Raw genomic sequence first — 237,465 nt, 5'->3', positions numbered from 1 at the left:
ATTCCCCTTCTATTTAGTTGTTTTCTTTGGACAGGGCCCCAGAAGTAAAATTAAATCAAAGCGTCAAACGGTTCGAAAAACTATGTAGCTGTGACGATTTTAAATATGTGCACAAGTTCTTTGATACTTCGCCTTTCAAGAAGTGAAGGCTAATCCCCTACCCTTGAGTGCTGAGTGGACTTAGTGTCTCAGTCCATTCTGGCTGCTATAATAAAGTATCATAAACTAGGTAGCTTCTAAACAACAGAAGTTTCTTTCTCACAGTTCTGGAGGCTGGGAAGTCTAGGATGAAGCCAATGGCAGATTTGATGTCTGGTGAAGGCCAGCTTTCTGGTTCCTCCAAGATGCTTTTTCTCTGTACTCTTACATAATAGAAGTGGCCAACACGCTTGCTGGGGCCTCTTTTATAAGGGTGCTAATTTCTTTCATGAGGGCTCCATCCTCAGGACCTAATCACGTCCCAAGGCTCTGATATGGTTCAGCTGTGTCCCCACCCAAATCTCATCTCGAATTATAGCTCCCATAATTCCCACGTGTTGTGGGAGGGGCCCAGTGGGAGATAATTGAATCATGGGGACGGTTTCCCCATACTGTTCTTGTGGTCGTGAGTAAGTCCCACGAGATCTGATGAGTTTATAAGGGGAAATCCTTTCACTTGGCTCTCATTGTCTCTTTGCCTGCTGTCATGTAAGACGTGCCTTTTGCCTTCTGCTATGATTGTGAGGCCTCTCCAGCCACGTGGAACTGTGAGTCCATTAAACCTCTTTTTCTCTATAAATTATCCAGTCTTATGTATGTCTTTATCAGCAGCGTGAAGATGGACTAACACAGGCTCCACCCCTAAACGCTGCCATCACCTAGGGGTTAGGGTTTCCACATACGAACTTTGGCGAACACAAACATTCAGACCATAGCACTTAGTGACTCACTTCTAATGAATAAAATAAAGCAGAATTAATAGTGGGAAATTTCAAAGACTGGTTCAAAAAAAGACACCACGGCTTCCTCCTCAGCCTGACCTCACTTGCCCGGTGAGAAGTTAGCTGCCCTGTCATGAGCAGCCCCATGGAGAGGGCCATGTAGCAGAGGATGGGCGTCGCCATGTGAGTGAGTGTTCTGGAAGTCAGTCCTCCAGCTGCAGTCATTCCTTCTGATGCCTGTAGTGTGAGTCAACAGCTTGACTGCACCCCCACGAGAGATCTCGAGTTAGAATCGCCCAGCAAAGCTGCTCCTGACTGACTCAGAAACTGTGAGAAATAATGTTTGTTTTCTTAGGCTGCTGCAATTTGGGGTAATTTGCAATGCAGCAATAGATAAATAATACAGCAACAACGGAACTATTGTTTTGGAGCATTTGTTTAACTAGGTTCGAACATGAGGCTCTTAATGAGCATCCCAACTCCGGTTAAACGCAACAAATTACTGCCATTTAAGGTATATGTAAAGAGCCAGTGAGGGACATAGGGAGGACGAAGAGGGAGAGAAAAGGGAGAAGAGAATAAGAGAGGAAAAAAGGAAAAAATAAGTTAGCAAGAGAGGGACATGGGAAAGATGACTACATGTCCTAGTTTAGCTTGGATAGTCCCAGTTTGTAGCACTGTCTTGATGTAATTCTGAATAGAGTCCCTTTTCACTTTCAAAAGTGTCCTGGTTTGGATGATAAATTATATGACCCTAGATATAGGCCAGTAATACGCCTTCCCCCAATCCAGTTCTTCGCTTTAATATTCCGTCTTTTCGCGATGCCTCGTGCCCAGTCTGCTCCAGCTCCACAGCACTGCTCAAGAGTCCTAAATTTCCCACCAAACCATAGTCTCACTGGCACCTCTTCCATGGCTTAGAAGTCACCTCTGTTTACTTCCCAGTACTCTTGCATCACAGTAAGGAATTCATCATGGTGGTTAAGAGCTTGGCTCAGGAATTAGGCAACCTGGGTCTGAGTCTTGGTTTTATACTTATTGCTATATAACCCTAGGGAAATTACTTGACTTCTTTATGCCTCAGGTACCAGCTGGGGCATATATTATCTACTCTCTCATAGGAATGTTGAGGATATTAATAAGAGTATGTGCATAAAATGCTCAGCATAGTGTCTGGCATATATGTATGTATATATATATGCTAAGCATTTTATATGCATAATATATGTGATGATTATATGTTAGCTACTATCAGCATTTAGTACCCGAGAAAAAAAATCCATCTTATAGAGATGCTTTTTTTTGGTTGTTTTTGAGACAGAGTCTTGTTCTGTTGCCCAGGCTGGAGTGCAGTGGCGTGATCTCGGCCCACTGCAACCTACACTTTGTGGGTTCAAGCGATTCTCCTGCCTCAGCCTCCTGAGTAGCTGGGACTACAGGCGCATGCCACCACGCCCGGCTAATTTTTTGTATTTTTAATGGAGACGGGGTTTCACCGCGTTAGCCAGGATGGTCTTGATCTCCTGACCTTGTGATCCACCCGCCTCGGCCTCCCAAAGTGCTGGGATTACAGGCGTGAGCCACCACGCCCGGCTGGAGATGCTTTTTAGTTGCTGGGACATGCATCTTACTAGAAAACTCTCAAGTATGTCATTGTATTTTTGTTTTAATGTTAGGCGGTAGAAAAAGTTAGGAAATGTGTCAAGCAGTAAAGGAAAAGTCAAGCAGACTATATCTACCCTTCAGGCTTGATATTCCTTACTTTGCTTATTCATTCATTCATTCACTTATTTTTCAACAAATATACATTTGTTATCTCTCAAATACCAGGCACTATGCTAAGCACAGGATTCAACAGCACTTTTCAAAAAATAAATACCTAGAGAGCTTTATTCCCATTTCTTAAAGGAAAATCTTACATTAAAAAAAAGCTGTTGTGTGGCACTACTAAGTACGTAGGGGTTTGAAGCCAAATTTAGAAATTATATATATACACATATATGTTTTTCTGATGATCAAATCTTTCAAATGGGCTTTGAACAAACAGGAGCAATTTTCTGCTATAAAAAGGAATGTATTTTAGCTTTTGACCTAATGATTTTTTTTAAAAAAACTAAGAGTGGGAAAATGCAAATTATGTGAATATATAATTTGGCATCGGTGACATATCAGCAGCAGGAGCTGCTGACAGGAAGACAGTTTTGTTTTTTTTTTTCTTTTTAGCCATAGGCATTCCTCATTTCTGTTTTTAGGAACAAGGAAAACTAGTAGACAGAAATATCCCTGGGTACATGGACTACATATTTCACATGCACAGCATAAAATATTTAATAAAACAAAGGAGGTGCCTGAAAAATCGAGACTTCAATAGATGAAGGTGGTCACAACAATTAAAATACATCCTTTCTTCCCCCTCATGGAACAGGATAATGAGGTGTAGAAAAAATATGTAGGATTGCTTTAAACTATTTGGCATTATTTTCCAGATGAAATTTTGAGAAAACATTTTCTTTTCACCGTTTTCATTCCACTTCAATAATGAATACCACATTATATGTTTCGATAGCCCATGAATTTTTATCTTTATTTTAATCGTTAAGGTCAAGTTAGCATTGATTACTAATAAGCTGATTCTAAATGAATAGTATTATTTCAGGAATAATAGGAACTAACGTTTATTAAATGTTTACTATGTGCTCAGTTCACTGCTTTAAAGGCAATTTCCCATTTAATTCTCACCACCACCCAAAGACACAGCTGCTGTCATGATCTCATCTCACACATGAAAAAGCTGAGAGGTGGAAAGTGTTACGACCTTGTTTAATTACAAAGGAAGTTAGCAAAAGAGCCAAGATTGGAACTCAGAGAAGTCTGACTCCAGAGCCCATGCTTACCCGCCATGCTATTCTGAATGGAAGGGCTCATGTAGTTCACCTGTTTATTCATATTTCCTAATTTGTTCTTTTTGAAATAGTTATTCCTGTTCAGATTCTACTTTTAATCGTTGCCCATTTTCTCAATTCTATGCAAGGCTCATTTAACTTAATAGTTATGCAAGTCCACACCTGTCTGAATGATACACTGGCTCATTCATTTAGTTGAAAGGTAGACACCAAATTGATTTTTAAAAAGACATACGAACCTAATTTAAAAAAAAATTAATGAATCACCTTAATGAGGAATTGGTACCAGGAAATCCAGTACAGAGAACCTCAGACAATTTGCTTTTGGAAAAGCGCTAATCAACCACATATTCATCTGGAATGAAAATGCCTCTCTAGCAAGACATTGTGTGATAATGAAGTACAGGAGGTGGGAGACGTTTCAGTGACTTTTAATTATTTCTTATTCTTCTGTGTGTGAAGACGATGGTGCGTATATTACCGAAAAGTGAGGTGACCAGTATTCTTTCCAGCATTGGGTAAATTAAAGACAAAGTGGACATCATTTGCAAATTCTTGCATTTTTTTCTTTGCAGCTGTTGTTCATCATTTCCTTCCCTAATTTGTTCCAAGATTAGCTGACTTGTCACGGTCATTTCCTCATGGTCCACCACCCTGCCATGACGGTTGAAGGTATGTTCTGTGTTCTTTAAACCTCTATTTTTTTTTTTCCGAAACAGCCTCTGCCTCATTCAAAATAAAAACATTATAACATCTTGCTATTATCTATTTTACATACATTTACGTTCTGCTGGAGTTACACCCCTTTTTAATGCAAACCTCTTTGGAATTTGGTTGTTGAGTCCCTAATTCTTATTGATGAAACTCAAGAAATCAGATCAGACATCATAACTCTTTAAACATCAAATTCTCTTAGAGTTTATCACTATGTGGGTGACATCTTTGGTATCATGAGCATTTTTACCATCTTAATATTCCTTCCTCCATTATAATTTTGAGAAAATCAAAATCCACTTCCATGTAATAGAAAATATGACTCTTGGCTGGGCATGGTGGCTCATGCCTGTAATCCCAGCACTTTGGAAGGCTGAGGCGGGCAGATCACAAAGTCAAGAGATCAAGACCATCCTGGCCAACATGGTGAAACCCTGTCTCTACAAAAAATACAAAAAATTAGCTGGGCGTGGTGGTGCGCACCTGTAGTCCCAGCTACTTGGGAGGCTGAGGCAGGGGAACTGCTTGAATCTGGGAATCAGAGGTTGCAGTGAGCCGAGACTATGCCACTGCATTCCAGCCTGGCGACAGAGCAAGACTCTGTCTCAAAAAAAAAAAAAAAAAAAAAAGGAAAAGAAAATATTATTCTTTCCCTTGTCTGTTTCTTACCATCCTGTGTTTATCCAAACTTAGACGTATTTACATACTTGAATACTGGCCCAAATTTTCATATCGCAAGAAAAGATAGGCTACATAGTTTTTGAAGCCCAGTGTGAAATGAAAATACAGGGCCCTTTTTTTTTTTTTTTTTTTTTAAAGCAGGAAATAGTGTGGTTTAAGGTATCAAATATAAAACTTTTTTCTTCCTTCCGTGGTCTGTCTCTCTCAACTTGTTGTAGTGTTTTTATGTGGTATTTAATGTCATTCTAAGTAAATAAAATTTAAAAAAATTTATTAATACGATATTCTCACAGGCAGTGGGAGAAAAAAAATTAGTATGATGTTTACTGCTTATATTGGGCAATGCCAGTTTTAAATGCAAATAGAATATTTAACTCCTATGTAGAATCACTGAAATTACATAATTCATACCTCATGGCACTGAGAAGCCAACCTTAGATAGGGGTAGATAGGCAACCCCAAGGATATTGCAACCTTTGGGCTAGAAGCCTTTATGTACTTGGATTGAAGATAAGTGAAAGAAAGGTTTGGACGGGAGCGGTGGCTCACGCCTGTAATCCCAGCACTTTGGGAGGCCGATCATGAGGTCAAGAGATCAAGACCATCCTGGCCAACATGGTGAAACTCCGTTTCTACTAAAAATGCAAAAATTAACTGGGCGTGGTGGCAGACACCTGTAGTCCCAGCTACTTGGGAGGCTGAGGCAGGAGAATCGCTTGAACCCAGGAGGCGGAGGTTGCAGTGAGCTGAGATTGCGCCACTGCACTCCAGCCTGGCAACAGAGCAAGGTTCCGTCTCAATAAAAAAAAAAAGAAAGGTTTATCTCCCCTGAGTTGTGGTCCCCAGTTGGCTACAGCCTCTGCACCACGGCACTGCCAGCCTAGGGTAGAATGGCTTCCACCATGCTCTGCCTGAAGACTTTCTGGGTCACGTATGTCCTGCCCAACTCCTATCTATACTTGCACCCAGGCCCCTGGTGGGGGATGGAGACTGGCGGCAGTAGCTGGACAGGGAGGGGAGGGTGAGGCCCTTGGCAAGGCAGAGGGTAGCCAAGAATCCTAGGAAGGTGGGGACGGAATGGGAACGAGAGCCATGAGTGAGCAGAGGCTCTAATCCCCTCCACAAGCTCCATTTTCCCACTGACTTAAAAATTGTTAAGAATTTCAAAAGGGTGACGCGGAAGATTAAAACCCATGTGTGGGGCCCTTCTGACATGGGGCTTTGTGCAACTATGGTGGTCACAAGGCCATGAGCCCAACCCAACTGTACGAGAGACTTCGTATTTAACCCAAGGAGATAGGTATAAGCAAACAACATCGCTTTACAATAAAATAATGAAAAATAACGTTTCTATTGTTGCTGTCCATGATTCATACATAGAAATCTAAAAATACCTACTTTATTTTCTTTAAAAATATATGAGAAATGTCCCTCTCATGAATATAAGAAAACTCTTAGGGAAATATAATTTTCCCTACTGTAACCATATTCCAGCCTACTGGTTAATAACGATGATGATACTAGCTGAACATACCCTATGTGTTGTGTTGGAGATTGTGCTAGGCATTTTCTATTAATTTACTTTATGTGAATATCTCAACTATGTCCTATAACATGGAGTAAGTACAATTTTTACCTCTACTTTATAGATGAAGAAGCTAACATAGAGAAGTCAACTTGTCCAAGACCAGAAAATGAAAAGAATGATCTATTTGAGTTTATTACACTAATGTAGAATAATTTAATATAGGAAGCCTATAAAAAGATATATTACATCTGGAGGTCAAGTTGGAAAAGTGATATAACCGATTTATCAGTGAATGCTGAAAGGCATTTGAGATGATTCAACACTCAATCCTTTTTCTTCCAAATCCAGGAAATAAAGGATACTTTCTTCTGATCGACAGCAAAATGTTAATTTGAAGGATTATAGAGATCATCCTATTAAAATGGGAATTCGAAAGATTTCTGCTGCCTCTATTAGTATTTTACACTCTTCTGGAAGCTATGATCAATGCAATACAGAAGATAGAAATAGAAGCAATAATGTAGATAGGGCAAAGACACATTTGCCCTAGTTTGAATGTAATATGACTGCCCACCACAAAACCTAAGAGAATCAATTGAAAAACTTTCAGAACTACCAAGAGTTCAGTTAAGTGCTGAACAAATAAAATCAGCTGCTTCTCTGTATACCCACAAAAATCAGATAGAAAATCTAATGGGAAAAATGTCCATTTTTTTTTTTTTTTGAGACAGAGTCTTGCTCTGTTGCCCAGGCTGGAGTGCAGTGGCACAATCGCAGCTCACTACAACTTCCACCTCTCGGGTTCAAGCAATTCTCCTGCCTCAGCCTCCCGAGTAGCGGGACTACTCCTGCCCACCGTCACACCTGGCTAATTTGGTATTTCTAGTAGGGATGGGGTTTCACCATCTTGGCCAGGCTGGTCTCAAACTCCTGACCTTGTGGTCCACCCACCTTGGCCTTTCAAAGTGCTGGGATTACAGGCATGAGCCACTGCGCCTGGCCAAATGTCCATTCTTAAAAGCAACAATAGGTATGCATATTATAGGAAAGACCATAATTGTAAGAAGCAGGCATGACCTGGATAATGAAACCCATAAATCTTGACTTGCAAGTAGAATATACAACTGAACTCAAATAATTATCACTGAATGAAATGGTATAGTATAAAGGTGTTGTGATGGTTAACATTATGTGTCCCCCTGACTGGGCCATTTGGTGCCCAGATACTTGGTCAAACATTATTCTGGGTGTGTCTGTGAGGGTGTTTTTGGAGGAGTTTAACATTTAAATCAGTAGACTAAAGCAGATTCCTGTCCCTAATGTGGGCAGGCCACATCCAATCATTTGAAAGTCTGAAGAGAACAAAAAGGCTGACTTTCAGCCAGTGAGGTGGCTCACGCCTGTAATTCCAGCACTTTGGGAGGCTGACACGGGCGGATCAGGAGGTCGGGAGATCGAGACCATCCTGGCTAACATGGCGAAACCCCGTCTCTACTAAAACATAAAAAAATTAGCCAGCCGTGGTGGTGGGCACCTGTAGTCCCACCTACTCAGGAGGCTGAGGCAGGAGAATGGTGTGAACCCGGGAGGTGGAGCTTGCAGGGAGCGGAGATCACGCCACCGCACTCCAGCCTGAGTGACAGAGCAAGGCTCCGTCTCAAACAAACACACAAACAAACAAAAGGCTGACTTTCTTCTGAGTAAGAGAATTCCTTCTGCCCAACTGCTTTCAAGTTGAAACATGAGCTCTTGTTAGATCTTAAGCCTGCCAGCCTTTGGACTAGAACTACACCATTGGCTCTCCTGGTTCTCAGGCTTTAGGATTGAAATAAGAAAGACAACGTCTGCTCACCTGAGTCTCCAGCTTGCCACCTCCCCCTGCAGATCTTGGGATTTGTCAGCCTCCATAATCACATGTGCTGATTTCTTACAATAAACCTCTTTATGTACATCCCATTGGTTCTGTTTCTCTGGAGAACCATAATACAATTGTCAAATCAGTCCAAATTAATTTATAATTTCAAAGTGATTAAATAAAAATCTCACTTGGAGAAGATAAAACAATTCTAATATTCATCTGAAAGGATAAGCCAGTATGAATAGTTTTTAAAAATTAAAAAGAAGAGGAATTTATGTGTGGCTATTGAAGAGGGAGGCACGTTAGTCTTACAAAATAGTCTAACATATTATAAAGTAAGTAAAACAATGTGCTTACAAGAACAGCCAGATAGTCCAAATGAAGAGAATAGTTTATTTACATCCACCCACAAGGAGTATGTTGAAATAGATTTAGGTATGTAAAAATCTTTTTAAATATTTAAAATATAATTTGCATTATATTAGGTGTCAAAAAGGAAGAATTATTCCATAAATAGTGCTGGATAAGTTGGTTAGATATTTGGGGGTCAAACAAACTAGGACCTCATTTTTTACCATGTAACAAAATTAGTCCCAGGTGGATTTTTTTAGTTATATGCAAAGAAAATAGAAACAATAAAATATATGACAGAATATTTATTAAATTGGAAGAGATATTTCTAAGCTTAAAAGCAATAAGGAAATGGCAACTAAAAAGATCACATCCAAATACATAAAAATGAAAACCTTTGAGAGATACATATATAAATAAAACTGAAATTATACATTGGAAGAATATGTGCAACTTATAGGACAGCCAAATGATCTATATATCTGATATACAAAGAGTGAATGAATAGATTTAAAAAAATATATGTGGCAAAAGACAGAAATAGATAATCCATAAATAACAAAAATCTTAATGGTTAGCAAAAAATGTCAATAACAAAGGGGTTTATTTCTAGCTTCTGTTAATAGTGGAGCAGTTTGATTGGACTAATCCTCCAATTAAAAACAAACAAACAAACAACTAGATAGTGCACTTTCCCCATCATAACCAGAATACATGGGTTCAGCAATCAAAAGTAGGATGTAAGAATGGCTCCTCTATTATATTTGTCTTAGTCTGTTTCTGCTGCTGTAACAAAATACCTTATACTGGGTAATTCATAAACAACAGAAACTTATTTCTCACAGTTCTAGAGGCTGGGAAGTCCCAGATCAAGCAGATTCAGTGCCTGGCGAGGGCTTGCTTTCTGCTTCCAATATGGCATCTTCTTGTGGCTCTTCACCTGGAGGAAGGGGTGAACAGTTCCCTTGCACCTCTTTTTCCAAGGCACTAATCTCATTTATGAGGGTTCCACTCTCATGACTTAATCACTTCCTAAAGCCCCCACTTCTTAATACTATTATGTTTGTGATTAGATTTCAACATATAAATTTTGGGAGGTCACCAACATTCAGACCATAGCAACACCTAATAACACACTTGCAGAATATTTGCTGCTGCTTCTGGCATCTTTGAGCTCTGCCATTTCAGAGATTTGAGTTCTTAAAGGGAACATGGTTTCCACCATGAGACACAATGGTTCCATTGAATTGGAGAAAGATTTCCATTTGGCTATTCTGGACTCCTCATGCTACTGAATCAACAGGCAGAAAGATGGATTGCTCTACTAGGTGGAGTGACTGATCCCTATTGCCAAGAGGAAACTGGGTTGCCTTTACACATTAGGAGCTAGGAAGACTATGTCTGTAACCCAGGAGACAGTTTGGGGTGTATATTAGTACTCCATATGCAATAGAAAAGTGTAGTAGAAAAGTACAGAAACCAAAATAAAAGGCAGGATAATTGAGGACTTGGAACTTTCAGGAATGAGAGTTTGAATTACTCTACCACGTTCTGGCTGCAGGTGGGTGAAATCAATGAATAGTAGAAGGAGGAAGCCATAAGTAACTATCAGGGCCTTGTGACCAACTGCAGAAAAAAGGGCTGTAGTCATTTTGCAGATTTCCTTTTTTGCTTTTCATATGTATGTACTTATGTATATATGCTCACATTTTCCTCTTCTTGCTCCCTTCTATTAAAAAAAATTTTATATGCAAGTTGCTAGAGGTTAAATTCACAATTAGTCTTTGGGCAACAGACTATCCAGTGGAACTGGGATGATTCTAAAGGGCAATTAATATAGCCACAGCACTGTATGCAATGATTGTTGCATCTCCTCATTTTGAAGATGATGAGTATCCTGTTAGGTGAAATGTAGAGTTATTATTGTATGGCATTCAAGTGTGTGTAGAAGGTATATATGGACAGTGAGTACTCAAAGGGGCAGACTATGCTGTTTATTGATTTATTTCCTCTTAGCTCCAAATTCACCATATTTTGGCCTACTTTGTAATAAATGAAGATGGATTTTGTAAATATTTCTCCTTTGCTAGCCAGCCTAGTGTTAAACCTTGTCAGCAGAGGGTTCTGGAGGGACGCTAGAGGAGGAAGGGATTTTCCTTTCCTCGTTCTGGTACGATTCACTCTCTAGGCTGTTGTAGGGCACACTCCACCCTCCCCTGCACGCTTATTCCGTGTGGTTTCTCCCATGCTGCAGGCTGCAACTTTCTCAAGTGTTCGGCTGGGGATTATCCGGGATTTCCCAGATGGTATGGGCCTGCACACCAAACCAAGTCACTGCTCCCCACATCTTTTCAGTCCTAGAATCCCAGGGCCATCCTGCAAGCATGCTGGGCTCCTAGAGAGGGCTGCTTCTCCAGATTTTGGTTCCAGCAGTGCCCAGCCACCACCAGCTCCCTCTGACACTCAGTGAGTTCACTCTGATGATTTAAGACTCCACTTTCTGTGGATGGACCCCCTGGCACCCCAGAAACTTCTAGCAACTCCCACTTAGGCTCCCACTTACAAGGCACCTTAGTGACTTCTCCACTATCCAGTAAATCAAAGGTGTGCCCTTTCCAAAGACATCTGGATTTCAGCCCTAGTAGGGGGAAAGCTCTATATTGGGAGCTCTATCTCAGTCTTAGCCATAATGGTTGCTCCTGATATCTGCTAGTCTTTTATTTGTTAAAATTATCTTAACTTTCACTAGTCAATTTGCCATTATTCCAATCATTTCTTGCATTAAAATTTCCCTGTTTAAATGGTGGTTTTTGTCCCCTAACTGGACCCCAACTACTACATCTGGTAATACTCCTTGCCTTGACATTATTTTGTCTGATGTTAATACAGCCACTCCAGTTTCTTATTACTTTTTACATGGCATCTTTTTTCTCTATCATTTTACATGTACTCTATCTATGTCTTTATATATAAAATACATATTTTCTAGGCAGCAGATAATCTTCATTAAAAACTGATAACATCTGAGTTTTAGTTGGAATGTTTAGTGAACTTACATTTAACATAATTACTAATTTGGTTGAATTTATGTAATCACTTTGCTATTTTATTCTATTTGTTGTACCCATTTTTTTGTTTCCTACTTTCCTGCCTTATGGGTTAGGCATTTAAAAAAAATTATTGCATTTTAACTCACTTATGGTTCTATGGGTCACAATCTATATTAACTGAATTAATACTATGCCATTGCACCTACAATACAATCTTACAACAGTATACTTCTATTTACCCCTTTCTGTCCTTTGCGATATTATCAAATACTTTAATGATAAACTCGGCAGTGCATTATTTTCATTTTAAAGAGTCAATTGCCTTTTTCTTTTTCTTTTCTTTTTTTTTTTTGTTTTTTGTTTTTTGAGACACAGTCTTGCTCCCAGGCTGCAGTGCAATGGTGCTATCTCGGCTCACTGCAACCTCCACCTCAATCAAGTGATTCTTGTGCCTTGGCCTCCTGAGTAGCTGGGATTACAGGCACGCGCCACCATGCCTGGCTAATTTTTGTATTTTTGTAGAGATGGGGTTTTACCATGTTGCCCAGGCTGGTTTTGAATTCCTGACCCCAGGCAACCCACCGCCTCGGTCCCCCAAAGTGCTGGGATTACAGGTGTGAGCCACCGCGCCTAGTCTCAATTGCCTTTTTATACTTAAGGGAAAACACTGTATATTTTACTAAACATTTATCATTTATGTGGTGAACTTTTATATTTTGTATGTATCAAAATTTCTGGCTAGTTTCATTCCCCAACTGCCTAAAGAAGTTCTTTTAACTCTTCTAGTGTGCAGGTCTGCTGGTTACATTCTCTCTGACAATATTTATCGGAAGGTGTCTTTATATAACCATTATTTTAAAAGACTTTTACTGAATTATACTATTCTAGTTTGACACATTTTCTTTCCACCGTTTAAAGATGTTGTACGATTATCTTCTGTTCTCCATTGTTACTGATAAGTCAGCACTGATTCTTATCGTTACCCTTGTATATATCTTTTGTCTCTGAAAAAAAATTTTTTTTTTTTGCTTTCTCGCCATTTAATTAGGATATGAACAGATGTGGGTTTGTTTGGGGTTAAACTTCTTGAAACTCTTACACATTTCTTCAAATTTGGGAAGAATTTTGGTTAGTACTTTTTCAATTTTTCTTTTACTCTCCCACCCTCTTCCCCTCTTCTTGGTCTCCAATTACACTTACAGTAGTCTGTTTTGTGTGGTTCCATAGTTCACTGAGGTGCTATTCTTTTCTTTTCCTCAGTAGTTTTTTCTTTTTGTGCATCAGTTTGGATAGCTTGTATTTCCCTGCCTTTAAGTTTACTGATCATTTCTTCCGTCTCCAATCTTCTATTAGGTTCACAGAATGAATTTTTATTTCAAATATTATATTTTTCAATTCTAAAATTTTCATTTGGTTTTTATAGTTTTCATTGTTCTGTCTGTAATTACCATCTCCTTACCTATTATGCTATTATTTTTACCCTTGAACATGTTTATAACAGTTCTTAAAGTTTTTATCTGCTAATTCAAATATGTGGGTCACCTCTGGGGCCTTTTTCTATGAATGACTTTCTCCCCTTTTTAAGGATCACATTTTCCTGCTTAGCCTAATATTGGCTTACTTTATAGTGGATGTTGTGGATACTACACTGTTGACAATAGGAATCTGCTGTCTTCCTGTGCAGGTATTGAGTTTTGTTCTGGCAGGTAGCTGCAGTACTGATAGGATAGCTTGGTCCTGTCAAGGCTTAATTTTAGGATAGGTCAAGAGTTGTCTTTACTTTAGAGGTACAGTAGCCTTACCCCTAACCTGTGACCTTTACTTAATGCTTGGGTTGTTCAGTGAGACCTTCACACACTGGCTGATTTGAACACCGATGGCTCCCAGCACTATGTGACCTCCAGTGACTGTTTTCTGCTGTGCCCCATGAAGTCTTGCCTTGCTTATGTGCAGCTTAGTATTCAGTCAGACTTAAGAGTACCCCTATGCAGATTTTTGGTGCTTCTTTTCTGCACAGCTCCCCTTCCCTGGTACTCTGTCCCATAAATTTCAGCTACTTGAGCTATTCTTAACTCTGGTCCCATTTCTGCCATCCCATGCAACTCTTTTTTTGTCTGGGCTCCACTTACTTCTGCTGTAGTTTGGAAAGCCCTCCCAGGAAGAAAGCCACTGAATGTAGAGTTCTACCACACAGTTTTCCCTTCTTTCAAGGATCGAGGCCCTCAATTATTTGTTGTACAATGTCGTAGTTGTTTATGGTAGAAGGATAAGTCTAATAGTCATGGCTCTCCAATGGAGGTTTTGATTTCAGCAAATGCTTATTTCTAGAAATTCTATCTCATATCTGTTTAATCCCTACAGTTTTCTCATTTTGTATAACAATTTTTGAAATTCCAAAGTTAATTTCACATATAGCCTGTATTCTGTATTCAGTTCCAACATATGCATTTTCTGCAGTCTAAATGTATTGTTGCCTTTGATCTTCACTCATAGTGGCTACCTTTATCTGGATTTGGTTGAATTCTTTAAAAGTTTATGCTTGATTACCATCTAAGACTCTTCTGGGATAGTTTCTTCTGCTTCATTCTGGGGGGTGTGTGTGTGTGTTTGTGTACACTGATCTCAGGAACTTTTGGGATTCCCTTAAAAGTTTTAACTCAGAAAACAAGGGCCCATTCATTCAGGTCCTCTCCCTCACTGCTGTTTCAAAGCTGAATATGCTCACACACTGTCAGTAGAGAACTCTGGCTTCAGGGCAATCTCTCCTCTCTATAAAGCCCGCAGGCTCCCAACCATTCCAGTTCCAACCATCTGTGAACTCTGTTGCTCTAGCTGAGGGGCCTCCCCTTATGTGGTCTGGTTCTTGGTGATTTCTAGCAAGTCCGATTCAGGCTCTAAACTGATAGTTTTCACTCCTGGCTACTTGGGGCTCAGCACGTAGATTTTTTTAAAAATTATTTTTACCCCTTTTTTGTTTTTTAAGGGAAGAAATCACAGGACACTAGAAATAGTTCAGTGTACACTGTATTTGGGGTTTAGCTATTGTGGAGCAGAAATCAACCTAAGCTTTTAAAACCTCACATATCTGGGAGCAAAAACACATATGTTAATTTGCTAACCAGTCAAATAACAAAAATGAAAGGCAACAAAGATTATCTAAATTTCTAACATACATCTTTATGTGGCAATTCATCACTATGAGAAACTGAATTAGTAGGATAATCTATTTAGTATTTCCTTTTGCTTAATTTACTTCTTAGTCCAAATAGTAAAGGATACTTTCCACAGACTGAATCTTTGTAAATTTTAGAAAAAACATATTTAAGTTGACAAATGAAGGCTGACATTTGGCTATGCTTTAATAGGCTGAACAACAAGCAAATCCTATTGCTTTATTTGTTCATTGTGCAATACGTCTTGACATCACCTTCTCCTCTTTCTTAAATTTGCCTACTTAGCAGGGCACAATGTAGTTTTGATGTGCAATCTGATTTCAAAAGAATCTTTGTGAAAGCTAATCTTCTGTACACTCACTGTAATTAAATATTACAGCACAAATGGTACATAAGATAGTCACTTACTTGAGAACCTCTTAGCACCAAAGAGCAATGACATAAAAAAGTATAGATTTTCAGGGTGCTTTTCATAGATTTTTCAGCTTAAATATTTAACTCTTATAGCACCTAGAGCTTGCAAAAGCATGATATAGCATACACTCAAAATATCTTTACTGTTTTATTCTGTCCTGAACTCTTATTTTACCTCAGTTTAAAATCTGCTAGCAGACTAATGTGCTTACCTTTAAGTTACTTGCTTCATTCCTAAAAAATATGCATATAGGAAATGCCATACTGCATTAGATTAAATAATCAAGTTCAGTTGTCTCTGATGGTAAATGTGACCAGAATCTACTGTGTCAGAGAGTATGGCTGCCATCTTTACCTTTTTTAACCGAGTAACTGATTCCCCGTGATGTTCCTTGATCAATTCCTTCCTTCTGCAGTCCTACCATCCAAACCTAAACTGTGTGGTAGTTCCACAAATTTACAATCACCATAATACTTTTATTTTTTCTTCAAACCATCTCTTCACACTTCAAGAAGTAGTCTAACTCTAGATTTGGTGAATAAATTCACCCAATACATAGCCTTCATGATTTATTCCCACTTTTACCAGATTGAGATCCTAAGTGTTAAAAATGTGCTTTTCTTAAAAAGTAAAGATACCCATGCTAAAAATAATAGTTCAATAACAGCTCATTAAATATAACCATGCCCCCATCTTCAAAGATAACCATCCTTAAGTTCCTTGTGGGTACTTCCAGATATATTATAACTATGTCTAACTGTGGAGTTAAATATGTTGTTTTGGATGCCCATTTTTCCTCAGTCCCTCTTGAAACCATACTATAATGACAGAAAAGGAATTTTTTTTTAAGTACAGGTTTCTTTCTCAAGGACAAGAAAACTGGAAGAGAGTACAGGGACAAAATTTTTAAATCTCAGAAACATATGGTAATAAACTCATAGACCATAGAGAACTGGTCTATGCATAGAATGCCTGCAACAGGGAGACACCTTGAAAGTGGCAGACTCACCCCACAGAGTTCCTGAAAGGCTTAAGTGAAGGATTCAGGTACCTCTCAAGGTTGTACTATAAGAAGGATTGACTGAAACTGTTTAGGAAGCATTTACATTACAGGCTCCTCCTTGCCTGAAACACATCCCCCTGGATCTCCCCTCCCAAACACATCAGCAGAAAACCCTTCAGTGGTCAAATCAGAGAGATGTTTTTTTTTTTTTTTGAGATGGAGTCTTGCTCTGTTACCCAGGCTAAGTGCAGTGGCATAATCTCGGCTCACTGCAACCTCCACCTCCCAGGTTCAAGTGATTCTCCTGCCTCAGCCTCCCGAGTAGCTGGGACTACAGGCGTGCACCACAATACCTGGCTAATTTTTGTATTTTCAGTAGAGATGGGGTTTCACCATCTTGGCCAGGCTGGTCTTGAACTCCTGACTCATGATCCACCCGCCTTAGCCTCCCAAAGTACTGGGATTACAGGTGTGAGCCATCGTGCCTGGCTACCAGAGAGGTATTATATGCACAAGGAGAAGAGAGGATTGAAGTTGGGGGTAACATATTGAAGAAAGGGGATTCAAGATTTCTTTCTCACTCAACTTTGAACAAAATAGCAGCCAACCTTTAAACTGCCAGGCAGGCGAAATCTGGCCAGCCAAAGAGAAAAGACCTATACATACTGATAGTCAAGACTCCTCATATGAAATGCCCCAGCTACAACAGCAAATAATAAAATCCATCAGTCAAAAGCTCATCTCAGCCACACAGAGATTCAAACTTCTTTGTAAATATGAACATATACCAAAGGATTGCCAGATATTTGAGAAATAACTCTAATATGAGAAACCCAAAATACAAATGGGAAAAAAAGAAATAAGGCAATGAAGGGAGCAGAAGAAAACTTTAAAGAAACTGAAATAATCAGAGAGAATAAAAGATAATAGATGAAACAAGAATGGGAGAAGATAAAAAAGGAAAACTTAAGAAAAAAGAATATGATGAAATTAAAAAAAAAAAACCTCAAGAATGCAAATAGAAGACTAAGAGGAAATCTTTAAAAGGTACAATAAAAAGACAAAGACATGAACAGTGGAAAAGAAAGATTACAGGCTGAGTATAGGAGATTCATTATCTGAATAATAGAAATACCAGGAAAACTGAGCAGAGAAAACAAGAGGGGAGGAAGTTCTCAAATAAATAATTACAATTTTTTTCCAGAACTGAAAGCCATGAGTTTTTAGGTTGAAAACACTGTTGAGTGCTCAGCACAAACATCAAGCAAAAGACCTTTATCAAGGTACATTAATTTGAAATTTTGGAATAGTAGGGGCAAAGGGAAGATTCTACTAACTCCTAGAAAGAAGAAAAAAAGGTAATGGATTAGAATATAGCATCTGATTTCTTGGGAACAAACTGGAAGCTGGAAGACAGTGGGGCAATGCTTTCAGAATTCTGAGGGAAAAGGTATACCATTCTCTATTTCTATCCCTGGATGAGCCGTTACCCAAGTAGGAGGGTACAATAAAGGCGTTTTCAGCATACAAGATCTCAAAATTTACTTACTGTGCAACTTTCTCAGGAAATATGGAGGCTTATGCTCCATTCCAAAAAATAAAAAGACAAACAGGATGACCTAGGAGATAGAGAGGGTTAAATACAATCTTGAAGAGAGACAGAGGGGAGATCCTAGAATAACAGCTCTGGGCCAGGCCTAGAGGACAACCATTCTAGATGGGACAGTAGGATGGAAAGCTCCAGCAGGCATTTCTAACATAACAAAACCTTACCTATTACCTTATATATTCAAATATATTAACCATGCATGTATAGTTCTGGTCACCAGTCTGGGAGAAGTTAATTATAACTAAATAAAAGGTAGACAAACAAGCAAACTGAAAAGGACAAAATTATTAACTCTAGGGAAAGTAAGAAGATGTATAAGGAAGCAAATATAGTAACTGAAGATGACATAATAATTAACTCAGGTTATACTCTATACTGAAAGGATAGTGGAGGGGAAACATGTCTGTGTGTCTTGGAGGGTGACTTGAGTAAGGGAGACAAATCCTTATCTTCCATTGTAGGAAGTCAATAGTTAACAAGCTAAAAATAAGACCAATCAAAAATGTTGATATAAACATATTATCTTGAAATATGAAGGTAGATACCAAAAGAAACTGCCAAAAGATTTGAAAGTGATTGCCTCTGAGAAGCACAAAAGAGGGATGGTGGTTTTTTTTTTTTTTTTAAAGACTTTAGAGTTGTCTTTTAAAAATATATGCACATAACTTTAATAAAACTAAAACATAGTTCTATGCAATCAGAGTATATTCTAAACACAAACTAGTACAGTACACGTTCTTTCATACCTTACTATGCTCCCATTAAAATATTTTACAGATCATGTCATATAAACATAAGTGGATCTCCTACTTTTTTCAGTTATTATTTTAATAGTTGTATAGTATTTCATTGAATAAATCTATCTATTGACATGCAAATTTACTAACCCATGTATTGGGATATGATAGTCCCACAAGTAAAACTGTGAGATATTTCTCTATTGCCCTCCAAAGATGCTGCCCCCAAACTTACAGCTCACCAGCAACATTCAAGAGTTCTGAATTGCCCCCCACACTCAGTACTATACATTATATAACTATCCTTTCAATGTGCAAGGTGAAAGGATATGTTGTCATTTTAACTTGCATTTCTTTACATTTATTTTTCCAAAAACTGTCTACTCAGTCCATTAAAAAAAGAATCTATCCTCATTCAGATCCCTCTCCATTCTCTTATCTTTTCTATTCTATTTTTTTAAGTACACCTCTCTCTCTTCCTTCACAGTGCTGGACAAAATTTATCCTTCCCAGAAAACTTTCTCTGTGCATGTAGTCACAATTATAGGTATATTCCTCCATTTTTAAGATGTGTGCCAAAAATACTGATTATGCTATATAGAGAATTACAAATAAAGTATTTCACAGAATCTAAGATGCAACATTGCAAGGTGTACCATTATTTTATCAACTACTAAGAAATTAAAAATGCTACCAATTTTTTTACAAACCACAGGGATTTCCTATCACTTAGAATTTTTATTACACTTTCTGAATATTATGGAATTCATATTTTTATATCTTTTGGAAGTAAAATAACTATATTTTAAAAAGTGTTAATTTACTATATGGCCATAAGTAAGTAGGATAATAACTAGTGTATTTTGAAACATTTCTAGGTGTTATCTTAGTAAGATGATACCTACAAAATTAATACTCCATTAAGTCACATATAAACTTTCTGAAAAGTTTTCCAGTACCAATGACCATAGTTCTATAATTGAGGAATTCCTACAATATACTTTGAGAGGCTTTATAGCTCTGAGTTACTTACCCACAAAGGTGTTGATGAGATAAATGTCATTAGCTTGTGTTGCCACAGAAGAGGGAATAAAATCAAAAGAGGTTTAGTAACCCATAAAGATTTCCAAAGTTTGAAGGTTACATTTTCAGAAAGTCATTATTAGTCCACAGATACATATAAAAGCCAAGTACAATGTTTCTTGATTCAAGGGCAGAAATATTTATTTTAAGATAATATAAGAATGTAAGACAGGTTGCTTTGCAATTTATAATAAGAACAGTAAGTTGGAACTTAAGCTAAATAAATTGCTTATTATGAAATGATTCTGAGAAGTACCATAAACTGTTTATCATGTATGCTTTCTGTAAAAAGTTTAATATGAATTTTATGTATAACTTAATTTTTCCAAAGAACAGTTTATAGAAGGAAACACTGACAATAACAGCATACATGTAGTCAGTACATTATTATTTTCAAACCACTAGCAAATTTTAAATTGATATAAGCAACAATTCAGTGAGATATTTTTATCTCTCATTTTATAGATGATAAAATTCAAGAGTGATAGTATGATGGAAATCACTGTAATTTACCACTTTCTTTTCTATTTTATCAGAATATTTATTTATTCACAATTTAATATTATGTTGCAGCCTTACAAATGTTTTCATCCACTCACTCGGATAAGCAATAAAGAATAAAATAAAGATTGCATATGTACAATGGTATTTTTCCTTGGGAAAATGACAGAATTATAAAGGATTTCAATGGGCTAATTTAATTTTTAATCTATATTTGCAGGATTTGCCATGTATGCAACATAGTATAACTTATAGTCAAGGATTAAAGGAAACTGCATTTTTTTCAATTACTTTAGGTACCAAATCATATTGAGAACATTCAGTGTAAGGTGAAATAGACCTGAGGTATGTTATATGAGTGGGTAGGCATTTTCATTTAGTCAGTCAATTAAATCAACTTTCAAAGCAAGTGAAATTATATTATTATACTATATGGGATCCTTGAACTTATAAATAATATATTTTAAAATTACTGTCATAAATAATATTAGATAAAGAATGTAAAAAGTCTAACATACAAAATCAATGCTAAGAGTAACATTTTCTTGGAAATAACACTACTTTTATAAATAAGCTGATGCAGATCAATTTCACATTTAATAACTTATAAAAACAAAGTCAGTGTTTTCTAGTTTCATAAGCAAAAGCAAAGTAATAGTTGGAGTGTATGTAACCTACTTTAAATATGTCTTAGAAAGGAAGATAAATGAACTTATCTTCCATATGCAATATGTAAATATATTAATTTAGATTAATTGTTCTATTTTTGTGTAGTATCTTTGTATAAACTAAGCATTTTTAATTGAACAGATTTCTATTAAGTATTATCAAATTGCTTCTCTATGTACAAATCTAATTTTGTTGTGATTCAACAGAAAGTTTTTATTTTCCCTTTTAAGACATATTCTTTTGAAATAATAAATTATATTTAAATTATTATTACTGGCTGTTTAGCATCACTCTTCAAGTGGTCCTTTTGCAAGAAACAAAAATATTAGCTTCTACTTAATATATACATCAGTCTTATAAACCATTTTATATTAGTCTTTTACAATACTCATTTGATGCTAGACATATGTTAACAATATGCAGTAAGTTACAGAGTGTAAGACATTATTTTTACTAGTGTTACTAACGTGTACCACCTACGATTAGGAGCAGCTTCATGTTTAAGAAGATAATGACAATGACAATGATTACTGTTACAACAAGTACCACTGCTTCTACTATCAACACATGACTTTTGGGGGAGAAAAATTCTACACTTTAAATTTCTTTACTGTATACATAAAAGAATAACAGACATTCTGTTGACTTTGGCAAATAAACAACAATTTTTAAAAACTTTATACAAGTCAAACAACATATGTTAATAAAGTACTTTTAAAAGTTAAAAGTACATGTAAACAATCGTTTTATATAGTAGCTTAATTTCTATTTGTTTTCAAAATTATCTCACTGAAATTAAAAACTGGGCAAATAACAGGAATTTAATTCTAAGGGTATTATAAATCTCAAGCAATATTCATCTCTGAAAATAAGTTCACAGTCCAAAATCAAAGAAAATGCGATGTTCATTTTTAGGCGATCAACATTCCATGAGTCATAAATTATTCTGAAATGAGGAAAATTTCTAATGAATAAATAAATAAATAAATAATATTGAAAGTACATTCATATGTAGTCACCGGAAGTATCTATATACTTCTGAAGGGAATGAAAAAGTGCAGAGAGTTCAGCAAATCAAGGCAAAGCTCAACTTGATTTTATATATGTAACAGTTGTAGTACCAAGATGCATTTTATCTGTTTTATGTTTAAGAATTCAGTTCCAGAAAAAATATCAATTTCAAGGCATTCACCTTTTCCTTCATTCTCTACTTCTTCTGACCTCAGACCTGCTTCCACTCTCAAAATTTTGCTTCTTGTTATCTGTCACACAGATAGTAATCCTTTAAACTTTGTTTTAGGAGTATCTAATTAAAAAAAAATAGTAACACAAAAGCAATATTTATTTAGGAGATATCTGAGGTGATAGTGTTAATCAAATATTCTTATAATAATATGAAATGTAAGGAATTCAATAAAAACACCCCACATAAAATATAAGACACAAAGACTTAAAAGCTGAGTGTTTTGTTTAGTCATCTGTGCAATCCTCAGTCTTAGGCTTAGAGAAAGGTAGCCACTTCCAGGTATGGCTCTATGCACTATTACTTACAATCAGTGGTGCCAGTGTGATACTAGAAGTCGGTCGGGAACACTACCTGTGTGGACATACCAGTCAATGGTCCTTCTTTTTTTTAAATGTTTAGTTTAAGAATTTATAAGGCAGTTTAAAATTCCTTAAAATGGAGATTAGGAAGACCTGACTTCTTTTGTTAACTCAGCTACAACGGTTACCACCTTAGATAAGTAAGTAAGCCTGCTTGCCTCTAAACATTTTAGATGAGTATTTTCCAAAATGGGTTTCATAAAACACTAGATCTCAAACCTAATTTGCAAAATGCCGAATACTGCCATTTCCTTTTGGCAAGACAAAATGCATAGTAGCATATTACAATGTAATAAACTCTATGGGGAAGAAACTTATTTAACCATTTTTATTATGATATTTCTTAAACTTGACTAAGCAAATTTTTTTTTTTAAGTGTGCATTGATGTGCTGAGGAACCACTTTGGGAAACACCGCTATTTATCTATCTATCTATCTATCTATCTATCTATCTATCTATCTGTCTATGCTTCAAGCTTGAGAAAAACAGCAAGAAACATATACATGAATATACTTGCAAACATTTTTAAACCAACAATAAAATCTCCATTGCAGAAATCTAACTAATAAAAACCCACAACTGACCAAAATTTTATCGCTACAGTTGACTTTTGAAAGAAAAAAGAAAAAAACAAACCCCTTGCTTGGAGATTAGAAACAAGTTTGACACATTTCTTTGGGTTATAAATAATAAAAATGTGATAAGGAATAATAAGATATAATAAATACGAAGTAATAAATGAATAAGATAGAATGAAGCTTAAATTCTGGTTTTCCACTGACTAGCAAGTTATCCTATGCAAGTTACTTGTTAAACATTGATTTTTCTCTGTTGTTAAATGGGATATCTGTGAGAATTAAATGAGATACTACCTGTGGAAGAACACTTAATATAGTGCCAGACAACTAAAATAACTAAACAAATAAGCTGTTATTTTTTGTGGATGCTCAGAATCATGATCCTAAAAAACAGTAACAAATATTCTTTGGGTGCTAATTATCCTATATTATAAAAGTCCAATTTTGATTTATTACATTGTGTCTGCTCACATACAAAACTTCAGGTTTAACGTAAAATTTTTCAAGCAAGATACTCTAATGACTTAAAAATTAAAAATAAATTAGATAATTCTATTTCTTTCGGCTATTTTCTAAATGTTATAACAGAAAAATAAATTATGATCCCTATTGTTACTGAACAAATTTAGACAAATAGAAGCTAACATACTTATCTGCTATGAAGTTCTTTCTTCAGGCAGGATTTGAAAGTGGGGTACTTCTGGACTGTTTTATAACCCTGTAAAACAGAAGAGCAAAGTGTGCAAATGTACAGAAAGACAAATACAGCATGATTTCACTTACATGTGGAATCTAAAAAGTCAAACTCATAGAAGTGTAGAGCAGAATGTTAGTTACCAGAGGCTGGAGGGCTGGGGGACTGCGGAGGAAAGGGGGAAACTGACCAAAGGATACAAAGTTCCAGTTAGACAGGAAGAATATGATTTTGAGATCTATTGTGCAGTAAGGTGACCATAGTTAGTAATCATGTATTTCATATTTCAAAAATGCTTTTAAAAATTACATTTAAAATGTTCTCACAATAAAATGTGAGCTGATAGATTTCTTAATAAGTTTGATATAATCATTCCACTATATATATATCAAAATATCACATTTACCCCATAAATACGTATTTGTAAGCTATTATTTGTCGATTAAAAATAAAAATTTAAAAAAGTGCAAACGTAAATAAAATGCTAAAGGCCACAGGTATGTAATAAATAAAAATAAAAACCTAACACTTAAGAGAGCAATACAGTGTCAAACGTTTCTAGCGTACTTTATATTTAATTTGATCTTGCTACTCTAAAATTTTTGAGGCAAAATAAATGATTTTCAATGTATGTTGTTTCAAGTACTTCTGGCATCATCTAAAATGTTAACAACTAACCACCAGGTGGCAGTTAACTACACAGCATCTTTACTCAAGTAGCTTGGACTTTAAAGTCATTAAAAATCTTTAAAAATACTGTCTCAGATAAATCTTGAGGTTTTGGATATATAACTTTTTCTCTTTTAAAATGTATAATACTGGCCAGGTACGTAATCCCAGCTGTAATCCCAGCACTTGGGAGGCCAGCACTTGGGAGGCCAGGGCGAGAGGATTACTTGAGGTCAGGAGTTTGAGACCATCCTGGCCAACATGGCAAAACCCTGTCTCTGCTAAAAATACAAAAAATTACCCGGGCACGGTGGTGCACACCTGTAATCCCAGCCACTCAGGAGGCTGAGGCAAGGGAATCTCTTGAACCCGGGAGGCAGAGGTTGCAGTGGGCTGAGATCGCGCCACTGCACTCCAGCCTGGGCAACAGAGCAAGACTCCCATCTCAAAAAAAAAAAAAAAAAAGGATAAAACTTAGGGATATTCTTGCAAGAGGGAAGATTGAATATTCTAGCTCTTAATTTTAACAGAACATTTTTTTCTCTTTTTCTATTTGTGGCACATCCATAATATGTTAGATATGTACACATTTATTGATTCATACTATATTTCTAGCTTTAAAACATGTTTCTTGGGGGAAAAAAATCACTGAATTTCTGGTAATTATTTTTTACTGTAAGATTTCGATAAACAAAAAAAATTTTTAACTTATTTTTCATATTAAAAAGTACTGATTATGCAGTAACATAAGAGCATCAAGTTACCTAGAGGAAATCTGTGTCATCTAAAATGAGAAATAGTGGCCAGGTGTTGTGGTTCATTCCTGTAATCTTAGCACTTTGGGAGGTCAAGGCAGGAGGACTGCTTGAGCCCAGGAGTTCAACGTCAGCCTGGGCAACAGAGTGACCTCGTTGCTACTAAAAAAAATTATAAATTAGCCAGGCATGGTGGCATGCACCTATAGTCCCAGTTACTTGGGAGGCTGAGGCAGGAAGCTCACTTGAGCCCAGGAGTTCAAGGCTGCAGTGAGCTGTGATCATGCTACTGCACTCCAGCTTGGGTGACAGAGCGAGACCCTGTCTCTAAAAGAATAAATAAAATTAAATTAAAATAAAATAAAGTGACAAATAGTGATATTTATTTGTATAGTAACAAGTCCGAAAAGCTAATATGCAGACTAAATGTTTTGAAAATATTTGGCAACATTTTTCTTCCACAAACGAGGATGAAGACATTAGATTAATTGAATATGAAAATAAATTATTATAAGGTCAAACTGATTTCACATTTTTTAAAAAGCATTCTCTTTTATCACCTCAAATTGTTTTTTAAGGGAAGTAAGGCCTATGATTTTTTCTTTTCAAATAAAGCATTCATGTTTATATCCTTAAGAAATTAAGATAAATTATTTCTCAACTTAGATGGATTGATTTCCCTCAGACTTTAAAAAGGATATCAATAGGTTTAAAATGTGTAGGTTTACCCGGAATCCTCTATGGAGTCTGTCTTTCATAATTCCAATAAATTCTTTATAACTTAATTGATCATCTTTGTCAACATCAAAAATCTTGAAGACAGTATTCACTAAATGTGGTGAAAGTTTGAGTCCAGTAGCTACATAGACGGCACGTTTAAATTCATCTAGATAAATGTTACATAGAAAAAGAATAGACTTATTATTTTTATAATATGTGTTAATTACTAGAAAGGTTGTCAAAGAATTTGTTTTCTAAATGTGAATCATGATCTTATGCAACATGGCTTTCCATTAATCATGCTGTCTTTTAGGTAATAAACATTTTTGTGGTTTAAATGAAAAGAGCCAAGCAACAGCTGTATCTTAGGTTAATAATGCATTCACATTCGATGAATGTTTAATGAGCACCTACTATCAGTGACAGATACTTTAGAAGTTAGTAAGATGAATAGGTTTTCAAGAAACTTACGGTTCAGATGGGAAATGAGACCCCTGCCCAAATAATCATTACACAGGGCCACACAAAAAGTACCAATAAAGTGCTATGAGAATCTGGAGATGAGTGATCGCTTCTGTGTGTAATGTGGAGCAGGGATAAGGGAGAGAAAGGCAGTGGTTAGGAAAAGGATGTGATTTGGTCTTTGAGCTGAACACAAAAGGACAATTTCAGCTTACAGATATGACAGAAATGGCAGATGAGATGACATGAATGAACCAAGGCAGGCGGGGAGGTGGGAGGGCATGAAGCACATTCAGAAAACAGGGAGTCTGGTCTGGGTGGAGCCGGGGACATCTAGGATCTCAAGAAACTCTGCACAGGGACTTTGAGGCAGGGAACCAGAACATTCTTCAATAGGCAATTGGAAAACTTAAGAGTTTCCCATTGCAGATGTGTCATAGAAAAGTTAATGTTTTAAGAAAGATTATTCTGTCAGGTGTGTAGGAAACATCAAAGAGGAAAGCAGCTAGTAGCAGGATTGTCCCTTTGGTGGCTACTACAATATTCCTTTTAAGAGGTAATAACCTGAATAAAGATACTTGTGATGGCAAAAAGAGATGGACGTATTTCTAGTGCCTGCAAGACAGGTGACACCATCAATTTTTTTCATTTCCCAGTTCTAAAAAACAAACAACTTTTCTATTCTGAACCCAGTAACCAGATATTGATTTGTCTCTTTGCACGTTGATGAGATTTATCACAGCAGTAAAGGCTAGTCTGTAGAGGCAGAGTTGCCAAAGGTTTTGGCTTTAAAACACTAAAATGGGTTGAGAATATGCCATATTTGAATATCTAGACTACAGAAAGGGTAAAATATAAAATTTTTCAGGTTTCTCTTATTCAATGAATAAATGAATAAAGCCACATAATGAAATCAGTATCTATGTTTTTGGGAAAGAGAAATTATCATCAGCACTTAGGGACTGCAGTTTGGCTTCTCTCTAGAACATAATAATAAAAAAAAGACTGTCCTCTGGGGTTTAAGCTTGTGCATTAACATAGATTATGGCAGAGACAAGTAAAATCACCTTAAAGACAAACAAGTCCCCATATGGCAAGAATTTTTAAAAAGGACATGGCCGTGACGGGAGGGAAGGTGATCACAGCCACAGGATCCTAGGAAAAGGGCTTGGGCTTCTTAGTCCACCTACAGCCAAAGACAGCTGAGGACACCAGCATTCTGAATTCTATGACCACTGTATTTGTTTGAAAATTATGCAAAACTGATACTCAATTTTACAGGTTAGTGGGTTAATGTAAGTCCATGGCTAAGAGGTGGCTCTGCTGAGAAAATTCCAGTTTCTGAGTCAGCAGGTGTTAAATTAGTAAAATAAAATACCATCCTGTGAGAACAGGGCATGACCAGCTGCTTCCTCCACAGGTAGACACAAGTCCCTCAACGCCACCCGGTGGCTATGAGGTTTCTTCCCTCACGGCTGTTTTCCGACAAGCACCAGAACTGACTTGTCACTGAACGTATACACCGGACGTTCACACAAGCTGATGCATGATATGTCACATTTAATTAACTGGTTGCCAAAATCTATAGAGACAATGTAGTATTACTTCTTGCTTTTAATTTTTGTAGATGATTACTTACCTTGCCCTATAGAACGACTTGCAAAGTTATACATATTCAGGGCTATTGCAAAGTCTTCTAGGTTGTTTAAAAACTGGAAAAATGACCTGAATTCATCAAATGTGATGCCCTATATTGGGAAAGGAAATGAAAATACATTTAGTATTGCCAAATTTATTAAAATCAGTATCTACACATAAGAGAAAAAAACAGATTAAGCATTTGCAATGTATCTTGTAAGTAAACATTTCCAGGGCACATTTTGACGTTGTTCTCCAAATGGAATGTAAAATTCACTCAGACTTACTTTCACTGGGTAGTGCTGCCTGCTAGTTACAATAGTGCTGCCTGCTATTAGAATAATAGGTAAAAGTATTTTTTAAACACTGTCGTGTCAGCACAAAATTCCAAAAAAAAAGCTCCAATAAAAAAGAATTAAAAAGTTTCAATTTTGAAAATCCTCTATTTTATGCCTGATTTTTTTTTAACCCTGTAAGGTAAATATGATAATAAAGAAAAAAACAGAAAAAAAAAAGCCATAAAAAAGTTTCCCCTGCACATGTATTCCTCAAATGTAATTCAGCATCAGCATTAGATCATGAATGTCTTTATAATGACAATGCAAAATCAAAGTGCTGACTCCATGTCAACGCAGTGTATTCACACTTGTTCCTGTCACTATAGCACTGCCAGGGCAGTGGCAGGAAGTGCAGTGACCTCAGAGGTACAGTTCTGGGTGCCTCCACACTGGGCTGGTGTGGGATCATGTAAAGGACTGGTGGTCAGGGTGGCCTCTTCTGGAATGTCATGTGTATAAACTGCAATTATTGCCACTGCTGTTACTTCAGTTGAATAGGGAAAGTCTTTGAAATAAGTACAATGTATCTTAGAGCATATACATTTGGACAAGAGGAGCTGCAGTTAGTTAATGTGTTCTCCTCAGCAAATTAACATAATTAAGAAAGAGAACAGAGAGAAGAGCAGAAGGCCGAGTTGAGGCCTAACAAATTCTTATTTAATACAAGGGTGAGAGGAAGGGACACTAACTGAGGCCGTGTTGGAAGACCAGGGAAAGAACCACAGGGATCTAGTTTCATATAAGCCAGCTACTGATTAGATCAAATGATTTATTACCCAAACACTCAGCTTTTGATATATGTTACTCCAATTACAACTCATCTTTTACTTGCAATGGGAGAATCCTTACTGTCTTTTCTCCTCACATTTTTTACTTTCCTTTCCTTATATTGATCATTTATGACCATTCCAATCTTGGATCCTGCTTTGTGACCCTATCCCACCCATCACGTTTTCTGTAGAAGGCTGTTTGAATCAGTTAGGAGGACTGCACCAGAAAAGGTTTGTCGTGATGTGGAGAGCTTGTTGCCAAAAAAACTGGTCACTGCTGTGGTTCTGCACCAGTTTATGCTGCAACCTGCTGCCATAACAGCAGTGTCTGGGTGACAGGCTACTGTTAGTAGGAGTAAAACACACGAGGATGGAATATTTTTAAATAAAGGGAAAACAAAAATATCAATATATTGGGCAGGCATGAAATTAAGAAATACATTTAAAAATGACAGACTATAATGTTCAACATCTCAACTTTTAGATTTTTCAACACATGGTTCTCATGTTTGGAAAGAGGTCAAATTCAGAACATACAATCATTCTTTTGTGTAAATTAAACACTTTGTATTTAGAAATATAAAATTATAAAATAACAAATGGGCCATGTATTTTGATGGAGATAATTAAAGCAATGTTTCTTAATGGCCAAGAGGGACAGACAGTCTGAGAGAGGGGCAGACAAAAGGGGTGTGGCCATTTCTTCACTCTACCATCCTCACCCTCAGAATCACTACTGGAATAAACCATCAGGACTTGAATGGAATTTGTCTTAATTGTTAGAAATAAGGTGAAAAGAAGTAGCTTACATGCTAACAGAAATAAAAGAATGATAACTGAAAAGCTGAAAGCATCAAAAAATACATGCACTGAGAGTACAGGAATAAACTCAAATATTTATGGTCAACTGACTTTCAATAAGGATGTTGATATGGTTTGGCTCTGTGTCCCCACCCAAATCTCATCTCAAATTGCAATCCCCATGTGTCCAGGGAGGGAGGGACCTATAATCCCCCCATGTTGAGGCAGGGAAGTGACTGGATTATGGGGGCAGTTCACCCCATGCTGTTCTCATGATAGTGAGTGAATTCTCATGAGATCTGATGGTTTTATAAATGGCAGTTTTTCCTGTGTGTTCTCTCTTTCTCTCCTGCCGCCTTGTGACGAAGGTACTTGCTTCTTCTTTGCCTTCCACCATGATTGTAAGTTTTCTGAGGCCTCCCCAGCCGTGTAGAACTGGGTCAATTAAACCTCTTTCCTTTACAAATTACCCAGTCTCAGGCATCTCTTTATAGCAGTGTGAAAATGAACTAATATAGATGTCAATACCATTTATTGGGGAAGGAATTGTTTCTTCAATAAATGGTGCTATGACAACTGGATATCCACATGCAAAAGAAAGAAGCTAGACCCTAACTTCATACCATTTATAAAAACTAATTCAAAACAGATCAAAGTTCTAAATTTAATAGTTAAAGCTAGTAGAGTTACAAAATAACCAGACAAAACTTCATGACCTTGAATTGCCAACAACTGCTTAGACACCAAACACATAAGGAACAAAATAAAAATAGATAAATTAGACTTCATCAAACTAAAAGCATGTGCATTAAAGAACACTATCAAAATTAGCTGGGTGTGGTAGCATGGGACTGTACTCCTAGCTACTTGGGAAGCTGAGGCAGGAGGATCACTTGAGCCCAGGAGTTTGATGTTGCAGTAAGTATGATCGTGCCACTGCACTCCTGCCTGGGTAAGAGTGAGACCCTGTCTGTAGGAAAAAATTAAAGAAAAATAATAAATAAAAATAAAGTGAAAAGACAATCCACAAAATGGGAGAAGATAGTTGCAAATAATATATCTGATAAGGCTCTAGAATCCAGTTTATATAAAGAACATGTACAAAGCAGTAACAAAAAGATAAACAACCTAATTTAAAAATGGGCAAAGGACTTGAAAAATCATTTCTCCAAAGAAATGGCCAATAAGCATATAAAAAGATGCTGAATATAATTACTCCCCAGGGAAATACAAATCAAAACTACATGTACACATATATTCATAGCAGCACTACTGACAACAGCCAAAGGCAGAAATAGCCCAAATGTCTATGGAAGGATGAATGGATAAACAAATTGTGGTATGTACATAAAATGGACTATTATTATTATTCAGCCATAGCAAAGAATGAAATACTGATACATACTACAATGTGGATGAACCTAAAAAACACTATGAGACCAGTTATGGTGACTCACCCCTGTGATCCCACTACTTTGGGAGGTTGAAGTGGGAGGATCACTTGAAGTCAGGAGTTTGAGACAAGCCTAGGCAAAACAAACAAACAAACAAAAACCCTGTCTCTACCCCCCCCCCCAAAAAAAAAATAGCCAGGCACAGTGGGACATGCCTATAGTTCCAGCTCCCTGGGAGGCTAAGGTGGGAGAATCACTTGAGCCAAGGAGTTTGGGGCTGCAGTGAGCTATGGTTGCACCACTGCACTCCAGCCTGGGTGGCAGAGAAAGACTCCATTTCTTAAAAGAAATAAATTTAAGTGAATAATAAAAATACTACGAAAGAACCCAAACAAAAAGGTTACATGCTATATGATTCCACTGAAATTAAATATTAGAATAAGCAAATCCACAGAGATAGAAAGCAGAGTGATGGTTGCCAGGGACTGAGGAGAGAAGGAAACGGGAAGGGACTGCATCATAGGTACGGGGCTTACTTTTGGTATGAGGAAAATGGTTTAGAAGTAGAAAGAGGTGGCAGTTGCACAATATTGTGAATTCACTAAATCTCACTGAATTATTCAGTTTAAAATGGTTAATTTTTTGTTATACAAATTTTACCTCAATAAAATAAACAACAAAAGACTAGGAAGAGGAAAAGACTAACTCGAAAAATCCAAACAAATCATTACAATATAGTATTGACTAAATACACACAGACGTTCAGAAAACATGGTCTTATGAGGCTTTCAAGTGTATATAAGCCATGTTTGTTTTCAGCACAAAATTCATGCTGATCCCATAAATTATGCCACAATATATACTGTTCCAAGTTTATTGGTAACTGATGTAAATGGCAACTATATAATAACTTTTAGAAATATAAGTGAGTTTAAAAGGTTAGGAGAAATAAATCCAAACTCCAAAATTTACTGGCTGAATGACCTAAGGTAAGCCACTTAAATCTTTCTGAATATCCATTTCCTTAAAGCTTAATAACAATAATTATACTACTTTCTTGTTAACATTTGCATTACATGGTTAGTATGAGAAGCCATCTTTCCATCCCTTCTGGTCACTATCTACATTATCTCCTAGATAAGTCTACCTAGTCCCATGGCATTTTAAAATTTTTTAAATTATTTATTTAATATGACAATATATTCACTTGTTCAAAGTTCAAAAGGCCCAAAGATTGTATAGCACAAAATCTCCCTTCTACCCTTCGCCATGTAGTTTCCTTCCTTAGAAGAACCAATTTCTAGTCCTGTGAATCCTTCCAGAGTTAGCATAAGCTTTTTATACTCTACAAATGGCTCTAAATCATGCCCTTTGCACACTTAGTATATCCTGGAGATAGTTCTACACTAGTAAAGAATTTTTTTGATCTCTTTTCAGCTGCACCTTATTCTATTCTATAGATATATCATGATATATTTGATCAGCGACTTACTGAAAGACATTTAGGCATTTCCAGCCTGTTGCTATTACAAACAACATTATAATGAGTAACCTTGTACATGTGCCATTTCATCATGAGTGAATATATCTGTAGGTAAAATTCATAAAACAAAAAAGCTTCAAGTTCTACATTTTAAAATACCATCTATCCATCAATTAACAGGAGTTCAACATAATATATATATTTGCATACATATACATAAAATATATTTGTGTTAGGAATTAAGCAAATTATACAGTATGTTAGAATATGATAATGCTATCGAAATAAAAACAGATTAAGGTAGGAAGGAATAAGGAAAGCCAGGAGAGGGAGTATCATTTATATAATAGGTTATATATTATTCATATAATAGGCTATTATTTATATATTAGATTAGAAAGGGTAGGCATCATTGAGAAATAGCATAACGAGCCATGTGGCTATTAAGGGAAGAACATTCTCGTCAGAGGGGACAACATATACAAAGCCCTAAGACAGAAGATTTGAAAAACAGTAAAGAGTTTCTGTGGTTGGTGCAGAGTGAGCGAGGAGGATCAGAATATAGGAAGTGAGGTCAAACGTAATGAGGGAGCAGTGTGTGTAGGAGCCACTGTAAGGAAGAATGGCAATCTTACTGTGGTATGATCGAAATCACAGTCAAAAGCATTTCTATGAATGCTAAATGCAGAACAGATTGCAGGGAGGCAAACTTGGAAGCAGAAGGATGATCTGGGAGGAAATTCCAACAATCCAGGCAAGACAGAATGGTTACTTGGATGGTAGCAGTGGAGGTGGCTAGGAGTGGTTAAATTCTTATACGGGTAGTATCAATAGGATTTGTTGATAGACTGATTGTATGTAGAATGTGAAAAGAGGGAGTCCAAAATTTTGGCCACAAGAACTAAGAAGAACCAAGGTCCTATGAACTGAAACAGGGAAGATGGTTTGCGGAACAAGTTTTATGGAATGACCAGGAGTTCAGGTTTGCAACCATTAAGTTTGAGACATCTGTTGGATCTTCAAGTGGAGATGCTGAGTAGGCAGTACATTGTAAAAGCCTGAAATTCAGGGGAGAAGTTTAAGCTGCGGACAGTGTGGAGGTTTATACACTAATGACTAATCAGTAGTCCTGACTGCACCCTTGACTGCTAGATTCACATATCCAACTTGCCTGCTTAGTTTTTCATTTAGATAACTATTAGGAATCTAAAATATGACTGGTTCCTAGTAAAACTCTTGATTCCCTCCTAACCCTAAATTCATGGTTTTGCTTAGCTCAGCAAATGGCATTGTTTCAGTTTGTGGTTCAAGCCAAAGCCCTAGGAGTTCCTGATTCCTTTTTCTCTTATAATGAAATATCCATGAACAGGTACTATCAGCTCTACTTTTTAAATGATCCAATCAATATCTGACCCCTTTCCCCTACTCTTACCCTGGTCCAAGCCATGCTTATCTATTGCCTGGGCACCTATAACAGTATCTTAACCTGTCTCTTCCTTTCAAAGCCAGGCCACCTAAAATCTATTCTGTTATGTAGCAGCCAAGATATCTTTTGAAACATGAATCAGATATCTGGCGCATGAATTAGACCACATCTGAGTGTCACAGTTGATTGTCAATACTTGTTGAATATTTGCTGAATGAGCATCATGCCTATGCAAAGCAAGGTTCACAGACCTTTTCTGTAAAGGGCCAGAGAGTCAATATTTTCATTTTTACTGGCTACATGGTCTCTGTTGCCTCAACTTTACCATTTTAGTGCAAAAACAGCGGCAGACAGTATATTAAATAAATGAGCATGGCTGTGTTCCAATAAAATTTTACTTACAAAAATAGGTGGGGTAGTTTGCTGACTCCTGCTTTAAAGTTTAAATACTATAGTGGCTTCCCATCACTCTTACAGTCACTATTTGAATAACTAAACTTCTTACCTTAGCCTACACAGTCTTAAAAGATTTGACCCACATCCACCTCTCCTTACTCATCTCCTACAATTTTCCTGTCCACTTACTTTACCTTTTGGCATTTTCTCAAATAAACTAAGCTTTTCTGTCCTCAGGCCCTTGGCATTTGCTGTTACCTCTGTCTCGAAGACTTTACCCAGAACTTTGCATAGCTCATTCTTCACAGTCTCTCCCCAGAAGTTACCTCTTCACTCTTCAGCAAAGCTCTTCCTAACAGTCTACTTTCTTTTCCAGTCCCCATGACTCTTGCTCCCTTTCATAACATTTATCGGTATCTGAAAGTATGTCTTTTTTTACTTGTTTGTCTCTCCACTAAGATATATTTCCATGAGAGAAGGATTTTGCTTATGTTGCCACTTTAACCCCAGTGGTTGGAATAAAGCCAAGTAAATAGCAGATGCTCAATAAATATCTGCTAGGTAAACAAATGAAAATGAAAGTAATTTAGAAATGTAAAGTGCTATTCAAATATTAGTAGCTGTTATTCTTCTGGAGAGAAGGAGATGAGAGATGGAAGGAAGGGGAAGAGTTAAGTAGGTGGAAGGAAGGGAAAGACATAAGTAGAGTGTGGTAAGAATATCACTGGCTTAGAAAGCCTTGGATTTGAATCCTTGGACAAGGGTCTAAGTATCTGAAAGCCTCAACTTCCACTATTCTAAAAGAAAGATGCGAAATAAAGTTGTCAAGCCTGGAAGGTTGCTCTGAGGATTGATGAGGTAATGTAGAAAAAAAAAAAAAAATCAATGAGAATCAATTAATTTTGGTTCACGTGCAAATTTTTCCATTTCTACAAGTAATCATTTGTGGTGCTTAAGATACCTCTAGAAATTGGAATTTTTCAGAAACTGAATTTAACTTTAAAAAACTTAACCTTTTAAGTTACAGATTTTAATATTTTCATTTAATAAAAGCAAAAAAAAAACAGATTCAAGTCCCTAAGTAATACCCCAATAGCTGGAAAAACTGCACTACTAGGGTAGTACAATTTTCCATATTTATTTTTAGGGAAGTACCTATGAATTGGAAAAATTCCGTTTAACATGGAAAACAGACAAAAAGTACTCTAATTCGGAGATATCGTAAACTGATTGCCAAATGCATCAAGTCTTTTTTTTTTCATTCCTTAGGGGAAATGGAGAATTGTTAACATTGTCACAGTGTATCCATTCTAAACAAAGTCAAACTATTTGCAAGTTTTTCTTGGATGACTAACCTGATCCTTGTCTAAACACAAATAGAAGGCAATATATCTAAAACATCCCACGCTTGAAGAGGTACTTGTAACACTAGTTCTATTTGGTTGCAATGATGCATTCAAATACCACTAGATAATGCAACTGTTCAGAAGCACTGACAACACATTTGTTACTAAACAAATAGGCAATCAGTTGTCCCAGGTTCTTAACCATTCATGCCATCCAAACTCTTTGAAAAACTTCACTTGAGCTGATGATAAGATCACTCACTCATCAATGGTGGTCTTCAAATGACCTTTTATTAAGGGTGTTACGGAGAGGAATAGAGTGTGACAGAAATGATGTCAACATAAACTGTTTTTCATGAGGTGATGTTTAGGTAGTAGTCAAAGCATACAGCTAAGTGGAATTCTCCTGAAAAATGATATTGTTAATTTGAATAAAACAATTGCTAGCAGACTAAAGGAGTTTCGAAATACCTAAGAAAAATGTGGATATCTACCCAGAATATACAATTAATTTATTTTAAAAGTATAGCCAGAGCATTTAGGACACAGAATGAAATACATCCAAGATATCTTTTAATCCACAGAGAAGCAAAAGAACTAATAAAAAGGCCATGTGTTTTATAGGCACATATTACAAAACAGTAACATAACCAACTAAATATGAGGATTAGATACCTTTTCTTCAGGTATACTGTAACGCACATTTTCTAAAAATACTGATGTATTTTCCACATTTGTATATCGTAAAAGAATATGAGCAAAATCTTCCTCACTGATGGTATTCATTCCATTTGAGTAGGAAAGGAATTCTATTTCTAGAACTTCTGTTTGGAGATTATCCATGAATCTATGACAAAAATGTAATAAAGAAGGAAAAAGATAAATAAAGAGTAATGGTAACAGGAGATGATCAAATACTCACTGTCCTAGAAAAGGTTACATGGAAATAATTGTATGATGACACAAAGATTAATAAAGTTCCTCCCTGTAAATGAGAATGAAAAGAGCACACAATCTGTGAGGCTTTATCACTTAATGACTGTAGCACCCGGGGCAAATAACCTAGCCTTTCAGGGGTTTAGTTTCCTCATCTATAACATGGGGATAACAAAAGTACCTTGCAGAATAGCAATGATACTTAAACTACTTGTTACTATCACTGCAGCTTATTGAGACAAGGAATTGGCAACATACTTTCTTCTGAATATACAGGAGATAACAATCCAGATATCTGGAATTTAAAAAAAACATTCAGTAACTTCCTGTTATAATTATCAATATAACCACTGGTATGTAGGTACTGATAAATGTGGGTATTTATTATACAGAGGATCTTATTTAAAATTAAAGTAACAAAGAGGTGAGTATTGCTGTACTAGACAATTTCTAAAGATCCTTCTGATTTCAGTAGGCTAATAATTTTTAATAAAAATATAAAAATAAGCTCACCTATAAAAATCTTCAAAGTTGAGCTCAGCTTTTCCTTTCTTTCCAAAAAAGTGTACAAGAAGTGTAGTATCTGTTACTAAACTTGTGATGTCATCAGCACGCTTAAAAAAAAATCACAATTTAAAAGTTAGCTTCAATAAAAAAAAACAGAATAGGGATACCCAATATTTCCCAAAGAATTTTGTTATCAACATACAAACATCAAGAATGTAAATATATTAATATTAGAATGAAAAACACAGGCATATTAATACATGCAATTATAGTTAAAATAAAGCTCACATTTTAATAATAGAACTTTGAATGGAACTGATCTTTGTACTCAAAAATTTTTGAAGATATGATTTAAGAAATGTTTAATCTCAAATTATGCATACAGGATTCTATCTTTTAAATTATCCAAAATAATTGAAATCCTTTAATAATCATCTAAATATTCTATTTTTATTCAAGTAATTAGTTTGGATTTTCCTAATCAATCTGAAAAATCTGTTTTTTCAAATGATGTTCCAAAGAGGTAACCTCTGCAGATATATTGAATAAATGGAGCTGACAAAAGAATGGTCCCAAGCTTCACAAAACAGCTTCCTTTAACCATTGTATTCCACAATTATGATACTTTAAATGGATACTGTATTTGGAAAGAGAGAAACTAAAGTAATAATATGACCTTGAAAATTTATATGATCTATAATTTTTTCAGTCTTACATAACATGTCAAATGGATAAAAAATTAATTCCAGAGATTTTTCCTTTCCCACTCAACTTAATAAACTAAGTTCTAAGTATTTTCTTAAAATTGCTTGGTTATAGTCCTTATAAAGTATAATGGCCTATGAAAATCATCCACCTTCCTTTAATATAACTTTATAGATCTTCCTTTTCTCTCCTTCCCTTCCTTCCTTCTCCAGTTGGCCATTAACTCATTTCATAAACTCAGGTACAAAAAGCATAAAATTCAAAGGATTGTAACTCTCCTATACATCATCCTAGGAAATGTGAAAAAAAAGAGTTTAAATAATCCTATTTTTTATTGAAGAAAAATAGCTGTAGATAGGCACATAGTTTTTAACTTTTTGTCCAGAACCATTATAGTACTCCATAGAAAACATAAGACAGAAAACAAATACTTCTCTACAAAGGATCAGTCTTCTGTGGTTGCTGACCGAAAGTCTCATTCACCCATATACTAAATTTTCATATTCCTTTGATTCCTCATCGCCCTCTTCCTAATCTTTGATAAAGATGGCAATTTTGTCCTTCATAACATTTGTTAAATCTTTATTTCCTTTCTCCATGGACCAAATCTTCTTCTCTTTTAATGATTAACATGGAGTAACAGAGACCACATCTGATTTCCCCTGCACATGTCCCCTTTTAATGCATTAAAATCTGTTTCTAAAGTGACTAATTATTCACATGTCTTAAAAACTCCAGCATGTAGGGTCATCTGTACTTTAAATTATCTAAAATTGGTGACATTCTTTAGTAATCGACTAAATATTCTATTTACATTTAAGTAATTTAGTAGATTTTCCTAATCATATCCAGCATATAACCTCGTCATTGTTTGGTAGATCTCTACTACTACTTCTCAGTTTACCTTGTTGAGAAATCCCAAGAATTCTCCACAGCCGGAATACCTGAGAAGTTGTCTACAATAAAACCAACTTCTTTGAGGATTTGATAGTGGTTTGATCTGTTTGCCGGGAGGAAAAAAAATACAGCCAGGTAGCCAAGTGTCACATACTATGTTTTAAATGCATCTTCTTGAATAAGCTTCTTATGAAACTTGAGGGATATTAGTGGTACCAGTCTTTTGGGGCTCCATAAGTGAGGGGAGACTAGTATAATTAGAGTAGCTCTCAAAGGCATTACTGTCTCCAGAACTTTAAGTTGAAGAGGCAGCCTGCTCTAATAGAACAAGATTTAAAATTAGAAGACCTGGGTCACTGACTTTTTTTTACCTTCAGCTTTCTTATCTATAAAATGGGAATAATCCTAACCATAACAACAATTTTGAGGATAAAGTTAAAATATAAGCAAAAAATGTTCTTATTAGTAGTCATAAGATGCAAATAACTTTTGGGAAAAAAGAAATCTGGTATTAATTATAGGCACTCTTTTTGTGATTTAATAGAGTCTAGCTTAATAAATTTATTATCTTATTATTATCAGCTTAAATTAGTAGTAGGAGGAAATATTTCAGAGGTTACAGCATGCTCGAGTGGAGCATAAGAGTAGAGGCGCCTCTGTCTGGAAGCTAGAGGAATGGGGTGGGAGGAAAGGAGACAGAGTAGATCAGAAGGGGGAAATGTTGTTTTTGAAAAAGTTGCTTACTTCACAAATAGCCAGTATTGTGGTGAGCAAATAAGATGAGTTTAAGAGTCAGATTGCTGACTTTGAATGCAGGGACTTGTGATTATTTAAGTGACCTTAGAGAAGTTAATCTCTCGAGGATATTACTATCTTAAGGAATAATAATAGTATCTATCCCAAAGGGTTGCGGTAAGGATAACACATTTAAATCATTTAGCCCTCTGACTAGTGTACTGTAAATGCTCAGTAAGTGTTAGCTGTTATTATGTATTTTTGTCAAATTTATTTCAGGACACTGAAAAGGGACTAGACAAGACAGAAAAGAATGTTGAATCTCAATGAAAAAAAGACTTTTACATCATACACTCTTACTTCTTTTTTGCTGTTGAAATTACATATTATATACATCTGGAAAAAAAGCCTTAAAATGAATGAGTGGTTACAGGAACACCAAAAGTTTAGTGAATTCAGATAACATAATTAAGGAATGTTTTCTTACAGTGTGGGATGTCCTTTTCAAGAAACAGTATACTAAAATAAGATGGCTTTGTCTTATGCAGTTTTTAAATAATGACCTCATTCAGCCAGTTTTTCTCATGCCCACTGATCAGAGCAGATCTTCATTTAACAGTCTTTCAGCATCAAAATCTTATGAGATGTATGTTGCACTTATCCAGATAATCCAGATCCAATGAGGCATAAGTAACAGTGACATCAGAGAAACGAAAATGAAAATGGGGAAAACTTTTCCCCCATTCAGTGAAACAGAGAACTGCTCAGTCACTGAAAACTATACCAGTGTCCTTGGGATCCTAACAGTGTTATGTAACTTACATCACCCAAGGATTAAGAGAAGAATAGAGACTTTATCCCTGTGAGTCTTGTGCTCATTGTTAAAATAAAATGAACTCGGGTGTTTTCATAACAAAGGGAGAAAAAGCCACCAAAGAACCCCATGGGTCATTTATTCAAAGGACATTATCTTACTTTGTTTTGATTACAAACTATTTAAAATGATTTCATCAAAAATAAAATAAATAAACTTGCATGAAATATAAATATATCAAACTATTAAAGGGTTTAAAAATATTATTTTAACATATTTTTATTGATTATAATGTGATAATAACCCTATGAGGTATCCAAGGGCTGGAGGAAATCTTCAAACTTTTGATTTTGTTAATAAAGTTTTTGAACAATCCATTGAAATTTACCAAGAATATGTAATTTAAAGCAAATTTAAAGCAAAATTTTACATTTCATCTGCAGAACTCAAAACAGAGTTTATAATTTTGACACTGACAGACTGTATTCAACAGTTGCACAATATACTCATCATACTGCACTAAGAATTTATTAGATATGATTTTGGTTAGAAAGTAGTCTTAGCTCTGATATTCAAATTTTCATTATATGGTTTCACAATAATTGGAGACACAGAGTTTTACTGTAATTTTAAAAATCTATGGTTAGAAACAGCTCCAGACTAGAATATGAGGGGCTAATACCCAATTTCCCTATAATAAACAGAGATTTTATCTCAATAATTACATATTAAATATATAATAAAGAAATACAAATAACAAATAGATTTCCAAGCCTTCTTTCTGAGCCAATATGAATCCTGAAATACTAATACTATAAACAATTCTGTATTCCACTGGTATTCAAAGTAACCTATAAGGATTTATATAATTAGTTGTAACTGAACTGTAGTTAATTCTCAATTATTATTCTAATGTGGAGGGTAGTAACAGATAATCCCCAAGTAATTATTTTACTTTGGAACACGATATAAGTTTTGTTTTCTTTTCCTCTTTTTCCTTTCTTTATTGTCTCCATCAGATTTACTTTCATGAAATTTGATTCAATTCATTCATTAATTTAGCAGCTTCGGATCAGAGTGTGGATTAATTACAGCCAATAGTGTGCTGGCAAACTGAGTTGTTCAGGAAAAAAAAAAAAAAGGCTGATTTGTAATGTTGGCCAGTTCTGTGGTATTCATACTCCTATCACAGCCACTTTCAAGTAACAAAGGGGGTGTCACAGAATGTTGAGTTGGGAAGAGGTGTGGAGAATTAATTAGCTCTAGGAAGCTGTAAAAGCCCACAGCTCCAGCCTATTTACCACAGAACCATATACATTTTCCAAAGATCTTACACAAATCATATAATTCTCTGAGTACACAGGAACTGACTGGTTTTCTGATATTAAACTTACCAAGATTTAAATTAAATTCAACATCTAATTAGCAGATTTTGTCTAACTGAGAATGTCTACCAGAGTTAAATGGGATGAAGATAGTTGGAGGCTGGAAGGTGGATACTCTAGTATGGGGAGAGACAACAATGATATGACTGTTGATTTGAAGCATGGAAGCTAGGACACAGTTGACTTGTAGGGACTCTAAGAGTCCCAGTTGCTCTTATTTTTAAGCACTGACTACTACAATGTGCCTACATAATGATTACAAAATAAAGTGCTTCTAAAATATCTGTAAATGGAACATCTGCCACTTCATACCTAAACATGGCTCATATTGAAAAGGTAATTTTAAAAGGTAATTGTTGGTCATAATTACATCACATTTATATATCACAGACATATTAAACATAGGACAAAATACTTGAATTGCTTTGGGACTTTAAAATTGAGCAAGGGTGACAAAATTAACATTTTCAAGTGTTTGCCCTAGTCTAGATATGTCAATGGAGTAACATTGATTTATCACAACTGATTCCAGTTTACTTCTCCAGATATTTTTAGGTGTAACTTAAAAGTTAAATTTAAAGTTTAGAAAAAGAAATGAGAAGCCCACTTTAAAGAGAAAGAGATAATGAAAAATAAATCTCAGTATTTATTGAAAAGTCTTTTCTGGTAAGACCGCTAGCTGCCTCTAATAAAGTTCTTAGGAAAAATTCTTAATAAGAAACACAAAACAGTGTTTCTAAGATATGGCCCATGTTGAAAAACCAGAAATCCCTACTGACAGTGGCATAAGAATAGGATAATGGAAGCAGTCTACTCCGATGCAGCAGTACGATGCAGATCTGTAACAAATTCATAAACAGTAATAGAACTGAAAGACGGTCAGTCTGCTTTTTATTTTCACTATGCACTGGCAATCTTAATGTCAAGGTAAAATATTCCTCCCTTCCTTGACTGGCTGTTCCTACCATAACTTCTCAAACTCCCATACCCCAGGCCCTTGGTAAGCCACTCACTATCAATACTAGGAAATTTGTTTAAATCTAACATAACTCTGAAGAGTCAGGTAACTTTTACTGGGGGAAACATTTCAGCATTTCATGTAACATGGTAAATTGTAAGCTTAAAAGATTCAGTGAAACTTTAAAATATATATATTCTAACTTCTAGAAAGTGATCCTTAAGTTAAAAAAAATGCCATTTCCTTTTAATTAAGTTGAACTGTCAAAGCTGATGTATTCAAATACACAGTTTATATATAGTAATTTTTGCTGTACTAAAACAATGGAAAATGTAACATACATGTTGGGTTTCATCACTGTGACTAAAATGAAATGAGGACTAGATTAACAAGATGGCAAATAGTACAAGGACCTTGTTGAGGTTTAATTATACCTCTGCGAGGTCTGAAAACAGTGCTTGGCTTGTGTTACGTCTCAGTGTATCCCAATAGCTTCTGGAGACAAGTTCCTCAGCATCTGTTTTAAGTACCTGTAGAAGTTTTAAGAAGCACAACTGAAATCTAAAGAATAGTTACAAAGAATGATAATTTATACACTTTAAATCTAACCAACCTTGAAAAGGAAACACATTAGCTTACCTTTTTCTGTTTGTTTGTATTGTTTTCTGCTGTGCACCACAGTATTGTATTACACTGCTGGTAACTCACATACTTTCAAAGGTGTAATGGTATATAACCACTATTTCTAAGTACAATGTAGCTTTGTCGAAAAGAATGAAATTCTCCGATCTCTCCTTCTGCCCTTCTACTGAAACGTATGTAACTTCTAAGAAAGGGTGAAAAAAAATGCTATTCACACCTTGTGTGAAGTAAATTTGTTTGGGAAAAATTTTGGTAACTTTGTAGCAACCTATTAAAAGATAAATTATTGGTGGCTATCATTCATCTTGCTCGTGTATCAAAGATTCAAAATAACTATCTATGCTTTACAGAAACAAAGTTTAAATTCATCCCAAACTTGTCAAAAAGAAATAGACCTGTTTTAAGTCAAAGCACTCAAAACTACTTGAGATTTGGCAGGTGTTTCTATTGTGAATGGTTATGGTACTTATTATTTATTACAAGGACAGGATACTAAATTCTGAGAACAGGGTAGTCTGAAGGAGGTATCAGGAAGTGTAGATTAAAAAGTGTAGTCTAATCACTCTAGGAAGATGTCAAACTGCAAGCCTAACTTGGGTCCCCATAAACAAAAATAATTAAACCCAGTTTCTGTCAGGATTTATCAGGGAAGATTTCACAGGTTCTCAGGTGGTCTTTTGGTTAATGTGAGATGAAATGCTGCATGGTGTACTGAAGAGTGACTGGATGAAAACAGAACTTTTCTTTCTTTCATTTTGCCTTAACCTTTAAAAGTCCAGTGCTACTAATAAAATTATATGCATCTAGGAATTATTTCAAAGGTCCTCTAAGTTTCAATTCACTATTACTAACTAGAAACACTGCCCACTGCCTATATTTTAAAAAAATCTTAATAAAATGTAAATAAAGTATTATTTAGCAGGAACCATTTACATAACACAGACATAAATATTACCGTAACTATAAATGTAGCAAATTGACAGAGAATCTGCATCACTCCCTTTATAATGATATAAGCTTTAACTAAGCAGTTATAAACTAAACAGGTAAAAGTAGCTAAATACAGAACTAATACAGTTGATTTTCTTTTAAATAGATATGGAATAACCTCAATAAATACTAGCTAGATCAAATGATTGATCTGAAAATATTATTCACATATTTTGAATGTGGATGCATTTTAAAAGTTCAACTCAGAAGGTTAATATGTGATAAAGAAAGGGATTGTTAAACCCACCAAACTAGAAAATAAGGCTTACCGTGCACTACTGTTAGAAGAGTAGCAGAAATGATTCACTTTGTGAAGTCATGCCTCATCCTTACTTCCAAACACTGTCCACCATCACACACACACACACACACACACACAAATATATTTAGAACGTATTAAGAACTAAAATTAGTTTAACCAACCATGTATTTTGTGGGCAAGAAAAAGAAGTAAATATATTAATTATCTCCAAATGTTGGGGTTAGGATATTTTAAATTTTCTTCTTGCTTTGCCATATTTGAAAATATTTTGAAAATGTGTATTTATCTATTAGGATAATATACAACTTTTCAAATTTAAAAAATCTTATTTAGAACATAACAGCTTGCAAGTGTCCTGCTACAGAAAGCTTTTTGGTTCATCATTTAGCCTCAGGGATTAAATAATGCTAGGATATACTACTGAATTGTTGTAACTGGATATATTTGTTTTTGTTTTATCTTACATCATCTTTTAAATAATTACAAAGTTTCTGAGGGCAGAAACAACATCCTTACAGCAACTATTGCTGCAGGAAAAAACAGCTAATAAATCAGTGATATGCCTGGCACACTCACTGATTCCTATATATGTATCTGTTCTGGAGACAGTTTTATATGTTTTAAACAATTTGAACGATGAAGTTAAGAGTACATTCTCAGAATATGCAAACTAGTAGGAAGTTTTATCGCCACGAAAATATAATACAATAAGGATATTTTACATAAGCTTAAAGTAGCAATGAAAGCCAGACTAGATTTTAATAGCAGGAAATGCAAAGCAAATATAAAACCAGAACATATCTATGCATACAGGCTAAGTAAGGAAAGGCTGACAGAGAAAAATGCCCAGGTGTAACTGGACACTTTGATGGCTGTGAAACAGACAACTATGATGCTTTGATATGTAAATAGTAGACCAATATTCAAAGACTTCCTGAAGTTTTCTCGGTTATCTTTGTTTGCTATCTGAGCTACTGGCCCCTTTACCAGATCTCATGTAAAATGTGTAGACCTTCATTAAAAGAGGTAAAAGAATATACAGATAGGTAGCCCAGAACTTCACAAGTGAAACGCACAGGCAAAATGATGTCCTGGATGTAGTGTGCCCTGTAAGTCTGACACATTTTTTGCTTAAGTTCAGAGTCTGCTATTGATAGAACTTCCTTACACTTTGTAGTTTTGGTCAAAAGCGCCCAGGGCCTTTTTGGCTGAGCCAAAGCAGGATCCCATTCAAGGCATTCCATGCCATATATGACTGAAAGGGAGGAAGGCAGCAAGAAAGGAATGAGACAAAAAAGGAAGGGAGGAAGGAAAGAAGGAAATAAAGAGGGAAGGAGGAAAGGAGGGAAAAAGGAAGTTAGGAGGAAAGAATATTGATTTAGAGATGGTTAATATATCACTGTGGTAAGCAGAATAATGGCTCCCTAACGTTACCCGTGTTCAGAGAGCCAAATACCCTGGCTGAATAAAGGGTCTAAGAAGGTTCTATTCAGAGATTAAACAAACTAGGGGAAAAATAAAGTAACAGCCCATAGGAACAGATAGTAAACTGTCTTTGCTATTAGTGATATTTAAACACAGACACACACACACACAAATTAAAACTATATCTTTATAATTCGTGTCACTATGACAACCATGGCCCTAAAAACTGTAATCTGAGACTTGTTATCTAAAGTTACATGGGACTGCACCCTAGGTATATCATAGGAAAAAAAGAAAAAGAAAACTGAATACAATCCTCCCAGGAAGAACATATCCTTCATCTAGTCCTTAAAGAATCTGAACAGAGACATTCCAACAATTGTATGCCCACAAACACAAAACTGCTAAAGACAAAACAACATAAGCCACCCTAAGTGAGAGCCAGCAGAAACAAACAACAAAACCAGATGTGCAGACTTCCAATACTGAAATGCTTAGATATGGAATACAAAGTAACTTTGACAGCTTTGAAAAATATGAAGCTAGATTTGAAAGGATTATTCAGGAAAAACAGACTATCAAAAATTGTTTTACTCTTAAAAAAATAGCCAAATAAAACTCTTAGAAATTTAACTGCTGAAATTTAATATCAGATTATATATCTCTAGTAGAATTAATGAACTGGAAGATAAACATGAAGAATTAGGGCAGCATGAAAAGATAAAAATACGGCAAACTGTTAAGGAGAAATGAAGAGGCACAGAAGAATGAGTATCTTTTTAATATTTGGTGTGATGAAACAGGAAGTGTGCATACAGCACTACTGCTGCATACTGAAGTACCATGGTTGTCTTAAGAAAGAACACCTGTGTGATGGTTTGTGTTGCAAGCTGAACTAGCCACTTTTTTCATGAGCCACCACTTTTACTTGAAAGAACAACTAATAGACAAACCACGGTTATTCAGATTTCAGTACCTGGTAGACATTTTTTTTTGAAAATGAACCAAGCGAGAGCCTGTCACTTGAAAGTAAACAACTGACAGTATTTATTGCCAAAATAACATATTGCAACAGATCGAATGCAAAACAGCTATGAGAAACCAGCTGTCTTCTAGTAAGCTAGACATTAAAGAGATCTGCAAAAAATGTAAAACAATACCACTCTCCTCACTACATTTTTGAAGTTATTTTTCCTACATTAAAATGTTTATGTTAACATATGAGTTTTTAAATTATTGTTTTAAAATAGACTAATATTTTTAAATTCTCAGTTTTCACTTCTAATATGGTAAATACATAATATATAACATACGTAAACAAAATATCTTTTGGATCCTCAGTAACTTTCGACAATGTAATGGGATCACAGACCACAATGCTTGAAAGCCACTGTTCACAGCAAAAAAAAGTGAATTAACTAGGACTACATACAACACAGATGAAACTGGCAATCATGATGTTGAGCCCCAGAAACAAGAGACAGAAACATTCATATAACATGATGCCAGTTACATAAAGTACAAAAAGGGATAAAACTAAACTACACTGTTTAGGATGCATAAGTAGGTGGTAAAACCACAGAACAAAGCAAGTAAGTGATTTACATAAAAGTCATGATTGTGTTTATCTTTTGAAGGACATTGAGGGATTATGAGTGGGGACACACATGAAGGGGATTCGTGGTATATGGCAGTATTTTACTTCTTGATCTATATTATGGTGGTTATAATTTTATCATTATTTATTTTATTGTTATTTACGTTGTAATTATAGAAAATTTCTGAACTAAAATATATTTTAAAAATCAGGGAAAGCTTCATCATCACTACGGGAAAAAACAAATTAGTATAAAACATTAAAATAGAGGTAGGTAGTATATTTATTCTGATAACTAAAAGAGATTTTAGGGCAAAAAACATTTCTGGAGATCTAGGGATAGCATATAATAGAGGATTCAATTCACTAAGACGACATAAATAATCTATAATCTTATACAGGTAGCAACAATTCAAAATACATAAAACAAAAATTAAGAAAACTGTAAGTAGAAGTTAACAAATATATTGTAATGTGTAATTTAACATACTAATTGACAAATCAAGCAGACAAAAACATTAGTAATGACAGAGAAGATTTAAAACACGTAACTAACATGCTTGGTAATATACATCTGTATATATTACACAACCCCGTACCCCAAATTGGAAAATACACATTCTTTTCAAATACAGATCATTTAAGAATACTGATATTGTTTTAGTCCTAAAAAAGTCTCAATATACACCAAAGAATTGGTATAAAAACTGGTATATTTTCTGTCAGCAATGAAACTAGGAGAATTTAGAATAATCTTCTAAAAAAATCCTCTAATGCATGCCAAAGTCAAAGGTACTTGGCTTTTGGCATTATTTATCCTTTTGAATTTTTGTACTTCTTTTCATCACTGTGGCAATGATGAAATTAAGAGTTGACCACATGAGAAACAGGAAAAGAATCATGGTTATTTGGAACAGAAAAGGTTATAAGGTAACAGCTGTCTTCATGAATACAAAGGTGTATGCTCAGTTTTACACTGCAGCAGGAAATAACGTGATGGAAAATAGGCAGCATCTACTGTAAAAGTGATTAAATTTTGCAACAGTTCACTACAGGGAACACAGAATCTCTATCTCCATAGTAAAAAGCCAAGCGGGTCACTGCTTTCCCTGAGGAAACTTCTTCCTAAAGGTAGAAACTGGCTCTTATAAATCTCTTAGTTTATATCCAGCTCCATGATCTATACTCAAATTAGATACTTGAGTTAATTTACAGCTCTGGAAACTAGCAGATAATTGCTAGTTAATTCATAACACCATACTAATAGATTTGTATAATACTTGTATCAATGATATTTCATATACATTTTCAGGCTGTTGGAATTTTTTTCTAATTGTAAATGAATGTCCCTTGTTTGCTTGTAGTTTATGAAAATAATAACTCCTTATTGAGCAAATATTTTTCTATTATAGGAAATTTAGTTTATCTAACCAAGTAAACTCATAAGGGAGTTGAAAAATCCTGTAATATTTAAGACTACGTAAAAATGACATCAAGTTACATCACTTTAATGTGTGCATTTTACATGAGAAAAAGCTGTCTTCTATAAAATGAAATAAAGAAAAAATATATTACCACAATAAAATGTAAAAATCATAATTTTTTATTAAACAGGCATAATATAAATAAAATTTGCGATTTAAGTCTGCTTCTCAATATTGTCTTAACGTGTCAGTGACTGCAATTTGCGTATGTAGTTTAAACTAGAGCAATATTAGGATCTATTTTCTTTTAGCAACGTTATTCTGAGATGTATTTTTCTAAAAAAAATGCATAATCACCCTATATGAAAACTGCTTGTGAGATTAAGGGAAAAATAAAAATTGTCAAAGTTAGAAAAATGGTTCATACAATGATGACATATTACATTAGAAAAATAAATCATAGGTCAGGCACGGTAGCTCACGCCTGTAATCCCAGCACTTTAGGAGGCCGAGGTGGGTGGATCATGAGGTCAGCAGATCAAGACCATCCTGGCCAAAATGGTGAAACCCAGTCTCTACTAAAAATACAAAAATTAGCTGGGCGTGGTGGCGTGTGCCTGTAATCTCAGCTACTTGGGAGGCTGAGGCAGAAGAATCACGTGAACCAGGGAGTTGGAGGTTGCAGTGAGCTGAGATCATGCCATTATACTCCAGCCGGGTGAGAATGCAACTCCGTCTTAAAAAACAAACAAACAAATAAAAACCCCATAAAGTCCTAAGTATTATATGGCATATGGCATTATAATCTGTGAGATTTTCATCTTACACATTCCAGAAATTGTTGAAATCATTAACAGAGTCATCCTTTAAAAATGTAAAGGAAATGATAGGCTTTACTGAATGGAAAAGAGTAGTGATTTCTGTAGAAAAAATTTAAAGTATCTTGTAAGTAAACAAAACAATTACTTATATGGATCCCATTCCAGGTCCATTTTGTATAACGACGAAAAACATCTTGGGTTTAGTTTACGATGATCAGCCTAAAGTAGCTGTTTAAATCTATAACAAGAATTAGTTTGGAATTTTGATTAACTATCCAATATAGGAGACAATACACCTACTTTTAGAATTGTACACTACAACTAGAATACTTTTAGCAGGATAATATTAAATCAGTGACCCTGAATTCAAGGGCTCCTATGGTGGAATTTGCATAAATTGAGGGATCCTTGTAGGAGGCTTAAGGATCCTTGGGGAAATTAAGTGAACTGCACATGTTTACATTCAAAAAGTGCCATGGCCTGTTCTTTAGTAGCTGGGCTAACCAAAAGTGCTGACTTTCTCAGGAGAAAAGAAGAAGAAAGCTCAGCATAAGAAGAAGGGTACAACTGGAAGTTCATCTACAGAAATTCTCAATTTTTTTAAGACAAGAAAAGTCTGAAAGTCATTATCCTCTTTAGAAATAATATGATAAACTGATATAAACATATCAAGTAGCAGCTTACACCAGATTTTTGTGTAGAGCAGAGGAAATGGCAGGAAACAAAGGCTTTGAAAAAAAATTGTGAGCAAAAGTGAAAATGAAAAAAAGTCTATCCATTAAGACACTTCTTTATTAGAATTGAACAAAGACTGTATATAAGATGGTAGATCTGGTTCATAAAATACCTGTGTTCTGCAGGAACATAGCCTGAGAATCTGCTCTCTCTACATTACTCTTCAAATACTGCTAAAAAATATAAAATTTCAATTATTAGGTTTCAGTTGTTGTACACTTACCTTTTCCTTATTTTAATCTAAAGTTAAAGATATAAATTATTCTGCATATTTTAGTCTTCGCATAAATCTAGGAATGAAATGTAACATTATGGCTTCATTGCACCATTGTGTTCAATAAATTCCAAAACATTCTATTAGTAAACAGCAGATATAGCTTTATATAAAGAAATAACATTATCAAGTATAACAGGTGAGGGCTATATACATAAAGAACATTTAAAGTATTGTACATACACTATTAGTAGGAGAATGGTATCCATAAAGTTGAAGACGCTGACATAGAGCACAAAGGGCCAAATGAAGTGTCATATTTCAGAATGAACCCAAGTACAGCAAAAGAAAAAAGGAAAAAGACGACAAAATAATCAATTAGGAAGGGCAAATCATTATGCTACATTTTATATAGAGCACACGAATACAAGTGGGATAAATGTTAAAGATGAGTAGCAAAGTTTTAAAAATCTCAGATAATTAAACATTAAATGAATTTTTGCTCATTTCAACCATTTCATTATAACCTTCTAACAGAACTATTGCTTTGAGTAAAACACGTTGCCCTGAAGTATGCAGTTTGATTTGGACATGCTTCCGCAATGCTACATGGCATAGGGGGAAATCCAGATGCAGCAGCATGGCAGTGGAAATGGTATGAGAGACCTGTGCTGGAATCCTGCTCTGCTGTGATCAGTGCTGTGACATTAGGCACATGAATCTCTCTAAGACTGTTTTCTCATCTCCAAGCAGGTATAATACTTACCTGGTAGAACTGTCATGAGGACTAAATGGGAGTAACATTAACAATGAGTATAGCATGGAGCTTAGCACATAAGTGTCCCAAGAAATGTTAAGTTCACTTCCCTTTTCCCTTCTGAATCACAGTTTTATTTTGGCATATAAATATTTTTAACTTTAGTTTTGATTTAATTTTTATTTAGGTATGTTAAGATTCAGTTTAAAGTAGCTACATGGTTCTACTAACTAAAGAATAAGTTTTACTACTAGCTAACCTTTTTGAGTGTTTATTACATTTCACATGGTTAAGTGGCTATGTGCTTTAACCTCCATACCAATCACATGTGGTCATTACTCCTAAAGTCCCCATCGTACAAATGAAAAAAAACTGAGGAACAGAGGTTAAGGACATTGTCCAAGGTCACCTAGGTAATGAGTGGCAGGGCTAATACTCAAACCCCAAAAATCTGGCTCCTGAGCCTGTGCTATGCTGTCTCTCTTATGTAATTCATATATTTTCACAATAAGTTAAATTTTAATTGCCTCAAAACTCAGCCAAAATATTCTAAGAATATGTGGAATCATATTGTCATTTCTATCACCTTGATAATATCACCTTACATTTTACATAATCTTTTCTAAGTAGTATAACTAAAAAAAATTTTATAACTAAAATCTTTGATAACTAAAGTAATATAAAATAAAACCTCCGTGGTTCAGATTTGCATTATTTAAAATGTGATTAACAAACAATGTTAACACTAATTATCATTATTGCTAAACACAGTAATGACTATTTGGAGAGCTATATTGTAAAGTGCTGTTAGTTCCAAAGTTGTACTAAACATTATTTCTGAATTGTTTTAAGGAAGAGTTCTGATAGCTACATTACAAAATTAAGATTTTAGAAGCGCTATTTAAGTTATATAAAACGAATACTTCCGAGGTACCTGTGGATATCAAAGACTTTAGTAAGCATTCGTTTATATATAAACACATTATATATTATATTACTTAAAAGTTATTTTAATCTGTTCTTTAAATCTCCTTCTCCATATATTTGAAAGGGAATGGTTCATTAACCCATATAAAATAAAATAATAGAATTTAGGGTATGCTGGTATAATTTAGATTTTATAATTCGGATGGATTTTCCCTAATTAATCTAAGTTAATGAGGTTTACTCTATCACTATTATAAAATATTTGCATTAAATCAATATTAAATTTCTTATACCTTGGCTGCAGTGATGCTCAGAGCCAAATTTTGTGCTAACACTGTAGGTTTTCTCAGTGTGCATTGTTTGCTAATATTTTTCTCTTTTTTATCTCTCTTTATTACTTGATGGATGTATTAATAAATGTTAATGACTAGAATAATACTATATTTTTACTGGAAGATGTGTAAGTCCTCTCTGGAAGTAGCATAAATAAACAAATAAATAAAACAATTATATTTATATCCATTGAAATACTATCTACTTTATCATTAAAGTATATCAATAGATTCATTAACATTATTCAACCTCCTTAAAGAGTATTTTATTAACAACCTGCCTATTCAGTCAATTATAGTTAGAGGTAATATATCAAAATTAAAATAACTGTTTACTCATTTAGTTTATTATTTACAAGAAATAAAATTTAAGAAAGTATTCAATTCTCTAGTCTTCTTTGCTAATACTCTAAACAGTTGCAATTATGGGGCTATTCATGTAGGATTTATTAATTACAATTTGAAAATCATGAGACCTGAATTAAGTAGAGAAATACTATTGCCCCTTTTAATACATGACTAACATTACAATCAACTCTTTGATTTTTTAAGACTGTCTTCCATAAGGTTTGTCAATAGTATACTGAGGGATGTTCAATGACTACTGAGAATTATAGCATGGTCAAATATCCTATAAAGCAGTATGTGCTATACAATCCTGATAATCTGCTTTCATTCAACTAAATATAAATGTATACTTCATAAATATATTGGGATTGAATATGGCGCCCATCTGCTATAGATAATAATCTATGTTAAGAAAAACCTAATACATATTCTTATAAAAATGAGAATAATAAAAATAAAGTTTTAGCTCTCTCAAGTTAGTTATCTGAATTCTATGTAGGACAATTAAACTACTGCACAGGGCCATCAATTTGCAAATGAAACAAATGTCATTTACATGCCAACAAAATTCATTGTATTTATCAGACAAAGAAATATGTCACAATGGATAAAAGTGAGGTTTTGGAGTTGGCCAGACACAGGTTCAAATCTTTGGCTTTGCCATTTAATAACTTATGTAACTTTGGACAAGATACTTAACCTTCCCAATTATCAGTTTCCTCATCTATAATTATGGATAATAAGAGAATTGTTGGGTAGATTAAATCAGAAATGTATGGAAAGCACCTAGTATAGTGTCCGATGGTAAGGTCTTAGTACCTGTTTGTTATTTTTATTATGTGAACCTGGCCTACGGTCAGGCTGAAATACTTCAGATAAAAAGAAAACTGGTTAGGAAGATGGGGGTAATGTTGCTTAACTCTAACTTCAGAAAAAGATGAAAATATTATATATCCCAGAAGAAGAATCTCTAATATATACATCTAAGAATGCAAGAAAACATATTATCTCCTTCTATTCGTTTCGACAGTCACATTGTTATATTACCACTAAATTCTGTCACATTATAAATTAAATCTTTGCAATTCACCTTTAAATTTTTACATGCATAATGATCTGTATTAATCTATTGTATGATATACCCTTCAAATCTCACAGATAACAATATGGATGAAAATGATTTAATGAATGATTATGGATACAGATGTTTAATATCAATATTTGAAGTAAATATTGATATCAATGCATATAAATACTGAAGCAATTTTTCTACATAAAAACTTTACAAAGTTTTCAAGAAAGGGACAGCTTCAAAGTTACAAACTTTAATTATTGTTTCTTAACATGAATAAAATAATTGTTGCCTAGAAAACCCACCTAAAGCTACTATAAAGTATTCTTACCAGCACTGCACGCTTTTCTTCATCTCCTTTAGTTTCTCTCTTCTCATTTTTTTTCCGGAATATCTCTTGAAGCTGACAAAGAAATCAATCAAGAATCAAATATCCAACAACAGTTTCTGGACACCTATCTACTATTCTGGACTAGGTATATTCCAAAAACAAAGAAAACAGCTTCATCTACCAAGAACATTTAAACTGCTATAGATCTATTTTCTGATTTCATTTTTTTCCCCCAAGAAGATATATCCTTTGGTATTGGTAACCCATAATTAAGTTAAATGTATTTAATGTTACAGTTTTACTTTATCTCTAAAATGCAGACATACACACAGGCAACTTCCAAAGGAGTGAGTTCCAAAAGTTAATCTTTTACTTTAAGTCGGGGGATGGAACTTGGCAGTGTGGACATAGAACGTTTTGCAGAAAAACAGGCCCATTCTGAAAGTTCCTAAAATACAGTTGTGCACCATCATAAGAAAGCGACACTAACCTTGGCCATTTTCGGATGGCAGAAACACATCTACATCTAGTGTAATCAAACTGAAAACCGCCATCTCCCCATCATTTTGCAAAGCACTGGAATGAAGGCTCCAGCTCCAGTGGCGTGGCTCAGGGACTACACCTGGGCAAGGGCTGCGTGGGTGACAGTTTAAGCCTACTGATAAATCCCAGTAATCAGTCTGCTTGTTTCCCTTTGAATGGCTACTAATTAGCTTCTGATGAGGATTTTTATATCTTCTCTTTCCTACTAAGAAAAAGAATGATGTCATAGACTTCCTCTGAGTTTCAGCTTCTGAAGTAAATATGAAGCTCTTTCAGAGGTTTTCTGAGGAATTTTTACAGCTATGTTAGAAAGGAAAAGTAGAAAATAAAATGGCTGTTTAGAAGTTAGGGCCATAATTTAAAAAGAAAACAAAAAAAGAAACGAAAATGGCTGTTGATTTCCCTTTCTTTTTACTCGGAGAGTGTAGGTAAAGACAGAGTGTAATACATATGCTAAAAGCAGAGCATGTTACTCTAAGGAATAAATTAATAGTATTTTCTATTTCAGAGAAAAAAATAGACTAGGCATTTTGTCACGAAAAGAGGTGCAAAATACATGGGTAAAACAAACAGAAAAATTCTGGAAGCAGGGTGTGTGAAGTTGAGTGAGCAACTGAACTCACTGTCAGACCAGCGCCAGAGCTGGACCCGTCAAAGAAACATCAAAAGGTAAATATCTAAGAACTATCAGCCTATGGTCAAAGATAACAGAAAGGAACAGGGAAGTGGGGACAAGACTGGAATGCAAGGCAGGAGTAAGTGGAAGAGAAAAGAGAAAGAAAAATCATGAATCCTATATTGAGAAGGAAGAGAAGTTCCTATGGAAGGAGTTGTGCCTAGGTGGATGACATAATGGGGACTGAATATTAACTGGGCCTGTATAACCTGAGGACTGCCTGTTATCCACCCAACAGAAAACACCTGATACATTTCACACTTTTATGTAAGGTAAAAAACAACGATAATCATCATCATACACTGAATGTAATTTATATTTGTAAAATGTAAATATTGTTCAAAGTACCTGAGTATATACTTTATTAAGTCAAGGCAAAAGCATAAGTTTTTCACTCTTTTCTCTACAGTGGTATTCCCAATAAGGCAAAAACATAAAAATATAAGTAAGCAACATCTAATTATTGATAAATGCAGCATCTAATATACATACCACCAAGAACTCTTTTTTATCCACCATCTCATTGCCGTCAGTGTCAAACATGTTGAAAGCTATTCTGAACCCTGCATGTGGCTCTGCCAGAAGAAACAGAGAAGGAATTCACAAAATGGAACAATGTATTTTAAAGTACAAAATCCGTATTAGTTGTAAAGTTACTCATATTCTGTATTGGTTAAAGATAGTAAAAAGTGTATAAAAGTATATATATTTCTGCTTTATAATTAGTACACTTAATAAAAATTGATAATATACTTTAAAAGTACTTCTGTGATACTTGTTGCATAGCACTGAGAGAAAAATTTGAATACTTTCCTAAAGCACTTCTCTTTTTTAATCCAAAGTCTGTTAGTTTGTTTAAAAGGAAAATATCAACTCGTCACATTTTAAATATATTCAATATGTTCAGCTACTTAGATTGGCAGAAAAAAAACACGACACAATGAACTAGTTCCGATTCTTGGGAAAATTATAACTAAAATGACCTATGAAAATAAATGTTAAGCATAAGAGATTATAGTTTAAACTTCTAGAGGCTTCAAAAACAGAAATATAAAACAAAAGAAGACTGAATATGTGATTATCAATTCCCCCAAAATACAAGGAACAATTGCTTTTCTGAAAAAGACTTTCACATACTATGAAGTGCTTCAATTTCATGAACCTTATAATAATGAGGTTCAATCTCTTTCTCCTTTTCACTTCTAGAGCATAAAGGAGAAAACTTGGACAGAAGAAAACTTGAAAGTGTCCTTCAAAGAGCAGCTCAGTGGACGTGCCTTTCTCAAAACACTGGATCTTTTCTTTTGAGATGACTGGGGGGACGGGCATAAAGTTGAAAAAGGGACCCCCCACAGATACATTTGCTACCACCTGTTGTGAAATCTTGACCCTGCAAAAGAGGCACAGATAGTGTCCTACTTTCTTAACTAGTAACAGCTGTTTCTGAAAATAACAGAAACAGAAGCCAGTCCTTTATGCAAGCTCACTTCTTGCATGTATTTCAGAAATCTAATACAAATTTACACCATCTCTAATAACCAAGTTTTACACTTTAAAAAGATCTTGAAACTACATACAGAAAAGAAGTCCTCCTTACAAGCATTGTTTGGAGGGAAAAATACAGTACAAAGTAAAGAGGGAGACACTTATAGACAGGTAACCAAGATTATGTAGCCCACTTCTTGCCAGCCCTCTTTTCACAGTTTTCTTAGTTCTAATGTAAACAATATCCCATAATTATTCAATTCAAACTCCTCAGAAGCTTCTGTTGGTGAGTCCTGAACTCCACAGGAAGCTTCACAGCACCCAAAGATCCTCACCTTTCTGTGCCAAACGCACTATGTATGTTTTTTCTGACCCTCCTAAACTATACCCTGTCCCATCTCAACAAGTGGCTTTCCTAGCCAACACTTCCTGTCCTTGCCTATCACTCTGCTGGTTTAGGTACTTAGTTTAACTTCTAATATTGCATCCATCATTGTTTTGGCAAACAAGGTAACTTTTCAACACATCTTTGAGACATTCCTTTGCACCCACTCTCATTCTCAGGGTAGCATCATTGACTGGACTTGCTTCATTACTATGGCTTTGCAGAGTGGATCAACCTCAGGTAGCCCTATTAAAAATGTACAATACTAGTTCTTCAGCACTAACATTTTAATTTCATTTAAAGTCTGAAACTGCCATTTCAAAATTTTAATGGAGACAGTGAAAGAGATCTGACTAACCAACTCCATCTTGCTTTAATCTCCAAGCTGTGTTTGTTCATTCAGTTGCTTCTTGTTTAGTTAGGCCAAACTAACTTTGGGAGGAACTTAGTTTATAGTTTAAAAGAAAGATGATAAGAGCTCTTTCCCATAACAAACCTCCTTCTTGCCTGGGGACTAGATTGCCTTTGTAGGACTAACAAATTAGCCACAAGATTAGAAATTATGGTTTAGGAGTCATGCAGCTGGAGCTACAAGATTCTGACCCTCCCTAAATTGCTCCTGGGGATAACATCACTAATGTAAAACCTGAGACCTATGCTTGAGATGTTTTGCAGACCCCACACTTGATGGATCAGCTGTCACTACACAGAGCGATAAACTGACTCATCTGGTCTTGTGGTCCTCACCCAGGAACTGACTCAGTGCAAGAGAAAAGCTTCAACTCCTTATGATTTCATCTTTGACCTGACCAACCAGCGCTCCTGACTCACCCACCACCTACCCACCAAATTATCCTTAAGAACTCTGATCCCTGAATACTCAGGAAACTCATGTGAGTAAAAATAAAACTCCAGTCTCCTGTACAGCCAGCTCTGTGTAAATTACTCTTTCTCTGTTGTAATTGCCCTGTCTTGATAAATTGGCTCAGTCTAGGCAGTGAGCAAGGTGACAAGTCCAAGAGAAAAAAATAAAGATATTTTTTGAAATACACATATGTGAGTGCACGTACACATTCCTTCTTTTCAAAACTTACTGTAACAGAACTCAATGTTAACATCATTCCTAAGTTACAAAGTTAAGAATCACACAGTGGTGTGAATTTTTTAATCAAAGAAGTACAAGGTATTTTTAGATTGTTTCTAATGACAGAGTTTTACTGATGTTCTTGTTTCCATGCATCTCCACACATCTCCACAACTGGAAATTCCACTAGCAGTATTCTTTCATGTATTCCTTTCTTCATTCATTCACTAACTACTTTTTGGGAGGGTACCATGTGTGAGACACTGTTCTTGATACAGAGATGAACAAAAAAAGATAAAATCTTTGCCATAATGCACCTTGCATTCAAGTGTGGGGAGACAAGAACATGTAAACCAATAATACTTTCAAATAGTCTGATATGAAGAAGATGCAACGCAGTAAAGAGATATAAAGAGAGAGGGAGCTATGTTAGAGAGGCTGGCCAAGTAAGGATTTGCTAAATCTTCACATTTGAAAGGAAACCTAAATGATGTTTATTATCACGGGGATCTTGAGGATAAGTACTGATGGCACAGGAAGCAGAAGGTACAAATCCCTGAGGCGGCAATTCAAGGAATAGAAAGGCCAGGTGGCTGGAACACAGTAAACCATAACAGGATTGTCTCCACTAAATGCAAAGAAATTTAACTGAAAACGTAGTAAACCCTTCATATATTTCCTAAGAAATGCTGCACATGAGAGGGAGAAAATAGAATTTTTGGATGTGAATGATGGGTATTCTGATAGACTCAATAGTTAAGAGACTCTCTCACATCAGTCTGGCAGAAAATATGATTCAAATGAGTACAGTAGAGATTTATAAATTATTACATGTCATGACCTTTGGAGTATGAGGTAGATTAAAACCACAAGAATTGATACATAATATTGTTTATAATTTATGAGCATTTATTACTATACCATAAGCTGTAGCATTTATGTTTTTGACTCTTCACAGTGCTATGCTTAGCACTTTTCTGTGGCATTAAACATGAATTTTGCAGAACAGCATGGATATTGATTTTCAAGAGTAAGAGAACCTAAGATTTGCTTTCCAAGATTCTGTTTAAAAAATAAAGCTGCATCCAGAAATAAATGTAATAAGTATACTTACTTGTTAAAATACATAAAAGAAAAAGATATTCTGTGTAAGAAATCACACCTACAAGAAAAACAGTATCAGTTATATGTATAAAATAGTTCTAGAAGCAATAAATGCTATAAATAATGAGCTTACAGTTTAAAATAGATGCTAGATATTATTTTAAATGACAATCATTATTATAAAATCATAGCAAAAGAAGCAACAAATTTAATTGTACTTTAATTGTTCCATATGCCTTTGTAGATATCCATGTAAAATAATTATGCTCTCAAATATATTGGCAAAAAAAGCAAAATTATAATGCATACTTATAGCAGTAACTTTTAAACTTGTTGCTAGTTTCTAATGTACGACTCTTAACATAAAATTAAAAAGTTGTCAAGTCCAGCAGAGCTTAAAGGAAAAAAACAAGTAAAAATAAAAAGGTTGGAATTGGTTAATTAACACTGTAAAGTGCTTAAACACTTTTTAGTAACACTTGGATAAAACACTTAGACCCTGTTACTTAGAAATGTGATTTTTGTTTCGCATTTTAAGAATAAAGCTCTATAGTTACCACTTTTCTGCTTTCAAATTATCTTCAATGCTTCTATTAAATATACCCTAAGGAGTTTTTATTGTAATTAAATGGCTTATACTTTCTGTACATCGCATCCTGAGTTCTCAGTAACTCCATACTTGCAAATTTTAAAAAGAGTGCATTTGAAGTAAATAAAAAAGTGCCTTCTGTTACTTGAATTCTTGCTTTTGGAATACAAAACCCAAAACTAGATGTAGTGCTTTAACTGACCTTCCAAATAGATACTGAGAAGATTGACATCAGGAATCTCTATCTACAATACTTATTTAGGTATCAGATAGTTCTGACGCTTGGTAAAAGGGTATAAAAATCCTTAAAATAACCAGATTGTGAACTTTAAAACTCCATTTTATCTGATGTTCTTTGAGGCTGTCTTCTTTGTTACAGAACAAAGAGATGAGGAGTCACTGTCAGGCAGTTTGTCAGAGACATGAAGGGCACTACCCAGGAGGCCCTGAAAGCATTCATTCCCTTCTTTTGTTTATACTAGAATATTGTGACCTATAGACAGATAGTTCTGGTTGATTGCCATGAATGTTATGGGAGAAAGATTCTGGAATGGTCAATGTATATAAAGATATAATACTTAAGAGTCTGTAGGGAGCCCTCAAAAAATGAAAGAGGAGCATAAAAGAAGGGGCGAAAAAAGGAAATGGGTTGGGAAATGGGCATGCTGTCTCCATAATCCCATCTCACGACTGTTGTTCTAGTTGACCTGGTAGAATACACAAGAGATGTTGGTTGGTATAAAGAACTTTAATAACTGTTATGCATCTTTTATTTGATAGTTAACTCAAGATTTCCCTCAAGGAAAGGACTACTTAATAGTGAATGTCCAGGCCATGACTATCATGGTAGGCATTTGTCTGTAGGACCACATGGTGACTGAGGTGGCTTAAACCACAGGGAAGAAAAATGAAGTGAAACCCATGATATAATTTAATAAAAATGGTCAAGGAAAAGAGAAAATACTACTGAAGATGAACTGTATATTTTTAATGCTTTCCAATTATACAAACAGAATACTATAAAACTAACTCTTCAATTTATTTACGGCATCCAGGATCAAAAAATTTAAAAAAAAGCTAGGCATATAGTAATGTGTGATCTGTAGAAACAGAGGATAAGAAAGATGCCAACTAGGTTTCTTTCGAAAATTCAATCAAAACAAATTTTAAGGGAAGTTCCTTAAAAGCATTACATTGTTTAATTCCTATACACAATACATTGCAGTTGGCTGTTATAATTAAGTCTCTACAATACAAGTTTTCATGAATGCATATCATTTTTTTATTATTTAAATGCATAACATTTTCTCTCGAGGTAATATTTTAAGTAGATAAACTTATAATTTTAAAATTAGTCTTTAGCCAGGCGTGGTGGCTCACACCTATAATCTCAGCACTTTTGGGAGGCCAAGGCAAGAGGACCATTTGAGTCCAGAAGTTCGAAACCAGCCTGGGCAACAAAGTGAGACTTTGTCTCTACAAAAACTCAAAAAATGAGGGGGAAGAATCGCTTGAGCCCAGGAGGTCGAGGCTGCAATAAGGCATGATTGCACCACTGCACTCCCGCCTGGGTGACAAAATGAGACCCTGACTCAATAAATAAATAAAATAAAACAAAAATAAAAATAAAATTAGTCTTCAGTAGCTCTAAAGATTTAGTCTTAAAATTTCTCTGCCACTTAATCGCTATTTAAGAAAAGCAAGGCTCTTCTAACTTCTCTATTTTACCTAACCTAATGATTCTAAAACTTTCTGGGATCATGCATCACCCTGATGATCTAATTAATATGATACAGATATGCATTGTACTACAGGGTGTAGCTATTTAAATTTAAAATACTTAAAATCAAATACAACTAAAAATAAGTTCCTCAGTTATGCTAGTCACATTTCAAGTGCTCAACAGCCATATGTGGCTAGTAGCTACCATAAGAGACAGCATAGAAACAGAGTATTTCCGTCATAGTGGCGCAGAATAGATTCTATCCCCTGGGGAAGAAAATGCAAACGTGTATAACATGAGAAGGATTAGGATATGCTTAAACCTAGGACTTCCAGATTAAACCCTCCCCTTAACTTAAAAAAGGTTCTTTCTTCTATGCATTATTTTTCTCAGATTATATTTGATCCAATTTGTATTTTCCCATGAGGTATATTAAGAAAAATGTTTGAAATTCACCATACTTACTTGATCCTTATGAGCTGTGAATTTTCCTCATCCTATTATCTTACCCTAAGATCTGAATGGCAATCTTTAAGACAACATCTAGGAAAAAAATTTCTAAGATTTTTTTAAGACACTTTGGCCTAGGTTTCTTGAAGATTTAAAAATCTTACTTATGAAACACCTACAATAAAAGATATGGTGTCTCTTCCTTTCAGATTCTATGTAAACCATGTGGAAGCAACATGAACTTTCTAATTCTACTTAAATAAAATATATGAATTATAATTACTCCTTCAAAGTATTTGTCTTCAGGCTGAAGTACATTATTTTCAAACCAATATTGGTTCAAATTGATGAAAAGGGAAAATATAACTGCTTATGTAATTTCTTTAACATTTTTATTTTGCATATTCCTGTATTTGAGGATACAAAAAATATATTTCCAAGAAACATTACTTTTTAAGATTAAAAAGATTAATAAATTTTTTCTACAAATGTGTAAAAAGTTACCCTGTAAAAGAAAATTACAATAAAAGCCATATAATTTGATTGCCAGGAAATGTGTAAATTAATGAATTAAGCTAATATTGATATTGATAATACAGTAAGTTGAAACAGGTATATTTGCAGTAAGTGTTGGTCTTTAAAGGAAACATGTCCAAATTAGGCTGTCAAAGGACACATCCACTAAATTTTTCCTGTTAATTAGTTTAGGAGCATCTATAATTCCCTCAGAGCAAAATGGAAGGAAGAAAAATAGATCTTTGAAGATCTAGTATTTTTGTGAAATGTTTTCTTTGCGTAAATATAAAATATACTTTTCGATATGGTTAAAGAACAATTTTTTAAACTATGTAAGTCCCTTTTGATATAAAAAAATTTGGAAGATACAAGTAATATATAAACAATAACATGAAAACCACCCTTAATGAAGGGTGGAATTACCCAAGAGCAACATTAATACCCAGAAATGTTAATATTTTGCTGTTTTCTTCTTCAGTTTTTTTCTCTACGCATGCACATAGATGTAATTTAAAAATTATTTTAGGTATGGGAAAATATGCATATATAAATAGTATACATAATATAGTTTAAAAAAAGAACAAGTACTAAGGTTAACTCACCTCTTTCTTTAAGATTTCGAAATAGCTTTGATGAGCCTTTCCAAACTGGTGGTGTTTCTGCGAGCATTTGATTTAATTCCTATGACAGAAGTTATTATACTACTGATGAATTGGTAAACCACTTACTAATAAAATAGATCAAAAACATGTTTAAATGTCCATGCAAAATTCTCCACTTAAAAGATCTGAAACATGGCATTATTTATCCTATGTTATGCCTGTGGTTCATTCAAGCACACAACCCAGTATTTATTTGCCCACAGTTCAAACATAAAATAAATGATGAAGAGGCTACATTAAATTTAATTACAGCTACCTAAAATTTCACATAAGTTGAATAACGGGAGGTTATACATAAGACAACCAAATCAAGATAAAACAGTGAGTTTAAGTTCTGGAGCCAGTTATAAAGGGATCGTTTTAGGAAAACCATGGAAAAACATGGCTTTCCATATCAAGGTCGGAGATGGTCACATCACCCGGCTTCACGTAATGTCTCTTCTTTGTAACACATTTGGATTTAGAGAGCTTTGAGTAGAGGAAGTAAATGAACAAATAATTATGTTAGAAAGGAATGAAGAGTATTTTAACGGTTAGTGACTTAGAGAATGATAACATTGGATGAAGCAGAAAGACAAGGGTACTGAGTTATTGTGGTCACTGTTTCAATTTGTTTCTAATTTTAACTTAAATATTAAAGAACATAGACTTCAACTGCTGCTTAGCTTTTTCTTTTTTAAAAAAGTCAAACTACCACTGCTGCTCGGAAACTATTGGAGAATGTAGACATTTGAATCATTACCCATATGCTAAATCAATTTTGAATTTATTGTGTATAGTCTGTTAAAAACAACTAAGTAAAAACTATAATTTGATTAATTGTGAAGAAAAATGATTAAAAGATTTGGTGAGATAACTTGAAATAATTTGAAACAACAAAGTTAGTCTGCAACACATTAGACAAACACAGAACACACTTCTATTTTCAGATCTGATACCCACTCCTCAGAGCATGTGGCTCCCCAATAGTTTGAGCATCCCCTGAGAGCTTGTGCGAAATGCAGAATCTCAGTGCCCATCCCAGACCTACTGAACCACAACCTGCATTTTTAACAAGATCTTCTAATTTTTACACACATTCAAGTTTGAAAGGCATTTCAGACAAACCATTTCTGATGCAGCTGTACCTAAAAATGCTTTCTGACATTTATAAATCATTTTTGTTTAACTGCAAAGCTGAGCTAGCAGGAAGAAAAATTCTTGGTATGTCAAAGGCAGGAACCGCATTTTTAGGGGATTTATGGACACCTTGAAGCCCATATGTGGATTCTTGTGTTTGTTTTTTTCATGCTTCTGTATCTGCACTGCAGGTAAAAGATGCCAGCAGATAATCAGTGCATCTGACTATAGAATAGCAATGGCACAGAATAATTCAGGTCCGAATTGTAATGAGAAACTGGGATATTTATTGTTTAGACAACAGTAAACTCAAATATTTTTGTTAGACTGAGAGATTAAATAAAACATTCTGGGCCGGACTCAGTGGCTCAGGCCTATAATCTCAGCACTTCGGGAGGCTGAGGTGGGTAGATCCCTTGAATCCAAGAGTTTGAGACCAGCCTGGGCAACATGGCAAAACCCCATCTCACAAACAAACAAACAGACAAACAATTAGCTGGGCACGGTGGCGTTCATCTATAGTCCCAGCTTACTCAGGAGGCTGAGGTGGAAAAATCACTTGAGCCCAGGAAGTTGAGGCTATAGTGAGCCATAATCACACCACTGCACTCCAGCCTAGGCAAACAGAGTGAGACCTGTCTCAAAAAAATATAAAAAAACTTAAAAAACAACATTCTGAATAAATTTTACGTAGCTTAATTTATACCATCTCTATTGTAACTGTATAAATATTAACTAATCTTTCTCCATTTTAACTGTTTCCATGTCTTCCAACCTCATCTGTTCTAACTTAAACTCAGCTACAGTGTTAAGACTGAAAAATCAAAGCTACCTTTTATTGGGTGCCCTCTATGGGTTTGGCAATAGGCTCGTATAATAACTTCATTCTAAAAACAATCCTCATTATGCATATTTTACTGAGACTTAAAGTGGATAAGTAACACCCAAGGTCACAGAACTAATAAATGACAGAGCCCAGATCCTTACTGACACCAAGTAGCTTATTTTAGTAATAATCTAGTTTCTCCTGGTCTAAATCACCCAATCAACACCATTCATCTTGACTTCTCTGTTAACTTTAAGGACTTCTAAAATTTATTAAAATTTTTATATTTCCACCCATGTCAGGAATCTCTCTCCCTACTCCCAACTCCCAGCTTGGTTTTGTATGTAGCAGTGCTATATTATAAAGAATTTGGCCTTTGTCCCTGGGTCCTGGGAAGCAGACTCTAAATCCTTGGTTCATACCTGAGTTTATGCTAAGGAGATGACTCAGGAGGGGAACTGCTTACCAGAAAGAATAACTGTGATTACAGAGTTGGGGCTTTAGCGAGCTTGACCTCTGGGGAGAAGAGAGAGGCTGAAGATTAAGTTCAATCACACGGCCAATAATTCAATCATGCCTATGTAATGAAACCCTAATACAAATTCTAAGCACTAAGCTCAGAGGAGCTTTCTGGTTGTTGAACACGCTGCTGTGCTAGGAGGGTGACACACCCCAACTCCATGTTCTCAAAGAAGGCATAGAAGCTCTGTGTTCAGGACCTTCCCAGACCTTGCCCTCTCTCTTCATCTGGCTGGTCTTACTCTGTATTCTATCTAATAAAACCATAACCATAGGTACTGCATTTTCTGAGTTCTATGATTCATTCTAGCAAATCATTAAACCTGAGGGGAGCTGTGGCAACCTCCTAGACTTGTAGACAGTAAGGTCAGAGTGTGGGTAGCCTGGAGCCCCCAAACTTGCAACAAGCATCTGAAATGAGGGCAGTCTTGTTAGGCACCATGCTTAAACTCGGAGCGGTTAGTGTCAGAATTAAATTGTAGGTAGAAAATAAATATTTGCTGAATTAAAGTCAGTCTCCTAGAATTATAGTTGCCTTTTAAAGGAGTTACACAATTTTCTTAAACAAGTACTATTAAAAAAATCATACAGTTAGTAGATATATATTATAGAAAAATGAGTAAGTACAGAAAATAAAAACTAATTGTAATCCAGGGATGACAAACTTAAGTTTTAAACCAAAGTTAATTGTCTCTAGGGGTGGCAAGTTAAACACACACACACACACACACACACACACACGTTTTAACATCATTTTAGTCTGATTCTCTAGCTAGGCATATTTCTATAGTATTTTTGTTGTTGCTGCAAATATTAAATCATTCTCTACATACTGTTTTATAATTTACCCTTTACATTTAATATATTATCATGAGCATATTTTCCTGTCAAATATTCTTCATTTTCATTTTAATGGCTACACAGCAGTTGTCTATAGTAGCAGTTCTGAAAGGCAACTCTTCACATTCTTAAAAATATTATGGACCCAAAAGAGATATTGTCTATATGGGTTATATCTATCAATATTTAATTTATTTGAAAATAAAAACAAATTTTTAAAACACAATAATACACAAACACACATTCCATTAGTTGGTAGAGCAATGGCATCATTACCAAACAGCCTCTAGAAAACTCCACCATACAGGCCGGGCACGGCAGCTCACACCTGTAATCCCAGCACTTTGGGAGGCCGAGGCGGGCGGATCACGAGGTCAGGAGATGGAGACCACGGTGAAACCCCATCTCTACTAAAAATAAATTAAAAAAAAAAAAAAAAAAGAAAAAGAAAAAGGAAAAGAAAACTCCACCATACACTCATGAGAGAATGACAGTGAATAAAACAAGTATCTTCTCAGTATTATGATGAAAATAGTTTTGACTTCATGGACCTTTGAAAAGGTATTTGCACTTTAAATGACTGTCAGTTAATATTATTTTGCAACTTGCTCTTTTACTCAACCTTGTTTTCTAGTTCTACTCATGTTAATACACATAGCTGTAATGTATTTATTCATTTTAACTCTGTAATTCTACACTTATCCTGCCTGGGTTTCTCTATTTCACAAATTTTTCATTCACCTGCCTGATGATTGACATATTGTTCCCAAATTTTTGCTATTACAATTGATATTCAGGAAACACATATAGCAGCAGTCCCCAACCTTTTTGGCACCAGGGACTGGTTTCTTGAAGATAATTTTTCCACAGACCAGGAGGGAGGAAGAGGAAGTGTTCTGGGGATGATTCAAGTGCATTACATTTATTGTGCACTCTATTTCTATTATTATTACAATGTAACATATAATGAAATAATTATACATCTCATCATCATGTACAATCAGTGGGAGTCCTGAGCTTGTTTTCTTGCAACTAGATGGTCCCATCTGGGGGTGATGGGAGACAGTGACAGATCATCAGGCATTAGATTCTCATAAGAAGCACGCAACTTGGACCCCTCACATGCCAGTTCACAATAGGGTTTGGGCTTCTATGAGAATCTAATGCTGCCACTGATCTAACAGGAGGCACAGCTCAGGCAGTAATGTGAGCAATGAGTGATGGGGAGTGGCTGTAAATACAGACGAAGCTTCACGGGAAGGCGGCGATCTGATATATAGGATTTCTGTGGCAAATCTGAAAACATTTCTCTAGTATGCATTTCTAGAAGAGGGATTTCTCATATGCATTTTCAACATTATTAGGTATTGCCAAATTTCACTCAAAAGTAAATATACCCCAGCCTGGGTGACAGAGCAAAACCCTGTCTCTACTAAAAATACAAAAATTAGCTGGGCATGGTGGTGTGTGCCTGTGGTCCCAGCTACTCAGGAGGCTGAGGTGGGGGGGATCACTTGAGCCCAGGAGGCAGAAGTTGGAGTGAGCCAAGATCGTGCCACTGTACTCCAGCCTGGGTGACAGGGAGAGACTCTACCTCAAAAAAAATTAAAAAGTAAATATACCAGTTTATATTCTCACCTGGTTCCTTCTTATTCTCCCTGCTAATTATCGGTATTGTCAGATTTCTGGAAGCTAACAATCTGGTGGGTGTGAAATAGTATCATATCATTGGTTTAATTTGCATACCCTAAGTTACTAGTAAGGTTGACCTCCTTTACATATATTCAGTGGCCATTGTAGGTACATTTGTCTATTTTTTTCTTATTAAGCCAATTACCTTTTTTACAAAGATAAAAAAAGGGGTTCTACATGACTGCAAGACACTTACCCTCTTCTGTTAATATGTTGCATGCATATCCTCCCATCCATCATACATCTTTTAACATTGTTTACACTGTCTTTTGATGCTAAACTTTCAAATATTTAATTTAGTAAACATTGCCAGTAATTTTGAGTTTTGCTTTGTGTCTTATCTAAAAAAAAAAGAACTCTCATGCCTCTCATTTTTGCTTTTAATCTTAGAGAATTTTTGTCACAAATAAGAACTTAATCCATCTGAAATTAGTTTTTGTATATGGTAGTAAATCTGAGGCCTAATTTGCCCCCTCCGTGGAAAAGTTATTATTCAAACATCTATGATTGAGAGGTCAATCTTTCTGCCAGTGATTTACAGATCTACCTATATATACCTGGATCTGTTTCTGGATTCTATATTCTATTACCTTGATCTAGTTTTTAAAAATATCTTTGCAATGACGTAATACTACTTTATTTATTATAGCTCTATTTCTAATCTTAATATGTGATAAACCCCATTATTCTCATCTCAGTGTTTTTTTTTTTTTTCCTCTTTCCTTTTCAGAATTGTTCTAAATATTTTGGGGCCCTTACTCATCCAGATTAATTTTAAAAGTTAATTTCGGATCAATTTGGTTGGGATTTTAATCGGAGTTACATTGAATTTATAGATAGATTTGGAGGATCATTATCATAAGGAAATGGCTTATTACCAGTATGAACATGATACAGTTCTCCATTTATGTGTATTTTTAAAAACATAATTTAATAATGTTTTGTACATCTTCTGTTAGGTATTGCTTTTAAGTACCTAATAGTTCTTGTTTCTATTATGAAATGCATTTTATTCAATATAGTTTCTAATTGCTCTTGCTGGTGTGGAGCATCTTATTAACTTTGGTTTATTGCTGTTATATCCAGTAGCAATCTTGCTAAACTTTTATTAAATTTAAACAAATCTAAAATTTATGTATTTTTACCTTTTTCTTCCAATCACATTCTATTCTATGCCTCTATTCTAATCCTTAGAGCCTCTTCTTTTTTTCATACTACATATTATGGCCTCAACTGTGCCCCTCTCCCCCATTCATATGTTGAAGTCCTAAGCCCCAGGACCTCAGAATCTGCCTGTTTTGCAGAGACGACCTTTCTTTAAAGAGGTAATTAGGTTATTATATAAGGTCATCAGGACGAGCCCTAATCCAATATGACTGACGTCCTTATAAGAAGAGATTAGGACACAGACATGCCCAGAGGAAAGACCATGTGGAGACAGAGGAAGAAGACGGCCACCTAAAAGCCAAGGAGAGAGGCCTCAGAAGAAACTACCTGCTGACACCTGGATCTCAGACTTCATGCCCCCAGAACCGTGAGAAAATAAATGTCTGGTGTTAAACCCACTCAATCTGTGATATTTTGTCATACCAGCCCTAGTATACTATACTAGCCCAGACTTCCAGTAAAATGCTATGGAACAGTTGTGACAGCAGGCATATTTGCATTGTACAGTAGTTCCCCCTTATTTGTGGCTTAGCTTTCTACAGTTTCTGTGACCCTCAGTCAACTACAGTCCAAAAACATTAAATAGAAAGTTCCAAAAATAAACAATTCATAAGTTTTAAGTTGTGCACTGTTCTGTGTAGCATGATGAAATCTCACACTGTCCAGCTCTGTCCTATCCAGGATGTGAATCATTCCTTTACCCAGTATATCCATGCTGTATATGCTACCCACCTGTTAGGCAGTTAGTAGTTCTCTCGTCTACCAAATTGAAAAAACATAGTATATATAGGGTTCAGTACTTTCCAAATTTTCAGCATTCATTACCAGGGGTCTTAGAGCGTATTACCCACTGATAAACGGGGACTAATATACCTAACTTTAAAGACAATGTCTCTCAAGTTTCACAAATGACCATGACATTTGCTATAGGTTTTTGGAGGATTCCCTTTAACTAGTTGAGGACGTTCCCTAGATTCTTTTTTTTTTTTAAAAATAAAATCATATCTATAAAAGTATAAAAGGAACATATATGCCATTTAAAGTTAAGAAATAGTTAACTTAAAAAATAGAAAATTAGCAGTACTTTAGAAGCCTCTTTGAGCCCATCACTGATGATATTCCCTGCTATCATCCTGAAGATGAATACTTTCTTGAATTTAATGTTAATTATTCCTTTGTTTTCCCACGTATGAATGTATCCTAAATAATATGATTTCATTTTCCCAGTTTTGGAATTTATACAAATAGAATTATACTTTGTATTTTTGAACTGCTTATTTTGTTTACCATTATGTTTCTGAGACTTATTTAGTTAAAGCACTGTTATAATTCATTTGTTTTCACTATTGTGTAGTATACTATATGAATATATCGACATTTATTTATGGTATAGTATTGATAAAGTTTTGGGGCCATCATATATGATCTATAAACATTCTTGTGAACCTCTCCTGCATATAAGCAAGAATTTCCCTAGGTATATACACTGGTATATACTAGATACTAGTGTATTTAGTATAGAAATTACTAGATCACAGAGTCTATTCAAGCTCAACTTTACAAGGTACATGTGCATGCACTATTGCAGAGTTTAAATGCAGGCATGCATTTACTAGATATAGGGTAGGCATATCTTCAATTTTAGTAGATAATGCCAAATTGTTTTCCAAAGTGAGTATACCAACACATGAGATTTACCAGTAATCTACATTTTCACCAACCCTTAGAAACGTCCACCTTTTTATTTTCTGACAATCTGGAGGATAAAAAAAGGAACTCTGATGTGATTCGATTTGCAAAAAAATCATAAAATATATAAAAATACATAATATATTTTATGAAATATATTTTAATTACATATATATATATGCATGCACATATAAAATTTGTGTGTATCTACCAAGAGCTTTAACTCACCTGTTTGGAAAGTGACTTCCAAGTTTTGGCAACTAAAATAAACAAATGTAAGATAATTAGATAATAAATACTTCATGGAATATATATCCATATTTGCTAACCATCTACAACCATAACTCATAACCAAACTTTTACGTCCAAAAGGCAAAGTTTTCTTTTAACCTCAAAATTGATCCAAATTTTGGATCAATTTGTGATATGATCTTATATAAGTTATCTATTTGTTTTATACACTATGCACTGTTTATAGTAAGTATCAGTGATATAGGAAACATTTCTCCACAGCCGTATCATCTTAATTTGGGCTTTCTGGACTAATAAAGTAAGCTAACTTTCTCCACGTTAAACATCTTGTGGGCTTAAAAGTACAAATAATGATACTTATAAAATACTCAAACTAGAATATAAAATAACACTAACATAGATAAAACTATAATTTTAAGGTATTACTTGTGATCTTTGCTATACTAGTGTTCCATGACATAATTCACAGGTCAGGTCTCTCTAGGATGAAGAAGGATTGGGGAAAGAAAAAAAGAAAGGAAAGGGAGGCTAGGTAAAGTGATGGGGAAACTTGTCCTGTTTCATTATTCTTCCCTACAATTATTCAAGAAGCATCACTGGAGTAAGAGTGTTACAGCTGAATAAAATGTCAGGGATCACTTTCTTTTTGTGATTCCTCCTCACACCCCCAAAGATCTCAAACGCTGTAAAACTTAAAATGTGGAGACAAATGTATAGTCAGTATTGCTATTTCCTTTGCTCACATTTGAACACTGTAAATATTTAATGCCTGCCTAAGAATTAGCACCAGGTTTACATGTGATTAAGCCCTGTAATATAGCTGTATTAGGAAACTGGTAAATATTATTTCAGCTACATTACAATAATGCCAACCAACATCTTTTTCTACCTGGCAATGGGGCTATTTCTGTATAATTAACAATATATCAAATTTAAAATTACAAAAAAAGCAATTTTTGTTGTGTAATTTTTTCTTTATTAGGCAACAAAACAATTCAATTTAAAATCAAAAGAGAAGAAATATGTTTCTAATGATAGATTTCTTCTTTATGTAGCAAAAACATCCTTCCTCTACCCAAGATAGTTGATACAAATGTGTAATCAAGTGATTCAAATCACAGGTGTACAAATTAGAATTTAGCATGGAAACTTAACTATGATACTAGGGCAAAGACACTTCCCTTTTAACAATTAACAGAACAATACAAATAATATTTATTATTCTGTTGCTCTTAAAATATAGCAGTAGGAAAAGAAGAAAAATAAACGGTAGAAATGTACATGCACATGCTCTTATGCAATGCTCAGAAAGTATTTATCAAAAGAGGAAGTTAGACGTACTCTTGAGTTTTGCAGGGTTTATGAGATTTCCATGGTAAATTATTCACAAAAGACATATTCATTCTGTTGGAAATGTCACCATGTTCAATACTATTAGCTTTTTAAATAAAGACTAAAGAGCCATTAAGATTGTTCTTCAAAGGATTTTCTGAATTCCTTATTTCATATGAAGTTACTGCATACATAAATATAACTGAGGTGAAGAAGGACTTCAATTCTAGTGGAAATATTATTTCTTAAGCTGTAGGTTGATGTTCATTATATTTTTAATACGTTTTTGTATGTCTGAAAAATTTAATATATTTTTTAAAATCTAAATTAAAATAATTCTTGATACTATGTTGGAAAATAATTACTGAGTTTAGTTCTAGAAAAGAAAGTCACCATTTAGGTTCTATTTAAGTATGCAAAATAAGATTATAATGCAAAATCATAATCAACAATCAGATATCTCAACATTTATTTGATCTACAATTTTTAAGCAAATATTTACACAGCATACCATTTTTCCCTGTTGAACGTCATCATAAAATGGTGTCAAAGACTTTCAAAAATCATGACTATGATTTTAAACAGGGAAAAAATGGTATGCCGTGTAAATATTTGCTTAAAAATTATCACAGCTATGGGCTGGGCGTGGTGGCTCACCTGAGGTCAGGAGTTTGAGACCAGCCTGGCCAACATGGCGAAACCATGGTGAAACTCCAGCTCTACAAAAATACAAAAATTAGCTGGGCATGATAGCAGCTGCCCATAAACCCAGCTACTCAGGAGGCTGAGGCAGGAGAATCACCTGAACCCAGGAAGCGGAGGTTGCAGTGAGCTGAGATCACCCCATTGCGGTCCAGCCTAGCTGACAGAGCGAGTCTCCTCTTGGGGAAAAAAAAAAAAAAAAAATCATGGCTATGAATTCTGATGACGATGATGATGACATATCAATATTAAATGTTTACTGTGTGCCAAGTACTATACTAACCATAATTAATTCATTCAATCTTCAAGAAAAACTTCATGAGGCTGTTATTTTTATAAATGAGGAAACAGAAGATTAAATAACCAAGTTTTCAAAGCCAGTAAGTGCCAAGGTTTAAACACAAGTCAAATTTCATTATGCTACAGTTTTAACATATCTGATTTAATACTCAGTACATGAAACATTGTTCTATTCTTTTCCTTTTCTAAAACTCCAACTTTCAAAACAGGATTTATGAATATCTTGATCTTTTGTGATTGTTCTTAATTACGTTTGAAAAGTGCTGGTTAGAAATTAACTGAAGTTGTGGTTGTAAAATATCCTGTATAACTTTTTTATAATAGAAACCAGTTTTTTACTCTTAAGTTATGGTTTTAAAATACCTATGAGAAGAATCACCACAAAAGTTATTTCCAAAAAGCAAAATCCAACAGTGTGCTTCCAGTGAATGTATGCTGAAGAAAAAAATTCTAGAAAATAATGACGTAAAATTTTTCAAAATATGAAACTGTGGCCAGGCACAGTAGCTCATGCCTGTAATCCCAGCACTTTGGGAGGCTGAGGCAGGTGGACTGTTTGAGCCCAGGAGTTCAAGCCAAGCCTGGGAAACATAGCAAAACCTTCTCTCTACAAAAAAATTTAAAAAATTAGCTGGTGGCATGATGGCATGTGCCTGTAGTCCCAGCCACTTGGGAGGCTGAGGTGGGAGGATCACTTGAGCCTTGGAGGTTGAGGTTGTAGTGAGTTGTGATCACGTCACTGCACTCCAGCCCAGGGGACAGGACAAGACCCTGCCTCAAAAAAAAAAAAAAAAAAAAAAGTATATATATAGATTATTAACTATCACTTAAAGAATAGCTTTCAAATATGTTTGAAAAAATTATAGAATCTGATATAAAATACCATTTAGCATCTAAGAAATTCCTTCCTTCAAGAAATATTTATTGTGTACCTATCATGTGCCAGGTAACCATATTCTACCTTGGAGTTGGTTCTGTATCTTACGTCGTTTTATAATATTGTAAGTTTCCTGAGTGCACAGACTTTGTATCCCCCTTAGCATACAGAAAAGAACCTTAATACAGAAGTAGACATATAAATATTCCATACATTTTTATTTAATTGATTTGGTACAACATGGATTCTTTATATTTATTAGCAAATTAGTATTAAATCTATACTAACTCACTAATAAAGAATCTACATTGTACCAAATGGATTAAATAAAAAGGATATAACATTTATCATAGCCTTAAAATTCCTAAATAAAAAAAAAAGAACTCTACTTAATTTTTCACCTTTCCTATCACTATATGGCCCTACATATTCCCAAAGTGGCTACTACGACTATACCATATACTGTCTTGATTTCATGTTTTTGCTTATGTAGTTTACATTTCTTTAAACGCTACTCTCATAGTTTCTGGTTAAAATCTTTTTTTTTTTAATTTAAAATCTTGCATAATCAAAAGTGTCTACTTCAAATTCCATTACAGCTACCTTTCAGTTCCTTTCTCTTTTGCAACCAAATATTATAAGAGTCCTTTACACTCATCGTCTTCATTTCTTCATCTGCTACTCACTCCTGCAATTGCCCTAATGACTCCACAGAAACATCATTTTAAAAAACCATCAATAACCTTCATGTTTTTAAATCTAGTGGACATTTTCCTGTTCTCATCTAACTTGAATTCTCAGTAACACTGCACTCAATTGGCAATTCTGGCTATTTTACTTGGCTTCCATGACTACATACCCTTATGATTTTCTTCCTATGTCTCTGGCCACTCCTATGTCCCCTTTCCTCATCCTTTCAAAGCCTTTGTCCATTCATCTTTTAAAGAGCAGAAATTCCTCAAGGCCTGGTCTTTGGTTATCTATATTCTCATCTTATACGGCTTCCCTAGGCAATTTCATTCATACACATTGTATGAATTAGCAATAATGCAAAGATGAATCCTAAATATATACCTGAATCTCTTCCTTGATATCCAGTGGAAATAATCCAAAGAATCAAAAATTCATTAAAAGTTACTATGTCAAGTAGCCAATTTGTCAAATTATTGAGGATTTATTTTAAGGTTCATTTTTGTCATATTGCTGACTCTGGAGGAAAAAATGGCTATAATTGTTCTAGTCTAAGTTAAAGTATTTGTGTGATAGTTTAAAGCAGATATGGGTTGAACAACTGATTATTTGTAATACTGATTTTTAGTGAGTGATCTTACAGTGAACTGAAATGAATTATTTAAAAAAAAAATCCAACTGTAACCTTTTGCATATCCAGGGTATCTCAAATAGATCATGACCAAAATTGAAATTGTGATTTTTCTCCTCAAACCTGGTCCCTACTGCCATCCATCCAGGTAAGCCAGCCAGAAACCCTCAGTTCTCATTACTCTTTTACCACCATCTATAGAGACTTTTGAAGCCTCAACTATCACCAGCCAGTTGTGATACAGTATCAAAGGAGAGTATCTATAATTATCTAAAAAGGCAATTAAAATACTCCTTTTTTTACTGTCTATATCTGTGAGGTAGATTTTCTTCACATATTTCATGGAAAACAACATATTGTAACAGATCAAATAAAAAAGCACACATGAGAATACAGCTGTCTTCTGTTAAGTTAGATATTAAGAGATTTGCAAGAATGTACATACTTCCAAAAAGTTTGAGAACCATTATTCTAATGTATGAAAAGGTGAGAGACAATTAAACTATTAATATATGTACACTGCAGGAGCTATGACAAATGCAGAAGAGATACAGGTAGAATTCTTGCCCAGGGCTAACCTCAAAGCCAGTCCTCTGAACTACTCTGTTCAGGTCTGATATAAGAATGAATAGGCAGAATACGAGTCTTTTATAAAGAGTATCAAAAGTAAGGTGGTGTTAAGCTGAGAAAGATGGAGCAATTTAAAGTTTCTGAAAAGACAAGAGATGTGAGTAAGAGTCTGTAACAAATATCAGTCTGTAATACTGAATAGCACAATATCATGTGAAATACCACATTACTCAGTTCTTCTAAAAATCTTATACTGTTCCATACATTCACAAGCTAGAGATAAAAAAATTATACAATTATTAAGATAATTTCAAAAATATACTTACCTTTGGGCTCATCTGTTGTAACAGCCAAAATAAAATCATATGGAGTCATGAATAACTGCCCTTCACATTCTATAGAAGCAAATAAACGAAATCGCCTCTCCCGAGATGTGGCATAGAGGTCTAAGTCTTCAATGTCTGTTCCGCCAATAGCAACCTAAAGTTAAGAAAGCAAATACATTTCGATCATGTGAAGTAATACCTCCCTCTAGAAGATACTTTTAATTATGTTGAAAGTGAATAAGCAGAGTAAATGAGGAAGTGTGAAAGTATTTTCTGAAAAACGTTAATCACTTTATAAATAAATTATTCACATAAATAAAATAAATTAATATTCGAAAGATTCTACAAAAAATATCATTAAGAGCTTAAGGATTTTAAACTGGCACTCTGGAGAAATGATTTGTGATTTTTTTTTTTGGTTAATTTCTTAAGCTTCAGTCTTGGAGAATATTAAATTATGGAGCCAGTGGTACTTTTAGAAGGAACACCAGTGCTTGCTGAATGCCTACTATGCACTCTTATAGGGTAATGTATTTAATTACAAGTCTATTCACTAACATCCATTAATTTTCTAAAAGAATAAAGTAAAATCCCAATAGGCTACTTATAACTACCACTAAGGAAACCATTTAGTGGTAATACTTAGATTAGAAGTGAAATTGCTAATTCTAGATCACTACAATATAGTGGCCATCATTGGTCTGAATTTTACCTAGAACTACAGTTGGCTGAAAATTAATAGAATTAGAAAGTGTGTGTGCATATGGGGTGAGGGGTCTCTTTTCCTTCAAGACCTTTCCTTGTAGATAATTTTTCCATTGTTATTTTCTCTCTGAAGTAACTAGAGCAAATTTTTTTTTTTAATAAAAGGATTTATTTTCCTGATTACAAGAGAAACGCAAAGCTCTTACATGTAATTTAGAAGACAGAATTTAAAAAAATTTGTTAAGTATAATTTTGTTTTCTTTTTGGCAAAAAAGTGGGATTTTACCATACATGCTGTTCAATAACCTGATCTTTTTCACTTATCAATTATCAGGGCCATTTTTCTACATCACTAAATATTCTAGTAGTTACTGTATAAAATTAGAAGACAGAATCTAAAAATTTATAGATAGAATTGTTTTTGCTTTCTTTTGGCAAACAAAATGGGATTATACCATATATATCGTTCAGTAATCTGACCTTTTTACTTACTAAAACTTCGGGGCCATTTTCCTATGTCACTATTCCTGTAGAAGACCATTTTTGTTAACTGTATAATATTCCACAGAAAATGTTTATAGTATAACATCAACAATTCTACATGGTTATTCATGTTGACTTCTAATCTTTTGCTATTACAAAACAATGGTATAATGACCAACCTTGAAAATATTTAGAAATATCCATAACAGTTCTTCAGATAAATTCTTTTTTTTTTTTTTCAGACAGAGTCTCACTCTGTCACCCAGGCTGGAGTACAGCAGCATGATCTCAGCTCACTGCAATCTCCACCTCCCGGGTTCAAGCGATTCTCCTGCCTAGCCTCCCTTAATCCTTAGGAGTGAAACTGATTAGTCAAAGATGACTTTTTAGTCAAACTGTCTTCATGGAGTTTATAGCAATTTACATGATTATCAGTAACACACAAATTATATTTTCACATATTTCACAAAATTATTTCATATAAGAAAAAACTGTTCAAATATTTAGTACCTTGAGAAGCCATAACAAAAACAATCCAAAGAAACTTTTGGCAAGAATACTACTTTATTTCTAAGTTACACCTTATTAAACGAAAAGCCAGGCAAATGATTAATCTTTTCCATCATTCTGAAGACTAAGACTTCTCAAAACATTACAGTAGTAGTCAAATAAAAACTGAAAAAAAGTTTCACTCCCCACTTTTAACGGCATAAGAAATGGAATTTGTGGTGTCTGTCTTTAAGGAATGAATATCAATCTATATGGAAGGAGAGAATACTGGTTGGAAAGACAAAAGGCACAAACAGAGAAACGGAACGGGTTAAATGCAAGCAAATAGAAGAAAGGCGCCATAGGCTGGGCTTAAAAAGAAGGCTTCAGGAAAAATGATAAATTTTAATGTCAAGAAAAGATATGAACATGTGGGGTTTCTACAGCATATTTGAAAGATGGCCATAATCTTCCTGGGCAGAGGATTCACATTCATGGAGAAGTGTAGTAAAAGGATGGTGAGCTAATGATTTCTGAATGCCAGACTAAAGCCCTAGAGTTTAATTTGACAGTAAACAAATGGTCTTAGGAGATTCTTAAGAGGAGCAATGACTCAAAGAAAATGGTGCTTGAGAAAGATGAAGCAACCTGGTACCAAAGACAAGTTGGCTCAGCAGTATATTGGTAACAGTTGCTCAGGTGTCCACAGGTATTGGAAAATTGTTTTGGCCCTGCCGTGGGTGAGACATGAGATACTGAAGAGCTCACTGGTAAAAATGAGCAATAATCTCCCTGAATGGTCCTCGGGGATCAGACTACCATCTTAGTCACCTTGTATATGCATATCCCAGGGGTTTCTTCTTCCTCTCAAGGTGGGAAACCAATCTTGTCTGTGACTAGAGTTTACTTTTCTGCTTTTTTCTTGCTAGGCCATTTCCCTGGGCCTAGGTGACATCAATCAACCATGATTTATCACCAGTGAATTTCATGGAGGACCACTCAGCCTGGAGCTCCCACTGTTTTTGCACCATGATCTGAATGAAGCATGACTCGGTCTACCATTCTGCACCCCAAGTTTCTGCCTATAACATCTATATTTGATCTGTGACTTCTGTCTCTACCTGGTGCTACTACTGCTCCTGAAATGCCTGTTTTCTCATCAAACTTTCTTTCCTTAAGCATAGTCTATCAATCCCCCAGCTTACCAAACCCTGTTATCTCCTGAAATGCCTGTTTTCTCATCTCTTGCCACTACTGCTCCTGAGATGCCTGTTTTTTCATCAAACTTTCTTTCCTTAAGCATAGTCTAACAATCCCCCAGCTTACCAAACCCGCCTGACCACTGCAGCTGGGAATGTGATCCACCTTCTATGAGCTAATGCTGACAATCCCTCCTCCTCCTTTACCTCTACTAACAATCAACTAACGAAGCCTGTAGTCCTCTCTCTAATTTCACACATCAAAACCACTGCCACCACCTTTGTTCAGGGACTCATTCCTACTTCCCTACAGTTTTATAGTAATGCCCTAACTGTGATTGTTACCTCTAATCCATCCCATGCTGAAGTGAGAGAAAACATGCAGAACTGTAGAAAAGTTTGCATTCTTTAACCACCTAAGCAAGGGTATGAAAAGAAATCTCACCAAGCACAGTTGAAGGTTTTCATTAAAACTCCACTTTACGAATCCACTCCTGTTGTCTTAGCAATAATATTAAGTGGGGCTTTTGACAAGGGTATTAGGTGCATGCCCACATTTCTATTTAGCACCACTTTAAAAGAAGATCAGTAAGGAGTTTGGAAAGGGTTTGTGCCCCAGGCAAAAAAAAAAAAAAAAAAAAAAGTTACATCCTAAAAAAAGAATATGTATAAAAGAGATAACCAGAGGCCTGGTGCTTAAAAGGACTTCCCAGTACCACCAACTGGTTGCTTTCTCCATTGTCTCTGCTCAATTTAGTATAATAAAGCACACAGTCTAATAAAACACATTAATACCACTCAGATGAAAAATGGACTGGTTAAATGTAAGTAATGGCCAGGTGTAGTGGCTCATGCCTATAATCCCAGCACTTTGGGAGGCCAAAGCAGGCGGATCACTTGAGGTCAGGAGTTCGAGACCAGCCTGGCCAACATGGTGAAACCCTGTCTCTACTAAAAATACAAAAATTGGCCGGGTGTGGTGGTGCATGTATGCCTGTAATCCCAGCTACTTGGGAGGCTGAGGCAGGAGAATCACTTGAAATCATTTGAAACCCAGGAGGCGGAAGCTGCAGTACGCCAAAATCACACCACTGCACTCCAGCCTAAACAACAGCACAAGACTCTGTCTCAAAGAAAAAAAAAAAAAAAAGCAAACAATTTCCCCATGATAACCCAGTAAATTAGTCTGATCCCAGAACAGTCTACTCATCATCAACTAGGAGAACTCAGCTCATCTGGTTGGAGAATGAGACAGGATGGAGAACGGAACAGGAACTCAATACTTGGGTTGGTTTTTAAGTTCTCTATTCTCTTCTACAAACTTATTTGCCTCTTTCTACTCAAATACTATACTGTTTTAATGACTATATCTTTTGAATATGTTTTGACATTAAAACAAGACTGTACCTTACTGTCAATCTTTTTAAAAATATATGTGATGACAGATAGGTAATTTTCTATTCAAGGTAAACTTTGAAATCAATGTATCAAATTCTATTGTAAAAATCCTACTAGTATTTCGTTTGAGATGACATTAAATTTTGGGAGAATTGATAGTCTCACAAGATTGATTTTTCCAACCTAGGAACACAGATGTCTATTTAATCAAGTCTTCAACTATGTCTTTTAATAAAGTTTTGTAGTTTTCTTCATATAAATTTTAAATTTTTTTTGGTAGATTCATTCCTAAGCATTTGATAATTTCTGTGTAATTTGAATTGGGAATGGGATCTTTTATTCTATTACACTTTCAATTGGTTATTTTTTGTGTGGGAAGGCTATTAACTTTAGTATATTTGCTTCATATCCAACTATCTTATTAAATTCCTTCACTAAACTTTTTTCTCAGATTTGCTAAGTAGGTGATAGTTGTAGCTTCTCCTTTTCAGCATTTATATCTCATTTTCATTGCCTTAATTGCTAGAGTTGTAGGTCTATAAAAATGATGTTGAATATTATCAGTAATATTAAGCACTCTTGACTTTTTCTATGATTTGAAGAGAATGCTTCTAATGAATTGCCAATAAAAACAATGTCTGCTGTTAGTTTTGATAATTATCTTCTACCTTTTATCAGGAATTGGTATTCACCTGGTCTCCTTTGTTCTCTGAAAATGAGTTTAGAGTTAGAATGGTCCTTAGAGATCATTTGATCCTCTTGTTTCTTCACCTTTTTATCAGAATAGAAACATAAATATTAGTCCCCAAACAAATATTTAAAATGTGTTGGGTGAGTAGCAGCATAAATAGGAATCCCAAAACAAAAACTCAAACTATATCGGATGAAACTCTATTATTTGCATTCTTTTAAGCCTATATAGTTTCCAAGATGAATATTTAATGTCAACAAATGACTAATGTAAATTCACTGACTCATTCAACAGGTACTTGCTGTGTGCCTATTACATACAAATGAAATATTATAAAATAATTACTCAATTGGAAGATTACCAACATTAACTAAAACTGTTTTAGGACAAAAACAAATAAATAAGTTTGGTTTAATCATGTTCTGCCTACATACACCTAACTACTTTCAAACACTTCAAGAATCCATATGCTTATTTCTCCGGAGTTTATCAATAGACAGTTTACTCAGAGAATGATCTAACGGCATAAGATGAATAATTTATCGTTTGTTACTATGATACAGTTCCGACAAAGCTAAACCTCAGAGTGCATAGGAGACTGGCTTGGAGCAGTCCATGAAGTTCTGCTTAGTATACTAGACCTACTGGAACCTTTGAGAAAGAGGCGGCAGCTGGCCAGCAGACCATCAAAGTGTCACAAGGAACTCAGACCTTTCAGAGATTGAGCTTTGCTTCTGAACTTTCCAAAGTTTAAAAAAAAAACCCGAAGTCTCTTAAGTTTTAACATCACAATTATAAACATTCAAGAAAATAAAACAATAATAAAGGCGGAACATGACATTAAACCAGTTTACTAAACCTCTTGTGAGTCTTGCTTGTTTACAAATGACAATGATCTTGTATCACGTTCATGTTCCGGACCTTTTAAAAAACAAATATAGCCATTTCACTGGAGCACAATGAATCTGTGGTTCTCTGATTAGGGGTATATCCTTATATTACTAGGAATAGGTTTCACTGGCTGATCTACTTCATTTTAAATACCTTTTTTGCTTACCTAGATCCAATATATCTTTTAAAGGTTAATTTCTAATTAACCTTTAAAATCCTACTAAAATCAACCAAAACATCTTTCATTACTAGGAATTATTTCAGTAAATGGTACTTTTGGCATCACAAATTGCCAACGTGTAAAAACTTGTCGCTAAGTATAATATGTCAAAAGTCCAATAGGGTACTTTCGGAGGCCGAGGCGGGTGGATCACCCGCGGTCAGGAGTTCGAGACCAGCCTGGTGAAACCCCGTCTCTGCTAAAAATACAGAAAAATTAGCCAAGTGTGGTGGTGAGTGCCTGTAATCTCAGCTACTTGGGAAGCTGAGGCAGGAGAATCACTTGAACCTGAGAGGTAGAGGCTGCAGTGAGCTGAGAACACACCATTGCACTCCAGCCTGGGCAACAAAAGCGAAACTCCGTCTCAACACCACCACCACCACCACCACCACCACCAACAACAAAAAAACGAAAAAAAGGTCAACAGGGAAAGCTAACCTTAAAGCCAAGAAAACCTGAATTATATTAATTCATGTGTTAAACCATAAATTGCTAAACTGAACATCATTATCATCAATTCAGTGTTACATACTTTAAAATATGCCTTTCAAAAGTGCTAATGTAGGAGGAGATCATTTGCAAATTGGTAGGGAAGAGACTGAGAGGAGTTATAGAATAAAGCAATTATATAAGAAAAATTCTTAATTTCTACAGATTATAACTTATATTAATTATAACATTAATTATAAGTTATAGCTGATTATCAATGTTAAAAATTTGCTCTAATTAAAAATTCTTAGAGATTAAATATAATTAATACTGTTTGATCCTTGAATTATTGTTTTCATACGAGTTTTGGAACCAATCCTGTTCCAAGTTGGCGGTAACCACATACTCTCAGGCCAGAGATCAGGGTGTTGCCTGTTATGTTCTGGGAACAAGAACTGAGCTGATTTGCTCCCTATCCTTAGAACCAACCCATCCCTGATTTCCCAATGTCTGTACCTGGGTTCCTGTCAACCTGTGCCTGAGACATCTTCCTCCTGCTCCACGGGTTCCCTCTGGAACTGCAGTTCATGCTTACCTACCCACCCCAGTGCTTGGTGTTAGGCTGCTACTTACCAGATCTCCTTAATGCTTCTTTCTAAACTCCGTCTGTTTAGAGCTCTGCCAGTTATCAACACATTCAATGGTTATTTACTGACAGAACTTCATAAAATCAACTAAGCTAATACTAACCAAACTCTAGGCTTAACCTGTTGACAGAAAGAAGAATGAGTCTAATTTCCATCTGAGCTTAGGATAAACTCTGGAAACCGTAATGGTCTCTGCCATGGCCAGCTCTGGGAATATTTTAGATCTACTTCAGTTCCCTGCTTAACTTCGCAATTTCTCTGGCGATGACTCCAATACTTTTCCAGCTATTGCCAAGGAAATGAATCCACGGTGTTCCATATCAAATGGAATATGTGATTCTTTTACTCAGACTCTCAGGAAGGCCACCTTCCAGAAAACTTCTGCTGTGACACCCTCTCTACTATATAAGCTACTGCTCCACATCGATTCCTAATTAATCACATCCCTTGTGATAGCATACCTTAGACTCTGACCACACAGCTTCCCTGTGAGCCAACACAGTATCTGGATAGATCCTAGTGATTTCCTTTATATATCCCTATTACATCACTTGTACTCCTTTCCTCCATTCACACCAGGTTGCAATTATCTGTTTATGTATTTGTCTCTTCCATTCAATCATGAATTCCTTGAGCCGTAAGTTCTTGCAAGAAAAAGAAAAACATAAATATCACTTGGAAGAGGTTCAAATGAGTAAGACTGCAGGAGAGCACTACACAGAGGACTGCAGGAGCAGGCAGTAAGTGGAGGGAACAAGAAGCCAGACAGGAAAGGTACAGGAGATGCAGCATATGATTCATTTGGCACAATCCTAAACCAACTTCAAGACCCAGACTATGGACCTCAGCCAGGAATAGAGGAGATTACAAAGAGCTTCAAGCAGCAGGCAAATTGACTGAAGCCCACTATTCAAAGAAGAGTAAGTAGGTAAGAGGAGCCTCCATTCACGAAGAAGAAATGTAGTCCCTGGGGAACTGACATAAGGTCACTGGGATCTTTTAAGTGACCTTCTAAGGTAGGAATCTGAAACAGGGGATTGGGATAGAAGACGGGCTAATCACAGGGATCAATCAGTTACATTAATAATGTCAAGCAGCCAATTAGCTATTAATCTAAAGCTCCTTATACTCTGTGGGTCTTAGTGTGTGTGGTGAGGTTGAACCTACAGGCAGGCAGTTAGGTGAACTTTTATACTAGGAGGACTTAAAAGACATGTCTAGCTGACAGTTAATTCACCTTTATCCAAAAACAATCATCTCCCTTCTCAATGATCAAGACCTTCACCAATTAATCCCTTCTCTACTGTATTAGACAGGGTAGGCTAACTTCCTCAAATGTAATGGCTGCAACACAACAGAAGTGTGTGTCTTTCTTTCTCACATAAGAGCCCCGAGAGAACATACTAGGACGGGGGCTGGGAGTGGGATCAAGGAGTTCTGCTTTATACAGTCATTCAGAGACCCAGGCAGATGATGACTCTGTCATTATCAACCAAGGGAGAGGGAAATAAAGTATGGGAGAAGTTGACGTGAGAAGCTTTTATAGGCCAGGCCTAGAAGTGGTGTAAATCACTTCTGCTCACCTTCAACTGAAGAGAACTTAAGTCACACAGCCACACTTAAGTGCAAGGAAGGATGGAAAATGAAAAAGAGCTGGACATCTATACCCTAACTATTACGGAAAAGGAGAAGAAATTGTGGTCAACAGTTTGCAGTCTCCCTGTCATACCAACTTCAGGTGACAACATCAGGGCCTCATGGAATATAAAGGACTGAAAACATTCAAGTAAGTTTAAGAAAGACGGAGAGACTCACTTCCAAAACAAACCACATCTGTAGAATTAAAAGCCTCATGGGAGGTAACACTTCTAAATCACCTTCATCGTTTCAGGAAACAGTAAACTGCTGTGATTCACTTAGGTTGACAGTTACATACATTTTATCCTCTGCAGACTGTATCTCTTTCCAAATTCTTAGACATAGCATGGGCTTGAAATTTAATGCTATTTGCACTTATACTCTGCCTGGCCTTGTTTTCCAAATTTGGCAAAATGCTTCCGGAACTCCAACCTTTTCTCAAAACACTGCAGTGAGATTAAGAAAACGTTTGGGGCTGGGCATGGTGGCTCATGCTTGTAATCCCAGCACTTTAGGAGGCTGAGGCAGGTGGATCATGAGGTCAGGAGATCGAGACCATCCTGGCCAACATGGTGAAACCCCATCTTTACTAAAAATACAAAAATTAGCCGGGCATGGTGGCGGGGGCCTGTAATCCCAGCTACTTGGGAGGCTGACGCAGGAGAATTGCTTGGACCTGGGAGGCAGAGGTTACAGCGAGCTGAGATCGTGCCACTGCACTCCAGCCTGGCGACAGAGCAAGACTCTGTCTCAAAAAAAAAAAAAAAAAAAAAAAGAAAAAACATTTGGGTCTGGTCCTCAGTTCTTGAATGTTGAGAGATGTTGAATGTAAACAAATGGTTTTTGCTCTGCCTCCACAAACCTACCCACATTATCTAAGGGAGACTGAACAGTAAGTATTATTAGTATGCTACAGTTTAATTTATAAAAACTGACTCAACTACCTATAGGTCTTCACATTTTGCTCTATAATTATACAACTGAATTATTCCTAAACTTGGTGGCAGACTGCTGTACTCAAAGTATCTAACAAAAATAACCAAAAATTCTAAATCTAAAATCTAAGTAACAGAAACAAAATATAAAACTCCCTGCAAATACGTATATGTATATAAACTTCAGTTTTAAATCCTAACAACTTCATTTCTTTCATTCATATAGTAAAATCCATTCTGAAAATAAAATATAATCATCAAACTTCAAAATAATGAAATCATGGCATGTATGATTTTGTCAAATATTACCTATTAAATGTAATAATATTACAATTTCTTGGCTTCATATGGGAATATTCTAACTAGATATGTGAAACTTTTTATAGTGCTATTCTTCACCGAATAGGAAAATATAGACATTGTAAAGTTCAAGGTAAGGTATCATTGCAGTATTTTTAGATGTGGCAAATTTTGCTGAAATGGAATTTTTTTCTATCAAAAAGACCTTGCAAAGCTCCTGCAGAAAACTGCCCAAGCACAGATCACAGATTTGGCACAAGACTTACCTTATTTATAAGTGTGACGCCACACAGTAGAAACATGAAATCACAGAAATCGAGAGCTAAAAGATAACTGAAATTTGCCATTTCATGTTACTCCTTCTAGGAAATTACACCTTACACCTTCTAGGAAATTATTTTATGGGAATTGCCTGACACCCTTTTCACATTTGCTAAAAACGTTTAGGGAATCTTCTTCTTTCTACCTGTAGAAAGCTCTATTTCTTCTGTTTTATTGAGAAATTGTGAGCTATTTATGAGAATTTACATTAAAATAATAAAAATATACATGATTTCTTCATAAAAATTAAGTAATAATTCTTTTTAGGTAACTGTGTGGATGCTCTAAGTCACGTTGACAGCACTAAGATGAGAAGCTTAAAAAATGACAAAAGTTTCATTTTAAAATTACCTCATCTTTCCAAGAGAAATAAAAATATTGTGTCAATACAATTATCTTCTCTGGAATTTCCAAACTCAGACCTTTGCAACAAGTACTTAGATGTTACTTGTTAAGGTAGTGAGGCTGGGGCCTTCAGGCAACAGAGTACATCATTATCCTTCCTATAAAAACAGAAAACAAAGGTTCACTGCCAAGGCACAGGCTCACGTTACTTCAGGTCAGCAATTCAAAAATTTACTCTGTGGTAAGGTCTAGTTTTCCCAGGGAGGCAAGATTAAATGCCAGATAAAGGATTCACTACTTGACAATTAGAGAAACTTACGCCTACCAGCTGATAATACCCTAAAAGAGGCAATTTAAAACAATTATATCAATTATCTAAACTGCATAATACCTTACTCTGCATAATACCTTACCTTTTAGCAACCATGAAACAGAGAAATGAGAATGAACAATGAAAGAAGAAAAAATTAAAATCATTGTATTCACCAAAATTATTTAGATTACTCGTTTTATTCAAAATTTTAAAAATAAAGAGTGATTTTAAAATGTGTTGATTTTATGTAGGGAATTGAGCACTGGTATTAGGATTTACCTTATGTTGGCAACTGTACCAACAATTTTATAAAACATAAAAGTAAATAATCTTGCAAATTTATATTTCTACACTATATTAGCTGGGCAAGAATCTTATGGACTTGCATGGGATTCTATTCAAGTAGCTAAAAAACATGTTCATGGAAGTATTACATTTGGTTTTCCCAAATGGCTTCAGGCTTACTTAAAGTCATCTTGAAGATAAAAGAGGTAGCATTTTCTTTGCTTGCTGGGTGGTCGAAAGGTTAAACCTCAAATTCCCAGTGTGGGAAAACCCCAAGTACTCTAAGTGAAATGTTTTGATGCTTAGTAAATGTGTCTTTGTGGAAATACACATCTGAAGACAAGCTAATAGTACTTCCCTGGCTGAGATCAAAGTTTTTAAAAGTTGCTAGATAAAGCAACTGACCATTTATAATTTTTAAGGCCTCTAATTGTATAACGATAGTTACCAGACTATGGGAAGGGTGAGTGGGGGTTGGGAAAATGAAGACAGATTGGTTAATGAGTACAAACACAGTAAGATAGAAGAAATTAAATTCTAGAGTTCAATAGCACAGTAGGGTGACTATAATTAATAACAAAATTCATATATTTCAAAATAGCTAGAAGAGAAGATTTGAAATGTTCTTGACACAAAGAAATGATAAATGTTCAAGGGGATGGATAACCTAAATACCTTGATTTGATCATTACATACTATATGCATGTATCAAAATATCATACATACCTAATAAATACATATAAATATTATGTATCATGTTAAAAAAACAAAAAATTAAGTCTCTACTTGTATTATTATAGTAGCTTACATTATAGGGTTCTTTACAAGTTTATAAAGTACTTTCATATACACCATCTCATTATTTGATTGAAAGATGATATAAATGAAAGTCTTTTTCTCTAGAGGGAGTATAGCATAGTGGTTCAGCGTGTAGACCTCCTCTTTTCCTGCCTATTCAGACTTTGGTTCAGCAATACTGCCCTGGCCCTGCCAACCTATTTTTTCCTCTTCCACTGTATACTTCTCTTCAGCATACACACGTTGCTATTCCTCCCACCTTAGAAAGTGCTCCGTCCCACATCTCTATTTAGCCACCTTTGCTCTCCTCCCTGCCATTTTTCTCCTTCCCTTTACAGCAAGGCTACTGGAGAGTGTTGTTTACATTTCCTCTCATTCTTTTTTGATCTTACTCCAGCAAGGCTCTCTCCTCTACCATGCCACCAAAACTGCTTGTCAAGGTCATCAATGACCTCCTTGCTGCTAAATCCAAAGGTCACTTCTCAGTTTTCCTTTTACAGCATTTGACACAGTTGGTGGCTCATTTCCCCTTGAAATAATTTATTTTCTGTTTCTAAGATTTCACTCTCTTGCTTTTCCTCCTATCCCTCTGGGTATTCCTTTTTGGTATTTTTGCTGGTACTTCCCAACTACACTGCCCCAGGGCCAATCCTTGGACCTCCTTTCCTCTTTTAAATCTACAATTACCCACTTGATGATCTCATGTAGCCTTCAAATATTATAAATACGCTGAGAAATACAAAATTTGTCTCCTGCATTCCACAATATAAATTCCATGAACGCAGGAATTTTTTGTTTACTTGGTACACTTTAGTTTCCCCAGTGCCTAGAAGAGTTTTCGGCTTCTAGCAGGCTCTCAAATATTCGCTGAATAAATGAATAAGTGAATGTGGGTGTAAAGCTTACTATAATTGTTAAATGGTGATTGCTTTAAAAATTAAAATTTTTAAATTTTTAATTTAAAAATATAAGGTGGGGAGGGCCTTCAGAAAAATATAAGGTGGGGAGGGCCATGTAATAAAACATGCTCAATGAACTTTTTTGGAATAAAAAATTTTCTGATACTGATCTTTCCTCAAGTTTCAGATGTATATAAAAAACTGTTTAAATGTTATGTGTAACCAATTGAAGACCAGAAACAGGATGCATGACTTTCAAACTACTAGAGGGAGAGAAATAATAAGAAACTGGACCAATCTAATGCCAGGTGATACAGTGGTAACACATGCTCATAATAATACAGCAAAAATAAATGCAAACATGTTCTCAATCACAATAAATAGGATAGGTTTAAACTCCGCCATTGAAAAAGAGCAACTCTTATACTGTGTTTTCTAAAAAGCCATAAAAATGTCCCCTACAAGAGTCACAGTTAAACATTAGCCAGAATGTTAAAAAATACATGGAATTAAGAGTCAAAAGCATTAAATGGGACAAAGAAAAACTCACCGAAAAGATATTACACACATGAACTAAACAGCTTAAAATTACATAACAGAAAAACTTAGAGAATAGCAATGAAAATTTATCAATTCACAATCATGGCTGAGACTTGAATAGATCTCAACTAGAAATGGACAGATCAAATAGAGAAGCCAAGTAAGAAAAAGGATCTGAGTGACAGAATAAGGTGCTTGTTAATTTTGTTTTTAATAAACAGGGACTATACAAACTGATCATTTATCAATCTTCACAAAAATATCAATAAAAATGGAAATTATATCAGTTCAATGAAATGTTAATAAAGTAGTATCTTTTACAGTAGTGAAAGTAAATTAACTAGAAGTATATGTGTCAATATGTATAAATTTCCTAAATATATTAAATAAAATATATACATTATAGAAGGACATATTATTTTTAAAATTTACAAAAATATGTGTATATTGTTCAGGGATACAGCACTTGTAAGAAAACTGCTCATTACTTACTACATGTAGAAGTAAATCTTAGTGTACCATTTTGAAAAATAATTTTAAGTTTCTATTAAAATTTAATAGCTATAGAACCAGCAATATCTGCATGTACTTAAGATCCCTGGATAGTCACTGCAGCATGTTTCCAATAGTGAAAAAATAGAAACAATCAAAATTTCCAGCAGCAGGACAATGGTTAAATAAATTATGGCACACCCATGGAATAGTTTGTGACTATGAAAAGGGGTATGGTAGATCTAGAGGTGCTACCATATAAACAGTCACAAGATAACACACTAGGGTGAAAAAAACAGGTTGTAGAAAAATGAGTAAAAAAACAAAAGTTCATGTCTTATAGGAATATACGTATGTAAAGATGTAGATAAATTTTGGAATGGAGTATTATTTTTTTAAAAGGCAAGCAGACATATATTATTAGTGCAACTGTACAAAAGAGTTAACTTAATCTATAGGGGCCTTCAACAGGGTCACACAGGCAGCAAATGGGTCTGGGACCAGAACTTCGGTATTACAACACACAACCCAGTGTTTTTTCACATTACACAACTTGGTATATTGGAATGAAAGCATATGGGTTTTGCAGTCCTTCCGGCCTATGTTCAAATGCCAGCTTCATCCCTTCCTAGTTAGGTTACCTTGGGAAAAATAACTTACTTTCTGAAAACTTTAGCATTTTCAACTATAAAATGGACAAATAAATACTAAGCCCACAAACTGTAAAGATTAAATGAAAACTACATGCAAATACTGCTTTTTCCCTTGGCCCACAGAATCAAGAGACTCTACCTCTTGATGTACTATTAACTAGCTAGGTCCAGAAATAGTGTTTGGCTACTCAACTCCAGGCCCAAAGTTTATAAATATCTAGAACCTCTGTGGCACTATAAGTTAGATATTCTCCAAATACATCCAAGGAGATAAAACTATTCCAACTGCCTGGCTTTTTCTTGTGGATTTCACTGCCTCATGCTCTACCACCCTTCCCTCAGTCTTCCTGGCTCAGTGTCCCAGGATACAATGGAACACTAGGCATAAATGGGTTAAAATTTTTACTTGAAGAGTATTGTTTAGAAATTTAGTCTCATCATCTAAGAGAAAAGTCTGAAATGTTCCCAGTCTGAAATATTCCCTTACCAATGAAAGAAGAGAAAACGGCTGACGTTCAAAGAAATGGAGTAAGTTATCCATCCCCGAAATACAGAACTGTGTACTGTTTATTTGCATGGATCCATAATAAGCTCATAAATTCCCAGCACATTACAGAGTATATGCACCTAGACCAGGTTCAAAGACAGGTCGGGTGCATTGCTCACATCTAAAATCTCAGCATTTTGGGAGGCTGGGGTGGGAGGATCACTTGAGCCCAGGAGTTTGAGACCAGCCTGGGCAACACAGTGGCAACCTGTTTCTACAATTTTTTAAAAACTGTATCAGCTGGGTGTGGTGACATATGAGGTAGTCCCAACTACTCAGGAAGCAGAGGCAAGAGGATATCTTGAGCCCAGGAGGTTGGGGCTGCAGTGAGGGGTGATCACACCACCATACTCCAGTCTGGGTGACAGAGTGAATCCCTGTCTCGATGAAATAAAGAAATGGTAGTTGTGAAGAAGATTCAATTCAAAATCTCATCTTGAATTGTAGCTCCCATAATTCCCACGAGTCGTGAGAGGGACCCAATGGGAGGTAACTGAATCATGGGGGTGGGTCTTTCCCATGCTGTTCTTGTGATAGTGAATAAGTCACACCAGATCTGACGGTTTTATAAAGGGGCGTTCCCCTGCACATGCTCTCTTTCCTGCCTCCACGTAAGATGTGATTTTGCTACTCCTTTGCCTTCTTTAAGGCCAGCGAATTTCTAATTCATTTTTCTATTCTGTTTCCTTTTTCTTATTAATTTGTAGATCTACACATTTAGGATATGTAGTCCTTGTGAGGGCTATGTACTATAAATATCTTTTTCCATTCCAGGACTTCTTTTTATTTTTTTAAATATTTTAAATGAAGTGAAATGTAGTAATATTTTTCATTCTACGTTTTGTTTTTTATCTTGTTTCGAACATCAAAACATATATATTCCTCTAAATATCTCAAAGTTTTACTTATCACATGTAGGATTCTAATCCACCTGTATAATTATGACATGAAGAAGAGATTTTGGTTTTCTGCCTGAAACACTTTAACTCATCATGCCCCACTATCTTGTGTATCAGTTGTTCACTATTTGAAATCCACTTCATTGTAACTTCTTTTAAAATAATAATTATTGTTGTTGTATATAATCAATGGTTAAGAACTGCTCTCATTTTTACTAATTTCTTTGTTCTCCATTGCTTCTTGAATTTCACCCCTTTTTATGTTAATTCATTTCATTTCTTCCTGATATGCACTCTTCAGTGGTTCTTTCAATGACGATCTTATACTGGTAAACTCTCAGTCTCTTATGAAAATAAATTTATTTTGTTCTCCTTCCTAAATAACTTACCGAGGTATAGAAATCTAAGTGGCAGTTATTTTCCCTCACTTTTGAAGATATAGCCCACTGTCCTCTGGCTTCTGTCTGTTGCGATGGATTAGTCTATAATCAGGCCAACTGCAGTCCCTTTGTAGGAAGTCTGTCCTGTCTCTCTTTATCTTTGATTTTACAGTTTCACTTCAATGTGACTAAATATTTTTACTTATCTTGCTCAGGACTTATGAATCTGAAGATTAATGTCTTTGTTCCTTCCTGGGACCTTTTCAACCATTATCTCTTGCGATACTGCCTTTCTCATTCTCTCTCCTCCTCATCTGTAACCCCTAACAGATGAATTTTGGACTGTCTCAGTCTATTTTCCACATTTTAAAAATATTTCATAATATTTGACATATCTTCATTGCTGTGTTACATTCTGTGCAGTTTCTTCAAAATTATCTTTCAGATTATTAACTGCTGCTACAGTTCTTATATGCTGCCTAGCCAACCTGGCCTCCAATGGCTATATTCACATTTCTAGAAGTTCTATTTGATTCTTTATAGCAATCTGCTTTTTCATGCTAATTTTTCATTGTATCTTCAATTATTTTGAATATACTTAATTTACAGACTCAACCAAATTATCCTATTATCCAGCTGTTAGGAATCCAATCATTCAGTTTACTGACTCTTGATCACAGAACTTCATATATTTTGTACTTTGGATTACGAGCTCATTCTCATCTAGATTTTATCCGTAGGAATCACATATGGCCAGTGTTAAGGGCTTTTCCTTCCAAAGAAGTTTTGCTTTTCTTTCTGCCAGCTATGTCTGCTCCTTCACTGCTTGGGTAATGTAACTTCTAACCCTGAGCCCACATGAGGTGGTAGGGAGCCATGTGTACACATTCTCAGAAGAGTCTTCTTTCCTATTCTGAGCCCAGGAGGAAATTTGCAGGTTTCATGTCATCAGCTTATACCAGACATAAGATTTTTTCCTTGTCCATCCTTTTGATGAGAATTCTGGCGTTAGGTAGGTGGCATCTCACTTCCAGCTTCCCAAGGTCTAGTTTTCTGTCCCCACATGAGCACTGAAGTCCAAGTGCCTAGAATTCCATGAATCATGACCCCTCTCCTGCCCCAAGTAAGTCACAGTTCACACATCATTGCAGTTATTAGTTTCTTCTTTATTTCTGTCCCTGGCAATTTCCCTCAATTTCTTATAAGTACAGTGTGGTATTTAGTTACATTTAAAAGATTTTTATGACTGATTCTATATTACCAAAACCAAAAGGATAAAACTTTATCAAAGAGGTATTTGTTTGTAAATGCTTAAACCATGTTTTTCCTCTGCTCTCAGACCAACACAACAATCATCACAGAAGACTTCTGTGACCAAATGTGAGGTATGAGGAGGTTCTCCCCATCACCAAGCAATCAATCAGTTCTGCAGCAGCCACCAACTGGGTGTCCTCCAATCACTTCTGACACGGTGTACCTGGAGATAGTGCTAGATCCCACAGGTTAAGGGCTCTGTTCCCAAGATTGCCCTCTTCAGTGAAATTTACAAGTCCAGGGCTCCTGAACTTCTGACTGACTAGCTTCAAGCTGGGGTTCACGTGATCCCTCTTTGGATTCAAATAATTTGCTACAGCAGCTCATAGGACTCAGGGAAACACTTATTTACATTTATCGGCTTATTATAAAGGACACTGCAAAGCATACAGATGAAGAGATGCTATGGGTTGGCTGTGTCCCCACCCAAATCTCATCTTGAATTGTAGCTACCATAATTCACACGTGTCACGGGAGGGACCCAACAGGAGGTAACTGAATCATGGGGGCGGGTCTTTCCCATGCTGTTCTCCTGACAGTGACTAAGTCTCATGAGATCTGACAGTTTTATAAAGGGGAGTTCCCCTGTACATGCCCGCTTGCCTGCCTCCACGTAAGATGTGACTTTGCTTCTCCTTTGCCTTCTGCCATGATTGTGGAAGTGTGAGTCCATCAAACCTCTTTCCTTTATAAATTACCCAGTCTCGGGTATGTCTTCATTAGCAGCATGAGAACAGACTAATATAGGACTGTTCTGTGTAGGACAGAGTATAGGGAAAGCGCCATGCAGCTTCCCTGCCATCCCGGGTATGCCACCCTCCAGGAACCTCAACATGTTCAGCTATCTGGAAACTCCCAAACTCCGCCCTCTTGGGTCTTTTTATCGGGATTTCATTGGGGACTTTTTATGAGGCCTTTTTATGGGGACTTCATAAGCATGACTGAAACATGAACAATCATGTTGAAATGTGACTGGATAAAAAAGGTATGATCTAAACCCAGCAGGCCTGTCTGTTCAGATTCTTCTTGACCTCTCTGTGCAAAATTCCTTCCTCCAGGGTATGGGGCAGGATGCTCCCTGGAATGAGAGTCTTATGATCCTCAATCAGATTAGAGTCCTGCTGTGGGCAGGTGAAAGGCAGGCAGGAGAAAGAGAGACAGAGTCTGTTTACTGTATCAAGGACTATGGTAGTTACGAGCCAGGAACTGTGGACAAAAACATATGTTATCTATCTACCTCATAACATCAAAGTATTCCATAAAAGCCTCTTTCGTTTAAAAGCCTCTTTCTCAACACAATAGGCTTCATCTAACAAAGACTAACAGATACCTCCCATTATTCATTCTCCAATTTTCCTTTAAAAAAAAAAGAGCTCTGGTTTTTAGCCAGACATATAAAATAAAGGTTACCTCTTTCAGGCTTTGTTGCAGTTAGACAGGGCCACTTGACCAAGTTTTGGCCAGTGAAGTACAGATAAAATTGTTTTTTGAGAATTTCTGGAAGGCCAATTAAAACGTGTTCCCTTAGCTCCAGGAGCATAGGTAAGGAATGGCAGCATCATGATTTTCATTCAGGTCTCCTGACCCACCCCAAGCCAACTGCTCTTTATTACACCTGCTTTCACTTATTTCAGCCTATGTTATTTCCTTAATCACTATAATCTCTGAGCCTGAAGCTTCTGTAGAGGCCAACTGTAAGGAGAAACAGGCAAGGAGGTCACTGTAAAGTGAGGACATGCGGAAAGGGAAAAGGAGGAAGATCTGTATTTTCCCAAGCACAAGCTAAACAACTACATGAAGATCCACATTGCTTTTGGACTAGGATGTAGTACTGTGAATCAGTCAATCAATATACCACGATGTTTTCACCAATTTTTCTAGGTTACATTCCTCTGATCCCTCTGTCTCCAGTGCTTTGTTTTTCCAAAAAAAAATTTTAAATTTCTAGGGAGCTACTCTGCTCTCCTACAATTAAGAAAACACTGCTGAAGAAGATACTTGAATTACACAGTGCCATCTAAGAATGCTACTTTCTCTGTAGATCCTAGGAGACTGCTTCCTGAGTAAAACATATCACCAAAATATATGAGACATGTTTTTATGACTTCTGTATTAGCCTGTAACCAAACAATGCCCTCCTACTACCTGAGTAACTTCTGCTCTTATATATCTGACATTCAGATAATGAATTTTCAGGTTCATATCCTTCCCATTTTGACCACTCTACTAAACATCAATGTTCAACCCAATCTACGGCTTTAACCATGTTCCAAATTCTGCTGTGTGAGAGCTGTGGGTATAGGAACAAAGACACAAATTGTTGCTCTCCTATCATTTGCTAGCAAAAGGCAAGAACCTTAAGTGTGCCTTCTTGCCTAAGGTTTTAGAAATATTTACAAACAACTACTATAATTCAGAATAACTTCAGGATTTTAATTATTTGGTCACATATATGTGGGATATTTTTCATAGTTCACTATTTAATGCACATTAGAACCCAATATTTGTACTTATAACTCACAAAATTTAGAATATTGAATCAAAGTATGAAGGATATATTTTACCTTTCTCTCCACATAGGATGTCTTGACTTTGATTTGTTAAGTTCATATTATAAAAGACTTGAATCAAAACTCTTACTTGACTTTTATGATGATCAACAAAGCTGGCAGACAGAGAGAACCAGACAGACATATTTGATAGCACATCTTCACAGTACTGGACCAAAAGGTTACTAAGTGTATTCTTTACTATAAGAACATAAAATCCTAATGTGACCCATTTATTTGGATAGAAAGCAGTCTGGAGGAGGTCATGTGACAACAAAGATTGAGTCCGGAAAGGAAGTAATGTTTAAGTCACACTGATCTCCATTCACCACAAGCCCTAGTCCAAAACCTGCCTATCACTGTCCTTATGACTATATTTTTAAGCTTGATGATAGTAGTATCTCAAAACCTTTCTCAATCTCCTGGGGACAATGTACGTATATGGACAATTACAAGTAACCTCTTATTGTCAGATTCGTAAGAATAATTTTAAAGCAGTTGGAAGAGGTTTAGATGATATTATTTTAAAATAACTAACTTTAATAGGTTGGAGCTAGCTTAAACTGTGCCTAAATTATAAGGACCTTTCTGATCCGATGTGAAGCCAGTTAGAAACATCACTTTGAATTGCTACAAGCAGTTTAAGCCATGTATTATAACCCTTTGAGGAAAAGGGACAATCTAAATATCTCAACTGGATAGATACCATACTTATCAGACAGGAAAAAAGGATTGTTTCAAAATTCTTTTATATATACTTCCTGTACTCTAAATTCTAGAAATGGAGTTTGAGTATTAAAACGGTTAAAAGACAATTAATTAGAAAATAGGAAAAAAAGCAGAAAATATAGATTCTACTTTTCTAGTTTAGAAAAATAACTCTTTAATGAGCAAAAACACTACTATGCTATGGTAGCACTACTATGCTAACCAATGAAACAATTCAGCACTGAAGTTCCATATTTTACTTAGCTTACATATCAATACATCAGAGAATAAAGGGGTAAGGACTTACTTAAAGAGGAAAGGGAAGAAAATAATAAATCTAGAAAATCCTGTTTAGTACACAAATGACTAGGCATTTTCTTTAATGCTAGATAGATAACGCCATAAATCGAGTTTGTTTGATTTTTTAAACACATTTTTTCCTTATCACAAGAGTGTTTACATAAAATAAAGTTACATTCTCAGCGTTTGGCACAATTACAGGAGAGCAGTGAGATCTAATATTAACCAGTTAAAACTTGTCTATCAAGTTTAAACAAAAATAACAAAATGTGCATTGTATTATAAGTTTGGTGCATTTGCTGTGTAAGTTAAATATTGCATCATGGGTAAAAAAAAAAAGGACTAATTCCATCAGATTACTAAGGTTTATACAAATCAAAAAAGAGATAACATCAACAACTTATAAATTAGAATAGTAAAAGTTGTGACCATGAAGAAACTGCATTTCATGAGCAAGTTAAAAATTACTTTCATTGTTAAAAAGGTCATACTGAGCCTTGCAATTACAAAACATGAACAAATGTAAAGATTTCATGGTTTTCCAGTTTTTTACAGTGGCTAGGTCAATCCTCCACTTTCCCCCAAACCTCTATCATAGCTACTCCGCATATTTCTGTATCTTGCTCCGAGAAGATGACATCACCTCCTATTTCACAGAGAATATAGAAGCCATCAGGCAAGAAGAACACCTTCAACTACTTGCCACTAAGCATATATACAGTGTCCTTGCATCCCATCCTCCTGTCATAATGGAAAAAGCATCCCTCCTATTATCTAAGATTAAACTCTTTCCTTGTGCTTTAATTTTTATCTCCTACTCCCACCTGGGTCCTTATCACATCAATTATTCTCTCTTTCCTTTAAATTAAATCTTCTTTTTTCCATCAGCATTTAAACACGATCGAGGGTCTTCCATCTTAAAAAAAAAAAAAAAAAATCAATTCCACGTCCCTCAGGCTACTATCCTCTCTCTTCTTCAGAGCCAAATTCTTGATATGGCTGTCAACACTTACCTCACTTAGTCCACTTTACCTTTTCTTCACATTTACTCAGCTTATCCAACTGTAATCTGATTATCACCTCCAATGTCTTCACAAAATCACCCATGACTTCCTTGTTGCTAAATCCAAGGCACACTTTGTATTTCTATCTCAGTTGACCTCCTTGGATAGCTTTCAGGATAACTGACTGCTTCCTTTCCGAAAGTACAGTATTATCTTTTTTTAACTTCCACGGCCCCCCTGACTTTTTTTTTTTTTTAACCTGTCTTGACCCAACTTTTCAGCTTTTGCAGACTTTCTTTTCTCTGCCGGTCCTTTCAGTCATGGATGCTCACCAGAGTTCTCTCCTTAGATACTTTTCTCTTCTCATTCTACATATTCTGACCAATGTCATCCATTCTTACGATTTTTAATATGTGATTCCCAAATCTATTTCTATAGTAAGGATTTCTCTCCTGAGCTTCTGACCTATGCATCCAAATGGAAATTTACCTTCAGCTGTCCAAAGGACACCCTGATCTACTGTACAAGTTACAGATTTATCATCCATGCCCATTATTCCCAACCTGTTTTTTCTCCTGAAGGCCTAGTCTCAGCCAATTGCAGCAAATCCACCCAGTTGCCCAAGACAAAAACTGGAATAACACCCTTGATTCTTCCATTTCCCTGACCCCTAAAACCCTAGAATTTTCCATGTATTATTTTCAGACAGAGGTTGGTCACTGGTAACTGAAATCATGGAAAGTTAACCTGCAGATACAGTGGGACTACCATATATAATTTTACATGTGCCACTATATAAAAATAAGAAAAACATTAAAGCATTTGACCAGCCACTAATACTGAAGTCTAAGGATGCCTCTAAAGAAAATGAATTTTTTTCTCATATGTTTATGGGGGAGAAAATAAAAATATATAATCTCTGCATTTGCTATTTCATGAAACTGTAAGTTACTAAATTCACCATTACTGCTAAAGCTACTATGACTCAGTATCCAATCATTAATGCTTACAGGTAACACAAGGTAACAGACATCTATTATTTTCCCCTTCTGTTATGCTGTTTATATGATCTTCTGATCTCCATAAAGTCCAACGCAAATTTGCATGAATGAAATGATTCTGTATGAGCAAGATTTTGAAAGAACTATAATAATTAGAAAAACTGTAATTTATTTCTGGATTTTTAATTAATTTGGTCATTAAATAAGGATTTATTAAAATCTTTTGAGATACAAGACTTGTATGTTATAGCGTGGGTAATGAATAAATCTTCCTCAAAGAAGCTTTAAAAATTTAAGGTTAAAAATATGATAATGGGGCCAGGCACAGTGGGTCATGCCTATAATCCCAACACTTCAGGAGGCCGAGGTGGGCGGATCACCTGAGGTCGGGAGTGAGAGACCAGCGTGACCAACATGGAGAAACTCCGTCTCTACTAAAAATACAAAAATTGGCCGGACGTGCTGGCACATGCTTGTAATCCCAGCTACTCGGGAGGCTAAGGCAAGAGAATCACTTGAACCTGGGAGGCGGAGGTTGCAGTGAGCCGAGATTGCGCCATTCCACTCCAGCCTGGGCAACAAGAGCGAAACTCCATCTCAAAAAAAAACAAGAATGCAAGATGATGGATACCTTCATTAGCTTCATTTAATCACTCAACAATATATATACACATATCAAAATATTACACTGTGCCATAAATATATAAAATTATTTTATAGGGTTAATATCATTGTTTAATGATCCCAAATGTTTTCTTTAATCTTTGGATAGAAAATAGCATTCATTTCTCAAAAATTACTAGAGATAAATTACATATTCAATCTGTAAGAGGGCAGCTACATATTACTTAGCACTTATAAAACACTCTAGCCCCAAATTATATATGTATAATCCTATATATAGGATTATATATAATATAGGATTATATGTGAGAATTAAGAAGTCACATTAAACCCAAATATTTAATAGAACTGAAAAGTAATCTCTACTCAAATCATTGCATGTGACTCTATTAGATGGTCAGGCCATTATAAGGCACCCAGACTCTCGTGCACTTGTCATGAGGTGATTGAAGAAACTAAGAGAGGGGATCAGCTATTTAGCTTCTCATACAACAATGTTATTCCACATAGAATTAGCTTATACTCAATTTCATGTCTATGTAACTTCCCTCACTATAAAAAACTGGGACTTTTCTCCATTTACAGGCATACTTTGGATACACTGCAGGTTCAGTTCCACACCACCACAATAAAACAAATACTGCAATAAAGTGAGCCACATAAATATTCTGGTTTCCCAGTGCATATAAAAGTCATGTTTATGCTACAATTAGCCTATTAAGTGTGCAACAGCATTATGTCTACAACAGTACATACCTTAATTTAAAAATACTTTATTGCTAAAACAGTGCTAATGATCATCTGAGCCTTCAGCAAATCAAAATTTTTTGATGCTGAAAGGTCTTGCCTGGATGTTGATGGCTACTAACTGATCAGAGTGGTGGTTGCTGAAATCTGAGGTGGCTGTGTCAATTTCTTATTTTTATTTATTTATTTATTTATTTTTTGAGACAGTCTCGCTCTGTCGCCCAGGCTGGAGTGCAGTGGCACAATCTCAGCTCACTGCAAGCTCCACCTCCCAGGTTCACGCCATTCTCCTGCCCCAGCCCCAGCAGCTGGGACTACAGGCGACCACCACCACGCCTGGCTAATTTTTTGTACTTTTAGTAGAGATGGGGTTTCACCGTGTTAGCCAGGATGGTCTCAATCTCCTGACCTCATGATCTGCCTGCCTTGGCCTCCCAAAGTACTGGGATTACAAATAAGACAACAGTGAAGTCCGCCACATCGACAGACTCTGCCTTTCGTGAAAAAAAAATTTCTCTGCAGCAGGTGATGCTGTTTGATAGCATTTTACTCACAGTAGAACTTCTCCAAAACTGGAGTCCATCCTCTCAAACCTTGTGTATTAGTCTGTTCTCATGCTGCTAATAAATACATACCCGAGACTGGGTAATTTATAAAGGAAAGTGGTTTAATTGACTAACAGTTGCACAAGGCTGGGGAGGTCTCACAGTCATGTCAGAAGGCAAATAAGGAGCAAAGTCATGTCTTACATGGCAGCAGTTAAGAGAGCATGTGCAGAGGAACTCTCCTTTATAAAACCATCACATCTTGTGAGACTTATTCACCATCATGACAACGGCATGGGAAAAACCCGCCCCCATGATTCAATTATCTCCCACCGGGTCCCTCCCATGACACGTGGGGATTATTACAATTCAAGGCAAGATGTGGGTGGGACACAGAGCCAAACCATATTATTCCACCTCTGGGCCCTCTCAAATCACATTTCAAAACTGATTATGCCTTCCAACAGTCCCCCAAAGTCTTAACTCATTTCATTATTAACTCAAAAGTCCACGGTCCAAAATCTCATCTGAGACAAGGCAAGTCCTTTCTGCCTATGAGCCTATAAAATCAAAAGCAAGTTAGTTACTTCCTAGATACAATGGGGGTACAGACATTGAGTAAATACACCCATTCCAAATGGGAGAAACTGGACAAAACAAAGGGGCTACATTCCCATGCCAGTCCAAAATCCAACAGGGCAGTCAAATCTCAAAGCTCCAAAATGATCTCCTTTGACTCCATGTCTCACATCCAGGTGACACTGATCCAAGAGGTAGGCTCCCACGGCCTTGGGCAGTTCTTCCCCTGTGGCTTTGCAGGATACAGCCCCACTCCCGGCTGCTTTCATGGGCTGGTGTTGAGTGTCTGTGGCTTTTCCAGGTGCATGGTGCAAGCTATTGGTGGATTTACCATTCTGGGGTCTGGAGGATGGTGGCCCTCTTGTCACTGTTCCACTAGGCAGTGCCCCAGTGGGAACTCTGTGTGTGGGTTCTGACCTCACATTTCCCTTCTGCACTGCCCTAGCAGAGGTTCTCCATGAGGGCTCTGTCCTTGCAGCAGACTTCTACCTGGACATCCAGGCATTTCCATACATCCTCTAAAGTCCAGGCAGAGGTTCCCAAACATCAATTCTTACTTCTGTGCACTCAAAGGCCCAACACCACATGGAAACCTCCAAGGCTTAGGGCTTGCACCTTCTGAAGCAATGGCCTGAGCTCTACATTGGCCCATTTTGGCCATGGCTGGGACACAGGGTACCAAGTTTCAAGAATGTACAAAGCAGCAAGGTACTAGTCCCGGCCCATAAAACCATTTTTACCTCCTAGGCTTCCAGGTCTGTGATGGGTGGGGCTGCTGTGAAGACCTTTGACCTTGCCTAGAGACATTCTTCCCATTGTCTTGGCGACTAACATTTGGCTCCCTACTTATGCAAATTTCTGCAGCTGGCTTGAATTTCTCCTGAGAAAATGGGTTTTTCTTTTCTATCACATCATCAGGTTGCAAATTTTCTGAACTTTTATGCTCTGCTTCCCTTTTAAACATAACTTCCAATTCCAAACCATATCTTTGTGAATACATAAAACTGAATGCCTTTAACAGCATCCAAGTCACATCTTGAACACTTTGCTGCTTAAAGATTTCTTCCAACAGATACCCTAAATTAACTCTCTCAAGTTCAAAATTCCACAAATCTCTAGGGCAGGGACAACATGCCACTAGTCTCTTTGCTAAAACATAGCAAGAGTCACCTTTGCTCCAGTTCCCAACAAGTTCCTTGTCTCCATTAGAGATCAACTCAGCCTGGACTTTACTGTCCACATCACTATGAACATTTTGGTCAAAGTCTCATTCAACCAGTCTCTAGGAACTTCCAAACTTTCCCATATTTTCGTGTTTTCTTCTAAGCCCTCCAAACTGTTCCAACCTCTGCCTATTACCCAGTTCCAAAGTCACTTCCACATTTTTGGGTATCTTTACAGCAGCACCCCACTCTACCAGTATCCACTTAGTCTATTAGTCTGTTCTCACACTGCTAATAAAACATACCCGAGACTGGGTAATGTAGAAAGGAAAGATGTTTAATTGACTCACAGTTCCACATGGCTGGGGAAGCCTCGCAACCATGGCGAAAGGTGAATGAGGAGCAGAGTCACCTCTTACATAGCGGCAGGCAAGAAAGTATATGCAGGGGAACTCCCCTTTATAAAACATCAGATCTTGTGAGACTTATTCACTATCACGACAAATGAGTGGGAAAAACCAGCCCCCATGATTCAATCACCTCCCACTGGGTCCCTCCCATGACATGTGGGGGTTATTACACTTCAAGGTATGACTTGGGTGGGACACAGAGCCTAACTATATCACCTTGCCACTGCTCTATCAAACAAGTTCATGGAATATTCCAAATCTTTGTTGTTATTTCAACAATGTTCACAGTATCTTCACCAGGATTAGACTACATCTCAAGAAACCATTTTCTTTGCTCATTCATAGAGGCAAGTCCTCGTCTGTTAAAGTTTCATCACGAAATTGCAGCAATTCAGTCATATCTTTAGGCTCCATTTCTAATTGTAGTTCTCTTGCTATTTCACCACCTCTGCAGCTACTTCCTTCACTGAAATCTTGAATCCCTTGAGGTCATCCATGAAAGTTGGAATTAACTTTTCCAAACTCCTACTAATGTTGATACTTTTACCTCTTCCCGTGAATCACAGATGTTCTTAATGGCATCTAGAATGGTAAATCCTTTCCAGAAAGTTTTCAATTCACTTTGCCCAGATCCATCAGAGGAATCACTATCTATGGCAGCTATAGCCTTACAAAATGTGTTTCTTAAATAATGAGATGTGAAAGTCAAAACTACTCCTTGATCCACGGACTGCAGAATGGATGCTGTGTTAGCAGACATAAAAACACTGATCTCCTTGTAAATCTCCATCAGACCTCTTGGGTGACTAGGTACACATTGCCAATGAGCAGTAATATTTTCAAATGAATCTTTTTTTCTAAGCAGCAGGTCTCAACAGTGAGCTTAAAATAATCAGTAAACCATGCTGTAAACAGAAGTGTTGCCATCCAAGCTTCGCAGTTCCCCTAACATAACACAGGTAGCGTAGATTTAGCATAATTCTTAAGGGCCCTAGGATTTTCAGAATGGTAAATGAGCACTGCCTTCAACTTCAAGTCACCAGCTGCATTAGCCCCTAACAAAAGGGCCAGCCTATCCTTTGAAGTTTTGAAGCCAGGTATTGACTTCTCTCTAGCTATCAAAGTCCTAGATGGCATCCTTTTCCGCTAAAAGGCTGTTTCATCTCTACTGAAAATCTGTTGTTCAGTGTAACCACCTTCATCAATTATCCTAGCTAGATCTTCTGGATCACCTGCTACCCCTTGCACATCATCATTTCCCACTTCACCTTGCACTTTTATGTTATGGAGATGGCTTGTTTCCTTAAATCTCATGAACCAATCTCTGCTAACTTCCAACTTTTCTTCTGCAGCTTCCTTACTTTTCTCAACTTTAAAAGAATTGATGATAGTTGGCCAGGCGCGGTGGCTCACACCTGTAATCCCAGCACTTTGGGAGGCCAAGGCAGGCAGATCACGAGGTCAGGACATGGAGACCATCCTGGCGAACACAGTGAAACCCCGTCTCTACCAAAAATACAAAAAAATTAGCTGGGTGTGGTGGTGGGAGCCTGCAGTCCCAGCTACTCAGGAGGCTGAGGCAGAAGAATGGTATGAACCTGGGTGGGGCAGAGCTTGCAGTGAGTGGAGATCATGCCACTGCACTCCAGCCTGGGCGACAGAGCGAGACTCCGTCTCAAAAAAAAAAAAAAAAAAAAAAAAAGAATTGATGATAATTAAGGCCTTAATCTGGATTAAGCTCTGTCTTAAGGGAATGTTGTGGTTTGGTCTTCTACATAGACGACTAAAACTTGCTCCATCTCAGCAGTAAGGCTGTTTTGTCTCCTTACAATCTGTGTGGTCACAAAGAGCACTTTCAATTCCCTTCAAAAACTTTTCTGCTGCATTCAGAACTTGGCTAACTCTTTCCACAAGAGACCTATCTTTTGGCTTATGTAGTATTTCAACATGCCTTCCTCGTTAAGCTTAATCATTTCTAGCTTTAGATTTAAAGTGAGAGATGTGCAACTCTTCCTTCCACCTGAACACTTAGAGGCCATTCTAGGATTAGTAACTAACCTAATTTCAGTATTTTTGTGACTCAGGGAACAGGGAGGCCTGAGAAGAGGGAAAGAGAGTAGGGAAAAGCTGGTTCACGGAGGAAACCACACATAACATTTATTCTTTGCTGTCTTATATGGGTGCGGTTCATGGTGCATGGTACAATTACAACAGTAAGGTCAAAGAAAACTGATCACAGATTACCATAACAGATAAAATAATGATGAAAAAGTTTGAAATATTGCAAGAATTATCAAAACATGACACAGAAACATTAAGTGCACATATAATGTTGGAAAAATGGTGCCAACTGATTTGCTCAATTCAGTGTTGCCACAAATCTTGAACTTGTAAAAAGGGCAAGGACTTCATGTCTAAAACACCAAAAGCAATGGCAACAAAAGCCAAAATTGACAAATGGGATCTAATTAAACTAAAGAGCTTCTGCACAGCAAAAGAAACTACCATCAGAGTGAACAGGCAACCTACAAAATGGGAGAACATTTTCCCAACCTACTCATCTGACAAAGGGCTAATATCCAGAATCTACAATGAACTCCAACAAATTTACAAGAAAAAAACAACCCCATCAAAAAGTGGGCGAAGGACATGAACAGACACTTCTCAAAAGAAGACATTTATGCAGCCAAAAAACACATGAAAAAATGCTCACCATCACTGGCCATCAGAGGAATGCAAATCAAAACCACAATGAGATACCATCTCACATCAGTTAGAATGGCAATCATTAAAAAGTCAGGAAACAACAGGTGCTGGAGAGGATGTGGAGAAATAAGAACACTTTTACACTGTTGGTGGGACTGTAAACTAGTTCAACCATTGTGGAAGTCAGTGTGGCAATTCCTCAGGGATCTAGAACTAGAAATACCATTTGACCCAGCCATCCTATTACTGGGTATATACCCAAAGGATTATAAATCACGCTGCTATAAAGACACATGCACACGTATGTTTATTGCGGCACTATTCACAATAGCAAAGACTTGGAACCAACCCAAATGTCCAACAATGATAGACTGGATTAAGAAAATGTGGCACATATACATCATGGAATACTATGCAGCCATAAAAAATGATGAGTTCATGTCCTTTGTAGGGACATGGATGAAACTGGAAATCATCATTCTCAGCAAACTATTGCAAGAACAAAAAACCAAACACCGCATGTTCTCACTGATAGGTGGGAATTGAACAATGAGAACACATGGACACAGGAAGGGGAACATCACACTCTGGGGACTGTTGTGGGGTGGGGGGAGGGGGGAGAGATAGCATTGGGAGATATACCTAATGCTAGATGACAAGTTAGTGGGTGCAGTGCACCAGCATGGCACATGAATATGTATGTAACTAACCTGCACATTGTGCACATGTACCCTAAAACTTAAAATATAATTTAAAAAAATGCAGTATCTGTGAAACACAAGAAAATGAAGCACAGCAAAACATATGCCTGTATGCATCTGGCAAATTCTTCGATATTCTGGGAAAAAGCAAGCATATCCTCACATCTCAAGATATGCTGCCTTGAGAAAAGAGGCTGCAAAAGATACAGTAAAGGAAACTTAATAATGTGTGACTATTTGCAATTATTACAGATATGAAAGAGATAAAAAATTTGTCTAACTAGTTTTCCACTCCAGAGTAATACTCAAATATGTTGCTTGAAGCTTCTTAAGGCAAGATCATGTCTTCTGTACAATTAAGTAAAACACTGAAGTATGTTAAGCAATCTAATCGTTTTTTTATTCTGGGCATGAAAAAAAAGGCAGTTCTAGAACACAATTTTTTGCCACTAATAAAAATAGTGCTTTAAGGCTAAAACTTTGAGGTTCTAATCAGAATCATCTCTTTATAATATATATAAAGGTCAAAGCCATAGTTTGCTAAAAAATTTTGGCAACCCAAACTTGCACAATTAAAATAAATACAGTGCCACGTGATCTGATCTCCCAAAGCCTGGAATTTTGACCTTTACTGAAGTTGTCCCAATTCAAATGCTAAAAATAACTGCTTTAGCTGAACAAAATATTAAACTCATTTCTCAGTGTATGTTCCATATAAATATTTAGCATGAGCTTATTTATTCAACAAATACATACTGTGCCTATCAGGCTAGGACCCTTACCAGGCAATGAAGACATAAATGTGACAAAGACGAACACAGTGCCTCTCCTTAAGGGGCTAAGACAAGTAAAGACAAACAGTGAACAAATAATTTCAAAAAAGTCATTATCTGAAAGTAGAGAGAGATATTTCAACAAATCTATGGAGTCAGGGAAGGCATTCCGAGTTCAGAGCCAATGTCTTTGACATAAAAATCTTCAAGGCTATCATATAAGAGAACTGTATTTCTGTAAGTTACTGCTGTTCACTTCCATCAGTTAAATTATTCTTATAACACATACAGGTTAATTTACATGCCAGGCTTATGCTCAGCAGCATATTATACTTAAAAGAGACTTTATAAATCAGAAGTTCTTAGCTATAGTTTTAAACATCAAAATGAATCATTTCCATCACTTCAGAAAAATCAAAAATAATAAATGGGCTGGGTGCAGTGGCTCACGACTGTATTCCCAGCACTTTGCAAGCTGAGGCAGGCGGAACTTGAGGTCAGGAGTTTGAGACCACCCTGGACAACATAGTGAAACCCTGTCTCTACTAAAAATCCAAAAAAATTGGCTGGTCATGGTGGCAGGCGCCTGTAATCCTACCTACTTGGGAGGCTGAGGTGGAAGAATCACTTGAACCTGGGAGGCGAAGTTCCAGTGACTGAGATCACGCCACTGCACTCCAGCCTGGGCGACAGAGCGATGCTATGTCTCAAAATAATAATAATAATAATAATAATAATAATAATAATAATAATAATAATAAAAAATGAAGAGGCAGCATAGGTTTAAAATAAAATTTCTTTTTCCTTTTTGAGTCAAGTCATGCTCTGTCCCCCAGGCTGGAATGGAGTGGTGTAATAATAGCCCACAGCAGCCTTGAATTCCTGGGCTCATGTGATTCTCCTATCTCAGCCCCCTGAGTAGCTGGGACTACAAGCACATGCCACTAAAATAATATTTCTGAAAAACGGCAGATTGACTCCATGATTCTCTTTCAACATCTTCTTCCCCTAACCAAATTAAATTCACAGTAAAGGAGTATAGAAAGGTAAAAATACAAAAGAGCTAAGATAGAGAAAAGAATGGGAAAGTAAAACTTTCAAGAGAATTTATAAAATTTTTATAAAACTGAAGAGATGGAGGAGCGATAATTGACTTAAGAGAACAGAGGCACTACCTGAGTTCTGCAGAGACCAAATAGAAGTAAGGTATTAATATTTGCTATACAGAATCCCAAAACGGACAAGGCCTTGGGAACTATGGAGCTATGGAGTCAGAGTAAGTAGTGGGGCTAAAAGCAGAGGATTAGATAACAATACCTAAGTATACCATTAGATACTCACCAACATAAGTGCTGTTACATATATGTGCACATGTGCCTGCTTCCAGAAGACTACTGCACCTCCCATCTCACCTACTTTTTGTAGACGCTCAACAGCATCAGAGAAAAAGAGCTATAAAATACTGACATTAGGATGCTACACTAATAAGAAGCCCAGATCACCGAACGAAAGGACATATTATGCACAGAGACCTTCTGAGAGGTTCTCAAGTAATAGACAGGTAACAACCACAGACATGTGAGGAAAACCTCCAAAATGAAAGCAAGAGCTTATAAAATCAAACAGAAATAAAAAAGAACCTGGAAGAAACAAAGCAATGCACAGAGAAGGCCAAAGTTATAATTTATATCCTTAGAAGGCAAAACAAAGTTATAGTTTATATCCTTACAGCAAAAAGAGAAAATATAGCAGCCATATAGCAAGCAAAATAGAATGCTATAACTCATGAACATCAGAGAACACAAAGTCGCTCTTTCAATTAAAAAAGTAGAATAGCAGAAATAAAAAAATTCAGTAGGAAGGTTGGAAGATAAAGCCCAGGACATCTCCTATAAAAACAAATAAACAGATGAAAATATCTTTTAAAACCGAAATATAAGAATGATTAGAATTAGATTAGGATCTGTCAGGAAATTTAACTTCAAACAAACAGCATTTCCAGAAAAAGAGAATAGAAAGAGGGAGAAGAGAAAAATCATTAAAGAAACAATACAAGAAAATTACACAGAATTTTTTAGACACAGATTTCCATACTGAAAGGCCTCTTAAGAACCTAGCACAATCAGTGAAAAAATACACATCCCGAAGCTCATTACTGTGAAAATTTCAAGCACCAGGGATAAACAGAAGATCATAAAAGTTTTCGGAGAGGGAAATACAAAAGGCATGACAATCAGAAAGTAGGACTAGAGGCTAGGGAAGCGTAAGACACAGGACTTTAACATTATTTGACTTCTAAAACAATGAACAGAAATTTTTATAAACACTAAGCAATAATAAGTGCACAAAAGTAGACAATAAATAAACGAATAAAAAATAATTTTTTTTTTGAGATGGAGTTTCGCTCTTGTCACCCAGGCTGGAGTGCAGAGGTGTGATTTCGGCTCACTGCAACCTCTGCCTCCCAGGTTCAAGTGATTCTCCTACCTCAGCCTCACCAGTAGCTGGGATTACAAGTACCCAACACCACACCCGGCTGATTTTTGTATTTTTAGTAGAGACGAGGTTTCGCCATGTTCGCCAGGCTTGTCTCGAACTCCTGACCTCAGGTGATCCGCTTGCCTCAACCTCCCAAACTGCTGGGATTACAGGCGTGAGCCACCACGCTCAGCCAAAAAATAAATTTATTGAATGTCCTTTAGTAGTACCATTGTTTTAAATATACTGTCTTAACTCATTTAACTCTCATAACATCCCAGGAGACTATTAGCCTCATTTTACAGGTGAGGAAACAGGCATTGACAGGTCAAGTAATTTCTCCATAATGACACAAGTAGCAAGTCATGGAGCCAAAGTTCTAGCTTTCTGAACGTGGTCTTTTTAAAAACTGCGCAATACCATTTCTCAACTGCAAAAGTAAAATTAATTTTAAGAAAGAAAAGAAAATACTATTTGAATTCCCTACCTTGCTGATCTGTTCCTAGATCAACTATGGTTAATTAAAAGTTCTGTCATCATGAACAATGCTATGCTCCTTGCCAAGCCACAAAAGTGTATGTGTACGTGTGAAGGGGGAGGGGGTGGAGGTTTGAGGGTATTTCTTACTATTTTGAATATTCATGTATAAAAGGACTTTATGTTATGTGCTTGTGATCTGCTGCTAGATAGTCCATAAAGCAGATTCCGTAACGTAATTGCATTGACAACCTCCACCAAAGGAAATGATGCACTTACATCAGATCACCACTGTGTATTAAGAACAAAGCCTATAAAAATTATATTAAAAACAGCATAGCTCCCTGTTTTCTAAATTATTTTCATCTACGCCCTTCACATTCTTCGTGTCTTGCAAGGAAAATCTCAATTTTCCCAGTCATTTACATGACTATTAAATATACTGATGTGACAAAAAAAAAATCACGGTCCTTTACTCACTGTTGCCTTTCACACATCTTTACCTTATATTATTAACTACATAATGACAGTTGAACATTTTCACGTGACTTTCTTCTGTAGGAGTTAGCGTCATTCACAGCCTCCTACATTTGCTGTCCTATCCATTTTGTGTTTTATTGTACCTACTAACGGGATTCTGACTTTAATGGGGGAAGGAAAAAGAGAGAAATACGTATGTCTCCTTTTGAACAATTTTTTTTTTCTTTTCAGACCTGGTAACATCAACATGCCCTGGGTATGATAAGGACGTTAGCATGCAGGTTTAGCAGTTCCTTTCTTGGGGCTAATAAATTCTCATATGCTAAAGTAGGGGCTTTAGAGATCTCAGACCGCTGCTTCGAAACTCATTCTAATGCAACAGACCTCCTGGGTCATTAGCTGTCACCCTGCGCAATCTAGGAGTTCCTTTTTCCCACACCTACAGCGGTCCACTTTCTGCCTGTCATGGCCTTCATTTCTGAATCTTTTTTTGTAAGAGGGGGAGGGGTGTTGGTTTTGGGTTTGGATTGACACTTGGTAGCTGCAGCGACCTTTAAGGTCCTGATGCATCAGGGACAGCATCAATGGTCTTCCCAATACGTGGGTGACCAGATCCTAGGCTGTCCGGCCTAGAAGGTGTCAGCCTCGCTCACGGGAAGTTCCCCAACCGCGGCCACAGCGCTTGCACCGTCCCCACAGCCTCCAGGGTCCTGCGCACCCGGCACGAAGGTCACAGCCTGCGCACCCGGCACGAAGGTCACAGCCCCCGCGCAGGTGGGACGCGCGCCCGCGCACTCACCGTCTCCTTGGCAGCCGCCACTGGGATGGGCAGCATCCCCCGGCCGCGGGGCAGGTCCTCGGGCTCGGCGGCTGCGCTCTTCGAGGGCCGCCCGGTCGCCGGCGAGCCGGCCCTGGGGTCCCCGTACAGCTGGTAGCACACCAGGCCGACCAGCCCCCCGCCGGCCGCCGCCGCCACGCTCAGCTCCCCCCAGCGCCGCCGCCGCCTCCATGCCGCCTCCGCCACAGCCCTCTCCTCATCCTCTCGGGAGGAGAAGGGCCGGCCAGGAAGGCCCAGGGTGGTCCCCGCAGGCCGCCCCCACGGCCCAAGGAGGGGCTGGTGAGCGCAGAGTGGAGGCGACAGCCGAGGTGGCGGCCACAAGAGCCTTCGCAGCGCAGCCATAGCAAAGGCCGCCCACCCTAGAGCTGGGAGGGGGCGGAGAACGGAGGGGCGGGGGCGGAGGGGGGGAAGGGGAGGGTCGCCGAAGCCTCGCGAGAAGTCGGTGCCGCGAGCTTCGCGGCCGGCCGAGAGCGACCTCTACACTCGCGCGGCCCCGGGGACCCGCGACGCCCCTTTCAGCGCAGCGGTCCCGTGGTTCGGCCCAGGAAGAGCCTGGAAGAGGCGGCGGATCCCGGCTGCTCCCCGGCCCCGAACCCCCAGCCCAACCACGCAGTCATAAATAACCGCGCCAGCCCGGCGACACCTGGCTACGGGACAGCGCGACACCGCGGGCACAGCCGAGTCAGCGCAACTGAGGCGCTGCCGAGTGCGGGGCTGCCGGGCGCCCCGGGCTGTCTGGGGCCCGCGCCGCTGCTAGGAGCGGGGTGGGTCTCCGAGCTGGGGTCAGCGCCCGTCTGGGACACTCACATCCCCTAACGGTCTCCTGACCTCAGGAAAGTGAAGGTCTTGACTCAAGGTCGTGAACGATTTGCAATTGTATCTTCACATATACGACACAAATGAGGTATAAGCATTTGGCTCAAGTCATAACGATTGCAAATTAAGGCAAACACTTTGACGAGTCAAGGGCAGCTTCCGGACTTTTGATGGGAGAAGGTTAATGCTGTTTTTTAGAAGCATTAGCACACCCGCGGTCACTTAATTCAACAAATCAGAACTGTCTTGTGCATATACAAGTTAAGAATTTAAAAACTTCTGTGAATAAAGATAAAATCTTGAACGATACCCTGATTTTTCAGGGAAGGGCTGTTGGTATAAATATAAAATAAATGATAAGCGTATTGTGTCATCTTTTTGTTTTTACTATACTTTTTGTTTGCTGTGTCGTCAGTATCAGTTTTTATGAGAAAGTGTAGATGAAGTTCCTATCAGTTTCTCTCCCCAGACCCCAGTTTTGGTAACTTGAATTATGTTAACTTTTTCTTCATACTATGGAATGGTGCCAGGAGTCCCTAAAATATTGTGGATCTAAGGGGATAGACAACTAAATACAGTGGTCTCAATTGGGCTGTAGTGACAAGAGAACACACCATCAGTTGATTCTGGCAATTCTTGTAAAGACTAAAGGCTTTCAGAGACGACCAAATGAGTTTTTTCTGGCTCAGGTCCTACAATTTCTTCCTTTTTTTTTCTTTTTTTGAGACGGAGTCTTGCTCTGTTGCCTAGGCTAGAGTGCAGTGGCACATTCGCGGCTCACTGCAACCTCCGTCTCCCTGGTTCAAGCGATTCTCCTGCCTCAGCCTCCCGAGTAGCTGGGATTACAGGCACCCGCCACCGCGCCTGGCTAATTTTTGTATTTTTAGTAGAGATGGGGGGGTCTCACCATCTTGGCCTGGCTGGCCTCGAACTCTTGGAGGTCCTGCAATTTCTATTCCTAACACCTTGCATGTAAATAGCACATCAGATACACCCCGTTACCTGTTATTTTAATAGAGGTTAATGGCATTTTGCTTTCTTAAAGCTGCTAAAAGCGATAAGAAGAAAAATCTTCTGTAGCAGATGAACAAATTGTGTGTATTTTAAAACCTGTCTCTGGGTTTTCTTCAGTTTCAGCCTGTTGGTTTTATGGAGTCAATGCCTAAGGAAGACTCTGATAGCGTCTTGCTTTATCACCAAATTTTCCTCCATTTATGCTTTCTCTATATTCTGGAAAATGGTAGTTTCCCCAAATAAATTATTTTCTGGATAATAATTATATATATTATATATAATATAATAATCATATTGGCCGGGCACGGTGGCTCATGCTTGTAATCCCAGCACTTTGGGAGGCCGAGGCAGGCGGATCACGAGGTCAGGAGATCGAGACACCCTGGCTAACACGGTGAAACCTGTCTCTACTAAAAATACAAAAAATAAAAAATAAAAAAATAAAAAGCCAGGCATGGTGGCATGCGCCTGTAGTCCCAACTACTCAGGAGCCTGGGGCAGGAGAATTGCTTGAACCCGGGAGGTGGAGGTTGCAGTGACCCGAGACTGCACCGCTGCACTCCAGCCTGGGTGTCAGAGCGAAACTCTGTCTCAAAAAAAAAAAAAAAATTATAATAATAGTTCTGACATTGTTTACTTTGAACTGAACATGATTTCCTGATTTTCTCATAAATTCTCAGTATAGCCTAATGCCAGAATTCTTGGACAGACTGATCAATTTTTATTAGTTGCATGTTAAAAGCTAAGTAGCTCTAAAGAAGATTAGGGAGGTAATACAATAACATCACATTACATATGAGGAAAATGACATTCTTTACCTAACATGACAAATACAGACACATACATATAGATTTCTATGTAGTTTCTCTATAGTTTTCTAAATTTGGTAGAGCTCCTGCAAACAATTTATCTGGTTAGAAGCTAAGTACTGCTGTGAGAAGGGCTAAGTTTAGGTTTGTAGAGCAGTTAGAGAGCTTTGGATAAAATATCTCTCACGTGCAAAAATAGCCTTACTAATAATTTTCAACAGTACTTTGCCTCTAAAGGTGAAATTTCCTTAAGGATAGTTACTGTTTTCTTCCCACATTTGATGCTCTGTAACTATAGCTACACAAAAGTAACCAAATTCCCTTGTTAATGTGGATATTTTTCTGAGTTTACTTCCCAGGGGAAAAATTTTAAGAAAATGTGATATTAGGAATTTGGAACCTTTTTTTGAAATTTCAGATAATATTGTTGGATCAATATAGAGTCAACCCAATATCCCTTATCTTTCATGTCAATTTTACTGAGCATTAAGAATAACCCCCAAAATACCCCTACTCCACAGTGAGCGCCCACACCTTGAAAGAAATATCCACTTATCGTTCACTATGGTCTAAATAAAAAGAAATGTTCTGAAACAATAAAAATGTTTAAAACAGTGAGGATTAAGCCAAAAAGGGTTTTTCAGGAAAGCAGATACCTCAGTGAATAAGTAATAAATTAGAAGTCAAGGAATCTGGACTCCAGTCTTGGATTTGCTGCATCTTAATTATAATGCTTTGGAAGCCACAATCTCTAAAATAGTGGAGTTGAAATAGATGATCACCTCTGAACCCACCTTTCTAATGAACTAAAATGCTCCAAGTATATCAGTAAACCATAGAAAGATACTTCATGGTATTTTTCATGTATCATTTCTCTTCTGAAAATCTACAATTGGCCTATGATTGCTTTCTTCTTTCAACTTAAAATTCCATCCCCTGACCACGCATGTTAACGTTTGTAATCCTAGCACTTTGGGAGGCCAAGGTGAGTTGATCACTCAGAAGTTCGAGACCAACCTGGGCAACATGGCAAAACTTCGTCTCTACAAAAAATACAAAAATTAGCCAGGCATGGTGGTGCATGCCTATGGTCCCAGCTACTCAGGAGGCTGAAATGGGAGGATTGCTTGAACTGGGGAAAAGGAGGTTGCAGTAAGCCAACATTGAGCCACTGCACTCTAGCCTGGGTGACAGAGCAAGACTCTGTTTAAAAAAAAAAAAAAATCAATTCCTTTATCTAATTATTTTAAGCTTCTACTGCATTTAAAATTGCAAATATGTTAGTGATTTTGAAAAGTTTGAAAATGTGAAATAAGTGTAATAGGCAGGAATGTCTTGTTTAACAAAACTTCTATTAAAATATACTGCTTTCCTTATTTTGGTCATTCTGAGCTCCAGATTCTAGACTAGTTAAAAGAGTAGCAGTTACATCTGAGATCTGTATCAGAGCACATGAACCGCCCCATCCCCAGGTCCACTCAAGTCTACCAGCAGAGAGCAAGGCTGCAACCATCTTCTTCTCTCTTGGGAAAGATGTCATCAATTTCTCAAATTGTCTTCCACCTTCGATGCTGTCTTCCTTAGGGGAAAATTGACAAAGGAGACAGTGCTGGGGAAGGTATGTTCTTGCTCTGTTTTCTTCAAAGTGCTAGCCACCAGCAATCTGAAACTCAAATCCTCAGCATCCAGGGCTATGGAAACCAAGTTACCCAAGACACTGAGGGTCTGTTTTCTGTTTTGATGAGCTCTCACTCCCAACGTTGTGATCTGCATCTCACCCTTTTTCCATTAGGCAAAGCCAAGCTGAGTCTAAGCAACATGAGGCCAGGGCATGCATCTTCTAGCCCAGTTCCTGGCACACATTAGGACCTCAATTATATTTACTAAATGAAAGGCAACATCTTGAGAAGAGGGGAAGGTGGAGGCCAACATAGGAAGGCAAGTTAGGAGACAAGGAAATACAGTGGCCCATCGGACACCGAGGAAGCTGACAAACCAAGCAGCACATCAATGAGAAAATGCAATTAACACAGATAGGAGGCTAAAGGGAAAAAGCAAGGGATTGGCAAAGAAGGATCAGAGATAGAGTGTGGGCCAGGCGAAGTGGCTCACACCTGTAATCCCAGCACTTTGGGAGGCCAAGGCAGGAGGATCATTTGAAGCCAGGAGTTCAAGGCCAGCCAGAGAAACATAGTGAGAACCTGTCTTTACAAAAATTAAAATTAAAATTAAAATTAGCCAGGAGTGGTGGTGCATGCCTGCAGTCCCAGCAGCTCAGGAGGCTGAGGTGGGATGATTGCTTGCACCAGGAGTTCGAGGCTGCAGTGAGCTGTGATCGTGCCACTGCACTCCAGCCCCTGGGTGACAAAGCAAGATCCTCTAAAAAAAGGGCGGGGGGTGGAGAACAAAGTATGATCATGGAGAAGGCTTGATTCAAGAACAGATTTTGTGATTTTGAGATTCTAGCCCTGAAGTTATCCTGTTACATATTATTTGGCCATATCCTCTTGGACTAGAGCCTTAAAGCAATAAGTTTTCCCCAAGGCTCTCTCCATTTTTTTTTTTTTTCAAGACGGAGTCTCACTTTGTCACCAGACTGCAGTGCAGTGGTGCGATCTCGGCTCACTGCAACCTCCGCCTCCCAGGTTCAAGCAATTCTCCTGCCTCAGCCTCCCGAGTAGCTGGGACTACAGGCATGTGCCACCATGCCCAGCCAATTTTTGTATTTTTAGTAGAGACGGGATTTCACCATGTTGGCTAGGATGGTTTTGATCTCCTGACCTCATGATCTGCCTGCCTCGGCCTCCCAAAGTGCTGGGATGACAGGCGTGGGCCACAGTGCCCAGCCGGCTCTGTCCATTCTTTTGGTCCTCTGAGGAAAACGCAGCATCATCCATGGCCAAACATCAGTGACTTGATTGGCCACACCTCCCCTTTTCTTCTTAGATCTTTCACTGGGGACAATAACCAAGCTGGCAATTGTACACATTTAACTACCTTTCCAGACCAGTAACACCCTCACTTTGATTACTACATCTATCCAGTCTGTTTCACGTAATTTCCAGGGTCTTTGTTGACGGTGTCTCACTGTTCAATTCCTGCTGTTTAAGTCCCGCAATCCCCTGTGTCTTTGTTCTCCATTTGGTGGTAGTGACTTCTTATGCACTTGGGACACAGGCAATAGCGGGACGGACTTACTACCAGCAAAGCCTCCCACCCGAAAACAAGGAAGCTCTTTCTCAATTGTCATTTCCTATTTTCATGTCTAATAGCGATTAAAGCTTCTATGTCCATCAAAAAGTGTCTTCTGGTGCAGAATAACCTCATAGTAACATAATGATCACCCATTACACAAGCATGACACTTTGGTAGCAAAATGTTATGGGATTTTTGGGGTGTTGTTTTCCTGTCCAGAAACCTCTGTGGCCAGTGGTTCCTTTGCCTGAGTTTTGCTTGGGCCCGCTAGGCTTAGCAGTGTCTACTAAAGCTGGACATATGCATGTCCTATGACCCATCAATTTCACTTTTTAGGTGAAATACTCATGAAAAGAAATGACATATAGAGGAGGCCGGGCACGGTGGCTCGCGCCTGTAATCCCAGCAGTTTGGGAGGCTGAGGCAGGCAGATCATGAGGTCAGGAGATCGAGACCATCCTGGATAACATGGTGAAACCCTGTCTCTACTAAAAATACCAAAAAATTAGCTGGCTGTGGTGGCGGGCGCCTGTAGTTCCAGCTTCTCCGGAGGCTGAAGCAGGAGAATGGTGTGAACCCCGGAGGTGGCACTTGCAGTGAGCCGAGATCTCGCCACTGCACTCCAGCCTGGGTGACAGAGTGAGACTCCGTCTCAAAAAAAAAAAAGACATATAGAGGAATATTCATAGTAGCATCATTTCCAATTGGCAACAAACCAGAAACTATTCATATGTTCATCAACAGTGGCTTGGATTATTTAAAAATGTGGCATATTCACATAATCAAATGATATAAAGCAATGAAAATTACTGAATTGCAACTACATGCAATCACTGGGATAAATTTTAAAGCAAAAGTAAGGTAAAGAAGGCAGACACAAAAGAACCAACTGTATTATTCTATTTTAAAAGGTCAACAACAACAACAAATAGGTATAAATAATGTTAGAGATTAGGATGGTGGTTTCCCTAGGTGCAGGGAAGTGATTAGAAGGGAGAAAAAGGAGCTTTGGGAGTTCTGTGTCTTGACATGCGTGCCAATGATACGTGTATTTACTATACAAATATTCGTAGAGCTGTCCACTTACAATTTCTATAACATTTTTATATATGTAACACTTCAATAAAAAGTCTATATAAAAGAAAACATAGATTTTCTTCCTAGTGTTCTTATACTAATGTGTTATTTACTAGAGGACTTTGCTCAATTGTGAACTATTCAACTTAGAAGGAATGTGTAGAGCTTGAAAAGAGTTCAACTAAGAACAATAAAATTGATTGAAGAATTGGAAACTAAAGGAAAAGTTACATAAGCTTGATATAGCCTGAGGAGATTTAACCAAGGAGTAGTTTAATAAACATCTTTTACTACTTGAAGACTACTAAGAAGATACTATTAGTGATTTTTCTTACTTATTAAGGAAAAGACCAAAATGGACTTGGTATTTTAAGCAAACAACGTAGTGTTTTATCTTCTTTAACTTGCGGCATTTTCTCCTCTGAAATGTCCATATGGACAGACCCAGTAGGTATGTGATCGTAAGGCCTAGTGCAACCAGTACATATCCTTGTTTCTGGCTCTAACCCCAGACTGTCAGGTGTTGGATGGGGAAATTGCTTCAAGAGCAGATAACCAAATAGAAGGGCAGTCTTCAAAACAGATGGAAAGCTCAGCATAAAGAGGGAGCCATTAGAGACATCAAGAATAGCATAAGGTTAGTCAGTGTACATACCTGCAGAAGTTTAGTGGGATGGCAAACCAGTTTCATCCCCTGCCAACTTCAGTTGATTGATATTAGTTGTCCAGAACACTGTGCTAAGTAAAATTATCAGGCCAGGCCCAGAAATCACAGGAAAAAGTAGGTGAGTATCTCTGCTAAGATTGGGCCATCAGATTGGGACTGAGTTGAGTTGTAAGTCTACTATGGTTCTTTGGAAACGGTCTACTAAGAAAAGATAATGCAAACAACCGCAGGAACAGAAAAGCTGAAAAAAATGTTCAAATGTTTTTGTAATATGCATGGGAACATTTAATATTTACCCTATAAAGTTATAGAAGACCAAAAAGAATTTAGAGATAGCTCAGTCTGGGAATTTTCTAATCTTTCTAAGTTTTCGGTGGGGGTGGCGGGCGTGGGGTGGGGAGGGGAGTGCTTAGTGAAAACTGTTTGTCAAAAGAAATCTTATTTCTTAAGCCCCAAAATACAAAGTAGATAATAGTAGAGTGTCTCTAGTTGAAAAGGAGGGAAATCCGGACCTTGTCCATTTAAAGGTTCCTTTTCAGCTCTCACAGTGGAGCCTGAAGTAACTTTGTAGACTATTGGGGCTTAAATTCCACTGAAATATACGCTCGTTCCATTTTTACTGACTGACGAGGAAACTGAGAGGCTGCCAGGTTGAAGGATTTTCTCTGAGTTATACTATCAGAAATTGAGCCTAGATATTCTGCCCTACATCTAGATAGTTCCTGGATTAGAATCATCAGAAACTGACAGAATTTAAAACCATTTTTCTTAAGGCATATTAATTTGCAAGGAATCGAATAGCAATTGCATTAGCTCAAGTAAAAGACACATTTTAAGGATAAAATTGTATAGAATCCATAGAAAAGTGGTACTATGAGGCGTCAGGAAGTGTGGTAACTGGGTCAGCTCTAGGGACCTACATCATAAGAGCTCAAGGACATTCTTTCTAGCCCACTGCTGTGAGCATGACTTGGCTACTAATTCTACCAGTCTCTATGAATCTTAATGCAAATTCTAAAGAGAAAGCATTAGGTTGGTCTGGCCTATAGACATTTTCTTCCTTTGTTAGTTTTTCACTCCTAGGCCAGCCAGCTGTGTCTGGGAGGAAAGGTGTGGAGTCATATGGAGATGCAGTTTCTGAGAAAGGGAGAACAACTTCCCTTAGAAGGCCCTGTGGGCAGGTATCAGTGACGTGCTGGTAAAGTGTTAACAATGGGTTCTGGGGTAGAAGAGGTGGGGAGTCCTGACTTGTAGTGTTTTCAGATTTCCATGGCATAAATATTCCCACCGTGGTGATTTCAGGCTACCAATACGACATTACTGATTGCAGAATTGGGAAGAGATGCGTGGTAGCACATTATGTAGAATTTCCACTATCTACATCATATAAAAGACGTAATGGTAAAGTAAAAGTGATGTTTTTAGTACTTATTACGTTTTATATTTACCTAATAAATATAAATTATATTACGTTTAATATAATTATCTAATTGTAAGTTTACATAATTTAATTTTTAATAAAGTCTCTAACAACTGGCTGAGAAACTCCTGAATATTTAGCAATCAGCTCTAGTGAGTTAGTGCAAGCTGGCTCCAGCCCACCAATGTGGTATTTAAAGATCACCATCTCCACTTGAGTTTGGAGGCTCTTGAAGACCGCTTTTGACATGAGAAGGACAGGGTGAGTGGGACATATGACTAAGCCAAAAAACATTAGGATTAAGAATTTGCGTTTATGGAAGGATCGCTTGCGCCCAGGATTTCAAGATTACAGTGAGCTATGTTCACGTCACTGCACTCCAGCCTGAATGGCAGAGTGAGACTCTGTCTCCAAAAAAGAGTAAAAATAAAAATAAAAATATGCCGGGCACAGTGGCTCACACCTGTAATCCCAGCACTTTGGGAGGCCGAGGCAGGGAGATCGCTTGGGCCCAGGAGTTCGAGACCAGCCTGGGAAACATAGTGAAACCTGGTCTCTACAAAAAAAAAAAAAAAAAAAAAAAAATTAGCAGAGCCTGGTAGTGTGTCCCTGTAGTCCTAGCTACTCCAGAGGATAAGGCCAAAGGATCTCTTGAACCTTGGAGGCAGAGCCTGCAGTGAGCCAATATTGCGTCAATGCACTCCAGTGTGGGCAACAGAGCCAGACCCTGTCTCAAAAAATAAAAAATAAATAAAAATAAAAACAATAAAGAATTTGCCTTTAGCCACAAAGGGCAAAATGAATTTAGCCATCCTTTAATGAAGAGGAGGGAAACAATCTTTCTCACCCTCCCATGATTGTTAATTGGTTTCAATCAATGTATATGCAGATACTACTATGGAATTATTTCTACTCTCTCAGATTAATTATATTTGTTGTTCCAAAGACTTGGAATTAAGGAATCATCTCAGGTCTGTAGACACTGGACAGGTACAACTAACTACTCAGATGAGGTAGATATTATTCTTGAGCTGAGTTTGTAGGTATTCAGTTAAAAAGGTGTGCTTTTAACAGCTGATATCCAATAGGGACCAGCTCTCATTTGATATTGCCAGGTAATTAAGTCTTGCTTTAGGTTAAGGTCAATTTTTAGGCTTGATCAAAAAATATGATTTCAAATTCACAAGCATATAATACATCTAATCAATTCTTAAATTTATTATACTTAAATTTCATATTTCATCCACATGAAGGTATTCATTCTTAAGCCAAAGTAATTATTGAGTGTTTAGGTCACTATGCAATATATTTTTCTGTTAAAATAAATTGGTTTGCCTCAAACACTAGAGATTGATCTAAAAGCGAGTCTGAAGATAGGTGTGTTCATAAATTCCTTGACAACTGAAGCATATCAAAACTCTTGCACTTCAAAAATGATTGCAAATATTTTTCAGGATGATCTCAAATCTTATGTTCGGGAACCCGCAAACCTCGGACCACCACATCAAGGGAAATGAAGTGAACCTTTCACTTGATGACAAGACTTTGTAGAAAACCACTAAATTAGCTACTCTAACATCATCATGCAGGTGCATGGGACTCCTTGAACAAATTATTCCAGAGTAAGATGGCCTGTTCCTCCATCATTCCAGTGTTATACCAGGAAACCAGGTTTGATTAGGATTTCATTGTGTGTAGTATTTGTTTCAGGGCATATGCTTTGATCAAAATCTATGTAATGAAAACCTATGCTCCATGATATCCAGCATTAATCATTGAACTATGTCTATGGCTAAACACAAATGTTACACTGATTTACTTATTAAACACCTATTTGCCTGTGAAGAGTTTGTCTCTAAAAGTGAATTTTAAATATAGAGGAACACCAAACAATAATAAAACCAGTATATAAAACTCGAGGTTATTATCCAAATCAGGTGCTTTTTTAAACTGAAAAGTAAACAAATGAAGAAGGAAGAGCTGAAAGATGTACTAATAGAACATTATTTTAAGTCCTACAAAAGTAGAAACACATGAGAAATGAATTTCAGCATATGGTGTGTTCTTACTTCTAGTCTGTATATTAAAATTAAGTTTTCTTCTAATCTTTCTTCAATAATTATGAAGGACTGAGATGACTGTCAACCAGAAAAGGCAACCGGGCAGTTGGAGATGTGAAACTATAGCCTTGGGAGAGAGGTCTTAAATGTGGTAACTGACTACTGCATGGAGTCCTGTATTGGAATTTAAATGAGTTTCAAACGTGAGATTAGTAAAAAGGAAAAATGCTTTGAAAGTTCACATATGCAGTAAATGGATTTTGTTGGAGTCAAAAAAGTGTAAATTACATAGCATTTATATCATAATGATTAGGAACTTGCAGATATATCTACAGAAATACATGTTAGGATTAAGAGAACTTCGGAAATTGGAAAGTCATGTATCTATAAAAGTATTTTATCTGGATATTTGTTTTGATAAAATCAGCCAAATATCAAATCAGTATAGAAGTCCCATAATTTGAACCCTCCTTATCTTCTTTAAAGCTCTGACTTTAACGGTAGGAGAATTTAAGTGATCTGAAGAGACAGGCTTGTGAAAATTAGTCTACAAAGCAAAGTTATTGAATTCTCTTTTCCTATTAAATTTTGTCTTCAAATTTGGATAGACAATCACACAATGTTAGACTGAATGGAACCACAGAGATAATCTAATCTAAGGACCGTGTTTTAGGGAGGAGGAAACAAGAATGAATTGTGTCTTACCAGGGGAAATGCCCTGATCTGTTTCCTGTCTGTTTCCCACCCTTTTTCTGGCACTCCCTAACAGAACTCGGCTTAGATATAACTTCTTCCAAAATGCCTCACCTTTCCCTAGGCTGGGTTAGCACATGTTGCTGCCTACATTTTATTTATTTATTTAACTTATTTTAAGTTCAGGGGCACATGCGCAAGTTTGTTACATAGGTAAATTTGTGTCACGGAGGTTTGTTGTGCAGATTATTTCTTCACCCAGGTATTAAGCCTAGTACTCATTAGTTATTTTTCCCGATCCTCTCCGTCCTCCCACCCTCCACCCTTTGACAGGCCCCAGTGTGTGTTGTTCCTCTCAGTGAGTCCATGTGTTTTCATCATTTAGCTCTCACTTGTAAGTGAGAACATGCGGTATTTGATTTTGTGTTCCTGCATTAGTTTGCTAAGGATAATGGCCTCCACCTTCATCAGTTTCCCTCTGCAAAGGACATGATCTCATTCTTTTCATGGTTGCATAGTATTCCATGGTGTACATGTACCACGTTTTCTTTATCCAGTCTATCATTGATGGGGGAAAAATTTTGCAAACTGTGTATCCAACAAAGGTCTAATATACAGCATCTATAAGGAACTTAAGCAAATTTACAAGAAAAAAAAACCCATTAAAAAGAAGACATGGGCCGGGCACAGTGGTTCACATCTGTAATCCCAGCACTTTGGGAGACCGAGGCAGGTGGATCACCTGAGGTCGGGAGTTTGAGATTATCCTGGTCAACATGGTGAAACTCCGTCTCTACTAAAAATACCAAAATTAGCTAGGCCTGGTGGTACATGCCTGTAATCCCAGCTACTCTGGAGGGTGAGGCAAGAGAATTGCTTGAACCCGGGAGACAGAGGTTGCAGTGAGCCGGGATAGCGCCATTGCACTACAGCCTTGGTGACAAGAGCAAAACTCCGTCTCAAAAAAAAATAATAAAATTAAATTAAAATTACAAATAAATAAATAAATAAATAAACAAAGAAGAAGACATACAGCCAAGTGCGGTGGCTCATGCCTCTAATCCCAGCACTTTGGGAGTCCAAGGCTTGCGGATCATCCAAGGTCAGGAGTTCAAGACCAGCCTGGCCAGCATGGTGAAACCCCGTCTCTACTGAAAATACAAAAGTGAGTCGGGCGTGGTGGCAGGCTCCTGTAATCCCAGCTACTCGGGAGGCTGAGGCAGGAAAATTGCTTGAACCCAGGAGGCGGAGGTTGCAGTGAGCCGAGACCGTGCCATTGCACTCCAGCCTGGGCAACAAGAGTGAAACTCCAATTAAAAAAAAAAAAAAAAGAAAGAAAGAAAGAGGGAAAAAGACAAAGACATACATGCAACCAACAACCATATGAAAAAAAGCTGAACATCACTGATCATTAGAGAAATGCAAATCAAACCCACAATGAGATACCATCTCACACCAGTCAGAATTGCTATTATTAAAAAGTCAAAATAGATGCTGGTGAGGTTGCAGAGAAAAAGGAACACTTGTACACTTTCAGTGTGAGTGTAAATTAGTTTGTGGAAGACAGTGTGGCAATTCCTCAAAGACTTTAAAACAGAAATAGCATTAGACCCAGCAAGCTCATTACTGGGTATATACCCAAAGGAATAGAAACTGTTTTATTATAAAGACATGTGTATGAATAGTGTAGCATTATTCACAATAGCCGCTACCTAGTTTTGATAAAGCACCTTGAACTCCCCCAGTCATAGCACTACAAATAGAATGTAATGTGCTCCTTTACTTGCTTATCTCCACCAGTTGGACTACAAGCTTCAGGAGGACAGAAATCATATTTGCCTTTTAATGAACACAGACATTCCCTTCGGTGTAGTACAAACTTACGTATTTTTTGGATGAATGACAAATACATCATTTGTTTTTGTAAAATTACTGAGAATCCATGCAAATTTAACCTGAACAGAAGTTCTTTCTTTAGGATAATGGAGCTATAGATTGAATTATTGTTCAAAATTTCAGAAACGCAAGTCAATCATCTACTAGATCAAAATAAGATTGCCCTGCAAAATACGTTTCTATTGTAATCGCTCATTAGAAATACTTACCATGTATTACATGGGTAACTTTGAGGAAATAATAGCAGATCTGAGTTTACTGAAGTCAGTCATAAAAGGCTGCTGTCTGAACCTTTCATCTCTTATTTTAAAAAATTCAGAGGTTATTTGCTGATGTGATGGTGTGTTTTTGTTGTTGATTCTGATAAAACGCAGTTTTATAGGTGACGCAGTTCTCATAGAAGAGCTTCTCTTTTTACTTGTTATGTATAACAGCAAGCTACTCCAAATCCAGTTCCTTGCCATTTCATTTACTTGACTCAGCTGCTTGTCCTTAAACTCTTTTCACAATTTCATTGCCAGCTAGAAACTTATAAGCCTTGTTCGCAGGAAGAGCTTGAGTCAAATATTTTCAGCGTCAACACTTTCGCGGTATCCTGACAGCTGCACAGTATCTGCTGAGCCGCTTTTTACTCCTCCTCAAGACTTTGACATTTTCACAATTTTTCTGTGATTTTTATCTTCACTAACGACCTGCTCATGATAATTGTGCTGTCTTTCTTTTTTTCATTTTTGGAAGTGAGACTTGCATGAGGAATTTACCAACAGTTTGACTAGAAGCTGGAGAAGTGAAACTTAGAAGCATTCATTCCTGCGTATCAAGGTTCCTCTTGGCCTTATCAAGGGTTTGGCAGCGTATGTGACCGCATCGTCCTCTAGTGGCTGACCCCATGAGAGGCCGGTGGCCACTCCCACTCTGTGTTAGAGAATGTCCTTTCAGTGCATGGCTTTATGACGAGAGGTTGTTATTTTTAAGGTAAAGGATATTTTTCTTAGCAAGCGCCTGTTTTCTAACAATCAAGTTACATTTTATGTCTTCAAACAAACATCCGACGACTTAGAACTATCCTTAGTTGGAGGAAATATAAACATTAATTCAAGAAATCAAAGCAAATATTTCAGATACCTGAAACAGTCTTAAGGAGCATAACGATCAATCAACAGATACTTATCAGGTAGGTAAAATATGCCAGGCACTGTTGTAGGTGCTTGATGTACGTTAAAAACCAAAATAGATGAAGATCCCTGCCTGCATGGAGCTTCATTCTAGTATGAGGACTTCACGAATAAATGTTTGTTTCTCCCAGGCTATCCTCAAACCAGACTCCTTGTAAATGTGACATATTTCAATAATTATATTCTGTGTTCTGTAAACTGTATTCTGAGTATTCAGTAAGTAATGTAATTGTTTTTGTCTTATCTGCTCCAGACCCCCTTCAGGGCAAGTAGGAGGTGACTGGCAACACATCACATATTAAGCTGGTGGCAACACATCGCATATTAATCACATGTTAATAATCACATATTAATCACATATCAATCATGCCTTGTCATTCAGAAGTGTTTTTCAGCTCCCATGCACTAGTGTTTCCTACTCCAGAGATCATTATAGAAAGCTATTTATGTCTTGCAAAATGGTGTGCCAAAATTTAAGAAATTCCCTTTTTAGTCCTTTCTGTATTTCTCTTCTCCCAGTTCACCTCCCTATAGGGATGGAGGTTTATTTCTACTCCTCTAGCTGTTACTTGGGTAAACTCTGGAGGGGAAGATCTTGCCTAAGGCTAGATTTCAGTTCAGCATAAACAGGACTAATTACCTCAGGCCTCTAGTTAGGACACAGAAATGGGTAAATAAGGCTTTAGTTACTCCCATCACTTTGCTTGAGAGAATGAAATTTCAAGGTAGTTTAATAAATCATGATGCCATTTTCTGACTTTTAAAGAGAATGTAATTTGTCTATATTTTTGGTCTTACCATAGATTAAACATTTGTATCTCCATTCCTGTAATGGTATTTTTTTATTTCTAGCGAATTCCAAAGAGAGACAATGAACAAATACATTAATTGCATAAATCTACTGACTTCTTAAATTTTATGATTAGATTTTTTTTCTTTTTTTTTTGAGACAGGGTCTCACTCTGTGGGCCAGGCTGGAGTGCAGTGGCGCTGCAATCTCGGCTGACTGCAGCCTCAACCTTCCGGGCTCAAGCCATCCTCCCATCTCAACCACCCGAGTAGCTGGGACTACAGGCGTGCGCCACCATGCCCAGGTAATTTTTGTATTTTTTGTAGAGATGGGGTTTCATCTTGTTGCTCAGGCTTGTCTTGAATTCCTGGGCTAAAGAGATCCTCCCACCTCGGCCTCCCAAAGTGTTGGGGTTACAGGTGTGAGCAACCGTACCTCACCATGAATAGATTCTTTATAAGAGTACAGTTTTTAAAAAATCAGAGTTTTGATGGCAATTATATGCCCTTAGAAAGGGCACTTGAGCTGATTTTTTAAAAATTTTAACCTCCACAGCACGGCCAGAGCTGAATATTGATTATTTAATTTTTAAATTCTTATAATAAAAACACTACTTTCATGTTTACATTGCCATTATCTTTTAGAAAAATGCAGCACATTTAATTTAAAATACTGTTTATTTGAAAATGGAAAAATTAAGAACAAAGAGGCTTAATAACATTGTGGATACATTCATAATAAGTAAGTAATAAAGGAATGGAAAAATGCCACGTATAATTATTTTTCTTGACACATTGTTCGGTTGTTGATTCTGGGAACAACCAAGTATAGTAATGCATATGAACAGTGATGTCAATATGAACCACATTTTTTTAGGTATACTTCATTTGCTCCAGAGAATCCACGTTTATTACTATTTGGATATTTGCAGCATAATTTGGTGAGAACACCATTGGAATTAGATGTGAAATATTTTAATTTCAATTATGATTTTCCCATTAACTAGGTGAGATTAATCTGAAAGCCATCTTCCTTATCTGTAAAATGAAGGTGGTTGGTTAAGGTGATCTGGCAAGTTTCTTTTATACAGTGAAAAAAATATAAAATACTTACACCATATAATTTGATGATATATTTAAATGATAATAACAGAAGATCATATGTAACACTAATGAATGAATATATAGGAATATGTAACACTAATGAATGTATTTAGCCAGGTGCTGTAAAATAGGCTACTTCCGAAATAGCTTATTTTAGAAGTATATTTAATTCCTTCCTATCCATCTCAAAATACTACTTTAACATTTAACGTTTCACTGTAGGAAGCATAAAAATTATTTTTTCTGTGCTCCAAATAAAGAGCGTTGCTAATTTTGATGATACTATAATTCCACAAATCATTTTTACCTTTTTGCTTCCTGGAGCAGAACAATGGAATTTTAAGTGGGCTAAAACCCAGGGAAAATTGATAATGATTATCACCATTAAAATCGCCACTTAAATGTTGTAGCACCAATGGATTTTCATACCCATTTATCCGTGTAATTTCTATGTCACGTTTGCAAGTTGGATAGCCCATGTGTCTATCCTAATTTTAGAGGAAAAACCTGAGTTCCAAGAAGGTGATGCAATTTTCCCAAGGTCTCATAACTAGTGAGTATCAATATTCTGCTTATACCTAGCAAAGTGAGAAGGGAAAAAAAATGCAAGGTAACAAAATCAAATTATGTGTTATTAGTCTTTCTTGTTCTTTGTGGGGGATAAAATGCAGAGTGGGGCTGGATTAGAGTAGCTGCCATTCCTGAAATAAGCAAATAATAGCCAAGATGTTCAATTTGTGCCAAATTTTCATTCTGCCTTAATGTGATCCCCCAAATTATGTGACCTCATGGTCAATTAATATTCCTCTTTTCATGTGTACTTAATACTTCCCATGGAAAATACCCAGCCTGTTCTGGTTAAGGTGTGGGCTTTTGTGCAGATTGCAACTCTTCTATGCAAGTCGTTCAAATTCAGGACCTCTGATTTATCACAATTATCTTAAATAATAGCTGTTGAATTTATATTTTCTCTCGTATATTAAAATGCATCTAATATCTATTACGACTTTCAAAATATACATAAAACTTCTGATATAATTCCGTGTTTACAGAAAAGTTACAAGAATAGTACAAAGAACTCCATATACCATTTACTCAAATTCTTTAATTGTTAACATTTTCTTTTCTTTTCTCCTCTCTTCTCTTCTCTTTTCTTCTCTTTCTTCTTTTCTTTTCTTTTCTTTTGTTTTCTTTTTTAAAGTTAGGATCTTGCTACATTTCCCAGGTGAGAGTGCAGTGGCACAATCATAGGTCACTGCAGGCTTGCACCCCTGGGCTCAAGTGATTCTTCCGCCTCAGCCTCCAAGTCCTGGCTAACATTTTTTTTAAAATTTATTTTTGTAGAGAGAAGGCCTCACTGTGTCACTCAGGTTGGTTTCAAATTCCTGGCCTCAAGCGATCCTCACACCTTGGCCTCCCAAATTGCTGGAATTACAGGCGTGAGCCACCGTGCCCCGCCAGTTGTTAACATTTCACTCCCTCAGCTTGATCATTTGCTCTCTCTCTCTCTCTCTGTCTCTTGTTCTGTAAGTTCATATATATATACATATATACATATATACATATATACATATATACACATATATACACATATATACACACATACACATATACACATATATACATATATACATATATACATGTATATACATATATACATATATACATGTATATACATATATACATATATACATGTATATACATATATACATATATACATGTATATACATATATACATATATACATGTATATACGTATATACGTATATACATGTATATACGTATATACGTATATACGTATATACATATATACGTATATACGTATATACATGTATATACGTATATACGTATATACGTATATACATGTATACACATATATATACATATATACATGTATACACATATATACACATATATACACATATATATATGGTTTCTGAGTGATTCAAGAATAATTTTGCAGACATCATGCCTCTTTATCCATAAAGTCTTATTTTGTATTTCTTAAGACTTTTCCTTACGTAACCACAGTTCAATTATCATAATTTGGAATTTTAACAATGATACAATACTATTATCTTTTTTTTTTTACTTTTATTTTAGGTTCAAGGGCACATGTGCAAGTTTGTTATGTAGGTAAATGGCATGTCATGGGGGTTTGGTGTACAGATAATTTCATCACCCAGGTAATAAGCATAGTACTTGATAGGTAGTTTTTTGATCCTCTCCTTCCTCCCAATCTCCACCCTCAACTAGGTGCCTGTGTCTGCTCTTCCCTTCTTTTTGTCCATGTGTACTCAGTAAAAAGCTGAGAATTTGCTTTCAGTATTTGGTTTACTGTTCCTGCATTAGTATTTGGGTCCTGCATTCAATATCTGGTTTACTGTTCCTGCATTCGTTTAGGATTATGGCCTTCTGCTCCATCAATGTTGCTGCAGAGGACATGATCTGATTCTGTTTTACGGCTGCATAGTATTCCATTGTGTATATATACCATATTTTCTTTATTCAGTCTATCACTGACGGGCATTTAGGTTGATTCCATTACTTTGCTATTGTGAATAGTGCTACAATGGACATACATGTGAATGTGTCTTTATGGTAGAAATATTTATATTCCTTTGGCTATATGACCAATAATGGGATTGCTGGGTCTAATGGCAGTTCTGTTTTAAGGTTTTTGAGAAATTGCCACACTGCTTTCCACAATGGCTGAACTAATTTACATTCTCACCAGCAATGTATAAGTGTTCCCTTTCCTCCACAACCTTGCCAGCATCTGTTATTTTTTTACCTTTTAATAACAGCCATTGCGACTGGTATGATGTGGTATCTCATTGTGGTTTTGATTTGCATTTCTCTAATGATTAGTGATGCTGAGTATTTTTTCATGTTTTTTGGCCACATGTATGTCTTCTTTTGAAAAGTGTTCATATCTTTTGCTCACTTTTTTTTTTTTTTTTTTTTGAGATGGAGCCTCACTCTGTCACCCAGGCTGGAGTGCAGTAGTGCAATCTTGGCTCACTGTAACTTCCACCTCCTGGGTTCAAGAGATTCTCCTGCCTCAGCCTCCTGAGTAGCTGGGATTACAGGCGCATGCCACCACGCCCAGGTAATTTTTGTATTTTTAGTAGAGACGAGGTTTCACCATCTTGGCCAGGATGGTCTCGATCTCTTGACCTCGTGATCTGCTCACCTCGGCCTCCCAAAGTGCTGGCATTACAGGTGTAAGCCACCATGCCCATCGTTTTTACTCACTTTTTAATGGGCTTTTTGTTTTTTGCTTGTTAATTTAAGTTCCTTATAGAGTCTGCATAGTAGACCTTGGTGGGATGGATAGTTTGCAAGTGTTTTATCTTGTTCTACAGGTTGTCTGCTCACTCTGTTGGTAGTTTCTTTTGCTCTGCAGAAGCTCCTTAATTAGGTCCCATTTGTCAGTTTTTGTTTCTGTTGCAATTGCTTTTGGCCTCTTCATCATGAAACCTTTGTCAGGTCCTATGTCTAGAATGGTATCTCCTAGGTTATCTCCAGGGTTTTTATAGTTTCAGGTTTTACATTTAAGTCTTTGATCCATCTTGAGTTGATTTTTGTATGTGGTGTAAGGAAGGAGTCCAGCTTTAAACTTCTGCATATGGCTAGCCAATTATTGTAGCACCATTTATTAGTACTATTTTCAAACTCACACTCCATATTCAAATGTCGCCAGTTGTTTCAATAATGTTCTCTATCATTAGTATTATTATTTTTTGGTTCAGGTTCTATACCAACATCATCTATCACATTTAGTTTTCATGTCACTTTAGTTGCCTTTTTATTTTTTATTATTTGAGACAGAGTCTTGCTCTGTCACCCAGGCTGGAGAACAGCGGCTCGATCTTGGCTCACTGCAACCTCTGCTTCCCAGATTCAAGCAATTCTCCTGCCTCAGCCTCCTGAGTAGCTGAGATTACAGGCATGCACCATCATGTCTGGCTAATTTTTGTATTTTTAGTAGAGAAGGGGTTTCACCATGTTGGCCAGGCTGGTCTCGAACTCCTGGCCTCAAGTGATCTGCCCGCCTCAGCCTCCCAAAGTGCTGGGATTACAGCCATGAGCCACCGTCCCTGGCCTTTAGTCATTTTTAAACTGGAACAGTTCTTCAACCTTTGTCTTTTTTAATTTTGACATTTTGGAAGAGCACAGCCAGTTGTAGAATGTCCCTCAATTGGGGTTTATCTGATGTTTCTTCATGATTAGATTCAGATTATGCATTTTTGGTAGGAACAACACGTAAGTGACATTGTATTCTTCGTAGAGTAAGAAGAGGCATATGGGGTTGGCTTGTCCCATTACTGTTATTCACTTTTATTATGTGGTTAAGATAATACTGTACTCACTAGATTAATTCACTATAAAGTTACTCTTTTCCCTTTGTAATAAAGATTCTTCTTCATCAAACTTTTATCCACAAGTTTTAGCATGCATTTATGTTTTTGTCTGGACCAGCAATGACCCTAGGATGCATGCAAAGTGGTCATTTTTCTAATTCCATCATTCTTTCAATGTTATTAGTTGGTATTCTGCCATGAGAAAAAGTTTTCCCTTCTCCCTTATTAATTTGTTTGATTGGTAGTTTGTGTACATCAACAGTTGCACTCAAATGTTCTTATTTATTTCATAAATAACTTGTTCCTATCATTATTTATTTTGATGCTCAAATTGTCCCAGATTTGGCTTATGTCCCCTGGACAAGTCCTTAGTCTCTCTCTCTTTTTTTTTTTTAGTACTTCCTTGCCTTCTGGCACAAAAAATAATGCCCCAGTCCTGGAACCAGACGTTTCTCCAAGGTTCCATTGATCATTTTAGTAGGAGACTGAATTGAGAAACCAAAGCTTAGATGCTAGATACGCTCATTGACTTGGGAGGTTTGCTTCTAGGCCCTTTTAGTGCACGGGGCTAAGATATGCACATACACACACACAGGCACCAAGGATGAATACTGATAGCGGCAATTCCAATTAAACACTACAAGGTTCATTTCAATCTTCCTTCTTTTCATATTAGAACTCTATTCTTTAATAATGAAACCCCTAGCTCTCATTATCTTCAATATATTTATTCATTTGTTCAATTCTACAATACACTAATCTAACCCTTGCTACTAAGGAAAACAATCTTTCTCATTGAAGTTCGAGATTTGTTTATGTGGTTTTTCTTTAGATCTTGATTATATCATCAAAAGACAGAATTTGATAGTTACTTGAGTTTCTTTCTTTCTTTCTTTTTAAATATGTTATTCATCCCTTCTGTGTGGTTATATTACTCACTTTAATACAGTTAGGTTCATTTGCTCCTGGTTTTATTCCATCCCCACTTCTCTCTCATTTTTTTATTTTACTTTTAAAAAATGTAAAACATTAACATTTCTCCAAAAGTCAAAACTCTATAAAAAGTTCTCAGACGAGTGTCACTCCTCCATCCCTTCCACTCCATTCATATCCATCCCCTGGTAACCAACTAACCAGGTAACCAAGTTCATTAATTTTTGGTTATCCACTCTGTGTTTATTTTTAGAATAAATAAGCATACACATGTGGACATTTCTCATTTTTTTCTTTCTTACAGAAAAGGCAGACACTATATATATTCTTTGCTATTTTCACTTAACGGTGTATCCTGCAAATATTCCATGTTTGTTCATAGACATCTTTGTCAGCTGTATAATGCTCCATTGTGTGAATGTACCATAATTTATTCAGTTTCCTATGCATGGAAATTTATGTTGTTGCTAATATTTTGTAATTATAAATAATGAATAATGTGCAAATATACTCTTATTTTATTGGGGATGTATATCATGACTATTAAATCAGCTCTATTTCTTTTTCTCAAATTGAACACAGGTAGTACCATCAAAAGGTATGAACTCCTCATGTGTAAAAACAAAGGTTCCTGACAATATATCATCTGAAAACCTATATAGGGATTATATAGTCTGGAAAACTCTAACTACATTTTGTGGAAGTAGAAGTTGTACCACGTATTTGTATAACAGCAAGGCAAGTGTGGTCTCTAGGAAGCATAGGTAAAGTTGATTAGATTGCAGTGTATACTTAAAAGTTGAATAATGCACTCTTGTAAAACACTCTTCAAAATTATTTAACTTCCCATGATATCATCACAGCATGTGCAAAAAAAAAAAAAAATCTTTAGTGTTATCTTTTCCTGTCACATGACTAGTGCAAACAAAAGAAATCCTTATCTTTTTGTTTCTAGTCTGGTCCTTTATAAAACGGCATTAAGCACCATTCAAAACTTACACATTAAAGGGTTGGTTTGGGAAAAAAAGATTTATTTTGTATTTCAGACCAATTATATTTGTTAAGTTAGAGAGCAAAAATTTTCACAACTAGAGTTTTCTAGCATATTCTATGCATAGAAAACTATAGTTTTAAAACCATTTTCCAATATATTTTTACATTTAAGTCTCATAGCAACTCTAGGCATAGTAGTTAGGCTGGAGTTATATTATCCTTATTTTACAAAAGAGAAAATAAAAACATTTAGAGAATTTAAGGAAATTGGCCTGTGATGTTGGACTCTGGACTAAACTAGGATCTAGGACCATATTTTTTCTCTATAAAGCAGGATGTGCCTATGTCATATGGCCATTGTGGTGATCAAATAAGGTAATACACGTGTAAATACCAAGGTGTACAAAGAGAAGGTGATTCTGTTATGAAAGTATTTAAACTTTCATGACTATTAATAAGAAATTCCCCATATTTTTGTATATATATAAGCAATACAACAGATTTGAACAGTCTAAGAGCTATAGCTCATACAGCAGGACTAAAGTGTTCATGTGGGAAAATAGTTTGTAGATTGAACTAGTACCTTTAAAAGCAGGTGATGATAATATATTTCCATTGTAGAATAATTAACAGCATTATATGTTGCACAGAACTTGGACCTTGAAACAAACCTCATTAAAAGGCACTTGATCTAAGTTTAAAACACTTAAGTATCTCCTCTTTAAAAGTGATCAGTGGATGTACTGGCTACTTCAGTTATCCTGCTATGAGATTCACACAACTTTGATCTAACTTTCTTTGATTTAACACTGCAATTAAGAAGATTTGGTTCAAAGTAAAAGCTCATTGGTTGATGTTTTACACTGATGTGATAATGTTTACACAGATGTGCTTTGAAATCTTGATTATGGTGGATTTGGGGTCCTACCACAAGACAGACTGCTGTTATTTGAAAGGTGAAATAATATAACATTTACCTGGTACAACCTTTAAAACAGACTTAGCAATATACGTTTCTAAAGTGATTTATCTGTTTATTGTTTTAGCCACTGTTTTTGTTTTATTTCATATCTATCAACGGTAAATCACTTGCTTTAAGAACTCTTTTATAACTTGGTTACACAAGGGTCAGTAGTTAGGCCTGTAGTGATGAAAATGTGTAACTATACCCACTTTAGAGCACCTGCCAATTAATTAGAAAAAATCCTTCAGAGCAAATGAAATAAACCAGTCAAATCCAACTGAGCTCCCAGGTTTAGGCTTTTTTTGAACAGACCATGAAACAAGACTGAGAAAGTAATCTTCATCAGTTCCCTAAAACTTTTCACTCAGAGGAAGCATAAATCTGCCCAATGATTCTCAACTCTTCTACCACTGAAAAATTTTAACAAAAAGATCTTGAATTTAACTAGTGGTGCAAAACCAGTTTCAACGTTTAAATGGACATGTATCTAATTCCTTGGCTTCCATGGTTTTTGATTTTACAAATATGCGCAAGCATTCTTCAATTTTACCAGTAACTTTTGAAGTCTCAAAACACATCAAGCCTCAAGACTATTTCCATTTAGTTATTTTTAGATTTTATAATTAAAATGTAAACCAAAAAAATCTAGCTTTTACAAAAACGCAACTAAGAAAAACAGGAAAGTGCTCTTAGATTGTATAAGGGCCCAAGAGGCCACTCATCATTTATGACAATATTCCAGATATTCATTTTCTATTCATGGCAAAATATAGAGATGTAAATCATTTCTTTCCAGCCTATTTGGATTTACTCTAAATCCTTGGATTCGTGATTATATTATTATTTTACACTAATTAGAAGTTCATGACCTTAGCACACAACTAAAAATACATATGTGTATTATGTATATATATATATATGGCAATTTTGGTTATATTATGTGCTGAGTAAAGATAAACATTAAAGAGAAATTGTAAAGAGGGGGAGGGAGGGTGTTCCTTACCTAACCTTGATTATGTAAAGAAAATCCCCCATCTAAATGATAAAAGAAAGGAGTAATGCTTGTACATTTTATTAGTGTTTTAAAATTAGTGAGTTAAACTGTCAAAGCTTTGATTTTTCTTTCATGTGTGTCTGGGCAGGTCTGTAAGCCTCAGGTAACGCCCTTTTTCCTTCTCCCTTGCTTACCTTTCTTTGCACCTGTCCACTGCAGGCTCCCAAGGAGTCCAATTCTCCTTTTCTCTCTTTCCTCCTCCTACCAATGCCCTCCTTCTCTTTCTCTCTCTCCCCGCCTTCCCTCCCTCCTCCCTTCCTCTTCTTCTATATACCTGCCAAGTTGGGCTCCTTTTAGCGGCGATCTATCACTGAAAAGCTCACATCAAAGGCGGTTGCACGGCCGCAGCTGAACAGCATCACCGCTGTCCCAAGGACAACCCCAAAGAGGGGCCTCGACTGCACCTCCTCGAAGTTGCTGGCTGGCTTTGCCCAAGTGCAGGAATGGTTTTTGCGAGGGCATGGATGGAGAAGTGCCAAGGGCCCCTTTTGGTCACTTCCGAAGAGCAAAAACGTGTTGAGAGGAGACCGGTTTAAGATTTCAAACAGAACCTCCCCAGCGCGCATGAAAGGACTTGATTAGCATATGTCAAGAGGACCCGCTTATATACTCGGTGTGTATGTACACAGGACTCTGATCTGATCAGTTTGCGGAATTGGAGCCCCAGCCCACAGCCCTAGTCCTGGTATTGGCTGCGGCAGCTATAGATATTTCTGCAGAGCCAGCAGCCGGCTCCCACCTACCCAAGGAGAGAAGATCGCTCCAAGACAGTGAGAGCTTCCCTGCCATTTCAGTGCAAAGTCCCTCCGGAGCGACCTCAGAGGAGTAACCGGGCCTTAACTTTTTGCGCTCGTTTTGCTATAATTTTTCTCTATCCACCTTCATCCCACCCCTACAACACTCTTTACTCGGGGGTCTTTTGTGTTCTGGATCTCCCCCCCACCCATGGCTCCCTTAGCCGAAGTCGGGGGCTTTCTGGGCGGCCTAGAGGGCTTGGGCCAGCAGGTGGGTTCGCATTTCCTGTTGCCTCCTGCCGGGGAGCGGCCGCCGCTGCTGGGCGAGCGCAGGGGCGCGGCGGAGCGGAGCGCCCGCGGCGGGCCGGGGGCTGCGGAGCTGGCGCACCTGCACGGCATCCTGCGCCGCCGGCAGCTCTATTGCCGCACCGGCTTCCACCTGCAGATCCTGCCCGACGGCAGCGTGCAGGGCACCCGGCAGGACCACAGCCTCTTCGGTACGTACTAGCATCCCGACCCCACCCCCATCTGCGCCCTAGCTCGGCTCCTCGTCCCCTCCCCGTGCACCTCCCTCTTTGCCTGCCCAAGGGCGTCAGCGCTGTGCGGAGCCCGGAGCTCCCCTGGACCCATCCGGTGCAAGATGCAGGCTGGGGCTGAAGGGCTGGCCAGAGCAGCCGCGGGGAGAAATTTTCCTGCCGGTTTGTCGCCGCAGCCTCTAGCAGGGCAGCAGCTCCAGATGCTGGGGGCGGGAGGAGAAAGGGTGGGCGCTTCGCAAGCTCGTTCCTGCCTTCCCCTTACCCTTCCCGCTGCCAGGGACACCAAGACCTGGTGCACTTGGTTGGCATCACAGTTCTTGCACTGCTTACCTCGCAGGCAGTTTAAAAAAAAATCCTTGTATGTTTTTCTCCGATTTCCTTTCTCATTTTCCCCCATGCCGTCCACTTTACAAAAATTAACAACAGGAAGCGCTGGGCTTCTTCAAACATGCCCCACAGTTATGCAGCTGATTATGCACCCGAGGCTGCTCTTGGCATGGATTGCGAGCATTTACGTGTCTACGTAGAGACCTGCAAATGTTCACCTGAAGAGGTAGCAGATTAACTTTCCGTGGGCACCTTCGCTACTGTAGGGCTCACCTGTCTGAGGTTCCCTGAGCTCCTAAGTTCTATCTGGGTGAGAAAAGAAAAGGAAAGGGGGGGAGGGGTGGGGGAGGGGGAAGACCACCCGGCTACTGAGCATGCCTAGTTCTTCAGCCAAGCTCCTCTTTAGAAATTGTGCAACCTGAAAGCAAGGATCTTGGTATTGACCTTAGGAAAGAGGAAATGGGAAAGCGAAAGAAGATATGGGTGGGAACACAGACGGACGTGTTTCGGAATACCTCCAGCAGTGCCTGGGAAGAGAAGGGGTTAAAAGAAACAAGAGAATGATTGTTAAGGCCAGTGTCTGTTAAGATACTAGATCGGGAGGGTCTCTCCTGTTAATGACTTCCTAACTAGCTGTGTAACTAGAAAGTGCTTTCATCAGTCTGAGGCTTAGTTTTCTGTACAAAGATGGGGTGCTCTCCGGTTCTAATATCCCAGGATCTTTCCCCATAGCTGAAGTTTCCATTCTATTAGTTAGCCTGCCAGCAATCTCAAAGGATTTTTGATCATCAAACTTTTGACATCATTGGAAAAATTCATTTTATTTTTAAAAAAGATACCATTTATTTGTCAGCCACAATCCGTAGCGCTACGGAGTTCTTTGAGAATCCACCCCATCTCTGAATGGCCCTCTCTTATCGTGTCATCACCCCCTTGTTCTTATAATTATTCCCTTTTTGACTTGCAGGACTCATTAAAACTTTGGAGAAGTGTAAATCTTAGTTCGAGGGGGCATTTGTAACTCTAGATGTAGAAATAAGCATGTGGTGGTCATTTGGTAGCACTTAAAGGCTTAGAAAATTAACTTTTAAAAACCCACATGTTTGCAGCTTCCACTGATCTCTTCCAAATTCCCATTGACTATCAGTCAAGAGTGTCATGACCTAGCAGCCAACCTGGGGTCACTTTTAGAAAGTGGTTTTTAAATTGAGGAGGCTTGAGATTTTCTAACTTCTGGCCTCCGGCAATCTTCCCACCTCGGCCTCCCGAAGTACTGGGATTACAGGCATGAGCCACCGTGCATGGCCCTGAGATTTCCATTCTGAAGAACTTTGCTGACACCAGGTGGCTCAGTTCTCTTGCCTTTAAGGATGACTTCACTGCGCTCATTACAGAAAAATATTCCAACTACCAGAAAGCTTTAGAAATAAACACAAATGTGATAATACTTATAGGTAGAGCAGGTAGAAGTTAAGCTTAGGTAATAGTCAGAATTTCACCTGCCATACACAGTGTAGCCTTGGAAATTCTACTTTTAAGAAACTTGTGGCCGGGCGCAGTGGCTCATGCCTGTAATCCCAGCACTTTGGGAGGCCGAGGTGGGTGGATCACGAGGTCAGGAGTTCAAGACCAGCCTGGCCAAGATAGTGAAACCCCGTCTCTACTAAAAATACAAAAAATACAAAAAAAAAAAAAAAAAAAAAACCATTAGCTGGGCGTGGTGGCGGGCACCTGTAATCCCAGCTACTTGGGAGCCTGAGGCAGAGAATTGCTTGAACCCAGGAGGCGCAGGTTGCAGTGAGCCAAGATCACACCACTGCACTCCACCCTTGGCGACAGACCAAGATTCAGTCTCAAAAAAAAAGAAACTTGTAATTAAACTGTAATCTCCCCAGTGACAGAAAACAAAACAAAAAAAGGCCTCTTTTGCTTTGTGTCTGTTTATAAGACTGACCCTATGGGGAGAGATTAGTAAATATTTGTAGACTTGATAACATTCATTAATGGCATTTAATGGCATTTCTTTAGGAATGGAAGTTGAATATCAGAATTATCATCTTGCTAGCACATTTTGTTTTTGCTAAATTTGTGTTAATTATTTAGTAGCTGCAAAAAAATTGACATATTAAATTTGTGCCAGTGTAGGTCACTCTATGGTGGGAGACTATGTATAGGAACAAAATACTGTTAAACAAAAGGAAGATAACCCAGATTAGTCTGGGAGTGAATGGCCTCCTTGTGATGTATTGTAGTGCATCCTAGTGGCCTTCAATATCTTAGACATCATAACTTACTTTAAGGGAGTGTGGGTAAGAAGAAAGTTTATGTTCAACCTATGTAACATTATGTGCTTCTGTATGTTTGGCTTCTTTTGCTAGTGCTTCAGTTACTAATTATTAAATTATTATGTTTTTTAAACTCTTATCTTTGCTGTCAGGGTGACAGTTTTGAAAACTCAAGGATGGCTATATGAGATGTTAAAGGAAATAACTTTTTTTTTTTTGGCCAGTTTTATACTAATTTGGCCATTAGTTATCTCTGTATTTATAATGGAGTTTTCCTGCACAGTAGTACACAGCAGGAACAGCTTACCTAATATGTAAACATGGAATCATTTCTGAAAAAAAAAGTTTAGGCTGAGATCAAACATATTTCTTTAAAGGCTTTTCCTTTATTCTCCCCTATTCTCCATAGATTTGTCTGATGTGGTTGCATTGTGGGTTGACTCACCTGTTTATTATGATTATTAAAAAGGCTGGCTTTGAAAGTGATACCAGAAAAACAAAGTACCTCCAAGTCTTTTTATGGGACACTGGGCATTAGAAAATCTATCTAAAATCTGTGATTACCTGTTAAGGAAAGTTTTTCATGTCTACTCTTTGTAAAGGAATTAGCTTAGCTGCTACCTCATATTATAAGTAAGGAAGACTTGTCAAATCTCATATAAGAATCAAATGATTACAAATTACTACGTGGTATACTATTTCCTCAAGGAGAAAAAGGATCAGAATTTAAAAGTGTGACTAAAATCTTTAAGAGGAACACACACACAAAACACATAACCTCTTTCCCATCAGTCCTATGAGCCATTGCAAAATTATTTATGCCTGGTTATATATAAGGTTTTGGGTGTTGTTTACTAAAGTTAAAACTATTGCATATAATTATTCTAAGAACATAAATAATCTTTTGTCTTTCTACAGCTACATTTTTTTTGGCAAGATGACAGCATTAAGATAACAATTAAAGTGTAGGTGGCTTACCTCTGAGTTTTCCAAGAAAAATGAACACTTTATGAGATTTGTTATATAATTAGCTTATATGGAAATTAAAGCCATATTTTATTGTAATTGAAAACTTGTTCTATTCTACATTCTAATCACTTAATCAGTTCCTGTTCTTTGAAAGACAAGAGAATCTTAATGTAAATCAGATACTTAAAGGGAATTAAGTTGCATTTCAACCACAGTACACTTTTTAATTTGAATGTAACATTCAATACAAAGTAATTATACATTTGTAATTATATCCTGAATGAAATTACATTAATATATATATTTTCTACCAATTATGTTTTGGGCCTATATTTTTGTTTCTGGCAGGACTCTTTTGCTAACGAACTTGGCAGTGAGTTTGATTTTCCTTCACTCCCCACCTCTGTATTTGTCATTATGATGGCTGTCCTAAGCCTTCTTGCTGTATCTTATCTTCTTAGGCCTTAGGCTTTCAATGAGGGATCCTGGCTCTTTCAAGCCACTTATAGACTATTTAGCAGTGTATTGTTGCTGTAAGATCCTTGATAGCTCTAGTGTTCTACATGATCTCCTAATAGTTTGAAAGAGCTCATTTGTCTTGCTAAGAATCTCTGTTTCTGACAAAGAGTGAATTAGGCTTTGGATAGAATAGAGCCCTGCATATCAGCAAATAGTCAGATTCTGTACTTTCCCTTGGCCTTGGGAGTATCACGTGTCCAAACAGGAACTTGTACAATAAATCAAGAAATGACTTAAGAGCAAGAGTCAGGCTAAATGGTACACATTTATACTGTTTGTAGAGCTCAGGATGGGGTGAAGGGGTGAAGGTAGAATGCTATTGAGGAAGGCAGTGCCAAGCATAGAAAATACAGCTATGCTTTTTCAGCAGAGTCGAAGAGGGAAGAATGAGACAAAGGCATTAGTCCAAAGTTTAGTGTGTGCAGAAAAAAAAAGGGTGATTCAGAGGGAGGCGTTAAGTTTTTCTTTTTTAAACTGTGGTGTATCGGTGTATTTAGGGAAGAGTTTTTGATCCCAGTTTACTGATAAATGGAAATAATTCCAGAAAGTTATTGATAGCAAATCTACTTGCATGCTAATTCATTATATTTGGCTATCATATTTAATGAATCGTAAAGTCCTTTTTCTTCTCTGAACTATACAATTTAATTTTAAAAATTACATAGCAGGAAACATAGCATGTTATATAATCTATAAAGTCTTGAAACTACTGTATTGTCCTCAAGAAACAGTATCCTGAAGTAGAAACAGTGGATTAGGGCTAAGAAAGTAAGTTTAAATGTCAGTTCTACCAATTATAAATATCATGTCCCTTAGGCAAGTCAGTAAGCCTTTCTGAGCCTCAGTTTCTTTACATGTAAAATGGGGATAATAATATCTTCCCTATTTATTTTAAGGGCTTGTTTTTTAGGGCCAGATAAGAAAATACAAACAAATGCCCTTTATTGACTATAAAACACTGTTATACCCAATAAGGGATGCTGCTGCTCCTAGAAACAGATTGACTTGATTTATTGTAAATAAAAACAAAACAATGAATAGAAAATGGTTATAATTAACTGACAGGATCATGGAAAACTGAGAATACCTCTATTATATATTAATTTATGATAATAATAGCTTCCATTTGTTGAATGCTTAAATGTGTCAGTCCTCACCCATCTCCTTTAGGGAGGCATTTCATCCATTTTGCATATGAGGAGGTTAAAGTTCAAAGAAGACAAATGACTTGCCTACTCAACCTAGTTAGTAAGTTCCTGAACTGGAATTCAAACCCAGCTCAGTCTGGTGTAAGGTTTCACACCCTTCACATTATACCGTTGTTGTAGTACTTTCTCCTTAGTTCAGTTAAAAGCAGAGGTCCTTGTCACATGACCAGGAAAGATTAGGCTCATGGACACATAGAAGGGTGAGAAAAATGGAATTTATTGGCCAAAAAGGAAAAAAAAAAACTAAGCAAAGCAAGAGAGGTTCCTGTTAACAGGCCCCCATCTTACAGATTGAATCCTAGGTTACCACCCCGTTACAGGGGAGGCCAGGCTCCTCCCCGCTGCAAAGGGTGTCAACTTTCCGAGGCTCCATCCTGTTGTTCCAGCACGCAGGCCGGTCAGAGGTTCTCTGGGAACCCCTTTATACTTGAGTGTCTCACTGTGGTGAACAATTTTTTCCTTTTTTTGTCTTTTTTCATCTGTCATAAAACAATTGCATAGCTGTTTCCATTGTACAAAGGACTTTTACACATACATCATTATATTTGGCAATAATGGCCGACTACCGCTACTGTTTGGAAGATTTTGTTAGTCGTATGCTCATTCATAAATACAAAACATGGTGTTTTTATGAATTGTTTACATATGCAGGTATCTTGGAATTCATCAGTGTGGCAGTGGGACTGGTCAGTATTAGAGGTGTGGACAGTGGTCTCTATCTTGGAATGAATGACAAAGGAGAACTCTATGGATCAGTACGTATTATTTCTATTTTTATTGTTATTGTAATTCCTAAAATAATGACTATTATGTAATTAAAATGTCTACCAAGAATGTCTGGTAGAAGTATATAAAACATACTTACGTAGAAATTGAAATCTATCCTGCTACATTTCCATGTGTCTGGGCAATAGTATAGTAACTCAATTATATTTTTAAAACCCCCACCCATTATTACCTTCAGCTCATTAGTTCTTCCTATACATTACCTTGAGTCTTTCTAGTTTTCTCGGTATTTTAATCATTCCCTCCAGAGACAGAGATAAATGGGAGAATATTTTTTTCTTGCCATGTTAAACTGTCTCACCTTTATGTTTATTTAAGGTAAACTTTGTCTACTTGTTATCATCTTCCACAGCTAAATATATGTCACCTACTTACTGACCTTTGTATTTAAGAAATAAGTGAATAAAGTTGTGGGATACTGCAAGTAACAGGAGAAGTTGGCAAACACACTGTTCTTCTATGCCTGTAGTCTTGAAAATTACAGTAGCCATGGGCTCATTCAAAGTTGTATTGGGCAATTTTTAAGTTGCTCCTGGGGATAAGTGCACGTCTGTGGGTCTACTATAAATGTTTAAATATGCCACTTAAGTTATACTTTTCAGGTTAATATTTCATCAGTATAAGTTTTTTGTTTTTGTTTTTGAGAACAAATCTGCAATAGCAACACAAGAATTAAAATAGCAGGATGATATCACACTCTACCTTACAGCACAATGTGGATTTTTCTCTTTCATTGTTAACATTTTTTCATTTGTTCGCAGTTGCTTAAATGCTTTTATAAGAATTGGTAAGATAAAAATGTATGCCAGTATCCCACTCCTCTTCTTATGTGAACTCTCTTCTTGAGGTTGAAGTCTCTGTAATTATTTCCATGAAGAATTGACTTTGTATGATTAAGCAGATGGCACTATCTGGTAACTTTTTTTTCTTAAAAAGTTTCTTAAAAAAACTGGAACCACAATATTCAGCTAGAGTCTTAATATACACTGAGAAGAATTGGTGATGATATTGAAGTAGATGAATATTTGTCCTTTGTAAGGGTAAAACTTTTTATTTCTAGGCTTCCTGTCAGCTCAGAACAAAGAAAAACAATGCAATGTGTAATAATCATAAGTATAGAATTACAATAAAATTAATAGAATTGCAATAGAAAAAACATGCACACAATCTTCATGTGTATGTTGGATTTAAAAAAAGCAACTGTGGTTTATCACTTAGGACAATATACAGTCCATTTTGAAAAGACAATAAATCATTGGGCTTTTATCTTAATCGTAAAAGATCCAGATAAAAAATTGTGGAGAACATATCATCAAACAATTAGTAAATTCATAAAGAGAAGGTATATGATTTGGAGTGATGATCATGAATTTGGAATTTGGTTCTTAGCAAGATCTTGAAATGCTCCAAGGTGAGAGTAGAGGCTTGATAGGTAGAACTCTGGCATCTAATGATGGAAAAATATAAACTACAGGTCTGCTTGGTACTGATGGTGGTAGTAGGGTGATAATATGGGACATGAGAAAATTCAGCGTATTTATTAGGTACTTGAAAATAAAATTGGGAATTGACATTTGACTGAAAGTTCTTTAAAGGAGGGGTCCCCAACCCCTGGGCCATGGACTGGTATTGGTCTGTGGCCTGTTAATAACTGGGCTGCACAGCAGGAGGTGAGCAGCAGGCAAGTGAGCGAAACTTCATCTGAATTTACATGCTACTCTCCATTGCTCACATTCCCACCTAAGCTCCGCCTCCTGTCAGATCAGCGGCGGCATTAAATTCTCATAGGAGCATGAACCCTATTGTGAACTGTGCATGCGAGGGATCTGGGTTGCATGCTTCTTATGAGGATCTAATGCCTGATGATCTGTCACTGCATCCCTTCACCCCCAGATGGGACAGTCTAGTTGCAAGAAAACAAGCTCAGGGCTCCCATTGATTCTATATTATGATGAGTTGTATAATTATTTCTTTATATATTACAATGTAATAAAAATGGGAATGAAGTACACAATAAATGTAATGCACTTGAATCACCCTGAAACCATCCCCTCTCCCCGTCCTGGTCCGTGGAAAAATTGTCTTCCATGAAACTGGTCACTGGTGCCAAAGAGTTGGGGACTGCTACTTTAAAGTACACTGCCAGATGAAGTCACCTGCACTAAGAATCAGAGATGACATATGAACTAAAACAAAATAAAGCAAAACCAATTTAACCTTTTTCGTTCTTTGACAAGGCAAATAAATGAAAATATAGAGTTGAAACTTGTAAGGAAATTATCTCAAAGGTATTTTTTAAAAAAATAATAGTTATCTTCTCTCTTTCAGGAGAAACTTACTTCCGAATGCATCTTTAGGGAGCAGTTTGAAGAGAACTGGTATAACACCTATTCATCTAACATATATAAACATGGAGACACTGGCCGCAGGTATTTTGTGGCACTTAACAAAGACGGAACTCCAAGAGATGGCGCCAGGTCCAAAAGGCATCAGAAATTTACACATTTCTTACCTAGACCAGTGGATCCAGAAAGAGTTCCAGAATTGTACAAGGACCTACTGATGTACACTTGAAGTGGGATAGTGACATTATGGAAGAGTCAAACCACAACCATTCTTTCTTATCATAGTTCCCATCATAAAATAATGACCCAAGAATACATTCAGAATATTGAAGTCTATTTTCTACTGGGAGACTGGATTTGGAAAGAATATTGACAAAAAAAATCAAAAAAAAATCTTGACTAGAAATAGATCATGATCACTCTTTATATGTGGATTAAGTTCCCTTAGATACATTGGATTAGTCCTTACTGGTAGACTGAAGCCAAAAATCTGTTAAATTGTGGATAATGGGAACCCTCACATGGTTGCTGCTGGTGCCTCACCTCTCTGGATTATGTTTACTTTAAAATTTATGTTAAAAATAGAGACTTCATGTTGAAGAAATGGATTGACTTAGTCAAGATCATTGCTACATAAACTCTGAGGACCTTGTAGAATTCACAGGTTATGGCATTATATGATTTAAGAAAAAAAAAAAAACTGAACACCACCTGGGTGAAACATGAACTATGAAACATGCCACACCAAGACAGAACACTTTTTAAAAGAATGGACCTATTTATACACTTTCAATTTGAAAATATTTATTATATATATTTATTTATTAAAGAGTTTATTTTTTACTGGGATATGAAGATAATACAAAGAGTAAAAAACAACAAAACTTCCTTTGCTGTGCCATTACTTTATTGTGGTGTCTTGTTCTGTAAAGAACACATTATTATACCACTTTAACCATAGAATCAGATTTTGAATTTCTTTTTAAAAATATAGTATAGATTATATTTTTTATGCAGTCAATTGCCTTCTAAATGTAACATTGGTTCCTTTTGGCCTAGAAAAATGCCTCATTGATTTGTATTAAATTCAACACACATTCAAAAGGGAATTAAACATTTTCATGTAATGTTTTGGCTTCATTGCTTTTCAGGTGAAAGTTCTTTTATTTATATAACATTTAAAAATGACAAAATTCTAAATGCCCTAGAGAAGGACTTTAGTATTTAAAGAACTTCTAATGTTGAAAAGTATTGAACATTACAGCCAACTTGAGTTTACTTATTTTCTTAATTCAGTGTGGCAAAGACCATTTCTTTCACCCAATATGGTTGTAGAAAGAATAAGTCTTTTTACCACCTCCATTAACAATGGTAAGTCCCCATCTACCTGAGTCGGGTATTCTTTTCATTATATCTCTTATTTAGCCATTTATTCAGCAAACATTTATTTTTTTATTTTCTTTTTTAATTAAATTTTTATCGTAGAGATGGAGTCTTGCTATGTTGCCCAGGCTTGTCTCAAACTTCTGGCCTCAGATGATGTTCCCACCTCAGCCTCCCAAACTATTGGGATTACAGGCATAAGCCACCATGCCTGGCACTGCACAGGTTCATTAAATGCTACTATACACCAGACACTGTGTTAGGCACTGGGGGAAATGGGATGGTCCAGATAGAGGTGGGCCCTACATCATGGAGCTTAATGGCTGGTGGGAAAGACAGATAGTAAACAAGTAAATTAACAAATACCGTAATTATGAATGGTGAGTTATTCTATGAGGAAAACAAGGTTCAGACAAAAAAAAAAAGAAAGAACAAATTTAGGATGGCTCAGAGAAGGCTTTTCTAGGGAGATGACATTTCTGATGGGCCCTAAAGGGTAAGAAGGGGCTACCCAGGGAAAGAGAAGGATGAGAACCTTCTAGGGGGAGGAAACAATAAGTCTGGGGTTCCTAAGGCAGGAAATAGCTTTGTGGCTGGAGCTTAGTGAGCTATTGGGAGAGTGGCACAGATGAGTTTAGAAAGCTAAGCAGATACAAATTCTGGCAGATTTGTAGAAGTTCTTCTGAGGTTTTATTTCCTGGTGCCCAGGAGTTGTCAGTGCTGCCACCCTCATGGCTGGGCGTGTAGTCATGATAGTGGACCAGCTGCCACTCTTTACCAACCTGGAGAGGTGGGTAAGATGAGGATTGCTGGCCTCTACCCCCGGAGTTTCTGATGTGTAGTTCCGGGGTGGGGTCTAAAAATGTGCATTTCTAGTTTCACCTAGTTTCCTAGGTGATGTTGACCACACTTTGAGAGCCACTGGTCTGGAACAGTGTTTCTAACATTTGATGTACATATGAATCACCTGGGGGTTCTTATTAGAGGATGATCTGGGATTTTGCCTTTCTACAACATCCCAGTGATGCTCGATGTTGCTAGATCTTGAAGCATACTTTGAATGACAAGACTATTGCTTTAATGCTATCTTATTTCTATATTCATTCACTATCTTATTACTTACATAAATTAATGCTGATGTGTACGGTGAGAGGAGAGAGTTCAACATATGACTTTAATAAAGCTACACATGAATGTTCGTGTATGTGAAGAGTTGGGTGTGCACTCGGGTGTGTATATGGGAGAGACAGGGAAGGAAATGTTTTAGCTCAAAACCTCTTGGTTTTATGAATATAAAAAATAGTAAAAATAGTTTAGCAGTAGTACTTTAATAATCTTCAAAATAACCCCATTTTTACTTTTATTTATAAACTAAAAAGTAAAAAACTACTTTTGGTTCAATGCTTGACATCCATATTTAAAGTACATGCCCTAAAGCAAGCATTAAGCAAATATTTTAACTCTTTTGCAAAGTGGTTCTGGTGTCTAAACTTGTAACTCTGAGGGAAATTTTATACATTTAAAAAGACAGTACACTGATCAAAGATGGCCCCAAATAAATGTCGTTTTTCAATCAAAATTTTTTCGAGATATAACAGAAATATATGTCTAACATTTTTATTGTGACAGACACTTGTAGTAATTTGAGGAATGAAATGTGATTAAAACAATGGTTTTATAAACTTGTAGAAAACTAGGAAGTCACTATATCTTTTAATCTTATTATGTTTATATATTGGCATCCATTCCTATGTCAGAAAAATCATTTGCCTTTGCTGGACTGACACTATTTGAAGAAATGATTCTTGGGTATCCAGAGGGATTTTACTTGATACTACTAAATGGAAGTTATATGTCAACATATTAATTACTCATACATGGAGAGATAAGAATAATTTGATTTATTATCACATCGATATTTTGAAACCAATTTATTATATTCTCAGGACGCTAGTGAGAAACTTCATCTGTTATCCTTTTCGTCTCCTTATTTTCTTCATTTAAAAATGTTCTATTAGTAATTATAAATTAACTTACAGTTTTTCTTCTTTTTTATTGCAATATTAACTATTAACTACCAATTGCCAAACTTCTCCACATTTTCTGCAATGATAAGAGAAATCTAAGTACATGGGGGTGGAGAAAACTCTTGGTCTGTCGATTCCAAAGGGTTCGGTTTTTAGACAAATGCAATGTCAAAACAAGGAATTTATTTTATTTATTTATTTATTTTTTTACTTTAAGTTCTAGGATACATGCACAAAACACGTAGGTTTGTTATATAGGTATACATGTGCCATGGTTTGCTGCACCTACCAACCTGTTTTCTAGGTTTTAAGCCCCACATGCATTAGGTATTTGTCTTAATGCTCTCCCTCCCCTGCCGCCTATCCCCCAACAGGCCCCGGTGTGTGGTGTTCCCCTCCCTGTGTCCATGTGTTGTCATTGTTCAACTTCCACTTATGAGTGAGAACATGCAGTGTTTGGTTTTCTGTTCCTGTGTTGCAAAACAAGGAATTTAAGGCCACTAACCCTTTGTGAGATTATAGATCTATCATAAACTTAATGTATAAAAGTAAGAAAGCCATTCAGGCTATCCCTTACGTTCATAATGCAGTTATGGCAATTTCCAGTTTTGTGAATTAGCTAAGCATCAGAAATATCTCATATATACCAAAAGCCTGACTTCAATAGAAAAGTTGTTAAGCCTACAGATACAATGAGTCCTCACTTAATGTTATTGATATATTCTTGGAAACTGTGTTATTAAGCAAAACAACCTATAATGAAACCAGTTTTACTGTGGGATAATTGATATAACAAAAGTTACATTCCTATGGCATATTTCTCATCACAAAAATATCACCAAACCTCTGACTAATGTAGAAATCAAAATAAAAATTTAGAGACGCATCTCTAAGCTTAACCTTTTTGTTGGGGAAGCAAGAATAGCAATGTGAGTCTTTCGCATGTCCGAAGAGCAAAGAGAAGGTTAGAGGTTTTACAAAAAGGAGAAATGTTCTGTATCATTTTGAAAGAAAGTTCAATTGACACTAGTAAAATGTGGGGAGCTGGCAAGTTCTGATTGGTGAGTGACTGCAGTGGATACAACTAGTCTTAGGGTCCTAACAGGTTGTTTCTGTAGATATTAGATGAACCTGGTCTCGAGTTATAGCAGGCAGTTTCAGCAGCCAGGCTTGCAGAGAATTACATTCTTGGGGCAATGCTATATGCCCTGAGTGCTTTCTTCCCTCTGGCTCCTTGACTCTGTTTTAGTTGGTTATGACACGAATGACTCAGTTTATATGCTTAACTTTCACACTAAAGACCCAAAACACTTTTAATGTTGAACATTGAAGTAAATGGGAGTCACATGTACATTTAAGATAGATTAATAACAACATAATGTGATGATAATTATTTACTCATTATTTGGTGAATCAGTAAGCGACAGTGATTGTAGTGGTAGCAGGTTAAATCAAGGAATCAATGTTTGAAAAGCAAAAATTTTTAGGAGCACCTCTTAGCACCATGCAATTTACAAACAAACAATAAATGTGGCGGACTTGCTGAGCACTTTCCTATCTCATCTCTTGTCCTGCATTGGTATGATTATTGTATACTTGACAAATTTTTATTTTCCAATAATTTGTATCCATTCATTCGTTTTCCAACTCTCTTATTCAAGTTCAGGGTTTCTAGGTGCCTGGAATCTATTCCGGCAGCTCCAGGGACAAGGTAGAAACCAGCCCGGATAGGATGTCATGACACCACAGGGCACATTTATGCACACGTACACTCTCACACACACTCAGACAGGGACCATTTACACATATTAATTAGCCTAATGTACACATTTTAGGAAAGTGGGAGGAAACCAGAGTACCTGGTTAAAACCCATGCAAACATGGAGATAATGTGCCAACTCGACACAGGCAGTGGCTGTGCTGTGGAGCCATTTGTTTTCTCATCAACTTTATAATAAAATGACATTGAATGAAATGATTTTATGTGAGGACCTGCTGCACATGCTTTCTAATTTCTAATAATAAATTTTTAAAAAGCCATTACATATTCTTGGTAAGTGAGAAATCAGTCCATTAAGTAACCTTTATATGTTCAGTGCACACTGCTTCTACTAGCAAAAATAATTGGGGTTGTTTAGTCCAAGTTAATTCTGATTTCAATATTCTAACAGTCAACACTTAGACTAATAAAAAAAGGTACGGCCTCAAAGAGGATTGAGCTCTGTTGTTCCTAAGAGATACTCCTGGATCCTTTGGCATATATTTGCATTCTAAATCATATTTTAAAATTTTAAGGAAGAGTTTTTAGATTATCAATTACCCTAAAATATTATTGACACTTTATTGTGTGTGTGTTTTTTTTCTCATTTTTTTTTTTTTGACATAGTCTTGCTCTGTCGCCATGCTGGAATGCAGTGGCACGATCTCGGCTCACTGCAACCTCTGCCTTCCGGGATCAAGCAATTCTCTGCCTCAGCCTCCTGAGTAGCTGGGATTACAGGTGCCTGCCACCAGGCCCGGCTAATTTCTTTGTGTGTTTTTAGTAGAGATGGGGCTTCACCATCTTGGCCAGTCTGGTCTTGAACTCCTGACCTCGTGATCCACCCGCCTCGGCCTCCCAAAGTGCTGGGATTACAAGTGTGAGTCACCGCGCTCGGCCTATTGTGTTTTTTTAAAGAGAGGGTTCTGAGTGAGATCTAATCTTTTCTAGCATAAGCACCAGTTTGAAAGACTCACACTTACAGGAGTAGGTATATAGGACTGTGTTAGTTTTCCATTGCTATGTAACAAATTACAGCAAATGCAGACACTTAAAGCAACACCCATGTATTATCTCACAGCTCTGTTGGTCAGAGGCCAAGAAGGCTTGTCTGGGTTCTCCGCTCAGGTTCTCTGAAATCAAATTTTGTACATTTTCAATACCTCCCATTAATGTCTTCACAGATATTAATGACCAGGCAATGTTTTTGCATCCATGAATATTTAAAGTTCACTTTAAGATATTTAATATTCACACTGCCTGGGTTGCCGGAGTTTTGTTTCCTTCAAATATATTCTTTGTATTGAATGCGCCTCCTCTGGTGGGGATGCTAGTTGGTCTTTGCTCTTTCTGTTGGGCTGGGGAACCATGTGGAATTACATCTACTCATTGCAGATGTGTGAAGATACAATGAGAGCACTAATTATCTATGAGGCAGTGAAGGAGTTGGCATGGAGAAGCTGAAGTAGAAGTTAGAAGATCAGTTGCATGTAAATGGAGTTTTGGTTGCTTGGAGCCAAATCTGAAAATCTCTCCATTGTAATGAAGGGCCATAACGTTTTCTGTGTAATATCACTGAACATTTTAGTGGCCAGATGGTGGATTTTAACATTTGTCCAGTTCTAGTGAGACAGTTATTTTAACCCTAAGTTAAAACTAACTAGAGTTAGTTTTAACCTAAGTTCTAGAGATAAATACATGGCCCAGGTTGACCAGTCTTACATGTGATCTTGGCCACAGTATTTATTTAATTTAATTTATTTATTTATGAGACGGAGTCTTGCTCTGTTGCCCAGGCTGGAGTGCAGTGGCACGAGCTCGGCTCACTGCAACCTTCACCTCCTAAGTTCAAGAGATTCTACTGCCTCAGACTCCCGAGTTGCTGGGATTAGAGGCGCCCACCACAACGCCCTGCTAACTTTTGTATTTTTAGTAGAGACGGGGTTTCACCATGTTGGCCAGGCTGGTCTTTAACTCCTGACCTGAAGTGATCCACCCACCTTGGCCTCCCAAAGTACTGAGATTACAGGAGTGAGCTTCTGTGCTTGAGCATCCATAGTATTTAAATTAAGGATTGGCATGTGAGCCAAGCATTCCAAGCAAAGTCCTGCTTGGTATTCCTGCTGAAACTCTAAAGAAAGTCAGGTTCTCCCCTTTGAGGGCAGGGATTTAGAACCTTAAAGGTTTTGAAGTTTAGGTCCGTCTGTGCTGCCTTGAAGGGAAATCCTACCCAAAGTTAAAGCCAAAACTAAGGAAAGTAGGACAGATAGATAGGGAGGGACATGGAAGATTACTCCCAGGTCTTGAAACCTCATCAAGGAACTCCCAACATTGTTCTGACCAGATCTGAGAATTGCTATAAACAAGTAACTCCTTTGTACCTTCCATTTCTTTCTTTTTGAATAGAAATATTGATAGCTTTTATTTTATGCCTATTCTACCATTGAGTGTGTTGGGTATGTTGGGTGTGTTGGGGGAATAAAACTTGTCTTTTTGGTCTCATGTAGTCTCATGGTGCCACAGATTGAGAAGAGCGTGCTAGAATTTGTACTTAACTAATTACGCCCCAGGAATCTCCTCCGAATCTACATCTATTTTTTATTTTAAAACTTATTTATTTTTTGTTCTTACGGATTTAGGTGGTACAAGTGCAGTTTTGTTACATGGATGTATTGTATAGTAGTGAAGTCTGGGTGTTTAGTGTAGCCATTACTCCAGTAGTGTACATCGTACCCATTTTCATCTCTCCTCCCATCCCACTCTCCCACCTTCTAAGTCTCCACCGTCTATTATTCCACTCTCTCTGTCTATGCTACACCTCACTAAAATAATGAAATTTTGGACTTTCAGATGTTGCAATGAATGGGTTGATACTTTGGAGAAACTTGGGAGACAGTGAATATACTTTTCTTGCAAAAGGGACACGAATCATTGGAGCTAGGAGTGGACTGTAGTGGACAGATTCTAAAGTGCTCCTCCCTGCAATCCCTGCCTTCTGGTGCTCATGCTTTTGTGTAATTTCCTGTGAGGCACTTGTGACTTACTTCTACAAATAGAACATAGCAAAGGGGAGGGCTGTCATGCCTATGACCATGCTGAATAAGACTACTTTGCTAGTAGATTCGCTCTAGAGACTCATTGCTGAGTTGATGAAGTAAGCCGCCATGCTGGAAAAAGCAGGAGTGGTGATGAACTGCAGGCAGCCTCTAAGCTGTGAGCAGCCTTCAGTCAACAGCCAGCCACAAGCTGGGGACCTCAGTCCTGCAACAGCAAGAAATTAAATTCTGCCAACAATCTGAGTGAGCTTGGGGGTGGATTCTTCAGCAGTCAAGCCTCAAGATAAAAATGCAGTCTGCTGGTTACAGGTTTGAGAAACCCTGAGCTGAGGACCCCACTAAACCCTGCTTGAACTCCTGACACACAGAAACAGTGAGATAATCAATGCCTGTTATTTTAAGCCACTAAGTTTATAGGAATGTATTTTATGAAAATAGGCAACACATACATTTATTAACTCAGGGAAGATTTACCTTTTTTTTTTTTTTTTTTTTTTTTGAGACAGGGTCTTTCTCTGTCTCCAGGCTGGAGTGCAGTGGCAAGACCTCGTCTCACTGCAACCTCCGCCTCCCGGGTTCAAGCAATTCTCCTGTCTCAGCCTCCTGAGTAGCTGGGATTACAGGCATGCACCACCACCCTTGGCTAATTTTTGTATTTTTAGTAGTAATGGGGTTTCACCATGTTGGCCAGGCTGGTCTCGAACTCCTGACCTCAGGTGATCCACCTGCCTTGGCCTCCGAAAGCATGGAACATTTATTGTTAATCATATATGACCCCAACATTCTGAGTTATTTGCTGGTGTCTGTTTTTCTCTTTTTTTATGCCTTCATCTCTGACCCTAGCCTTGGAACTGTTACTCAAATGAAATGCATTCTTGGACATGCCCCATAATTATGGCGTGGTTACTTCTCTGCCTGAATGAAGTAACTTAACTTCTTCCTTTACTACTGAGATGACTGATAGTGCTGATAATGATGACATTAAATCAAATTTATTTTTTTCTCAACTGGCATACTCAGATATAAGCTTCCTCTGCTTTTTCACATAAATATTGCAAAGGAGCAGGCATGCACGATCTTCATGACATAGAGAGATCTCACATGTTTGTTTCCAACTCTTTTATATGTTATTCAAATTATCTTTTGGTGATTAAATGGTCCAGGCCTTGTTGGTACCATTCTCATGGAACATTGCTCCATATTTTCCGAGATGAAGGCAGTTTTGTCACCTTTCAAATGGTCGAGTCCCTCCAGCCTGCAAATGAAGGATTTGTCCTACCGCGTTCCACCCTCAAATTTTCTATTGATTGGGAAAGAATGGATGCAATATTCTTTGAGGCATCATTTTATTTTATGTTTGGTCATTATCCAAAGTAAAATGGATGAAGGGAATTTGTGTCTCTCTAATTTAACAATGGCCTAAAATAGGCAAAATAATGACACCTGGCCCATCAATAACAAGGGCACAAGCTTTCAAGATGGACACTTCTACTGAAGCAGCTAGAAGACCATTCGTTACAAGTACTGAACTGGTTATTTATTGGGGCATTATATTCTTCTTGTTTTCAAGTTTATTTAATTTTATTTCTAATGGCCTTTTCATCTAGTATTCAGTTTTTATAAGGTGGTTCTATTTCAGTTCATTTCCATCAAAGATCTACACCCAGAAGTTGGGCCCAATTAACTTCAGACTTTTGCTTTCAGAGATTAGCAGAGATGACATCTTGGCCCTCTAGTTATATTTCACTTTCCTCTATTTAAAATACCCCCCAAATTAGGATATTTTGGTGAATATTATAATGTTTATTAGTGTAATTTATTTAATGCATGTAATTCCTTGTCCCAGTGTTAGACTGCGCAGCCTTTTCCTACTGACAGAGAAGGGATCCCGTATGACACTTCTAGTTCTTTAGAATAAGTTGAGATTAAAAAAAATTTTTTTGAGACAAGGTCTTGCTCTGTCACCCAGGCTGCAGTGCAGTGGTATGATCACAGCCCACTGAAGCCTTCATCTCCTGGGCTCAAGCTATCCTTTGTGCCTCAGCCTTATGAGTAGCCAGGACAATAAGTGTGTGCCACCATGCCCAGCTAATTCTTAAAACTTTTAGTAGAGATGACGTCTAGTTATGTTGCCCAAGCTGGTCTCAAACTCCTGAGCTCAAATGATCCTCCTGCCTCAGCCTCTCAAAGTGCTGGGATTACAGGCATGAACCACTGCACCTGGCCAATTCAGATATTTTTATGGAACTTATAACTAATACTATTCTAAGATTTCCAAGCTGAGCCTATTTACCAAACCTACTGTGTATGAGTAACGTGTACAGGGTTAAGGCTGAAGAAGCTGAAGTACAGCAAGGTAGATACATATTTAATTAAATTGGCTCAACGGTTTCACTTCTTATTGAACAGAATACTTCTGTGTGCCACACGTGGATGTTGTAAGTTCCTTAACAGTTTTTTTTTCTTTTAAATGGCTGAAAATATATAAATAATACCATAGTACGGTACTAAATGAAGGAACAGTTTTGATCGATAATGTTTACACCTAGTCAGCCACAATATTTCCCTGACACCTTTGTGGGACTTGTTAAGGGGTTGCTCTGTTTACTCAGCCCACAGCTCTCAATTCCTCGCGGGAGGGAGCACGCGAGTGAACAAGGTGAGAACTGCAGTACACAAGCATTGGAGACAGCTGGCTACTCCAAGCACCTGGTGCCAGCAGGAGCAAACGCCACTCACTTAGACCTGCTGCATTCCACCCCTCGCAGGAGGGGTCATGCAGGTGAACAGGCGCAGGAGCCAGGGCAAGTGCTTTTCAGCATCTGTAGGAGCCAACCCTGTGATGGCCCCATGGCAGTGTATCGGGGTGGGGGATGTCCGCGACCCCTGAAGCCCCAGAGGGAGTGTTACAATACTTTTTTAGCTCTGCCATCCATGGATGGTTTAAGTGTCAAGAGCTCAGAGGGCCCTCTGCCTTTTCACATGAGGAGGCTGCCTTCTGCCAGCGAGGGCAAAGGGCAAGTGTCACAGCCTTTTGCATCTGCATTCGTGGATCTCAAGCTCTTCTCTGGTGCCCAGGAGAAATGAAGGCACATGAGTGAGTTGAAGGATGGTAAATGCAGGGGATTTTATTGCCGATGGAGGTGGATCTCAGTGGGAAGGGGAGCTGAAGAGGGCATGGAGGGGGAAGGTAATCTGCCCCTGAAGTCCGGCTATCTCTGGCAATATTCTTCTCTGAAGTTACACAATCAGGCCATCCCTCTGAAGTCAAGCTGCTTCTCTCTGAAGTCCAGATGCTCCTTCTCCATCTGCCAGCTGAGCCTGGGCTTTTTATGGGTGCAGAAGGGGGATGGGGTGGACCATGGGTTGTTTTGGAAAAGGCAACATTCAAGTTGGGAAACAGGAACATAAGTTCTCACTTTGGGTTGCAGTTTCAGGATTGAGGGTGGGATTTTGTTGGTAACCCACCCTTTTCTGCCTAGAATTTCTCTGCTTCCTCTCCCTATCACTAGTACCAATTCATCTCCTAGCACATACTTACAAAGTGTGCAATATGATTTGTTTTGATACATTGTTTTTTACTTTTTCTAAAGCAGGTTAGAGTAAGTTGCATTGCTCTTGTGGTTATTTTCTTCCCAACATAACTCTAGTTTAAGGGCACAAATAAATTTTGCACAGTCTGACTCATAAAAGCGGCCAAATGTTGACTGGCTACCTTTACTTAACTGCGGTTCTGTAAGAGAATTAAGCTCTATAGAAAACGATGACAGTGGCTGTTTTCTTAATTCTCCCAGGAAACATATCTAGTATATTTTAGATGTATAGAAGCTGATATATTACACATAATGGGTTTTTTTTTTTTTTAGGACTGAATTCTCTCAGGAATCCTGTTGAAGGCTTATTGTAAGTCTGGCTGTAGTATTGTTAGAATAGCCTCATATCTCTGGAAGAATTGACTATTTCTCATAGAAGTTAGGTGCGTTAGTATAATTCTATTTGTAGCTTAACTAAATTTTCATATGCAACAAGATTTTTAATGTTTGCGTAGCATCAGTGTAATCTGGGTATGACTCCAAAGCCAATTAGATCTAATGAGACTCTAAAGGGTCTCTTCTATCTCATATCTTTCGCATTACTCCCCTAGATGCCCCATCAGATTGCAATGTAATGTTTCAGTTACATGGAGCACCTGCATTGCCTGGGACTCGTGGCAAGACATGCTTACTGAATATTCTACCCAGTAAATAGAAATATTCAATTTACATTACAGTATTGCTGAAAATATTCTAGTATTCTTTTTGATCATGTTGATAGACTAATTTCCCAGAGACTATCTAGAATGTCTTCAATTCAATTTTCATTAGCATTGATTAGCTTCTGTAGTTGCTGTAATAGAACAGATTGATCTCTTTCCTGGTTGAGTGTGTTCCCTATGTCCCAGTCATTGGCTATAAATGCTGCTCAATATATGGTTGGATATAATTGATACATTGAGACCATGGCTCTTCTCCATATGGAACCTATGGCATGGGAGGGAGGCTGAAACATATCAAACAGTCCATGACGGCTGGACTATTAAAGGTTTCCATATATGCCGAAAATAGCCTTTGTTTATCAGAGTAAGAAACCTTACATTCAGGTCCCCAAAGTGTAGTAGATTGGGACAAGTTGGGCATGGTGAAGTTGTATCTTCATCTTGTATAGGAGCATTCATCAATGGAGTAGAAGTATTAGAGAACTATGCTAGAAAAAAAAAATAGCCAGAGGCTTCCTAGTTTTAGAAGATTTTTGGGTTTTAAAGTAAAGTTCCTTTGGATTCCTGGGCAAGATGGCTGAATAGGAAGAGCTCTGGTCTGCAGCTCCCAGTGGGACCAATGCAGAAGGTGGGTGATTTCTGCATTTCCAACTGAGGTACCTGGTTCATCTCACTGGGACTGGTTAGACAGTGGATGCAGCCCACAGAGGGAAAGCAGAAGCAGAGTGAGGTGTTGCCTCACCCAGGAAGCGCAAGGTTTCAGGGAACTCCCTCCCCTCGCCAAGGGAAGCCATGAGAGACTCTGCCATGAGGGACAATGCTATTTGGCCCAGATACTACGCTTTTCCCATGGTCTTTGCAACCCGCAGACCAGGAGGTTTCCTGGGGTGTCTACACCACCAGGGCCCTGGGTTTCAAGCACAAAACTGGGCAGCCATTTGGGCAGACACTGAGCTAGGTGCAGTTTTTTTTTGTACCCCAGTGGTGCCTGGAATGCCAGCGAGACAGAACCATTCACTTCCCTGGAATGGGGGCTGAGGCCAGGGAGCCGAGTGATCTTGCTCAGTGGATCCCACCCCCACAGAGCCCAACAAGCTAAGATCTACTGGCTTGAAATTTTCACTGCCAGCACAGCTGTCTGAAGTCGACCCGGGATGCTCGAGCTTGGTGGGGGGAGGGGCGTCTGCCATTACTGAGGCTTGAGTAGGTGGTTTTCCCCTTACAGTGTAAACAAAGCCTCTGGGAACTTCAGACTGGGTGGAGCCCTCCGCAGCTCGCAAAAGCCACTGTAGCCAGACTGCTTCTCTGTATTCTTCCTCTCTGGGCAGGGTATCTCTGAAACAAAGGCAGCAGCCCCAGTCAGGGGCTTATCGATAAAATTCCCATCTCCCTGGGACAGAGCACCTGGGGGAAGGGGTGTCTGTGGGTGCAGCTTCAGCAGACTTAAATGTTCCTGCCTGTCAGCTCTGAAGAGAGCAGCAGATCTCCCAGCACAGCACTCGAGCTCTGCTAAGGAACAGACTGCCTCCTCAAGTGGGTCCCTAACCCCTGTGCCTCCTGATGGGGAGACACCTCCCAGCAGGGATCAACAGACATCTCATACAGGAGAGCTCTGGCTGGCATCTGGCGGGTGCCCCTCTGGGACGAAGATTCCAGAGGAAGGAACAGGTAGCAATCTTTGCTGTTCTGCAGCCTCCCCTGGTGATACCTAGGCAAACAGGGTCTGGAGTGGGTCTCCAGCAAACTCCAGCAGACCTGCAGCAGAGGGGCCTGACTATTAGAAGGAAAACTAACAAACAGAAAGCAATAGCATCAACATCAACAAAAAGGATGACTATGCAAAAACCCCATCTGAAGGTCACCAACATCAAAGACCAAAGGCAGATAAATCCATGAAGGTGAGGAAAAACCAGTGCAAAAGGGCTGAAAATACCAAAAACCAGAATGCCTCTTCTCCTCCAAAGGATCGCAACTCCTCGCTAGCAAGAGAATGAGTTTGACGAATTGACAGAAGTAGGCTTCAGAAGGTGGGTAATAACAAACTCCTCTGAGCTAAGGGAGCATGTTCTAACCCAATGCAAGGAAGCTAGGAACCTTGATATAAGGTTACAGGAACTGTTAACTAGAATAACCAGTTTAGAGAAGAACATAAATGACCTGATGGAGCTGAGAAACACAGCATGAGAACTTTGTGAAGCATACATAAGTATCAATAGCTGAATCAGTCAAGCAGAAGAAAGAATATCAGAGAATGAAGATCAACTTAATGAAATAAAGTGAAAAGACAATATTAGAGAAAAAATAATGAAAAGGAACAAACAAAGCCTCCAAGAAATGTGGGACTATGTGAAAAGACTAAACCTATGTTTGATTGGTGTACCTGAAAGTGACGGGGAGAATGGAACACAGTTGGAAAACACACTACAGGATATTATCCAGGGGAACTTCCCCACCCAGCAAGACAGGCCAACATTCAAATTCAGGAAATACAGGGAACACCACAAAGATACTCCTTGAGAAGAGCAACCACAAGACACATAATCATCAGATTCACTAAGGTTGGAATGAAGGAAAAAATGTTAAGGGCAGCCAGAGAGAAAGGTCAGGTTACCCACAAAGGGAAGCCCATCAGACTAACAGCGAATCTCTCTGCAGAAACTATACAAGCCAGAAGAGAGTGCGGGCCAATATTCAACATTCTTAAAGAAAAGAATTTTCAACCCAGAACTTCATATCCAGACAAACTGAGCTTCGTAAGTGAAGGAGAAATAAAATCCTTTACAGACAAGCAAATGCTGAGGGATTTTTTTCACCACCAGGCCTGCCTTGCAAGAGCTCCTGAAGCAAGCACTAAATATGGAAAGGAAAAATCGGTACCAGTCACTGAAAAAACACCAAAATGTAAAGACCATTTACACTATGAAGAAACTGCATCGACGAATGGGCAAAATAACCAGGTAGCATCATAATGACAGAATAAAATTCACACATAACAATATTTAACTTAAATGTAAATGGACTAAATGCCCCAATTAAAAGACACAGAGTGGTAAATTGGATAAAGAGTCAAGACCCACTGGTGTGTTGTATTCAGGAGACCCATCTCACATGCAAAAACACACATAGGCTCAAAATAAAAGGATGGAGGAAGATTTACCAAGCAAATGGAAAGCAAAAAACAAACAAACAAACCAAGACAGGGGTTGCAATCCTAGGCTCTGATAAAACAGACTTTAAACCAACAAAGATCAAAAAAGACAAAGAAGGGCATTATGTAATGGTAAAGGGATCAATGCAACAAGAAGCACTATCCTAAATATATATGCACCCAATACAGGAGCACCCAGATTCATAAAGCAAGTTCTTAGAGACCTACAAAGAGACTTAGACTCCCATACAGTAATAATGGGAGACTTTAACACCTCACTGTCAATATTAGATGAATGAGACAGAAAATTAATAAGGATATTCAGGAACTGAACCCAGTTCTGGACTAAGCAGACTTAATAGACATCTACAGAACTCTTCACCCCAAATCAACAGAATATACATTCTTCTCAGCACCACATACCACTTATTCTAAAATTGACCACATAATTGGAAGTAAAACACTCCTCAGCAAATGCAAAAGAACGGAAATCATAACAAACAATCTCTCAGACCACAGTGCAATCAAGTTAGAACTCAGGTTTAAGAAACTCATTCAAAACCGCACAACTACATGGAAACTGAACAACCTGCTCCTGAATGACTGCTGGGTAAATAATGAAATTAAGGCAGAAATAAATAAGTTCTTCGAAAGCAATGAGAGCAAAGACACAAAGTACCAGAATCTCTGGGACACAGCTAAAGGAGTGTTTAGAGGGAAATTTATATACTAAATGCCCACAGAAGAAAGTAGGAAATCAACACCCTAACATCACAATGAAAAGAACTAGAGAAGCAAGAGCAAACATATTCAAAAGCTAGCAGAAGACAAGAAATAACTAAGATCAGAGCAGAACTGAAGGAGATAGAGACTTGAAAAACCTTTCAAAAAATCAATGAATTCAGGAGTTGGTCTTTTCAAGATTAACAAAATAGATAGACTGCTAGCCAGAATAATAAAGAAGAAAAGAGAGAAGAATCAAATAGAGACAATAAAAAATGATAAAGGGGATATCACCACTGATCCCACAGAAATACAACCTACTATCAGAGAATATTATAAACACTTCTACACAAATAAACTAGGAAATCTAGAAGAAATGGATAAATTTCTGGACACGTACACTCTCCCAAGACTAAACCAGGAAGAAGTTGAATCCCTGAATAGACCAATAACAAGATTTGAAATTGAGGCAGTAATTAATAGCCTACCAACCAAAAAAAGCCCAGGAGCAGACAAATTCACAGCTGAATTCTACCGGAGGTACAAAGAGAAGCTGTTACCATTCCTTCTAGAAGTATTCCAAACAATAGGAAAAGAGGGAATCCTCTCTAACTCATTTTATGAGGCCAGCATCATCCTGATATCAAAACCTGGCAGAGACACAACAAAAAAAGAAAATTTCAGGCCAACATCCCTGATGAACATCAATGCGAAAATCCTCAATAAAATACTGGCAAACCAAATCCAGCAGCACATTGAAAAGCTTATCCACCACGATCAAGTTGGCTTCATCCCTGGGATGTAAGGCTCATTCAACATATGCAAATCAATAAATGTAATCCATCACTTAAACAGAGCCCATGACAGAAACCACATGATTATCTCAATAGACGCAGGAAAGGCCTTTGATAAAATTCAACACCCCTTCATGTTAAAACACTCAATAAACTAGGTATTGATGGAACATATCTCAAAATAATAAGAGCTACTTATGACAAACCCACAGCCAATATCATACTGAATGGGCAAAAGCTGGTAGCATTCCCTTTGAAAACTGGCAGAAGACAAGGATGTCCAATACTATTTGACATAGTATTGGAAGTTCTGGCCAGGGCAATCAGGCAATAGAAAGAAATAAAGGGTATTCAAATAGGAAAAGAGGAAGTAAAATTATCTCTGTTTGCAGATAACATGATTGTATATTTAGAAAACCCCACTGTCTTAGCCCCAAACCTCCTTAAGCTGATAAGCAATGTCAGCAAAGTCTCAGGATACAAAATCAATGTGCAAAAATCACAAGCATTCCTATACATCAATAATAAACAGAAAGCCAAATCATGGGTAAACTGCCATTCACAATTGCTGCAAAGAGAATAAGATACCTAGGAATCCAACTTACAAGGGATGTGGAGGACCTCTTCAAGGAGAACTACAAATCACTGCTCAAGGAAATAAGAGAGGGCACAATCAAATGGAAAAACATTCCATGCTCATGGATAGGAAGAATCAATATCCTGAAAATGGCCACACTGTCCAAAGTAATTTATAGATTCAATGCTATCCCCATCAAACTACCATTGACTTTCTTCACAGAATTAGAAAAAACTACTTTAAATTTCATATGGAACAAAAAAAGAGCCTGTATAGCCAAGACAATCCTACACAAAAAGAAAAAAGCTGGAGGCATCACACTACCTGACTTCAAACTATACTACAAGACTACGGTAACCAAAACAGCATGATACTGTACCAAAACAGATATATAGATCAATGGAAGAGAACAGAGTCCTCAGAAATAACACCACACATCTATAACCATCTAATTCTTGACAAACCTGATAAAAACAAACAATGGGGAAAGGGTTCCCTATTTAATAAATGGTGTTGGGAAAATTGGCTAGCCATATGCAGAAAACTGAAACCTGACCCCTTCCTCACACCTTATACAAAAATTAACTCAAGATGGATTAAAGATTTAAACATAAGACCTAAAACCATAAAAACCCTAGAAGAAAACCTAGGCAATACCATTCAGGACATAGGCATGGGCAAAGACTTAATTACTAAAACACCAAAAGCAATTGCAACAAAAGCCAAAACTGACAAATGGGATATAGTTATATTAAAGAGCCTCTGCACAGCAAAAGAAACTATCATCAGAGTGAAGAGGCAACCTACAGAATGGGAGGAAATTTTTGCAATCTATCCATCTGACAAAGGTCTAATATCCAGAATCTACAAAGAACTTAAACAAATTTACAAGAAAAAAAACAAACAAACTACCCCATCAAAAAGTGGGCGAAGGATATGAACACACACTTTTCAAAAGAAGACATTTATGCAGCCAACAGACTTATGAAAAAATGCTCATCATCACTGGCCATTAGAGAAATGCAAATCAAAACCACAATGAGATACCATCTCATGCCAGTTAGAATGGCGATCAAGAAAAAGTCAGGAAACAACTGATGCTGGAGAGGATGTGGAGGAATAAGAATGCTTTTACACTGTTGGTGGGAGTGTAAATTAGTTCATCCTTTGTGGAAGACAGTGTGGTGGTGATTCCTCAAGGATCTAGAACTAGAAATACCATTTGACCCAGATCCCATTACTGGGTGTATATGCAAAGGATTATAAATCATTTTACTATAAAGACACATGCACACATATGTTTATTGCAGCACTATTCATAATAGCAAAGACTTGGAGCCAACCCAAATACCCATCAATGATGGAATGGTTGAAGAAAATGTGGCACATATACACCATGGAATACCATGCAGCCATGAGAAAGAAGGAGTTCATGTTCTTTGTAGGGACCTGGATGAAGCTGGAAACCATCATTTTCAGCAAACTAACACAGGGACAGAAAACCAAATGTCACATGTTCCCACTCATAAGCGGGGATTGAACAATGAGAATATATGGGTACAAGGAGGGAGATGTCACACACCGGGGTCTGTCGGGGGGGTTGGGGGCAGGGGAGGGATAGCATTAGGAGAAATGCCTAATGTAGGTGACGGGTTGATGGGTGCAGCAAACCACCATGGCACATGTCTACCTATGTAACACACCTGCATGTTCTGCACATGTATCCCAGAACTTAAAGTATCATTTAAAAAAAATTAAAGTTCCTTTGTCTCTTTTTGGCAAAATATTTAGTGTTTCCAGGTTCCTCAGCCTATAAAGCTCCTTTTACATTTTGGCTTCTGGGTGGTTAACATGTACCTTTTCAACCATTTTGTCAAAGGGTATTTTAATATTTATATTAACATACTTGGCACTCAGAAACAATATCTGTCCTTCTTTGATCAACAAAATTTTTCCCAACATGGTTAAAATATTAAAAAAACCCTTAGAACAATATGTTTCCTTTTACTTTTTTAACCAACTAATTTTTCCCCCAATGAACCATTACTCTCTGTCCCAATTCAGTAAATAAGTCATCTCTACTACTTTCTCTCCAGTGTTTTAATGAAGAACTCAGGACTAATCATTCTCTATTATATCAGATCTCTTCATGGTGGTGAATATGGCCAGCTATGCCTGAGGCTCACTGTTACCTCATCTTGTTTGCCATGGGGCCTGAGTTATGACATGTGGTACTCTGAAAGGAGCAATTACTGAGAAGGTAAATAGTTTTTTTGATTAAGACTCTACTTGCAATCATTTTGTTTGCCCTGAAACTGGGATTTGAGTGGATATAACTTATACTGTTTGAAATAACAGTATTGGGCTGGGCTCGGTGGCTCACGCCTGTAATCCCAGCACTTTGGGAGGCCGAGGCGGGCGGATCACCAGGTCAGGAGATCAAAATCATCCTGGTTAACACGGTGAAACCCTGCCTCACTAAAAATACGAAAAATTAGCCTGGCGTGGTGGTGGCTGTAGTCCCAGCTACTCAGCAGGCTGAGGCAGGAGAATGATGTGAACCTGGGAGGCGGAGCTTGCAGTGAACCTAGATCATGCCACTGCACTCCAGCCTGGGCGACAGAGCGAGACTCTGTCTCAAAAAAAAAAAGAAAGAAATAACGGTCTTGGAGACGTATTAGAGTAAAAAGTGCAGAGGTCAAGGACAGTATTTCTTAGAAGCAATGTACCTTTGGAATCAGTAAGGGTGCCCTTGCCAAGGGCTGGTCTCCAGCAGGGCAGCACAATCTGTGATGGCTTCATATCTCTTTGGAGATCAATATTACTCTCTATTGATTGTACTGTTTCCATTTAAGAATGGAAGTCTCATTTGCTCATTCCTCCTTGAGAGTAATGAGGTTTCAGATATAATGCAATTAATGGGGGTAGCAAAAGAATTTGATGTTCTCTTTATGAATTGCTGTTTTAACTATGGCACAATAAGTGGCTGGCAATTGACTTTCAAAATGAGAACACTATTTGGCAGACTTGACAGCTTTGTCATATGATTTGGGACATGCCGATGGTTCCACATCAAGGGCAGAGAGGTCAGAAAGTTGCTTGTGCAAGCTTTAAGGCATTTTGTTGTTCAGGATGCTGTGCAATTGAATGATGACACTACAGCCCAACACCCAGATGTGTCACTATCCACACATGACACTTGTTTCTTTGCCTCCTGTTTGGTGATGTGGATCTCAAGGATAAAATTTTTGTCTCATTCAGTGCATAATTTGTTTGCTCCAAATAACACTACTCTCACAAATGTTGTTTGGTGAAGGGCCCTTGAATTTTTTTCTGTTAAATTGTTCTAGCATTTTGAGTCATCAAACTAACGAGGAAAGACAGAGTTCAGTTATGATTATTTCCGACTGCTGATAAATACGACATCTATGAAAAGGATGAAATTTCTCCTTGAATTAGGGCAAGGCTCCTGTTTAAACTTTACCTTATTACATTATAATGTGGTGTTAGAGAGTTTACTCCTGTAGTAGTACAATAAAGGTATAATTCTTCAACATCCATCCCTATTATATAGTTTGGTGAGCTTCTAATGGAACTTGGTACTATTTCATATTTACAACTGTGGCGATCCTGGGCTGTTCTAGAGATTCCCTTTTGGAATGCCAATAGTTAGGCTCCTACTCTTTAACTTTTTGAGAAGAAGTTTCTTGCCTTTCCTAAAATTGCAATGAATTCCTTGCAATTACACATTCATGGAAAGGAGATACCACCCCAGGAAACTTCTATACCCAGCAATTATAACCCAGCAACTTCAGCCACTTTTTCTCCACATCTTTCAATAGTCAAAAGAATTTCTCTCCTTGTAGTCAAGCTTCCTAGAATTAAAGTTATCTTTGATCCTGTATCTGAAATTTCCTATATTCTTGAATATTGTCCTACATTCAAAGCAGGTCATAAGGTTTAGGGTCTCTCCAGGGAGATCAGATGTTAAATAAACCTGCATGTTAAGGACTTTGGGACAATTTTTCCTTCCCTTTGGGAGGCCGGGCTCGATCCCCCAGACTTTAAGGCCAGGCTTCTTAAATTTAGAGAGATCAGAAAAAAATCAAAGAAAATGCTTTAGATGCTGTCTTTGTTTTTCTTGTGTGGGGAGGAGTTTATCCTTAAGATTTACAAAGTCCTTGTCTCAGTGTTCCCTCTCTTGGCTCCACTCCCAGTGATTTTGAAGTGGCTTATTGCTATCTGTGTGGAGGATTTGCTAAGGTTGTTGCCATGGCTGCAATGCCTGCAAGTTTAGCTGATTCTTGTGTCCTATTGATCTCCTCTGAATCTTAGCAACTTGCCAGTGTTCCTCTTATGAATTTGGGGTCATGTTAGCCCAAATCTAATTACCCTTTTGTCTTAGGCCACAGGGAAATCATTGTGCAGACAGTGGACCAAATCCAAATCCAAATATTTCCATTTAGCTAATTTTGCAGCAATTTCTCATGAAATTCATGCTTCCATTAAAAGCTTTGGGGAGTGGAAACATAATCCTCTGGGAGCAGACTTAAGATGTGAATTTCTAAAGGTGATAATCAGGTCATTGGGTTCGCCTATCCTGTTGATCAGGACAGTAGCTATTTGAAGTTCCTCCTTTCAAATCTCATTGGTCCTTTGTTTACATGTTTTGTGTTTTCGTGGCCAGGATTGCTCCACTATTCCTTGCAAATCAACTTGTGTTGGTCTCCATGCTTTCCTCACCCATGAAACAAAGCATTCATTTAATTGGGACATCCACTTTCCCCCTCCTCACATATTGTATTCACTACCCTTCCTTTTTTATTGTGGTAAAATACACGTAGCATAAAATTTACCATTTCAACTATTTTTAAGTGTACGGTTGTATTAGTCCATTTTCACACTGCTGATAAAGATATACCCAAGACTGGGCAATTTACAAAAGAAATAGGTTTAATAGACTCACAGTTCTATGTGGCTGGGGAGGCCTCACAATCATGGTGGAAGGTGAAAGGCACGTCTCACATGGTGGCAGACAAGAGAAGCGAACTTGTGCAGGGAAGTTCCCCTTTATAAAACCATCATATCTCATGAGACTTACTATCATGAGAATAGCATAGGAAAGACCCACCCCCATGATTCAATAACCTTCCACCAGGTCTCTCCCACAACATGGAATTGTGGGAGCTACAATTCAAGATAAGATTTGGGTGGGGACATGGCCAAACCATATCAACAGTTCTATGGCATTAAGTACACTCACATTGTTGTGCAACCATCATCACCATCCATCTTTAGAACGTTTTCTTATTCCTCAGCTGAAACTCTGTACCCATTAGTTACTAACTCCCCATTTCCCTCTCTCCCTAGCCCCTGGTAAATACCGTTCTATGAATTTGGCTATTCTAGGAAACTCATATAAATAGAACCATACAATATTTGTCCTTTTGTGACTGGCTTATTTTACTTAGCATAATGTTTTCAAGGGTCATCAACGTTGTTGCAAGTGTCAGATTTCATCCCTTGTTAAGGCTGAACAATATTTCATTGTATTTATGCATCACATTGTTTATCCATTCATCTGTTGAGGGACATGTGGGTTGTTTCCACTGTTTGGCTATTGTGCAAAGTTGCCATGGACATAGATATACAAATATCTGTTTAAGTTTCTGTTTGCATTTTGTTTGCTACCCCTTCTTTAAAAAAATTAAACATTCTTTTTTAAAAACACTTTATTGAGTTATGATCTACGTAGAATAACTCAAAGATTTTAAGGGTAGGGTTTTATGACTTTTGAAAAATATATACACCTGTGTAACCACCTCCACATTGACTATATAGAATATTTTCAGCAAGCCAGACTGTTTCCCCTTGTCTAAATGTGGGTCATTATCCATTTTGCCCACCCCCAACCTTGACCCACAGCTAAAGGAAACCACTGACCTACTTACTGTCGCTGGAGATTAGCTTTTATTTTCTAAAGTTTAGTATAGATGGAATCATTCACTATGAGCTCTTAACGTTTCTGAGATTCATCCTTATAGTGGCATGTATCTGATGTACCATCCTTTTTATTGTTGAGTTCTGTTCTGTTGTAAGGATATACCACAATTTGTTTATCCATTCAACTATTGATGGACATTTGATTGTTTCCAGTTTAGGTCTATTATGAATAAAACTGTTATGAACATATGTTTTAAATTCTCTTGGATAAATATCTAGGAATAAAATTGCTGAGTTGTATTAATAATGAACTTCCAGCTGGTTTTCCACAGCAACTATACTATTTTACATTTAAAAGAACATTGTGTAAGAGTTCTAGTTGCATCCTCCTCAGTGCTTTACATGAACAGTCTTTTTAGTTTTAGAAATTCTAGTATCTTGTGTAGTTTTAATTTGCATATGATTTTCATTTAAAATGAATTCTAATTTAATCAATTAAATTCATTGGTGACTAATGGGGTGTTGAACATATTGTCATGAGCTTGTATTTGCCATCTGTACATCTTCTTTGGTAAAACAACAGTTCAGATGCTTAGCCCATATTTATTGGGCTATTTATTTTATTATTGAATTGTGAGAATTCTTTACATATTCAAATACTTTTTGAATATAGATTTTGAAAGTATTTTCTCCCAGTCTGTGGCTTATTTTTAAAAAATTAACTGTGTCTTTTACTGAACAAAAGTTAAATTTAGATGAAGTCTAATTTATTGATTTTTTTCATGCTGTTTGTTTTATATTTAAGAAATCTTTGTCAAACCCAAAGTCACTAAGAACTTCTTCTGTGCTTTCTTCTTGAAGCTTTTCTAGTTTTAACTCATACATTTAGATCAATGATCCATTTTGAGGTAATTTTTACCTGTGAAATTTTTAGAATTTTAAAATATATAATGTACATTTTCTGTACGTATCAGCTAAAGATATTTGATAATTTATACACATGCCACCTCAATTATCATAGTGCTAAAAGTACAAACCTAAGAGTAATTTTAAAACATACACTAGAAATGCTTGTACAGATGTAAATATTGTGAAAATGTCCTGAGCTATACTCTGTGGTCCCCCATGACTCATTCTCTGTGCTGAGTCTCATTCAGAAAAAATAATCCAAGTTGGGTTCTTTTACACTCTTTTTATTGTTATTATTACTTTTTGAGATGGAGTCTCACTCTGTCACCCAGATTGGAGTGCGGTGGCACAATCTCAGCTCCCTGCAACCTCCACCTCCTGGGTTCAACCAATTATCCTGTCACAGCCTCCCAAGTAGTGGGGTCTACAAGCACCTGGCACCATGCCAAGCTAATTTTTGTATTTTTAGTAGAGACAAGGTTTCACCATGTTGGCCAGGCTGGTCTCGAACTCGTGACCTAAGGTGATTCACCCGTCTTGGCCTCCCAAAGTGCTGGGATTACAGGCGTGAGCCACCGCGCCTGGCTGGGTTCTTTTACACTCTGAGATAATAAAAAGTAGGCAATGTTTATTAAGCAATGCCCTTGGGATCCACTGTGGAAGCAAAGGCAAAAACATAAGACGAGACGGGAGAAGTTGATTTGTGATGTGAACATGACATCAAGCTTGATAATCTTGACAATGAGCTCTTGAACTAAAATGGCTCTAACTCTCTGGGCTGAATTGGCTAAAATCTTTTACCCATGCTTACATCCATTGCTGGATGTGGGTCACCCCAGAAAGTGGAGGCAGTTCCTGAAGGGGCTGACAGCACTTGGACAGTTGGGGCAATAAACCCTTTCTTGCAAAGGAAGGTAGGTAGCACATCTCCATGTCCATTACTGTCTACCCCTTGTTGCTCAGATCCGCAGTCTCATAAATATTTGGAAAACACTCTTCCAGGATTCCATTAGGCTTCTTTTCCTGGGGGAGACTTGGAAGAGAAAGAGTGGTGGGACAAATGTTAGTCCTTGTTGGTAAAGCTGGTCTCAGAGCCATAACTGGTACTCATTGCCTCCCCGTAGCATTACCCAATCTAGACTATCCCTTTCTCAGCCCTCTGCTGCTCTGGGTGACTTTAGGTGGTGAGAATCAGACCCTAATGTTAAGGACTTGAAGCTCCTTGTCACCATGCCCTTCTCAGGCTAGGGCTGTTTAATTTGTCTATTTGCTTTCACAATTTTCAGGGAGTCTTTAAGGATGCCCACACCTGGGTTCTGCATGTATTTCTCCATATTCCAGTGATTTAACAGCAGCCTATTCCTCCCTGATGATTAAGATTTATTACCTCTGTCAAGATGACTATTTTCTCTTCTTACTTTCTGGTTCCTGGACACAAGGAAAATAAAGTGCCAAGAGCAGCCATAGTTATAGCTTGATGAGACTTCTGCTGTGTCCACTAGAAGAAGTATTCCCCTTTGGGTACCAGGACCTTCAATGCTGCAGGACTGAAGGGGCGGGAGGTATGAATTTTACAAGTGATATTTAGAGTGATGGCAAACAGGGATATGTCTCCCTACATTTCTCAGTTCCTTCTTACTGGGGACACTGCACAACATAGAAATCTTTGAACCATGGTATATGGTGCATTCTGGAGAATGTTGCATCATTTTTGTAAAATATCACCTCTGAGCTGGTGTTTCCATGATCCCATCACCAGGTTATTGCAATATTCTATCAGAATAGCAGCTTCTAGATGGGTTAGAACTTGTTATTACTGATGCATTTCTCTGTTATGGGTCTGCTCCCTTATCTACTCTTCGGTATGTGGGACCCTGTGTAGGTGGCACAGGCACTCTGTGGGCAAGAAAGGGAAATCCATACCCAGAAGGTCTATTTCTTCTGTGATTGTTCAGAATCAGTCACAGATCTTTTTAGGATAGAAGGGGCACAGTGTAGACAACTTGCGGTCAAGTGGCTAGACAGTGTCCTTGAGGAATGATCTCACATCATGGACTTAGCATTGGATTTTGTTGCTAGCAGACTGGACATTCAGAGGCAGCAGAAGTGAGATTCATCAGGAAAAGTGGCCGCCCATGCTGCTGTGCTGATATCTAACCTCTGTCTCTATCACCATGACCATTTTTTAATGTGTCCATTGTTCCAGCACTGGAATGGCCAAAGCCAGGCTGGCTAGTGTTAACCAGCTGAGACATTTTATCTACTCCTTTGTTAAGTGCCTCTTCCATGGTGGGGGAGCTACTGGATTGGTATTAACTTTTAATATGAAGATTTTCCCACTTTATGCCCATTCCTATTTATCCATATATATATTAAGGCTTGGTATACACGGGAGATTTGTTCCAGGACCCCCACAGATACCAAAATCTATGGATGCTCAAGTCTCTTTTATAAAATGGCATAATATTTGCATATAGCCTATGCACATTTTCCTGTATTTAAAACACATCTAGATTATTTACAATACCTAACACAATGCCTATACCTTACTTCATTCGAGTGAATTCAACCTAGTACTCACTGCGTGACAAAATTCAAATTTTGATTTTTGGAAAGTTGTGGGATTTTTTTTTCCCCTCAACATTTTTGATCCAAGGTTGTTTGAATCCACAGATGGAGAACCCTCAGATACAGAGGGCCAACTGTATTCCTTTCTGCCAGACCGTTTTGTGTTCGATCTTCCAATCTTTCTTTTTTTCTAGGATTTTACCAGTTAGCCATTCCATTTGCCACTGCCCAGGAATCCTTATATGTTCTAATCTCAGACTACTTCTTTTATTACTCAAAGGGGATGGCAAATGTACTGCCCCAAACTTTGTCAATTGAAATAATTGTCTCTGAGTTAGACTGTAGTGCCTTGCATCCACACACTGAGCTGACCTGTCTGTAAACCAGTCTTGGGCACTTTGATCATCTGTCAGCTAGTCCTCAGGGATTCCCCTTCTGGGCCATAGGAGTGAGATGAGGAAGAGGTGTTGGCGCAACAGTGATGCATGACATGCAGGCTGAGCCTAGCTGAGCTGGTGGATATGATAGATTAAGGTCAAGATGGAAGATTCTAGCCACATAGTCACATGGTGTCCCATAGTCTGGCTGTCAATTTGTGTGATGGCTCAGTAACACGCCACGAGTTGCATTTCAAAAGGTGTACATTCTCCGTTGCAAGCTATGTGACCTTGCTCTAGTATCCCAGGAGCCTGTGATGTGATTTTCCCACTGGGATTTCCCATAAATTCCACATGATATCTTTCCCAACCACTGATATCTCTAATATAAGAGGATCTCATGGCTCAAGCGGTAGGGCACAGCTTGATCCTGACAAACAGTCCTGGAATGTCTTTGGCTTGATTTTATTTTAACTCTGTTACTCTTTTAGCACCATTTCCAAGAGCTGTGAATAAGGATCTGAGCAAAGTGACTTCACAGGACAGAAGCTTTAGCTGAGCTGTCAGGTGAGACACCTGATATGGATTCTGGGAAGGGCTGTGTTTACTCTGTAATTTCTGGAGGTTACTATCTGCTGTCCTTAATAGACTAGAATTGCTTATGTCCATAATGGGAATCCTGGTGGTGGTGGTAAGGCTGGTGGTAGGGTATGTGTATATATGTTTACTAAAATTGGAGTGGAGAGGGAAATACAGAAGAATAGTATAGAGGGATAGTTAAAGTCCTTCAAACTGGCTTCTTTTTTAAGCTAAGAAGGGGTAATGAGTTACCCTTTTGTATTTCCACTCCTCAGAGAGGCAAAAATGACCCCAGGTCTCCTACTACACCAAAATGGTAAAACACGAGAATAACATATACTGTTACTTTTCCTTGTGAGAAAAGAAAAATATGCACTATTTATTCTAAAATCACAAATATTATAATTTTTCGCACTTGAAGATATCTTAGCTATCATCTCATTCAATCTCTTCATTTTACAAATGAGGAAAATCTTTTATGGACTCTTCAATAAAACCATGAAACAGTTTGTTGTTTATAAGTTAGTAAGTGTATCCATATGCTTTTATAGGGTTCTTTTATGATTTTGGCTAGCAATGATGAAGTTAGCTTGTTTTGATCTCTGTGCAACTTGTTCAGAAAGAACTTAAAAGAAGTATTTAGGAAAATCCAAGTGCTGAAACATTTAAGATATGCTTTGTGGTCTCAATTTTGTGTGATTGTCAGCCAGGAAGTTTTCTGATTGAGATGGCTTGCCAATTCCCCGCCAAATACATTATTTATTACACTAATGGGGATTTCCTATTTGGGATGTTAAAGATAACAATCTTACTGATATCATTTCCCATAAAATAATTGATGTGGGTCAATGGATACATTCTAATAAATTAAAATCAAGAACAAGACAGAGGTCCATAAAGACCTATAGGTATTTTATTGGCATATACTTACTCAAATATACCAGATTTAGTTATATTAAATATTTCTGATTCACCATTGACAGCGAAACTTGAAACTGAATGTAACTGAATTTATGTTTCTTTTCTTAGATCTATATTTTTTGTAAGAATGAAATAAATTTTAGCAAGGACTGAATGTTGTTGGATTAAAGTGGCAGTTATGATACCATGGTGATGTATATGAAATTTTATAATTTCATGAGTTCCCTAAATTATAGGGAGACTTCTGTATCCTTGTGTGTTTCTGTGTAAGTGTACATGTGTATGTGTATGTGTATGTGTATGTATATGTATATGTGTATGTGTGCTTACAGTGATAACTCCGAAGGGAGATGGGTTTCAAGCATCTAGTAAAGAATAAATACATGGAGGTAATTAAATTAACAAATACTCTAAATTACACCTGGTTTTAACCAGATAGCAAAAACATATATATATTTTTTAAGAGATAGTCTCATGCTTTCCACTGAAGCTGGAGAGCAATGGCAAGATCACAGCTTATTGCAGGCTTGATCTCCCGGGCTCAAGCGATCCTTCCACCTCAGCCTCCTGAGTAGCTAATAGCTGGGACTACAGGCACACGCCACTATGCTAAATTTTAAAAGTGATTTGTTGAAATGGGGTCTCTGTTTCGTTGCCTAGGCTGGTCTTGAAGTCCTGGCTTTAAGCCAGGGTGTCCAATCTTTTGGCTTCCCTGGGCCATATTGGAAGAAGAATTGTCTTGGGCCACACATAAAATAAACGAATGATAGCTGGTGAGCTAAAAAAAGAAAATCGCAAAAAAATCTCATAATGTTTTAAGAAAGTTTATGAATTTGTGTTGGGCCACATTCAAAGCTGTCCTGGGCTTCATTCAAAGCCATCCCAGGATGCATGCAACCCGTGGGCTCTGGGTTGCTTTAAGTGATCCTCTTGCCTCGGCTTCCCAAAGTTCTGGGATTACATACATGGGCCACCAGCACTGGGCTGAAAAAGATTTTAATAATTACACATTTGTAATTTATTTGTAAAATTAAAATAAATTTTAAAATTGCAGTTTGTGGTCAGTGCTATGAAGGAAAAGAACAAGACTGTAAGAAAGATCAGCTGAGCGAGGTGGCTCACACCTCTAATCCCAGCACTTTGGGAGGCCGAGGAGGGCAGATCACCTGAGGTCAGGAGTTCGAGACCAGCCTGACCAACATGGAGAAACCCCATCTCTATTAAAATACAAAAAATTAGCCAGGTGTGGTGGTGCATGCTTGTAATCCCAGCTACTGTGGAGGCTCAGGTAGGAGAATCACTTGAACCTGGGAGGCAGATGTTGCAGCGAGCCGAGATTGCACCATCGCACTCCAGCCTGGGCAACAAGAGCGAAACTCCATCTCAAAAAAAAAAAAAAAAGAAAGATCACAGAGGCATCTCCTTTAGTTGAGAAAATCAGAAAAGAAAAGAAAAGATCTTTCTGAACGATGAATAGAAGTTGAAAACAGAGTTTGTGCAGTTTGGATGTGGGAGGCAGGCTGTGTATAGACAGCGATCTAGAGAATAGGATGATAAAGATCTTGCAGTTGGAAAACAGTGTGACATGTTCCAAAAACTAAAAGAAGGCCAGATGGCTGAGTAGGTAGTGGGGCCAGCATAGCATGAGATAAAATTGAAGAGATTGACATGGACGGGCCATATCTTGACAACCCCTATGGGCCACAATGAGTTATTTGAGTCTCTTTTTAGTGCAATGGAAAGTCATAGAAGGATTTTAAGCAGGAGAGTGACACCATTTCATCTATACATTTAAAAGACCACATTGGTGCAGGATCTGTGGCTCATCCCTGTAAACCCAGCACTTTGGGAGGCTGAGGTAGGAGGATCGCTTGAGCCCAGGAGTTCAAAACCAGCCTGGGCAACATGGTGAAACTCCATCCCTATAAAAAAAAGAATACAAAAGTTAGCTGAGCGTGGTGGTGCATGCCTGTAGTCCCAGCTATTTCGGAAGCTGAGGCAGGAGAACTCATTGAACTCAGAAGTTCTGGGTTGCAGTGAGCGGAGATCACGCCACTGTATTTCAGCCTGGGCAACAGAGCCAGACTCTATCTCAAACAACAACAACAAAAACAGTAACAACAACAAAACCCCAAAAAACACATTGTCTGTAAAATAAACATTGGATTGGATTGAGGTAAAAGTGGAAGAAAATAGAAATTGTTTGGAGAAAATTGCATCAGCCTAGGTGAAAGAGTTGGAACAGTTTGGACGGGCATGTTAGCTATGAGAAGGGAGAGTAATGGGTGGACTTGGGGTATTTTGATGGTAAAATTAGTGGATCTTATTGATACATTAAAGGTAGGGATAAGAGAGAGCTGTATCAAGCTATGCCCAGATTTTTGGCTCGAGTAAATAGATGTGTGTGTGTGTGTGTTTGTGTGTGTGTGTGAGACAGAGAGAGACAGAGAGAGAGACGGAGTCTCATTTGTTAAAATAATATGAGACTGAAGGATAAAAATTGTGTAGAAAATAGTAAGTTCAGTTTTGAAATGTTCATTTTTTGATATGAGTGAGATGATCAAGTGACTAGGTCAAGTAAGGAATTGAATATATATGGGTCTGGAAATGTAGGCTAGAGATATAATTTTGGAATTATTGGCATAAAGATGCTAGGGAGAAAAAATGAAAGTTCTGAGTCACATCAGGTCAGATGGAAAGGAAAGATGATTTAAAGAGAGGGAAGGAGATGCTAGATAAGAAGAAAATCAGGGAAGTTTTGCATCACATAGATCAAAAGAGTATTTCTAGGAGTGAGTAATCAACTGTGTTGTGTGCTACTGGAAGGTCAAAGAAGATGAGAGCTAAAAAACTATTAATCGCATTTGGCTATACGAGAGTCAATGGTGGACTTCAAGAACAAGAGGGACAGATGTTATTTTGAAGTGAGTGGAAGAGTGAAAGCAAGATGAGCAGCGGGAGAAAAGATGTAAGACAAGTGGGGTGAATACTGTTTTTTTTTTTACCCGTGGCTATTTCCCCAATACTAATGGAACCCCTGGTCTTTCAGTGGTATCGGAGTGGTCAGATCTCTTAAAGAAGCTTGTGCACCTTCCAAATTGTAGGGAGCGAATTGGTATTGTCCACATCAATCATAGTAGTCTCATTCATCTTGCTATATGATTGGTATATCTATGAGCATTTTACACAATCTGGCCAATATCTTCCTCCCAGTTGTAACATAGGATAACACCCACATTCTAATAAAATATTATCACATTTAACAAAACAGCTTTAATTTTTGTTTTTCAAAGAAGTTATTTAAGACTTAGAGAAATTAAGTAATATACCCAAGGTGATAATCAGGTAAATGGGAGAAGCTATTGGTGACTTACTCAACCCATCAGAATCACTCATTCCCTACAAAATAAAATATACTTACTATTACATCTATTAAAGTGTTGTTTTACCCCTGTGCTCATCTACTCTTGCCTGTTTTCTTCCTTGCTCAGACTTGCCCTTTTGATTCTATTGGCCTTCAGCCAACTATTACACATGAAGATTAAATATGTTGATTTTACCAGGCAGAGCCTACTGTAATGATAAGCTTTCTCTGAAGATATTGGAGAAGGGGTTGGGCTATTTAAGGACTGATCATAATAAGAAGCGTAAATTAACAATTTTGTTACCATGCAAATTTGTATTAGACTAAAGGAAAAAGTGAATATTATAAAGTGAAATCAAAGAAATATTATACAGAATTATATAACACTGACAAAGTTGGATTTTGATGGCATATTTAAATTTTCTTTTGGAAAGTATGCAAATACATAGTGTTTTGAAAATGGAGAGTAGCTAATTAAGGCAAAGTGTACTCTGCTAGGAATCAGATAATCACACTTTTATTTGAGGCTCTAGTGTTCTGAGACCAAAGTAGGGCTCATAACTATTTTGAATCTGTTTCTTCACCTGTAAAATGGACATAAAATTGTCTTATTTTCAAGACTGAAGTTCAAATGAAACAATAGAAAACAAAATATCCTGGTCGTGGTAATAGCATTCATACAACAGGCACTTATTTAATGTCTACTTTGTTTTAGGTACTGTAGTAACCTATAGTTTACTACAAATAGTAGAACAAATATAACAAATACATAAACATTATGTAAATAGATGATAAATGTTGTAGTGAAAATGTGTAAAGTTATACAGAATACAGGATGGTAGATGTGGTGAGAATGAGGCTGGAATAGGAAACTGGGCAGATAATATAAAAGGCATGAATGATTTGGGCTGTTATTCACAGCAATGTTCTTATTGAAAGTTTCTTAGTATAGAAATAATATATATGAATGTAATAAAGATGGTGACTTTTTCATAAATTCGAAGGGGAAGTATGAGAGTTACAGAAATCAGTTACCTTGCTATTTCCAAAACCCAGAAGAGACTTGGTGAGTCTCAGGTAGGCTTGACAACATAGATAGGAAGGGATGGTGTCTCTGTTAACTTTTGTTGCTTAGCAAACCACACCAAACTGAGTGGCTGCAGCAAAGAATGATTTATTATTTCTCATCAGTCTATGGGTTGGCTAGATGATTCTGCCATTGATCTTTCTTGGGCTCATTCCTATGGTTGCAATCACATTATGGCTGGAAAGCCTGCATGGTTCAAGATGGATTTACTCATGGGTCTGGTTGTTCGTGCTAACTGTGGGCTAAGGCATCTCTCCTCTCCTCCATGTGGCCTTTTCTCCTGGAAGCTAGACTAACTTCCTTTCATCATGGTGGTCTCACAGCAGAGTTTCAAGAGGACAAGCCCCAAGGTCTATGTGCTTATCAGAACTCTATTTGTGTCACATCTGCTGATGTCCCACTGGCCAAACCAAGTCACATGGCCAAATCCAGTCAAAGTAGGAGGAAGGTTAGATTACACCTCAGGATGGGAGGAGTGGGAAATAATTTGCATCTATTTTTAATCTATCAAAGATGTTTTGGGGACTTTTAGAGGCAAAATTGATGGCACTGGGAGAAAAATGAGATGTGGGAAATAGGAAGAGGGAAGATTAAGGATGACTCAGGTAAGGAGAAGTTTAATTAGGTCCCAGCTATTTATCTTTGTTTTTATTGCATTTCGTTTTGGGTTCTTGGTCATGAAATCCTTGCCTAAGCCAATGTCTAGAAGGGTTTTTCCAATGTTATCGCCTGAAGATATTTTTTAATTCAAGGAAAAAAGGTCAAATGATAAACAATTTTTTTGATATAAATTCATAACTGAGTATTTCATACTGAAATAGAAACCTTAAAGCCATTGGGACAACAGGAAAGGTCATTTGAAAATTAACACTGATCTGCCTGAGAAGATACAGGACATGAATCCCAATAACTCTCTGAACTGCATATAGTCATAGTGTAAAACTGTTCCTGAATCTGACTGAACAGTGTTAATAGAAAATTCAAAGGAACAGTTAATGTCACTGAATAGCTGTTGAGTGAGGGGTGGAAAGCTATTTAAATTAAAAAAAAATTTCTAAATGCTTATTTAAATCTTTAGTTAAAAAATTTTTCCCTGCAGAAATATATGAATGGTAATGATAAGAATGAGATGATGCAACCCACCACATGATATCAAAGGACTAACCCACATACCCTATGGACTTAAACATGGGCGCTACCTTGGCATGAAGGCTCAGAGTCTGATTCAGACCTGGATTCGGACAATTAATTTCCTGAGTCATTTTATGTTGGCTACATGAGGGAGGGATTGCGGAATCTGGAAGGTTGATTTTAGTTTCTAGTTAATATTGTAGAATTGTCTGTTTCTCATGTCTATTCTGTGAGTTCTTGCTTCATGTATTTTGAGGCTCTGTTGTTAGGCACATGTAGGTTTATAATTATTTTGTCTTCGGGATGGATTGATTCTTTTATTATTATAAAATGTCCTTTATGTCTCTAATAACAATTGTTGTCTCAAAATCTATTTTATCTGACATTAGTGTAGCCACTGCAGCTCTCTTCCAGTTACTGTTTGCAGGATGTGTCTTTTTTCTATGCTTTTATTTTCAACTCATTTGTGTTTTTAAGTGTAAGTGTATCTCTTGTAGACACATGCATGTTGTTGGGTCCTTTAAAAAAATCAGTTCTGCTAATATATGCCTTTTGGTTGGAGTGTTTTATCCATTTAAATTTAATGCAATTATTGATAAGGTAATATATGTGTCTGACATTTTGCTATTTTATATATACCTTGTATCTTCTTTGTTCCTCTTTAATCTCATTATTGATTTCTTTTATTCTACATAGATATCTCCTAGGTTTACTGTTTTCTGGGTTATTTAACATATTTTAAACTAACATTTAGAATCACCTAGGTTGAGAATCACCTTCATGAGAATCACCTAAATTGCTTGTTATAAATGAAAATTTCGTAGCCTTATGTTAGATTTACTGCATCAAAAGTTTTGGGTTTTTTCCCCCTGAAATTTGCCTTTTTCACAAACTCTATGTGATTCTTATGCTCCTTAATTTGAGAATAAATACATATAGAAAACGCTTTTTCTTTTCTGGTATCAAATATTAGGAGAGAAAGAGGAAACCAAGGTTAATTAAAGTTTCAATACACCAGCCTCTGTTCTAGACATTTAAAATACATTACTTATTTACTCATCAAAAAACCTCTATGGTATCCATATTATCCTCATCTCTTGTTAATTAACTTTCCTAGCACATATAGATAATAAGTAGCAAAGTCAAAATTTAAATTCAAGTTTCTCTAGTGAACAAAGAGGAAAAGATAATTCCAGACAATGTAGGACTAATTACAGAAAATAAAACACCCAGTGGAATATGAAAGGAGAGAGAATACATGTGCTTTGTTTTCTCTTCCTGGTAAAAGATTTCTAATGATTGTTTTATGCAAAAGGGCTTAGACATCCAGTTTGAATTCTGGTACTAATCCATGTGAGAAATATCAGAGAAGTCTAAGATTTAAAAATTGTCTATGCCCCATAAGTCTTAAAATACCTGCAGTTCAATTGAAATTCAAAACAACTTTTAGAACCCAGACCTACGACTGTCTTCCCAAAGTCTCAGAAGCAAGTTATCAGTGTGATTAAAACTCCCATGAGTTTTAGATTTTTATTTTTTTTAAAGTTAGTTATGCACATGTAAAAAACTTTCTATTACAAAAAAGATCAGGCCATAGATGAAGAGTCCTGTAATCTGTGTGCATCTATAGATATCAGAGAAAGGGTATAGACTTGTAGTGAGAAAATATGAGTCTGAGTTCTGATTTTGCCACTATTAGCTGCCTGATCTTAGGCAGATAATCTTAGCATTAATTCTCTCATTATGGAAAAGGGTATAGTAATAATCTTGCTTGTTTCATGCAGTCAATGAGAAGATCAAGTGTGATAATATACATATATGAAATTATTTTGCATTTGTAAATGGGATGCCATCTATCACTTTATGGGTATTTGAGATTTATGTTTTAGAATCATCTTTAGAATAAGCATTAATAATAATAATAATAATAATTCTTTCTGTGTAGTAGAAAGAGGGTCTAGAATTAATGAAACTCAAATCTGCATACCTTTATAAGTCTCCAAATAATAATTTCCATCTTGTTTTAACAAAATTAATTTTTAATAGTGGTGAAAATTATCTCAACATTTTACAAATGCTATTCCATGCTTTAGTTCATTAATTTAAAAAATGAGAATAAATCTGATTTTTTCTATTTATTGTGAGGATTGTTAGATGAGGCATGCAAATGTGTTCTATATGATGGAAAGAGCTACACAAATGCTGTTAAATATTATCTGTGATTTTTGAAACATGCATTTTACTAAGCAATTAAATAAACAGTGTTTTAACCTTTTGTATCATCTTTTAAAAATTAATAAACTTAATTTTTTAGGGAAGTTTTAGGGTCACAGAAAAATTGGGCAGAAAGTAGAGAGAGTTCTCATATACCCGGTGTCCCCAGGCACACAATATCTCCTGCTATGGACACCATTCATTCTAGTGGGTACATTTGCTGACATGCAATTGAGACATTGACATACATACATTGATATATGCCTGTTAGCCCAAATATATAGTTAACATTATAACTCACTATTGGTGTTGTGCATTCTCTAGGTTTTGAAAAACATCTGCTATGTATCCATCTTATAGTATCACACAGAGTATTTTCATTGCCCTAAAAACTCTCTGTGTTCTGCTTATTCACCTTTCTTCCCCAACCCCATCTCCTGGCAACCACTGATGTTTTTACTGTCTCCATAGTTTTGTCTCTTCCAGAATGTCATATTGTTGGAATCATACAGTAGGCAGTATTTTCAGATAGGCTTCTTTTACTTTGTAAAATGCATTTAAGTTTCTTTGTGTCTTTTCATGTTTGATAGCCATTTCTTTTTATTTTTCTTTAAAAAAAATTATGTATAGAGAGGCTGAAAGTGTAGATTTCTTACATGCACATATTGCCTGGTAGTGAAGTCTGGGTTTTTTGAGTACCCGTTACATGAATAGTGAACATTGTACCCAGTAAGTAATTTATTCATGCTCAACCCCCTCCCACCCTCCCACACTTCGTAGTCTCTTTTGTTTTTAGTCATTCTAATACTCCATTGTTCTGGCTATATCACAGTTTACTTACACATTCACCTACAGAGCGGCATCTTGGTTGCTTCCAAGGTTTGTCAAGTGTGAATAAAGCTGCTATAAACATCTGTGTGCAGGTTTTTGTTTGGACATAGTTTTCACCTCACTTGGGTAAATAACAATATGCTTACTTGCTGGATTGTGTGGTAAGAGTATGTTTACTTTTATAAGAAAGTGACAAACCATCTTTGAAGGTACCTGTTCCATTTTACATTTCTACTAGCAATGAATGAGAGTTCCTGTTGCTCCACATCTTTGCCAGCATTTGGTGTTAGTGTTTTGAATTTTGGCCATTCTGATAGGTGTGTATTGGCATCTCATTGTTGTTTTATTATTATTATTTTAAAAATCTGTTTACTTTTAATTTTGTGGGTAAATAATAGATGTATATATTTATGGGTTACATGCGGTATTTCAATACAGGCATGCAATTTGTAATAATAACATCCTGAAGAATGGGGTATCCATCCCCTCAAGCATTTATCCTTTGTGTTACAAACAATCTAATTATATTCTTTTAGTTATTTTAAAACTGTGCAATTAGATTATTATTGACTATAGTCCCCTGTTGTGCTATCAAATACTAGGTCTTATTTATTCTTTCTCTTTTTTGTAACCATTAACCATCCCCACCTCCTTTCATTCCCGCACTATCTTTCCCAGCCAGCCTCTCATAACCATCCTTCTATTCTCAATCTCCATGAGTTCAATTATGTTGATGCTTAGATCCGTATAGAGTTGTTTCAGCTCCTTATATATTCTAGTTATTAATTCCTTGTCAGATGAGTAGTTTGCAAATATTTTCTCTCATTCTGTGGGTTGTCTCTTCACTTTGTTGATTGTTTCCTTTGCTGTGAAGAAGCTTTCTAACTTGATGTAATCCCATTGGTTCATTTTTGTCTTGGTTGCCTGTGCTTGTGGGGTACTACTCAAGAAATTTTTGCCCAGACTAATGTCCTGGATCGTTTCCCCAATGTTTTCTTGTAGTAGTTTCACAGTTTGAGATCTTAGATTTAAGTCATCAATCCATTTTGATTTGATTTTTGTGTAGGGCAAAATATATGGGTCTCATTTCATTCTTCTGCATATGGATATCCAGTTTTCAAAGCACCATTTATTGAAGAGACTACTGTTTCCCCAGTGTATGTTGTTGGCACCTTTGTCAAAAATGAGTTCACTTTAGGTATGTGGATTTGTTTCTGGCTTATCTACTCTGTGTCATTGGTCTGTGGGTCTGTTTTTATGCCAGTACCATGCTGTTTTGGTACTATTTCTTTTAGCATAATTCAAAGTCAGGTAATGTGATTCCTCCAGTTTTGTTCTTTTTACTCAGGAGAGCGTTGGCTATTCTGAGTCTTTTGTGATTCCATATAAATTTTAGTATTTTTTTTCTATTTTTGTGAAGAATGTCATCGATATTTTGATAGGGATTACATTAAATCTGTGGTTTGCTTTAGGTAGTATGGACATTTTAACAATATTGATTCTTCCAACTCATGAACACGGAATATTTTTTTGTATGTGGGTGTGTCCTCTTCAATTTCTTTCATCAGAATTTTATAGTTTTCATTGTAGAGATCTTTCACTTCTTTGGTTAAGTTAATTCCTAGGTATTTAGTTTTATTTGTGGCTATTGTAAATGGGATTACTTTCTTCATTTCTTTTTCAGATTATTGACTCTGGCATATAGATATGCTATTGATTTCCATATATTGATTTTGTATCCTGCAACTTTACTGAATGTGTTTGTCAGTTCTCGTCGTTCTTGGTGGAGTCTTTGGTTTTTTTCCAAATATAAAATCAAATCATCTGCAAACAAAGGTAATTTGACTTCTTCCTTTCCAGTTTGGATGCACTTTGGTGAAGTTAATTCCGAGGTATTTAGTTTTATTTGTGGCTATTGTAAATGGGATTACTTTCTTCATTTCTTTTTCAGATTGTTGATTCTGGCATACAGATATGCTATTGATTATTTTATATTGATTTCTCCAGCTAGGACTCTCAATACTATGTTGAATAACAGTGAAAGTGGATATCCTTGTGGTGTTCCAGATCTTACAGGAGAGACTTTCAATTTTTTCCCGTTCAGTATGACACTAGCTGTGTGTCTGTGATTTATGGCTTTTATTATGTTGAGGTATGTTCTATCTATACCCAGTTTTTAGGGGGTTTTGATGCTAAAGGGATGTTGAACTTTATCAAATAGTTTTTCAGCATCAGTTGAAAGGATCATGTGGTTCTTGTCTTTCATTCTGTTGACATGATACATTACATTAATTGATTTCCATATGTTGAACCACACTTGCATACCTGGGATAAATCCCACTTGGTCATGATGAGTGATTTTTCTAATGTCCTGTTGAATTCAGTTTGCTAGTATTTTGATGAGGATTTTTGCATCAATGTTCATCAGAGATATTGGCCTGTAGTTTAATTTTTTATGTGTCTTTGGTTTTGGTATCAGGGTAATACTCGCCTTCTAGAATGAGTTTGAAAGTACTCCCTCGTCTTTTCTTTGGAAAAGTTTGAGTAGGATTGATATTACTTCTTCTTTAAATGTTTGGCAGAATTTAGCAGTGAAGCCATCAGGTCCTGGGCTTTTCTTTAATGGCTTTTAATGACTTTTTATTATGGCTTTGATCTCATTACTCTTTATTGGTCTGTTCATGTTTTGAATTTCTTCATGGTTTAATCTTGGTAGGTTGTATGTGTCTAGAAATTTATTCATTTCTTCTAGATTTTCCAATTTTTTGGCTGATAATTGCTCATAGTAGCCACTAATGGTCCTTTGAATTTCTGTCATATCAGTTGTAATGTTTATTTTTTTACCTTTGATTTTATTTATTTGGGTCTTCTCTTTTTTTCTTAGTCTGGCTAAGGGTTTTTCAATTTTGTTTATCTTTTCAAAAAACCCAGCTTTGTTTCATTAATCTCTTATATTGTTCTCTTCATTTCCAAATAATTTATTTCTGCTCCTATCTTTATTATTTCTTTTATTCTACTGATTTTGGATTTGATTGCTCTTGCTTTATAGTTCTTTAATATGCATCATTAGGTTATTTATTTGAAGTATTTTTTTCTTTTTAATGTAGGCATTTATGGCTATAAGTTTCTCTCTTAGTACTGCTTTCACTGTATCCCATAGATTTTGGTATGTTGGGTTTCCATTATCATTTATTTCAAGGAAATTTTCAATTTCCTCTTTAATTTCTTCATTGACACACTGGCCATTCAGGAGCATATTGTTTGATTTCCATGTTTTTATATAATTTCCAAAATTCCTCCCATTATTGATTTCTAGTTTTATTCCACTGTGTTCAGAGAAAATGCTTGATATTATTTCAATTTTTTTAATAGTTTAAGACTTGTTTTGTGATTTAACATGTCATCTACCACTGAGAATGACCCATGTGCTGAGGAGGAGTATGTGTATTCTGCAGCCATTGGATATGTTCTGTAAATATCTATTAGGTCCATTTTTTCTATAGTGCAGATTAAATTCGGGGATTCTTTGTCAAATTTCTGTCTGGGAGATATGTCCGTTGCTGAAGGTGGGGTGTTAAAGTCTCTAGCTATTATTGTACTGAGGTCTCTCTCTCTTTAGCTCTGATACTATTTACTTTATATATCTGGGTGCTCCAGTGTTGAGTGCATATATATTTATACTTGTATCTTCTTGCTGAATCAGCCCCTTTATCATTATATAATAACTTCTTTGCCTCTTCTTATAGCTTGTGTCTTAAAATATATTTTGTCTGATATGAATATAGCTATTCTTGCTCTTTTTTGGTTTCCATTGGCATGGACTATATTTTCCTGTCCCTTTATATTCAGTCTATGTGTATCTTTGTAGGTGGAATGTGTTTCTTGTAGGCCACAGATCACTGGGTCTTGTTTTTTATCCATTCAGCTATACTATTTCTTTTGATTGAGTAATTTAGTCCATTTACATTCAGTGTTATTGATAAGTATGAACTTACGTATTTTGCTATTTGTTTTCTGGTGTTTTGTTGTCTTCACTTCCTTCCTTCCTTTCTTCCTGTCTTCCCTTTAGTGAAGATGATTTTCCCTGATGGTGTGCTCTAATTTATTGCTTTTTATTATTTGTGTACTTATTGTATGTTTTTTAATTTGAGGGTACCATGAGGCTTGCAAATACTCTCTTATAACCCATTATTTTAAACTGATAACAACTTAACACTGATTGCATAAACAAACATATATGCAAAAAGTAAACTCATAAAAACTCTACACTTTGACTTTGTCCACCTGCTTTTTAACTTTTTATTGTTTCTCTTTATGTTTTATTTTCTGTCAGTGTCCTGAAAAGTTGTAGTTATCATTTTTGGTTGGCTCATCGCTTAGTCTTTCTACTTAAGACAAGAGTGGTTTACACACTACAATTACAGTGTTACCCCATTCTGCGTTTTTCTGTGTGCTTATTATTACCAGTGAGTTTTGTACCTTCAGATCATTTCTTCCTGCTCATTAACATCCTTTACTTTCAGATTGAAGAACTCCCTTTAGCATTTCTTGTAGGACAGGTCTGGCATAGCTGAAGTCTCTTTTTTTTGGGGAAAATATTTATTTATTCTTCATAATTGAATGATATTTTCACTGGATATACTATGTTAGGGTAAAAGTTTTCTTCCTTTAGCACTTTAAATATGTCATGCCACTCTTGCCTGGCCTGTATGGTTTCTACTGAAAAGTATGCTGCCAGATGTATTAGAGTTCCATTGTATATTATTTGTTCTTTTCTTTTGCCACTTTTAGAATCCTTTCTTTATGCTTGCCTTTGGAAGTTTGATTATTAAATGCCCAGAGGAAGTCTTTTTGAGGTTAAATCTGCTTGGTGTTCCATAACCTTCTTGTACTTGAATGTAGATATCTTTCTCTAGGTTTTGGAAGTTCTCTGATACTATCCCTTTGAATAAACTTTGTACTCTTGTTCTTTTCTCTACCTCCTCCTTTTGGCCCATAACTCTTAGACTTCCTCTTTTGAAGCTATTTTCTAGATCTTATAGATGTCCTACATTGTCTTTCATTCTTTTTTCTTTTGTCTCCTCTGTGTATTTTCAAATAGCCTGTCTTCAAGCTCACTAATACTTTCTTCTGCTTGATCGATTCTGCTATTAATAGACTGAAGCATTCTTCAGCATGTCAATTGTATTTTTCAACTCTAGAATTTCTTCTTGATTCTTTTTAATTATTTCAACCGTTTTGTTAAATTTATCTGATAGAATTCTGAATTCCTTCTGTGTTGTGTTATCTTGGATTTCTTTGAGTCCTTAAAACAGCTACTTTTGAATTATCTTTCTGAAAAGTCATATATCTCTCTTTCTCCAGGATTGGCTCCTGGTACCTTATTTAGTTCATTTAGTGAGGTCGTGTTTTCCTGGATGGTGTTGATGCTTGTAGATATTTGTTGGTGTTTGAGCATTGAAGATTTAGATATTTATTGTAGTCTTCACAGTCTAGGTTTGTTTGTGCCTGTCCTTCTTGGGGAGACTTTCCAGGTATTTGAAGGAACGTGAGCCCCAAGACCAATATTGCTGTGTTTTTTGCAGACTCATAAGGTAACACCTTGGTAGTCTTGGATAAGATCTGGGATAATTCTCTAGATTACCAGGCAGAGACTCTTGCTCTTTTCTCTTACTTTCTCCCAAACGAACAGAGTGTCCCTCTTTGTGTTGAGTAACCTGGAACTGGGGATGTGGTGATGCAAGCACCCCTGTGGTCACCACTACTGGGGCTGCACTGGGTCAGACCTGAAGACAGCACAGCACTGGGTTTTTCCCAAGGCCCTTCCCTTCAGGGCAGCAAGCTCCCCCAAGCCTGGGAATGTCCATAAATGTTGTCTGGGAGCCAGAGATTAGATTAACTAAATCTTAGCAATTTATCTGATGTTCTGTTCTACTGAGGCTAAGCTGGCACTCAACTCACAATACAAAGTCCTTCTTGCTCTTTCCTCTCCTTTCCACAGGCAGAGGAGCCTCTCACTGTGGCCACCACCACCACTAGTCCGTGGGGAGTTCTACCCAGGCCACTGCTAATATTCACTTAAAGCCCAAGGCTCTTCTATCAGCTTTTTGTTAATGTTCCCAGGCCTAGAACTCACCCTTCAGGGCAATGGACTCCCCTCTGGGCCAGGACATGTTCACAAATGCTGTCCAAGTGCCTAGGCCTGGACTTGGGGACCCCAAGAGCCAGACTGTTGTTCTACCCCTATGTGGCCAAGCTGGTAGCCAAGGTGCAAGACAAAGTCCTTTTTACTTTTCCTTCTGCTTTTCTCAAACTGAAGGAGTCTTTCATCCTAGCTACCACAGCGGAGTCATTCCTGAAGCCTGCACATCTCAGAGTCCAAGGCCCACAGTGTACTCCCTGGGTATCACTGCTGCTTATTTGGGCCGAAGGGCTCTTTAGTCAGCAGGAGATAAATCCTACCAGGACTGGGTCCTTCTCTTCAAGGCAGTAGGTTTCTTTTTGTCCAACAGTATGTCTAGAAATGTTGTCTGGGACCTGGGGTCTGGAACTGGGGCTTCATGACTCTACCCTGATATCCAAGATGTAAGATAATGTCTTCTTTACTTTTTGCTCTCCTCTTCTTAAGCAGAAGGGAGGAGTCACTTTCATTGCTGTGAGATGCACTGTGTGGAGTTGGGGAAGGCATGGCACAAGCGTTCCCTTAGCTGCACCAGCTGGTGTCTTCCTAGGTCACATGCCACCTTGGTCCACTGGCTCTAAGCCAAGCCCAGCACTAGGAGTTGCCTAGGAATTGCAGTTCTTGTGTCCTAGATTGCCTTTCAAGTTTACCCAGGACCCCAAAGCAGTTCAGCCCACGGCGACAAGGCTTGCTGAGAAACTCAAGTTCTGGTCATTGGAATGGGAAATTCTCCTTTGGCTAGGGCTAGTCAATAGCTGTCTTCATGCACAGGTGCTAGCTGAGCCTAGCATGGCTTTATTCTCCTCTGTGACAGGGTGGCACTGCATTCAATGTAAAGTCTCCCAGTCACTGCGCTCTCCCTCCCCAAATTGCACACAGTCTTTCTTTGAGCCACATGGCTGCTGGTGGGAGATGGGAGAGGGTTGGTCTCTCTTGCCCTTCTCAATGCCTTTTTCAGTGATATCAAGTTAAAACTAGGTACTGTGATCCTGCATCTGATTTTTGGTTCTTGTGATGCCGTGGTGCTTTTCTATGTGCAGATAGTTGTTAAAATTTGGTGTTTTGGGTGGTGGAGTGGGGTGAATGATGTAGGCTTCTATTCCACCATCTTGCTGTGTTCCCTCTCGTTGTTTTAATTTGCAATTCCCTAGTGATATGTGATTTTAAGCATCTTACTATGTGCTTACTTGTTATCTGTATATCTTCTTTGGTGAAATCATATCTTTGCCAATTTTTAAAATCAAGCTTTCTGTTTCTTCAGTCTTGATTTTTGAGAGATCTTTGTATATTTTGAAAAATGGTCTTTTATCAGATGTGTCTTTTGCAAATATTTCTTCTAGTCTGTTGCATGTCTTCTCATGTCATTGAGAAGACATTGTCTTTCACAGAGCAGAAGTTTTAAATTTTAATAAAGTCCAGCCTGCCAATATTTTCTTTTCTTGATCATGTATTTGGTGTTGTATCTAAAAAGTCATCACCATACCCAAGGTATTCTAGGTTGTCTCATATGTTATCTTTAAGAGTTTTAGAGTTTTGTATTTCACATTTAGGTCTATGATCTATTTTGAGCTAATTTTTATGAAGCATTTCAAGACTGCTTTTAGATTCATTTTTTTTTTCCATGTGAGCGTCCCATTGCTCCAGCACCATTTGTGGGAAAGACTGTCTTTGCTTCACTGTATTTATTGTCTTTGCTCATTTGCCAAGGATCGGTAGATATACTAATGTATATCTATCTGTGGGCTTTCTATTCTGTATCGTTGATGTACTTGTCTGTTCTTTCACCAATACTACATTAATTATTGTAGCTTTATAGTAAGTCTTGAAGTTGGTTAGTGTGAGTTTCTAACTTTGTTCTCATCCTTCAATATTGAATTGGCTATTCTGGGATTTTTTCCTCTCCATATAAACTTTGGAAACAGTTTGTTGATATTTACAAAATAACCTGAGGGTATTTTTATTGAGATTGCACTGAATCTGTAGATCAACTTGGAAAGAACTAAAATCTTGATAATATTGAATCTTCCTATCCATGAACATGCAACACTTTTCCATTTATCTAGTTCTTCGATTTCTTTCAAGAGTTTCATATGTTTTTTTCATATAGATCTTGTACATATTTGATTAGATTTATACCTAAATATTTCATATTTTTGAGTGATAATGTAAGAGGCATTGAAAGTGATTGCCTTTTGTATATTAACTTTCTGTAATCACATGTTAGTTCCAGGAGTTTTTTGTTGATTTGGGGAGATTTTCTACATGGATGATCGTGATATCTGAAAATAAAGGCAGTTTTATTTCTTCCTTGTCTGTATACTTTTTTTTTCTTATTTTGTATTAGCAAGAATTTTTAATATGATATTAAAAAACCAGTAGTGAGAGGAGACATTCTTTTTTTTTTTTTTGAGATGGAGTCTTGCTCTGTCACCCAGGCTGTAGTACAGTGGCGCAATCTCAGCTCACTGCGACCTTTGCCTTCTGGGTTCAAGCGATTCTCCTGCCTCAGCCTCTCGAGTAGCTGGGACTACAGGCACGCACCACCACACTCGGGTAATTTTTTGTATTTTTAGTAGAGACAGGGTTTCACCATGTTGGACAGGATGGTCTCGATCTCCTGACCTTGTGATCTGCCTGCCTCGGGCTCCCAAAGTGCTGGGAATACAGGCGTGAGCCACTGCACCCAGCCAAGAGGAGACATTGTTGCCTTATTCTTGATGTTAGGAAAGCTTTGAGTTTCTCACTATTAAGTATGATTTTAACTACACCTTTTTGTAGATGTTCTTAATTTAGTTGAAGAACTTCCCTCTATTCTGTTGAGCATTTTTTATTATGAATGACTATTGGAAATAGTTAAATGTTTTCTCTGCATCTGGTGATAAGAGGATGTGATTTTTCTTCTTAAGCTTGTTGATATGGTGGATTGTATTAATTGATTTTTGAATGTTAAACCAGCTTTGCATAACTGGGATAAATCTGACTTGGTCATAGTATATAATTTTTTTTTTTTTTTTTTTGAGAGACAGAGTCCTACTCTGTCACCCAGGCTGGAGTGCTGTGGTACAATCTGGGCTCACTGCAACCTCTGTCTCCTGGCTTCAAGCAATTCTCCTGCCTCAGCCTCCTGAGTAGCTGGGACTACAGGCACATGCCACCATACCTGGCTAATTTTTGTATTTTTAGTAGAGATGGGATTTCATCATGTTGGGCAGACTGGTCTGGAACTCCTGACCTCAAGTGATCCACCCACCTTGGCCTCCCAAAGTGCTGAGATTACAGGTGTGAGCCACCATGCCCAGCTTCTTTTTGTAGACTGTTGAATTTAATTTGGGAATATTTTGTTGAGGATTTCTACATCTATGTTTATGAGATATATTGGTCTATAGTTTTCTTTTCTTTTAATGCCTTCACCTGTTTTGCTATCAGGGTAATTTTCTCCTTATGGAATGAGTTAGGAAGTATTCTCTTTGTTTCTATCTTCTGAAAGAAATTGTAGATCACTGGCTTAATTTCTTTTTTAGATGTTTGGTAGAATTCACCAACAAACCCATCTGGGCCTGGTCCTTTTTGTTTTGGGAGGTTATTAATTATTGATTAAATTTTTAAATAGATATAGTCCAATTTAAATTGTTCATTTCTTTTTATGTAAATTTAGACAGATTGTGTCTGTAAGTAATTGGCAACCTATTTCATCTATGTTGCCACATTTGTTGGCATAGAGTTTTGTATAATATTTCCTTGTTATCCTTTTAAAGTTGATCAGATCTGGAGTGATGTCCCTTCTTTCATTTCCAATATTAATAATTTGTGTCCTCCTTCTTTTTCTCTTAGTCTTAGTAGATGCTTATTAATTTTGTTGATGTTTTCAAAAACAAGCTTTCAGTTTTGTTGATTTTCTCTATTGATTTCCTCTTTCCAATTTCATTGATTTCTGATCCAATTTTTGTTCTTTTTCCTGTTTAATTTGGATTTATTTGTTCTTGTTTTTCTTGTTTCCTCAGGTGGAAGCTTAGATGAATGATTTTAGGTTTTCCTTTTGTATATATGCATTCAGGGCTATAAACTGGTTTCTAATAACTGCTTTTACTGCATTCCAAAATTTTTCACAAGTTGTATTTTTATTTTCATTTGGTTGAAAATATTATAAAATTTTGTTTGAAGGTTCATATTTGACTCTTGTGTTATTTGGAGTATATTGTTTAATCTCCAAGCATTTTGGGAGTTTCTCAAAATATTTTTGTTATTGATTTCTAGTATAATTCCTTTTGTGGATAGAGAGCAGACATTGTATGAGTTCTATTTTTTGAATTTTAAGTTGTGTCTTAAGGTCCAGAATATGGTCATTTTGAATGTTCCATGTGATGTTGAGAAGAATGTGTAATCTAATCTTATCAGATGAAGCGATCTATAGATGTTAATTATATCCAGGTGACTAATGGTGTTGTTGAGTTTGACTATATTCTTACAGCTTTTCTGCCTGCTGGATCTGTGCATTTATGACAAAAAAGTTTTTAAAGTCTTTAACTACAATAGTGGATACATCTGTTCATCCTTGCAGTTATATCAGCTTTTGTTTACAGATTTTGATGCTGTGATGTTGTCTTCATACACGTTAAGGGTTGCTATCTCCTCTTGGAGTACTGACCTCTTTATCATTATGTAATTCTTCTCTTTATCTCTGATAATCTTCCTTGATCTGAAGTTTGCTCTATCTGATATTAAGATAGCTACTTCTGCTTTGCTTTAGTTTTCTATAAACGACATATAATTGGGTCTTATATTTTTAATCTACCCTGACAATCTCTCTCTTTAATGTTTTTTTATATCCTTTTTTTAGAGATAGCCTCACTATGTTGCCTAGGATGGACTCAAACCCTTGAGCTCAGGGGATACTCCCTCCTTGGCCTCCTGAGTATCTTGAAATACAGGTATGCACCACCATACCTGAATTCTGTCTTTTAATTGGTGTATTTACACTGCATACTTTTAAAGTGATTACTAATATAGTTGGAATAATATCAACCACATTTGTTACTGTTTTCTCTTTGTTACTCTTGTTGTTTTTTCCTGTTTTTGTCTTCCTCTCTTTTTCTGCCTTTTGTAGTTTTAATTTAGCATTTTATATGATTCCATTTTCTCACCTTTCTTAGCATATCTGTTGTACTTCTTTCTTTGTACTTTTTTCTAGCAGTTGTCCTAGAGTTTGCTATATATATTTACATATAATCCAAGTTTATATAATCCAAGTTATATATTTACATATAATCCAAATAACGCTATCCCATTTCATGGGTTATGCAGGTATTGAATAATAAAGTAATTCTAATCTCTTCCTCCCTTCCTTGTGTCATTGCTGTCATTCATTTCACTATACACTATTTCTATGCAAACATACATCAGCATATATATGTATATATATAACAAATCATTCATTTCACTATACACTACTTCTACACAAACATACATAAACATATACATATGCATATATAATATATCTTATAGTATATAGCATATATAATGTCTTATGTCATCAAATACATTGTTGCTATTATTTTGAACAATCTGTTATGTTAGAACACTAAACATAAGAAACACAAATTTTTTTATTTTTACCTTCACGTAATCCTTTTGTCGGATGCTCTTTCTTTATTTAGTTCTGAGTTTTTGACCTGTATCATTTTTCTTCTTTCTAAAGCAGCAGTCTTCAACTCCCAAGCCATGGACCAGAATCAATCTGTGGCTTATTAGGAACTGGGCTGCATAGCAGGAGGTGAGTGGTGGGTGAGCGAGCATTACCGCCTGAGCTCCACCTCCTGTTAGATCAGTGGCGGCAGTAGATTCTCACAGAAGCACGAACCCTATTATGAAGTATGCATACGAGGGATCTAGGTTGTGCAATCCTTATGAAAATCAAATGCCTGATGATCTTAGCTGTAAGTTTCATCCCCCCGTCATTCCTGGTCAGTGAAAAAATTGTCTTCCATGAAACCAGTCCCTGGTGCCAGAAAGGTTGGGGACTGCTGTCCTAAAGGACCTCTTTTAACATTTCTTGTGAGGCGTGTGTGCAATCAACAAATTCTCTCAATTTTTATTCGTCTGAGAAAGTCTGTATCTTTTGAAGGATCATTTTTTAGGGTACAGAATTCTAGGTTGGTGGGTTTCTTTCTCTTAATATTTTGAATATTTCACTCCACTCTCTTTTTGCTTGCATGGTTTCTGAGGAGAAGTCAGGTGGGTGTAATTTTTATTTTTGCTCCTGTATATACAAAGTGTTTTTTTTCCCTCCTGGCTTCTTTCAAAACTTTTTGTTTGTCTTTGATTTTCTGAAGTTTGAATATAATATGTCCCGGTGGAGTGTCCGTGTGTTTCTGTGTGTGTGTGTGTGTGTGTTTCTGTGTGTGTGTGTGTTTCTGTGTGTGTGTGTGTGTATTTGCATCTATCTTGCCTGGTGTTCTCTGAGCCTCTTGGATTTTTGATTTGGTATCTGACACTGATTTGGGGAAATTCTCAGTCATTTTTTGCTTCAAATATTGCTTCTATTTCTTTCTCTCTTCTTCATTGTTATTTTCATTGCGTGGATGTTTCCACTTTTGTAATCGTCCCACAGTTCTTGGATATTCTGTTCTTTTTTTTTTTATTTGCAGTGTTGGAAGTTTCTATTATTATCTCCTCGAGTGCTAGATTTTTTTCTCAGCTGTGTCTAGTCTAGAATGGCCCTATTGAAGGCATTCTTCATCTCTGTTACAGTGTTTTTGGTCCTTAGTGATGCTTTTTAATTCATTCTTATAATTTTCATCTCTCTGCCCACATTACCCATCTGTTCTTGTATGTTGTCCTACTTTTTTATTAGAGCCCTGTATTAGTCCATTTTCACACTGCTGATAAAGACATACTCGAGACTAGATAATTTATGAAGAAAAAGAAGTTTAATAGACTCACAGTTCCACATGGCTGGGGCTGTCTCACAGTTATGGTAAAGGCAAAAGGCAAATCTTACATGGTGGCAGGAAAGAGAGAAATAGAATCAAGTGAAAGTGGAAACCCCTTATAAAACCATCAGATTTTATGAGACTTATTCAATACCACAAAGACAGTAGGGGGGAAACTGCCGCCATGATTTAATTATCTCCCAATGGTCCCTCCCACAACACGTGGGAATTATGGGTGCTGTAGTGCAAGATGAGATATGCGGTGGGGCCACAGCCAAACCATATCAAGCCGTTAGTATATCATAGTTATCATAGTTGTAATATATTTCCTATCTATAGTTCTGACATTTCTGCCACGTTTGATGTGGCTTGTTCGGTGTCTTAAAACTTTTTTTTTTTTTTTTGTCTTTTAGTATGACTTGCAATTTTTTGTTGAAATGTGGATGTAATGTACTGGGTGAAATAAATTCCAGTTTATAGATCTTTATTAGTGTGGTGATCTGGTGTGGGGGAGAGGGAGTGTTGGTTGTATAATTACTTCTGTTTTGGTGAGCCTGTGCTCTTGGACTGTGAACTTCACCAGTGCTTCTAATATTCCCCTACCCCACCTAGCACGTAGAACAAAATGGCTAGCGGGGTCTGGAGATGGGTATTTCCCTTCCTCCAGGTTGGTTAGGCTCTGATGAAACTCCGGCAGGTTAGGCTGTGGTAAAATTGTTTTACCTGAGGGCAGACCTTGTTAAGAACAGAAAGCTCTGGCCTATCTCAAAATGTTTACTTCCAGCCCCTCAAGCACTGCCTCCATTTCCAAGCCAGAAGCAGGAGGGGATTTTTCTTTAATGCTCACCTTGAGGACCTGGCAGAACTCTTGGAAGTAAAATTCACAAAAGTGTGGGAGTCCTCCTATGACTGGGTCCCCCTGGAGTTTTTAACTCTCAGACTGGAAGAGTTAATTGTATTAATATTTCAGTTAGTTCAGGTTTTTTCTTGTTGTTAGAATGGACTGGCCACTTCTAAGCAGCTTACATGCTGGTGTGGAAAACAGGAAAAGCTCACTTTTGAAGACGTACAGCAACTGACTTGGACTTGACTATGCTCAATGCCTTATGAGAGCAAATCAGCAAAAAATGTGTGACATAATTACTCAATGCCATCAATTACATATGGATATTAGAGAGATAAACAGTTCTACAGATAATGTCGATTTAAATAATGAATGAAATGGCAAGCCTTGATGGTCTCACAATAGGACAAAAAGCTGAGTTTCGGTATAGTTGTAATGTCACAGCATTCCAGCGTTCTTCTTAAACGAGGCTTTGTGTTCTTTATTGCCTTGATGACAGGGAAGATGATGGTAATGATCATGATTACCATGGTAATAAACCAACTAACTCTCAATGCACGCTTACTTTGTAATGAGTGCTTACTGTGTTTCAGGTACATGGTAATATCCTGAAGTATTGTCCTAAGTATTGTCATATTTAGTCCTCACTATAATGCTGTAAAGTAATGATGAATTCTTATCTTACTGATAAGCAACTAAGCCTAGAACATGCCTAAGATATTTAAATTATCGAAGCTCATAAGACACAAAATGGTAGACTTGCGCCTTCTGCTTCAGTTTGTCAACACTTCAGAGACTAAAAGGTTAACCGCTTTAACCACTATGTCAGAACTAGAGAATTGAAAATAAAGGTGATCAAAAGCTGCTTAAAAAAAGGCCACAAACGTATTTAGATGCATAAAATGCAATAGCCATTGGCAAAGTTAGAAAAAGAAATAGTAAATTTTAGTAATCTCATATCAATTAACTAAGGATTATTTGTTTTACCTGATCCACCAAAAAGAGATATCCATTAAAAAGAATAATCTAACACAATAAATTTATTATTTATTAATTAAATTTATTATTAATCTAACACAATAAATTTATTATTTATTAAATGTATTATTATTTAATAATAATCCCAAGTAGCTGGGATTATAGGTGCACACCACCATGCATGGCTAATGTTTTGTATTTTAATAGAGACAGGGTTTCAGCATGTTGCCCAGATTGATCTCGAACTTCTGAGCTTAGGCAATCCACCCACCTCAGCCTCCCAAAGTGCTAGGTTTACAGGTCAGAGCCAAGGCACTTGGCCAAAATGTTATTTAAATATTAAATCAACTCCAAACTTGGTAAATCCAAAGAAATTCATGCCCTGGCACTTCATAATCAAGCTGTTGAACCTAAAGACAAAGAAAAATAAAAATCTTGAAAGCAAACTATTCTTTAGGAATCCAAGTGAAATAAAGACATTTTTAGATGAAGAAAAACTGAGTAGATCTATTCTGAAGAATTGCTATAGGAATTCTTCAGAAAGAAAGGAAATAATAACAGAAGAAAGTTGAAACATAAGAAGTGACGAAAGAGATGAAAATGATGGCTATCTGGGTAAATATAGTAGACTATTCTACTATTGAATTATTTAGCATAGGTTTTTCAGTTGAAGGCAAAAATTAGAACATTACCTAATAAGATATTCCATGTGTAAATGTAATGTAAAAGACAACTATAACAAAAAAGGAAAGTGGCTAAAGGGATCTAGGTGGTGGCTAGAATTTCTGCATTTCACTTTGTGTGGTAAAATATTGATTCTAAGTAGATGGTAAAAAGTTAAGTGTGTGCATTGTAATCCCTGGAGCAACCACTGAAAAGCAAATCAATGCAAATTTATATTGTTAAAATATGATGAATTACAATGGAATAATAAAAAAATTTGCATAATCCTAAAGGAGGCAGGAAAAGAGAATAGGAGGAAAAACAACAGCAACAAAAAACCAACAGAACAAACAAAACAAGGAATAAATGAAACATCTATAACAAAAGATATCAACAATAACATTATATGCAAATGGCCTAAGCATGCCAATTAAAAGACAGAGAGTCTCAGAATGGATTAAAAAATATGAGCCACGTATATGCTATCTTCAAGAAAGTTACTTCAAACATAATATTGGCAGATTAAAAGTAAAGAGATGGAGAAAGATATGCCATACAAAGTAATCAAAAGAACCTGGAGTGGCTAGATTAATATCCATAAGGTAGACTTTAGAACAAACAAAATTACCAGGGATAAAGAGGAACATTATATAATGATAAAAGAATCAACTCATCAAGGATAAATAAGAATTTTAAATGTGTATGAATCTAACAACAGAGCTTCAAAATACACAAAGCAAAACCTTACAGAATTGAAAAGAGTAATTGACAATTCACAATTATACTCGTAGAATTCAACACTCCTATTTCAGTAACAGAGCTAGTAGACAGAAAATCAGTCAGGACATAGAAGAATTGAAACGATGTCATCAACTATATGAATCTAATTGACATTTATAGAGCCTTCCACTCAACAACAGCAGACTACTGCTTTTCCTGTTATATTCTGTTACTGTTTTTCGGTTTAATTCTCTTATGGCCAGAAATTTTACTTTGAGTGATTTCAATTCCATCAAATGTAATAAAGTTTGTTTTGTGATCCCGAATGTGGTTTGTCTTGGTGAATCTTCAAATGCATTTGAAAAGAGTATAATCCTATAGAAAGCAGTGTGGGTAGGTTTATGTGTAGAGATGGTGATTTAGGAGATTGGGTGTAACTCCATTATAAAGCAGGAGGCAAGGAAATATGCTGAGTTGGTAGTGAAGAGAGGATAGGAATGAAACTTCAGAGTAAGTATTATGGGTGCTACATAGAACACAGTCCTAAGTGATTCCAAATTTTAAAAACTGATATAAAGAACATAAATTTGCATGATTGTACAGTATATTTAGGGGCATTTGCCATTTCAGGTATGTGAGCAGAAAAGCCAGATGATCCGAGGACATAGTAAAAAGATAAGATGTCAAAAATGCTGACGTTCCTAGTAAGAGAAAAATTGAAATGATGCACCTTGGTGTCTAGGTTGGAGGGCAGCAAGAGAGGCCATAAAGGGAATGATGGATTGTGAGAAAACTGAGAAGTCAGAGGACTCAATATTGTCAAGGGATAGGAGAGCAGACATAGATGGGGAAAGGTAAAGGACTAATATTTGCATTATTGTAAATTACTTGTGGGCCATCTATCGGTGTAAATAGTTTTTAATCAATATGACAAATTCTTCAAATGAGTATAGATAACAAAAATGTAATTAACTATTACATGAGAAAAACTTGATTATTTTTTAAGATTGACAGTTGTAACACTTTTATTTATTTATTTATTTTAAGGACAGTGTCTTGCTCTGTTGCCCAGGCTGGAGATCAGTAGTGAATCATAGCTCACTGTGACCTTGAACACTGGGGCTCAAGTCATCCTCCTGCCTCAGCCTTGAAAAAAAATTATTAATAGCATGTTTGTCCTATCATAGATATTTTACTACTTTAAACCTGCTTAGAAAACACCTCTTTTAGCTTATATATTGTGCTAAATAAGATGGGCAGTGATATTTAGCCATTGTGGTTGCTTATGAATACAAGTGCTATGGAGGTGGAATGAATGCAAAATAGATAAAAAATTAATCATGTGGAACAATGCATTTAAATACAGGAGTATAAAGAATGTGGCTTATTGTCCATATGACCAACATATTCCCAGGATTTGAACAGAGGTTAAAGAAAATAGAACGCCTATTGGTACAGCTAAAAAAATTCCTTTGAGACTAAAGTATATTTAAGAAACTATATATACTATTTTACTATAATGATGCAAGTTTTTCCCTTGTGAATAACCAGGATGTAACTGAAGCGAGAAGTCAAGTGAGAAAGCCTGATTTAATGTTAAATTAGATAGAGCTCACTTATTTATAAATTCATACAGCAGCATCAATCTCTGTAACAAAACCTACTGAAATCAATCAGTTTGCAAGTACTGAATATGGAGTGTTCTTCAGTATCTGGCTCTGTCTACATATTTATATTTATCTTTTGATATTCATCCCTTCTGTTCCTTCTCTAGTGGCACTAAACTGCTGCAGTTTTCTTTTTTTCTTTTTAGAGACACGGTCTCACTTTGTTGCCCAGGTTGGAGTGCTGTGGCATGATGTTGGCTCACTGCAGCCTTGACCTTCTGGGCTCAAGCAATGCTCCCTCTTCAGCCTCCTGAGTAGCTAGCGCTACAGGCGTGCGCCACCATGCCTGGATAATTTTTGTATTTTTTGTAGAGATGAGGTCTCGCTATGTTGCCCAGGTTGATCTTGAACTCCTGGCTTCAAGTGATCCTCCTACCTTCGTCTCCTTAACATAACACCACAAACAACAGTGGCTTCAACAAGACAGAAACGTATTTCTCAACCATAACGAGATACCATCTCACACCAGTCAGAATAGCTATTATCAAAAAGTCAAAAAATAGCAGATGGTGGTGAGGTTGTGGAGAAAAGGGAATGCTTATACACTGTTGGTGGGAGTGAAAATTAGTTCAACCATTGAGGAAATATTACTTCTCTTCAAACAAAAAATACAAATTCTGGCCAGGTGTAGTGGCTTATGCCTGGAATCCTAGCACTTTGGGAGGCCAGGCAGGAGAATCACTTGAGGCCAGGAGTTTGAGACCAGCTTGGGCAACGTGGCAAGACTCTGTCTCTACAAAAGATTTTTTTTTTAAATTACCTGGGTGTGGTAGCACATACCTGTAGTCCTAGCTACTCAGGAGGCTGAGGCGGGAGGATTGCTTGAGCCCAGTTTGAGGTTGCAGTGAGCTATGATTGTGCCACTGCATTCCATCCTGAAGGACAGAGAGTAAGACCCTGACTCAAAACGAAAACAAAAACAAAAACAAAAAACAAAAAAAGACCAAATTCTATAGTCTATAGCCTACTCTGTAATCAGGTATGGATATGTAAGTACATTTTGGCCAATGTAAGTAGAATAGTTAAGTCAATTTCTTGGATGTTTCCTTAAAGAGATGATTCTTTTCTTTCATTATCCCTGGAGTTCAGTGTTGGTTAGAACTCTGGAGCCTTTTTGGATCAGACAGCTGAGGACCTCACTTTAGTGGTAGTGAACAGTGAACTGCAAACAGTTTGAACCCCTAACAACTTTGCACAGCCCTGTGCTAGTACTTAGCTGCCTAACTCTGGACTTCTTTCTATTTTTAAGTGAGATATATATTTCTTTTGAAAAAACTTTTATTTTAGGGTCAAGGGTGTATATGCAGATTTGTTACATGGGTAAATTTGTGTCACAGGGGTTTGTTGTTCAGAATATTTTGTCACCCAGGTACTAAGCCCAGTACCCAACAGTTATTTTTTATGATGTTCTCCCTCTTCTGACCCTCCACCCTCAAGTAGGCCCCAGTGCCTGTTGTTCTCCTCTTTGTGTCCATGTGTTCTCATCACTTAGCTCCCATTCATAAGTGACAACATCTGGTATTTGTTTTTTTGTTCCTGCATTAATTTGCTAAGGATAATGGCCTCCAGCTCCATCCATGTTCTCGCAAAAGACTTAATGTTGTTGTTTTATGTGGCTGCATAATATTTCATGGTGTATATGTGCCACATTTTCTTTATCTAATCTGCCATTGCTGGGCATTTAGCTTGATTCCATGACTTTGATAATGTGAATAGTGCTGCAATGAACACACATGTGCATGTGTCTTTATGAAAGAATGATTATATCCCTTTGGGTATATACCCAGTAATAGATTCCTGGGTCAAATGCTAGTTGTATTTTTAGCTCTTTGAGGAATTGCCACGCTGTTTTCCTCAATGGTTGAAGTAAATTTTCACTCCCACCAACAGTGTATAAGCATTCTCTTTTCTCCACAACCTTGCCAGGATCTGCTATTTTTTGACTTTTTAATAATAGCTGTTCTGAGTGGTGTGAGATAGTATCTTGTTGTGGTTGAGAAATATATTTGTCTTGTTGAAGCCACTGTTGTTTGTGGTGTTATGTTATTTGTAAATAAACCTCATCTTCTCTTCTACACTATGAACTCCTGGATGATGTAGACCTCTGTTTTTTTGTATTTTGTACTACTCTTAGTGTGGTGCTTGGCATATAGGGAAGGTAAACAATAGACCAGCACTAAACAGAACTGAGGAAGTATAAATTGGGACAATGTTTAAATGAGAGAACTGGAGGATGGTCCTGTATCGTGAAGCATCTAAGTTAACTCTTATAGCAATCAGAAATGGGCACTTCAAACTTTAATGATGGCAATACAAACTGGAACAACTCTTTTAAATATATATATACACACACACATATATGAAGTATTTATATATTTGAAAGTTATAAATGTATATAACTATATTATATCATATATTATATATATTTATATATAATTATATGTGATATATAAATATATATATTTTTATATATTTATATTTATATAAAATTTATATTTTATAAAAGTGTAAATATATAAAAATATAAATACATATTTAATTTGTATTTATTACATATAATAAATTTATAACTAATTATATGTAATAAATACATACTCTCTAGAAGTTCTTAAACTCTTTTCAAAATATTTCCCCCTCTGTGCTTTGTCTTAAGGAAATAATCAGAAGTGTGTGTGTATGTGAGAGGCAAATCTACGTGATCACATAAAGGACCATCATGAAAATGTTTCTCATAGGGAAAAACATCTTGGCAATAATGTTCAAATATGTTCAAATAATGGTTAAATGAGATACCGTATATCCACTGAATGAGCATTATTAATTATGCTCATTAATGTAATGGTAATTAACTAATTGCCATTACAATTATGTTTAAAATTATGCAGAAGTGTAGTAATATGCATTTTAAAAAAGTGAAAGAAACTGGATAAATATAAAATCAGTAAACTAATATATAAATACTCGAAACATAGGAACAGAGTTTAGAAGTGAGCTAAAACATTTATAGAGATAGTATTTGTGAGTTGGAATGAATCAATAATGTCCTCTTATCCTTCATGTAATTTTTTCCTGTATTCCACATTTTCCTTAAGGACTATGATGACTATAATTACTATAATTGTTAAATTGAGAAAGAAAATAAGAAGTTAAAGCTTGGGCAATAACATAAATCTTAGAAGAGCTCGTAGATTGCTGCTTAGTTGTATTTTTAGGCGTGTATTTAAATTGATATCACTGTCACATTCGCTACTAGTCCATTCTCAAAGGCATTAATGATTTTTTAATGCATTCTGGTTCTTGAGTCTCAAATTGACTTGGGCTGACATAAACATTTCAGTGTTCTTTGAATCACGAAGGTTATTGAAATGTCATTTTATATATAAGATTCTGACTTCCTCATATATATAAATGTGTGTGTACATATATATATATATATATATATATATTTTTTTTTTTTTTTTTTTTTTCCCCTTGAAACAGAGTCTTGCCCTGTCACCCAGGCTGGAGTGCAGTGGTGGGATCCCAGCTCACTGCAACCTCTGCTTCCTGGGTTCAGGCGATTCTCCTGCCTCAGCCTCCCGAGTAGCTGGGACCACAGGTGCTCGCCACCACGCCTGGCTAATTTTTGTGTTTTTAGTAGAGACCGGGTTTCACCATATTGGCCAGGCTGGTCTCGAACTCCTGACCTTGTGATTGGCCTGCCTCAGCCTCCTGAAGTGCTGGGATTACAGGCGTGAGCCACCGTCTGGCCCCTCATATATTTTTAATTGCAAAATCATGAAATGAAGAAACTCATTTTCACAAATCTTGTAACTCAAAACAAGAATGTTTTATGTGCTTACTGCCGGATCCCCCAAGCTGTTTTACTATTTTAGATTACCCATTTGAAAGAAAATCCACCTGAGTACTGCTTTCAAGGAATGTTTTTGGGTGGTGATGAAATCAGGTGATTACAGGCTGAATTACTGCTGAGTAAATTAGGAAACCATCAAAGCACAGAACTGAATTGACTAGTTTCCTCCTTCACAACATTCTAACAGGGCTCTAAGTCAGACTAACAAATAGTCAGGTTGACCACCTTTGATTTGTTCAAACACATAGCTCTCACAGAAAACACTTCTTGCAGGGAGGTAGAGAAAGCACAGAGAGAAAACAAAACTGAAAGATGAGAAATGAAAAATAAAGTAGGAGAAGGTAGTAAAAAGGGAAGGAGTGTTAACCTTCTAAAGAAACTCTATTGTTCTAACCCCAGAAGATAATAAATTCAGAGATTCGGCCAGTCATAGACCCATAGGGTCAAGGAAATCTAAGTCTTCTTTGGGTTACCAGATCCTGTAGGGCAACCTAAAATTACCAAGAAAAACATAAGTAACTGAGAAATTGGACTTGCCATCCTTCAACATTGATAGGTTACTTATAGGTTACTTAAAGTCTCCTGTTGCAACATTGCAATTCCTAACGATGGTTCACTCCCTGGAAGTAACATGAAGATGGTGAGGAGGAGGAGTCAGTTGGGGACAAACAGCTTCATTCTCATTAAAGGCAAATTCTCATTCTCATGTATGTTTCAAATAACTCCTGGCATGATCAATCTTAAATGAAGATAAAAACTGCTTAACAACGAATTCATATCCATGGGATTATTTGCTTTCAAAAACTATTTGAAGTTTAAAAATATATCAATCACAACAAATTACACACTGAGTTACCTTGTGCTGTTAACCAAAGGAAATACGTAAAAATCTTCAAGACTTCTAAAAAGGATGTAATGTAGTGAAAAAAAAAAAATAGGGAAAAACGAGCAAAAATCCTCCTTTCTAGGTCTATATTTTAAAAGAAAAGCTGTAGATCTCCAGGAAAAAGAAGACATATATAAAGTAATAGGCCAAAATATGGTTCAGATATAACTCAAGATAGGAAAAATCACATTACAAATTAAATAGGCCTTTAATTAGCGGGGAGACACTTCTGGCCTATGGGAGATGCCACATTTATCAGTATATAATTTTGCAAACTTTATAATATCATTCCTCTGTGAAGCTACCATTTAAATCTGTCGCTAATGATAGTGATAAGGTATATAAACCTAAGCAAATTGCTACTTCAATTATTTCCTCTTAACATATAGACTTTTTTGATACAGTATCAAGGTACTAAGCTGTCTGATTTTTAATGAAAGCTTTGCCTGACTATGAACATTAGCACATCCTACCAGTCATGACCATGGGCATTATCCCATGCTCAGAAGAGAGAGAGTAATAACGTTTGACACCTTGAACCAGATCTTGTAGGTGACCCTGCAAGAGGGGAGGCACAAGTGCCACGTGCAAAGCGTGGGAATAGCTGCAGTAGTTGAAGTTTGCATGCTGTGATCAAGCCCCAAGATGCACCCCTGCTTTCACTCTTCTTTTTATTTATTTATTTATTTATTTATTTATTTATTATTATACTTTAGGTTTTAGGGTACATGTGCACAATGTGCAGGTTAGTTACATATGTATACATGTGCCATGCTGGTGCGCTGCACCCACTAACTCGTCATCTAGCATTAGGTATATCTCCCAATGTTATCCCTCCGCCCTCCCCCACCCCACAACAGTCCCCAGAGTGTGATGTTCCCCTTCCTGTGTCCATGTGTTCTCATTGTTCAATTCCCACCTATGAGTGAGAATATGCGGTGTTTGGTTTTTTGTCCTTGCGATAGTTTACAGAGAATGGTGATTTCCAATTTCATCCATGTCCCTACAAAGGACATGAAATCATCATTTTTTATGGCTGCATAGTATTCCATGGTGTATATGTGCCACATTTTCTTAATCCAGTCTATCATTGTTGGACATTTGGATTGGTTCCAAGTCTTTGCTATTGTGAATAATGCGGCAATAAACATACGTGTGCATGTGTCTTTATAGCAGCATGATTTATAGTCCTTTGGGTCTATACCCAGTAATGGGATGGCTGTGTCAAATGGTATTTCCAGTTCTAGATCCCTGAGGAATCGCCACACTGACTTCCACAATGGCTGAACTAGTTTACAGTCCCACCAACAGTGTAAAAGTGTTCCTATTTCTCCACATCCTCTCCAGCACCTGTTGTTTCCTGACTTTTTAATGACTGCCATTCTAACTGGTGTGAGATGGTATCTCATTGTGGTTTTGATTTGCATTTCTCTGATGGCCAGTGACGGTGAGCATTTTTTCATGTGTTTTTTGGCTGCATAAATGTCTAAAACACCAAAAGCAATGGCAACAAAAGCCAAAATTGACAAATGGGATCTAATTAAACTAAAGAGCTTCTGCACAGCAAAAGAAACTACCATCAGAGTGAACAGGCAACCTAAAAAATGGGAGAAAATTTTCACAACCTACTCATCTGACAAAGGGCTAATATCCAGAATCTACAATGAACTCAAACAAATTTACAAGTAAAAAACAAACAACCCCATCAAAAAGTGGGTGAAGGACATGAACAGACGCTTTCACTCTTCTTTTGACAACCTCAGCTATTTGGTTTTTATCAAGAGATTGGAAGGACCGTGGTGTAGGTAGAAGCAGAGGCAGTTCCACCATAGGAGTGACTCTTGATTCTAGCTTTTCCTCTAAATTGCTGTTGCTTTTGCCTTAGGTACAATGCCTGATACAGCACTGAGCACAATGATGGCATATCAAAATAATAATATTTGGCAGGTACAGCAAACACCTTACATCGGCTTTGTCATATTTCTGAATGACAACCCTGCAAGGCAAACATCAGGCTACCCCCATTTTCCAGACCAAAGAGCTGAGGCTCAGGGAGGATAAGCCACTGAGCTGAGATCATATAATTAGCAATGAGCCTAAGTGGGGTTTGAACACAAGTAGTCTGACATAAATCAGTTGGTTTACTCACTAAATCATCTTGTCTATAGTAATAAGCTATTTTCATCACCATCAGTTCTCTTCACTCTAGTGCCCACTACAAATCATGGCTACAGTTGCAGGCAGACAAATGTATGTTGAATGCATGCATGAAATATGCTTTTTGTTTCTTATTAAAAAAAAATCCCCTTTCTTTCACACACCTGAGACTCCAGGTATATAAAAACTATTTTGGTTTCCTGAAAAAGCATTTTTTAAAAACATTCTTTAGTGCAGGGGTCCCCGACCGCTGAGCGGCAACTGAGACCTGTTGGGAACCGGGCCACACAGCAGGAGGTGAGCAGCAGGCAGGCGAGCATTACTGCCTGAGCTCCGCCTCCTGTGAGATCAGCAGTGGCATTACATTGTCATAGGAGCGTGAAATTTATCATGAGCTGCACATGTGAGGCATCTAGGTTGTGTGCTCCTTATGGGAATCTAACTAATGCCTGATGATGTGAGGTGGAACAGTTTCATCCCCTAACCATCAATCCCCAGCATTCATGGAAAAATTGGTTCCACGAAACCAGTCCCTGGTGCCAAAAATGTTGGAGACCGCCACTTTTCTATGCCTGAAAAAATCTCATTTTTCCTTCCTACCTAAATAAACTCAACTTTCAAGTCCCAGGTTAAATGCCATTTTGTCTGTGAAACAGTCGCTAGCTCCTTGATTTGCCAACATTTCATTGATGCCTCAATTTCAGCACATATCTTTCTGTTTCAAACTGAGCTATGTAAGTATTGTCTACATCACTAAACAATGAGCTCCTTAGGACATGGCAATGTTTTCTTTTACTTATGTTTTCTCTGTGCCAAATACAGCGGATACCTAGTGGGCAATTAAAACAAAGTGAGTTACTGGATAAGGCTTGTGAGATGCTGAAATCCATCTCTGAGTGTCTGTGAATATTTTTTTCAAACAGAGAGCCAAATCATGAGTGAACTCCCACTCACGATTGCTGCCAAGAGAATAAAATATCTAGGAATCCAGCTTACAAGGGATGTAAAGGACCTCTTCAAGGAGAACTACAAACCACTGCTAAAGGAAATAAGAGAGGACACAAACAAATGGAAAAACATTCCATACTTATGGATAAGAAGAATCAATATGAAAATGGCCATACTGCCCAAAGTAATTTACAGATTCAATGCTATCCCCATCAAGCTACCACTGATTTTCTTCACAGAATTGGAAAAAACTACTTTAAAGTTCATATGGAACCAAAAAAGAGCCCGCATTGTCAAGACAATCCTAAGCCAAAAGAACAAAGCTGGAGGCATCACGCTACCTGACTTGAAACTATACTACAAGGCTACAGCAACCAAAACAGCATAGTATTGGTACCAAAACAGATACATAGACCAATGGAACAGAATGGAGGCCTCAGAAGTAACACCACACAGCTACAACCATCTGATCTTTGACAAACCTGACACACACAAGCAATGGGGAAAGATTCCCTATTTAATAAATGGTGTTGGGAAAACTGGCTAGTCATATGAAGAAAACTGAAACTGGACCCCTTCCTCACACCTATTACAAAAATCAACTCAAGATGGATCAAAGACTTAAACGTAAAACCTAGGACCATAAAAATCCTAGAAGAAAACCTGGGCAATACCATTCAGGACATAGGCATGGGCAAAGACTTCGTGTCTAAAACACCAAAAGTGATGGCAACAAAAGTCAAAATGGACATATGGGATCTAATTAAACTAAAGAGCTTTTGCACAGCAAAAGAAACTATCATCAGTGTGAACAGGCAACCTACAGAATGGGAGAAGGTTTTTGTAATCTGTCCACCTGACAAAGGGCTAATATCCAGAATCTAGAAAAAACTTAAACAAATGTACAAGATAAAAACAAATAACCCCATCAAAAAATGGGCAAAGGATATGAACAGACACTTCTCAAAAGAAGATATTTATGCAGCCAACAGACATATGAAAAAATGCTCATCATCACTGGTCATTAGAGAAATGCAAATCAAAACCACAATGAGATACCATCTCACGCCAGTTTGGATGGCGATCATTAAAAAGTCAGGAAACAACAGATGCTGGAGGGGTTGTGGAAAAATAGGAACACTTTTACACTGTTGGTAGGAGTGTAAATTAGTTCAACCATTGTGGAAGACAGTGTGGCGATTTCTCAAGGATCTAGAACTGGAAACACTATTTGACCCAGCAATCCCATTACTGGGCATATACCCAAAGGATTACAAATCATTCTATGATAAAGACATATGCACACGTATGTTTATTGCGGCACTATTCACAATAACAAAGACTTGGCACCAACCCAAATATCCATCAATGACAGACTGGATTAAGAAAATGTGGCACATATACCCCATGGAATACTATGCAGCCACAAAAAAGGATGAGTTTGTGTCCTTTGCAGGAACATGGTTGAAGCTGGAAACCATCATTCTCAGCAAACTATCACAAGATCAGAAAACCAAACACTGCACGTTCTCACTTATAAGTGGGAGTTTAACAATGAGAACATGTGGATACAGGGAGGGGAACATCATATACTGGGGCCTGTCGGGGGGAAGGGGTCTAGGGGAGGGATAACATTAGGAGAAATATCTAATGTAGGTGATGGGTTGATGGGTTCAGCAAAACACCAGGGCTCGTGTATACTTATGTAACAAAACTGCACGTTCTGCACATGTAACCCAGAGCTTAAAGTATAATAAAAATAAAAAAAATTTAAAAATCACATAAAAAAGTTAATGAGTTACTTGTTTTGCCACTGTAAAATTTCTTTGCAGTCCTTTTCAGAAGTGGTGGAATGGCATAAATAATGTCCTCTTTTTATTACTGTTATTCCATTATGTATGGACAGTTATATAAATGTATAATACTTGTATATTTGCAGACATACAAGTATGCAATAATCTATTGAAATTAAATAATGCAGTTTCTTTGCCCATATAAGTGCAGTAAAATAGCAACAAGTCAAATTATATTTGGTAAAAGAAATAAGGTTTTAGATTTAGAAACAGCAATTCTATCCATGGACAATAAACTATCTCCTCTAAATAAGTTTATTGTAATATTATGTGTAAAAGGAAACTACAATAGCATATATATAGTTAGATTCTATAAAATAATTATTCTCTTTTCTGAAATATACTATAAAACAGAAAAAGTAAAAAAAATGTTTCCTTCTGCTAAATAAAGTAAATTTTGTAAGAAATTGGGGAGAAGAACAATCCCTGTAAACTTCAATAAGGTCTACAGGATGAAAATCAGGTTGCATCCAGATGAAAATGTCAGCAATAATGGATTAATCAACTGCATCTTCTTTTTAAAATACATAATTAATAGATAGCAAAATCAGAGGCCTCTTAGTGTTCTGTGTCAATAAAATAGCATTTAAAGAATCCCTCTGTTCTGAAATCTTTAAATCAGAGGAAGCACCTACAAAAAACCCCCCCAAAATAAAGTTGTATGTGGCTTCCCAGAGCACATAGAAGAAACAACAGGTAAACTTAGAAAAGCAGGAATTTCAAGAACCAGTAATAGATACTGTATCATAGGATGTTGAAATGTCATTCATTAATAATATCAAGACACAAGTTGACGAGAAGTATTGACAACTGTGATTAAAGATGGTCACCTAATTCCATGTGGACCACACAATGTGAAACAATAACGAGATGACAGAAACCAGTGATCTAACTAGTGCCCTAGAAAGAAGTAGGTAATGTAGGTAAAATAGCGCAGTTGAAATTTACTCTCTCGGCCGGGCACGGTGGCTCACGCTTGTAATCCCAGCACTTTGGGAGGCCGAGGCGGGTGGATCACGAGGTCAACAGATCGAGACCATCCTGGCAAACATGGTGAAACCCCGTCTCTACTAAAAATACAAAAAAATTAGCGGGGCGTGGTGGCGGGCGCCTGTAGTCCCGGCTACTCGGGAGGAGGCTGAGGCAGGAGAATGGCGTGAACCCGGGAGGCGGAGCTTGCAGTGAGCCGAGATCGCGCCACTGCACTCCAGCCTGGGTGACAGAGCGAGACTCAGTCTCACAAAAAAAAAAAAAAAAAAAAGAAAATAAATTTACTCTGTCTTCATAGTTAATTCATTACCAAAAATCAACCTAATGAGGTGAGATTGAAAGAGATTTTATGAAGAATGAATAAAATATTAAACCTAGCTGCTATATATGAACAGTCTACAGGCATTTCAAATAATAAGGAAAGTGTTTCCAAAATGATGAAGACCACAGACAGCAACACATGTATTAATAATTATCAAACCCTGCCTCTGTCCCTCATGTACTCAGCAACACTTTACAATAACTGTAACGTCTCTATAATTTCAATTCTATGCATCCCATGTGGGAATCACCATTGTGGTCTTTCCATTCCACTGTCAGTGTCCTGTACACAATGATCTTCCAACCCCACTGGAGCCTGCAGTCCATTCATCCTACCATCCTTTTAATACCCTTCATGTCCTTACTCCTCTTCTTACTTGACGTACACTTCATGGCCAATCATTATGATGACTTCATTGCCCCTTCTTGCTTTGTTGAACTTGTACTCCCTTGCCAAAATCCCAGTCTTGGTTAAATCCAGCTCTGCCTACTCTCTGTCTGCACCTTGAAAGCTGAGTGTGGCTGGAGAAAGACATTGGACCACATTGACTGTCGTCTTACTTTTAGATTCATGACCACAAACCTCAGGTGGTATCTTAATGCTAGGCAATCACACTGTATTTCCCTAGTGCATTCACTGTCCCACTCTCTCTTAGACACCTTTTTCACCTGTTAGCATCTTCACCTGGATACTCTGTTTTTCTCCTTTTTCAACCATTTTCATTGCTATCTAAGATTAATCCCTTTGCTCCTATGTTAGATCCTATTCTCTCTCATCTGCTCAAGGGCATTGCTTCAGCAGTTCTCCTGTCTCACTCCAGCATATTTTTTTTCTCTCTACTGGGTCATGCCAACTGGCACACAATCATGCTGTCATTTCCCCATCTTAATAACAAAAATGATAAACTTTCTCTTGATCCGCTTCTCGGACCAGTTACCAGGACATTTTCTTTCTTGTATCGACATTAGACATCAATGCTCCCTTGGGTTTCTCCAGTGCCACTTACGCTTCCTTCTTCATCTCCTCTGCTGGTAGCTCCTCCTTAACTTTTTAATTTTTGAATGCCCCAGTGCTCAGATCTTGATTATCTTCTTTTCTTTCTTTACACTCCACCCTTGATGATCTCATCCAGTCTTATGGCTTTAAATATCATAGATAAGCTGGCGACTCCCAGTTACATATATCTAACCTGGATCTTCTCGCTGAACCCCAGACTAAAATATCCAAATGCCCTATTGACTTTCCTTTTTGCTGTTCAATCTCAAACTTGACATGTTCAAAACTACTTTTCCCCTTCGAACTTATTTTACCCATAGCCTCTGTCATCTCATTTAATGACAGTTCCATCCTGCCAGTTGTTCAGGCCAAAAACTTTGGATTCATTTTTCACTCCTTCATTTTCTCGCATCTTCAATTCAACCTGTCTAGAACTCCGTCAGTTCTATCTTCAGATTATATCTAGAGGCTGTCCTCTTCTTACCACCTCCACTGCGGTAATTCTGGTCCAAGCCACTGTCATCATTGCATGGGTGATCCAATGGCCTCCTAACTGGTCTCCCTGCTTTTACCCCTACCCCCAATTTCTGGCTGCTCAGTTCTCAATACAGCAGACAGAGTGATGCTTTTAAAACCTGTTTGAGATAGTATGACTCCTCTGTTCAAAGTCCTGCACACTGCAATGTGTTCCCATTTTACTCATAGTAAAAGCCAAGGTTCTTACGATAGATCTCAAGGCCCTTGTATCAGTCTGTTCTCACACTGATAATAAAGACATACTGAAGACTGGGTAATTTATAAAGGAAAGAGGTTTAATTGACTCACAGTTCCACATGGTTGGGGAGGCTCACAATCATGGCGGAAAGTGAATGAACAGCAAAGTCATGTCTTACATAGGGGCAGGCAAAAGAGCGTGTGCAGGGAAACTCCCTTTTATAAAGCCATCAGATCTCGTGAGACTTATTCACTATCACAAGAACAGCACGAGAAAGACCTGCTCCCCCTGCCCCCCTTGATTCAATTACCTCCCATTGGATCCTTCCCGTGACATATGGGACTTATGGGAGCAATTCAAGATGCGATTTGGGTGGGGACACAGCCAAACCATATCAGCTCTATATTATCTGCTTTCTCTTCCCACATGTTCCCCTCTTTGGTTTCATTTCTTATTCATCTAGCCATTTTCATTTTACTTCAGCAATATCCTAGTCTTTTGCATTAGCTATTTCCTCTGCCTGGAGCAATCTTCCTCCAGTTTTCTACCTGACAAATTCCTTCACCTCCTTCCAGTCTTTGCTCAATGTCATTTTTTTTCACTGATACCTACGCTGATTTTCCTATCTAATGTTACATTTTGACTTCCTACGTCAGCACTCCTCATTCTCTCTTTATCCTATTCTACATTATTTTCTTTATATGCATTCATTACTTTCTAACATGCTAGATCATTTACTAATATATTACTTCCATTGCATTTTAAATGTCCTCTACCTTTGGAATGTAAGCTCCAGGCAGGCAGGGATCTTTGTTCTGATCATATGTGTAACTGAAGTATCTAGAAATGAAGCATGTGACGCTGAGTCAGGGTTCAGTACATTTTTTTTGAATGAATGAATGAATGAACATGAATGTAATTTTGTGTGATGTTAAATGTTTTCACAAATTATATCTGAGTTTAGATGGATACATTAAAAACACAGAGAAATTGCACATAAATCCCTATTTTTAGCATATTGGATTTTCTTTTGCAACTTCTAAGAGATATCATATCTCCCACCAAATTATTAACTTTGGTTTTGGGTGCATGCTGCCATCTAATGAGGTAAATATAAATTACATAAATTTCATTTTCTCCTGCTGTTTCTATAGCCTTGAAGGGAATGTTAACTAGCAAATTCTGATCCAGATCTTTGAATGCATGCAAGTAGAAGCATGCAAACTGTTCTCTTGAAGTCTGAAAGCACCCAATGTACAAAGCTGATGCAGAGTAAAAGATTATATCAATTACAAATGTATTATCTCTACTTCAAATAACATTTGCACAAGAAAATGAAACAAATCATTTTATGGGTCACACTTTTGTTTACAAAATAAACCTCTAGTTTGACCTTGTACTGACCTGAAACACGGGGAATTTCTTAACCATAAAATGGAGCCTCCAGGGAAGATTTGCTGGAGATGTAAGAGAGTGAAAGTGAAGAACTGTATTTTGTTCTCTACACCTGGGAATCTAAAGCTCACCTGGGGCTGGACTTTTAGAGGTAGTAGACCACAACTGATTTTATTCAGAAGCCAACTTTGCATGAAATATCTCACAGGTCTATAGACATAGTTAAACTTTGAGAACCTTGTGACAAAGGAAGATACTGAGGGGGGCATAGTCTATTTCATGACCTTGATTGAGTGTGCAGCAACATTCTGGATCAACTAAATGAAGACTCACTCATAACTTAAAATATCATGTAAAAATTTAGGTCAGTCATAGTGGCTAATGCCTGTAATCCTGGTACTTTGGAAGATCAAGACAGGAGGATTGCTTGAGCCCGGGAGTTTGAGGCTGCAGTGAGTTATGATTGTACCACTGCACTCCAACCTGCATGACAGAGCGAGAGTCTGTCTCTAAAAAAATTTTTAAAATTAAAGCAATTATATTTAATTCCTATGGATCCAATACCTATCACTTAATGAGTCTTTCATGGGGTAAAAAATTAACCACAGTATGTTGGCATTTCACAGACCACCTTAATTCATTTTTCCTGGTGTTTTTTATGACTGCTAAAAAAGGAGTTTTCTCTACTTTTTGAATTTTCTTTAACTTAAACTGTGTATGTGTAGAACATACGTAATCTTGAATTAGGAATTGATATCTTAAAAAGTCACCTTTATTTATAAACCACAAAACCATGTCATTATTTTTTATTGTGATAATCCAAAATAATAATGTTAAGGCCTTTGGCTTGTTTATTCTTCAAAATTAATTGAATAGAAAATTCTCTAACCTTTAGTGATTGAATGGCATCAGATATAAAGTTAAAATTCAGCAACCTGGCTAAAATTCTATGCAAAACACAAATTGCTACTTAATTGCATTTTAATAAATCCATTCCCTTCAATTCTTTTTCTTTTTTAATCTTTTTCTTTTTTGGGGGTTTCTTCTTTTTTTTTTCTTTCTTTCTTTTTTTTTTTTTTTGATACAGAGTCTCACTCTATTGCCAAGGGTGGAGTGCAGTGGCACAATCATGGCTAATGGCAGCTTTGACTTCCTGGGCTCAAACCATCCTCTCATCTCAGCCTCTTGAGTAGCTGGAACCACAGGTGCGCACCACTACACCCTGCTATTTTAAAAATATTTGTAGAGTCAGGGTCTCATTACCTTGCCCAGACTGGTCTCGAACTCCTGGGCTCAAGTGATCCTCCTACCTTGGCCTCCCAAACCGTTAGCATTACGGGTGGAAGCCACCATGCCCAGCCTCTTCCAATGATTTTTTATCAAGTATCTAAAACTAAATTTACTAAGAAAACATTGGTATATAATTCCAGATCATTGATATTTTGATTGGTGCCCCTCATAGTATGACAAACCCTTAGGGAGCCTCTCGGTCAGTATTTCAACTGACCTAAATTTTTGCTCTCTGTTCCTTCTTCCTCTATAAATCATTTTGTCTACTTGAGTGGTTGAAATCTCAATTCTATTCTTCCTGTCTTCTGTCTCATGCCTGAAGACTGCATTAGAGAATTATCATAATCTGCAGTATTACATGAGTGGCAGAAACACTGCTCTAAGTAAACAAAAAGACTCTGCTTGTATAACTGAGTTGTCTCTTACAATGTTGTTAGTCTTGGCTTTGTTTCTGGAATGAAATACTAATTAAATCATTTTATAATACGAAAACAAAAAATAAAACCATTTTATTTTTATATTCCCAGAAGTAATAGCAATCTATTGATAGCTTTTTGGAAGTTTCTCAGTTGACATTTATGTTGGAAAAATGTGAGTCATGTATTACATTGTTCCTTTCAAGTAATTAATATACAAGTCAAAGTGAAAAGTTGTTATAGATGCTTATTATCTTTCATGACCTTTTGCTGCTAGAAAGTTTTGCTTTTTTCAAATCATTTGAAATTTACCTTCAGATAGTGTATTTCTTTTTTCTATTTCAATACCAGCATATATTTTAGAGTATATATAACTCGAAACAGATAGAAACTCACTATAGATGTTGTCAGGTATCCTCTTCCCTGTTTAAATCTTCTATTCATTCCTCCCCAAATTGTTCATTTGGTTGAAGTGTTTAACCCTCCCAGATAGATGAGAACCATCTCTTGTCAAGGACACGAGTGACTATGAAGGCTTGCTGCAAACTCAAAAAAGGACTGAGTCAGAAGATAATTGAATCTTTCTGGCTTAAACAAATAATGAAAGAACATTGAATATGTGTGACCCATTTCTGAACCAGAGCATGGAAAAAGAGTTGTAGAGTTTGCTCATCCTTGTGGACCTCAGGGTTGGTCTAATCCTGATTGATGCGATGTGGTTAAAAGGCTAAGTTTCATAGAGGCAGTCTAAAGTGAACAAATAACCCATATGTTTAGTGAGGAAACAGAATACTATTGAATTCATCACCAACAACTAGAATTAGCCCTAGGCAGTGCATAATCACCAACATAGAATAATGGTATTGGCCAGTTACCAGGGAATAAGGAAATTTTTGTTCCAAACAATAGACTTCCTCCTTAGCACAGTTCTATAAATGCTCCTGTCTCGCAGAAAAATGCCTATTTCTCCTTAGTGTTTGACTTAAAATGTAACTTCCTTCTAAAACCTAATCTCCAACTGTGGGCATTTATCACCACATTGAGCAAAATAAGGATTTTTTGCATGTTCTTATTTGTGTGTGGCTCTCTCACATTAGACTGTAAACTTTACAGAGCTGAAACAAGGTCTTTTTTGCTTATTGCATCTTCATTGCCTATCACACAGTTCTTAGCTCATAATAAATATTCAGTAAATAATTGTTGAATAAATAGAACCGATGACATAGTTTTTATTTGTGCGAAAAAATGCTTTAGTGTAACTAGACATGTCTGAATTCCAGTGATGAACACAGCGTATGTTCAGATATGATCTCTTCTTCTGCTTCCATACACACATGTCAGAAAATAATACACATGTGAAGTAACAAGGGCCGGAACACATTAAAGGTGAGCTAATGGGAGGCACAGCTTCTTTAATTATAACAATTTAGAACAGAAATAATCCCTACTGTAAGAGTATTGCTAACCTGGCAGGAGGCAGCAGAATCAGCAAGGTGTCATGGAAAGTGCGATCACTGGCTAAGACTCGACCTCCAGCTACTCCATTTAGTGAATACAATGACCTTGAACAAGTAACTTAGCTTCCATGAGTTTCAATTCCTTCATTTGTTAGATGAGGAGGCTTCACTAGATGATGAATAGTTTATTCCTATTTATCAATTTTTGTTATGCCATAGACTCTTCAATAACCATGGACAGAGAGATTTGATTTTTCTTTAGCAATAATACAAGACAACTAGAGATGATGGCTGCCCTAGAGATCTTGACACCCAATAAAAAAATGTAAAGTCAGGAAACAAAAGAACTTAGAAAATGACAAATCATATCTTTCTATCTATCTATCTATCTATCTATCTATCTATCTATCTATCTATCTATCTATCTATATCTATCTGTCTATGACAAAAGCATAGATAGGAGGAAAAATCTAGAATCCCAATGTCGGAATCAAGCCACTAGGATAATTAGAATACTTCAGTTAACAATACTGCAAGTGCACTGCTGGACTTTATACTCTGCTTTTTATTCTCTGAATAATCTTCAGCTAGCTACTTGTTTTCTTCCATCACTCCTAAAGATACAAGGTCTCAGGAATAACAAATCAAGCAGGCCCAAGTTCCTTGCTCATGGCCTGTTTACTGAAATCTCTGTCTCTCTTTCCCTTTCTACAGAGAGAGCCAAGGCCTTTCATCCTTTCTGGGGTAGCTGATCTGTTTCTGGGGAAGCAAAAATGTCAAGCATTTATCATATCTCATTTGTGACAAAATAACAATCTAGTGCATTATCTAATCTTAGAATTCTGAGGCTGGTTGATGTAGCTTGATGGCATGGATCCAGGCTTAGAAAACACCTCTTAGGCAGAAATGGGGGGAATGGTTTATGTGCCAGCCTTTGTTCCTGTGCATCTCAGCACTCCCACTGTTCTGAAAGCTGCTGCTCTGGGTTTTCCAGAGAGTCAGAGGAGGATGTGCTTTTCTGGTACTGCCAGCAGCAGCCCAGAGCCCCACGTTCTTGGGGAAGAACCATTTGTTGTCTACTCTTGTGCTTATTCCAGTGTCTTACTGCTCTGGGCTTTAGAAAATTAACTTTTATTTGTTACACTTTAATTAAATTAATTAATTAATTTATTTATTTTTGAGACAGGGTTTTGTTCTGGTGCCCAGGCTGGAGTGCAGTGCACTATCATAGCTAACTGCAGCCTTGAACTCTTGGGCTCAAGTGATCCTCCCACTTCAGCCTCCTGGGTAGCTGGGACTATGGGCATGTGCCACTGTGCCTGGCTATTTAAAATTTTTTTTTTTTGTAGAGATGGAGTATTTTTTGTAGAGATGAGGTCTTGCTATGTTGCCCAGGCTGGTCTCAAACTCCTGGCTTCAAGCAATCCTCCTGCCTCAGACTCCCAAAGTGCTGGGATTACAGATGTAAGCTGCCATGCCTGGCCCTGAAATTTTACTAGTGCTATGATGTTAAAAATGCACTGCATTGAAATGTGTACTTGTGACTCCTCTTATATTGTCTGGTAGTCTCAAGGAACTCTTGGCTAGTAAGGGAGTTATGTAAAAGTTTCAAATTGACTTGATCTCAATGAAAGAAATAATCTGACATAATTTCAAGCATCCTTTTGTATGTGACTAAGCCCACTCTACTCTGCTAACTTTCTTAGTCCTGATCCCCAAAGTTTCAATTATATCTTGTAGTGTTTTATTTAAACTTTGTGATTACATGTGTATCTGTATAAAGTTACTATAAATTTTTTATGGACAAAATCTCCATAATAATTTACTTACTTAACAAATAATCAGGCACATGCAGTGTTCCAGGCTCTGAGTATACAACTGATGAACAAAACTCGGTTTCTATTCTCAAATAGCATATGACCTTGTGATGCACACGTGTTATGTATAAAAATAATTATAGGGCAGTCTTATGAGGCATGGTATATGCACCTACATTCTGCCCTTCCTGTCCCAGCAGCAGAGTGGATGGGTACTCAGGTCATCAGTGGGTAAGGGGAGAAAGTGTTATGGGTTTTTCAGAGTAGCTGAGAATTTATCTGAAACCAAGAGGAAGAGAAATTATTTTTTTAATAGGAAAGGCATGAAAATGATATTTTAGGATGTGGGACAATACTTGAAAAGGAATAGAGACACAAGCGAGCATGGCACATTTGGCAAGTGGAAGGTAGTTTGCTTATGATTGGTTCAGATTTAGTTTAGATTTTATCATTGGTGATATAGAATTTTTGGTATGAAACTGACGATCAGATTTGAGCTTTAGGCAGATCACTTTGGTGGCAATCACTGTGGAAGATGAGGCAAAATATGCATAAAGGGAATAAATCTGTAAATGGTCAGCTATACATGATTACTTATTTCAAATTAAATAAAAGGCTTATGCATTTAGATAAATCCACAAGAGATGTACATTTCCTCAGTAGGGCTCTGTTTGCAAGCTTGAAGCATCTAGCATTGATAATATGTGAACACATATGCCACTGGGTGGAACATTTGTTGGTTTTACACACATAAAGACAGTGTGGATCTCAGAGCCATCTGTCAGATGCTTGGCTAGATGGTGTTAGAAAATCAGCAGATCTTTGAGGTGGCTGAGGAGTAAGATGCTGAAATAATATCGAGTGATAGTCCCAAGATTTGAGAAGGACTTAAAACTAGTAGATTCTTTAGGTTAATGCCCATTGTTAATTTATGTTTAAGTCTTACTCATTGTTGAGTAGGTGATCATAGATATGATGTAAGAAAAATGGGCAAATACTACTTCTGGTTTGCTTTTCCCCTTCCTTCTCCCTTTTTTGTTGTGTGTTTGCTATCTTCCGGGCTCTGAGCTGCATGCCAGGGGGTTCAGGAAGACTAAGATATAGATCTTATCTTATGGAACTCAATTTCTCTTAGAGGAAGCTGGCTGGACAAGAACTAACTATAATTTAGTTAAATTAAATTACATACAATTTAATAAGTATCATGATAATGGCATACGCCAAGATTTTGGAGAGCAAAGAACAGTTCATTATTGTTGTCCAGCAGGACTGTGAGAGTTATCACAGAGGAGGTGACACCTGAGCTGAGTGTTGAAGGATGGACAAGATTTTCCCTTGTTAGGAGATACATCAACAGGGAATTGCAGACTTCAGACAGACCACAATTTCCTTGCTATTCAAAAAGAGCCCCTCGAATCTGTGTTCCATGATGCAAGAACATGAGGACATATGTTAATACTGACGCAGGAGACTCATTAAATTCTAATATTGAATAAAAACTGGGACTTACATATGGGTATGATGCTGATATGGAGAAGGAAAAGATAAACAGTATATGTTGATTGCTACTATTTGCCAAGTGCTTAATATAACTGATCTCAATTAATCCAAACAGTCAGTTTAAGTGGGTATTAGTACCTATTCATTTGTAAAGATAAGAAAAATGTTCAAGTCACTCAGTAGTTACAACCAATATTTAGACTTGGTCTTTCTGACTACAAAAATCAATGCAATTTTCATTGTATAGTTTCCTCTATGTGTCTGTCTTGGGTATATACTGTACATATCTTTGTGTGTTATAATACTTGTATTATAAACATATATACATATAAATAAATACATAAATATACACATGTATATCTTATTTGTGTTATTTACCATGGTATACATCTATGATGTTGGAATATTTTTGTTCACTAACATAAGTGATTTGAAACTCAAATTTATTATGCTTTTTAAGATAAATACATTATTGAAGAATGACTTTGGAAACTTATGTGATGGACATTATCAGGCCTAATCTTTGTGTGAGCTGCACTCTTTTGTTTTATTTTGGTACAAAATATTAGTAGGACAGCTTGTGCCTATGTCAAGACTCAGCCCATCTCTGTGCCTTTTTATTGAGAGACTTTCAACACATAGCTCACTTACTGTTCACAAACACTTACAACTGTTAAAATCTTTCATGTCAACAGGTTGGGGATCTGGCTGTTGAGTCAACCAGGGCATTTTGTTGACTTCATAGGGTTTTTACAAAGGAGATCAAAGGGATGCATTATGTTTCAATACATAACTTTATAGGACAGATGGAATCCACCTTGAAAGACCCATGACACTTAAAGCCAGATTATCAAAAGTTTCAGGCACTAAAACCTATTAGCTTGCTCCAACCTGATCCTCACACTGTCAACCCTTTGTAGCTTCATTTATAGGTAGTGGACAGTCCGATTTGAATTTTAACTACTGCCAAAGTTCAGTCATGGGTTAGAAGGGCGGCCACTGAAATATGGGTTGTTAAAATAATGCTCTTGTTTGGTATGAGGACTTCCTCTCTTAAATGGTGATATCACACAAATGACTAAGTCACTTTATTTGAATAAAAAAATTACCCACTTGCAACTTTTGGGAAGAATTCCAGAGCTTAGAATAGTATTTGGCTAGGTGGTAACTTTGCAAATCTGTTCTATCTCTGATGAGAAAAGAGCATGAAAGAAAGTTGTTCATTCTTTCATCTTCCAGAAACTCCAAAGGGATTCTGTTTCTGCCCACATCTAACATTTGAAATACACACAACCTTTGAGTTTCCACCCCTCAAGCCTTGAAACAGATTGCAGTGTAACAAATGAGGGTGGTGTACTTGAGTATTCCTATTTTTTATCAGTGAAATAAATGATTTCTCTGTATACAAACTATTAATGTTTGACAAAAATCTTGTTTTGTAAAAACCAGTTAGCTATACAATGTATGTAGTAATTGAAGACAATTGTTTTATAAATTAAGATACTTAAAAGACATCTTATTGTTTGATGACATAGGAATTTAATCTAGTGTTTAAAACTATTTTTAAGTGTAATTAAGTTCCAATTGTCTTAACATATACAAAGTCTCAGTATTATATTACCTATTATGCATACTGTTCTTTCAAATGGTGTTGCAAAGTGGAAAATGTTGGTTTTTCTATAATGTGGTACTTCAAGTTGTAAAATTATTAGATTTTAAAATTTTTCTTGTACTTTAAATAGTTTGATTAAACATTTTCCCAAAAAGATAGTATATTTGTTCGTTTTGTCATGATTCATCTATAATTAACTCAAGTTTTTAAAAAAGTAGATTAAAACAATTATATATTACTTAAAAAATAGTCTGAATACATAAGGTACCAAATTAAGTAAGCAAATGTTTAAGCTCTATAAATGACATGTCTTTGTCTTTCAAAAGTATTTTTTTTGGAGACATATATGCTGTATTTATGCTTGATAAATTTTCCAGTAATAAGAACTGCTTACCAAATGAATTGATTAGGCTCTGTGTCCCCACCCAAATCTCAACTTGAATTGTAATCCCCACATGTTGAGGGAGGGAAGTTACTGCATGATGGGGTGGTTTACCCCATGCTGTTTTGGTATGTGAACTTGCTTATATGTGATAGTGAGTGAATTCTCACAAGATGTAATGGTTTTATAAACGGTAGTTTTTCCTGCATTCTCTCACAAGCTCTCTCACCTGCTGCCATGTAAGAGGTGCCTGCTTCCCCTTCAGCCATGATTGTAAGTTTCCTGAGGCCTCCCCAGCCTTGTGGAGCTGTGAGTCAATTAAACTTCTTGCCTTTATAAATTACCTAGTCTTGGGCAGTTCTTTATAGCAGTGTGAGAATGAACTAATACACCATACATGCTACAAAATGTCATAAGTTTACTTTGCTTTAAATAATAACTTGTCTTCTTTTGGTGTTTTTAGAAACCTACTTTTTTTTTTTTCCAGTTTGGCTAGGAGAAATTGTGAATTCTGGTTTTTTTTTTTTCTTTATTAATATAAAGTTTCCTTCCCAGCATGTTGCCAGATATATTCTATAATTAAACATTTAAATCCTGTAATATAGGGCAGTTTTGTTTGCCTGTCCTTCTTAGTGCCTCTGTGACGAGTACTCTTTTCCATTTCTGCCTTTGGGGACCCATCAGGAGAAGAAGAGGTTAAAGGCATCCACCCATCCAGCAGGTGTGTATGGAGAAGTTTCTGTCTTCCTTTGTTGGAGGCCCTGAAAGTACAGGTGTTGCACATCAGCATCATCATTCTGTTTGATAGTTTGGTTTTGCGTGTGTCAGGTGGGGACATTTACACTAAATCTGAAGGGAAAAAACCTACATAACTTCGTTGTCTAGGCTGAGAAGCATAAAACAGATTTTTTTTTTTCTGGTTTTAAAGCTGAAAAGATTGGTGTGGCTTTACCTGTCAAGCTTACAGGTAGGAGTCTTGTTTTAACTTGACCATAAAAACAGATACAGTTTATTCCTTATTTAAAAAAAAAATTAAACTGCTCTAAATAGAACAGTAGGTATTTCCAGCATTTAGCCAAGAGTTCTTGGGCAGAGTGGAGGCCTTGCTCTAGTTGCAAAATATACTGCTTTTAAGACACTTGTATTTGTTCAGATCCTTTGGGTTTTAGCTATAATTGTACTTTGTTTTTTTATCACACTACCTGTCGCCTTAAATTAAGACGTATGTAGCACCAGGTCAGAGGCACTAAAAAAAAATCTCCTTTAAAAACAAAGAAATTACCTTTGGTATCTTTTGGCCTCCCTGGCTCGAATCCAGCTGTCACTTCTGCTCCATGATTCATTCTGATAATGTTAACCAGCTGTCGATTTAAAAATCTATTATTGCTGGAGGTCACTGCAGGCCTTTTTGTTCTTTCTGAAATAGCCAAACTAATATAATATTGACTTTGTATCCTTTATATCCAAATATGTTATTGTCATTTAAAAATCCAGGTGAAAAGTATGTCTATCATGCTTTGAATTACCTTCATGTCTGAACATGTTCCAAAAGGAAAAATAATTCTTGTATTTGCATCTCATGGAAATGTATCAGGAAGGGTTCCAACACTCCATAGTGTCAACATGTGACAACAGAGATTTTCCGAAACATTTTCAATGTCCCATGTTCCTTTTGAAAACAATCAATTAACATTTCTATTAGGTGAGGGAAGAGGCCATGTGGCTCAACAAATGCCAATAATTTGGCAAATTATACAGCATTTACCTCTCTAATTAATTAAGCTGATCTCTTAAGTCACAACAATTGGTAGTAAGATGAAGACATATTCTATTAAAGGATTTTAAAATATCCTTCACACATTTTTAATGTTCAGTCTTGGTTATGATACAAATTAAATATTGAGCACTAAAATAAGAAGGTGAAGATTGAATAACAATAATAATAATGATAAAAGCTACTATTTCTTTGGGGCCCAGTCTGTGTCAAGTAGCTCCATTAATCTTCATACCAAAGATTATGCAAAGTATGAGAAAACTGAGAACAGGAAAGTTGGGACTTGAAATTACTAGTTAATGAGTGACAGCTAGTTTTAACCTGGACTCATCAATGCTCAAATAGCTTCTTTTTTCATCATGGCACGTGCTTCCCAGTAAAGAAAAAAAAATTCTCTGTTAAAAGGAAATAATTTTGTAACATGGTATTAGAATTAATTGAATTTTTAGGTTAGAATATATTCATTCACAAAATCTGCATTGGGTTGACTTTATTACCAAAAGATTTCTAGCACACACACACACACACACACACACGCATACGCACATACTCACACTGCATGAGTGCTTTAAGAGTTAATATAGTAAAACTAAATTGATGATATTATAATGCATGCCTCATACGTGCTTGGTACAGATCATGTCATTTAATTATCACAATGACCCTATGGAGTAAATACTGTTGTTATTATTATTCCCATTTTACACAGGTGAATGCACTGAAGTCTGATAATTTAGCAAGCCAAAAAGTCAGGATTTGGACATAGGCCTTTCTTATTCTAGGACGTAGGCTATATTGCCTGCTAGCCTTACTCTGAAGTTCAATTTCTCGCTGCACAGATTTGAATGCACAGGGTTCACACAGTTTGAGGCTAAATTTATCCTGAACCCACGATCTTTGGGAGGCCGAGGCGGGCAGATCACGAGGTCAGGAGATGGAGACCATCCTGGCTAACACCGTGAAACCCTGTCTCTACTAAAAAAATACAAAAAATTAGCCGGGCGTGGTGGCGGGCGCCTGTAGTCCCAGCTACCTGGGAGGCTGAGGCAGGAGAATGGCGTGAACCCGGGAGGCGGAGCTTGCAGTGAGCAGAGATGGCGCCACTGCACTCCAGCCTGGGCGACACAGTGAGACTCCGTCTCAAAAAAAAAAAAAAAAAAAAGTATGCATGTTTAATTAATTCAACATACCATTATTTTGTGTGTGTGATTTGCCACGGTCTCCCAAAATTGTAAGAAAAAAGCAGTTAATTAAGGACTCTAGTGTCGTTACTGAGGCTTTACTGCATTTTGAATCACACCACTGGAAAATTATATAGGTAAAAAGAATAGAGGCAGGAAGGGTGGTTCTTCATGCTTCAGACATTGCCTTTCACCTGAGCAGCCCCTTGCTCTAGAGTCAGTCAGCTCTGGGGAGAAGTATTTGTACAAGTTTGGTCAGAGATAAACAGAATGAGAAACCGATGTTGTTTATATTTTCTGTGGTAATGTTACTGTGTGTTGCGCTTTCTTATGGATTTTAGGGTTATTTTGTTTTCACCCTCTTTCTAAGTATTTTGATCCTTCCGTCTTAGTGTATGAGAGGATTATGGGGAAAATAGCTAATCACAGGTGGATTAAGGAGCTGAAATGAGTTAATAAATGTAGGATGACAAGCTCAGTGTCTTGCTTGCAACAGGGACTCCATAAATGTTTGGTTCCTACTTTTAATCAAATACAGAATTTCCTCTTAATTGAAGCTTACCTTTTTTTTTTTTTTTGTGATGGAGTCTTGCTCTGTCACCAGGCTGGAGTGCGGTGGCGTGATCTTGGCTCACTGCAACCTCTGCTTCCCACGTTCAAGCAATTCTCCTGCCTCAGCCTCTCAGGTAGCTGGAATTACAGGCACCCACCACCACGCCCAGCTAATGTTTGTATTTTCAGTAGAGACAGGGTTTCACCATGTTGGCCAGGATGGTCTCGATCTCTTGACCTCATGATCTGCCCGCCTCAGCCTCCCAAAGTGTTGGGATTACAGGCGTCTGCGCCCGGCCTTTTTTTTTTTTTTTGAGACAGAGTCTTACTCTATTGCCCAGGCTAGAGTGCAGTGGCATGAACACAGCTCACTGCAGCCTCAATCTCCCTGGCTCAAGCTATCCTCCCATCTCAGCCTCCTGAGTAGCTGCGACTGCCTGGGTAATTTTTCTGATTTTCAGTAGAGGTAAGGTTTTGTTATGTTGGCCAGAATGGTCTTAAACTCCTGAGCTCAAGGGATCCTCACGCCTTGGCATTTCAAAGTGCTGAGATTACAGGCGTGAACCACCACATCGGGCCAAGAGCTTACTTTATTTACATCCCGGCCTATTTTCCCACTTTTGTTTTCTGTCTGCTATAGTATGGCTATCTTTTCTATTCTATGAGGCTAATTGATTAACATGCGTGTTACAAAAGCATTAACTTGTCAAGATGACATGTAACTTCTTTATCCAGGTCACTCTGTTGAGCAATTCTTTCTAACTTTAAGAGTTGTCTTTTGTTGACATGAATTATTATAGCTATTTAGCCAGGTTTGATCTTTGTTACAGAGTTCATACTCAAACTCATATTAATAAATTTTAATTATATCATGAAAACAATACATTGCTAAGCCTCTAGTTCTTTCTACTACTGTAATTGTTAAATAGCCAATGTGAGTGTGTTTATAAACATATATGCGTGTTTCCCCACTTGAAGCTGTAATATGTATATAAGATTTAAAAACTTTCAGGTAAACTTTAAAGAAAATTATGTGCTCATCATTTTCTGGGAGTTAGTTGAATTTTGAGTTCTTGAGATAATTTCTTTTTCTCTCTTATTTTTAAATATTTCTCTTGGAAATATTATCATTTGTTCTTTTCTTGATTGTCCCAGGATATTTAAAGTAAAGCAATATGTTAATAGAAAGTATATATTTTTGATAAATAAAATCAAATACATACATTACATTAAATCAAATACATACAATAAAATAAAATACATTACATTTTTTGATAAATAAAATCAAATACATCAAGTACATATAAAACATCATATGTATGTTTCTGCGTATAAGGTACAATGGAAATGCCTTTAGGTATTATGTAACCAGTTTTTTTCTGTTGTTGTTTTACTTTGTTTTTGTTTTTTGTTTGTTTGTTTGAGACAAGGTATCACTCTGTTGCCCAGGTTGAAGTGCAGTGGGGCAATCACAGCTCACTGAAGCCTTGACCTCCCAGACTCAAGTGATCCTTACATACATACTTCTCTGTATGTAAGGATACATACTTCTCTGTATGCCAGGCATAAAATCAGGTTGTATTAACTGAACATATTTAAATATGTAGGCATTTTCATGACTTCCACTAAGAAATAAAGTCTCTAATTTTTCTTGAAACTAATTACTGTTTTCATCAATCTGTCATCTTCCTACTTTTGAAAAGGAGGCTTGGATGTAAGAGAAACTATAGTGTATTGTTCTAAATGTATAACAGGAAGAAAAATAGCACAAGCACAATGATAGAAGGCAGCTGACACAATTTCACAGCAGAGAATGACAGGGACTGTGTCACACTAGAGAGCATACGGCCTGGCTAAAGGGGACATTGGATAAGCAGCTTGAGTTGATTGTTACTATTTCTGACTCTTTCAGAAGCAAGAAATTCACATTTTTTATGTGAAATCTTCCAATATTAAAACATTTCCAATGAATTAAGAATGTGAAAACACCATCCTTGCTAGAATGAGTCAAATAAAGCAAACTTACACACAGGCCTCCAGTTTGTGGCAATTTGGCCTATTTTTCTTTTCACGTGGTTTACCCAGAGAAATGGATAGGTTGCCAGTCAGCCTAGAAATAATATTTCCTTCCTCTCCAAATGTTTCCCTCTCAGTTAGCATCATTAATGTCATTTTTGTTATTTATTGCATAGAAACATTAGTGTCCAAGAATCCAGGTTAGCTACTTTAAGGGTCTTTGTTGAGTCAAAAATTTTAGAACAAATTTTGTCTACTTTCTTCGTTTTATAAATGAGAAGAATGAGACCCAGGAGCACTTGTTCTTTTATGCTTCATTTTATAGTCTGACATGTAACATTTCTTTCAGAGGATTTTTTTTTTTTACCATAGTAAATTTCACTTCAGTTCACGAGTCTTTTAAAACTATATTTTCAGAATATAGTTTTAAAAAATTATCTATTTTGTTTACTAGGGGTTGCTGTTGTAAATATTGTCCACTTCCTCCTTTAATATCTCATTTATGAGAAACCTCCCTGGAGAAGTTTCTGGTAGATCTCTATGAAAGGAAAAGCATTGCTTCTCTGTGCAAGCAGGATATTTAGTCTTACGATCATTTGGTTTCTGTGTCTGACAGTGTTTCCTCTGTGCTTTGCCCTCTGTTGCCTACTAGTAAAGTCAGAGCCAAATTAGTAATTGAAATTTAGTAACTAACTTTAAGGACAGTGAGGCCTGCTTTTATTTGCTTAAACTTTCTTTGAATCTTTTCTACCCCTACAGTCTATTTCTCTGATTATAAATATTTTTATTCGTTTGCATTATATGTATTTCCATGTGTCACATGAAATATTTTGCAGAATTTGTGAAAAGCATATGATTGTGTGGGTACATAAACAAACATATACACACTTATATAAAACACTTCTTTAAAATAGGTTGTATGCTATTATATTCTTCCTAGGTAACTGTTAATTTTAGTAATTATCATTTAAAAAATTAATAACAGGCCGGGTGTCATTGCTTACACCTGTAATCCCAGCACTTTGGGAGGCCGAGGTGGGCGGATCACCTGAGGTCAGGAGTTCGAGACAAGCCTGGCCAACATGGTGAAACCCCATTTCTACTAAAAATACAACAATTAGCCAGGCATGGTGGCAAGGGCCTGTAATCCCAGCTACTCCAGAGGCTGAGGCAGGAGAATAGCTTGAATCCGGGAAGTGGAGGTTGTAGTGAGCCGAGATCGCGCATTGTACTCCAGCCTGGTTGACAACAGCGAAACTCCATCTGAAATAATTAATAATAATAATACACAATAAACATGTAATTTATTTCCTAAGGCATTTGTTTTACTACCATGTTCACTGAACAAAGGATGAATCGTTGACTAGGCAAGTTCTCATTATTGAAGGCCAGGATATCGTTTTTTAGGGTAGCACATAAAAACTTTTAAGGAAATGGGTATCCACTTTGTATTCACGTGCTTTAGGGTTCATCTGTCTTCTCTACCTTGGATTATAGCGTTCCTAAAGAAGGTATAACCCTGCTTTAATATATTTGATAGATTTGTAACACTGTTTCTCACCCAGACACTTAATAAAAGCATTTAGTGATGGGAGTAGTTGGCTGATGTTCATCTTATAAGGGAGAGTGCTGTTGCTCTCATTTTCACTAGGAATGTAAGTAAACCGAAACATTGTTGAGAATCTGTAATGTTCTAGGTATTCTTTTCATAATCTTACTAACCTTTCAGTATTGTCACAACATCAGTTATTAACCTAGACTCTGACTTGCCTGAGGTCACCCAACTAGTGATTCCCCAAAATGGAGATCAAACTTCATCTGTCTATGTGCCCCGCTTTGTATGGGATCACTTTTCAGCAAGACTAATTTTGGGGGTTTATCTGAATTAATTTTATGCTCATCTCCCATTAACCCAGCTGTGCGACATAGTCTTTTAATGTTCAGATGAAGAAAAGATTTGGTAGGTTTGTAGGAGTTGATGTACAGTTAGGTCCAGTGAAAGCATGATTAAACACACTTATACACATTTGTCTCAATTGAGCCCATAAAACAAAATCCTTTAATTTATAACAATTAGAGTAATTTAGGATGCAATCTTCCTTATAAAGGTGTTTAATTCAACTCCAAGTGCCCCTGGTTTGGTTAATAATTTTGAGTATAAAACACTTAAATTCCTCCTTAAATATAAAAGAGGAATTGCCTTTGCCTTAAACACAGTCTCAAGCTATGCCCCGACCTTTCTCCTAGGACCTGTGACTTACTAATAATATTAAACATGTATTACCTACTCTACATTGGGATCTACTGGACTGCATCTCTTTACATACTTATGACAAATGATTCTATTAAAATAGCAATTATTTCTTATTGGCTTGTTTCTAAACAGCCACTGTATAATTAACAACTTAAAATGATGGTTATATCATTTTAGAATAATTGTGTTTTTTTTTAAATAGATTACTTGGTGACAAATGGCTTACCTACTGGCTCAGGCAAATATAACTTTGCGTTTAAATTCCTAAAAGATAGGAACTTTGCTGGCTACTCAATTTTTCCATTGTGTTTAATGCCATGGTAAATAATTTAAATTTCCACTAAATAATTAACCCCAAAAGATTACTACAGGAAAAATAATTTCAACAGACATTTACCTTCTTCCCTTTGTTTGCACTGTGAAAATTTTCTATAATAAGCACGTGTTATTTATATGGTCAAGGAAAGGTGATGGCTATGGTGGCATTTTAAACAAAAAATGAACCAGTGAAACTATAAGCCACTTTTTTTGAGGATCAAGTTGTAAATGAGATAATTCCTGGGAAGAAAGCTTTGTGTTTTATGGCTTTTTGTAGATTGTTTGGAATTCATTGACAAAAAAGCAGCATGAATACAGAATAAACATGTTGTAGTAAGGATTGATTTCACATTTCAAGATTTTTGTATTTTATATTTATTGGGGGAATTAAAGACCCCAATTCCGTTGTCAGTATTATTTATGCTGTGTGGAGGAAAAAGATCTTATGACTTTTCAAGATTGTCATTTTAAATTCTATAAATTTGGTTGAGACAAAGTGCAAGAATAACTTAGAAGGCTGTGAAACAAAATCTGAACTTCACCCTAATGGTGTGTTTTTAACCTAAGGACTCAATATGGAATGATTATATCAGATTGGAACGAAAAAAAAATTCAGACTTGCATCCATTGGGATTGATCTGAAAAAAAATCTCAGTATTTATTATCAATAGGTTTTAAAAATATATTTTGATACTCATTAGTTCACCTACAAAATAGAAATGAATCTGTAGAAGAGAAACCTCTTTGAAACAAGTAGGGGCACACAGGGATTTAAGATGATATCCCTAATGAAATACAGAGCTTCAGTTCTGTGGGAAAATTAAGACTTGGGCCAAGAATCAAAGAGGAGCTGAATAGCCTTCAGAAGGCGTTTTTATAGTGTGGGATCAAGGAGGTTTCATCTGCTGAAGTGCCTAGGACTAGTAATGGTCTGGTAATCTATGAGGTGCTTTTATATTGTTTTCTTTGCAGTTTCTGAGACTGTTAAAGCTCAAAAGTAAGAGGCTGCAGGCTGGAAATCAGAGGTACTCTAGATGCAAGGTGTTCCACCTTATTTCAGTGTCATACGATGTTCAGGAGAACATGGAATGCTTTTAGGGCTCCCTTAAAGGTTAAAGATGTTAAAACATTCTCAGCCACTTCAATCACATTCAACAGACAGAAGAAAAAAAAAGAGAATAGAAGAGGAGAATCTAAAGGCATAGCCAGCTATTCTGTTTTTTAAAATTAAGAGTAACAATCTGTATATAATTTTTTTTGGATACATGGCATTTGATTCTTCCATAGCAAAGTGATCTTAGTGGCCAGAATAAATTGAGTATATATTTGCATATCAATTAATTGGAATGTTTATTGGAGAAACCTATGCAGAATATCTGTTCAGAATAAATATAAATGTTTAAAAACTGGAATTTGATCTTCTTAATTAAAAAAAATAAAGATTATTTGTTTCCATTTTGAATGCAGTGGTGCCACATCTTACCAGAGGCTAATATCTTAAGTTACAGCATACAAATATCACATAGAGTCAAAATTATGTTGAAAATTACTTAGATGTCCCATGAGGTGGAGCATATATGGTTTTATATAAACAGCCTTGTATAATAATTATGTTTATATTAACATATATACAAGTGAATATGCAAAGTATAATTTTATAGTACTTAAAATGTTTGCAAGGACATTTCCATTTTATTCATTTTTTCTAAGCACATGTTTGTACAAATTAAATATGCTGCTGATGAAACTGTATTCTGAAGAAAAAACAATTAAATATGTGACAGAGTTAAAGAAAAAGCTCTTTGGTTTTCAAATGTCAGTATAGCAGGAATACCAAAAACATAAATGTTGCCTTGGCATATTTAATATACACTACCATTCTGTTGATTAGTTAAATCATCACCATTGGTCTCAACAGGGCTATCCCCAGGGAAGTGCTGAGTGCTCTAAAAAACGAACCCAAATGACTTTGAAAAGATGATTTCAACTGTTAGATCCATAAAGTAAATAGAATACCCCTAATCCTATCATCTCCTTTCTGTTACAAATTTAGAAAACTGACCAAGTAAATTATGGTAGTAAATAACCTACTAAGAATGTTTAAAATTCTAGTAAAAAGCAAAGCTTTAAAAAATTGATATACTCTTTTTGTTTTCTATTTTTTTATCAACTGTCTATAAAAATCTTCTGACTTGAAAATGATCACCACTACCAGAAAAGTCATAGTTTTTTTTCAGTTAAATAGCAAAAAGTAGTGTTCCCTCCTATTTTACTTTTAGAATGCCTAATGGTAGGAAGAAAAGTAGGCTAAATCTAAAAATATGGAAAACTTTTAAAAATAGTTTAGATATACCCAAGGGTGTGTTATATCCTACTGCAATAGCTTTTTTCCTCCATGGCTATTTTGAAAATATATGAATGATTTTAGATGTTAGTTAACAAAACAGCTTTTGGACTTGGCAAGTATTCACTTTTAAACTAGGCTGAAGTGAAGGCAGCTATAGCCCTGGGTTTGAGTCTGGTTTCACTATATAATCAATACAAAATGTGCACATCTCTCGGAACTGTCATTGTGAGGATTCAATAAAATAAACTTGAAAATTCTTTGTGTACCTTAAAGCACTTTATGTTTTGGAGATAATATTGCACAATGCAGATTAAGGGCCTTACTCTTGGACAGTTAAAACTTAA

At 36.9% G+C, this 237,465-nt stretch overlaps 2 protein-coding genes and 1 long non-coding RNA gene across 13 annotated transcripts; 1 reads left to right on the top strand and 2 right to left on the bottom strand.

Annotated features, from left to right (window-relative positions):
* Positions 1-12,328: 12,328 nt before the first annotated feature.
* Positions 12,329-114,116, bottom strand: MICU3 (mitochondrial calcium uptake family member 3). Of its 11 annotated transcripts, none has more exons than XR_010141054.1 (17): positions 113,690-114,116; positions 77,835-77,988; positions 72,383-72,414; positions 64,243-64,321; positions 60,373-60,420; positions 56,797-56,879; positions 55,086-55,157; positions 51,562-51,600; positions 43,643-43,738; positions 39,324-39,419; positions 37,721-37,821; positions 36,947-37,118; positions 28,319-28,427; positions 26,226-26,383; positions 24,029-24,097; positions 22,388-22,501; positions 12,329-20,008 (listed from the first exon to the last, which is right to left on the bottom strand). XR_010141054.1 is itself a non-coding variant. In XM_054561219.2 (16 exons), exons 1-15 carry the CDS (start codon positions 114,068-114,070, stop codon positions 24,029-24,031), a joined length of 1,689 nt encoding a protein of 562 aa, XP_054417194.2. In that variant the 5' UTR covers positions 114,071-114,116; the 3' UTR covers positions 20,302-22,501. The 11 variants fall into 11 exon arrangements, 8 of the variants coding, with proteins under 8 accessions (XP_054417194.2, XP_024107425.3, XP_054417195.1 ...); XR_008527772.2 differs by lacking the exon at positions 12,329-20,008 and adding an exon at positions 20,302-22,141; XM_054561219.2 differs by lacking the exon at positions 12,329-20,008 and having other exon boundaries at positions 20,302-22,501.
* Positions 114,117-139,383: 25,267 nt separating this feature from the next.
* FGF20 (fibroblast growth factor 20) lies at positions 139,384-149,586 on the top strand. The gene is made up of 3 exons (XM_002818833.5): positions 139,384-139,984; positions 145,983-146,086; positions 148,446-149,586. The coding sequence occupies exons 1-3, from the start codon at positions 139,699-139,701 to the stop codon at positions 148,689-148,691; spliced, it is 636 nt and encodes a 211-aa protein (XP_002818879.1). The 5' UTR covers positions 139,384-139,698; the 3' UTR covers positions 148,692-149,586.
* A 24,058-nt stretch (positions 149,587-173,644) lies between these two features.
* On the bottom strand, positions 173,645-185,723 carry LOC129060779 (uncharacterized). Its single transcript, XR_008527682.2, has 3 exons — positions 185,579-185,723; positions 174,424-174,583; positions 173,645-174,069 (listed from the first exon to the last, which is right to left on the bottom strand). It is a non-coding gene; the product is annotated as an uncharacterized LOC129060779 (long non-coding RNA).
* Positions 185,724-237,465: the final 51,742 nt, after the last annotated feature.

This window comes from Pongo abelii, chromosome 7, assembly GCF_028885655.2.
Source record: "Pongo abelii isolate AG06213 chromosome 7, NHGRI_mPonAbe1-v2.0_pri, whole genome shotgun sequence".
In the NCBI taxonomy this organism is placed as follows: domain Eukaryota; kingdom Metazoa; phylum Chordata; class Mammalia; order Primates; family Hominidae; genus Pongo; species Pongo abelii.
Note: the sequence above shows the minus strand (reverse complement) of the source record. Positions and strands in the feature narration are given on the sequence as shown.

Bases quoted from the DNA above. Each gene is read 5' to 3' on its own strand.
- MICU3 (XM_054561219.2), bottom strand. From the start codon at position 114,070: ATGGCTGCGCTGCGAAGGCTCTTGTGGCCGCCACCTCGGCTGTCGCCT. The intron at 77,989-113,689 runs GTGAGTGCGCGG...TCTTAACTTTAG, and splicing joins TGGCGGCTGCCAAGGAGACG to GTTGCTATTGGCGGAACAGA. The intron at 43,739-51,561 runs GTATGTACAATA...AAACTTCTACAG, and splicing joins ACCATTCTCCTACTAATAGT to GTACTTAAAACAGATGCTGA.
- FGF20 (XM_002818833.5), top strand. From the start codon at position 139,699: ATGGCTCCCTTAGCCGAAGTCGGGGGCTTTCTGGGCGGCCTAGAGGGC. The intron at 139,985-145,982 runs GTACGTACTAGC...TTACATATGCAG, and splicing joins GCAGGACCACAGCCTCTTCG to GTATCTTGGAATTCATCAGT. The intron at 146,087-148,445 runs GTACGTATTATT...TCTCTCTTTCAG, and splicing joins AAGGAGAACTCTATGGATCA to GAGAAACTTACTTCCGAATG.